Source organism: Scyliorhinus canicula, chromosome 19 (assembly GCF_902713615.1).
Source record: "Scyliorhinus canicula chromosome 19, sScyCan1.1, whole genome shotgun sequence".
Lineage (NCBI taxonomy): Eukaryota > Metazoa > Chordata > Chondrichthyes > Carcharhiniformes > Scyliorhinidae > Scyliorhinus > Scyliorhinus canicula.
In genome coordinates, this window is record NC_052164.1 from 99663007 (window position 1) to 99951364 (window position 288358).

Sequence of the window (288358 nt, forward strand, 5' to 3'; positions counted from 1 at the left end):
ACAGAGCAGCCTATCACAGAGCAGCCTATCACAGAGGAGACTATCACAGAGCAGCCTATCACAGAGCAGCCTTTCACAGAGCAGACTATCACAGAGCAGCCTATCACAGAGGAGACTATCACAGAGCAGCCTATCACAGAGGAGACTATCACAGAGCAGCCTATCACAGAGGAGACTATCACAGAGCAGCCTATCACAGAGCAGACTATCACAGAGGAGACTATCACAGAGCAGCCTATCACAGAGCAGCCTATCACAGAGCAGCCTATCACAGAGCAGCATATCACAGAGCAGACTATCACAGAGCAGCCTATCACAGCCCTCGGTGGTCCATTCACCTTTAGTTTCGGTCGGGGGACTCGAGGAGCCCTATCCTGCTCACAGAGGGAGGGATTCTCCTCCTCCCCCAACAACTCGGCAAACATCTCCATAAAGTACTCCGTCAGCCTCCGGCCCTCCAGCCCCTCAGGCAACCTCACAATCCACAGATTCTGCCGGCGTGACCAGCCCCCCAGATCCTCGACTTGGCTCCCTGCCCTGTATTATTTACCTGCACCTTCTGCAACTCCTCACCCATCGAGGTGAACTAGTCGCTGTGCCGCAACACTGCCTCCTCCACCCTCTTCAACACCCCCTCTCACTCCCACACCGCTGTCAACGTCTTTCCCAGAGCCTCCTTGATCGGGGCCACCGTATCACCTCCTTCCGATGCCTATCGAAATGCTTGGCGAACCGCCGCTCAAACCCCACCTCCACCACCTCAGCTTGTCGATTGTAATGGGCGCAGCCCCACCCGATGAGCTTACCCCCACCATCTTTCCTCCCACAGAACTCCGCACCGAACTCGAGCTCTCAGACAAACTATCACTCGCACTTTTTCAACCCGTATTTTTCTTCTGCATTTTCGACATCTTTTAGTTGCTGCAACTTCCCTGGAACTCGATCATTTTTGAAAATAAATTTAGAGTGCTCAAGTATTTGTTTCCAACTCAGGGGCAATTGTTCGCATCCAATCCACCTACCCTGCACATCTTTGGGTTGTGGGGGCGAAACCCACGCTGACACGGGAGAATGCGCAAACTCCACACGGGCAGTGACCCGGGGCCGGGATCGAACCCGGGTCCTCGGCACCGTGAGGCAGCAGTGCTAGCCACTGTGCTATCGTGCCACCTCGGAGATCAATCAATTCAAATTTCCCCCCAGACTGGGGTGAAAAGACCAAAAAACAAAAGCTCCAGCAGGAACCACCCAGCGTGTGACCCCCACCGACATGTCACCACAGGAAGTTCCTTCCGAAAAGAACATTAAAGGTATTCACAATAATTCATCAGTTTAATGGTCTTTATTATTGATACAGATACGGTGTCTCAAATTGTGCAACCCAAACACTGGAGTTGTCTAAAAACTGGACATTTATATAAGCTGCTATGCATCAATTTTAATTGTTGTTAAATGAGTCACTAACAATTTTGGCTTTGCACGGCATTGGCATGGTGGAGCGCCAGACTAGCTATCGCCTTCACATGCCAGTCCATTTTTGCACCCCAAGTGATCAGAGTGACCCGTGACCCTGCCCGACCAGGCTTGACCCAATCGACCCGACCTGACCCAGCCCAAACCACCCAATCCGCACAGAAACGCCAAACCCAATGGCTAGTAAAACAGACAAGCCTTGCTCGTGATAGCCAGGCACTGAGAGGGGCAAAAAAAATCTTATTTTCAAAGTTTAATGAAATAAAATGCATTCACATGTCTCCAATTAGATCATAGATCATAGAATTTACAGTGTAGAAGGAGGCCATTCGGCCCTTGGAGTCTGCACCAGCCCATGGGAAACATCACCCTATCTAAGCCCACATCCCCACCTTATCCCCGTAACCCAGTAACCCCAACTAACCTTTTTGGACACTAAGGGGCAATTTATCATGGCCAATCCTCCTAACCTGCACATCTTTGGACTGTGGGAGGAAACCGGAGCACCCGGAGGAAACTCACGCAGACACGGGGAGAAAGTGCAGACTCCGCACAGCCAGTGACCCAAGCCAGGAATAGAACCTGGGACCCTGGAGCTGTGAAACAACCGTGCTAACCACTGTGCTACCGTGCCTTTAATTGAATAAAAGGTCTGATTTTTTTTCCTCCAATTTGAAATCCAGAATCAACTGGGTCCGAGTTTTGAGACAAGCGATAGCTTTTTATTCTAATCTTATTTAATCAACCGTATTTAAATACCCCAGTCGACATGGTGGGATTTGAACCTGTATTTCTAGCCATGATGTGGAGATGCCGGCGTTGGACTGGGGTGGGCACAGTAAGAAGTCTTACAACACCAGGTTAAAGTCCAACAGGTGTGTTTGGAATCACTAGCTTTCGGAGCGCAGCTCCTTCCTCAGGTGAGTCAGTTGATTGTGGGTAGACTTTGGGGAGACAGGATGGGAGTGACCATAGAATCCACATCTTCTGTCACACACTTGTAACCTCAGTATTTATAGCCAGTGGACAAGTTGCCTGTTTATGTGCAGTCCAGGAATTACACTGACCCGAGACCTCGCGCTCAATTGTCCCCAGCTTATTCTGGGATGTGCTGTTCCCCGCATCTCAGATTAGTCATTAGTAAAAAAAAAAATAGGTGTTTAAAAAGCGCTTAAAGAAAACAGAACCTATTATCATGCAAATGTTTTTCACTTGGGTCTTACCCATCCGAGCGGTCAATCTTTATATATTGCCAACTCTAATTCCCTCCACATCCCCACATTTTTATTTTATTAAACCTCACAGGGCACCAGTTGAGTGATGTAAGTTCTCTGCCAGCAGGATTTCCCCATGGTGTGCGAGGGAAGTTCTGCTATTTCATCCCAAGAACTGTGGGGCATTTTACCATTTTCTTGAGAATCGAACTGACTTCCTCTGAGAAACAGTAGAATTCCTGGAATCCTGCAGCGCCACCATCAGTAGGTCCAGGGAATTACCTCTTGAAATGAAAAATGAAAATGAAAATTGCTTATTGTCACGAGTCGGCTTCAATGAAGTTACTGTGAAAAGCCCCTAGTCGCCACATTCTGGCGCCTGCCCGGGGAGGCTGGTACGGGAATCGAACCGTGCTGCTGGCTTGCTTGGTCTGCTTTAAAAGCCAGCGATTTAGCCAAGTGAGCTAAACCAGCCCTTGATGTTGAGCACACTTTGATTGACATATTGAGAGGGTTGTCCCCTTGTGGGTTCAGCTGACCCAGTCCTAAGCTCCAGAACTCCTTGCCTCAGCGTCTCGGTTTCTCTTTCTTCCTTTAAGAAACTCCCTAAAAACCACCCTTTTGGCCAAATCTTTGATCATCTGATTTACTGTATCCTATGCGGCTTTGTGTCCAATTTTGTTTGTTAAAGTGCATGTGAAGGATTAAAATTTTTTTTTTAGAGTACCCAATTATTTTTTTCCAATTAAAGGGCAATTTAGCATGGCCAATCCACCTAACTGAGGGGCTGGTTTGGCAAACTGGGCTAAATCGTTGGCTTTTGAAGCAGACCAAGGCAGGCCAGCAGCACGGTTCAATTCCCGTACCAGCCTCCCCGAACAGGCCCCGGAATGTGGCGACTAGGGGCTTTTCACAGTAACTTCATTGAAGCCTACTCGTGACAATAAGCGATTTTCATTTTTTTTCAACTTTCGGAGCGGCATGTGGTCAGTGGTTAGTACTGGGACTGCGGTGCTGAGGGCCCGGGTTCGAATCCCGGCTGTGTCACTGTCTGTGTGGAGTTTGCACATTCTCCCCGTGTCTGCATGGGTTTCACCCCCACAACCCAAAGATGTGCAGGGTAGGTGGATTGGCCACATTAATTGCCCTTAGAACATAGAACAGTACAGCACAGAACAGGCCCTTCGGCCCTCAATGTTGTGCCGAGCCATGATCACCCTACTCAAACCCACATATCCACCCTATACCCGTAACCCAACAACCCCCCCCTTAACCTTACATTTATTAGGACACTACGGGCAATTTAGCATGGCCAATCCACCTAACCCGCATATCTTTGGACTGTGGGAGGAAACCGGAGCACCCGGAGGAAACCCACGCACACAGGGGGAGGACGTGCAGACTCCACACAGACAGTGACCCAGCCGGGAATTGAACCTGGGACCCTGGAGCTGTGAAGCATTTATGCTAACCACCATGCTACCCTGCTGCCCCCCTTAATTGGAAAAAAAATAATTGGGTACTTTAAATTTAAGGGTAGCACAAGTGGATAGCACTGTGGCTTCACAGCTCCAGGGTCCCAGGTTCGATTCCCCGCTGGGTCACTGTCTGTGCGGAGTCTGCACATTCTCCCCGTGTCTGTGTGGGTTTCCTCCGGGTGCTCCGGCATCCTCCCACAGTCCAAAGACGAGAATTTAGATGGATTGGACATGTGAACATTGCCCTTAGTGTCCAAAAAAGGTTAGGAGGGGTTATTGGGTTACGTGGATAGGGTGGAAGTGAGGGCTTAAGTGCAGACTCGATGGGGGGAATGGACTCCTTCTGCACTGTATGTTCTAACCTGCGCATCTTTGGGTTGTGGGGGCGAAACCCACGCAGACACGGGGAGAATGTGCAAACTCCACACGGACAGTGACCCAGAGCCGGGATCAAACCTGGGTCCTCAGTACCATGAGGCAGCAGTGCTAACCACTGTGCCACCATGCTGCCCTCATGTGAAGGGATTTGGAACATTTTACTACGTTGAAGATGCTGTAAACACAGAGTTTGGTGTTGTTGTTGATGATGAGCCGCTGCAGATCCAATGATTTGAAGAGCCCTTTCCCAGATTATCTTTCCACATATTAACAGCCACCAGATAAGGGGCGCAGTGGTTAGCACTGCTACCTCACGGCGCCGAGATCCCATGTTCGATCCCAGCTCTGGGTCACCATCCGAGTGGAGTTTGCACATTCTCCCCGTGTTTGCGTGGGTTTCGCCCCCACAGCCCAAAGATATGCAGGATAGGTGGATTGGCCACGCAAAATTGCCCCTTAAGTGGAAAAAAATAATTGGGCAATCTAAATTTATTAAAAAGCAACCGCCAGATACAATCCAGATAACCAGGGAATTGGGACAGAAAACACGTCAACGAGACCTAAAGTCAGGGCCTAGGCCCTGAGGAGAATTCACCTGTTCTTCTTCAAAAAAGAGCAAATAGATCATTTATCTTCACCTCATGATGTGGCCTCGATTTAGCAAATCATTAGAGAGCCAGCACCTCGGGCAGTGCAGCACCATCTCAGTACCGCACTGGGGAACAACAGCTTGGATTTTCATTTCTTATTTCAAATTCAATAGGCCAGGATTTATTCCTGCAGATGGTGAAAATTGAACCCAGTAAATGTCTGGAATGACACCACAGCCTCGCCAGAATTTGGGCGCGATTCTCTCACCCTGGGGCCGGGCCGGAGAATCTCCAGAGAATCTCTGGAGAATCGGCGCCAGCACGGTCGGTGCGGTGCCAGCCAGGGGCCGAGCGGCCACGCAATAAAAGCCGAGTCCCGCCGGCGCTATTCATACCTGCTCTTGCCCGGCGGGACCTCGGTGTGGATGCATCTAGGGGCGGCCTGGCGGGGGGGGGGGGGGAGGGAGCCCCAACCCCGGGGAGGGAGGGGGGGGAGGCCTCCCCTGTGGCCTGGCCCACGATCGGGGCTTACCGATCAGCAGGCTGGCCTCTCGGGCTGGGGGCCTCTTTTGTTCCGCGCTGGGCCCTGTAGCCCTACGCCATGTTGCGTCGGAGAAAGGAGCCACTGCACTTGCGCTGCAATTGCGCCGGTCCCACTGCGCATGCGCAGACCGTGTCGTCCATCTGACGCCGTCATCGGCAGCTGGAGCGGCGTGGGTCGCTCCAGTGTCGTGTTGGCCCCCTGTAGGGGTCAGAATTGCTGCTCCTGAGGGCCTGTTGACGCAGTTTTTGTGCAGGTAGATTGGGATTATGGGGTGGGATTCTCCATCCTCGCCAGCAGGGGGAGCGGGGCAGATTCGCAGCAGAGAATCCGGCCATGGAGATAGATAGGGAACACTATTCCTGTTGGCGGAAAGGTCGAGCGGCAGAGGACATTGATTTAAACTGGCTGGAAAATTAACCAAAAGCTACACACGGAGACGTTTATTTTCATTCAGCAAGTGGTTAGGATCTGAACTGGATGGCCTGATATTGTGGTGGAGGTGGATTCAATCATGGCTTTCAAAGGAGGATTGGTCTTATAGCCCCCCACAAAACCCACGGGGACCCACCCGATTAATCTCCCCTTGAGCCTCGTGGAATATGAGTTCCCTCACTATGGGGCGGTGACCCTTCTGCGGGATAGTTAACTCAGGACCGGCCCAGGTAGGAGCCGAGCTGCAGGGTCATCCCGACTGGGACTGGGACTGTTACATGTAAATATGTTCTTCTAGGAAATAAACCTTGCTTTTGACTCTCCCTGCCGGACTCCTCCATAACTACAAAATTGGCGATGAGGATAAAGTGGAACTATAGCGGGCGCTGCGAACCATTTGAAGCAAGGCCATCTCGCTTCACGATGGAATAAGGTTTGCACCATTTTGAAAATGTCGCTATTTGGCCACCTCGACGCATTCGATGCGGGTGAAGAGGACTGGACTCAGTACGCAGAGCCTATGTGCTCTTTTTTTAAGGCGAAGGCTATCATTGGGGATGATAACCAGGCGGTAATTCATTTGACCGCCTGTGGGGGTCTCCACTTTCATCGTCATAAAGAACCTAAGATACCCCATGGCCACAGACTGGAAAATGTCGGGCAGCACAATAGCACAGTGATTAGCACAGTTGCTTCACTGCTCCAGGGTCCCAGGTTCGATTCCCGGCTTGGGTCATTGTCTGTACGGAGTTTGCACGTTCTCCCCGTGTCTGTGTGGGTTTCCTCCGGGTGCTCCGGTTTCCTCCCACAGTCCAAAGATGTGCAGGTTAGGTGGATTGGCCACGATAAAGTGCTCTTAATGTCCAAAAAAAAGGTTAGGTGGGATTACTGGGTTACAGGGATAGGGTGGAGGAGTGGGCTTAAGGAAGGTGCTCTTTCCAAGGGCCAGTGCAGACTCGATAGGCCGAATGGCCTCCTTCTGCACTGTAAATTCTGTGGTTCTATGTTCAAAGAGTTAGTGGCACACGTGACAAACCAGTATGATCCCAAGCCGTTGGCTATCGTACAGAGATACTGATTTATCACGGCCAAGAGAACCCCAGGGGAGTCCTTTACCGATATCTTGGTATGATTGCACAAACTGGTGGAGATTTGTGACTTTGGACCACCTCCCCAAGAGGCTATGGGACCACCTTTCTGACTGAGCAATTGCTGGACCTAAAGAAAGGCAGTCGGGAGCTCTCTCTGATGGGAGAATGCAAAGAAGGGAGCCCAGGATGGAGATCAACACCGCAGCATGCCCCCTCATTCCAGCGAGCAGCACCCCCCTAGGACTGAGACCCCGCGAGAAGCCAACCCTGTCCGAACACTGTCTGGGCCAGGCCCGTTGGCAAAGGACCGCTATAGCCAGGCAGGACACCTCCCCGGTGAAGGATCCAAGGTGGCGCGGCACTTGCGGCCGGTGAAACCACAGGAGTAGGAAACCACAGGTCAGCCAGCAAACCCGCCATGTGGCCCGAGGGAGATGCTATGTGTGCTGACCAGGCCTGGATGGTGCGATCGAAGGACTGGCCCAACAATGCACCACATACCAGGAACAGCAGCAGCTCCTGCCAGCCACCCTGCTACATCCATGGGAACGACCAGGCCGGCCTTGGGGGCGCCTGCCTGCCGATTGTTGCCAGACCCTTTCCAGAATCAATGTTCTTCGTCGTGGTGGATGCCCACCCCAAGTGGCTAGAAGTCCATCAGATGCTGTCCATCATGTTGAATGCCACGGTTGAGAAGCTACGGCTCTCCTTCAACACCCACAGCACCCCAGAGGTGCCAGCCACAGGCAACAGCACCCCGTTCACAAGCGATGAGTTTGAATACTTAATGAAGGCAAAGGGGTGCAGCACCGCCGCACTGCCCTGTATCACACTCCCTCGAACGGGCTGGCCGAGGGAGAGGTGCAGACCTCCGAGAGAGGGATGAGGAAACAGACCACGAGGTCCGTGGAGATGAAACCAGCAGGATTTCTGTTTGGCCTCCGGACCTGGCTGCTGCTGTGACAGGTGTCGCTCTGGTGGAACTGCTAATGGGCACCAGGCTCAGGACCCGCCTCAGCCTCGCATTTCCCGATGTTGGCAGGAAAGTACAAGGTGGCAAAGCCCAGCCAGGCGGATGCAGGCCAGGGGATTCGAGCCAGGGGACACGATGTACGTCTGAAACTTCGGGGCCTGTGCCAGATGCATTCCAGGCAGAGCGGTACGGCCGGCCGGACTAGTCCCGCACCAGGTAAAGACACACGGGCGGCCGGTGCAAAAACACCTTGACCACCTCAGGAGCAAGGGGGCCAGTGTTAGGCAACACCCACCAGAGGACCCGCCTCCCAGCCGCGTCGCCCTGGGACACGGAGGCCTGGGGGGCCCCGGCACCAAGGTGCGAGAGATGGTGGACTCAGACACCGAGGCGAAGACACAGATATTCGTGGCTTCCGAAGGCGGCCTTGCCAGAGAGCAGTCGCCAGCGGGTAGCCCCCGAGACAGTCATCAAGGAAGCGGGATCTCCGACGTGGTATACCCCCCCAACCCCGCCCCACAGCCACTGGAACTGCAGCCGTGAGCAAAGAGGAGCAGACGTCCTCCTGTTCTCCCTTCCTCGGAGGGACGTACAGACTTCAGGGGGAGGGATGTTATAACCCCCAAGCGACCCACTGGGACGACCCGATTTAATGTCCCCATGAACCTCGTGGAGTGTAAGGCAAAGGGACATCAGCAGGATTGTTAACTCAGGACCTTAAAAGCTGCCCCGGGTAGGAGCTGAACGGCAGAGTCATCCCAACTGGGACTAAGATTGTTACATGTAAATATGTTCCAGGGCGGCACGGTGGCGCAGTGGTTAGCATTGCTGCCTCACGCCGCCGAGGACCCGGGTTCGATCCCAGCTCCGAGTCACTGTCTATGTGGAGTTTGCACATTCTCCCCGTGTCTGTGTGGGTCTCACCCCCACAACCCAAAGATGTGCAGGGCAGCATTGTTTTTAGGATTGTTTTTGGCTCTTCTTTCCCGACTCCTCTATGGCTACTAAATTGGATAATTATCAGCAGAGAAACAAATCTGCAGCACTCTGAGCAGGTATTGGGACTGGCCAAATTGCTCTGGCAGAGAAATGCATGGACACAATTCTGTGTTGTAACCATTCCATTGACTCCATGCAGTCACCTTGGTGAGGTGTGCCATCTGGTGGTGGAGGTGAAGACTAACAACAATTACCAAAGTGTCTTTTTGATGTAAAAAAAAACAAACAAAAAGAACCATCACTGTCCTTGAAAGATTAAAGAGCTTGACAGCACTTTCAGAAGATTATGTAAAGCCCGGCAGAAAATTAACATCAAAGAGTTCTGAGGGTTAAAGTGCCGTTAATTCTGGTTTAATCCTGTATTTTGCTGTCAGGAAATGTTTTACAATTACTTACAAGTGCCAGAAATATAAATTGAGGTTTAATCAGGCTCTGCATATTGACGCATTGAAGGCGGAAATCATAATCCTTGCTGCTTTGGGGTGAATATTTTAACACATCTCTTAATTCCTGATCAAAGTGTGGTGGACCGATGTATCTAACAGACCCCTCACTGTCATGTGAAATGAAAATCGCTTTATTGTAAATGTAAATGTAAAATCGCTTATTGTCACGAGTAGGCTTCAATGAAGTTACAGTGAAAAGCCCCTAGTCGCCACATTCCGGCGCCTGTTCGGGGAGGCTGGTACGGGAATTGAACCGTGCTGCTGGCCTGCTTGGTCTGCTTTAAAAGCCAGTGATTTAGCCCAGTGAGCTAAACCAGCCCCTGTGCCTCCCTTAAACTGATCGACTTAGCCCGAGAAACCGATATCAACCCTGTGAGGTCTGTGACCATCAATATAAAAACTAACAGATGATACAACACAGAGAGGCGAGCTCAGCTTTTGTCCTTAGTGATGTGACTCAATACAATACAGGAAATTTCGTAGCACCGAGAAGGTTCAACTCTGGGTAGGAAGTCTGAACATTCCTGTACAGATGAGGAGCTCATACCTGTACAGATGGGGTTGGTCATACCTGTACAGATGGGGTTGGTCATACCTGTACAGATGGCGGTGCTCATACCTGTATAGGTGGGGTTGCTCATACCTGTACAAGTGGGGTTGCTCATACCTGTACAGATGGGGTTGCTCATACCTGTACAGGTGGGGTTGCTCATACCTGTACAGGTGGGGATGCTCATACCTGTACAGATGGGGGTGCTCATACCTGTACAGGTGGGGGTGCTCATACCTGTACAAGTGGGGTTGCTCATACCTGTACAGGTGGGGGTGCTCATACCTGTACAGATGGGGGATGCACATACCTGTACAGTGAGGATGCTCATTCCTGTACAGGTGGGAATGCACATACCTGTACAGTGAGGATGCTCATATCTGTACAGGTGGGAATGCACATACCTGTACAGGTGGGAATGCACATACCTGGACAGTGAGGATGCTCATACCTGTACAGGTGGGAATGCACATACCTGTACAGGTGGGAATGCACATACCTGGACAGTGAGGATGCTCATACCTGTACAGGTGGGAATGCACATACCTGTACAGGTGGGAATGCACATACCTGGACAGTGAGGATGCTCATACCTGTACAGGTGGGAATGCACATACCTGTACAGGTGGGAATGCACATACCTGGACAGTGAGGATGCTCATACCTGTACAGGTGGGAATGCACATACCTGTACAGGTGAGAATGCACATACCTGTACAGGTGGGGGATGCACATACCTGTACACGTGGGGGTGCTCATACATATACAGGTGGGAGACCTGAACATTCCTATACAGGTGGAAGGTGTGTTCATACTTGTACAGGTGGGGATGTCCTCATACCTATAGCGTTGGGAGGTTTCTGGTTCTCAATGAGAAGAATGTTAATGTAGGAAGATTGCTCCTATAATGCTCACTGTAGGGCTCGCCCAAATTGATCAACAAATCATACTTCAAGCTGTGGGAATCTTTCAACAGCCTGTCCCTTCCAGGCAAGGATCTGTACTCCATGAACCCGTGGCTGCTCAAAGCTGATGTCTACTCAAAGTTAGAATCTGCTGAACTCACCCTGTAGCAGTGCTGAGAAATACCAGAGCTGGGCTGTACTCCTTGGGTGATGTGGGCAGTGCATCATTCTCCTGCTGCCAATTGTCATCCACCTTGCCTGAACCCAGCTCCCTGACCACCTCCCACCCTAGCCCGGTGCATCCGTGTGGACATTGAAATTAGGTTCCGCTGTGATGGCTTCCCTAGTCAAAAAGCCTTCCCATATTTCTACTTGGACTCTGTGATGAAGAAGTTGGATAAGTTGTGGGGCGCAACCAGTTCCTGTACCCCAGTCATGATCAACATCCTCAATAGCTTTAGCCTCATATCCATTGATAGAGGCGGTAGTTGTATACTTGCTCAGATTGACTTGTGTACTGTGTTGCGCACACAGGCTGCACACAATCGCTGACAGCAGCAGCTGAACATAGAACATAGAACAGTACAGTACAGAACAGGCCCTTCGGCCCTCGATGTTGTGCCGAGCCATGATCACCCTACTCAACCCACGTATCCACCTTATACCCGTAACCCAACAACCCCCCCTAACCTTACTTTTATTAGGACACTACGGGCAATTTAGCATGGCCAATCCACCTAACCCACACATCTTTGGACTGTGGGAGGAAACCGGAGCACCCGGAGGAAACCCACGCACACAGGGGGAGGACGTGCAGACTCCGCACAGACAGTGACCCAGCCAGGAATCGAACCTGGGACCCTGGAGCTGTGAAGCATTTATGCTAACCACCATGCTACCCTGCTGCCCCTAAATGATGGTTGGCATTCCCCTGATTCCCATCCCTACACCAGCAGGGCTGTGAAATCTGACCAATCTCTCAGACTATGGGGAAGGATTAAAATTGTAGAAAAGCAAATTTGCTAACCCGAGCAGCCCCGCAGCATGTCAGGGGGGTTTTGGTTATCTTTTAGACAGTAGTTGGAATGAGGGATTCATTCCATTCAGCGCAATGTGTCTGCGGCGAGCTTTTATTTTGGCTCCTTTTCTTTGAGTTGATTGCAGTGGTCTGAACAATAAGAACCGCCCACTTTTAAATATCTAAAATTCCTCTCGTGTCCATGAGGCACCAAGTCAATTTGCATCTGTAGGTAAATTTAGTCTATGGCTGACAGTAAACAGGGGGGGGTGGCGTGTTACAGTTCACATAGGAACTCCTTGTTGCTGTACAAACATACACTTTTACATGCCTGTTGTAATCTGCTGCTATGGTGAAGCCAACATTCTTCCCATCACATAACTGACCAGGAATCTTTCCACCTCCTACCTGCTACCATTGACAGGCGGTGGAAGAATTTGCAGGTTGATGCCCGACCTGTTTGGCCACAGGATAACCACACCTGCCTTGCCCATCACGTCCTGGAGTGTACCTCAAACCCGCAGCTCCGGCTCAGAGGCAGTGACGCTAACCACTACACCACAGGATCTACTGATGAACAGAATGACTCACTCCACAACTACCTCAGATTTGAATATTTAAACAAGAAAACTTCCCTCCCTTGAGCAAGGTTCAGTAATAGTCAGTGTATTAAAATGTAAGGTCAGTAATAGTCAGTATATTTGGTCCATCGGGCCTCACGGTAGCATGGTGGTTAGCATCAATGCTTCACAGCTCCAGGATCCCAGGTTCGATTCCCGGCTGGGTCACTGTCTGTGTGGAGTCTGCACGTCCTCCCCGTGTGTGCGTGGGTTTCCTCCGGGTGCTCCGGTTTCCTCCCACAGTCCAAAGATGTGCGGGTTAGGTGGATTGGCCATGCTAAATTGCCCGTAGTGTAAGGTTAATGGGGGGATTGTTGGGTTACGGGTATACGGGTTACGTGGGTTTAAGTAGGGTGATCATTGCTCGGCACAACATCGAGGGCCGAAGGGCCTGTTCTGTGCTGTACTGTTCTATGTTCTATGTTCTACATGACGATGCCCGGATGAGCAGGTTTGTTTTGGAAGGGATGGAGGATAAGTGTGGCAGGTGTGCGAGGAGGGCCCGCAAACCGTATCTACTTGCTTTGGGCATGTCCGAAACTCAAGGGATTCTGGCAGGGATTTGCCGATGGCATGTCCACGGTTTTAACGACAAGGGTGGCACCAAATCCAGAGCTGGCGATGTTCGGAATGTTGGAAGACCCCAGAGTCCAGGGGGCGAGAGAGGCTGACCGTTTGGCCCTTGCCTCCTTGGTAGCCCGGAGACGGATCTTATTGGCATGGAGGGACTCGGAACCCCCAAAATCGGGGGGGGGGGGGGGGGGGGGGGGGGGGGTTAACGACATGGCTGGGTTCGCCCGAAGAGGATCAACGTTAGGGTTCGTCCAGAGGTGGCAGCCATTTATCGACTTCTTTGGGGAAAATTAAATTGTTAGCAGATATAATAAGGGGGTTAAGGAATGAGGGGGTAGCAGGAGATAGTTCAGTTTAGTTTAGGTGAGACTAACGAGTGGAGAAGGAGGGACTGGGGGACAGCGTGTCAGCCATATTGGCTGGGTATGGCTGTTGGTTGGGTGGGGGGTGTTATTTACTGAGCTATGTTTACATTTGTAATTGGTGTTATAAAATCATAAATGCCTGAATAAAATGTTTTTCAAAAAAAATAGTCAGTGCATTGAACACAGCTTCAGTAATAGCCTGTGTATTAAAAACTGGTTCAGTAATAGTCAGTGCATTGGAAACAGGTTCACTAATAATCAGTGTATTAAAAACAGGGTCAGTAATAGTGTATTGAAAAGAGGATGAGAAGGGAGATTTAATAATGGGAGATGAGGAAATGGCTGAGGAACTGAACAGGTTTTTTGGGTCGGTCTTCACAGTGGAAGACACAAATAACTTGCCAGTGACTGATAGAAAATGAGGCTATGACAGGTGAGGACCTTGAGATGATTGTTATCACTGAGGGAGTGATGGGCAAGCTAATGGGGCTAAAGGTAGACAAGTCTCCTGGCCCTGATGGAATACATCCCAGAGTGCTAAAAGAGATGGCTAGGGAAATTGCAGATGCACTAGTGATAATTTACCGAAATTCACTAGACTCTGGGGTGGTCCCGGCGGATTGGAAATTAACAAACATGACACCACTGTTTAAAAAAGGAGGTAGGCAGAGAGCGGGTAATTATCGGCCCGTGAGCTTAACTTCGTTAGTAGGGAAGATGCTGGAATCTATCATCAAAGAGGAAATAGCGAGGCATCTGGATGGAAATTGTCCCATTGGGCAGACACAGCATGGGTTCATAAAGGGCAGGTCGTGCCTAACTAATTTAGTGGAGTTTTTTGAGGACATTACCAGAGCGGTAGATAATGGGGAGCCAATGGATGTGGTATATCTGGATTTCCAGAAAGCCTTTGACAAGGTGCCACACAAAAGGTTGCTGCATAAGATAAAGATGCATGACATTAAGGGTAAAGTAGTAGCATGGATAGAGGATTGGTTAATTAATAGAAAGCAAAGAGTGGGGATTAATGGGTGTTTCTCTGGTTGGCAATCAGTAGCTAGTGGTGTCCCTCAGGGATCAGTGTTGGGCCCACAATTGTTCACAATTTACATAGATGATTTGGAGTTGGGGACCAAGTGCAATGTGTCCAAGTTTGCGGACGTAAGATGAGTGGTAAAGCGAAAAGTGCAGAAGATACCGGAAATCTGCAGAGGGATTTGGATAGGTTAAGTGAATGGGCTCGGGTCTGGCAAATGGAATACAATATTGACCAAAACTGAACACAATACTCCAGGTGTGGCCTCACTAACACATTATACATCCTTCCTCATCCTATCCTTATAGGCCTTGAACAAAATAATTTTCCCCTGGACCACCACTTTCAAGGCCTCCCAAAATTAGGCTGCCCTTTCCAATTGAGCTCTACATAATTCTTAATCACCAACTTCACCTACCCACAATATTGACAAATGTGAGGTTATCCATTTTGGTAGGAATAACAGCAAAAGGGATTATTATTTAAATGATAAAATATTAAAACATGCTGCTGTGCAGAGAGACCTTGGTGTGCTCGTGCATGAGTCGCAAAAAGTTGGTTTACAGGTGCAACAGGTGATTAAGAAAGCGAATGGAATTTTGTCCTTCATTGCTAGAGGGATGGATTTTAAGACTAGGGAGGTTATGCTGCAATTGTATAAGGTGTTAGTGAGGCCACACCTGGAGTATTGTGTTCAGTTTTGGTCTCTTTACCTGAGAAAGGACGTACTGGCGCTGGAGGGTGTGCAGAGGAGATTCACTAGGTTAATCCCAGAGCTGAAGGGGTTAGATTACGAGGAGAGGTTCAGTAGACTGGGATTGTACTCATTGGAATTTAGAAGAATGACGGGGGATCTTATAGAAACATATAAAATTATGAAGGGAATAGATAGGATCGATGCGGGCAAGTTGTTTCCACTGGCGGGTGAAAGCAGAACTAGGGGGCATAGCCTCAAAATAAGGGGAAGTAGATTTAGGACTGAGTTTAGGAGGAACTTCTTCACCCAAAGGGTTGTGAATCTATGGAATTCCTTGCCCAGTGAAGCAGTTGAGGCTCCTTCATTAAATGTTTTTAAGATAAAGACAGATAGTTTTTTGAAGAATAAAGGGATTAAGGGTTATGGTGTTCGGGCCGGAAAGTGGAGCTGAGTCCACAAAAGATCAGCAAGATCTCATTGAATGGCGGAGCAGGCTTGAGGGGCCAGATGGCCTACTCCTGCTCCTACTTCTTATGTTCTTATGTTCTTCTAATCGGTGTATTGGAAACAGCTTCGGTAATATTCAGTGTATTAAAAACAGAGTCAGTAATAGTGTATTGAAAACAGGGTCAATCATAGTCAGTGTATTAAAAACAGGGTCAGTAATAGTATGTGTATTGACCACAGGTTCAGTAATAGTCAGTGTATTGTAAACAGTGTCAGTAATAGTGTATTGAAAGCAGGGTCAGTAATAGTGTATTGAAGACAGGTTCAGTAATAATCAGTGTATTAAGAACAGGGTCAACAATAGTGTATTGAAAACAGGGCCAGTAAGTCAGTGTACTAGCAAGGTTCTATAATAGTATATTTGGAACATAAGTTAACTTATTTACTTGATACATTCATTTGGTTTATTTAAAAACCTACCTGAATTCACCTGGTGTCCATCACTGGCCTTGGGAATTGCGGATTCACCTGGTGAATGTTCCTCTGTGAGTGCTTCCCTTACCCCTCTGTATTGTGCGTGTGGACTCCACATTCTCGGTCTGCCTTCAATCACCGCTCGTCCACTTCTTCACCTGCTCCACATTCCCAAAGTGAATGTTGATTTTTCCTCCCAATAACAAAAGGTGGAAACATTTACAGCACAAAAGGAGGCCATCCATTTTTTTTTATTAATTCATGGGATCTGCGTGTTGCTGGCAAGGTAATAATCTTTATTAGTAGCACAGGTAGGCTTACAATAACACTGCAATGAAATTACTGTGAAAAGCCGCTAGTTGCCATACTCTGGCGCCTGTTCGGGTACACAGAGGGAGAATTCAGAACGTCCAATTCACCTAACAGCACGTCTTTCGGGACTTGTGGGAGGAAACCGGAGCACCCGGAGGAAACCCACGCAGACACGGGGAGAACGTGCAGACTCTGCACAGCCAGTGACCCAAACCGGGATTCGAACCTGGGACCCTGGCACTGTGAAGCAACAGTGCTAACCACTGTGCTACCGTGGTTAATTGCCCCTGAACTAAGTAGCTCGCTCGGCTATTTTAGACGGCATTTTAAGAGTCAACCACATTGGTGTGGGTCTGGAGTCACATGTAGGCCAGACTGGGTAAGGACGGCAGATTTCCTTCCCTGAAGGACATTAGTGAACCAGATGGGTTTTTATAATAATAGTTTCTCAGTCATCATGAGATTTTTAATTACAGACTTTTACATAATTACATTTTGCCATCTGCCACGATGGGATTGGAACTTAGGTCACCAGAGCATTCCTCTGGGACTCCGGATTACCAATCCCCACCCCCAACTCCCACTTTTGAGCTGTGTTTTAGAAATCAGGAATTAATTTTTTTGAACTTTCTTTTCAGGGGCTTCACTCAACGTCATTTTTGCGCTCCTCTCCCAATCTTCGCACCCTCGACTGTCCACATCACCCACCCAGAAGATCGACCCTAACAGCGAGGGAGACGGGTTTCTGTCAGTGTTACTGAATCTTGCGATTTATTGGACTTTACTGGAAGGGGCTTTCTGCAATTGTACAGGGTTTTGGTGAGACCACACCTGGATCACTGTGTGCAGGATTGGTCGCCGCATTTCAGGAAGTATCATTTGCATTGGAGGGGATACAGTGAGGGTTCACTGGATTGGTCTCTGCATTCTGGGGGTTGACCCATGATCATAGAATTTACAGTGTAGAAGGAGGCCATTTGGCCCATCGAGTCTGCACCGGCTCCTGGAAAGAGCACCCTACCCAAGGTCAACACCTCCACCCTATCCCCATAACCCAGTAACCCCACCCAACACTAAGGGCAATTTTGGACACTAAGGGCAATTTATCATGGCCAATCCACCTAACCTGCACATCTTTGGACTGTGGGAGGAAACCGGAGCACCCGGAGGAAACCCACGCACACTCGGGTTGGATGTGCAGACTCCGCACAGACAGTGACCCAAGCCAGAATCGAACCTGCAGCTGTGAAGCAATTGTGCTATCTACAATGCTACCGTGCTGCCCAAACAGTTATTCACAGGATGTGAGTGTTGTTGATAAGGTTGGCATTTATTGCCCATCCCTAGTTGCCATTGAGGCTCAGCACCACTTTGAACCACTGCAGTCTGCCTGGTGTAGGTACAGCAGCGCTGTTAATAATAATAACCGTTTATTGTCACAAGTATGAAGTTACTGTGAAAAGCCCTTAGTCACCACATTCCGGCGCCTGTTCGGGTAAGCTGGTATGGGAATTGAACCCTCGCTGCTGGCCTTGCTCTGCATCACAAACCAGCTGTCTAGCCCATTGAGCTAAACCAGCCCCTGGAATGATGAGAGGGGGGAGTGAATTGGGTCCATATTTTCTGCAGTTTTGAAAGCAGTGAAGTGATCCCATGGAAACATTCCAGATTCGGAAGGGGATTGACAGGTTGAGCACTGAGAGATTGTTGCCGCTGGTCGGAGAATTTGTCTCAGGATAAAGAGCTGATCGTTTAGGAGTGAGATGAAATTCCTTCACTCCAAGGGTTGTGAATCTTTGGAATTCTCTACCCCAGAGCATTGTGGGTGCTCCACCCTTGAATGTATTTAAGCCTGTGGGATTTTGGGACTCTCAGGGAATTAAGGGCAATAGGCGGAAAAGTGGAGTTGACATCCAAGATCAGCCATGATTGTATTGAATGGTGGAGCAGGCCCAATGGGCCGAGTAGTCTACCCCTGCTCCTGTTCCTGAGTGTTCCTGAGTTGAGGTCTGCCCTGACAATCTACCGATAAAACATCAGGTAAGAGTCTGGGCTTGTCCTTGTATCAGTCCAGTTATCAGTCCACTACTCGCCTGATGTCATCTCACTGAGACAATGTCCTGGCCGACAGTTCTGGGTTACAATTGCTGCCTGGCAACTGTTGCCTCTGAGTTTCAGTCCATAATGGGGCAGGGAAGCATGTTGATGGTACAATATTACAGATGCAGAGAACGTTACTATTGTGCGACAAAATCCAAAACTAGGGTCATAAATATTAGATAAATCGAACAGGGAATTCAAGAGAAACTTCCTTACCCAGAGAGTGGGGAGAATGTCAAAGTTGCTACCACAGGGTGTGGTTAAGGTGAAGGTTAGATAAGTACACGAGAGAGAAAGGAATAGAAGTATATGCTGATAGGGTGAGATAAGGAAAGATAGGAAAAGGCTTTTGTCGAACATAAAGTCCAGGTACTCCAAACAGCCTGTTTCTGTAATATACGTTCCCAGTGAGATTGTAACATGCCCTGTTGTAATTTCTGCTCCAATCTAATATTCTTTATAACATCAAGACTGCCAACTTCTATCTCAGTAATACTGAGTCAACTCATCCAGTCTCCGAAACGTCAAGATTGGACTTAAGGCTGGGATGCGTCTCGGTACCCGACATGCGGGGCTCCATAGGAATTTCCTGGAATGTTTCAACTTCCGAAGAGCAATTCTCCTGCGCCCCTGGTCCCACCCAAAGCATCTGCAACTCTGAGTTAGAGTCAGAGGCATTGGACAGTTCTGACTTACCTAGATAGTTACCCAGGAAATGTTGGACAGAAAGATTCTAGTCGATTTCCTGGGTTACTCCACAACTGACCGCTCAATCACTCACTCACACTGACCCCCATACCCCTCGCTCCGACTACCTTCTCGACCATCCAGTTACCCCACAGCTCTCCCCCGCCCCCCCCCCCCCCCCCCCCCGACTACCCTCTGATCTGATCTCACCCAACTACTCCCCTCCAATCTGAATACCCACTCATCCATCTCCCACTTACACCCCTCACCCACATGCAACCTACCCACTTTGCCCAGCGACCAGCTCACCCACATTCCTCCTCCTTACTTGTCCACTCACTGATCCATTCATTAATATTCAAACTGGACATTTAAACTCACCACTTGCAGCTCTGTCATAAAAAAAGGGTTGTGTCTCTTCTTCCCCAGCTCAATTATGATTTGAAGATGTTCTCCGAGGGACATTGCACTCCGTCTTTATGAGACTGCTGGATTCAGAAAGTCCTATTTGAAATGCGGAGCAGGAAACTTTCAGAGGCAGTGGCAATCTGTGCTGATTGTTGCCATTCAGCAGATCCAGGCCATTGTCCGACTCCATTTGTGCCTCAGCCCAACTGCTGCTGAAGCTGCAGCCATGATTTTCTTACAGGACTTGACTATTGCAGTGCACCAGGGCAGCCTCACATCATCCACTCTCTGTAAACCTGGGCTCATCTAAACCTCTGCTGCCCCATCATGACATCATTAGACGCGTCAGCTGCATCATTTTTGGCGCGCCGGACCTTGACGCCAGCGATAGGGCCGGCGTCCGAGTCTCCCAACACGGCCCCCCTATCCCCCCCGGGGAGGGGAGAATAGGGGTCCGGGAGAGGCTTCCGACGCCGTCGTGAACTTCTCCAGGTTTCACGACCCAGTCCCGTTCACTCATCATCCCCTGGGTTTAGTAATGCCTCAAATTCAAAATTGTCTTCCCGTGCCAGCCTCCCCGGACAGGCGCCGGAATGTGGCGACTAGGGGCTTTTCACAGTAACTTCATTGAAGCCTACTCGTGACAATAAGCGATTTTCATTTTCATTTCATGTCTTCATATCCCTCTACGACCTTGTGCACACCTTGCCACCTCTCACCTCCGCTCACTAATTCTGCAACCTCCTTCCGCCTTACAACCCTTCAAGAACTCTCTGTCCCTCCAAACCTGGTCTCCTCAGCATCCTTAATTTCCTTCTGTCCTCCTCCCCCAGTCCACTGATAGCCATACCATGGGCGAAATTCTCCCAGAGGCCCGACTCCATCGTGAAACCTGGAGAAGTTCACGACGGCGTCGGAAGACTCTCCCGGACCCCTATTCTCCCCTCCCCGGGGGGGGGGATAGGGGGGCCGTGTTGGGAGACTCGGACGCCGGCCCTATCGCTGGCGTCAAGGCCCGGCCCGCCAAAAATGACGCGGCTGACGCGCCTAATGACGTCAGCCGCGCATGCGCAGGTTGGACGGCACCAACCCGCGCATGCGCGGTTGCCGTCTTCCCCTCAGCCGCCCCGCAAGACGTGGCGGCTTGATCTTGCGGGGCGGCGGAGGGGAAATAGTGCGTCCGATTGAGACGCCGGCTCGACGATCGGTGGGCACCGATCGCAGGCCTGTCCCCTCCGGAGCACAGTCGTGGTGCTCAGAGCCCTGTACTCCCCCCACAAGCCCCAAACGGGCATATCTCGCCGTTTCCACGACGGCAGCGACCAGGTGTGGCTGCCGCCGTCGTGAAACGGTCGCGAATGGCAGGCCGCTCGGCCCATCCGGGTCGGAGAATCGCGGGCCGCCATTTTTCACGGCAGCCCGCGATTCTCCGAGTGGCGTGTCGCAAAACGTGACATGCCATTTTGGGGGGGGGGAGTGGGAGAATAGCGGGAGGTGGGAGCGGAGAATCACGCCCATTACCTTTAGGTATGTGAGCCTTAAGCTCTTGAATTCCCTCCCAAAACCTCTGCACCTCACTGCCCCTCTCTCCTCCTTTGAGATTCCCTTTAAAGCCTCCTTCTTCATCTGTCCTAATGTGATTCGCTGTCAGATTCTGTCAAATGCTTCAGCGCATATTTATTACAATAAAGGTGTTATATAAATACAAGTTGCTGATATCGCTTTAAGTATCTGTTACAGCTTCAACATGCGGGTTAATTATTTCCTCACCATTGCAGCCACTCACAGGTGGATAACTAATAGGTGTGGCAGGATGCACATCGCACAAAAGCAAAACTTTTCATGTCAAACTAGTTCATCAACTTTGATTCAGCTGAAACCCAGGACACCAGTCAGCTTCTTGCGTAGTGTGTGGATAGTCTCCTGTGTCTAACAGCTCTTTGCAGTTCCTGAGTTTTACGTGGACCATTGAAAGAGCGCTGAGATATTCCAGGTGCCGGGACGTGCTCTGAAAGCATTCCTTCACGTTTAAAAGCCAGCGCAACATCAGGACTTCAGGAATGACTTCATACCCAGTAGGTGTATTTACTTGATTTGGTTTCTAAACCACAGTGAACTCGGGATCCCAACCATTGCTGATTTTAGAGAATCACGAGTGATGCTTAATACCGCAAAATTCAGTGAGGTGGTGAAATTTAGGATTTCTGAATGTGGGAGTTAAGAATAATCTTTTTCATTATTGTCACAGTAGGCTTACATTAACACTGCAATGAAGTTACTGTGAAAAGCCCCTAGTCGCTACACTCCGGCACCTGTTCGGGTACACAGAGGGAGAATTCAGAATGTCCAATTCACCTAACAAGCACGTTTTCGGGACTTGTGGGAGGAAACCGGAGCACCCGGAGGAAACCCACGCAGACACGGGGAGAACGTGCAGACTCCGCACAGACAGTGACCCAAGCTGTAGCTTCTTACAAGCAGCAAAAGTCAATCTTCCATTTCTCGTCAAAACAAGAATTATTGCTCCTGAATGTGGTGTCTGCACTGGACAGAGTTTGTACATAGGACAGGGTCTGTATACAGCAGAGAGATTGTACTTGTAAGAACGTCTGAGTTGGAGAGGGATCGCACACAATAATGTGCTTCACCAAGTTTGTACGTCGCTGCTCCCTCACTCAGATAGTAAAATAGTAGATTGAACCCCAATGACTTTATATTTAACAAGGAACCCACTGGTTTGAGGCCTGTGTCTATGCTGACTACACATTAAAATTGACTCCAAGTCGATGAAGGTGGTTCAATCACCCCACTCCATTTAAACCCCCCCCCCCCCCCCCCCCCACTCCGGACTCCTGCCTTGGCATCTGACAGGTTGGGATTTGGGGAAAGGAGTTAAAAATTGATGCCGCAGGGAACAGTCTGTTTCCTGATCGCTCATCCCCAGGGGATATAACCAAGAATTAAATAATTTTACATGACAAAGGGCGAAATTTACCCCAAAATGTCCCCTGACTTCAGAGGAATTGGTGACAAGTTGGCAAAAATAAACTTGATCACCCACAGACCTCAGACCTCTACTTTTTCAAAATAGGAAGCCACTGTTGAGCATTGATTTTCTTACCCTGGGGAGCGTCGAAACTTGTAAATCCGAAACTTTGTTGACTGTGGTGGGACAGCTGTCTTTCAATTTGAGTTGGAGCTGTAAGGTGCTGTCAGTCTAACTTTCCACCACAGCCAGGAAAAATGTGATTAACGAGGAAGAGAAGCCAGTTTTGCACCTATTTGACGCCTTCAACAACCCACGGGACTTCTCAAAGAAGTGCTTCATAGCTAATGAGGTGGTGGTGCGGTAGCACAGTGGTTAGCACTGTTGCTTCACAGCGCCAGGGCCCGAGGTTCGATTTCCGGCTTGGGTCACTGTCTGTGCGGAGTCTGTATGTTCTCCCCGTGTCGGCGTGGATTTACTCCGGGTGCTCCGGTTTCCTCTCACAAGTCCCGAAAGACGTACTTCTTAGGTGAATTGGACATCCTGAGTTCTCTCCCCCCCACCCCCCCCCCCCCCCCCGTGTACCTGAACAGGCGCCGGAATGTGGCGATTAGGACCTTTTCACAGTAACTTCATTGCAGTGTTAATGTAAGCCTACTGATGACAAGAAAGATGATTAATATTGTTAAGTGGTATCTTTAGTATGTAGTCGCTGTTGTAATGAGAAACGGCAACACACCACCACCTTAGGAATGTTATCATGATGGGATAACGGGGGAATAAATATTGACCAGGACACTGGTTCCTCTGCTCTTCTTTAAATTAGTGTCATGGGTCTTGGGTGGATGATGCTTTGCATTAATCTCCCGTCTGGAAGTCAGGACCTCCACCAGTGCAGCACTCCCTCAACTGCGAGATCTGTGCTCAGCTCCTGATATGGAACTTGGCCCCTCAGGCTTTGGCACATAGGAACAGACGGCCATTCAGCCCCTCAAGCCTGTTCAGCCATTCAATGTGCCCGCGACTAGATCTGAGGATCCCCAAATCAAGCTGATAATACCCGCTCCACCATTGACAGCCTGGACCTCAAGGTCTGGAATTTCGAGGGACCAGAATGACGTGAGGCACAAGATCTTTGTAAATTGTCGGTATGGAGAGAGTTACGTTGATTGGGAGGACTCATACGTCTCAGGACAGAGGCTTGCCTTGTGCACATCATTTTTGGTGTGTGATTCAGGTTGTCTGGAATGGAATGTTGGCAAGGCACTGTAACGTGAGGTTACTACGTAAGTCCCGGAATAGTCTGAGAATTGGGGATGGTGAAAGATGGAATTGCCACATCAGCAGCTGGTCGAAAATAGAGATTATAGCTTTTGATGTGAATGCAGAAGATTGTTGTTCTGTGGGGGTGGGGGAGGGGCAGAAAAGGGCAGAATTTTCCAAGATCTCTACATCTCTGGTGTTAGCTGGAATGATGGCAAAAGAAGGACCTGTGGCAATCGGCTCATGGTTTTTAAGCAATTAATTCATTGGATGTAGGCCAGCATTTGCTGCCCATTCCTAATTGCCCTTGAACTGAGTGGCTTGCTGAGCTCTTTCAGAGGGAATTTAAGAGTCAACCACATTGCTGACGGTCTGGAGTCACATGTCAGCCAGACCGGGTAAGGGTGGCAGATTACCTTCCCGAAAGGGCATTGGTGAACCAGAGGGGTTTTTACAACAATCGGCAATGGTTTCATAGTCACCATTAGACTTTTAATTCCAGCTTTTTACTGAATTCAAATTTTAACATCTGCCATCATGGAACAGTGGTTAGCACTGCTGTCTCACAGAGGCCGGGCCAGAGGTTTGATTCCAGCTTGGGTGACTGTGCGGAGTCTGCACGTTCTCCCCGTGTCTGCGCGGGTTTCCTCCGGGTGCTCCGGTTTCCTCCCACAGTCCAAAGATGTGCAGGTTAGGTGAGGTTGTGGGCCTAGGTAGGGTGCTCTTGGTAAGGCCAGTGCAGACTTGATGGGCAAAATAACCTCCTTCTGCACTTTATTCTAAGTCCTAAATCTTCAAAGCCCATTGTGGGATTCAAATCTGGGTCCCCAGAGCATTACCCTGGGTCACTAATCAAGTGACAAGACCATAACTATGCCGCTACCACTACCCCAACTCCACCCCCTTTGGTGTCTAAGGTGTTTGATGTGGTTTTGAGGTTTTAGGTTTGCTGGTAGTTCACTGTCAATGTAAATGTGGCCACAGACCCGGGGGCCATAGGCCATAGAGAGTGCTGACCGATGGTGACTTATCCTCGGGGTCACCACACCTCAGGTTGAGAAGGCGGGGCTGAGACATGAGCCATCCAGTCAACTGAGCTCACTGACCCCCTCGTTCACTGTATTCGTTACATGATAGGTGTGTTGTGATTTCCAATAGGAACCCTTTGCTCTTTTCCCACCATGACAAATATAAAACCATTCGTGCACTTCCCGAAGACCTCAGCTGTGTCTCAATGGCTGTATACTTACCACTGGGCTTGAAGGTTGTGGATTTAATCCCCCCAATGGAGTGCTGCAGTATCAAAGGTGCTGCCTTTCTGATGTGACATTGAACTGAGGCCCTGTTTGCCCTCTCTGGTGGATACAAAAGAATCCATGGCATGTCTTGTTAAAAACAATGGAGATCTCCTGAATCTCCTGGACCTCAACCAATTTCACTGCAAAGCAGATGATTTCATCAATACCATGCTACTATTTGTGGCAGTTTGCTTAACGTTCAAAGAATGAATACATATACAATAATGATGGGAATAGCTAGGAAAAAAAAAATTAAAATCGCTTATTGTCACGAGTAGTCTTCAATTAAGTTACTGTGAAAAGCCCCTAGTCGCCACATTCCGGCGCCTGTCCGGGGAGGCTGGGACGGGAATCGAACCGTGCTGCTGGCCTGCCTTGGTCTGCTTTAAAAGCCAGCGATTTAGCCCAGTGAGCTAAACCAGCGGGGAGGTTGTTTCCACTGGCTGGTGAAAGCAAAACTCGGGGGTATAGCCTCAAAATAAGGGGAAGTAAATTTAGGACTGAGCTCAGGAGGAACTTCTTCACCCAAAGGAATTCCCTGCCCAGTGAAGCAGTTGAAGCTCCTTCATTAAATGTTTTCAAGGTAAAGATAGATAGTTTTTTGAAGAATAAAGAAATACAGGATTATAGTGTTCGGACAGGAAAGTGGAGCTGAGTCCACAAAAGATCAGCCATGATCTGATTGAATGGCGGAGCAGGCTCAAGGGGCCAGATGGCCTACTCCTGCTCCTAGTTCTTATGTTCTTATTTCAGAAGTTCTTAATTGACGATAAAGTGCTTTGGAAGGACCTGAGATAGCGCACGTTTTGCTTATTCTTCATGGACGGAGCTGTTAAGCGTGGGTTAGAATCATAAATCCCGACAGTGCAGAATGAGGCCATTCGGCGCACTGAGTCTGCACCGATCCACTGATCCTTCGAAAGATCCTACCCATGTCCACTCCCCCATCCAGCCTGCCCTATCCCCATAACCCTGCCTGTACATTCCTGGACACTAAGGGGCAATGTATCACGGGCAATCCACCAAACCCGCACACCTTCGGACTGTGAGAGGAAACCGGAGCACCCGGAGGAAAGCCAACGTAGACACGGGGGAGAACGTGCAAACTCCACACAGACAGTGACCCCCACGGCCAGATTCGAACCCGGGTCCCTGGTGCTGTGAGGCAGCAGTGCTAACCACTGTACCACCGTGCTATCCGGGTTGTCAGGGTTGGACAAACAATGTTCTGTTGCCTCCGGGGCTTCCTGCTGTGCCTGTGTTATTAGCTTCATTCCAAGTTGATCATGCAGAATTTATTACAATGAAAAGGTATTTGGGAGAGGCTATAGCATTGCAGCATTCCCTTGGTTTAAACAGCCTCCTACGGACTCCCAAAGACAAACTGCCACTTAAACTGTGGAACAGTGGTTATATTAAAGGGCATTGAATTAGGGAGGGTAGAACATTGGATTAAAAGCTGGTGAGAAGGGAAGAAAGAAACTTGGAATTAAGCAAAGTATCTTAGAGTGGCTGCAAACTGGGTCCCACAGGATTCAACCTGAAACCATTTCTGTTCGCCGCTTACATCAGCGAATTGGAAACAGAGCAAAAGGGAGCAGCCTCTAAATTGGTAAATGATACCAAAATAGGAGACGCAGTAACTAATTCTGAAAAACAAAAGGGTTGTTGATTAGTTGGAATGTGTGGCAGATAGAATTCAATGTCGGCAAATGTGGATGATACATTTTGATTAAAAAATAATAATTATACTCTGATTGGAAGGGCACTGGAGAAATGAAAACCCAGCTTCATAGAATCGTGGAATGACATCGTTGAGACCATTCGGCCCATTTTGCCAGTGCCCTCTCTTTGATGGAACTATCCCATTGGTTCCCCACTCCCCACTTTCCCCACCATTTATTCCTCGCGTTTGTTCAAGGTCCTCCCATTGAATCCGGAGGATGCGGCTGATGGAATTTCCCCAACGCTCCTTTGTGTGTGTGACTGATACACAGAGGCCTTTAAGATTATGAAAAGGTTTGGTGGAGTAGACTTTGAGCAAATATTCACACGTGCAGGAGATTGTTACTGGTAAATCCAATAGGGAATTCAGAAGAAACCTTTTTACTCATGAGTGTTTAAATTGTGGACCTTGAGGTGAAGATGAGTGGGAGGAGGCTCATGTGGTGCATAAATACTGGCATGAACCATTGCTAGTGTACTGTAAGTGCCATATAAAATATAGTCAACTCCAAACACAGAAGCAGCAGTCCATGATTTCTGGCTGATAGGATCATGATGAAGGCTTGACCAAAGGGGCTGACATTAAGGGTCATCTCTAAGTAGGAGACAGTAGTAAAGCATGGAGATTTAAGGAGGGAATCCCAAAGGTAGGCAGCTGAAGCTACTGGGGGGGGGGGGTCTACATTCCCAGCAGCAGGTCTCCTGCCATTGGCCGGCGGAGGGATCTTCTGGTCCCGTCGCTACCAATGAGATTTCCCATTGAATCCACCGAGGGTCCACCATTGGTGGGACCAGAAGAAGGTCCGTGTGGAGTTGGCACATTCTCCCCATGTCCGGGTGGGCCTCACCCCCCACAATCTAAAGATGTGCAGGGTGGGTGGATTGGACCTGCTAAATTGCCCCTTAATTGGAAAATAAAGATGAGATACTTTAAATTTATTTTTATAAAAGGAAGGGGGGCAGTGGGGGGTGGAGAGGGTGGGGTTAAGGGAGGGAGCAGGTAGGAAGAAAGGGCGTGCTCAATCTAACGGGGGGGGGGGGTCACTTCACAATCAGCAAAGGGCAGCCCCCGAAGAGTGACCATCCTCATTCCTTTCCATCTTTCAAACACCTCATGGAAATAAATCAGGCTTTCTAACCCGCCCTACACTCGCCACCAAATGTTTTATGGCATGGGCAGTGTGCCATCAGGCTCGACAAGCCTATTTGACCTTCAGCTGTTCATTTAAATATGGCAGACAGTGCCATAATATACACCAGTATATCATGGTGCAGACACACACTGATGGACATATACTAGGACCAATCAACATGCACAAACACCGCAGCCAATCACCAGTTAGATTCCAGGCCAACCTGGGCGAGTTGGCAACCATTCTCCCAGGCAGTGTGTGTTTATATAGTGATTAGGTGCGACGTGGCAATATAAAATGCTAAAGTTTTTCTACACCAACTCTGATGTACAGAGCAGGGTGTGTCCATTTGGATTGGCAATTTGACACTGTGGTTGTAGATGCAATGAGAGCTCTTTGTAACTTTCCACAGTTCAAACAGAAAGGTCATCAACGTGTGCAGGGCGGCGAATTGTTTGACACTGTTCTGGCTGTTCTGCTTTGTTTGACGCTGCTGTTGCCAAGTTAAGTATCCCAAGGGATTTTGAGCTCCCTGGTCAAATATCAGCAATTGTGAGTTTCTATGTACCTGAATGTTTTTGGAAACTTTATACTTCGAGCTCACAAAACCCATGAACGGAAAGGCAACTGCTGTTCACTGTGACCTCAGCTAGCTGCACACGTTTCATTTGACCTTTTCTCGTTGGCCGTTGTGTGGGGACTTTGCCACAGAACTTGTGACATCTGTGAAAGAATAAGCCCTTGCACCCGCTGTTGTTGCAGGTTTACCAGTGAACTCTGCTAATAACCCTAACAATAATTACAGGTAACTCTAATCTACATGTAGGTTTGGCAAATCAGATTGGCAAAGGTAGCTTGGAAAATGAGTTCACAGAGTGTATCGAGGACAATTTCTTGCACATTCCAGCATCAATCAGAGTGCAGGCTATTTTAGACCTGTACTGAGCAATGGGCCAGGATTACTCATGGTAAAGGAGCCCCTGCGTCAGTGGTGGACAACCCACGGCACGGGGGCTACGTGCTGCCCATTTGGGTCCTAAGTGCGCCCCTTAAGACATTTTGTTGACCATTGCCCACACGCAGGGCTGCCACGTCCCGTTGATTTCAGTTTGCGTAATTTTTTCCTGCCGGTATGTGTGGAATGATTTGCATGTAAAGTGAACGCGAGTGAAGTGACGTGTGTGCTGATTGCTCACAACATCGACTATGAGAGCCGTGCGCTTGCTTTGCAATATGTAAATATTTCTTTTATTTTTACCATTTGAAGTTAGTGATAGTTCTCTTAATATATAAATTGATTAAGCATTTTCTCTAACCCATTCTGAAATACTCAACATGTACTAAATATATTTAATCTTGTCCATGGGGTGATGGTTAGTGAACAAGTCTGAGTTCAACCTTGCCACCCACTGAGATGAAGGGGGTCATTCATGTGGCCCACTCACTAGCCTAGGTTGCCCATCACTACTCTAGGTGACAGCGATCATAACATGGTAGAATTTCACGTTCAGTTTGAAGATGAGAAATGTGGGTCTAAGACGAGTGTTTTAAACCTAATAAAGGTCATTATGAGGGTATGGAGGTAGAGTTGGCTAAAGTGAATTGGGAAACTGGGTCAAAAGGTAGGACAGTAGAGATGCAGCCGCAGACTTTTAAGGAACTATTTAATAATGGGCAGCATGATAGCACAAATGGCTAGCACTGTGACCTCACAGCGCCAGGGTCCCAGGTTCGATTCCGGCTTGGGTCACTGTCTGTGCGGAGTCTGCACACCCTCCCCGTGTCTGCGTGGGTTTCCTCCGGGTGCTCCGGTTTCCTCCCACAGTCCAAAGACGCGCAGGTTAGGTGGATTGGCCAAGCTGAATTGTCCTAAGAGGCCAAAAAGGTTAGGAAGGGTTATTGGGTTATGGGGATAGAACATAGAAAAATATAGCACAGAACAGGCCCTTCGGCACACGATCATAGATAATCGTAAAATTTACAGTGCAGAAGGAGTCCATTCGGCCCATCGAGTCTGCACCGGCTCTTGGAAAGAGCACCCTATCCAAGGTCAACACCTCCACCCTATCCCCATAACCAAGTAACCCCACCCAACACTAAGGGCAATTTTGGACACTAAGGGCAATTTAGAACATAGAACAGTACAGCACAGAACAGGCCCTTCGGCCCTCGATGTTGTGCCGAGCCATGATCACCCTACTCAAACCCACGTATCCACCCTATACCCGTAACCCAACAACGCTCCCCCTTAACCTTAACCTTACTTTTTAGGACACTACGGGCAATTTAGCATGGCCAATCCACCTAACCCGCACATCTTTGGACTGTGGGAGGAAACCGGAGCACCCGGAGGAAACCCACGCACACACGGGGAGGATTTATCATGACCAATCCACCTAACCTGGGATAAGGTGGAAGTGAGGGCTTAAGTGGGTCGGTGAAGACTCGTTGGGCCGAATGGCCTCCTTCTGCACTGTATATTCTATGTTTTAACTCTGAGCAAAGATTTAACCCAGTGAGAAAGAAAGACTATTTGAGAAGGATGCATCATCTCTGACTGAATAAGGAAGTTAAGAACATCAAACTGAAGGAAACACTGCACAAATCTGTGAAGGTTAGTGGTAGGTCAGAATAGTGGACAGATTTTAAGAACCAGCAAATAAATAACAAAATAATAATAAAAGGGCAGGAGTATGAGAGAGGCCACGTCTGGAGTACTGTGCACAGATTGGTCCTCCTTATTTGAAAAGGGATATAATTGTGTCTGAAGCATTTCAGAGAAAGTTCACTTGATTCATTCCTGGGGCGAAGGGATTATCTTATGTCGAAAAACAGGTTGAGCCTATACACATGGGAGTTCAGAAGACTGAGAGGTGGTTTTATTGAAAGGTGGAAGATCCTGAATTCTCCCTCCGTGTACCCAAACAGGCGTTCGAATGTGGCGACTAGGGGCTTTTCACAGTAACTTCACTGCAGTGTTAATGAAAGCCTACTTGTGACAATAAAGATTATTATTATTGAGAGATCTGTATTGGCCTGGATACCACCTGCCCAACTTCATAACAGTGCTATGGGTTCGTTTATGGTTTAGTACCTCATTCGATAAACTAGACTTTGCACTAAATCATCAACCTAGATGTTTGGGCTGACATTTGACCCTGCAACCTTTGGACTCTGGCAGGACTGCCAGAGACTGCGCCTTGGCTGATTAATAACAGTGTGAGTTCCTGGCACTGGAATTCAAAATGGCCGATGCCAGGCCCCTGAGCAATGAAACATAAAACAAACACTTTAATTCTCGGTGCCTGAAAAACCCAACGCATCAGAAGGTCTCTAACGCAGAACTACCTGCTAGATCCACAGCCATCAAACCCCAACCCGTACCAACTGGTTCCCACCTCCTCAGTCGTGTCAATGTCAACGGATGGAAATGATTTATTAGCCACGGGTGTCACCGTGGCAACACTGTTGCAGCCAGCTAGTTTCAGAATAAAATGCCTCTTTCACAATACAGGTGAATGGATTTCCCCTGTATGTACTTCAGATTGAATTTCACATGCATACACACTGTGTGAATATGAGAATCGAGATTGCACGATCATCATGGGTGCCGACTCTTTATTTTCCTGCTTACTAATCAGCAACTGGTTGGGTGGTGGTTATTGAACTTTTTTAAAAAATAAATTTAGATTACCCAATTATTTTTTCTATTAAGGGGCAATTTAGCGTGGCCAATCCACCTACTCTGCACATTTTTGGGTTGTGGGGGTGAAACCCACGCAGACACGGGGAGAATGTGCAAACTCCACACGGACAGTGACCCAGAGCCGGGATCGAACCTGGGACCTCAGCGCCGTGAGGCAGTTGTGCTAACCACTAGGCCACCGTGCTGCCCGTGGTTATCGAACTTGACGTCCCACACCAGATGGACATTCCCTTTCTTATGCTGAGTCAGAATGAATTAACGTACGACAGCAAGGGTCCGATACACAACACAGAGTGATCAATGCACCACGTTTACTTGAGTGAAATCCTGATCAGTATCCACGTTATGTTTTATTCAGTAATTTTGTAAACTGTAAGATCATCCTTTGGTTCAAAACTGAGAGAGTCGTTTCTTCATTCCAAATTATCACACACTTGCGTTTCAAAACAGAAGATTGGTTTTATATTGGGCCTCAAATGCTTTGCAGCCAATGAAGAACCTGCATGTTGTATTGTGGGAAACACAGCAGCCAGTTTGCCCACAGCAAGCTCCCTTTAATATCAATGTTGCGGTGATCGGGTGAAATCACTTCCTGACGTTGCTTGAAGGATAAATATTAACCAGGACACCAGGGAAATCTTCCCATCCTTACTTTGAAATAGTGCTGTGGGATCTTCTGTACCCACCTGAGTGGCCAGATCAGGCCTTGTTTCAGCATCTGACCCAGAAGACAGCCACCTCTGACAGTGCAGCACTCCCTCAGCACGCCACTGGAGTGTCAGCCTGGATTTTCTGTTCAAGTTGCTGGAGTTGGGAGGGAACCAGCATCCTGCTGACCTCTCGAGGGGGGTGGGGTGGGGGGGAGAGAACCATGCTCCTGCAGTGCGGCGCTAACAGTCACCAATGTTAGCTGAGTAATGTGGGTTCCTCCAGCCTGCGTGGCTAATATTATAGTTGTGTCAGTTTCTTAAAAGGTGGCACGGTAGCATAATGGTTAGCGCTGTTGCTTCACCGCGCCAGGGTCCCGGGTTTGATTCCCGGCTTGGGTCACTGTCTGTGCGGAGCCTGCACATTCTCCCTGTGTCTGTGTGGGTTTCCTCCGGGTGCTCCGGTTTCCTCCCACAAGTCCTGAAAGATGTGCTGTTAGGTAATTTGAACATTCTGAATTCTCCCTCTGTGTACCCGAACAGGCGCCGGAATGTGGCGACTAGGAGCTGTTCACAGTAACTTCATTGCAGTGTTAATGTAAGCCTATCTGTGACAATAAAGATTATTATTCTAACTAATCTACTGTGCTCACGGAACAAAGATTCACAGACCACAGCCTGGGATTATCTCAATGAAAACACCATTTAATCTCACTGTTCGCGAGCATTTAATTAGATGTGTGTATGATGCTGTTGGCTACACTCAGCTGCTGGTTTCCATGGCGGCTAGAACTAGGCAGATATTTAAGGTTCACTACCTGACCTCCCAGTATGCTGCTTCCCTCTAATCCTTGTGTATTGTTGCTTTGTCACTGAGGCAGTGACATCAGCAGATGCATTTACGTCAATTTCCTGTTCTCCTCTGGTTCTGAAATCTTGTGTAATTCATTGTGGACAGACTGTGGGGCAGCAGTCACAGGATCTTGTGTCCCAGTATATCTACATTGACATAGAGTATAGAGCACTGTCATTGTGTTTGTATCAGTTAATTACCTGCCAGTGTGATTGTGTCAGTTGAGACCTGCCAGTGTGTTTGTATCAGTTAATTACCTGCCAGTGTGATTGTATCAGTTGAGGACCTGCCAGTGTGTTTGTATCAGTTAATTACCTGCCAGTGTGATTGTATCAGTTGTCGACCTGCCAGTGGGACCTGCCAGTGTGATTGTGTCAGTTGAGGACCTGCCAGTGTGATTGTGTCAGTTGAGGACCTGCCAGTGCGATTGGATCAGTTGAGGACCTGCCAGTGCGATTGGACCAGTTGACGACCTGCCAGTGGGACCCGCCAGTGTGATTGTGTCAGTTGAGGACCTGCCAGTGCGATTGGATCAGTTGAGGACCTGCCAGTGTGATTGTGTCAGTTGAGGACCTACCAGTGCGATTGGATCAATTGAGGACCTGCCAGTGTGATTGTGTCAGTTGAGGACCTACCAGTGCGATTGGATCAATTGAGGACCTGCCAGTGTGATTGTGTCAGTTGAGGACCTGCCAGTGTGAATGGATCAGTTGAGGACCTGCCAAGTGTGACAGTTCATTAATGTTGTTCATTGTATTGATTTTCCGCATGAACAATTGATCTCACTGTCTGATGTTTTACTCTATACTGGTGGACCTGCTGATCTCAAACTCAGTAATTTTCCATGAACTGTGTCCAGTCTCAATTTCTCTGTGATCACGTCAAACAAGGATTTACAGCTAACTTCTGTGATTGGTCAAGTATTCACTGGTCAGGTACAGACAAAAGCATTTTCTTTCTTTCGAAATTCCAATCAAGGGTGCAGTGTGTTAGAGGCTTGCTCGAGACTCCGGGGGGTGAAGCCAGGTCCCAGCCAGGCAGACGGAAAGAGAGCCCCTCTCTCTCCTGATTGGTCCACAGCACAAAGCTGCTCCAGTTTATAAAAAGGTTACCAATCTCACTCAGAAATGGGGCTCCGAGAGCTGTCATAAACATGAAGCAGAAAAAACCTTGGCCGCGATTCGCCGCTCCCCACGCCAGGGGGGAGAATCGCGGGAGGGCCGGGCGAATCACGCCACGCCACCCTGGCACCCCCCGCGATTCTCCCACCCCCCAAAAAATGGCATGTCGTGTTTTGCGATACGCCGCTCGGAGAATCGCCGCTCGCCGCTTTTCACGGCGACTGGCGATTCTCCGGCCCGGATGGGCCGAGCGGCCTGACGACCCCAACCGGTTCACGCCGGCGGCAACCACACCTGGTCGCTGCCGGCGTGAACATCGCGCGACAGGTAAGTGTGGGGCCTGTGGGGGACGGAGAGAGGATCGAGCACCGCGGGCGTGCTCAGCAGATGTCTGGCCCGCGATCGGTGCCCACCGATCGTCGGGCCGGCGTCTCTTAAGAGTCGCACTCTTTTCCCTCCGCCGCCACGCATGATCAAGCCGCCATGTCTTGCGGGGCAGCGGAGGGGAAGACGGCAATCGCGCATGTGCGGGTTGGAGCCTGCCAACCTGCGCATGCGCGGCTGATGTCATTCTCGGCGAGCCGCTTTGACGCAAGCGTCAAGGCCCAGCGCCCGAGATTCGCGCAACGCCGCTCCTCGCCCCCTGGGGGGGGGGAGAATAGGGGGCGAGGAGCGGCCTCCGACGCCGGAGTGAAACACACCAGGTTTCACTCCGCGTCGGCTGTTTCTCACTGTTTCGGAGAATCTCCCCCCTTGTATTTATATCACTACTTCCAAAATCCCAAAGTGCTTCACAACCAACTAACCTTGAAGTGCAGTCATTGTTGTAATTTAGAAAACCTGACAACTAACTTTTACACAGCAAGTTCCCACAAACTGGAATGACCGGGTGATCTATTTTTATGATATTGGTCGGGGAATAAATATTAACCAAAACATCGGGGGGGGGGGGGGGGGGGGGGGGGGGGGGTGAGAGAGAGAGAACTCCCCTGGTCTTTGAAATCAATCTTTGGGACCTTTCTACATCCATTTCAGAGGTCAGGTGGCACCAATGAGTCCCTGTCCAGTGAGTCTCTGACCAGTGAGCCCCTGTCCAGTGAGTCCCTGTCCAGTGAGTCCCTGTCCAGTCAGTCCCTGTCCAGTGAGTCTCTGTCCAGTGAGTCCCTGACCAGTGAGTCCCTGACCAGTGAGTCCCTGACCAGTGAGTCCCTGTCCAGTGAGTCCCTGACCAGTGAGTCCCTGACCAGTGAGTCCCTGACCAGTGAGTACCTGTCCAGTGAGTTGCTGACCAGTGAATACCTGTCCAGTGGGTTACTGCTGACCGGCCACAATAGAATAATGTTCCACTTTTCACTCAGGGTGGGATTTTCTGGCTAGATTGGAAGATCCTACCAACAGAAGGCCCCCTCCCCACGGCGGAGTGTGTGAAGGACGGGAAAGCCCATTGACAGCAGCGAGACTGGAAGATCCCACCAATGGCCAATTGCTGGCCACCTTCGTCGCCCCAAAAGACGCCACGTGGGCTGGGTGGTAAGTCACACCGTCATCATCACTCACCCTGCCAACCAAAAATTATTCACAATTACCTCACAGAATTTACCAAGAGCCACCTCAATCCTTACAAATATGGAGCAGCTGGGCTCATAGTCCAAGACTCTGGTTAATGTTCTGGAGAGAAGGGTTCAAATCCCACCACAACCCCCGGTGGAATTTAGAGTCGATGATTTGGAAAGCTAATCTCAGGGGCCACGAAACTATCATCAACTGCTGCAAAAATCCATCTGGTTCACCTGTCCTTTAGGAAAGGAATTTTGCCAACAAATCTGGCCTCCATGTGACCCCAGATCCTCACCAACATGGTCGACCTTTACAGGTCCTCTGGAATTACCTGGTAAACCACTCAGCTCAAGGACAATTAGGGATGGACAAATGCTGGCCCACACAGCGACACTCACATCCCGTGGGAGAATAAGTTTAAAATACTGAGCGTTGATTACGTCAAATAATCTTTTCATAAGGCGGCAAGGTGGCGCAGTGGTTAGCACTGCTGCCTCACGGTGCCGAGGACCCGGGTTCGATCCCGGCCCCGGGTCACTGTCCGTGTGGAGTTTGCACATTCTCCCCGTGTTTGCGTGGGTCTCACCCCCACAATCCAAAGTTGTGCAGGGTAGGTGGATTGGCCATGCTAAAGTGTCCCTCTATTGGAAAAATTAAACAAATAAATAAATAAACTTTTCGTCAACAGACACTGACGCTTCTAGTGATCACCCTTGGTATTGAACCTGTCGGCTTTGGAACCTCATGCGGCAGTACCTAGCAGCTGCCACTGGGGCCCTCGATGAACTACGCAGCAACAGCAGCCCATAATTTATATAATACCTCTGATGTACTCGAACCTCCCAAAGCGCTTCTCAGAAGTGTTTCCAAGCACCACCTAAAGTTTTAAGTAGCATCTTGCAGGAGGAGAGATAGAGAGGTTCAGGAAGGGAATTAAACTTTGGACTCAAATCTGGCAGCAGACTTTGGTCAGTTTGAAGTATTACACCAAGGAGATGGGCAGAGAGGTTTCTAACCTTTGAATTCAGAGATTCCTCAATCAGGATATTGATTATTCACTTATTTTTTGTTGGAGTCTCTGTTTCTATTGATGACAATATTTGGCACAACTGTATATATTTTTGGCGTCTTTATATCCCCCTGTGTGGATTCATCACTTAAAACTCTGAACAATTTTGGCAGAGAATTTAAAGAGGGTTTTTTTTGTCCAGTTCAAGGGTTTCAAAGTCCAGTTCACAGGCATTAGATACCAGAGTTCTGGGACTTTTGCTAGAGGACTGGTCTCTTGATCAGATGCCCAGGCCTTGAATCCTGTCCTGGGTACCTTCTGCTTTGAGGGTGTTCGTCTCCTCTTCTCCAGGCTAGTTAAAGCACAGTTTTCTTTCCAATTCCTCCCTGCTGTGTTTTGTCATCAACATCTTACATTGGGCAATAGTTGTGTAATTACAATCAATTAATATATCTGGAATTGAAAGCTAGTTTCTGTAATGATGACTATGAAACTATCATTGATTGTTGTAAGAACCCATCTGGTTCACTAATGTCCTTAAGGGAAGGAAATCGTCCATCTTTACCTGGTCTGGCCTATATGTGACTCCAGACCCGCAGCAATGTGGTTGACTCCTAACTGCTCTCTGAAACTTGAAAGGCAGTTCAAGGGCAGTTAGGGATGGGCAACATTGCTGGCCATGCCAACAATGCCCATATCCAATTAAATAGTACATTTAAAATTTAAAAATCTGTGTGAGAACCCAACGTGATGATTAGCACATACCGACGCTACGTCCTTCTCTCTTTCGGAGTGGGGTCTGATATGAAGACAGTGAGAAAGATTTGTTTTTAAGTTGAATTTCATTCTTTCATTGCAGAATATTTATGAGAATTATTTGCCAGAGAATGTTCAACCACCGGCAAACCAGAACACACCAGGACAGTACCCACCACCACCGTATCCCTACCCAGGAGGAAATCAACCCCCCCCTTACCTCAGTGCTGGAGGGTATCCAGCTCCACCTTACCCCAACGCAGGGCAGGGAACATACCAACCATATTACATTCCTTCTGCGGGCCCTGTACATCCTCCAACTCAAGTCACCCAGAGTAATGGTAAGTTATCTAATGTGCGTGTGTGTGTGAACGCACAACAAAGAACAAAGAAAAATACAGCCCAGGAACAGGCCCTTCAGCCCTCCAAGCCTGTGCTGACCATGCTGCCCGTCTAAACTAAAATCTTCTACACTTCCGGGGTCCGTATCCGTCTATTCCCATCCTATTCATGTATTTGTCAAGATGCCCCTTAAATGTCACTATCGTTAGTCTATTTGTATGTGTTTGTGTATATGTTAATCATTGTGTTTATGAATGCATTAATCTGAGGGTATGGATGTGTAAGTGTGCCTTAGTCTGTGTGTGAGTATGTTGGTCTGTGTATATAAATATATTAGTCTGTTTTTGTGTGAGAATGTTACCCTGAGTGTGTGTAGTTCTGTACTTCAGTCGATGTATTTGAGAACATTAATCAGTGTGAGCATATTTGTCTGGGTTTGCCTGTGTCTCTGTGCAACAGGGTGCTCCTGTGCACCGGTTTGAAATGTTTTGGTGCCCACAATTGAATACGCACCTGTTCATGGAGCTGTGCCCGTGTGGAGGCCAATGTGAATATATGTGTATGTGCCGATTGTGTGTGTTTGCAGTGGTGCCTGAATGTCAATATGTGCTTCTGATTATGGCTTTGTCCATATTTGTTCCTGATAATATGTGTGACTCTGTGTATGCCTGGATGAGTTTGTGTATATAATAGTAGCTATAATGGGGGTGTCAATTACCCATATAGACTGGGATAGTGGTTGAGTAAAGGGCAGAGAGGGGCTAGAAGGTGTTCAGGAAAATTTCCCACAGCAATATGTTTCCAGTTCAATGAGACAGGAGGTCCTGTGACACCTGCTTCTTAGGAATGCCGAGGGTCAAGTGAGTCCAGTGTCAGTACGAGAACATTTAAGAAGCAGTGATCAGTGCATCATCAGGTTTAGGTTTCCTATGAAAAAGGACAAAGAACAATCCAGAGTAAAAATTATTAATTGGGGGTCTGAATATAAATTTTGTAATTTTGAGTACCCATTGCTGATTTTTGATACTTGCCCCAACTACTCCCCGTGGTAGCGAGTCCCCGTTCTCACCGCTCTCGGGTTAAAGAGGTTTGTCCTGAATTCACTATTGTATTTATTTATTTTATTCTTTTTTTTAAACTTTAGAGTCCCCAATTATTTTTTTTTTCCAATTAAGGGGCAGTTTAGCATGACCAATCCACCCAACCAGTCCATCTTCGAGTTGTGGGGGCGAAACCCACGCAGACAATGTACAAACTCCACACGGACAGTGACCCAGGGCCGGGATTGGAACCCGGGTCCTCAGCGCTGCAGTCCCAGTGCTAACCACTGTGCCACATGCCGCCCTAGGCCTGAATAAATTAGTATCAAAGGTAGGCAGGAGAAAGGGTGGCTGAACGGTGGGCTGCCTTCAAAGAAGCAACAGTTCAGCTACAATCAGGGTAAGCTCTCTCAAAAGACAAAGGTAGGGCAAACAAATCCAGAGCTCCCTGGAATACAAAAGAGATAGAAATTAAAATAAAGAGAAAGAAAATGTGCTTATGACAGATGGAAAATATATTTGAGAACGGTGCTGAATATAAAATGTTCAGAGAGGCGGTAAAAAAATCAAATACGAAAAGCAAAGAGGGAGTACGAAAAGAGACTGGCAGCTGAGATGAAAGGGAATCCCAAAGTCTTCTGCAGACATATAAATACTGAAAGGGTGAGAAAAGGAGGAACAGTGCCAAATAGAGACTTAAAAGGGAATTTACACATGGAGCCAGGGGCATGGCTGAGGTATTAAATTAATATTTTGCATTCATCGTTACCAAGGAGGTTGATGTTACCCAGGACTTGGTAAAAGAAGAGACATTTCAAGCACTAGAAGGTTTAAAATTGATTAGGGATTGGCCAGCCTATCTGTCTGCACTTAAAGTTAATAAGGCCCCTAGGACCAGATGAGATGCATCCAAGGATACTGAGGGAAGTGAGAGTGGAAATTGTGGAGGTATTGACTATACTTTTTCAGTCTCCCTTATGCTGGAGAACTGCATCGCAAAGATTATGCACTTCTTCAATAAAGGGTGTAAATATAAGCCAGCAACTATCAGCCAGTCAGTTTAACTTCAGTGGTGGGGAAACTTTGAGAAACAGGTTTAGGTTTATTGTCACGTGCACCGAGGTACAGTGAAAAGCATTGTTCTGTGTACAGTCCAGACAGATCATTCCACACATGAAAAACAGAACATAGGATAAATACAAACTGTAAATACATAGACATGAAAATCGGGTGAAGCATACGGAGTGCAGTAATACAACAGTAAAGAAGATGAGTAGAGAGATCAGTTCAGTCCATAAGAGGGTCATTCAGGAGTCCGAGAACAGTGGGGAAGAAGCTGTTTTTGAATTTGTTAGTGCGTGTTCTCAGACTTTTGTATCTCCTGCAATGGAAGGGGTTGGAAGAGAAAATAACCCGGGTGGGAGGGCTCTTGAAAATGAATGAATGAAATGAAATGAAAATCGCTTATTGTTACGAGTAGGCTTCAATTAAGTTATTGTGAAAAGCCCCTAGTCGCCACATTCCAGCGCCTGTTCGGGGAGGCAGGTACAGGAATTGAACCGTGCTGCTGGCCTGCCTTGGTCTGCTTTAAAAGCCAGCGATTTAGCCCAGTATGCTAAACCAGCCCCTTTGATTATGCTGCCCACTTTCCCAAGGCAGCGGGGGTTGTAGACAGAGTCAATGGATGGGAGGCGGATTCTCGTGATGGACTGGGCTGTGTTCATGACTCTCTAGTTTCTTACGATCTTGGGCCGAGCAGTTGCCATACTGTGATGCAGCCAGATAGGATGATTTATGTGGCGTAACAATTGGTAAGAGTCAATGTCGACATGTAGAATTTCCTTGGTTTCCTGAGGAAGTAATAGGCGTTGTTGTGCTTTCTTGGTCATAGCATTGGCGTGGGTGGACCAGGATGGATTGTTGGTGATGTGCACACCCAGGAATGAGAAGCTTTCAACCATCTCCACCTCATCATCATTGATGCAAATAGGGGTGTGTACGACACTTTACTTCCTGAAGTCAATGACTAGCTATTTTGTTTTGCTGAAGTTGAGGGCGAGATTGTTGTCATTACACCAAGCCACTAGGTTCTCGCTCTCCCTCCTATACTCTGACTCATCGTTGTTTGAGATCCGATCGACTGCGGTCGTGTCATCAGCAAACTTATAGATGGAGTTGGAGTTGAATCTTACCGCACATTCATGTGCATACAAGGAGTATCGTAGGTGGCTAAGTACGCAGCCTTACGGGGGAACTCAGCATGGATCTTGATTGAAAATTGTGTTTAACTAAATTGCCAGAGTTTTTGGAGAGGTAACAGAGAGGGTTGATGAGGGTAATGACGTTGTTACATTGACATAGTCTTCCAGTAGGTATTTGATACCAGACGGCAGACTTGTGAGCAATGTTTATAGCTCATAGCAGCGCCGGCTCTAGGGTCGCTGGCGCCCCGGGCAAGCTGAACTTCGGCGCCCTTGGGGGGGGGGCCGAGGGGGGGGGGTTGCGGGGCCGAGGGGGGGGGGCCGAGGGGGGGGCTGAGGGGGGGGGCTGAGGGGGGGGCGGGGCCGAGGGGGGGGGCTGAGGGGGGAGGGCTGAGGGGGGGGCGGGGCTGAGGGAGGGGCTGGGGCCGAGGGGGGGGCGGGGCCGAGGGGGGGGCGAGGGCGGGGGCGAGGCCGAGGGGGGGGGGGCGAGGCAGAGGAGGGGCGGGGGGGGCGGACCCGAGGGGGGGGCGGACCCGAGGGGGGGCGGACCCGAGGGGGGGCGGACACGCGGGGGGGCGGACGCGGGGGGCGGACCCGAGGGCGGGGGGGCGGACCCGAGGGGGGGCGGACACGCGGGGGGGGCGGACGCGGGGGGCGGACCCGAAGGGGGGGCGGACCCGAGGGCGGGGCGGACCCGAGGGCGGGGCGGACCCGAGGGCGGGGCGGGGGGGCGGACCCGAGGGCGGGGCGGGGGGGCGGACCCGAGGGGGGGCGGGGGGGGGGGACTGAGCGGGGGGGCGGACCAAGCCGGGGGGGGCCGCCCTGGGGGCGGGTGGCCACCGCACATGCGCTGGTTGGTACCGGCCCAACTGCGCATGCGCGGGACCCGAGTCTCTGGCGCCCCCGAGCACATGGCGCCCCGGGCGACTGCCCGAGTTGCCGGTGCCTTGAGCCGGCCCTGGCTCATAGAATAAAATTGGAAATAGCAACATGAGTACAAAATTGGTTGAGTGACAGGAAGCAGTGAATAGTTGCTAATGGATGTTTTCAGACTGAAGGAAGATTTGCAATGGGCAGTATTGGGACCCTTGCTTTTTCTGATATATATTAATGTAAAATGTAAAGGCACCACAGGCCCAGATGACCGTAGACTGCTCTCCGCTTTGAGGGGGAGAGCTGACTGGTGGTGGTTTAACCTGAGGATCACCACACCTCAGGCAAGGGACAAGGTTGAGAAGTCGGAGCCTTCATGAATAATCTCAGCCAGTACGGGAATTGAACCCACACTGCTGCCTTTGTTCTGTATCACAAACATGCTGTCTAGCCCACTGAGCTAAACCGGAAAGATCTAGATCTTGGTGTACTTGGCATAATTTCAAAATTTGCAAAACCTCAAAACAGTGTCAACAGTAAGAAGGATAGTGTCGAACTTGAAAAGGTCATAGGCAAATTGGTGGAGTGGGTGAGCATATGACACATGAGGTTCAATGTGGAGAACTGTGAAGTGTTAGGAAAGCAAAGGTAGTTTGAAATAATTTATATTATAAATTATAAACAATAGAAATAAGATAGATTTTCAAGTGGGTTTAATTTAATGTCTGTGCCTGGAAGGGTAAATCCTATAATTAGATTGATGCTGGACAAATATCTTTGTATGTGTAGGTGTTGATTAAGTTCCAACTGTGTTTCTATGTGCTTAGATAGGGCTATGGGGTGAGTAATAAATAGGGCAACAGAGGTATGCGGGTGTTGCTTAGCAGTTGGGGCCTTTTAAGTTTTAGTTTAGCTAATTTGTGTGCAGTTGGAGATAGTTAGTGAGCGAGAAGGCAGCTCTCACAGCTCTGCTAGAAACATTTGGTTCAGGAAAAAGCCATGCCATTGAGTAGGTTAAGAAGACAAGTGCAGAGATCTGAAGAGCAGCTAGTTAATGTAACTAGAGGAATGAAGAGAAGTGTCCAAGATGTCTGAGGTCAAAGGTACTAGAAAAGATAACGATTCAGTAAAGACAGACAGAACTGAGTAGAAGGTTGAGATGCCCGAAAGATACCCGAAGTGATTTTGAGGTTAGTGAGATTTTACTACAGCCTGTGAAACGTGTGTTGAAATAACAATGGAAATTGGGAGCACAGGCGGCTGCTGGACGAGATAGTTGAGGTGAAGAGGAGATATTTGGGGGCCCCCACGAAGGAGTTGTTGGCAGAGAGGAAGTGGCCGCAGGCAGTTTGACAGGTTGACAAAGTGGTCGGGTAGCTGGGGGGGGGGGGGGGGGCAAGGGAGGGGTGTAGTGAGTATGGAGATAAGATATGCTGGCCCACCAATTGTGGCGGCAGTCGGAATCTAGGGAAATTTTAAGGGTGCGGGCAGAGAATGAGGAGTGGTGTCGGAACAGGAAAAGGTAAATGAGGTGGGCAGGAGGTATACGAGAAGTTGTATAAGGCGGAGCCCGATGGGAAACAGAGGATATGGGATGATTTCTGGACGGTTGGAGTTCCCAAGCGTAGAGAAAGGGAAGAAGTAGGCATTGGAGGAGTCGCTGGAGCTGAGGGAGGTGATAGTATCAGGGGAATGCTGTCATAGAATCATATCATAGAATTTACAGTGCAGAAGGAGGCCATTTGGCCCATCGAGTCTGCACCGGCCCTTGGAAAGAGCACGCCGCACCTCCACCCTATCCCCGTAACCTCACCTATCCTTTTCTGAACACTAAGGACAATTTTAACATAGGTAATCCACCTAACCTGCACATCTTTGGACTGTGGGAGGAATCCGGAGCACCCGGAGGAAACCCATGCAGACACGGGGAGAACGTGCAGACTCCGCACAGACAGTGACCCAAGCCGGGAATCGAACGTTTCAGGACATTTCAGGACGAGTACAATGATTTTGAGTCCAAAAGCTTTTGACGAAGAGTCATTGAACTCGAAACGTTTGCTCTTTTCTCTTCCTACAGATGCTGCCAGATCTGCTCAGATTTTCCAAAATTTTCTCTTTCGTTCCTGTTAAGTTAGACGTCAGATGTTAGACGTTAGACGTGGGGCAGCACGGTAGCATGGTGGTTAGCATAAATGCTTCACAGCTCCAGGGTCCCAGGTTCGGTTCCCAGCTGGGTCACTGTCTGTGCGGAGTCTGCACGTCCTCCCGTGTCTACGTGGGTTTCCTCCGGGTGCTCAGGTTTCCTCCCACAGTCCAAAGATGTGCGGGTTAGGTGGATTGGCCATGCTAAATTTCCCGTAGTGTCCTTAAAAGTAAGGTTAAGGGGGGGGGTTGTTGGGTTACGGGTATAGGGTGGATACGTGGGTTTGAGTAGGGTGATCATTACTCGGCACAACATCGAGGGCCGAAGGGCCTGTTCTGTGCTGTACTGTTCTATGTTCTAGATACGCCGCCGCTGGGGGTGGCGGCCTAGCTGGGGGACTTGTACGATTTGCTCCAGCTGGAGAAGATTAAATTTGAGTTGAGGGGGTCGGAGGAGGGCTTTGGGTTGCAGTGGAGGCTGTTCCTGACACCATCTGACGGACTGTGTATTTTGTTGATGTTACATGTGTTTGGAATAAAATACCTTTTTTTAAAATAAAGTTTTCGTGAAAAATGTCTTGGCCAAGAAAAGGAGGTTCTGGTAAATCAGAATAATTGTTTGAATGCAGAATTGAAAAGTAAAAGTAATGGACTGCTGGATCTTCGCCATGAGGAGAACAATGTGACCTTTGAACTTTAAAGCAAAATGGAGGAAATGGAGCAGGTGGGTGGTATGGAGTGCCGCAATTCAAAAGTTGTTCCTGTTGAACACTGATACAGTTGAGCAAAAAACTGATCAAAGTAATATTACTGATGGATTAAAGTCAGTAATGGACAATAAGAAAACAACTGAAGTACTTGAAAAATTGGAAACTACGAACTCTCAAGCAGAGGGACTGAAATTGCGAAGTGATCTTTCTGAGTCAATGAGCAGAAACTCTGAATTAAAAATGAGATTTTGACAAGAGAAGAAATCATAGAATTTACAGTGCTGAAGGAGGCCATTCGGCCCATCGAGTCTGCACCAGCTTTTGGAAAGTGCAGCCTACCCAAGCCCACACCACCCTATCCCCATAACCCAGTAACCCCACCCAACACTAAGAGCAATTTTGGACACTAAGGGCAATTTATCATGGCCAATCCGCCTAACCTGCACATCTTTGGACTGTGGGAGGAAACCGGAGCACCCGGAGGAAACCCACGCAGACACGGAGAGGACGTGCAGACTCCGCACAGACAGTGACCCAAGCCGGGAATCGAACCTGGGACACTGGAGCTGTGAAGCAATTGTGCTAACCACTGTGCTACCGTGCTGCCCCAAATGAGATGGCAATGGAAAAAAATGACTTTCTGACTGTGTTAAACCAAAAAGCGAATTTGCCACATGTGAATTTGTAAAGTTGTCTTGAGAGTAGAACTATACCTACAAGTGACGAAAAGGACAATTGCACCATAGACTGGAGTGAAACATTCATTTTGTGAGCGTATCAGCCTCCCCGAACAGGCGCTGGAATGTGGCGACTAGGGGCTTTTCATAGTAACTTCATTGAAGCCTACTCGTGACAATAAGCGATTTTCATTTTCAATTTTCATTTCAAACTGGAAATCAGAAGAAAAAAGGAACACAATACTTGGGTATAAGAATGTTACCATGTCTAGATTCTGATGATGCTGTTGAAGTTATTGCCTTTGTTTTGGTTAAATAATTGAAGTTATATAATATGGCGTGTGTTGTCTGTGCGGAATCTGCATGTTCTCTCTGTGTCTGCGTGGGTTTCCTCCAGGTGCTCCGGTTTCCTCCCACAAGTCCCGAAAGAGGTGCTGTTCGGTAATTTGGACATTCTGAATTCTCTCTCCGTGCACCCGAACAGACGCCGGAGTGTGGCAACTAGCGGCTTTTCACAGTAACTTCATTGCAGTGTTAATGTAAGCTCACCCGTGACAATAAAGATTATAAAAAATAATTGCTCACTAAGAAACATTTACTTGTACAATGTAATGCTATGTAGTCAGATATTTATCATGCTACGCTTGTGAAAAGTGGATGTAACACAAGGGTAAAGAGATCTTCATGATCATGAAAATTCATTTCTCTCAAAGAGGGGGTGTTCGGAAAACAAATGTTGTTTCAAGGGAATTGAAGGGGCAAGGCCAAGGAGGAGATGTGAAACTTGTAAAAGACATTATTTCCACATAAGGTGCAGCACTGCATCCTGTTCTGAGTACCGCCCTTTGAAGTAGGTGGTGAAGATATTGGAGAGGGACCAGAAAAGATTGAGAAGAATGGTTCCTGGAATGAGGAACACCATGAGGATGGATTAGAGAAGTTGGGACTGTTTCCCTTGGAGAAAAGAAGGTCGAGAGGGGATTTGATAGAGGTGTTCAAACTCATGAGGGGGCTGGGCAGAGTAGGCGGGTAGACCATGTTCACACCTGGGAAAGGGTCGAGAATGAGTAATTAGAAAAGTGAGAGGAGAGAAAACTCGCTTCCTGCAGCAAGTGGTTATGGTCTGGATTGTACTTTCTGGAAGTGTGGCGCAGGTTGGTTCAATTGAGGCATTCAAAGGGGAATTGGATTATCATTTGAAGAGAAAGAATGTACAAGATTACAGGGAGAAGGGGGGGGGGGGGGTGAGAATGGTACTAAGCTAATTGCTCTTCCAGAGAGCTGCAGCAGAGGGGACGGGTTGAATGGCCTCCTTCTGTGCTGTAAAAGTTCCACGATTCTGAGATGCGTGTACGTGTGAGACTGTGGGTGAGGGTGTGTATTGATGTGCCTGTGTCTTCAAGCTCATTGCGTTAGTGTATGAGTGTGTAAATCTGAGTGTGCATGTGAATGGAGGTCTAGTGCCCCAGCCTCTGAGGCCAGGGGCTCTGGCTTTGAGTCCCACCCCAGCACTTGCTGGCCATGGAATGTATGTTCCGAATACGGCTGAACGGATTGGTTATCAACCTGAAAATCCTTCCGACACACAGCAGGTGGTAGGAGCGGCGGAGGTTCCTGGTCAGCCATAAAACTTGGGAGCTCAACCATAGTTCTAAACTACAAGATGCATGTCAAAGTGTGTGCTGCCAGAGTAACCCCCACTCGCTGAGCGAACCGTGACACACCACCACGTCTGTATTTGTCTCACAGATAGTGTGAGCGTGTGTGTGTGAACGTGTGTTGTGATTGTGAGGTAAACGTTGGCAGCCTTGGTTGTCAATATTTTTCTACAAATGACATCTCTAAACCCTGGGTGGCTCCTACGAACACATCTCCGACTGTAGCACCGCATTGTATGCTGCAGGCTGTGATTCTATCTCAAACCTCAGTGTGTGGGAGTTGAAGGGCATTTCGAGATAAATACTGGCTCTTTCATGAATGATGCATCCTTTTACTGGGATTGTGGGCCGTGTGAGAGGGAACCCCTGAATGTTCAGAGAGTGGTGAAGCACGATAACTCACAACTAGCTTTGCTATTCAAATAATTGCCTCAATAATTGCACAACCATTGACAATTGACAGGTACACACTCTCTGTTGCACTCAGTTGCTCTGCTGCGTTATTAATGATCATTCCATTGGATGGGAATGGAAGGATACGGACTCCGTAAGTGCATACGGTTTTAGTTTAGGCAGGTACATGGTCGGCACAGGCTCGGAGGGCCGAAGGGCCTGTTCCTACGCTGTATTGTTCTTTGCTCTATTGGGAAAGATTGAGCAAACTGGGTTCTTTTCTCTAAAATTATGAGAAGATTCAATAGAGTCACTGCCGAGAATGGGCGGGATTTTCTGTCCATTACTGTCGGTGGAATCTTCCTCACCACCGTGTCTTCCCTGGAGGCGGAGGTGCAAACAACAGGAAACCCCGTTGGCAGCAGCGGGTCCAGAAGATCCTGCCAGTGGCTATTTTCTACCCCCTCCGCTAAACACGCGGTGGGGGAGTGTGGTGAATGTAATATATATATATATGATAATTCACACTGTCTTTGTAAGCGCAGTAGCGCTAGCCTACCACTAGGGGGAGTAGCGCTGGGAGTACTCAGGAACTTGTACTGGGCTCCACCCTTGGCTCCGCCCACGACTCCTCCCCCTAGTGCAGCTGTATAAATACCCTTGTCCAGAGTCAGCCTGAGTTCACTAAGAGTTCATCAACGGGTAACAGGCTGGCTCTGAAGTAAGTCGATTAAAGCCTAGATTCATATCGGAAACACGTGTCTAGTGAATTGATGGTTCCATCAGGGGCAGAAAATGTCGGCCAATATTTCACTTGTTGTGGCGGATCCAAAACCCGGGGTCAGAAATGTAAGACGGCCACTAATTCTCCAATAAGGAATTCAGGAGAAACATCTTTGCTCAGAGAATAGTTAAAGTGTGGAGCTATCTGCCAGAGGGAGTTTTTGTGGGAAATGGTTTGGATGCACTTCATGGAAAGCTGGACTAATGCATGAGGCGGAAAGCAAAGTTGGCAAGGTCAGGTGATTTTTTTTTCTAAAGCACATCCTCACTCACACTTTTTTCATCTTTGAGGAATGGGGGGATGTGATGGAAGGATTCACAGGCTGATTATCAGTCCATTGAACCACATCTTAGTCAACAAGTTCTGACGTGGTGCTTGAACCCAGAGCTTCTGCCCAGAGGTAGGGACACTACCCTAAGACCTCCATTTTGAGGAAGTAAGATGGGAGGATAAAGCCGTTTCAGTGTTGTAAATTCTAAGTAATGGTTGTACCTGCCCTTTGTGGACTTATGGGTAAACCTCCATGGGGATTCATTATTAATTTTCATTAGAAAGACGCAGGTTGAGGGGTGACCTGATAGAGGTCTACGAGATTATGAGAGGTATGGCTAGAATGGATGGGCAGGCACTCTTTCCCAGGGTGGAGGGGGTCAGTCAGTAGGCGACATAGGTTTAAGGTCCGTGAGGCAAAGCTCAGAGGAGATGTGCGAGGCTGTTTTTTTACGTAGAGGGTGATGAGTGACTGGAACGCGCTGCCAGGGGAGGTTGTGAAAGCAGATACGTTAACGGCGTTCAAAAGGCATCTTGACAAACACACGGATTGGAGGGGTATAGAGGGATACGGCACAAGGCATTGCTGAGGGTTTTGGTAAAGGTTGGTATCATGACTGGTACAGACTTGGAGGGCCGAAGGGCCTGTTCCTGTGCTGTATTGTTCTTTGTTCTTTGGGATTCCCCTCTTACCTGCTGTAATTTACAAGATTTCTCCCGGATTCTCAAAGTACTTACAGCAAATGGACGTCGGACAATTGGGGAAACGCCACATAAATTCAGCCAAAGGACTGAGAATGATGTTGTTCCTTTGTGCACCTCTCTCATGTTTCTTCTTTTCTTCTTGCAGTCCCGGGCAGGAAGCCTGCTCCATCCTGTAATCCAAAGAGGAAAACATACAGTTGTGTCATCTCCCTCTTCGTCATCTTATGTGTGTTGGGAGTCGGAGTTTGGATCATTTGTAAGTAACCACAGCAACTCGTGTCTTTGGGTGAGATGTGGCAACTCTGGGTAGATGGCAAAGGTCACTAAAGGCGAGGTAGTGGGTGTAAAATAAAATGTTGAATCTCCGGAGGAAAGCTCCAACAGTCCGACAGATGAATCTGGCACCGGATAATGGCAAAGAGGTAATGAGTTACGAACATAAGATCAGGGCAGGTCATTCAGCCGTCAGGTGGCACAGTGGTTAGCACTGCTGCCTCACAAGTGCCAGGGACCCAGGTTCAATTCCAGCCTTGGGTGACTGTGTGGCGTTTGCACGTTCTCCCCGTGTCTGCGTGGGTTTCCCCCCACAGTCCAAAGATGTGCAGGTTAGGTGGACTGGCCGTGATAAAATGCCCCTTAGTGTTCAAAAGGTCAGGCGGTGTTACTGGGATACGGGATGGAGTGGGGACGTGGGTCTAAGTCGGGTGCTCCATCAGAGGGTCGATGCAGACGTGATGGGCCAAATGGCCTCCTTCTGCACTGTAGTGATTCTATGAGATCATGGCTGATCATGTCAAAGTAGGGTGGTCCATCAGAGAGTCAATGCAGCACAAAAGAGCGCTCATCTGATTGGCCCACAGGGGCTGCCTGACATATTCGTTAATGTGGAATGTACTTTGATATATTTTGCTGATTTATGGTACTATATAAATAGAGGCAATTATTTTTATTTCTGTTTCAGTGACAAAGCTATGCTTAGTCATTAGCAATTCTGGAGAGTAAATATCCAGTGTATTGCCTACAGCTAGTTACAGGATATAACATGTTCTTGTATGTTACGGATTTGGGAGCCTTCAGAATCTCTGTGCCAGCTATAACCCACACCCCGCAACAACCAGATAGAAGAAGGCCATTCAGCCCCTCAGGCCAGTTGCACTATTCAATTCGATCACGGCTAATTTGTGTCATATCTGCATATATCGTCCTTGGTTCCCGAACCTTTGATTTATTTTTTCTTTTGACTAATTTAGAGTACCCAATTCTTTGTTCCACTTAAGGAGCAATTTAGCGCAGCCAATCCACCTACCCTGCACATCTTTTTGGGTTGTGCGGATGAGGCCCACGCAGACATGGGGAGAATGTGCAAACTGACCGTGGAATTGAACCCGGGTCCTCGTTGCCGTGAGGCAGCAGTGCTAATCACTGCGCCACCGTTTGCGGCCCGCATAATCTTTAATCCCCTTAACTAATCAAAATCCGTCAATCTCGGTTTTAAAGTATTAAATTAAGCCCCAATCTCAGCAGCTTTTTGGGGGGCAGAGAATTGTAGATGTCCACTCCCCTCTGTGTGAAGAAGTCTTTCCTGACCTCACTCCTCGATGGCCTGGTTCTAACACTTAGGTTATGCCGAGTGTTCGGGAATCCCCCCACTGGAGGGAATAGTTTCAATCAACGCTGCCGGATCCCTCAATCGTGTTTAACCCCTCAGTTAGATCACCCCTTAATCTTCTATGCTCGAGTCTAGGGAATATAAACCTGCTTTTTGTTCCCGTCCTAATCTTTTAGACATGTTCTCTGTATAATCTCCAGGGGCATGTATGTCTCCAAGTCTATTGATTTCATTTGAACAGGTTTTTTGCTTTGCTTCCTCCTGTTAGTTAAGTTTGTGAAAGACAGTCCAACAGGAAGCATTAACCATCACTGCTCGTCCGTGGTGTTCAGGTGCAATGGAATCAGTGAATGTACAGATAACAGTGATGAGCTGGGCTGTGGTAAGATCTCTCAACCATCAGTGACTCAATAATCATGTTCCATGTGAATAAAATGAGGTGAATGAACCGCGGCCTGAATTTTTCTTCTCTCCCTCCCCCTCCGACAGTGCGATTCAGTGGAGCCAGATCACAGCTCGAGGTCTATGGATGGCAATCCAAAAGATGGCTACCCGTTGTTACACAGCCTGGATGAACCTTTGGCAAACAAGGCATGTCGACAACTGGGGTACAGGAGGTATGAGGGTCAATAGCTTTGAACTGGGTGCTGTAAATATGAACATCGAGGGTCTACTAATGGGGTATGGGGATGTTAATGGGTTGAAAATGGGGTGTGGGTGATGCGTGCTTTAGAACATAGAACATACAGTGCAGAAGGAGGCGATTCAGCCCAGCGAGTCTGCACCAACCCACTTAAGCCCTCACTTCCACCCTATCCCTGTAACCCAATAACCCCTCCTAACCTTTTTGGTCACTAAGGGCAATTTATCATGACCAATCCACCCAACCTGCACGTCTTTGGACTGTGGGAGGAAACCTGAGCAAACCCACGCAGACACAGGGAGAATGTGCAGACTCCACACAGTGACCCAGCGGGGAATCGAACCTGGGACCCTGGAGCTGTGAAGCCACAGTACTAGCCACTTGTGCTACCGTTGCTGCCCCTTTGATAATCTACAAACTGTCTACGAGAGGTAGGCGGCTAAGGGTCACTCAAACCAAGAACATTATTGTCAACTAAAAATGGAGTATATAAGTGGCTGGATTGTACGACCTTGGCCGATGGAATACTGACCAATCAGATGTGAAGAGAAATCAAGCTGGTCACTGTGCGACGCCTCCTGCTGGAAAGCATGCATATGTACACAGCCGGTGAATCCCACTCGACCCAAACACTCTGCCGGCATTCACTGTGCCAGTTTACACATGAAAATTACTGTAAAGCGTTTGGTGGGCACTATTTTAGCCTTCACGCCAGCGAAAGCCAATGTCTATTCCGAGGACCTGGATTTTGCAGATGAATTGATTGCTTGCTAATGCTCAGTAAGAAGTCTTACAACACCAGGTTAAAGTCCAACAGGTTTGTTTCAAACACGAGCTTTCGGAGCAGTGCTCCGAAAGCTCGTGTTTGAAACAAACCTGTTGGACTTTAACCTGGTGTTGTAAGACTTCTCACTGAGCTCACCCCAGTCCAACGCCGGCATCTCCACATCATTGCTAATGCTAGCAAAAGATACAGAGCGAAGGCAGGAAAATGAATTTGAAGTGCAGATGAGCCATGACCTGATTCAATGAGATCACGACTGATCTGTATTTCAAATTAATCAATCCAATTTAGTTCCATGTCCATTAGACTTTAGCAAAAAGATCTATCGCTCACAGATTTAATAATATTAATTGAGCTAGCATCTACTGCTTTTGTGGAAGAGGCTTTCACACTTCTACTGTGAAGAAATGTTTCCTAATTTCTCCCTTAAATTGCCTCGATCTGGTTTAAGTTTATGTTTATTTGGCCTGGTCTCTGGCGCCAACTCAAACAATTCCTTACTATGTAAACACTGTCAGTTCCTTTCTAAACCCCACAAACCTCAGTCAAACCACTCCTTAACCTTCCATATCCCAAAGAATACATATGTAATTTCGGCACAGAATCTAAACTTTAGGTTCTTGAAAACTTTCAGGTGAACCAAATCCTTCCTACACGAACACAGGTATGGTGCCGAACGTGTTTCACTTCTGGTCGAACTAGAATTTCATATTGCAGCAGAATCTCCTCCCCTTTACATTCCAGCTCTCTTTAATGTTCCATTAATCAATATCTCTTTCCCTGTGGTCATAGTTTCTAAAATGAGGAAGGTTGGATTATGAGGTAATTTCAGTGGGAACTTCCTTACCTGGAAGAGAATAGAATTGTGGAATTTGACCCAGGAAAGTACTTTAAACTTGCTTATTATAAACACAGAATAGGGTGAATTGGAGAAGGAAAGGGTTGAGAGCTGTGATAGAAGGTGTGGTTAAAATTTAATTTGAAATTAGTATGTCTTTCATATCTCTGCCAAACATCACAAGGTGGTGCGAGAAAGTATTCATAGAATCATAGAATCCCAATAGTGCAGAAAGAGGCCATTCAGCCCATCGAGTCTGCACCGACACTTCGAAAGACCACCCTACCTAGGCCCAATCTCCCACCCTGTAACCCCATCCTGTGGGGCAATTTAGCATGGCCAATCCACCTAACCTGCACATCTTTGGACTGTGGGAGGAAACCGATGCACCCGGAGGAAACCCATGCAGAGACAGGGAGAACGTGCAGACTCCGCACAGTTACCCGAGGTCACAATCAAACCCGGGTCCTTGGCGCTGTGAGGCAGCAGTGCTAACCGTTACTATTTACATATTTTATTGTTTGAAATAGTGTTAATATTATCATCATTCAAGACCCATCACCCATTGCATAGTCCCGGCAACCTTAATTTGGAAATTCTGATTCCTGTTTCGTAAATCCATCCATGGCCTCGTCCCTCCCTATCTCTGTGATCTCCTCCAGACTCACTCTGAGATCTCTGCACTTCTACAATTTTCACCTCCTGGACATCCCCAAGGCCTTAGCCTTCAGTTTCCCAAGCTCCAAGCTCTGCAATTCTGCCCCTAAACAATTCCACCTTCCTCCCGCGCCCTCCCCCCCTCCCCCAGCCTGCCCCCTCTTGCACCTTCATTAGAAGTCTTAAAACCTCTACAACTCTGCCCATGACCAACTCCCCCTCCAATCAAAACTTGACAGATTCATATAAGGAAATATGACCCATGGCTAGCCAAGGGCCATCTGTGTTAATATTTCCTCATCGGACTCTGTCAAATTTTGATTATTAATGTTTTCTGTGAAGTGCTTGGGAAATGTTTCCACTCATGGGAAAGAGCCGAACGAGGCAGCCATCGATGTGAAATAGTCGCCACGGGAAAATCAAAAATAAATATTTTCACCTGAGAATGGGAAAATGTGGAACTCGATACCACGGAGAGCATTGGAAGGAAATAGTGCAGGTGCCTTTAAGGGGAATATAGACAAGCATATGAGGGAGGGGAGAGTACAAGGTTATGTTGATAGATATGGAAGGGTAGGAGGGGACTCGAGTGGAGCACGAACGATGGCCTGGACTGATGGGCCGAGTGGCCTGTCCTGTATATTCCACGTCGCTGCATGTTTTGCTACTTCTTTTTTTTAAAATTTAGAGTACCCAATTATTTTTTCCAATTAAGGGGCAATTTAGCGTGGCCAATCCACCTATCCTGCACATCTTTTGGGTTGTGGGGGTGAAACCCACGCAGACACGGGGAGAATGTGCAAACTCCACACGGACAGTGACCCAGAGCCGGGATTCGAACCCAGGTCCTCAGCGCCATCGTGGGCAGCAATGCTAACCACTGTGCCACCGTGCTGCCCGATGTTTTGCTACTTCAAAGGCAATATATAAATGCTAGTTTGTGTTTTTGTTGTGAATAAGAGAGACAGTAATATTTTATAGGAAGGGGACATGGAAATATCTCTTACATTGTGTAATTGTTCGACAGCTTTTACCAGTTTGGGAAAATGACCGAAGATCATTTTTCAAGCCTTGTGGTCAACTCAACCAAGCAAGGGACCAAAATCCAAAGCCTCCTGAGCAACAGGTATGTCAGTAGATGTTAAATAGAAGGTGGATTGGAGGGGGGGTGGTCATGGGCAGAGTTGTACAGGTCCGGGACAGGTTTTCCTGTATTTAGAATGGAGTATTACTGGGTAGGTTCGAAGAAGCAACAATTTGGATTAGTCATCACGAGAGGCTAAATTGCCTCCACGAAAATCCCAACAGATCTGAAGAACGGGACTTTGAGTTCCACCGAGACCAAGATTGCACTGGGTTGGTGTGTGACTGAGCCTTTCTGAGGGCGGCCGGTTTCATATCCATCTTCTGCTGTGTGCTGCAGTGGGTATGGTTGGCTGGAGCAGTGCTGTGAGTGATCTCAGAGGCATCCAGTTCCAGCTTTGCGTGCGTGACGCCAGATTAAGTAGGCAGACAAAAGTCGGATTTCACTTTGTGCTGCCCTCCTGCACGTCCAGGTACACATAAAGATTAAACATGAGACTGAGTGTGGTAGTCGGTATTAGGGGTATTACGGTACCCAGGTTGAGGCTGTAAGACCATTGGTGTGGGAGGTACCTGAGACAGCAATATCATTGGTGAAGCCTGCCTGCTGGTACCGCCCAGTAAGGCGGAGTATAAGAGCCTGTGTCTCCCTAGCAGCTGCATTCTGTACCTGCGCTGCTGGGGGAAACATCTAGTCCAATAAAGCCTTCAATTGTCGTCCAATCTCGCTTCTGGAGTCATTGATCGAGCATAACTGAGGCAGAAGACTGCAGCCCAGAGAGGTGAAACCCTGGACAATCAGTTTGTTCAGGAGGGAGGGGGGGGGGGGGGGGAAGAAAATTCTCTGTCGTATTGGGAATGTCAACAAGGCAACATCAGATTGATGTGCAATGAGTCATCTCTGTGACTCTGGTGTGTAATGACCTGTTAGTTTGTCCGTCTAGCTCAGTCGGCTAGACAGCTGGTTTGAATAAGGCCAGCAGCGCGGGTTCAATACCTGTACCGGCTTACCCGAACAGGCCCCAGAATGTGGCGACTAGGGGCTTTTCACAGTAACTTCATACTTGCGACAATGAAAGATTATTATAATAATGAGTGGTCTTTGTGTTTCAGCCCCCAATGTACCACCAAAGATACTGTCTTTCTCAAATGCAATGGTAAGATTAATTCTCTTCAAACCAAATTAATTTAAGCTCTAATTTTGTTTATGTTAGAGTATCAGTGCTGGAGAATTAGATCCATTCAGGTCTTGAAACACAATGCAGGCGTCAAACACCCCCAGGGCAGGTACAGCACGGGAGATATATAGGACGCGATTCAACTAATTGGGAACAAAGTCCCATAGCGAGCACGTTTAGCCCCATGTTTCCAGGCTTTCGCAGTGTTTATGAGCTGTATTCAATGGAAGTGACTGCCTGCTGGAGAGTATTTTACAGCCCACCCAATTAAGCACCACTCATGTACTTAACTGGATAGCAAAGGGTTTCCCTCAGGATCAAAGATGCCAAGGAGCAGATGTCTCACCCTTTCAAAAGTTGCCAGCCAGTCACAGTCTTGCATTTCTTTTTTTTAAAATAATTTTTATTGGAATTTTTTGAAAAATATATATCAACAGAACAATAATAACAGTAACAATAATAATAAACACCCCCCGGCACCCGTAACAACGTATATAACAAACCCCCCCCCCCCCAAACCAAATAAACAACAAAATAAATTAACAATAAGCAAATCAACTTAAACACTATCCCCTAAAACCCCCCCCCCACCCCCCCCCCCCCCCCCGGGGTTGCTGCTGCTGCTGACCTAGTACCTTATCGTTGAGCCAGGAAGTCGAGGAAAGGCTGCCACCTCCTAAAGAACCCTTGTACCGACCCCCTCAGAGCGAATTTGACCTTCTCCAGCTGAATGAAACCCGCCATGTCATTAATCCAGGTCTCCACGCTCGGAGGTCTCGCATCTTTCCACTGCAGCAAGATCCTCCGCCGGGCTACTAGGGACGCAAAGGCCAAGACATCGGCCTCTTTCGCCTCCTGCACTCCCGGCTCCACCACAACCCCAAACATCGTGAGTCCCCAGCCTGGCTTGACCCTGGATCCCACCACCCTCGACACCGTCCTCGCCACCCCCTTCCAGAACTCCTCCAGTGCCGGGCATGCCCAGAACATATGGGCATGGTTCGCTGGACTCCCCGAACACCTGACACACCTGTCTTCGCCCCCAAAGAACCTACTCATCCTAGATCCGGACATGTGGGCCCGGTGCAGCACCTTGAACTGGATGAGATTAAGCCTCACACATGAAGAGGAGGAGTTCATCCTCTCCAGGGCGTCTGCCCATGTCCCCTCCTCAATCTGCTCCCCCAGCTCCACCTCCCACTTAGCCTTCAGCTCCTCTACCGATGCCTCCCCCACCTCCTGCATTACCTGGTAGATGTCAGACACCTTCCCACCCCCGACCCACACCCCCGAAAGCACCCTATCCCTTACCCCCCACGGGGGCAGCAAACGGAACCCCTCCACCTGCCGCCTAGCAAACGCCTTGACCTGAAGGTACCTGAACATATTCCCCGGGGGGAGCTCAAACTTCTCCTCCAGTTCACCAAGGCTCGCGAACCTCCCGTCAATGAACAGGTCTCCCAACTTCCTAATGCCCGCCCTGTGCCAACCCAGGAACCCGCCATCCATGTTCCCTGGGATAAACCGGTGGTTCCCGCGCAGCGGGGCCTCCACCGAGCCCCCCACATCCCCCCTGTGTCGCCTCCACTGCCCCCAAATTTTGAGGGTAGCCGCCACCACCGTGCTCGTGGTGTACCTCGTTGGAGGGAGCGGCAACGGAGCCGTTACCAGTGCCTTCAGGCTCGTGCCTCCACAGGACGCCATCTCCATCCGTTTCCATGCTGCCCCCTCCCCATCCATTACCCACTTACGTACCATCGAGACGTTAGCCGCCCAATAGTACACAGAGAGGTTGGGCAGCGCCAGCCCCCCTCTCTCCCTGCCCCGCTCCAAAAAGACCCTCCTTACCCTCGGAGTCCCGTGCGCCCAAACAAATCCCAGAATGCTGCTGTTCACCCTCCTCAAAAAGGCCCTCGGAACGAAAATGGGGAGGCACTGAAACAAAAACAGAAACCTTGGGAGCACCGTCATTTTGACGGACTGTACTCTACCCGCCAACGACAACGGCAGCATGTCCCACCTTTTAAATTCCTCCTCCATCTGCTCCACCAACCTAGTAAAATTGAGCTTGTGCAGAGTCCCCAGCTCCTAGCCACCTGAACCCCCAGGTACCTAAAACTCCTCACTGCCCTCTTTAGCGGGAGCCTACCAATCCCCTCCTCCTGATCCCCCGGGTGTACGACAAACAGCTCACTCTTGCCCAGGTTCAATTTATAGCCCGTGAAACTCCCAAACTCAGCAAGAATCTCCATCACCTCCGGCATTCCCCCCACCGGGTCTGCTACATACAGCAGCAAGTCGTCTGCATACAGCGACACTCGGTGCTCCTCCCCACCTCGCACCAAACCCCTCCACCTCCTCGACTCCCTGAGAGCCATGGCAAGAGGCTCAATTGCCAACGCAAAAAGCAAGGGGGACAGGGGGCCCCCCTGCCTCGTCCCACGGTGGAGCCTGAAGTACTCGGGCCTCCTCCCATTTGTCGCTGCACTTTCCATCGGGGCCTCGTACAGCAACCTCACCCATTTAATAAACCCCACCCCAAACCCAAACCTCTCCAACACCTCCCACAAGTTCCCCCACTCAACCCTGTCAAAGGCCTTCTCCGCATCCAATGCCACCACAATCTCCGCCTCTCCTTCTGCTGCCGGCATCATTATCACATTTAGCAGCCTTCGCACGTTAGTGTTCAGCTGCCTCCCCTTCACAAAACCCGTCTGATCTTCATGTACCACCCCCGGCACCCAGTCCTCTATTCTAGTGGCCAAGATCTTCGCCAGAAACTTGGCGTCTACATTAAGCAGTGAAATTGGCCTGTATGATCCGCACTGCAAGGGGTCCTTATCATGCTTCAGGATCAGGGAAACCAGCGCCCGAGACATCGTCGGGGGCAAAACACCCCCCTCCCATGCCTCGTTGAAGGTCCTGACCAACAGGGGGCCCAGCAGGTCCGCGTATTTCTTATAAAATTCAACCGGGAACCCATCCGGTCCCGGCGCCTTCCCCGACTGCATGTGGCCAATCCCACTGACCAGCTCCTCCAACTCGATCGGCGCCCCCAGTCCCTCCACTTGCTCCTCCTGCACCCTTGGAAATCGCAGCCTATCCAAAAACCTCTCCATTCCCCCTCCCACCGCCGGCGGCTCCGACCGGTACAGTTCCCTATAAAAGTCCTGAAAGACCTCATTGACCTCTGCCCCCTGCCGCACCACATTCCCACCCCATCCTTCACTCCACCAATCTCCCTAGCAGCGTCCCGCTTACGAAGCTGATGCGCCAGCATCCTGCTCGCCTTCTCTCCATACTCATAGACCGCTCCCTGCACCTTCCTCCACTGTGTCTCCACCTTTCTGGTGGTCAATAAATCAAACTTGGCCTGCAAGCTACTCCGCTCCCCCAGCAATCCCTCCTCCGGGGCCTCCACGTACCTCCTATCCACACTCAACAGCTCCCCCACCAGTCTCTCCCTCCTCTCCCCCCTCTCCCTATGGGCTCGGATGGAGATCAGCTCCCCCCTAATCACTGCCTTCAGAGCCTCCCACACCATCCCCACCTGGGCCTCCCCAGTATCATTGACCTCGAGGTACCTCTCGATACATCCCCGAACCCTCCTACACACCTCCTCATCAGCCAACAACCCCATCTCCAGACGCCAAAGCAGGCGCTGGTCCCGCACCTCCCCCATCTCCAGATCCACCCAATGCGGAGCATGGTCTGAAATCGCAATAGCCGAATACTCGGCCTCCTCCACCCTCGGGACCAGTCCCCTACTCAAAACAAAGAAATCAATGTGGGAATAAACCCTGTGCACATGGGAGAAAAAAGAGTACTCCCGAGCCCTCGGCCTCCCGAACCTCCAGGGATCCACTCCTCCCATCTGGTCCATAAACCCCCTCAACACCTTGGCCGCCGCCGGCCTCCTGCCTGTCCTTGGACTAGAACGATCCAGTAGGGGATCCAGCACTGTATTGAAGTCCCCCCCCATGATCAAGCCCCCCACCTCCAGGCCAGGAATGCGGCCCAACATACGCCTCATGAAACCAGCATCATCCCAATTTGGGGCGTACACATTTACCAACACCACCCTCTCCCCCTGCAGCTTACCGCTCACCATCACATATCTGCCGCCACTATCAGCCACAACCTCAGACGCCTCAAACGCCACCCTCCTCCCCACCAGGATCGCCACCCCCGGTTCTTCGAGTCGAGCCCTGAATGGAAAACCTGCCCCACCCACCCCTTCCTCAGACGGACCTGGTCTGCCACCTTCAGGTGGGTCTCCTGGAGCATGGCCACGTCCGCCTTCAGCCCCTTCAGATGCGAAAACACCCTGGCCCGCTTAACCGGCCCATTCAACCCCCTCACGTTCCACGTAATCAGCCGGATCCGGGGACACCCCGCTCCCCTCCCCCATCGACTGCTCGCCCCTGGCCAGCACCCATTTGGCCCGTTTCCCACGGCGATAGAACCTCAGCCCGACCCCCCCGACCCGCACCAACCTCTCCCTGGCCAATCCAGCAGCAACCCGGTATCCCCCCCCCCCCCCAAGGCTAGGACCCCTCCTAGCTGCGACGCTCCCTCCACAGTACTCCCGTGAGCCAGCTGACTTCTGCTGACCCTGGCAGCTCCCGCTCTAACTCCGACCCCTCCCGATATGAGGTCCCCCCTCCTCCCCTGTATCAGCTCCTTGGCACCGCTTCGACACGGGAAAACAGGTCTAATAACCACGCCCCTCGCCACCAGCTCCACCCCCCTCGTCCCGCAGCGCGGGAAACCAGAGAAAAGCCTGCGCTTTCACACTGCCCCACCCCAACAATGCAGCTCCCAAACAGCAGTCGCAACCCAACCACCAACTCCGTATAAAGACACAGATCAACCACAAACCCCAGTACCCCACTTAAAACACAAAACCATAACTCACATCATCCGAAAGCGAGAGAAAAAACAGAAACAAACAGAATAACCAGCAACAGCATAAACAGTGATACAGAAATAGAAAAACTCCCACAGCCCCCAATCTCTAGTTCGAGTCCAACTTTTCAGCCTGCACAAAGGCCCACGCTTCCTCCGGGGACTCAAAGTAGTAATGCTGGTCCTTGTAGGTGACCCACAGGGGCGCAGGCGACAACATGCCGAACTCCACCTGCTTTCCGTGGAGCACCGCCTTCGTCCGGTTAAACCCGGCTCTCCGCTTGGCCACCTCCGCACTCCAGTCCTGGTAGATACGCACTACCGAATTCTCCCACTTACTACTCCTCACCTTCTTGGCCCATTGGAGAACACACTCCCGGTCACTGAACCGATGGAACCGCACCAGCACCGCCCGCGGGGGTTCATTCGCCTTAGGCCGCCTGGCCAGTACTCTGTGGGCCCCCTCCAGCTCCAGGGGCAGATGGAAGGATCCTGCCCCCATCAGCGAGTTCAGCATCACGGCCACATAGGCTGGCAGGTCCGACCCCTCCAGCCCCTCCTCGAAGCCCAGGATCCGCAGGTTCTTCCTCTGTGACCGAAGCTCCATCTCCTCGAACCGATCTTGCAACTTTTTATGAAGCGCCTCGTGTGTCTCCACCTTCCCCACGAGGGCCGAAACCACCTCCTTGCGCTCAGAGGCCTGCTGCTGCAACTCAAGTATCGCTGCACCCTGGGTTGTCTGGGACTCCAGCAGCTTACTAGTCGTCACCTTCAGGGATTCCAACAACTCCCCTTTCAGCTCCGTAAAATAGCGCAGGAGGGCCGCCTGCTGCTCCTCAGCCCACTGCCTCCACTCCTCAGGGGCTCCACCGGCCGCCATTTTGTCCACCTTCCCCCGCTTTTCCAGGGAAGCTACTGCCGTTTTTCTCCTCGCCCCACTCCAAGTCCGCACCATAAATCCCGGGGGGTTTTGCTCCAGACCCCTTTACCCACCGGGAATCATCAAATCAGCGCCGTTTGGGGCCCTTAAAAGAGCCCACAAGTCCTATTAAAGCGGGAGCTGCCGAACGTGCGGCTTAGCTCCGCATAGCCGCAACCGGAAGCACAGTCTTGCATTTCTAACGACCGGCGGGGAGGCGGTAGGTCGGAATGACACACACCTGAGGCCCAGGATCATCGCTAGATTCCAGGCCACAGGTGGGTGGTGATGAGAAGGGGTCTCAGGGGGGAGGAGGGTTGATTGGGCAGCAAGAACAGGGGGTTTATCTCTCAGCGCCCACCCTCACCCGCACTTCCCGATGGTTGTTCCCTTGATCTTCCGCCAAATCCCGCACGGGTTTGCCTACCATGGTCCAAGAATGGCAACCCCCCCACCCACTGTTGGCTTAATACCAGCATTGGCAGGGCCTCAACTGACAGCAGGGCTGATTTCCTGCACAACCTCCTGCCCCGGCTGGAGGCAGGAACATGCTGTGGCCCCCACCAGCCAAACCCCTACCTAATTAAATGCGTCCCCTTTACTAAGTTTGTCGCGAGTGAGGGCATTAAATGCTACCTGATGATTCAGATTAAATTGTGCCAGATGATTCAGATTAAATTGTGCCAGATGACTGCCAGATTAAATGCTGCCAGATGACTGCGTTTACTAAGTCCAATGCCCTGGAATATTCCTTCAATGTGGAAGGACATGTGGGAAAGTATTAGCTATCGACGCAATCGGAAAAACCTCCTGCAACAACAAATCAAAACAACCATTTCTTATGAATGTCGCTCTGAATAAAATCTCTTTGCGTGTTTAGACTGTGGCAAGAGGATCAAGATCACAACAAGAATCGTGGGTGGGACGCCAGCACAATTGGGCTACTGGCCATGGCAAGTTAGTCTCTATTACAAAGGCCGGCACGTGTGTGGTGCAACCATCATCTCCGAGGACTGGATCATCACTGCGAGCCATTGCTTCTTTGAGTGAGTATCACTCCTGGCTCTTTGTGAAGGAGACAATAGTGATGTTAGTCTTCAACCATTAGGCTGAATGGACGATAGGCCGAAGGGAATTGTTAAGGTGGAGACGGAGAGATTGTTGGGTGTAGAGAAAGCCCTGGGTTAAGGGAAAAAGTCCCAAGAATTGCTTGTGGGTTCCGGGATGTGCATTGCAGGGAAGTCTCATTAAAACTTTTATAAAGCTTATCGTGAACGTCTTCTGACCCTCGATTTAGTTTGTGGTGGGTTTAGCCGGATGGGGTGACACCACTGATACTTCACCCCCATTCAGACCTTGAATTGGTCTGATTGGTCCAATGTGCAAGTTCAGAGGGAAACTCACAGGGTGGACTATCCATCCTCTCTCCTGCCATTGCAGGTAATCCAGATGGAGGGGGAAAGGGGTGGTGGAGAAGGTCAGCATGAGGAGAGCAAGGAAGAAGCTTTGTCCTTTCAGCCTATAACCGATCTTCCTTTGATTGCAGGGATGACAGCTATAAGCCATCTAACTGGAGGTTGTACAGTGGTTTCATTTCTCAATATCAGCTACGTGGAGCCACTCAAAGTTATGTCTCGAAAATTGTCACTCACAGAGGGTACAGTTCGGATACGAATGATAATGACATTGCTTTGATGAAGCTCACTCGACCGTTGCAGTTTACAGGTAATGTCACAACATTAAGGATGCTTGCCCCTGACCGATATTTTATCTGATACCATTATTGTTAAATTCTGCATTAATGATGCACTGGAACAGGAGGACACATCTGCGGGTTGTAGATTCCCTGCTCAAGCCTCTGAAGTTTATTTACAATGTGACCAACCCCCTCAATCAACTGGGTGTTTGGAACAAAATTCACGTACATAAATATCTTTCATGCCCATCAACCCGACCCAGTGTTAGTGCCACTGAATGAACTATTCCTTCTCTGTTGTAGTCATCCTTAACATCAATTCAGGTACAGCACGAGGTTAGATACAGAGTAAAGCTCCCTCTACACTGTCCCCATCAAACACTCCCAGGACGGGTACAGCGCGGGGTTAGATACAGAGTAAAGCTCCCTCTACACTGTCCCCATCAAACACTCCCAGGACAGGTACAGCACGGGGTTAGATACAGAGTAAAGCTCCCTCTACACTGTCCCCATCAAACACTCCCAGGACAGGTACAGCACGGGGTTAGATACAGAGTAAAGCTCCCTCTACACTGTCCCCATCAAACACTCCCAGGACGGGTACAGCACAGGGTTAGTGTGGTAAACCTGTATTAGGTGATGTACGGTAAGACCTGTACTACAGGTTCGGCAGTAGTCCCAGCCTGCTGGCTCCGCCCAGGAGGCAGGGTATAAATATGCGTGTCCTCCAGCCAGCAGCCATATCGCCAGCTGCTGTGGGAGGCCACACATCTTACAGCAATAAAGCCTCAGTTGGATTCAACTGTCGTCTTTGTCCAATTGATCGTGCCTCAATTTATTGCGATAAGTTTCTAAGGATGGACCTCCGTATCAAACCGGATCGCCTGCAGCTGGTTCCACACTCAAGCGACGCCAGAAAGGATTTCCAGCACTGTCTAGCTTGCTTCAAGGCGTATATCAACACGGCACCAACACCAGTCCCGGAGGCTCAGAAGATTCAGATTTTATATTCCAGTTTGGGCTCCAAAGTCTTTCCGCTAATCCAGGACGTGCCGAACTATGCCAAAGCCATGACTCTACTCAAAGACAACGACGCACTGAAAACGAACACGCTCTTCACCAGGCACGCACTCACCACTCGCTCTCAACTCCCTGGTGAGTCCATAGAAGACTTCTGGCGGCCCTAATCCCACTAGTCCGGGACTGTGACTGTCAGGCCATTACGGCCACGGAACACTCAGACCTCCTTATGCGGGACACTTTTGTGACTGGAATTGGGTCAGACCTCATACGCCAGCGACTCCGAGAAGGGGCCACGCGTGACCTCACAGAGACTAAAACGCTAGCGCTCTCCATGACGGTCGCCCTGCGCACCATCCAGTCCTACACCCCCAGCCACGCGACCCACCCTCCTACGTTTAGTGGACCCCACAAACAGCCGCCCCAGCGGGGCGCTGCCCACCCAATACGCCTGCGCTGCGCGCCAGCCAGCGAACCCCAGGGGCCCCCGATGCTATTTTTGAGGCCAACAGAAGCACCCCCGCCAACGCTGCCCGGCCCGCGCTGCCCTTTGTAAAGCCTGCGGGAAGAAGGGCCACTTTGCCACGGTGTGCCAGGCCCGCTCAGTCGCCGCTATCGCCCCCCACCTCCCTCGGTCACGGACAATGGGCGCCGCCATCCCCCCACCCCCCAAGACCACATGCGGCCAGTGAGCGCCACCATCTTCCCCTCCACACAACACGTGCGTTCAATGGGAGCCACCATCTTGTTCCACCCCCGCAACATGCGTTCCACGGGCACCGCCATTTCATAATCCTCAAGATCTTCGGGCCTCGCCATCTTGCCTACCCCTCAGTACATGGGCACCACCAGCATTCTAGGACCCGGGCTCACCAGTCGCCCCATTATCCGACACCAGCGATGACCAACCAAGACTCGCCTCCATGTCGATCGACAGTGTCGTCCGCATAACCTGGCCAACGCAGCCACCAGCTTGAAAGTCGACGGACACGTAACCTCCTGCCTGCTGGACTCTGGGAGCACCGAAAGCTTCATACACCCGGATATGGTACACCCCGCCAACCAAAAAATCTCCCTGGCCTCCGGATCCCATTGCGCAGCGATCCGGGGGTACTGTACGGTCACGCTCATGGTCCAGGGCATAGAATTCAGCGGTTTCCGCCTCTACATCCCCCCTAATCTCTGCGCTGCACTAATCCTCGGCCTGGACTTCCTGTGTAACCTCCAGAGCCTAACTCTGAAATTCGGTGGGCCCTTACCACCCCTTACTGTGTGTGGCCTCACGACCCTAAAGGTCGACCCACCTTCCCTCTTTGCCAATCTAACCCGATTGCAAACCTGTCGCCACCAGGAGCAGAAGGTACAGCACCCAGGACAAGACCTTCATCAGGTCCGAGATCCAGCGGCTGCTTCGGGAAGGCATCATCGAGGCCAGCAATAGCCCTTGGAGAGCCCAAAAGGTAGTAGTTAAAACTAGGAAACACCGAATGGTCGTGGACTACAGCCAGACCATCAACCGGTAGACGCAGCTCGACGCGTACCCCCCTCCCACGCATATCTGACATGGTTAACCAGATTGTGCAGTACCGAGTCTTCTCAACGGTCGACCTGAAATCGGCCAACCACCAGCTTCCCATCCTTAAATCAGACCACCTTCGAGGCAGACGTCCGCCTATACCACTTCCTTCGGGTCCCCTTTGGCGTCACAAACGGGGTATCGGTGTTCCAAAGGGAGATGGACCGAATGGTCGACCGGTACGGGTTATGGGCCACCTTTCCGTACCTAGACAATGTCACCATCTGCAGCCATGATCAGCAGGACCACGACGCCAACCTTGCTACATTTCTCCACATCGCTACTCTCCTAAACCTCACTTACAACAAGGAGAAGTGTATGTTCCACACGAACCGCTTAGCCATCCTCGGCTATGTGATCCAGAACGGAGTCCTGGGGCCCGATCCCAACCGCATGCGCCCCCTCATGGAGCTCCCCCTCCCCCACTGCCCCAAGGCCCTCAAACGCTGTCTGGGGATCTTCTCATATTACGGCCAGTGGGTCCCATCTATGCGGACAAGGTCTGCCCACTCATACAGTCCACCCAGTTTCCCCTGACGGCCGAGACCCAACAGGCCATCGCCCGGATCAGAGCTGATATAGCCAAGGCCACAATGCACGCTATAGTTGAGACACTGCCCTTCCAAGTAGAAAGCGACGCATTTGACTTCGCCCTCACCGCCACCCTCAATCAGGCTGGCAGGCCCGTGGCATTCTTTCCCCGCACCCTTCATGCCTCCGGAACTCGGCACTCATCCGTCGAAAAGGAGGCCCAAGCTATCATTGAAGCGGTGCGGCACTGGAGGCATTACCTGGCCGGCAGGAGATTTACTCTCCTCACAGACCAACGGTCGGTAGCCTTCATGTTCAGCAACACACAGCGGGGCAAGATCAAGAACGATCAAATCTTGAGGAGGAGGATCGAGCTCTCCACCTACAATTACAAGATTATGTATTGCCCCGGCAAGCTCAACGAGCCCCCAGACGCCCTATCACGAGGTACATGTGCCAGCGCACAGGTAGACCCGACTCCGGACCCTGCACGGCAACCTTTGTCACCCAGGAGTCACTTCATTAAGGCACAAAATCTGCCCTACTCCGTCGAGTAAGTACGGACAATCACCAGGGACTGCCAGGTCTGTGCGGAGTGCGAGCCGCACTTTTACCGGCCAGACCGCGCGCGCCTGGTGAAGGGTTCCCGTCCCTTTGAACCTCGGCGTTGACTTCAAAGGCCCCCTCCCCTTCACCGACTGTAACACATATTTTCTCAGTGTGGTCGACGAATACTCCAGATTCCCCTTCGCCATCCCATGTCCCGACATGACGTCTGCCACCATCATTAAAGCCCTCAACACAATCTTCACTCTGTTCGGTTTCCCCGCCTACATCCACAGTGACAGGGGATCCTCATTCATGAGTGTCGAGCTACGTCAGTTCCTGCTCAGCAGGGGTATCGCCTCCAGCAGAACGACAAGCTATAACGCCCGGGGAAACGGGCAGGTAGAGAGGGAGATTGGGACGGTTTGGAGGGCCGTCCAGCTGGCCCTACGGTCCAGGAACCTCCCAGCCTCCCACTGGCAGGAGGTCCTCCCTGCTGCACTCTACTCCATTCGCTCACTACTGTGCACTGCCACTAACAATACACCCCATGAACATCTTTTTGCCTTCCTCAGGAAGTACACATCCGGGGTGTCGCTCCCAACTTGGCTCCCACTCTGGGAACAGTGCTTCTCCGTAAGCATGTCCGACTCCACAAGGTGGACCCGTTGGTGGATAGGGTGCAGTTGCTCCACGCAAACCCCCAGTATGCCCGGCGTTCATCGAAGGCCGCCAGGATACTGTCTCCCTGAGGGACCTGACAGCAGCAGGTTCCACCCCCACACCCCCTCCGCCCCCAGCGCCACCCTCCACTACCCTGTCGCTCCAAACAGCAGCCCTCCCAGGACCATCCGTCCTCCCCCTGCCCACGCCCGACGATGAAGAGGATTTCGGCACACTCCCAGAGTCACCACCGACCAGAGCAGCACCAACATCGCCGATGCCACTACGTCGTTGCCAGAGGAACATCAAGGCCCCGGACCGGCTAAACCTCTGACCAGTCCAACGGACATCAAAGGACATTTGTTTGCTCAAATCCTGTAAATATTAACTCATTATTGTATATAGTTATCCACCACCCCCACCAGACTCAATTCTTAACAGGGGTGAATGTGGTAAACCACTGTTGCACCTGTATTAGGTGATGTACGGTAGGACCTGTACTACAGGTTTGCTGGTGGTCCCTGCCTGCTGGCTCTGCCCAGGAGGCGGGGTATAAATATGCATGTCCTCCAGTCAGCAGCCATATCGCCAGCTGCTGTGGGAGGCCACACATCTTACAGCAATAAAGCCTCAGTTGGATTCAACTGTCGTCTTTGTCCAATTGATCATGCCTCAGTTAGATAGAGAGTAAAGCTCCCTCTGCACTGTCCCCATCAAACACTCCCAGGACAGGTACAGCACGGGGTTAGATACAGAGTAAAGCTCCCTCTACACTGTCCCCATCAAACGCTCCCAAGATAGATACAGCACGCGTTAGACACAGAGTAAAGCTCCTCTACACTGTCCCCATCAAACACTCCCAGGACAGGTACAGCACGGGGTTAGATACAGAGTAAAGCTTCCTCTACACTGTCCCCATCAAACACTTCCAGGACAGGTGCAGCACGGGGTTAGATACAGAGTAAAGCTCCCTCCACACTGTCCTCATCAAACAATCCCAGGACAGGTATAGCACAGGGTTAGATACAGAGTAATGCTGCCTCTACACTGTCCCCATCAAACGCTCCCAAGATAGATACAGCACGCGTTAGACACAGAGTAAAGCTCCCTCTACACTGTCCCCATCAAACACTCCCAGGACAGGTACAGCACGGGGCTGGATACAGAGTAAAGTTCCCTCTACACTGTCCCAATTCATGTGTGTGTCCGTGCATGTGTGGCAATGAAATCACTTTGATTTGCTTGACGTTTATTTTTATGCTAATACAGAGTTGTAACTTTTCCAGATTATGTCAAGCCTGCCTGTTTGCCAACTCATGATCAACAATTTCCTGCTGGAATGTCGTGTTGGATTACGGGTTTTGGTCACACAAGGGAAGGTGCATGTAAGTAAAAGTATGTTTGTCGGTCAGTCAGAGTAATCTGGAGGATGGGTTACCGTACCATGGTGTCCTATTGCCAGAGCTTGCACAGGATCAATGTCTTCTGCTTAACAGCCGTCCACAGGAAAATTAATTCAAAGAGACAAACATTGTTCGCAATATAAAACAAAAACTGCTGGGAAACGTCTGGGTGGGATTTTTCAGCCACGGTAAAGTCCACCTCGATTTGAATGGCTCCCGACAGGGAAAGCTGCCATTACGAGGCTGCTCCCTTTCTGTTCTTATTTCAGATTTTCAGCATCTTCAGTATTTTTTGTTTTTCCCAAAACATTGTTTGAGAGTTTTTGGATGCCTGCTATTGTGAGAGGAAGTGCAAAATCTTGTCATCTTCACTGGATCACATCTTCAATCTTGCAAGGAAGTGAGATTTTAATTATGCCAAAAACCCTCATTCCGACAAGCGATTGACTCACGTCAATGGCACCAATATGTCACTCATAAAATATGCATTGAGAACTTGAGTTGTAAAATGCCTCCACATCAAAATAAAGGTGATTGGGTGGAGTTTTACCGTCATTGCTTCAACCCTCTGAAGTTCCGCGCGTCTCCATTTCTGGCATCTTCAATATTTCAGATTTTAATTGTTCCTCCACTGGCGGCCGAACCTTTAGTTGCCTGGGCTCTCAGCTCTAAATGCCCAAGCTGAACCTCTTTGCTTCTCCGCTCCTTTCCTTCCTTAAGATATTCCTCAGATTAACCCTTTGGCCAAGCTTTTGGCCACCTGACCAAATACCTCACACTGTTGCTTGATGTTAAATTTTGATTAAAAACACTTTCTTGTGAAGTACATTGGGATGCTTTCCTCTGTTAAAGGCCCAGTAGAAACATATGTTACTGTTGTTGGTAAGTGCGGTTCACTTGGGCATGATTACATTTCAGAAACTGTTGTTCAGGTCACTCCGAAACGGTGTTGTCCGCCTCATTTTCAGGGTAGAGTTCATGAGTGGCATCGTGATGTCCTGACCATAACCCTTTGTAAAATGCATTTCAGCCTCAACTTCAAACATCCTTCTCGAAGCTACTGTCAACTTAATCAGCAGCCGTACCTGCAACCAGCGAAGTTATTACAATGGAGCAATAACGCAGCGTATGGTCTGTGCCGGAAGGTTTGGCGGCGGAGTTGATTCTTGTCAGGTGCGTGGCAGGCAGAAAGCAGGTAATCCGTCCATTCACCTCTGGGACCCCAGCATGGAATTGGGGGTCAGATCGACGGGCTTCACCCAAGTTCCAAATGAATTGAACCTGAGGAGCACCTCAAACCCCCAATTATGGTGGCCCTTTGTGGAGCTGGCAGCAAGTGGGTGGTTTCATCCATAGAGATGGGCATGTCACAAAATGCTAACCCATGTTACATTGGGGGGGGGGGAGGTGGAAGGACGGCTTGAGGGACCACAGGTTATCCTTTTATCTGACAGTTGAGCACTCTCACTCAGTGGGACTGCAGCTGGATATTGTGTCAACTCTCTGGAGTGGGAAAGGCACATCCTTCAAATGCAAAGACATCCATCGAGTCATGGCTGGTGCTTCCTTGAAAACATTGAGCAGAAGGCTTGGCCAGGCTTTAATCTCACCCCTCAGGCTCACTCAATGCAAGCCCGGATTGTCCAATCAAACGCACAGGTGGCTTTACCCAATTGATACGATTTTCCAGTGATTAATCTGAATGACATGGCAGGTTAGGACGAACGTGAGTCACACAAATGAGCCTCTGGACCCCATGTGAGCACATTCTCACAAGATTCATAACATTCTCCATAACTCACAGCCCACGATTCAAGCACAGGATAAACCTTCATGCCATCTCCATTTAAATGAAATGCCTGGTACATTTTTCAAATATTCGTGCATGGGATGTGGGCCAGGATTTATTGCCCATCCCCATGGACATTTAAGAGTTAACCACATTGTTGTGGATCTGGAGTCACATGTAGGCCAGATCAGCCAACAGATATCCTTCCCTCAAGGGCATTTTCATTTCATTTCATTTCATTAGTGAACCAGGTGGGTTTTTACGACAATCGACAATGGTTTCATGTTCATCTTTGGATTTTTAATTCCAGGTTTTTGTTGAATTCAAATTTCACCATCGGCAGTGGCGGGATTCGAACCCGGGTCCCCAGAGCATGAATCTGGGTCTCTGGATTACTATAGTCCAGCGATAATACCACTACGCCACTGCCGTCCCTGAATGCAAACACCAAGGCTTTGCACGGGGACTGTGATCTGCGCTCCAACCAGTTTCCCTCTGTCATGTGAGAGTACCTTTAAGAAATGGGTGTTTATCAAATAGCTGCAGTGATGTCAGTGTGTGGGTGGAGCTGAGCTGGGACTCTACTTTTACTTTCACTTTGAGCAAAAAGCTGGTGTGTGTCTGAGTGTTTTAGTTTCGTTTTCAGAGCTGGATAGCTGCAGGCAAAGCAAGCAGCTGTATAAGGATCTCTCTCTACAAACTACAGACTGTCTTCAGCTCATTTGAGGATTTCAAAGTAATACCTGTTTCTATAGAGAATTTAAACCTGCTGTCTTTCTTTGAAAAGGGTTTAACATATGGATGTTGTTAGGAAGATTATGAGGAGTTACTTGTAGAATATTGTATCTGTGGGGATTATTGGTATTGATAGTTGTTAAGATGTTTACTGTGGGTTTATAAAGTGTTAACTGGATTCAAAATAAACATTGTTTTAATTTAAAAGTACTTTAGATCTCTGTTGCATCACACCTGTAGAGTGGGCCCTTGTGCTCCCCATAACCACAATCTATTGAAAGTTGTGGGTCAGGTGAACTCCATGATACACTTTGGTGTTCTCTAAATCCTGGCCCATAACATCTCTCACTGCAAATCTCTTCTCTTTAAACCCTAGGGTGACAGTGGTGGGCCTCTTGTATGTGAAGTTTCCGGTACCTGGTACCTGACAGGGGTTACAAGTTGGGGGATTGGCTGTGCTCGGAGCAAGAAGCCAGGTGTTTACGCCCGAGTGACAGAGCTCACTGACTGGATCTTCACACAAATGGAGGTAATGATGACTCTCATATTTATAATGACTTGAGAAAGTATTTTGTGACGAGAGTCTAACAATAATGACTTGCAATCTAGTTCCAACTTTAACATAGGGATATGTCCCAAGGATATCCAGGGAATGTAATCAGACAGGTCAGAGAAGCTGGAATGGGATGGTGCACAGAGGGTAGGAGGAGGTTGGGAGGGCAGGAAACCATGGCGGAATCTGAAAACAAGGAGAGGAGTTGAAAATCGGGGCATTGCCAAATCAGGAAATAAAGTAGGGTGGCACTGCCAGGTTGACAGGAGCACTGCTAGGGTGCCAGGCTGTCAATGCCAAGGTGCTCAGGTGCCAGGTTGACCATGCCAGGGGTCAGGCCTGGGTCTCTTCTCCTTAAGAGGTGGGATGAGGGGGGTGGGGCTCAAGGACCCCATAAGAGGTACGTTGGGTGCCATGGTGAGGTCTGCACACCACATGGGGTGGCTGAGGGGGGCCGAAAGATCGGGCCGCCATTTAAAAATGCTGCCCCGATCTGTGAACACTTCCAGAATATGATTAAAGGGCGGTCTCAACAAGGCATTCCCCACCGAAGCCAAAATAAATGGCAGAGTGGCGTTAAATAGAGGTGTCTTTCTAGTCGCTGCAGCACTGACAACACTCCGTGAAACCCGCTGAAAATGGACTCTATTTTTGTCCCATTAAATCGCGCCCATCCATGCCTCTACTTCAATAAGTGAAAGTCTTCCTGATGGCCTGGTTAACATTTTTCATTGTCAAATTGCAACACAAAAGAACTTTCAACTCATTGACACACAATGGTTATCTACTTATATGGAAATTAATGTAAGTGTATACCAACACATTTCCAAGACAAATCAGGCACTCTATAAATAGAAATATTTATTACCTACCTTTCAATGACTATACAATGTTGGTCGCAATGAGGAAATTGTGTCAATGTTAATGTATATTGCCTGCAACATAAGGATGTAACTTTATTTTATGATGAAGTTTGGAGGCTTCTTAAATGATCTCACAGCAGCTAGGCTTTGTGACACTTTGCTTAGGGGCATGAACAGGAAATGGAGGAGGCCAGTTACACCATGGCTGATCCCAACCAAAACAATTTTTATTCTCAATGTTTATATAGCCTGTTTTTTGCAGTGGTGGAAGACAGGTGTGATGGGGGGGGGGGGGGGGGGGGAATAACGTCCACATGTTCTGACCGCGTCCAAGACGGAGGGAGATCTGGCAGGGCTTCTCGGACGTGATGCCGAGGTTCTGGGTGGCCTCGAGTCTGGAGGCGGCGCTATTTGGGGTGTCGGAAGATCCGGGAGTCCGGGGGAGTGGGTGGGGAGAGAGGCCAACGTATTAGCCTTTGCCTCCCTGATCGCGGGGAGACGGGGAGACGGAATGTGTTGTGCTGGCGGGTCTCCGAGCTGCCGAAGGTAGGGGTGTGGGTCAGCGACTGGCAGAATTCCTGCGATTGGAGAAAGTCGAGGTCGCTTTGCCGTGGTCATTCGAGGGCTTCACCCAGAGGTGAAAACCGCTCACTGATTTCTTCAAGGAGGATTGAGAGATCAGCGAGGGGGAGGGGGTGGGTGTTGGGGGGGGGGGAGGGGGTGGGTGTTGGGGGGGGGGGGGGATAAGGGGGTAGAAATTGGGATGGCAGGATGTGGTGGGGTGTTGGTATCAGGGGAGGTTGGAGATTTGCAGCTATTTGTTTAGGTTGTGGTGTTGCTCTTCTTATATCTTGTGTATCGACGTAAAAAGCCTTGAATAAAAATATTTGAAAAAACATATAGCCTTTTTTAATCATTGAATCTTGACGTAAATGTGTGACCAAAAATCACGATGAAAGGAAGACCTTTGCTAATATATCAACGAAGCAAGCCTGTCATTTGTATCATTAATTAGGCAAATAGATGAAGGTGATAATACGGTCATGGATGATGCAGGACTGCGGATGTCGTAGGTTGATGGGGTAAATGGATGATGGGGGACCTTAGGAAGTTTGTGAGGTGAAGCCAGGGTGCCTGATTGTCCCATCCATTGACTTGCAACAACAACTTGCATTTACATAGCACTTTTAGCATAGTAAAACATTGACTAGAGCATTATCAAGTAATGTTTAACACTGTGTCACGTTAGAAGATAGGAAACCAGGTGACCAAGATGTTGGTCAAAGAGGTAGGTTTTATGGCAGATCTTAAAGGAGGGAGTACAAGGAATAAAGAACAGTACAGCACAGGAACAGGCCCTTCAGCCCTCCAAGCTGCGCCGATCCCGTGTCCTATCTAGACCAACCACCTATATCCTTCTATATCCCGTCTGTTCATGTGCCTATCCAGATAAGACTTAAAGGTCGCTAACGTATCTGCCTCAACCACCTCACTTGGCAGTGCATTCCAGGCCGCCACCACCCTCTGTGTAAAAAACTTCCCCTGCACATCTCCACTGAACCCATCCCCCCTCACCTTGAAGTTGGGTTCCCTTGTACAGTAATTGTCATTTCAAACTTCATCCTGGGGAAAAAGCCTCCAACTGTTCACCCTATCTATACACCTAATAATTATATAAACTTCTATCAGGTCGCCCCTCAGCCTCCATCTCTCTAGGGAGAACAATCCCAGTTTATTCAATCTCTCCTCATAGCTAATAACCTCCATATCAGGCAACATTCCGGTAAACCTCTTCTGTACTCTCTCCAAAGCCTCCACGTCCTACTGATAGTGCGGTGACCAGAATTTGGACACAGTGTTCCAAATGTGACCTGACGAACGTTCTATATAATTGCAACATAATTTTGAGCTTTTATACTCGATATCCCGTCCTGTGAAGGCAAGCTTGCCGTACGCTTTCTTTGCCACCCTTTCCGCCTGTGCTGCCACTTTTAAGGATCTGTGGACCTGCACGCCCAGAGTAGAGAAGATTAGAGAGGGAATTCCAGAGCTTGGAACCGAGGAGAGGATCAGTGTGTGCGGTTTTCCGGCATTGCCCCGCGGCGTGTTTTGCAGGAGCACTGGCGGCCCGCTATTGGCCAGCCACTTCCAATCCCGCTGCTGTTAGTGTTCACACGCTCCGCCATTGGGGAACCCGCAGCGGGGGAGGGGTTGGGGGCTCGGCAGAAGATCCCAACACCGGGAACAGCCTGAAGATCCCGACCAGTGTTTAGGGAACGTGAAGGGGAAGGGTCCTCTCTACAGCAAGATTTTGAAATCGCTGGCCCAGTCTACAGTGAGTTCCCGCTGGGTATTATTTGTGTGGCTCTCTCATTGCCAATCTCTAAGGGTGAAACCATTTTATAAACAAGAGGGAAACCAAATGTTAAAACCCAAACTGTTGAGTGGTAACCTCCTCAGATCTAACATCTGTTTGATTTTTACAGGCTTACAGCAACTGATGAAAAGAGTGGACACTGACCAAGCAGACTGTTGCAATCAAGATTGTTGGCTTCAGTCTACTGTCTTCCCAAAGGACTGGCATCAGGGAGGCTGGATCTCTCCCATTTCTCATCAAAGCGCTGGAAATGTTTATTGAAAAAAAGAGACTGTAACTGCGTAAAAATGTAAATTTGCTCAATCACCGTAGGGAAAACCTATTCATTTATCAACGGCTGGCTTGTCTTAAGAAAGTCAAACTTTTCATCTCTCTGTCCCCCCCCATTTTAAGTTACTTTATTGCGAATATTCCCTCAGATCTTTATGGTTTATGAGGGTTGAATTTTCTCACATGCTGCCTGTGTGTTGGTTTCATTTAACTTTCGGAAACCCCAATAGAGATTTTCAATTTGAGATACAGGGATATTATCATGATTATAATCTTTATTGCCACAAGTAGGCTTACATCAACACTGCAATGAAGTTACTGTGAAAAGCCCCCAGTCGCCACATTCCAGCGCCTGTTCGGGTACACAGAGGGAGAATTCAGAATGTCCAAATGACCTAACAGCACGTCTTGCGGGATTTGTGGGAGGAAACCGGAGCACCCGGAGGAAACCCACGCACACACGGGGAGAAGGTGCAGACTCCGCACAGACAGTGACCCAAGCCAGGAATTGAACCCGGGACCCTGGTGCTGTGAAGCAACAGTTATATAGGGGTAAACGTTCCAGTCCCGCTTGCTGCGACACTCATCCTGAACGGGACGGAAAGTTTGACAGACCACTCAAAGGTCCGTTGACCTCGGGCGGGAATTTCCGGTCTCATGGCTGGAAAATCCCGCAGCATAATTTCTGCTTTCTGTGGGCAGATTGCACCCAAAATTGCACCTCGTTTGAGGAGCATTTATTTTCTTGAGTTTCACCTCAAACCCACTTTCACTTTGCCAAACGCAAAACCTGCCGTGTACCATTCCAATGGAGCACCAAGTTAAAATGTAATTTTTTTAAAAGGTTTGCTTTAAAAATATTCCAGGAGTGGGAACTTGGTGCAATTTTATTAGTTCAACTGAAAATATGTTCATCACAAAACAAAGCACTTTTAATCAGTATTTATCCAGCATCTGCAGGGAACCTTATCGTAAATGAGCAAATATGACTATTTTTTTTAATATACCGAACTATAGCCTGGTTACTTTGGGGTCCAGTAGTCAGCTTCTTAGCAACTTTTTTTAAGAAGTGCCTTTTAAAGCTTTTAGGGCGGGCTGTTTGTGTCCTTGTGCACAAAATTTTTTTTTAAATTTTTACAACCTCCTCAAAAGCTCACAAACGAGTCTAATGAACAAAACTTCACCATGGTGACTGCTTAGACCTGAGTGCAGGCACTTTCGTTGGCGGGGCAGAATTCTGGTCCATTGTTTGTTAAACTCACGGAAACCACTTAAAATTCGCCAATGATTTGGGTGAGTTACTCTGCCTGCATTGCTTCCTTCATCCTTACTGGACAGAAGCCTATCAATCTCACTCTTGATGTTTTCAGCTGACCCCGCCCCACCATCACATCTCCCCTCCTCCTCCGTGGTTTTCTGGGAGGAATATTCCAGATTTCCCACTAACCTTTGTGTGAAGGGACGACAATAGGCAAGGGCAGAATCATAGGAACAGGAGGAGCCCATTCTTCTCCTCAAGATAGATCAGCAGTTCAGGGAGATCCGAAATGATCTGAATCCTAACCCCATTTAGGTTCCACATCATTTAATAACTGTGAAAATCCATCAATCCCATGTTCAAAGCTATCAGTTGAGCTGTAGCATCTACACTTCTACCGCCCTTTGCATGGAAGAGAGTTTAATGTCTTATTTCCTCAGCAGACTGGCTCTCGTTTCTATGGCGATCCACTCTCCCCAGGACAACTGAACCTTCTTAGGGTGTAGGTAATGCCTAGAGCTATGAAGAATGGATAAGATTAAATTGTTCAATTGTTCTATGTTTGATTATGTGAGCCTGGTAACTGATTGATGCTCACTATGCTTGATTGGTTAGGACTGGGTGTGGATGCAGAGCTACCAGAAGCTGAACTGTAACCATGCGTGCAGACATTTTTGTGATTGCGGAGATATTTTAAAATTCCGGTAAATAAACCTGTTGTACATTTAAGGAAACTACTGTCATCGCTGCATTGCTCTGAGATATATGGGGCGGGATTCTCCCATATCCGGCGTGGCGGAGGGTCCCAGTGGGGCGGAGTGGCAGGAACCACTTCGGCTTCGAGCTGCCCCAAAGGTCCGGAATTCTCCGCTCCTTCAGGGGCTAGGCCCACCCTGGAGTGGTTGGCGCCCCGCCGGCCAGCGGGATAGGGGCCTGGCGCCACGCCAACCGGCACCGAAGGGCCTCCGCCGGCTGGCACGCGTCAGCGCATGTGCGGAAGCGCCAGCACGTGCTGGCGTCATCCCCGCGCATGTACACAGGGATTCACTTCCGCATCGGCCATCGGGGAGGACCACAACGGCCGATGCGGAAGGAATAGAGTGCCCCCTCGGCACAGGCCCGCCCGCAGATCAGTGGGCCCCGACTGCGGGCCAGGCCACCGTGGGGGCACCTCCCGGGGCAAGTTTCCCCACGACCCCCCAGGAACCCCGGAGCCTGCCCGCACCGCCAGGTCCCGCCGATAAGGGATCTACTCTGATTTATGCCGGCGGGACCGGCTACAGGTGGGCGGTGCTTCGGCCCATCGCAGGCCGGAGAATTCGAGCAGCCCTGACGCCCATGGAGTTGCGCCGGACCCCGCCATTCTCTGAGACGGGCGGCGTGACTCACGTCGGGCCAATTTTTGGGGAGCGGGATTCACGCCGACCCCCGGCGATTCTCCCACCCGGCGGGGGGTCGGAGAATTCCGCCCATGAAATCTACAACAAAGATATCGCACTATGTTTGTTAAATGCTTATGAGATATTCAGCTGTTCTCTCTGATCACTGACGTATGGGGGGGGGGGGTTAATATTTCCTTATAAGTAAAGACTGGAAGAAAGAGATGATTTAAGCGAAGATTTAGCCTCTGAATGCAGTGAACAAAGCATTAAATTGCATTTCATGTGGGTCAATAGCTCTTGGAAGCTAGTAACTGGAAAGAACAATATATTTGAAATGAATTCAATCAAACTGAAATATAAACATAAATCTTGATTATTGTAATTATTAAGGTGGTGCATTCAATTATGTGTTTGTCTGAAAATAAAGTGAAATATATTTTCATCCATATTTAATGGGACTTTTGTTCATCAATGAGAAGATGAGAGAATGTTATACAGATTGATGACAGTAAGAACAAAATCATGTTCCTTCCCTAAGTTGTTTCCTTTTGTCTCACCCCCTCTGTTACTTAGAGGATGATTTATTAATTAAACATTTGCCATGACTTAAGATTTACTGATGTGCATCAAAGTTAATTCAGTGTCTACGTGCGACACCCTACAAGAATGGGATTCTCACGTCACCGCTAGGCATCAACCTTGCTGTAACTAATTATTTGATACATTCTTATTACTAAATGCGCTGGAATACAATGATCCATTCATTATGTGAAACATTCGTTGAAACAATGTCTGCATTTCTGCAGACATAACCCTAAAGTTCAATGGTTTATTCATTATCTGAAGCAATGACAATCTTTTCACAGTCATGGGGCACGATTCTGCGAAAGGGAGACAAAGTCCCGATGCCGGAGTGAAAACCGGAGTGTTTCATTCCGGCGTCGGAGCCCGCTCCCAGCCCCCTATTCTCCCGCCCCCGGGGGGCTAGGAGCGGCGTCGCTTATTTTACGCGCGCTGGGTCTTGGCACCGCCTGAAAAGCAGCGCCGCGTCAATGACACAGCCGGCGGGACTTCCGGTTGCGGCTATGACCAGCTAAGTCGCACATTTGGCAGCTCCTGCGACAAAGGTGTTTAAGGGCCGATTGGAGGGCCCCGACGGTACTGTAAAGACGAATCCCGGTGGGGGAAGGCTCCCTGAGGAGAGTGAGACCAACTTTATGGTCGGTACTCGGAGTGGGGCGACAAAAAAAGCGGCAGCAGCTCCCCGAAAAAAGCGGGGGAAGAGGACCAAAATGGCGGCCGGTGGCGCACTAGAAGATTGGAGAAAATGGGCGGAGGAGCAGCAGGCCGCTCTCCTCCGGTGTTTTACGGAGCTGAAAGTGGAACTCTTAGAGTCTATGAACGCGACGACCACAAGGCTGATGGGGGCCCAGGCGACCCAAGAGGCGTCGATATGAGAGCTGCAGCAGGAGATGACTGCAAGGGAGGAGGAGGCCACGGTCCTCGTGGGAAAGGTGGAGGTGCACGAGGCACTCCACCTGAAATGGCAGAGCCGCTTTGAGGAGCTGGACACTCGAATGAGGCGGAAGAACTTGAGGATCCTGGGCCTAGCAGAAGGCCTGGAGGGGCCTGATCTCCCGAAATATGTAGCGGAGATGCTGAGCTCCCTGATGGGAGAGGGGGCCGGTCCATCGCCCCTGGAGCTGGAAGAAGCATATCGGGTCATGGCTAGGCGGCCTAGGGCGAACGAGCCCCCGAGGGCGGTGCTGGTGCGATTCCAGCGTTTCTGTGATCGGGAGAAAGTGCTGAGGTGGGCCAAGAGGGAGAAAAGCAGCAAATGGGAGAATTCGACGGTGCGGATATATCAGGACTGGAGTGCGGAGGTGGCAAAGCGGCGGGCCCGGTTTAACCGAACGAAGGCGGTGCTGCACGCAAAGAGGATCAAGTTCGGAATGCTGCAGCCAGCGCGCTTGTGGGTCACCTACAAGGACCAGCACCATTACTTTGAGACCCCAGAGGAGGCATGGACTTTTGTTCGGGAGGAAAAGCTGGACCTGAACTAGAACTTGGGAACGCCGGCTGTCGAGGCCGCCCGAGTACCCTTGACGGATCAAGTGGCCCATGTCTTTCTTAGGCCAGGTCGGAACTTGGTTAAAGTTGATGGATCGTTTGGTTTCTTTGAAACTTGTGTTATGGGGGGTTTCTTTGTTCCTTTTTGTGTGTCTCTTCCCGTTGCCAACTTCCCTTAATTATTGTTGTTGTAGGGGGGGCTTTTTTACTGTTTTTTGATCTGTTCCTTTAAGGGTTATGGTTACTGTTCTGTTCGATGGAGGGTGATGGTTAAATACGTTATTATTGGGTAGTTATTTAGTTATGCAGGCATAGTTATGTATTTATGTATTTATTTGAGATTTGTTATTTATATTGTTATATTGTTAAGTTGGGGAGGCGGGACGGGGGGGGTGCAAGTTGGTTATGCGTGTTTTCTTTTTCTCTTTTTTCTTCCTCTCGTTTTAAGGGGGCTTTTTTATGGGTTTGGATGGGGACGGGGGTGGAATTGAAGATGGCGGGGTAGGGTGTGGCCGGGCGAAAGCGCGGGCTTTCCCCTGTTTCCCGCGCGCGGGACGGAGGAAGGGGGAGGAGAGAAGAGTGGGGTGTGGCCAGCAATGGCGGCTTTTCCCGCGCTGAAGCGGGGTCAGAGAGGGATGGCAAGGGGGGGGGGGAGGCCCCTCCCCCCCCACATCGGGAGGAGTCGGAGTGTGGCAGGGGCAGCCGGGTCAGCGAAAACCAGCTGACTCTCGGGAGTACGATGGTGGATACACCGCGGCTAGGAGGGGTCCTAGCCAGGGGGGGGGGGGGGGAGGGGGGGTTAGGGGGGGATACCGGGTTGCTGCTGGAAAGGCCGAGGACGGGAAGGGAAGAACGGGAGGAGAGAGGGGGGGGGGGGCCATCGCCATGGGGAACGGGTCAGAAGGGGAGGGTCGACCCGGGGCGAACAGGGGACAGGACATGGCTAATAGACAGGGGAAAGGGACGGGTTGCTCTGCGACCCGGTTGATTACTTGGAACGTGAGGGGGCTGAATGGGCCGGTCAAGAGATCAAGGGTTTTTTCACACCTAAAGGGACTGCAGGCGGATGTGGCAATGTTGCAGGAAACTCACTTGAGAGTAGTAGACCAGGTACGCCTGAGAAGGGGGTGGGTGGGACAGGTGTTCCACTCAGGCTTGGACGCAAAGAACCGGGGGGTGGCGATTTTGGTGGGAAAGAGGGTGTCGTTCGTGGCGGCGCAGGTGGTAGCAGATAAGGAGGGTAGGTACGTGATGGTGAAGGGTAGGCTGCAGGGAGAGAATGTGGTGCTGGTGAATGTGTATGCCCCGAATTGGGATGACGCGGGTTTTATGAGGCGCCTGTTGGGCCTCATTCCGGGTCTGGAGGCAGGGGGCCTGATCATGGGGGGGGACTTCAATACAGTGCTCGACCCTGGGCTGGACAGATCGAGTTCCAGGACGAATAGGAGGCCGGCAGCGGCAGAGGTGCTAAGGGGGTTCATGGAGCAGATGGGGGGGGTAGACCCTTGGAGATTTGGCAGGCCAAGGGCGAGGGAGTATTCTTTTTTCTCCCACGTCCACAGGGTGTACTCCAGAATAGACTTTTTTGTTCTGAGCAGGGGGCTGATTTCGAGAGTGCAGGACACGGAGTACTCGGCCATTGCGATTTCGGACCATGCACCACACTGGGTAGAGGTAGAACTGGGGGAAGCACGGGACCAGCGCCCGTTGTGGCGCCTGGATGTGGGGCTGCTGGCGGACGATGAGGTGTGCGGAAGGGTCCGGAAGGGCATTGAGAGATATCTGGGCACGAACGACACGGGCGAGGTGAAGGTGGGGGTAGTCTGGGAGGCCCTGAAAGCAGTGATCAGAGGAGAGCTGATCTCCATAAGGGCACACAGAGAAAGGAAGGAGAGGCAGGAGAGGGAGAGACTGGTGGGGGAACTTATAGAAGTGGACAGGAGATATGCGGAGACACCAGAGGAGGGGCTGTTGAGGGAGCGGCGCAGTTTACAGGCCCAGTTTGACCTACTGACCACTAGGAAGGCGGAGACGCAATGGAGAAGGGCACAGGGCGCGGTCTATGAGTACGGGGAAAAGGCGAGCAGGATGCTAGCACACCAGCTGCGCAAGCGAGATGCAGCCAGAGAGATTGGGGGAGTGAGAGAGAAGGGAGGGAACGTAGTGCAGAAGGGGCAAGAGGTGAACGGGGTCTTCAGGGATTTCTACAGGGAATTGTACCGGTCTGAGCCGCCCAGGAGGAGGGGGGGAATGGAGAACTTCCTCGATAGATTGAGGTTCCCAAAGGTCCAGGAGGAACGGGTGGAGGGGCTGGGGGCGCCGATAGAGCTGCAGGAGCTAGTTAAAGGGATAGGCCAGATGCAGGCGGGGAAGGCGCCGGGGCCGGATGGGTTCCCGGTGGAATTTTATAAGAAGTATGTGGACTTGGTGGGTCCAGTGCTGGTGCGAGCCTTCAATGAGGCGCGAGAGGGGGGGGTTCTGCCCCCGACAATGTCACAGGCCCTGATCTCCTTGATCCTGAAGCGGGACAAAGACCCTGTACAGTGCGGGTCCTACAGGCCTATCTCCCTCTTGAATGTAGATGCCAAACTGTTGGCAAAGGTCCTGGCAACCAGAATAGAGGATTGTGTGCCAGGGGTAATCCATGAGGACCAGACGGGGTTCGTGAAGGGACGACAACTTAACACAAATGTCCGGAGACTGTTGAATGTGATTATGATGCCAGCAGTGGAGGGGGAGGCTGAGATAGTGGTAGCACTGGATGCGGAGAAGGCATTCGATAGGGTGGAGTGGGAATACCTGTGGGAGACGCTGGAACGGTTTGGGTTTGGGGAGGGATTTATCAAGTGGGTGAAGCTGCTGTATTCGGCCCCGATGGCGAGTGTGGTTACAAACGGGAGGAGGTCAGAGTATTTTGGGCTCCATCGAGGTACCAGGCAGGGATGCCCCCTATCCCCCTTACTATTTGCATTAGCGATCGAACCGTTGGCGATGGCACTGAGGGGTTCAGGGGGGTGGAGAGGACTGACAAGGGTAGGGGAGGAACATCGGGTATCACTCTATGCGGATGATTTGTTGTTATATGTGGCGGACCCGGAAGGGGGAATGCCGGAGGTAATGGAAATACTAGCGGAGTTTGGGGACTTTTCGGGATATAAATTAAATGTGGGTAAAAGTGAGGTCTTTGTGATACACCCGGGAGATCAGGGGGAGGGAATTGGGCGGCTCCCCTTTAAGAGAGCAGTAAAGAGCTTCAGGTACTTGGGGGTGCAGGTGGCAAGGAACTGGGGGACCCTCCACAAGCTGAACTTTTCAAGGCTGGTGGAGCAGATGGAGGAGGAGTTCAAGAGGTGGGACATGGTACCGCTGTCGCTAGCAGGGAGGGTGCAGTCAGTCAAAATGACGGTCCTCCCGAGGTTCTTGTTTCTGTTCCAGAGCTTGCCCATCTTTCTCCCCAGGGTCTTCTTCAAGAAGGTAACTAGCAGCATTATGGGCTATGTGTGGGCACATGGCACCCCTAGAGTGAGAAGGATTTTCTTGGAACGGAGTAGGGACAGTGGAGGATTAGCGCTACCCAATCTTTCCGGATACTACTGGGCGGCGAACGCATCGATGGTGCGCAAGTGGGTGATGGAGGGGGAGGGGGCAGCTTGGAAACGTATGGAGAGGGCGTCCTGCGGCAATACAAGCCTGGGGGCGCTAGTAACGGCACCATGGCCGCTCCCCCCCACAAGGTATACCACGAGTCCGGTAGTGGCGGCCACCCTTAAAATCTGGGGGCAGTGGAGGCGACACAGGGGGGAAGTGGGGGGTCTGATGGCGGCGCCACTGAGAGGGAACCACAGATTTGTCCCGGGGAACACTGGCGGGGGATTCCAGAGCTGGCACAGGGCGGGCATCAGGCAACTGAGGGACATGTTCATAGAGGGGAGGTTTGCGAGCCTGGGAGAGCTGGAGGAGAAATTTGAGCTCCCCCCGGGAACACGTTTAGATACCTGCAGGTGAAGGCATTTGCCAGACGACAGGTGGAAGGATTTCCCTTGCTTCCCGATAGAGGGGTGAGTGATAGGGTGCTGTCAGGGGTCTGGGTCGGAGAAGGGAAGGTCTCGGACATCTACAAAATAATGCAGGAGGTGGAGGAGGTATCGATAGAGGAGCTGAAAGACAAGTGGGAAGCGGAGCTGGGAGAGCAGATAGAAGATGGGACATGGGCGGATGCCTTAGAGAGGGTCAATTCGTCGTCGTCGTGCGCAAGGTTGGGCCTCATCCAATTTAAGGTGCTGCACAGAGCCCATATGACGGGGACTAGGATGAGTCGGTTCTTCGGGGGTGAGGACAGGTGTGTTAGGTGTTCGGGAAGCCCTGCGAACCATGTACATATGTTCTGGATGTGCCCGGCACTGGAAGAGTTCTGGGAGGGGGTGGCGGGGACGGTATCGAGAGTGGTGGGAACCAGGGTCAAACCAGGGTGGGGGCTAGCGATTTTTGGGGTTGGGGTGGAGCCAGGAGTACAGGAGGCAGGGGAGGCCGGAATATTGGCCTTTGCGTCCTTGGTAGCTCGGAGAAGGATCTTGATTCAGTGGAGGGACACAAGGCCACCAAGTGTTAACACCTGGTTAAACGATATGGCAAGCTTCATCCAATTGGAAAGAATCAAATTCGCCCTGAGAGGGTCGGTACAGGGGTTCTTCCGGCGGTGGCAGCCCTTCCTTGACTTTCTGGATCAGAGATAGGAGCTGGAGGCCGAAACAGCAGCAACCTGGGGAGAAAGGGGGGGGGGGGAAGGGAGGGGGGGGGGATAGCAACGAAGGGAGCACGTCAGCAGGGGGTCGCGGGCAATGACTGCCCGAGGCCATCGGCAGAAAGGGAAAAACGGTTTGGTTGCTAGACTGGTAGCGCGGGGGGGGGGGGGGGGGAGGGTGGGGGGGTGCGCGCGGGGGAGGGCGTGGGGAGGATTTTCCAGGGGGGATTTGTTGTGTTATAATTTAAAATGTAGTAGGGGTAAATGTTTGTATCGAAAAATTTCAATAAAAATTATTTAAAAAAAAAAAAAAATGACACAGCCGGCGTCGCGTAATTGACGTCACCCGCGCGTGCGCGGTTACTGTCCTCCACGAGGCCGTCCCGCAAGAAGATGGCGGATGGATCTTGTGGGGCGGCGGAGGAAAGGAGGTCCTCTTTTAGAGAGGCCGGCCCGCTAATCGGTGGGCACCGATCGCGGGCCAGACCCCATCGGAGGCCCCCCCCCCCCCCCGGTGCAGGAACCCCCCTCTTCCCCCCCCCCACCCCCCCCCCCCCCCCACAGGCCACCCCACCAGCATTCCTGTGCAGTTCCCGCTGGCAGCGACCAGGTGTGGCCGGCGCCGGCGGAAACCAGTCGTGTTGGGGCGGCCGCTCGGCCCATCCTGGCTGGAGAATCGCCGCTCGCCTTTTGCAAACGGCGAGCGGCGATTCTCCGAGCGGCCTGTCGTGATTCTTGCGACGTGGTTTGGTGGGGGGGGGGGGGGGGGAGAGAATCATGTGCGGGTGTCGGGGCGGCGTTGCGGGACTCGCGCTGGGCCCCGGCGATTCTCCAACTCGGCGATTCTCCCACCCCACGGTCGTTTGAATAATTCCATTCTCTAGCTATGCACTCAATAAGTACCGAAAGACATCAAATAAATCAATGAATCAATAAGTCAGTAACCTATCAGAGATTCACTCCTGCCCCACAGTCACTCAAGCCCTTGGCTTGGCGACTCACCAGGCGGGTCTAGAGCCTACCTTGTCCAGGGTTATTTCTCCATGAGGAGTGGGGCGGAGTACTGTGCCCTCCACCTTGGCTCACACTCTGTCCCTAACGCTCTCCGCCCTCCTTTGTAATCCTTCTTTTGAGCCCAACTCTTTGATCAAACATTTGGGCACCTGTCCTAACATGTCCTTCTTTGACTTGGTGTCATTTCTCCTTTGTCTGATTGCACTCCTATGATTGGCCTCGGTATTGTGGTACCTGTGCTATGTATCATGTTGTCATAGACAGAATGTTTATTGTTCTTTTGTTGGCCACAATCAGTATGTTTCCTACAGAAAGAGGTCTGCCTATGTGTTCCAATTTATTCCTCAGAGTAGGTATTCCAATTAAATAATTCAGCTGTGTTTTTTTTTAAATTAAGCTATTTATTCTCTCACACTTACCCTGAATTAAACACAATGTCAAACACACTGGGTGGGTTTCTCTGATCCTGAGGCTAAGTGTTGACGCCGTCATCGCGTTTAACGATGGTGTCAACAGGCCCCCAGGAGCAGCGACCCTGACCCCTACAGGGGGCCAGCACGGCACTGGAGCGACTCATGAAGTTCTAGCTACCGATACCGGCATCAAACGGGCACCATGTGCGCTGCGATCGGCACAAACTCGTGCATGTGCGCTAATTGCCTTCTCCGCGCCAGGCCCGACGCAATAGAACATAGAACATAGAACAGTACAGCACAGAACAGGCCCTTCGGCCCTCAATGTTGTGCCGAGCAATGATCACCCTACTCAAACCCACGTATCCACCCTATACCCGTAACCCAACAACCCCTCCCTAACCTTACTTTTTAGAACTCTACGGGCAATTTAGCATGGCCAATCCACCTAACCCGCACATCTTTGGACTGTGGGAGGAAACCGGAGCACCCGGAGGAAACCCATGCACACACGGGGAGGACGTGCAGACTCCGCACAGACAGTGACCCAGTCGGGAACCGAACCTGGGACCCTGGAGCTGTGAAGCATTTATGCTAACCACCATGCTACCGTGCTGCAATATTGCAAAGAACTACAGCGGCCCGGCGCGGAGTAAAAAAGGCCCCCACCGCAGATCGGTAAGCCCCGTTTGCGGGCCTGGCCACGGTGGAGGCCCCCCCCCGGGGTGGACCCATCCCTTCCCCCCACCAGGCCGCCCCCTGAAGGATGGATGCCGAGATCCCGTGCCGGCACCAATGGCGGCAATTCTCCAGTCACCGGAGAATCGGTGGACCGGCGTCGCGTGAATCGCACCCCTCCACCCCACCCCCTGCCGATTCTCCGACCCAGCCCGGGGTCAGAGAATCCCGCCCAAGAGGTCTCATTCCCATGCCCCCACATATAATTAGTTTGGATACAGGTAAAGATAATGCACCATTACAGAATACAGTTACCTTGGAAAACCCCAAGTCCTTTTACACATAGAACATAGAACATAGAACATAGAACAGTACAGCACAGAACATGCCCTTCGGCCCTCGATGTTGTGCCGAGCCTTGTCCAAAACCAAGATCAAGCTATCCCACTCCCTGTCATTCTGGTGTGCTCCATGTGCCTATCCAATAACAGCATACAAAATAATTAGAACTCAAAATAAGGCAACTACATTGACTGTGGCATCAGTTTAGTATTAAAATATTGTCCCGGCTGGGTCACTGTCTGTGCGGAGTCTGCACGTCCTCCCCGTGTCTGCGTGGGTTTCCTCCGGGTGCTCCGGTTTCCTCCCACAGTCCAAAGATGTGCGGGTTAGGTCGATTGGCCATGCTAAATTGCCCGTAGTGTCCTAAAAAGTAAGGTTAAGGGGGGGTTGTTGGGTTACGGGTATAGGGTGGATACGTGGGTTTGAGTAGGGTGATCATTGCTCGGCACAACATCGAGGGCCGAAGGGCCTGTTCTGTGCTGTACTGTTCTATGTACTCTATGTACTTGTAATCACTCAGTTTCAGCCAATCCACTTTATTAACCCTTTAGATGATTGGATAGAGAGCCATACATCCAGGTCGGCTGATGACACAGAGGTATGCAACAGTATAGAAGGAAGCATGAAACAACAGAGATATTACCAGATTAAGTGAATGGGCAAACCTGTGGTGGTGGATTTCAATTATGGATTTCAATGTAGACATGTGTGAGGTCATCTGTTTTATAGTTAAAAAAGGATTGAACTTGGAACCGTAGCCATACTGTACAGCTGCCCAATAATGTGAAACACATATGTGAGAAATATGAGAATGACTAGAGCGAAGGTGGGTCCGATCAAGGACAGTAGCGGGAGATTGTGTATTGAGTCTGAAGAGATAGGAGAGGTCTTGAACGAGTACTTTTCTTCAGTATTTACAAACGAGAGGGGCCATATTGTTGGAGAGGACTGGTAAGCTCGAGGAGATACTTGTTAGGAAGGAAGATGTGTTGGGTGTTTTGAAAAACTTGAGGGTAGATAAGTCCCCCGGGCCTGACGGAATATATCCAAGGATTCTATGGGAAGCAAGAAATGAAATTGCAGAGCCGTTGGCAATGATCTTTTCGTCCTCACTGTCAAAAGGGTGGTACCAGGGGATTGGAGAGTGGCGAATGTCGTGCCCCTGTTCAAAAAAGGGAATAGTGATAACCCTGGGAATTACAGGCCAGTTAGTCTTACTTCGGTGGTAGGCAAAGTAATGGAAAGGGTACTGAGGGATAGGATTTCTGAGCATCTGGAAAGACACTGCTTGATTAGGGACAGTCAACACGGATTTGTGAGGGGTAGGTCTTGCCTTACAAGTCTTATTGACTTCTTTGAGGAGGTGACCAAACATATGGATGAAGGTAAAGCAGTGGATGTAGTGTACATGGATTTTAGTAAGGCATTTGATAAGGTTCCCCATGGTAGGCTTGTGCAGAAAGTAAGGAGGCATGGGATAGTGGGAAATTTGGCCAGTTGGATAATGAACTGGCTAACCAATAGAAGTCAGAGAGTGGTGGTGGGTGGCAAATATTCAGCCAGGAGCCCAGTTACCAGTGGTGTACCGCAGGGATCAGTTCTGGGTCCTCTGCTGTTTGTGATTTTCATTAATGACTTGGATGAGGGAGTTGAAGGGTGTGTCAGTAAATTTGCAGATGATACGAGGATTCGTGGAGTTGTGGATAGTGAGGAGGGCTGTTGTCAGCTGCAAAGAGACATAGATAGGATGCAGAGCTGGGCTGAGAAGTGGCAGATGGAGTTTAACCCTGACAAGTGTGAGGTTGTCCATTTTGGAAGGACAAATATGAATGCGGAATACAGGGTTAACGGTAGGGTTCTTGGCAATGTAGAGGAGCAGAGAGATCTTAGGGTCTATGTTCATAGATCTTTGAAAGTTGCCACTCAAGTGGATAGAGCTGTGAAGAAGGCCTATGGTGTGCTAGCGTTCATTAGCAGGGGGATTGAGTTTAAGAGCCGCGAGGTGATGATGCAGCTGTACAAAACCTTGGTAAGACCACATTTGGAGTACTGTGTGCAGTTCTGGTCACCTCATTTTAGGAAGGATGTGGAAGCTTTGGAAAAGGTGCAAAGGAGATTTACCAGGATGTTGCCTGGAATGGAGAGTAGGTCTTACGAGGAAAGGTTGAGGGTGCTAGGCCTTTTCTTATTAGAACGGAGAAGGATGAGGGACGACTTGATAGAGGTTTATAAGATGATCAGGGGAATAGATATAGATTAGTATAGTATATAGATGGAGTATAGATTAATTTGTTCTTAAGGGCAGCACGGTAGCATTGTGGATAGCAGAATTGCTTCACAGCTCCAGGGTCCCAGGTTCGATTCCGGCTTGGATCACTGTTTGTGTGGAGTCTGCACATCCTCCCCCTGTGTGCGTGGGTTTCCTCCGGGTGCTCCGGTTTCCTCCCACAGTCCAAAGATGTGCAGGTTGGGTGGATTGGCCATGATAAATTGCCCTTAGTGTCCAAAATTCTATGATAATCTATGATTAACCTAGGACAAAAGTTCGGCACAACATCGTGGGCCGAAGGGCCTGTTCTGTGCTGTATTTCTCTATGTTCTCTAGGTTCATAGTCTCTGTTTATGACCTCTGGTCGCCCCTGTGGTAGGCCTGTGATACTTTGAATGGATTTGACAGGTTGTAGTGAGGGTCTGGTAAGGGGTTTATTTCCCCTTGTGGGAGGGTCTGCAACCAGAGGGCATAATCTCAGAGTTAGGGAACACCCATTGAAGGCAGGGATTAGGAGGAATATCTTCTCTCAGAGGATAATGAATCAGTGGAATTCATTACCACAGAGAGCCGTGGAGGCTAGTTCAATAAGTATGACAAGACAGATTCTTAATCAGTAAGGGAATCAAGCATTGTGGGGACAAGGTGTGAAAGTGGAGTTGCGGATTATCACATCAGATCAGTCACAATCACATTAAAAGAGGGAACAGGTTCGATTTCGGCTCTGGATCACTGTCCATGTGGAGTTTGCACATTCTCCCCATGTTTGCGTGGGTTTCACCCCCACAGCACAAAGATGTGCAGGCTAGGAGCATTGGTCATGCTAAATTGGCCCTTAATTGGAAAAAATTTATTGGGTACTCTAAATTTAAAAAAAACAAACAGAAAGACAAAACAGACTCGATGGGCCGAATGGCCTACTTCTGCCCTTACGTCTTATGGTCTAAAGCTGAAGAGCTCACAGGTTTACTGTTGTTGAATAGCTGGGAGGTTGGTTCCTGTGTGGATTTAAACTGGAACAGGCTCGGTATTCTGCCTGCCTGATGTCTCATAGCCTGTTTCCGAGTCTGGTTCACAGCTTGAACTGATGGCTTGGATGGAACTGACTGCCTACAGCCCACAGCTGATTTTGCAAACAGACAAATAAAACATGGCTGTCTCCCAAGTGGCTTTTCTCAAGTTCGAAGTCTTTTCCAAATGAAGTGTGGTGTTCATGTTGATTCCACAGCCTGTGTCATGTGTTAATACCTCTTAAGGCCCACCCAGTCCAGTATGAGGAAAGCCATTGTAGTACAACGGGATCCCAGCTTTGACAAAGAGTCATCCGGACTGGAAACGTTATCACCCTTCTCCCTCCTCACAAACGCTGTCAGACCTGCTGAGATTGTCCACCATTTTCTGTTTTTGTTTCAGATTCCAGCACCTGCACTAATTTGCTTTTATCTTCGTAATACAATGGGAAGTTCATATTAGCCAGTCATTCCCACCTGCCGCAACATGTGTTTTGTTCTTTCCTTTTATCAAGTATGAGGCATGTGGAGAGGTAGTCCGGTTAGTCGATAGTCATTTGTGTTGTCCCATCATTGAACAAAGAGATCTGTGAATTCCCCAGGTGGCTGTGGATGTCCATATTTAATTAGGTGTTAGACCGTGACTTGCTCGTGCCTGCAGCCCAATTGCCCAAAGTCACATGATTTGTGGCAGCCATCTTAACAGCTTATTTGTGTCCAATTTTCAAAAGTATTGACTGAGAGTTCACGGTATGATGTCCCAGTGCTGGGCATGGCATAGGATAGAACCAGAGAAATACCTTATCATAGACCATCAGGAATTGAAGCAGGGGTAATGCATTCTGTCTCTTCAGTATTACAACCAGTCGCTGGGTGAGTTTCCCCTATTTCTTAACTTCTGGATGGGATCCCCCCCCCCAATTGTTATTACCCACCCCGCAGGTGAGGAGGGATGGACTGTATCCCTTTCTTTATTCAACCCCTCGGTTGGTTGCAACAAGATTAATCTAAAAAGGACCCCTTTTCCCAGTCCCAATATTTATGTTTTAAAAGGAGCCTATTTAATCAGGCTTTCTAGAATTAGATAAAGAGTGAATTTATTATCTATTAAATGAGAGAAAAGTGATGACGCACATGCATATACATTCACACAGAGTAGAAATGAGAATCTTGTCCAAAAGCTAAAAATTATTATGAAATTAAATGAAAAACAAACGCTTGTTGTCACAAGTAAGGCTTCAAATGAAGTTACTGTGAAAAGCCCCTAGTTGCCACAATCCGGCGCCTGTTCGGGGAGGCTGGTACGGGAATTGAACCGTGCTGCTGGCCTGCCTTGATCTGCTTTAAAAGCGAGCGATTTAGCCCAGTGTGCTAAACCAGCCCCAAAACTATTTGAATCAGTTTTTGACTTGTCCGTGAGGAGAAGATGGTGGAACGTTGTGGCCATTGCAATTTGTGATTCCAGATGTGCTGACTTCAGCAAGTGAATAGTCGGTTTTGCGATTCTAGTGTTCTGCAGTTTACCTCAGAAGCTGCCCTTTTTCCATTTAGCTGTGGCTTTGCTGACTTGGAATGCTTCAGCAATCAGAGAAAGCGAATTACCTCCAAAACCTTTGCAGGGATCTGCTGCTGCTGCCTTGTGTCACACACTAATGCACTCAGCACTAGTCGATATTGACCAGATTTTGCAGCTGGCTTTTATCCCAGTCTTTGCATAATCCTGGAAAGTGTAAATGCACAAACCAGTCTGGGACATTGCATAGAATATCATTCCTGCTGAGATGATAATCAGCTCCCATTATCTCCACATGAGATGACTGTTGTTTTCTGTATGGGCTTTGTGCTTTTAATATGTATCCTTGTATGCAAATAGGGTGTGATTCCATTGTCTCTCCCTTAGTACCAACCAGAGGCAATTCAGCATGTGACGGAATGCTTAAACTACAGGCCCTACTGAAAGGTTCATTATGTCTGAATGTAATTCATGGTTCTCTCCAGCAGTATGATAATGGCTGACCTTCTGCCATAATCCCACTTTCTCGCCCACTCCCCATATTCCAAGAAAAACCAAGAATCTATCAATCTTCGCCTTGAATATATTTATTGACCGAGCACCCACATCCTCTCGGGTAGAAAATTTCAAAGACGTAAAACCCTCTGAGTGAATAAATGTTCCCTCACCTCAGTCCTAAATCAGCAGCGCTTGTCCTGAGACTGCGCCCCATATTCCAGGTTCCACAACTCAGGAACCAACCCCTCAGTGTCTGCCATGTCGACCTCCTTTAGAATCCCATGTTTTTTCAGGAGATCTTTATTGAATTCAAATTTCACCATCTGTCGTGGTGAGCGTCGAATCCGGGTTCCCTGGGTCGCTGGATTACTAGTCCAGTGACATCACCACTGCACCCCCACAGCTTCAGCTATTGTTCTATATATCATTCAAATCTATTCTACACGGTACGGTAGCACAGTGGTTAGCACTGTTGCTTCACAGCACAGGGACCCGGGTGGTTTAGCACAGTGGGCCAGACAGCTGGCTTGTAATGCAGAACAAGGCCAGCAGCGCGGGTTCAATTCCCGTACCAGCCTCCCCGAACAGGCACCGGAATGTGGCGACTAGGGGCTTTTCACAGTAACTTAATTGAAGCCTACTCGTGACAATAAGCGATTATTATTGTTAATTCCCGGCTAGGATCACTGTCTGTGTGGACTCTGCACGTTCTCCCCGTGTCTGCGTGGGTTTCGTCCGGATGCTCCGGTTTTCTCACACAAGTCCTGAAAGACAAGCTTGTTAGGCGAATTGGACATTCTGAATTCTCCCTCTGTGTACCCGAACAGGCGCCAGAATGTGGCGACTAGGGGATTTGTACAGTAACTTCATTGCAGTGTTAATGTAAGCCTACTTGTGACACTAATAAAAATTATTGTTACATTGTGTATTGTACAGCTATTGTTCTGTATATAGTTTAAATCTATTCTATATATTGTATATAGGTTAAATCTATTCTATACATTGTATAGTGTACAGCTATTGTTCTGTATGTAGTTTAAATCTATTCTGTACATGTACAGCTGTTATATATAGTCTACTATAATCTACTACAAACCTACTTGAATTCTTTGAAGAATACAAAATTACAAAATTCTAACAGGATTAGACAAGGTAGATTCAGAGACAACGTTCCCGATGGTGGGGGAATCCAGAATTAAGGGTCATAGTTTGAGGATAAGGGGTAAACCTTTTAGGACTGAGGTGAGGAGGAATTTCTTCACCCAGAGAGTGGTGAATCTGTGGAATTCACCACCACAGAAAGTACTTGCGGCCAAAATGTTGTGTGATTTCTAGAAGGAATTAGATGCAGCTCTTGGGGCTAAAGGGATCGAGGGATACGGGGGTAAGGTGGGATCAGGGTATTGAATTTGATAATCAGCCTCCTCCTGCTTCTATATTTCTATCACCTCACTCTTCAAAACTCCAGAGAAAAGAAATGGTAGAATTCACAGTTAGAACAAGACTCGGGGCGGTATGGCGGCACAGTGGTTAGCACTACTGCCTCACGGCGCTTAAGACCCGGGTTCGATCCCAGTTTCGGGTCACTGACCGTGTGGAGTTTGCACATTCTCCCCGTGCCTGTGTGGGTCTCACCCCCACAACCCAAAGATGTGCAGGGATTGGCTACGCTAAATTGCCCCTTAATTGGAAAATAATTATTGGGTACCCTAATTTTTTTTTTTTAAAAAGCAGGAACAACCAGACTGTGTTGGGTAACCACCTCCACACTATTTGAACCTGGATTTTCCAAACAATTCTATCACCCAGAAAAATGTGAGGGGAATAAATTAGGTTCAGCTCGATACATGGGGAAGAGGAGAGATGACGGAGTGATTCGACATGGCACAGAAACCTGAGAGTTTATATTAAAAGGCAATGTTCAGTGATTGCCAGAATGGGCTGTACTAACAGCTGATAGCTGATGTCTGTTTGTGCCAGCGCTGTTGCAGTATTTAGCTCTGAGCGTTCCGCTAATGCAGCCAATCTGTTTAACTCAGCCTTTTCCAAACTTTTCCAACCACCGAACCCTTTTAAACTCCAAGGGCACTGACAGAACCGCTGAGAAACATCCTTATTGTGTTGAGGAGCTGAACCACAAAAAATTGATTGTGTTTGCCCAACAGACACGCAGAAACAAATTCATAGAAGTATTTTCCATTTCTTATATGTCTACATTTATTATAATTGTAATTGGTAAGTTCTCCCTTTCAGAAAATACTGCAGTCTTAGCTTTTTGTCATTTTTAATGTCCTCATAATGCTCACAAATTGGTTTAACATTAGGGGTTGCTGCTGGAGAGTTGGATTCCCACATCAGAGAATTTATAGTGCAGAAGATTCGGCCCATCAAGTCTGCACCGGCCCTTGGAAAGAACACCCTATCTGAGCCCAGACCTCCATCCAATCCCCGGAACCCAGTAACCCCACCCAAGCTTATTTGGACACTAAGGGCAATTTAGTGTGGCCAATCCACCTAACCTGCACATCTTTGGACTGTGGGAGGAAACCGGAGCACCCGGAGGAAACCCATGCAGACAAGGGGAGAACGTGCAGACTCCACACACGGGAATCGAACCAGGGAGCCTGGCGCTGTGAAGCAACAGTGATAACCAGCGTACTACCAATCAGACACATATCAGACAGATATCAGACACATACACAGTCACTTCTTTTAGAAACACTCTCTCACCTCTCTCACACACACTCTCTCACCTCTCTGTCACACACACACTCTCTCACCTCTCACACACACTAATCTCTCTCTCTCACACACACTCTCTCACCTCTCTCTCACACGCACTCTCTCACCTCTCTCTCACACACACACTCTCACCTCTCTCTCTCACACACACTCTCTCACCTCTCTCTCTTACACACACTCTCTCACCTCTCTTTCTCACACACACTCTCTCACCTCTCTTTCTCACACACTCTCTCACCTCTCTCTCTTACACACACTCTCTCACCTCTTTCTCATACACTCTCTCACCTCTCTCTCATACACACTCTCTCACCTCTCTCTCACACACACATTCTCACCTCTCTCTCACACATACCCACACTCTCATACCTCTCTCACACACACACTCGCTCATCTCTCTCTCTCACACATACACACACTCTCTCACCTCTCTCTCTCACTCACACACTCTCACCTCTCTCTCTGTCACACACACACTCTCACCTCTCTCTCACACACACACACACACTCCCTCACCTCTCTCTCACACACTCTCTCACCTCTCTCACACGCGCACACTCTCTCACCTCTCTCTCACACACACACTCTCGCACCTCTCTCATGCACACTCTTTTACCCCTCTCTCACACACTCTCTCATCTCTCTCTCTCTCACACACACTCTCTCCTCTCTCTCTTTCTCACACACTCTCTCTCACCTCTCTCTCTCTTACACACACTCTCTCACCTCTCTTTCTCACACACACTCTCTCACCTCTCTTTCTCACACACTCTCTCACCTCTCTCTCTTACACACACTCTCTCACCTCTCTTTCTCACACACTCTCTCACCTCTCTCTCACACACACTCCCTCACCTCTCTCTCACACACACACTCTCACCTCTCTCTCACACATACACACACTCTCTTACCTCTCTCACACACACTCACTCACCTCTCTCTCTCACACACATACACACACTCTTTTACCTCTCTCACACACACACACTCTCTCACCTCTCTCTCTCTCACTCACACACTCTCACCTCTCTCTCTGTCACACACACACTCTCACCTCTCTCTCTCACACACACACACTCTTTCACCTCTCTCTCTCACACACTCTCTCACCTCTCTCACACACACTCTCTCACCTCTCTCTCACACACACACTCTCTCACCTCTCTCACGCACACTCTTTTACCCCTCTCTCTCACACACTCTCTCATCTCTCTCTCTCATACACACACTCTCTCACCTCTCTCTCACACACACTCTCTCACCTCTCTCTCTCACACACACTCTCTCACCTCCCTCTCTCTTACACATACTCTCTTACCTCTCACACACACACACACTCTCTCACCTTTCTCTCTCTCTCACTCACACACTCTCACCTCTCTCTCTGTCACACACACACTCTCACCTCTCTCTCTCACACACACACACTCCCTCACCTCTCTCTCTCACACACACACTCTCTCACCTCTCTCTCTCTCACACATACACACACTCTCTTACCTCTCTCACACACACTCTGTCACCTCTCTCTCACACACACACACACTCTGTCACCTCTCTCTCTGTCACACACACACTCTCACCTCTCTCTCTCACACTCATACACACACTCTCTTATCCCTCACACACACTCGCTCACCTCTCTCTCTCACACACACACACACTCACCTCTCTCTCTGTCACACACACACTCTCATCTCTCTCTCTCTCACACACATACACTCTCTCTATCTCTATCTCTGATTGTTAATAGCCAATGCAGTGTGAAAACCGCCTTTGATTGGAAGGACAGGTTTTTTCACATTTTATGGAACTCCTTGCTTCTGTGGAACCAGCGTGAGAAACGTTGGTTTAACCCATTACTGTCAAAGCAAACCAGTGTTTCGGAATTGCACTCGGCCACACCAGTCAGTTCATTGCTTTTAACTCGTTCCAGACCCCAGGATGGTTTCAGTTCTTTTAGAAATTAGGAAAATTAAGTCTTTCTCTGAAGATAATTTCTGCTGCTCTTCAGAGAGCTGGTTCCAAATCCCCTCATCGCCACATTCCGGCGCCTGTTCGGGTACACAGAGGGAGAATTCAGAATGTCCAATTTACCTAACAAGCACGTCTTTCGGGGACTTGTGGGAGGAAACCGGAGCACCTGGAGGAAACCCATGTAGACACGAGAAGAACATGTAGACTCCGCACAGACAGTGACCCAAACCGGAAATCGAGCCTGGGACCCTGGCACTGTGAAGCAACAGTGCTAACCACTGGCTACCATGCCGCCCTCTTTACCAACACAATCAAATCCTTTAATCATCTTAATCATTGCAATAAAAGCATGGTTAGACCACACTTAGTACTGTGGCCATGCTGATCGCCATATTGTGAAAAGAATATAGAGGAATAGGAGAGCGTGCAGAGATTTAAAAGGATGGTGTCAGAAATATATGGGTTTACATATCAATGAAGGATCAACAGGCTGGATCTCTTTGCTCTTGGGAAAAGGCTGAGCGGTGACTTATGGGAGGTATTTAAATTTCTGAATGGTTTTGATATGGTGGAATCCGAGATAATGTTTCTTCTTGTGGGGAAAGAGCATCATTAGAGGCTGTCAATATAATAAAGTCACTGAGAGAAAGGTAGCACAGTGGTTAGCACTGTTGCTTCACAGTGCCAAGGACCCTGGTTCACTTCACGGCTTGGGTCACTGTCTGTGCGGAGTCTGCACATTCTCCCCGTGTCTGCGTGGGTTTCCTCCGGGTGCTCCGCTTTCCTCCCACAAGCCCCGAAAGAGGTGCTGTTAGGTGAATTGGACATTCTGAATTCTCCCTCTGTGTACCCGAACAGGTGCCGGAATATGACGACGAGGGGATTTTCACAGTAACTTCATTGCAGTGTTAATGCAAGCCTACTTGTGACACTAATAAAGATTATATTAGAAAATCCAACAGGGAATTTCGAAGAAAGTCTTTCACCCGAAGAGTGATGGGAAAATGTGGCACTCGCTACCACAGGGAGTGGTTGAAGTGAATGGGAAAGACACAATTGAGCAGAAAACTGGAAAAGCATATGGGGGAGAAGGGTGCGGTGATATGCTTAACTGTAAATACACAAGGGGTTAATGCAAATACACAAAGACTAAGTAAACACTAGAGGGAGCACCAGAGACATCAAGACATGCAGATAGACAGCTAATGAACACATAGAATAGGACACGACCAATGGGCAGACAAGACACCCAGAGGTGACACTACCACAAGGGGGCAACCCATATATAAGGACAGGGCACACATGCTCTTTCTCTTTCCAGAGGCGACACTCAGAGAGAAGGACAGGGGCAGATCAGAAGCATCACACCCACCGTATGGCTTAGAGCAGGCTGGTTAGTTAGACTGAGTTACTATAGCAAGATTAGCAGGAGAGTCGAACTCAAGTAGGAGAATTGTTAACTGTTCAATAAATGTGTTAAACCTTTCTCCAAGTCTGAACCTTCCTTTGTCAAAGTATACATCAAGGAAGCAGCTTATGCTACATGAAGAAGCATAACACAACAGGGGGGATCGGTGCGCAGGGAAGATGGTGACGTAGGACCCATTTCACAGAGCCACAGGCTAATGGGGGGTCATGGGTTCAAATCCCACTGTGTCAGTTTGTAGAATTTAGATGAATAAATCTGGAATATAAAATTAGTTTGCATGGCACTGGCATCTATCACTGATTGTTGCAAAAACCCCTCTGGGTTCACTGATATCTTTCAGGGAAGTAAATCGTCTGGTCTGGTCTACATACAACTCAACACTTGACTGCCCTCAGTTCAAGGGAATGACCCACAAATGCTGGCCTTGGACACGGACGAACAGACTCAAAAACAGCTTCTTCCCCACTGTCACCAGACTCCTAAACGACCCTTTTATGGACTGTCCTCATTAATACTACACCCTGTCTGCTTCATCCGATGCCAATGCTTATGTAGTTACATTGTATATATTGTGCAGCCCTATTATGTATTCTCATGTACTTTCTTGAATTCTGTTCAATTCCCTTTCTTCCAATGTACTGAATGATCTGTTGAGCTGCTTGCAGAAAAATACTTTTCACTGTACCTCGGTACACGTGACAATAAACAAATCCAATCCAATCCAATCCAAGATGGCAACATCCAATTAAAGTATAAAAAAGTCTTACACCACGTTAAAGTCCAACAGGTTTATTTGGAATCACTAGCTTTCAGAAGGAGGTACGTTCCAAAAGCTATTGATTCCAACAAACCTGTTGGACTTTAACCTGGTGTTGTGAGACTTCTTACTGAGCCCACCCCAGTCCAACGCCAACATCTCCACATCATGGCTACCTCTGAAAAGGTTAGGTGGGGTTGCTGGGTTACGGGGATAGGGTGGAGATGTGGGCTTGGTTAGGGTGCTCTTTCCAAGGGCCGGCGCAGACTCGATGGGCCGAATGGCCTCCTTCTGCATTGTAAATTCGATGATACCGAGCCGTATATTCCATGTAAACACCAATTTCATCACCCCTTTATCTTCCAGACTCACGTGCATCTGGAAAATGTGGAAAACAGAGAGGAATAATGCAATACAAAATAGGGAAAAATAATGGCTGCACGTGGGGGTAGACCCTGTCCCTGGAATGAAGGGGAGGAGGAGGAGGGAATAAGTAAATGGCCAGTGTGTGGAGGGGTCTGTCGGTTACAGTGCTGGGCAGCTTGTGGGAGTCTCCTGTTCTGTGTGTAATGAGTATTAGCGGCGGAGGTCGCTGTTGTCCCGGACCCTCCCTCCGTGTCTGTCTGTCTGGAATGGTAACTGCACCGACAGGACAGCCAGCGAATCCCAGCTGAACAGCGAGACCCCCGCCCCGCTCACACACACAACCCGGGTTACCGTTCAGAGGTGTGGCTCCCTCCTTCCAGACTCCGAGGGCAGTGTGAGGCCAGGTAAGGAATCTTTAGCAACATGGAAAAACAGAGGGGAGGCACCTGGGACTGGGCATTGGTTAATTTCAAACAATTACGAATTGTTTCAAAATAGATCAAGCTTGGTATTTCAGCCCCAGGATGAAGTTTGCATTGTGTGGGGTTTTTCTCTGGCTGATGTATCGGTTTGTATCTGTAACATCCACTCGGTAATTCATCGCCTGGACCTTTTGATTCATTTTGTGTCATTAATGTCACAGTTTTGGGTTGTGGGGGGGCGAATGTGTCGGATTTGGGTGGGAGCGCAATGATATTTTGTCACCAGTGTGATCGTTTTACCCTCTTTTTTTTTCTTTAATCCTTTTGGACAAAAGACAAATCGAATCAACCTTCGATTGAGCCCAAACCCACCCCCCTCCCCTGCCTCTGTCCGAAAGGACGATTCTACACACCAGGTTTTTCAACAAGGGGCGCTCCCTGGTTTTGTCTGGACACGATTTGCAAAAATGAAAGCGTTGGGGGGGGGGGGGGGGGTTCATTTAGATCACGTATTGCCCCTCTTTGTGGCAGACTCTTGCAAATGTCTCCCAGTTGTGGACGTGACTGAGCGGTGGCTGTGATGAGCAATTGGGACTGACTTTGCAAAGCGACGAGATGGCCAGAGCTGGTGTGACTGGCGGGGTCTTTATCCCACCTTGTCTCGAATGTATTATGACCGTATCGACCCCCCCCATTCAATGGCAACAGCTCCCCCCCCCCCCCACCCATTCAATGGCAACATCTCCCCCCCCCCCCCCCACCCATTCAATGGCAACATCTCCCCCCCCCCCCCCCAATCTCTCTGTGACAACCTGTTCCTTGTTCCCCTCCACGCCCATACTGCTCATTTCGCTATCTGGACGATGCTGACATATTGATGTACTTTGAAAAATATCAAAAGGATGAAAGGATTTTTCTCTTCGCCGATTTGGAAAACATGACAAGTCAGAAGAACAAAACGATCACGTTGCATTGATTGTTGCCTCCCAGAATAATGTGTGTGTGTGTGTGTGTGTGTTTTACAGTGTTTAATACTTAGTTTATCAAGCTGAGAGTCAGCATTGAATGAATTGAATATATTCTCACGCTGGGCCCCTCGTGCCATTTGCCAGCTCTGTGGGGCAGGTTTGATTGATCAGGAGGTGACAATCCATATCCACCACCGTCATTTGCCAGCTCTGTGGGGCAGGTTTGATTGATCAGGAGGTGACAATCCATATCCACCACCGTCATTTGCCAGCTTTGTGGGGTAGGTTTGATTGAGGTGACAGTACCCACAATCCATATCCACCAACGTCAATGTGAGACTAGATGTGATTACAGGTAAAGGTCTTCACAGAAATGTTGATTGTGGAAATTGGTGAATGGATTTTGTTAGCTGGTAAACCCATGTATGGTTCCTAAATTAAAAGGCTGGAGTGTTTGGGGATTTTTTTTGTTGTAGGATTTTCAGACGCTGTTGAAAAGCTGAATGGATCCTGTTGGTCTGTTTCTCAGCCCCTCCTGCCTCCAGTGATGAATCACTCACTGCCTGTGGCTTTAATGCAGATGGAAAGGTTCCCCTAAAGCCCAGGAAAGGAATCTTTGTCAAAATCAATCATTCACAAACACCCCCCCCCCCCCCCACACACACCCCCCAGCCAAGCCCCCACCAGTGGCAAAAGAGTGTCCTTGTCCTCACACCCTCCATCCACCCGGTCACATCCATTCACAACTGCCCTCTCCCCCCACACTATCTCTCACTATGAGCTCATCCCACCTCACCTCCTGCCCGCCTTGCTCTTGCCCTCTCACCTGCCTCACCCTGCCCCCTCACCTGCCTTTCCCTGCACCACTCACCTGCCTTTCCCTGCACCCCCCCCCCCCCCGCCCCACCTGCCTCGCCCTGAATGGCAGGTAACAAAAAGGGTAGCTACTCAAATTGGCAGGATGTGATTAGTGGTGTCCCTCAGGGATCTGTGTTCGTGTCTCAATTTTTCGCATTATTCAATCATGACTAGAATAATGGCATAGAAAGTCATACATCCAAATTTGCTGATGACACAAAGTTGGGTGGAATTGTCGACAGTGTAGACGACAGCATCAAATTACAAAGGGATATTGATAGACTAGGTGAGTGGGCAAAACTGTGGCAGATAGATTTTAGTGTCCGCAAGTGTGAGGTTATCCATTTTGGACCAAAAAGAATAGATCAGTATGCTTTCTAGACAGTATGAAGCTAAATTTAATGAATATCCAAAGAGACCTGGGGGTTCAGGTGCATGGATGTTTAAACAAATGCACAAACAAATGCAGAAAGTAATCACAAAGGCTAATGGAATGTTAGTTTTTATATCTAGAGGGCTGGAATATAAGGACGTAGAGGTTATGCTGCAGCTTTACAAAACCCTGGTTAGACCCCACTTGGAGTCACTGTGAGCAGATCTGAGCACCACACCTTAGGAAAGATATATCGACCTTGGAGGGAGTGCAACGTGGGTTTACAAGAATTATTCCTGGACTTCAGGAGTTAAGTTATGAGGAGAGATTATACCAATTAAGCCTGTTTTCTCCTGATTTTGAAGGTTCAGGGGTGATCTGATCAAAATATTCAAGATATTAATAGCAAAAGACAGGGTAGAAAGAGATAACCTATTTCCACTGGTTGAAGATTGCAGAACTTGGAGAGATGTGAGGAAGAATTTGTGCACAGAAGAGTGGTAGCGGTTTGGAACTCTCTGCCCCACTCCTGCCTCGCCTTGCCCCCTTCTCGCCTTGCCCCGCGCCCGCTCCCGCCTCGCCCTGCCCCCTTCTCTCCTCGCCCTGCCCCGCTCTCTCCTCGCCCTGCCCCCTTCTCTCCTCGCCCTGCCCCACGCCCGCTTCCACCTCGCCCTGCCCCGCTCTCTCCTCGCCCTGACCCGCTCTCTCCTCGCCCTGCCCCGCTCGCTCCTCGCCCTGCCCTGCTCCCGCCTTGCCCTGACCCCGCTCTCTCCTCGCCCTGACCCGCTCTCTCCTCGCCCTGACCCACTCTCTCCTCGCCCTGACCCGCTCTCTCCTTGCCTTGCCCCACACCTGCTCTCTCCTCGCCTTGCCCCACACCTGCTCTCCCCTCACCCTGCCCCGTGCCCGCTCCCGCATCGCCCTGCCCCCTTCTCTCCTCGCCCTGCCACCTTCTCTCCTCGCCCTGCCACCTGTCTCTCCTCGCCCTGCCACCTTCTCTCCTCGCCCTGCCCCGCTCTCTCCTCGCCCTGCCCCACTCCCACCTCGCCTGCCACCTTCTCTCCTCGCCCTGTCCCCTTCTCGCCTCGCCCTGCCCCCTTCTCTCCTTGCCTTGCCCCACTCCCACCTCGCCCTGCCCCCTTCTCTCCTCGCCTTGTCCCGTGCCCACTCCCACCTCGCCCGCCACCTTCTCTCCTCGCCCTGCCCCACTCCCACCTCGCCCTGCCCCCTTCTCTCCTCACCTTGTCCCGTGCCCGCTCCCACCTCACCCTGCCCCACTCTCTCCTCGCCCTGCCCACCACCCGCCTCTTCCCGACCCCCCCCCCCCCCCCCCCCCATCCCACCTCATTGGTACCCAGGTGGTAAACTCTACTCGTGATGCCATTTGAACTCTTCAAACTGATTAACTGAACTCTCATTGGCGGCTATCAACCATCCGCAATGTTCAACAACCCTGTTTTTTTTGTTCCAGTCATCTCTCCTCACACCCAATTCAAACTGTTTTCAAAGCAATCTTTCTCAAGCAGGTAGGTGTTCCAGTGACACCTTTTGAAAATAATTGAATTGTATCTGAGTGTCCAGATACCAAACCAGGTGTTCTTTTTTAATTCATTCATAGCATGTAGGCTTCGCTGGCTCAGGCAGCATTTATTACCCATCCCTAATTCCCCTCAAAAAGGTGGGGGTGAGCTACCTTCATGTATCTTTGCAGTCCATATGGTGTAGGTGCACCCGCAGTGCTGTTAGGGATGGTGTTCCAGGATTTTGCCCCAGCGACAGTGAGGGAGCGACGATATATTTCCAAGTGAGGCTGATGTGGGGCTTGTTGAGGGAGCTGCAGATGGTGGGGTTCCCAGGTATCTGCTGCTCTTGTCCTTCTAGCTTCTAGGTGGTAGAGGCCGTGGGTATGGAAGGAGCCTTTGTGAGATCTGCAGTGCATCTTGTAGATGGTACACAAGGCTGGTACTGAGTGTAGGTGATGGAGGGAGTGGATGTTGGAGATGGTCACAGTAAGAAGTCTTACAACACCAGGTTAAAGTCCAACAGGTTTGTTTCAAACACGAGCTTTCGGAGCACGGCTCCTTCTTCAGGTGAAGAAGGAGCCGTGCTCCGAAAGCTCGTGTTTGAAACAAACCTGTTGGACTTTAACCTGGTGTTGTAAGACTTCTTACTGTGCTCACCCCAGTCCAACGCCGGCATCTCCACATCGTTGGAGATGGTGGCTGGGGTGGCCAATCAAGCGAGCTGCTTTGTCCTGAATGGTTTGGGCTTTGTGCGTGTTGGAGCGCCACTCATCCAGGTAAAACCTCTGACCTGCTCTGGTAACCACAGTATTTATATGATTTGTCCAGTTCAATGGTAACCCCCAGAATGTTACTATGGGGGAGTGCAGGGCTCAGTGTGGAGGTGCTGCTGTGTCACTCTGTCTCTTCCTGTCAGGAGCAGCCTAGGTAAGGGTTAAACTCACATAATGCTGCCTCAATAGTGGACTTATATACAAACCTATAACAGATCAGCTGCTGCTCATACAAGGCCAAGATAGTCACAGCCTTGTTCTGCGTTGATGCCTTTTACTGCTTATATTTCAAAAGTTTTCAGTCAAATAGATAAACATAGATCTCACTCATACTGTTCCCAACAAACTCTCCCAGAGTTGAGTTGAGTAAGCAGGCAAGGCAGACAATTCCCAGACACAGCTTGATGTGGTGATGAGGGAAAGGTTTGGGATGGAATAATGGAAATATGGATGAAATTGGGCTTTCCATTTTCCCGGTCGATTCCTACAGCCAATCCGAGTGTGACTGACAACTGGGGGTAGATGTTTGGCAGAGTGGGGAGCGAGTTCATAACCACCGAGCAGTCCCTACCATTGAAAAGATGATGTGGAGATGCCGGCTTTGGACTGGGGTGAGCACAGTAAGAAGTCTTACAACACCAGGTTAAAATCCAACAGGTTTGTTTCAAACACTAGCTTTCGGAGCGCAGCTCCTTCCTCTTCATTCACCTGAGGAAGGAGCAGTGCTCCGAAAGCTAGTGTTTGAAACGAACATGTTGGACTTTAACCTGGTGTTGTAAGACTTCTTACTGGATTGAAAAGATGGTGGTGCCTTGAATCTAACTCAATCTCTTATAGGCCATTTCAGAGGACAGTTAGTAGTCAGCCAATCACATGTAGACCAGACAGGATAAGGACAAAAGGGTTCCTGCCTAAAGTTCATTGGTAAACCAACTATGTTTTCACAATGAGCCAGTTTCATGGCCCTCATTACTGATCCTAATATTTTATTCAATGTTTATTTAATTATCTGAATTTTAATTCCCCGGTTACCATGGTTGGGTTTGAACTTGTGTCTGCAGATCCTTAGACCGAGCCTGTTGATTATAGTAGTTGTCTATAATGTCACCGACTGTCTCAACCCATTCAGTTGAGGGGCATGAAAAATTTGAACCTTGTTATAAATCCATGTAAATCGATTGGTCTAGTCAATAAACTCCAAAGCCACTTGTGAGCCATTCTTTTTCTGTGAGTGGAAAACGAGAGTGTTTCTTCCCAGTTGTCTGATTTGAAATTAGATTCTGGAGTTCAATGGAAAATGATCCAGCCCGTCTCTTGAAGTTTGATTTAAAAATATCACGTGTGCTGCATATTGTTCTATTTTTACCAGGATCGAGTTCTGGACTGGCAGGGTTTCTGTTACTGGTTCAGATGGAGAATTTCCAAACTCCATACAAACACTTCTCCAAATACTGTTGGAAATCACTTTCTGTAATCTGCTAGTGAGGCATTGGCTTCCCTGATCACTGGCCTGATTTCCCCCCCCCCCCCTGCCTTTCTACTCGTGAAGTATACAATCCCCAGCGCGAGTGGACAGGCAGATGTACTCACTGCGATACTGCCAGGGGCAGCACGGTGGTACCGTGGTTAGCATGGTTGCTTCACAACACTAGGGTCCCGGGTTCAATTCCCAGCTTGGGTCACTGTCTGTGCGGAGTCTGCACGGTCTTCCCCGTGTGTGCGTGGGTTTCTTCCTGGTGCTCCGCTTTCCTTCCACAGTCCAAAGACGTGCAGGTTAGGTGGATTGGCCATGATCAATTGCCCTCAGTGTCCAAAAAGATTAGGTGGGGTTGCTGGGTTACGGGGAAAGGGTGGAGGTGTAGGACTCAAGTGGGGTGCTCTTTCCAAGGGACGGTGCAGGCTCGATGGGCCGAATGGCCTCCTTCTGCACTGTAAGTTCTATGACAATGGCTTGCTGTGCCCAAGTGGCTCTTCCTGTTTCTCCCGTGTACACTCTGTCCACCACCTCCCCCCCACTCCTGCCACCTGACTAAGATAGGGAACAGTGCAGAGGACATAGGATAAAGATGCATCTTTGAGCTGCAAACAAGTTCAACTTGGTGCTAAGGTAGCTTTAGGTAGCACGGTAGCATTGTGGATAGCACAATCGCTTAACAGCTCCAGGGTCCCAGGTTCGATTCCGGCTTGGGTCACTGTCTGTGCGGAGTCTGCCCGTTCTCCCCGTGTGTGCGTGGGTTTCCTCCGGGTGCCCCGGTTTCCTCCCACAGTCCAAAGATGTGCAGGTTAGGTGGATTGGCCATGATAAATTGCCCTTAGTGTCCAAAATTGCCCTTCGTGTTGGGTGGGGTTACTGGGGATAGGGTGGAGGTGTTAACCTTGGGTAGGGTGATCTTTCCAGGAGCTGGTGCAGACTCGATGGGCCGAATGGCCTCCTGCACTGTAAATTCTATGATCTTAACTTTTAAAGCATTAGCAAACTATATGGAGTGCGTTGATAAGTTGATGAGTCCAGGGTTAATTCATAATCATTATGTTTCATTTAAGAAAACACCTAATCTTCTCAAAGGAGTCACATTGTTAATTTTTTTAAAGTTTATGTTTCAAACGAATGGGGTACCCTTATCCCATAGGAGGGTACTGTTTCTTGATTCTGTGATTTTACTTGCTCCCCAGGAGATTATGAGGCTGAGGTAGCACACCAACCTGTGGAACAGAAATCCTGGTTTCAAGTCCAACGCCAGGAGTTGTTGGCCATGGAAAAAGTGTTCATAACGCTGTTCAATGGGCTGATAATCAGCTCAGGAATCCTTCCGCCACTTCCCCCACTATTCCCCAAAAGGGAAAAATCACTGTGTGTGAAGTTATGCTAAAAATAAGTGCTCCCCCACTGCCCACTGTGGAATTCCCTTCCTAAATCTCCGTCTCTCTTCCTTTAGAACATAGAACATACAGTGCAGAAGGAGGCCATTTGGCCAATCAAGTCTGCACCGACACATTTAAGCCCTCACTTCCACCCCATCCCCATATCCCAATAACCCCTCCCAACCTTTTTGGTCACTAAGGGCAATTTATCATGGCCAATCCACCTAACCTGCACGCCTTTGGACTGTGGGAGGAAACCGGAGCACCCGGAGGAAACCCACGCAGACACAGGGAGAAGGGGCAGACTCCGTACAGACAGTGATCCAGCGGGGAATCGAACCTGGGACCCTGGAGCTGTGAAGCCACAGTGCTAGCCACTTGCGCTACCGTGCTTGGCGACATTCTTTCAAACCTATCACGTTTTTGACCATCTAGCCTAATATCGTTTCATATGGCGTGTCTCTAATTTTGCTTTCTAGTGCTCCAATGAAGCACCTTCATCTTTTTTTGTTATGAGGCTGCTTTATGAGGCGCTGAGGATTCGAGTTCAATCCCAGCCCTGGGTCACTGTCCGTGTGGTGTTTGCACATTTTCCCCGTGTCCGCGTGGGTCTCAACACCACAGCCCAAAAATATATTCTGGTAGGTGAAATGGCCACGCTAAATTGCCCCTTAATTGGAAAAAAGGATTGGATACTCTAAATTTATTTCATTAAGAAAAGGCTGCTTTATGAGTACAAGTTATTGAAAATACACTCAACATTTTTTGAAATTCCTTATTTGGTAAAAACAGTGTGTAATTGAACCATACAGATTGTCAATAAATTGAAGCTGACACAACTCTGATTAGTGGAGGCGAGTAACAATTTTGATGTTGGGAGGTCTTAAAAAATCATTGTCGGACTGGCAAAGTGAGGTGATTCTGCCATCTTATAAATCATGGATGTAACTGCACTTAAAATAGTGTGCACAGTTCTGTTTGCCACGATACTAAAAAGGATATTACTGCTGTTGAAAGGACACAAAAGGGAGCAATCAGAATGATTGAGAGGATGGAGGGATTAAGATTGTGAAGAGCGATTAGATTCAAGGTGCAGTTCCAGTTTAGTTCTCATTCCCTCGCACCAAAAAAGACTGGTATTCTTACAACAACAACTTGCATTTATATAACATCTCCAGCATAGTCAAATGTCCCAGACTGGTGGTTAGCACTGCTGCCTCTTGGCACCCGAGAACCCAGGTTCGATCCCGGCCCCGGGTCACTGTCCGTGTCGAGTTTGCACATTCTCCCCCTGTCTGCGTGGGTCTCACCCCCACAACCCAAAGATGTGCAGAGTAGGCAGATTGGCCACGCTACATTGTCCCTTAATTGGAAAAAAAAAATTGGATACCCTCTATTTTTTTTAATGTCCCAGACTGCTCCACAGGAGTCTGAGCAAAACAAATTTGACACTGAGCGGCACAAGAAGATATGAGAGCGGGTAACCAAAATTCTGGTCAAAGAGGTAGATTTGTCCATTCTGAAGGTACATTAACTTTATTTCTTTCTCCACAGATGCTACCAGACCTGCTATGTATTTCTAACATTTTTTGTTTCAGATTTCTAGCACCTGCACTATTTTGCTTTTGTACGGAGCTTTTAAGGAACTTCTTAAAGGGGGAAGAGAGAGGTGGAGGAGATGGTAGATTAATGAAAGTCATGCCAAGATAGCCGAAGTGGAGGAGTGCAGGGACCTCGGAGGCTTGCCCAGCTGAAGGGGGTTAGTCCACGATGAGAAGCGGAAGTGAGACCATGAAGTGTTTTGAAAACAGGGATGAGAATTTTAAAATTGAAGCACAGGGAGTCAATCCGGGCTGGCCCAGGGAGGATGGGAGAATGGGACTTGATGTGAGTTAAGAAAAGAGCAGCAATGTATTTTTTAAATTTGGAGTACTCAATTACTTTTTTCCAATTAATGGGCAATTTAGCGTGGCCAATCCACCTACCCTGCACACCTTTGGGTTGTGGGGGTGAGGCCCACGCAGACAAGGGGAGAATGTGCAAACTCCACATGGACACTGACCCAGAGCCGGGATCGAACCTGGGACCACGGTTCCGTGAGGAAGCAGTGCTAACCACTGCACCACCATGCTGCCCCTTAGAGCAGCAGTGTTTTGGATGCATTTGCAGCTTGTGGAGGTCCAAGGCCTCCCTGACCTTTGCCCCCAGCTGGGACATGAGACGTTCCAAGATATTCTCAATCTCTGTTACTCAAAACACAGTAAGTCACCAGTTAGCCTGGTTTGGGGGTGTGCTGCATTGCATTATACTGTAAACTCTTGATTCCGGTTGAGAGCTGAGCCCGCGGAGGCGTGGCTGTGGAAGGATGCGGGTGAGTGTGGTTGTAAAGAAGTGTACTGCTAACTGGTGATCAGCAATAGTCAATCCCTAATGGAAGCATGTTTCTGATAGCCAATGGAGAGACCTGAGGCTGTACAATATCGTATCTCTGTGCCTCTCCCGAGTCCTGCTTATAAGACCAGAGTCAGTAGCCAGCATCTGCAGTCAGACAAATACAAAGCAAGGTGACTCCAATGACACGAAACCCCACTCACGCAGAGACACTAAGATGAAATGATTCAGTAATTCAAACAGTAACTCTTTTTTTTATCGTTCTAATTCCATATTTGTGAACGGCAATAAAAGTGAATTAATACATGGTTCAGTAATGTTGCAAATTGTCTGGACCGTCAGTGCTTCCTATTAAACATACAGACCGAACATAATGTTATACATGTCTGTAACCTCCTCCAGCTCTACAACACTGAAGCCTCCAATTCCTGCCTTGTGCACATCGCTGATTTCAATCGCTCCACAATTGGTGGCCGTGTCTCCAGCTGCTCAGTCCCTGAGCTCTGTAATTCCTTCCTTAAACCTCTCGGCATCTCCACCTCTCTTGTCCTTAAAGATGCTCCTTACGGCCTTTATCTGACCAAACGTTTGGTCGTCTGCCTTAAGGATCCTCGTGTGCTTGGTTTCAAATTATATCCACTCCTGCAGAGCGCCTCGGGGCGTCTCCCACTCTTGACTCTGAGCCCAGTAATCATGAGTTCAATTCTCCCATCAGTGGCCTGAGCGCAAAATCAAAATATCAGCGCAGTCATAAGATACATTTAAAATTCCTAATGGTCAGATTAGAACATTCAGCTTGTGTCTTTGTTCAAAGGCATTGGTCATGGACTCTTGTCAATGGCAAAGTGCGAATAATCACTGAGAAAATGTGAGACTCAAGATAATTGATACATTCAGCTTGTCTTTTTGTACAATTTCATTTCTGTTCTGTGCCTCCATATAACGTGGGAATGACAGCAGATCAGTCTGTCCTTGAAAGGAAGCGAACAGGTTAAAATTTTGAGCTGTGCTCCATGTTGTTCCCTCAGAGGGGCGTCTGTTGACCAACTCTGTCAGCCAGGGAACGTGTTTTGCTGTTTTCAATTAGCACTTTGTGTTAGACGAGACTGAAAGCACCAGATCTAGTGTACGTGTGCAGCAGCAGGTGCTGGGACGAGGCACAATTCTCACTCTATTCGTTTGCCGGTTTTATTTGCTTCAGAACCTGGAGACCATCCAAAACGAGACAGTGCTATTGATCAGACAGTTGTCAGGCCTGTCTGGGGTGGCTGGCTATACTGTTGCTAACTGCCCATTAAGCTGAATGATATTGCAGAAGTAATCAATAACTTCTGAAGGACCAGGCTCGGGGCTTTTACCAAATGGACAGTCATTGCAAAATATGGAAAGTGTACCCACCCCCTGAATGAGAACAGCCCCCTCCTCGATGAGGACAAAAGAACAAATGAAATCAATTGATCTGAATGATGCTTTAATCTAAACCCATCGCAGACTCCAGCTCTGGTCTGTGTAATGAACCTTCCCTCAGCTCGGTGCATTAGTTTCTGAGCACTTGCTTGGTGTTCTTCTTATCTCTATTCCTGCAGCACCAGTTTGTGACTTGGGGGGGGGGGGGGGGGGGGGGGGGGGTGTTGTGAAGGAATCGACAGAGGAAACCGGGTAACAAAATCGAAACCAGTCCGGAGTGTGACAGAATACTCTCCACTTGGGGAGCTGTTCCAACAACGCTCGCCACCATCCAGGACAAAGCAGCCACTTTAGTTGGTACCCCATCCTCCGCCTAAAGTATCCATTCCCTCCACCATGTCACACCATGACAACAGAGTGGCCCATCTACAGGGTGCATTACAGAAAACTGAAGGCTTGCTCGACAACACCTTTCAAACCTGTGACCTCTGCCATCGAGAAGGACGAGGACAGCAGGTGCCTGGGAACGCCATTGGCTGCAAGTTTCCCCCCAACTCACCATCCGGACTTGGAATTATATCACCGTTCCTTCGCTGTCGTTGAGTCTAAATCCTGGAACTCCCTCCCTAACAGCACTGTGGGTGTACCTGCAGCACATGAACTGCAGCAGTTCAAGAAGGCAACTCACCACCATCTTCTTGAGGGAAAATTAGGGATGGGCAACAAATGCTGGTTCAGCCAGGGACGCCCACATCTTATAAATGAATTGCTAAAACATTCAGTCACTTGGTTGCATAGAACTGGAATATTGCTAAGAAAAATGTTGCTGAAGTTTTTCATTTTGCACTCATCCGGCCAGCCACGTCACATTTCAACCGATCACAATTTGTGCCACAGGTGAAAAGGGTGCTGATTCGGTTGTCTCCTTTTCTCCTGTAGTAGAAATTGTTGGAATCGTTTGAAATTTGGCATTCTGGTATTTGTCCTGATGGGTGCAAGGCAAAAAAGTTTTGGCAACATGCCTTCTCTTTTCAGCTAAAGAAAACCATCAGTAATCGAAGTTTCCAAAAGCAGCAGGTACAGGAAGCTCTCTGGAAGTGGAAGTTCCTCAGCATCTCCATCTGGAATACCGTGTTTCATTCTAGATTCTGCACCTCCAGGAAGGATCGCAGCTTTGGAGTGGGTACATTTCATATTTAAGAAAATGATATTGGGGGTAAAATTGTTAAACTATGAGAAGAGGTTGTGTAGCCTACTCCCTTTTCGTATAGGCTACACGTCTATTTCCTTGAGTTTAGATAGATTATCATAGAATTTACAGTGCAGAAGGAGGCCATTCGGCCCATCGAGTCTGCACCGGCTCTTGGAAAGAGCACCCTACCCAAGGTCAACACCTCCACCCTATCCCCATAACCCAGTAACCCCACCCAACACTAAGGGCAATTTTGGACACTAAGGGCAATTTATCACGGCCAATCCACCTAACCTGCACATCTTTGGACTGTGGGAGGAAACTGGAGCACCCGGAGGAAACCCACGCACACACAGGGAGGATGTGCAGACTCCGCACAGACAGTGACCCAAGCCGGGAATTGAACCTGGGACCCTGGAGCTGTGAAGCAATTGTGCTAACCACAATGCTACCATGCTGCCCTAATGGTTGAGAGATGATCTAATTGAGGTGTTCACAACGATATGAAGGCAGTCAAATTTCTCTGCGGCAGTCCTCTCCAAAAATGAAAAGTCCAAAGTTAAAATTGGAGCTGGGCCATACTGTGATGAAATGAAGAAGCGTCTCTTCACATAAAGGTCGGTGGAAATCTGGAATACTCCCATCCCAGAATGTCATAGATGCTGAGGACCAATGGGAATCTTGAAAACCTGAGTGCCAGATTTATCTTTTGATTAAAGGTTTCAAGGGATGTGGTGCAAAGGCTGGAAGATAGGATTGAGGCACAGATCGACAATGAACTAATTTAATGGTAGAATAGACTCGAAGGGCTGAATGGCCTCCTTCTGTTTCTGCGTGCTTGAGTGGGAAACGAAGCGTGAATCTGCACCTCAGCTAAGTGATGCCAGCAGAGCGAGACTCTGAGATCAAACTTTTCACCAGTATTTACATTCTAAAAGTTCCCCTGAGTTTTGCTTCCAGCACCTTTTTCAGACAGTGCATTCCAGATCCCAGCAACTGGCTGCAAAAAAACATTCCCTCTCCCTCTCTACCTCTTTTAAGATGAGTTGCCAATCTGTGGCCACTGGTTACCAACACCCCAGAAACTGGAAGCAGTGTTGGCTTACTTTATTGCAGAGTCATAGCAGTACAGAAGGAGGCCATTCTGCATTGAGCCCATGACTGTTCTCTGTAAGAGTTCTCTCCAGTCAATCCCATCTCTCTCTCTTCCTCACCCCGCAACCCGGTCTATCTCCGTAGCCCCAGCAAGTTTATTTTCCTTGAGTGTCTATCTGATTTCTTTTTGAAATTATTGATCCTTTCCGCTTCCTCCACCCTCGTAGGCAACAGGTTCCAGGTTAATATCATTCGCGACTTTTATGTAAAGAAAATCTTCCTCACATCTCTTGTCTAAAAGCTCAATTCTAGGGAAACACTTCACATTTTGAAGACATCCATTCAATCTTTTTATGAATTTATGTTTGTTGTCGCTGGTTTGGTCTGCATTTGTTGCCCGTTCTCTACCCTTGAGAAGGTTTTGTTTAGCTGTTGCAGATCACCCCTCCCGTCTATATGTTAGCTCTCCAGTTATAAAGGCGAACATTCCATTCACCTCTTTGATTATTTATATACCTCCCTCTCTGCAAAAGCACATGTATGGTGTAGGTGCTTCTTCAATCTATTTAAATTGTCGCTTCAATGCTCTTTCCTCATTTTTAATTCCACAACTCAAATTCCCTCAAGAGTGAAAAGCCGTACTGAGGTTCTGGCCACGATTGGCTGTCAATGTTGGAAAGGCTGGTCCCTTTAAGAGTAAATTGTGATTAGGTTTGCATGACGTTCACTGAAGCTTATATTTAAGAGCTGGGCAGCACGGTGGCCTAGTGGTTAGCACAACCGCCTCACGGCGCTGAGGTCCCAGGTTCGATCCTGGCTCTGGGTCACTGTCCCTGTGGAGTTTGCACGTTCTCCCCGTGTCTGCGTGGGTTTCGCCCCCACAACCCAAAAATGTGCAGAGTAGGTGGATTGGTCACGCTAAATTGCCCCTTAATTGGAAAAAATAATTGGGTAATCTAAATTTATATTTAAAAAAAATATTTAAGAGTGGAGTTTTTTTTCCCCAGTGGGAACGTCCCCCTTGGACAAGAGGATGATCCGGAAGGGAAGAGGAGAAATTGGTATTTATCCTGAGCTACAGTGTCACAAATAAAGTTGTTGCGAACCATCAGGATGCCTTCTGCTGTCTAATTTGGTCAATGGGTGTTCGTTTATTTAACGTGGCTGCGCGTGGTGACGGTATTATAGTTCGCTCGGAGTCGAACGTGAACTTTCCATGTACGTTGTAGACTGTAGCCACGGAGAGGGATGGTCGAGGCTCCAACTTTCTTTCCTTCACGTGGTTCATTCAGTTTATTCCGATGTTAGGGTCTGGAATTCTCCAGTTGCCCAGCTGTGCGTTTCTCAGAGGCACACTGTTCGCTGGCGGCAGACTCTCTACCCTCAGCGATTATCAATTTCCCATTGAAGTCAACCCACACCGCCGGAAAATGGAGGTGGTGGCGTGCTGCCGGCGAAAACAGTGAATCCCAACAGTAGAATTCCAGCCTTGGTCTTCTATGTGACAAGCCCTGAAATTTCACTTTCTTAGGCTGCAGGAAAAGGCATCAGAAACCTGTTCTGGTTATTCCACGGCAGCCGGAGGGGCAGTTCCGTGGAGATTTTGAGAGACCAAGGAGCAGGGAATATTTATCCTACTCCCATACTGTACACAAGGCATACGCCAGGATAGATTTCTTTGTGCTGGATAAAACACTGTTCGCAGAGGTTGAGGACACTGAGTACTCAGCAATGCTGGTTTCAGATCATGCACCACACTGGATAGACCTAAGGGCAGGCACGGGAATGCCCCAGCGCCCACAGTGGGGACTAGATACAGGGGTGTTGGCGGGTGAGGATATCAGTGAGCGAGTGAGAGAGGCCATTCAGGGGGACATAAAGATCAATGACATGGGAGTGATTGCGGCTGGGGTGCTCTGGGAGGCACTCAAAGCGGTTATTGAAGGGGAATGTAGGAGTGTTTGATGGGGACAGTGTAGAGGGAGCTTTACTCTGTATCTAACCCCGTGCTGTACCTGTCCTGGGAGTGTTTGATGGGGACAGTGCCAGAGGGAGCTTTACTCTGTATCTAACCCCGTGCTGTACCTGTCCTGGGAGTGTTTGATGGGGACAGTGTAGCGGGAGTTTTACTCTGTATCTAACCCCGTGCTGTACATATCCTGGGAGTGTTTGATGGGGACAGTGCCAGAGGGAGCTTTACTCTGTATCTAACCCCGTGCTGCCCCTGTCCTGGGAGTGTTTGATGGGGACAGTGTACAGGGAGCTTTACTCTGTATCTAACCCCGTGCTGCCCCTGTCCTGGGAGTGCTTGATGGGGGACAGTGTGGAGGGAGCTTTACTCTGTATCTAACCCTGTGCTGTACCTGTCCTGGGAGTGTTTGATGGGGACAGTGTAGAGGGAGCTTTACTCTGTATCTAACCCCGTGCTGTACCTGTCCTGGGAGTGTTTGATGGGGGCAGTCTAGAGGGAGCTTTACTCTGTATCTAACCCCATGCTATACCTGTCCTGGGAGTGCTTGATGGGGACAGTGTAGAGGGAGCTTTACTCTGTATCTAACCCCATGCTGTACCTGCCCTGGGAGTGTTTGATGGGGACAGTGTCGGGGTAAATTTTAGTTTAGACGGGCAGCATGGTCAGCGCAGGCTTGGTGGGCCGAAGGGCCTGTTCCTGTGCTGGACTTTTCTTTGTTCTTTGTGGTTGAACCGCTCCTACTGCCCGGAGTCATTGGCATGTTTTCGAAGGATCTGATGGCTGTGATAATGGAAAATTGTGAACTGCAGCCAAGAACCACTGCAGTCCACCTATACGTGTGAACTGACTGTGACTGCCCAAATGACCCACTTTTAGAGCTCTTGGGGCAGGATGCTCACTGCTCCATAACCAGTTCCTGTTCCATCGCCAATGGAGACTTCTTGTTGACTGTTTGGAGACTTTTTGTTGGTTCTCACAAACAACAACAAATGAGGATTAGTGACGGGAAGCTCCCCGTGATTGACTTAGTGAAGAAAGCAACTAGGCCACCATGGGAAATACCAAAATCTGCTGACCAGAAAATTAAGCTGTTGGCACTTTAAACCCCGAGTCATTATTCGGAGTTAAGTTTGTTGGTTAACACATCACAGGATTCTTCCAAAGTCTGGAGTAATCCATTATCCAGCCAGCTCCCTCAAAAATCACACAAATGCCTGAAGAAAATAAACATTGAAACCGAAAAATGTGGAGAAGTGTTTTTTTTTATGAACTGTCGTTGGATTGTGGGTGGCTCAAAGCAACATTTATTCCATCATTCCTAGATACCCTGGGCAGATGGTAGTTGACTATCTAGTTAATCCAGGAGGAGGTTATGCAATACCGCTATTGCCTCTGTGCCAGATCTCTGGATTCCAGTCTCACCCCAAGACCGGATGGCCAATAAATGATGCATCCATAATGTAGCCATCGAATCCTTACACACACTCCGGTGGCAGGTTGTTATAACTGGTCAGGCCTGTGATGGAAAGAAAGTTGGCGTCTCGACCATCACTATCCATAGCTCCAGGCTAGAACACGCATGGTGCCACATGTTGCCACAGACGCCGGGACTCCCTGAGCACACCATCACCTCGGAGAGCACGAGACGCCAGAATGACGGTAAACTATTTGGACGTTTCGCTCTTGAGGATCTTTTGAGTTGTGGAGCTTCCCTGAGTCTGTGGGGGTTTCCTCCGGGTGCTCCGGTTTCCTCCCACAGATGTGCAGGTTGATGCACTGTCAATTACGATGAGACGAGAGTAGAATGTAATTGAGGCTTTATTACACAGGGATGTGTGGCCTCCTACAGCAGCTGGTGAAATGGCTGCTGTTCGGAGAGCACACACATTTATACTCCGCCTACCGGGCAGGAATCTACCCCCGTACCTGAAGTACAGGGGCCTTACTGTAATACCAATATATACAATATAATACAACACACAGGTTCAGTGGATTGGCCATGTTCTATGCATGGGGATTACAGGGACAGGGCAGGAGAATGGGCCTAGGTAGAGTGCTCTCTCAGTGGGTCAGTGCAGACTTGATGGGCTTAATGACCTCCTTTTGCACTGTCGCGTCTGTGATTCAACATGAGGAAAGAGCATTGAAGCAACAATTTCAATAGATTCAAGAGGCTCTTACACTACCTGTGCTTCTGGAGAGGGAAAGGTACATAAATAATCGAAAAGGCTAACTGAATGTGTCAGTCTTTATAACTGGAGAGCTAAAATATAGAGAGGAGCAGGATCTGTTCCAGCTAAACTAAGCCCTGGATAAACTATGTCTGGAGTACTGTGTACAGATCAACCATGATCACATTGAATGGTGTAACAGGATAGAGGGGCTGAACAGCCTCATGCAGTTCTGATTGAGAGATGGCGAGAAGGGCTGAGGTGTATTAACCTTAAGAAGGAGGATAGTTCAGATTCACCAGGGTTCCAAGGGTTGAGATTATGAGGAGAGATTGCATGAACTAGGCTTGCAGCCCCCTGAATATAAAAGGTTAAGGGGTGATTTGATTGAGGATTTTTAGGACTCTGAAAGAATTTGCTGCAGAGCGTGGTTTTCTGTGGGACAGTGGAACCAGCGGACGTAACTGTAAACTCCGAGCCAAGCCTTCAGAAGGGATCAGTGTGAACTCTCCCTCAAAAAGCAGAAGATGATGGCTTAATTATTTTAAATCCAAGATTGTGATAGGTTTTACAGTGTGGCTAGCCAAAGTTAAATAGCCAAGATGGGTGACGTTAAGTAACAGCTGAACCATGATCTCATTGAATGGTATGAACGGTTTAAGGGGCCGAATGGTCGTCTGTTCCAACTGAGAGGCGGTGAGAAGGTTGGATGATCTGTCAATAAAGGACAGCCCATCTGGTGGGTTTCCCCTCCTGGTGCAGCTCTCTCCAGTCTTCAATCCTTACCCGTGAGAACAACAGAAAATGCTGGAAATACTCGGCTCGTCCGGCAGGAGCTGTGGACAGCAAAGCCGAGTTGGTGTTTCAGATCGATGGCTCGTCAAACAGAATGAACTTATTTTCACCACTGTCGTGATCTGTATATCTGCTGGTATGTAAAGGGTTAACATTTGTGTTAAAGTGCTAGCCAACCACTAGATGGCAGCACCAGATGCATGTATATAAACCGCATTCAGGAGATTCCCGTCTCTTCCTATCAGGAGTGACTAGCGAGCAGAGTGTTCGAGATATAGCTTAGTTGGCAAGTGTAGTTAAACATTATTTATACTTCTTATTGATTTAATTATCAGTTATAGTTGTAGAAGAGTGAACAAACTCGTAGATATTTATATTCGTTATTCAATAAATGTTATTTGCTTAATTTGAAGACTGATAGTTTTACTGAACTGTAACCATCAGACCATTCTGTAAGTGAGCAAAAGACTAACAACATATTACAATCACGTAATATAACAATAGCCAAGGTAAGAATCGTTATTCATTGGTTTGAGCTGAATTTCAACCCAATTGCTGACAAAGGTTCAAATGTTAATCCGGTCTCCTAGATTATTTGTAGTACGAGGGGATTTTCACAGTAACTTCATTGCAGGGTTAATGTAAGCCTTTTTGTGACAATAATAAAGATTATTATATTATTATGTGATGACAATGCCGGAGATGAGCTTCGCTTTCCGCGTGCCAAAATTCCCTTTGTGGCCTCAACCACATTGCTCAAGCACTGGCGTGGTGAGAATTGGTTATTTGGGAGGAGGGGCAAGGCAGGGGGAGTGGGTTTGGTGGGATGGGGAGGGAGTGGATTTGATAGGGGGGGAGCGGGTTCGATGGGAGGGGGGAGTGAGCACATTTATCAAAAGAATTCAAAGATTTTGCTGGTTTAATGCTTCAACTGTCAAATACGCCTCTTGAATTTTGATTTCAGAAGTTGGGACAGATAAAATATGAAATAGACAACACTCCCGGACTGACTGACTACAGGATTAAGGATCAGCGTAGAGCATTGGCTCGCCTGCTCTCTTTATATTTCATCCTCTTAATGCCAAGAACCAGAGTTCTACATCATCCAAATGTGAGAGGTATTCTGTAGCCAGCACACAAAGCACAGCATGAAATCTGCAGCTCACACTGTCACATTAAATGATGCTTTTAAAAACTGTACTCACTAAACATCGTGTAGAGATTTTAGTCCATAATGGAGAGGCCAGGGAAGTCACCTTAGATGTATAGGTTACATCAGGTCTTTGCCTTGGCATTGTGTCTGCTTTATTACTGAACACAACAAAGCAGTAGCTAGCTGTCACATTCAGTGACCTGTCACAGTCGAGAGTTATCTTGCTCGGGGAAACATCCAGTCACTGTTTGTAGCACTGGATCCAGTGTCACATTGTAGCACTGTTTGCAGCACTGGATCCAGTGTCGCATTGTAGCACTGGATCCAGTGTCACATTGTAACACTGTTTGCAGCACTGGATCCAGTGTTGCATTGTAGCACTGTTTGCAGCACTGGATCCAGTGTCACATTGTAGCACTGTTTGTAGCACTGGATCCAGTGTCACATTGTCGCACTGTTTGTAGCACTGGATCCAGTGTCGCATTGTAGCACTGGATCCAGTGTCACATTGTAGCACTGTTTGTAGCACTGGATCCAGTGTCATATTGGTGCAACAGTGGGTGGTTATGTATCGTCAAACATTTCAATTTGCTGTTAGTCTTCCGCCGGGCAGGATGGAGCCATCATCATCAGTATCTTTCCATCTGTATAAATAAGATGATGGGTCTGCAGCAAAACAATACTCTTGGTGATGAGGCAGCTTTGCATGGTGCAATTCTGCTGATAGCAGAAGAGACCAATCTGTGGAGGGCAGCTTCCGCACATGGAGTGATTATCAGGTGTCTTTGGGGAACGTTGTTGCTGTTCGTTCCCAGCTGCAAGAATCAATGTTTCGAATCTTCACATCACTTGTGAGCATCCTTGAAGTAGAGCTTTGGACATGTAGCTTCAGCTACATCACCACACAGAAAACCTTTGGGTGTAGGCTACAGGAGATAGATGGGAGTGTGGAGCTGAACAACCATTCCATTATTGCTAAGTACTGTATAAATTCAAAACAGTTTATGAGCAAAAAGAAAGTAAAAACCGGAATCAAGAGATTAAACCAAATTTTGATACTGAGTGAGGTACTGAACAGACAACAGCACTGTTGGAGCTGCACAGTCTGCCCGTGGGTGTATGTAAGGATCTTGCACCAATCTATAATTCTACATTGTTTAAGAGCAGGGGAGTTCTTCCAAACATCCTAACCAATATTTATCCCTCACCCCAACGGCATTATCTCATTACAGTTTGTGGGAGCTTGCTGTGCACAAATTGATTGCTGCGTTTGCCACATTACAACAGTGACTGCACTTCAAAAAGTACTTCATTGGTTGAAAAAGCACCCAAAATGTCCTAAGGCGTTTGATAAATGGAAATTCTTTTCCCGTTGACTGGGTTATTGGTGATATATTCAACCACAGAGAGCATGGTAGCTGAGCGTAATGCTGTCCATTCCCAAATGTGCGCACACTCCCATTTCCCAGCATGTTTAGTGAGTTCCAAACAGCATCGGGAACTCTGTCAGTCCCTATCCCCGTGAGGCAAACCCAAATTGTAACCCTCGCAACAATGTCCATGTGTATTGTGCCTCAAACATAACTTCACAGTGCGCTCAGAGAAAACCTATCACGGAGCCGCATGAGATAAAGGGACAGGGGACCAAAAGCATCGGCAAAGATTTAGATTTTAAGGAGCATCTTAAATGGTGAAAGAGAATGAGAGGTTTAAGTAGAAAATTCCAGGGGCGGCGCGGTGGCGCAGTGGTTAGCATTGCTGCCTACGGCGCTGAGGACCTGGGATCAAATCCTGGCCCCGGGTCACTGTCCGTGCGGAGTTTGCACATTCTCCCCGTGTCTGCGTGGGCTTCGCCCCCACAACCCAAAGATGTGCAGGTTAGGGGGATTGGCCACGTGATATTAAAGGTTGATAATCAGGGTTGCCCCCAAATCTGGACGCATTTCTGAAGGTTTCATCACGTGACTGACCATCTCCAAATTCTCCACCCCCACACTCCAACCATTATTTGTTCATTATGTCCATCCTCCGTGAGGTCCAACCATCTCGAGCAATTGGGGTGCAGGCAAAGTCTTTGTTACTCAGCTTTTTATCCTTTCATATCTGGCTAGTCCAGCCTTTCATGCCCGTCCCTAATTGCCCTTTGAGAAGGTGGGCGTGAAGCACCTTCTTGAACCACTGCAGTCAATGTGGTGTAGGTGCACCCACAGTGCTGTTAGGGAAGGTAATTTCCGCAATGCCAGTGAAGGAATGGCAACATATTTCCAAGTTACGGTGGTTTGTGGCTTGTGGTGAACTTGCAGGTGATGGCGTTCCTATTCATCTGTTGCCCTTGAGATGAAATGAAAGGAAGAATGAAAATCGCTTATTGTCACAAGTAGGCTTCAAATGAAGTTACTGTGAAAAGCCCCTAGTCGTCACATTCCGGCGCCTGTTCGGGGAGGCTGATACGGGATTGTAGAGGTCGCGGGTTTGAAAGGTACTATCGAAGGAACCTTGGTGAGTTGCTACAGTGCATCTTGTAGTGTGGTGGTATGATTAGCATAGCTGCCTGCCATTGGTGCAGAACACCGGCTTACCATTGGCCCTGGTCGATCATGTGCCTCTCGACCGATTGGTTGAGACCAGTCATGTGACGGCTCCCCTATTGGTCGAGAGGCTGAGTTAAGGCGGGGTATAAATACCCAGTACTCCCGGCGGTCATCCATATACTGTAATCGACCGCAGGGCTAACATCCAGCTGATTAAAGCCTAACTTTTGTACAGCAACTCGTCTCGCGTTCAATTGATGGTACATCGATTTAATCAGCTAGAATTTTGAAGATGGAGCTCCGGATCAAGCCCGAATGCCTCCGCATCAGCCCGCAAACTCAGAACGCATCGGAAATCTTCAAACATTGGCTGGCGTGTTTCGATGGCTACCTGGCGTCCGCAAGCAGCCCCCCCACCATGGCACAGAAGCTTCACATTCTCCACTCCAGCGTGGGCATGGTGGCCTACGTGATGATAGGGGAAGAAAAAGATTACAACGCGGCCATGGATAAGCTGAAAGGACAGTTTCTTAAGCCGGTAAACCGAGTGTTCGCCCGACATCTGCTGGCTACCAGACAACAGCTCCCCGGTGAGTCCTAGACTATTTTTACCGGGCCCTCGCTGTCCTGGGGAGGAATTGCGCCTGCCTCCAAGTTTCAGCAACGGAGCACATGGAACTTTTGATCAGAGATGCTTACGTGGCTGGGATGCAGTCTGCCGCTATCCGCCAGCGGATGCTGGAAAAAGACGACCTCAGCCTAACTGAGGCACGGACTCTCTCCACCTCCCTGGAGGTCGCCGATTTAAACGCCCGCGCCTATGTCCCTAGCCGCGCTGCAGTGCCCTGGGCCTCCTGGCACGCTTCCCCACCGCCATCCGCCGCTCCCGGCCCCCCTCAGGCCTGCGCCGTGGGACGCCCCGACAAGTCCGCAGAGCCCCGCTGCTATTTCTGTGGGCTTGCCAAACACCCCCGCCCGCGCTGCCCGGCCCATTCCGCCCTTTGTAAGAGCTGCGGGAAGAAGGGCCATTTTTCGTCGGTGTGCCAGACCAAATCGGTCGCTGCTGTACCGCGCAGCGACCGGGGATCCCCCCCCTCCGGGCCCTTCCGGGCCCTTCCAACGCATCGCGCCAATCTCTTTCCCCCCCCCCCCCCCCCACCCCGCTTCCGGGCCCCTGCGCCCGCCCAGCCTGCGCGCCTCTCTGCCCCCGCTCTCAGCCGCTCCGATCGGCCCGCCGGCATCGCTAACCCCGCCCCCAGCAACCACGAGGGTCCCGCGGGCGCCGCCATCGTGGGCCCCGGACGCCACGTGCGGATCCTGGGCACCACCATCCTGGACTGGCACGCAAGTTCCTGCCAGCACCTACTCGGCCGACGACGACTACGACGATGGATCTTCTCCACGGCTCGCGGCCATTCAGCTTGACCAGTCACGTCCACGCACGCCCGCCAAAACAACGACGCTGATCCACCTCAACGGCCATGAGACTGGCTGCCTGCTGGACTCCGGGAGCACGGAAACCTTCGTTCACCCTGCCACGGTAAGACGCTGTGTGCTCTCTGTCCATCCTGTAAAACACAAAATCGGGTTAGCCTCAGGTTCGCACTCCGTCCGCATCACCGGCTGCTGCATCGAGGACCTCACGGTCCGAGGAAAGGTTTTTAAAAATTATAAACTCCTTGTCCTCCCCGACCTTTGCGCACCGGCACTCCTAGGACTGGACTTCCAATGCAACCTGCAGAGCTTGACCTTCCAATTCGGCGGCCCTATACCCCCCTCACTGTCTGCAGCCTCGCGTCCCTCAAAGTGGACCCCCCCTCCTTCTTTGCTAATCTCACCCCCGATTGCAAACCCGTCGCGACCCGGAGCAGACGGTACAGCGCCCAGGACCAGACCTTCCTCAGGTCCGAGGTCCAGAGGTTGCTGAAGGAAGGGGTCATCGAGGCCAGCAACAGTCCCTGGCGAGCCCAAGTGCTGGTGGTCCGGCCTGGGGAGTAAAACCGGATGGTCATCGATTATAGCCAGACCATCAACCGGTTTATGCAACTGGACGCGTATCCTCTCCCCCGTATTTCCGCCATGGTAAACAAGATTACGAAATACAAAGTCTTCTCCACTGTGGACCTCAAGTCCGCCTATCACCAGCTCCCCATCTGCACGAGTGACCGCAAGTACACCGCGTTCGAGGCTGATGGGCACCTCTACCACTTCCTCAGGGTTCCATTCGGTGTCACAAATGGGGTCTTCCAACGGGAGATGGACCGAATGGTTGACAAGTACGGATTACGGGCTACCTTCCCGTACCTCAATAATGTCACCATTTGCGGCCACGACCAGCAGGACCATGACACCAACCTCTGAAAATTCCTCCAAACCGCAAAACTCCTTAACCTCCCATACAATAAGGATAAGTGCGTGTTTAGCACCGACCGTCTAGCCATCCTCGGCTACGTAGTGCGTAACGGAGTGATAGGCCCCGACCCTGAATGCATGCGCCCCCTGATGGAACTCCCTCTCCCCAATACCCTCAAATCCCTCAAATGCTGCCTGGGGTTCTTCGCTTACTACGCCCAATGGGTTCCCAATTACGCCGACAAGGCCCGTCCCCTCATTCAGTCCACGACCTTCCCGCCATCGTCAGAGGCCTGCCAGGCCTTTAGCCGCATCAAAGCGGACATCGCAAAGGCCACGATGCGCGCCATCGACGAGTCCCTCCCCTTCCAGGTCGAGAGCAACGCATCAGAAGTAGCTCTGGCGGCCACCCTGAACCAAGTGGGCAGACCCATGGCCTTCTTCTCCTGAACCCTCCAAGCTTCCGAACTCCGCCACTCCTCAGTGGAAAAGGAAGCCCAGGCCATAGTCGAAGCTGTGCGACATTGGAGACACTATTTGGCCGGCAGGAAGTTTACCCTCCTCACAGACCAACGGTCAGTGGCCTTCATGTTTGATAATGCACAAAGGGGCAAGATTAAGAATGACAAGATCTTACGGTGGCGGATCGAGTTGTCCACGTACAACTATGAGATCTTGTATCGTCCTGGGAAGCTCAATGAGCCTCCTGATGCCCTGTCCAGCGGTACATGCGCCAGCACGCAGATAGACCGCCTCCGCTCCCTCCACGCGGACCTCTGCCATCCAGGGGTGACCCGTTTCTACCATTTCATAAAGGCCCGCAACCTGCCCTACTCCATCGAGGAAGTCAGGACAGTAACCCGTGACTGCCACATCTGCGCAGAGTGCAAACCGCACTTCTACTGCCCCGAGCGCGCGCATCTGATCAAAGCATCCCGCCCCTTCGAACGTCTCAGCATTGACTTCAAGGGGCCCCTTCCCTCTAGCAACCGCAACATTTACTTCCTGACGGTAATCGATGAATACTCCCGCTTCCCCTTCGCCATTCCCTGCCCTGACATGACCACATCGACCGTCATTAAGGCCCTCCTCTCCATCTTCTCCCTGTTCGGCTACCCCGCGTACATACATAGCGATCGGGGGTCCTCCTTTATGATCGATGAGCTGCGTCAATTCCTGCTCGGCAGGGGCATTACCTCTAGCAGGACGACCAGCTATAACCCTCGGGGTAACGGACAGGTCGAGCGGGAGAATGGTACCATCTGGAAGACCATACTACTGGCCCTCCGGTCCAGAGATCTCCCTATTTCCCGATGGCAAGAGGTTATCCCCGATGCCCTACATTCCATACGCTCACTCCTCTGTACCGCAACTAATCAGACACCTCATGAACGTCTTCTTGTTTTCCCCAGGAAGTCGTCCTCCGGATACCCTCTCCCGCTGTGGCTGGTCACCCCCGGACCCATCTTGCTCTGGAAGCATGTGCGGGTGCATCCGTTGGTGGAACAAGTCCAGTTACTCCACGCTAACCCGCAGTATGCGTACGTGGAGTACCCCGACGGTCGGCAGGACATGGTCTCCCTCCGGGACCTGGCACCCGCCGGCGTGCAGCCCTCCCCCCCCCCCCCCCCTTCACCACAGAACCCCCCCCCGTTCTTTTTCCCCCAGCGCCCCACCCAGGCCACCCCTCCCCCATCCATGGCGTCTCCACCACCAGCCCGGGTTACGGAGACAGTTCAAGGACCATCGCGCCCGGAGTCCAGGACATCAGCGGAACCACCACCATCGGCTGAACCAACGTCACCAACTCCACTGGGGCGGTCTGCCAGGACGTCACGGGCAACAAAAAGGCTGATCGAGTCCATTTGACTTTCAACACCACCATGGACCTTGTATGGACACTATGTACTGTTGTTAAATGTCTGGGCCAGTGGGAAGCCAAGGATACATTTTTTTTCCTTCTCTCACTACTACTCACACCACCAGTTCTCCCCCCCCCCCCCCAGCTCTCGTTGACACCCCCCCCCCCCCGGCTTCTTTCTCCGCAAGGTGTGAATGTGGTGGTATGATTAGCATAGCTGCCTGCCATTGGTGCAGAACACCGGCTTACCATTGGCCCTGGTCGATCATGTGCTTCTCGACCGATTGGTTGAGACCAGTCATGCAACTGCTCCCCGAATGGTCGAGAGGCTGAGTTAACCCCGCCTCCAGGGCGGGGTATAAATACCCAGTACTCCCTGCGGCCGTCCATATACTGTAATCGATTGCAGGGCTAACATCTAGCTGATTAAAGCCATACTTTTGTACAGCAACTCGTCTCGCGTTCAATTGATGGGTACATCATGTAGATGGTAGTGGGTGGTTCTTTTTTGATTCTTGGTACAACAGTCTCGCGCCCTCCCCCCACTTCAACCAGTATTTGTAAATTTATTTTTTTAATGCTGCTTAGATTTTTCTCCCGAATGTTGCTCATAGTCAAGTCCTGGAGATCAATCTCCATTGAATGGGGATTGGAGGAGAATCGTGGAAAGAAGGCAGCTCTGTTAATATGCCACAGACGACAGCTGTTTATAATGAAGGCACTGAATTGAAGCAGTTTTATCATTGAGCTGAGTCTGGGCAGAAAGCCAAGTCGTTTTTCTTATTTAAAAAAAAAAAATTGATGGCTCCTTTGGAATATGTTGAGGAGACTATTCCGCCGCTTAAGAATTGTGGCATTCTAATTCAGTACTTTGAACCCCAGTCAAGTGAAGATACAATGCTCTCACAGCCTAATCGGCCTTTTCATGTACATAAACTGATCCTCTCTCTAATTTTCTGCTGTCCTTGATGATTCTCCTTTGCAATTTAAATGTCCTCTTGCAAATGCAAAACAAATGCACCCAGAACATTCCAGAAAACAATATTTTGCTGACTCTTAAGAGAAAACACAATACAGGAAATTATGCTGATACCTGTGTTTAATTGACTAATTATGAGCAAGATATGCAATTTGGCATTTCCTCACCCCTCTCTACCCATCAAACAATCCCAGGGCAGGTACAATACAAGTTAGCGATGCAGAGTAAAGCTTCCTCTACACTGTCCTCATCAAACATTCCCGGAGAAGGTGATCTAATACAAAAGTAGGGAGGTTATGCTTCAGAGATGTCGGACATTGATGAGCCCACACCTTCGGTACTGTGTACTGTATTGGTCGTCTTATCTGAGGAAGGTTGTAAATGTGTTGGAAGAAGTTCATAGAAGGTTTACTAGGGTAAGACCTGGAATAGGCAGGTTGCCTCATGAGGGGAGGTTGGAGAGGTTAGGCTTGTATCGGCTGGAATTTAGAAGAGTCAGAAGCAACTTGATGGAGACAAACAAGGTCCTGGGTGGTCTTGACAGGGTCGATGTGGTGAGGATGTTTGCTCTTGTGGGAAAATCTAGAACTCCGGAGTCACTGTTTAAAAATAATGGATCGCCCATTTCGGACAGAGATGAGAACTATTTTCTTTCGGAGGGCCATGAGTTTCTGAAACTCTCCTCAAAAGGCGGTGGAAGCAGTCAGGTCGATTATTGATAGGAAAACGGGGAGGACAGGGGTGGCAAGTGGGAATGTGGAGTTGAGATTACAATCAGATCAGTCATGACCTTACTGAGTGGCGGAGCAGGCTCAAGGGGCCGAGTGGCCTACTCCTGCTCCTAATTCATATGTTGACACGTATATTTGTACGTTATGATGTATTAGTCCCATGACTTGCATTGGTTGAGGTCAGGTATGGGCCTCACAGCCTTGCAGGGAACATCATCTGTAAATAGTCTTATCTTCAAATACTGAACCAACATTGTTTCACTAATCCGTGTGTCTGATTGGTATGTTTACATCAAAGAGAAAAATATAACATGGTGGCAATGTGGAAGCACGGACTTTGAAGATTTGACTGATAAAAATATATTATACGATTGAACAATTAATTTGGTTTTCGTGTCAATTGAGGAAGGAATATTGGCAAAGGAATCTCACTATCTCTTCCAAATGTACCATGGAATCTTTAATATCTAACGGAACAATCGGGTATCGGGCCTTGATTTAGTATCCTGTCTGAACGGATAGCATCTCCAATGATGTACCATCTCTCTGAATGATGTCACCACCACAGCACCATCTCCCTCTGATAATGTTCATTAATGTCCTGTCATGGATGAAACCGGCTCTCCTGACCTGGTCTGGCCTATATATGACTCCAGACACACAGCACTGTGGTTGGCACTTAATTGCCCTCTGAAATGGCCCAGCAAGGGCAGCTAGGGGTGGGCAACACATGTCATTTGCCACCAATGCCCACATCCCATGAAAGAATAAAGAAAATAAAGAGCCCTGCGCTCAAGGGATGAATCTTCACTTTGCGTGATAGTGTAAAGCAAGTGAGAATGAGCAGCAGAATTAAGGGATATGGGGACAGAGCGGAAAAGTGAAGTTGAGATAGAAGTTGGGGTGGCACAGTGGTTAGCATGGCTACCGCACAGCGCCAGGGACCCGGGTTCGATTCCAACCCTGGGTGACTGTGTGTGGAGTTTGCATGTACTTCTCATGTCCGTGAGGGTTTCCTCCCACGCTTCAAAGATGTGCAAGTTAGGTGGATTGGTCATGCTAAATTATCGCTTGGTGTCCAAAAGGTTAGATGGGGTTACGGGGATATGGCGGGGGTGTGGGCCTAGGTAGGGTGCTCTTTCGGAGGGTCGGTGCAGACTCGATGGACCGAATGGCCCCTCTCTGCACTGTAGGGATTCTGTGATCTGATTGAATGATGATGGGACAGGATGAGCTATCCCTGTTCCTTACATAGAACATAGAACATAGAACAGTACAGCACAGAACAGGCCCTTCGGCCCTCGATGTTGTGCCGAGCCATGATCACCCTACTCAAACCCACGTATCCACCCTATACCCGTAACCCAACAACCCCCCCTTTAACCTTACTTTTATTAGGACACTACGGGCAATTTAGCATGGCCAATCCACCTAACCCGCACATCTTTGGACTGTGGGAGGAAACCGGAGCACCCGGAGGAAACCCACGCACACAGGGGGAGGACGTGCAGACTCCACACAGACAGTGACCCAGCCGGGAATCGAACCTGGGACCCTGGAGCTGTGAAGCATTTATGCTAACCACCATGCTACCCTGCTGCCCCTAAATCTTCTCAATGACCAGATTATCTGTTTTCAGTCGGGCTAATTTTATGGGAGAATTTTGGTGAAGATCTGGAAGAACTCTTCAATGCTGGGTAGATAGAGGAGGCTTAATTTGAAGGTCCAATCTACAATCTGGATCCCCTTAGTGCTGCCTGGAAATGTCAGCCTTGAATATGGGATAGCTTTTCTTTGTGATCTTCCTCTTCTCTACAGGATTAAGACACATTGCTGCCAGACAGTTGCTTGGGCATCAGGCATTCTTTCATCTGGGCTATGAGTTTTGACAGTCTTCCTGAGCACATGGGAGGTTGCTGTCAATCTCACCGTCATCTTTGATTTGATTTGATTTATTATTGTCACATGTATTAGTATACAGTGAAAAGTATTGTTTCTTGCATGCTGCACAAACAATGCATACCATACATAGGGAAGGAAGGAGAGACTGCAGAATATAATGTTATAGCAAGGTGTAGAGAAAAGGTCAACTTAATACAAGGTGGGTCCTTTCAAAAGTCTGATGGCAGTATGGAAGAAGCTGTCCTTGAGTCAGTTGGTATTTGACCTCAAACTTTGGTATCTTTTTCCTGACGGAAGAAGTTGGAAGAGAGTATGTCTGGGGTTAATTTTGCTGGTTGCCTTTCTGAGGCAGCAGGAATTATAGATAGAGTCAATGGATGGGAGGCGGGTTTGCGTGATGGACTGGGCTACATTCACAACCTTTTGTAGTTTCCTGCGGTCTTGGGCAGAGCAGGCTCCATATCAAGCTGTGATACAACCAGAAAGAATGCTTTCTATGGTGCATCTGTAGAAGTTGGTGAGGGTCATAGCTGACATGCTAAATTTCCTTAGTCTTCTGAGAAAGTAGAGTCGTTGGTGGGCTTTCTTAACTATAGTGTTGGCATTGGGGGAACAGGACAGGTTGTTGGTGATCTGTACACCTAAAAACTTGAAGCTCTCGACCCTTTCTACTTTGTTCCTATTGATGTAGACAGGGGCATGTTCTCCACTACGCTTCCTGAAGTCGATGACAAACTCCTTTTTATTGACATTGAGGGAGAGATTATTGTCGTCGCACCAGTTCACCAGATTCTCTATCTCATTCCTGTACTCTGTCTCGTCATTGTTTGAAATCTGACCCACTACAGTGGTGTCATCAGCAAATTTGAAAATCGAGTTGGAGGGGAATTTGGTAACACAGTCATAGGTGTATAAGGAGTGTAGTGGGGGTTGAGGACACAGCTTTGTGGGGCACCGGTGTTGAGGATGATTGTGGAGGAGGTGTTGTTGCCTATCTTTACTGATTGTGGCCTGTGGGTTAGAAAGTTCAGGATCCAGTCGCAGAGGGAGGAGCCGAGACCAAGGCCACGGAGTTTGGAGATGAGTTTCGGAGGAATGATGGTGTTGAAGGCTGAGCTGTAGTCGATAAATAGGAGTCTGACATAGGTGTCTTTATTATCTAGCTGTTCCAGGGTAGATGCAGGGCCTTGGAGATGGTGTCTGCTGTGGACCTGTCCCAGCGGTAGGCGAACTGTAGTGGATCAAGGCAATCCGGGAGGCTGGAGTTGATTTGTGCCATGACTAACCTTTCGAAGAAGCACTTCATGATGATGGAGGTCAGAGCCACTGGACGATAGTCATTAAGGCACGCTGCTTGACTTTATTTTGGTACAGGGATGATGGGCATCTTCTTGAAACAGATAGGGACCTCAGATTGTTGTAAAGAAAGGTTGAAGATGTCTGCGAATACCCCCACCAGCTGATCCGCGCAAGACCTGAGTGCTCGTCCGGGTACCCCATCTGGCCCAGTGGCTTTCCGTGGGCTGACCTTCGAGAAAGCTGCTCTGATGTCTGCAGTGGTGATCTCAGATACAAGTTCATCCGCAGCTTCTGGGGTGGAGGGCTCGCAGGCATAGAATGCATTGAGCTCATCAGGGAGGGGTACGTTGGAGCCGGTGATTTTACACGCCTTCATCTTGTAACCCGTTATGTCTTGCAGACCTTGCTATAGACGGCGGGGATCCGTGTGGCTAGCCTGGGACTCGAGCTTGGTCCGGTACTGCCTTTTGGCATCTTTGATGGATTTCTTTAGATCATATCTGGCTTTCTTGAAGAGGTCTGGATCGCCTAACTTGAACGCCCCAGACCTAGACGTCAGCAAGCCGTGGATATCCCTGTTCATCCAGGGTTCCGGTTGGGAAACACGCGGATTTGCTTCTTTGGCACACAGTCTTCTACACACTTACTAATGAAGTCAGTTACTGTACTGGCATACTCGTTCAGGCTGGTTGCAGAGTTTTTAAATACTGACCATCCCACTGACTCTAAGCAGTCCCGTAGGAGATCATCCGATTCCTCAGACCAACAATGCACAACTTTCTTTGACGGATTCTCCCGCTTCAGTTTTTGTTTATAAGCCGGGAGCTGGAGCACAGCCTTGTGGTCAGATTTGCCAAAGTGTGGGCGGGCGATAGAGCGAGAGGCATGTTTGATATTTGTGTAGCAGTGGTCCAGGATGTTTGGGCCTCTGGTGGAACAGGTGACGTGTTGGTGGTAACTTGGTAGTACGCGCTTGAGCTTGGCCTGATTGAAGTCCGTAGCTACAGTGAACAAGGCCTCGGGATGTTTCGTTTCAAGGCTATTTGTGGTGGTGAATATTTCGTCCAGTGCGATTTTCACGTTTGCATGGGGTGGGATGTAAACAGCCGTCAGGATAACGGAGCTGAACTCCCGCAGAAGGTAGAAGGGGCGGCATTTTAGTATCAGGTATTCTAGGTCCGGGGAGCAGAAACTCGCCAGTGTTGCTACATCTAGGCACCAGGAGGGTTGATTCCGAGGCAGACCCCACCTCCCCTTGTCTTGCCTGAGGCCTGCCGTACGGTCCATTCGGTGGATTGAGAATCCCTCTGGTTGTAGGGCACAGTCCGGTGAAGCAGGAGTGAGCCATGTCTGCGTGAAGCAGAGCACACAGCAGTCCCTTAGTTCTCTTTGAAAAGTGAGTCTGACTTTAAGTTTGTCTAGCTTGTTTTCTAGAGATTGGACATTAGCTAGGAGTAAGCTAGGCAGAGGGGCTTTGGGGCCGCGTTGTTTCACTCTCGCCTGCACGTTTTCCACGCTTCCTGGAGTGACTGCTTCTATCCGAGCCTGCGAGATGGTGAGAGTATGCAGTGTTAAGGGAATAGTTGCGGTTCCTGCGTCGGTAGGTGGGTCTGCGCGGTCGAGTGTTCCCGGTCGCTGTCGGGCTGCGGGTTGTCTTCACAGTTGGTGGAACACAACACAATGACCATTGTCCAGTGGGACTTAAGTGACCAGGAGCTGAGTGCTCCCTCACTGCAGGCCTCTCTACCAACACTGCAGCCAGCTCAGGCGGGCGATCGAGACTGTAACCTTCGTGTCTAAACCTATTGATACCACCGTCAATGATTTTATACACTGAGCCATTGGGGGGAATCCTTTTTCCAATCTGTTCAAAACAATAATATTATCAAAAGTTTTTTTTCAATGGAAATTCGGATTCCTTCACAATGAAATCAAAGGATAATCGGCTTTTGCCAAGTTGTATTCACGTGGCGGGGGGGGCGAGGGGGTTAAGTTGCCAACTTTGGATATATCCTGGAGGTGTTATCACATGACCACTTGATTCCAATGGCTCCACCCCCTCATTTACGTCCAATTGATTGCCCAACATATCCAGTGTCAGCCTTCCCATAACCAATCAGAACAGAGACAGACTCTCCATTATTGGATTGAATAGTTTCTGACTGTCAATCCAACCCTCTATCCCCATGTTTCATATGTTTGTAACGAATAACTCAAAGTAATTAAAAATACACATTTTTAAAATGTTCTTTATGATTTTTTTCCCCCTGGGTTTTGCTTTTCGCAGGTCCTGAAAATTAATCTTTAATTCCAGAAGACTGCAGGACAATCGGCGGAGAGTTGGCAACACGACTTAAGAATTTGTCTGGGAAGGCAGCACGGTGGCCTAGTGGTTAGCACAACCGCCTCACGGCGCTGAGGTCCCAGGTTCGATCCCGGCTCTGGGTCACTGTCCGTGTGGAGTTTGCACATTCTCCCCCTGTCTGCGTGGGTTTCGCCCCCACAACCCAAAAATGTGCAGAGTAGGTGGATTGGCCATGCTAAATTGCCCCTTAATTGGAAAAAATAATTGGGTAATCTAAATTTATAAAAAAAAAGAATTTGTCTGGGCTGAGATATAATAATAATAATCGCTTATTGTCACGAGTAGGTTTCAAATGAAATTACTGTGAAAAGCTCCTAGTCGCCACATTCCGGCCCCTGTTCGGGGAGGCCAGTACGGGAATTGAACCCACGCTGCTGCAAGCCAGCTCTTTAGCCCACTGTGCTAAACCAGCCCCTGATATATTGAACCGTTCTCCCTGAATGTGGACCTCAGCAGTCTTAATTCCTCGGTAAAGTGGGCAGATTTTCATTGTAATTGTTTCAAGTCACATTTGCCTTTTGTGGGCGCGACCTGGCAGGTGGTCGGTTGAAGCATTTAAAATCCACCAGACCTCTCCAGGCTCAGCTTGGAACTCAGTCGTGGCAACGTTACCTGGTCTCGAAATTCCTTCATTTTAAAAACTCCACTGCTTTTTATTTTTATTTTCCAGACACCATGGAAGCCTGCGTGATTGTTCTGTGTTGCGGGCTGGTTCATCTAGCTGGTAAGTGACATACCGAAGGTGGGAAATCTGCACTGCAATTTCTTTCTCTTGCCCCGTCAGTTACCAAATGGGTTTGTGTGTGCAAACTGGGAATGTACGCGCATGTGGTCCCTCGGCACACAAACACCAACACTGCTCCTCCCGCACATTCTCGATAATTACTGCCCAGGTTTCATTACACAAAATTGGTACAGGTCAACGTTTCGACTGGGATGTTCAGCAGCAGAGGGGTGGGCACCAAAACTCTTCTCTTTTAAATGTTGCGTGAGGGGCATGGGGTGGACAGGGCATGCTGAAGGAGTGAGGTAGAGGTCACAGTTCACGTTGGTACAAATGACATGGGTAGAAAGAGGGATGCGGTCCTGCCACGTGAATTTAGAGAGTTAGGCAGAAGGTTAAAAAACTCTAATGTTGTGATCTTGGGATTACTACCTGTGCCACGAGCGAGTGAGTATAGAAATAGGAGGACAGGTCAGATAAATGTGTGGCTAGAAGGATGGTGCAGGACGGAGGGTTTTAGATACTTGGATCATTGGGATCGTTTCTGGGGTAGATGAGAACTGTATAAGCGGGATGGGGTGCACATGAATTGGAAGGGGTGATGTGACCATCAATTCACTCGAGACACGATAGGAAGTAAACTGTGGCTTTAATAGACTTACAACGGAGCCTGCCTGCGACCAGAAGAACTGAGGGCAGACTCACAAGGCTGCAGCACTTTATACTTCCGGTAGTGGGAGGGGCCATGGGCGGAGCCGAGGGTGGAGCCCTGTACAAGCTCCTCATCTCCCCCTGTGGGCAGAGCCACGTAACGGCTCACAGACAGAGCCCACAAGGACACAATGCTGTACAGTGTGAACGCAATGCTATACAGTGTGAATTACATGATGTACGTTCACCACAAGGGGACAAAGATCCTAGCAGGGAGGTTTGTTCATCTCACTGGGCAGACTTTAAACTAATTTGGAAGGTGGGTGGGGTCTCAAGTAAGTGGGTGAGAAGATGGAGTCAAATATAGAGACTAAACCAGGCAAGTCCAGTGGGGAGAGCCGACAGGGGTTTGCAAAGGCACATGGGAAGATCGGCAGACTAAATTGGATTTATTTCAATGAGAGGCCGGGTCAGACTGATGAACTGATGGAGTGTTGATCAGCGCATGTAATTGTGGCGTTATTGCAATCACACAAACTTGATTGAAAGCAGAGCAGGACTGGTAGCTGAATCTCCCAGAGTGCAGACATTTCAGGAGAGATAGAGGGGGAGGTGAAAGAGAAGGAATTGCATTATTGATGAGGGAGAACTGTGGCGCTACTACAGTTGCAGCCGGAGGAATAGCATCACACAGCAATAAATTGTGGCGCTAACAATTGCACTCAAAGACGAGAGACATGTACAATCGAGGCTTTATTGCTGTGCGATGCTATTCCTCCGGCTGCTACTGTAGAATAGGGTCTGAGTGACTCACACGCACATTTATACACAAGCTCCATGTGGGCGGAGCTAGCCGGCAGAGGCTTACAGGAAGAACCTGTATTACAGGTACAGGCATACATCCCCCTACTGCAAGTACGCATATCTACAGTGGTTATCACCACAAGAACATCACAGCAGTAGTCAGGGATGATCTCTTCGGTTCCTTAAATGAAGCCATATGGGTAACAAAAAGGGAGGCGATCACATTGCTGGGAGTGTACGATAGGCCCCCAAACAGTCCGGGAGAGATAGAAGTGCAGATATGGAGGCAAATTGTTTAGTTATAGGGGCTAGGGCACAAATCTGTATATATTCGTTCATGATAGACACCTGTTACCACCGTTACCACCTGCCTAGGTGCTCTGTCTGGTGGGTGGGAGGAGGGGACTGGTCTAAGCTGGCTGGGGCAGGGGGGGGGGGGGGAAATGGGCAGGCGGACCCTGTGGGAGGCCTGGTCTCCACGTCCCTCCCGCCCCCATGTCAGGACATAGAACATAGAACATAGAACAGTACAGCACAGAACAGGCCCTTCGGCCCTCGATGTTGTGCCGAGCAATGATCACCCTACTTAAACCCACGTAACCTGTATACCCGTAACCCAACAATCCCCCCATTAACCTTACACTAAGGGCAATTTAGCATGGCCAATCCACCTAACCCACACATCTTTGGACTGTGGGAGGAAACCGGAGCACCCGGAGGAAACCCACGCACACACAGGGAGGACGTGCAGACTCCACACAGACAGTGACCCAGCCGGGAATCGAACCTGGGACCCTGGAGCTGTGAAGCATTGATGCTAACCACCATGCTACCGTGAGGCCCCGTGAGGAATGGCTGAGTGTGCCAGGATGATGCCGTCATCACACTGCCCGGCTATTGGTGCAGACGTGTATGATGCGCAGCTGATGGTCACATATCAGCTGCAAGTTCTTCGAGTGGAACCCCTTTCGCTTTGTGTAGAGCGGCCGGTCATCAGCATATGATGATATCAGGCCTCCCACAGGGTCCGCCTGCCCATTCCCCCCCCCCCCCGCCCCAGCCAGCTTAGACCAGTCCCCTCCTCCCACCCACCTGGGGCATATCAGCGATAGTGGCGAAACCCACTGCCTGGGCATCCTAATGGGCTCGGTCCACATTGAAATAAATGTATTGATCCCCATGGGCAGATAAGGCCTTAGTGACTGCGTGGATACACCTGTGCACCGAGGTCTGTGAGATCCCCACTCTGTGCCTGGAAGGACCCCGTCACGTAAAGCTGGAGGGCAACTATCACCTTGACGGTCACCGGGAGCGGGTGTCCTCCCCCAGACCCCCGCGGTGCCAGGCGTGCCATCATCTGGCAGATATGTTGCACTGTTTCCCTGCTCAGCTGGAGCCTTGGATGTCATGCCCGGTCCGGCATGTCCTCGAATGACATGTGGTGCCGGTATACACAAGGCCTCGTGTGGCGCCTCCTTGACGCCTCCTCCTCCTCGGCCTGTTGAGCAGCTGGCTCTCCATCTTGGGCAGCTGCCACCTGTCCCTCCGCTGCTGCCCCCTCTGCTGCTGCCCACTCTGCTGCTGCCCACTCTGCTGCCCCCTCTGCTGCTGCCCAATCTGCTGCTGCCCAATCTGCTGCTGCCCAATCTGCTGCTGCCCAATCTGCTGCTGCCCAATCTGCTGCTGCCCAATCTGCTGCTGCCCAATCTGCTGCTGCCCAATCTGCTGCTGCCCAATCTGCTGCTGCCCAATCTGCTGCTGCCCAATCTGCTGCTGCCCAATCTGCTGCTGCCCCCTCTGCTGCCGCCCCCTCTGCTGCCGCCCCCTCTGCTGCTGCCAACTCTGCTGCCAACTCTGCTGCCAACTCTGCTGCTGCCAACTCTGCTGCTGCCAACTCTGCTGCTGCCAACTCTGCTTCTGCCAACTCTGCTGCTGCCCACTCTGCTGCTGCCCACTCTGCTGCTGCCCGCTCTGCTGCTGCCCGCTCTGCTGCTGCCCGCTCTGCTGCTGCCCGCTCTGCTGCTGCCCGCTCTGCTGCTGCCCGCTCTGCTGCTGCCCGCTCTGCTGCTGCCCGCTCCGCTGCTGCCCGTTCCGCTGCTGCCCGTTCCGCTGCTGCCCGTTCCGCTGCTGCCCGCTCCGCTACTGCCCGCTCCGCTGCTGCCCGCTCTGCTGCTGCCCACTCCGCTGCTGCCCACTCCGCTGCTGCCCACTCCGCTGCTGCCCCCTCTGCTGCTGCCCCCTCTGCTGCTGCCCCCTCTGCTGCTGCCCCCTCTGCTGCTGCCCCCTCTGCTGCTGCCCCCTCTGCTGCTGCCCACTCTGCTGCTGCCCGTTCCGCTGCTGCCCGTTCCGCTGCTGCCCCCTCTGCTGCTGCCCCCTCTGCTGCTGCCCAATCTGCTGCTGCCCAATCTGCTGCTGCCCAATCTGCTGCTGCCCAATCTGCTGCTGCCCCCTCCGCTGCTGCCCCCTCCGCTGCTGCCCAATCCGCTGCTGCCCAATCCGCTGCTGCAGCCTCCTCCTCCTCCTCGAGAAGCGCCCGCTGTGGTGACTAGCAGAAAGGCCGCCATTGCTGATTGAATTCCAATTCCCGTTGTCTGCAGGGGGTGAAAGGTTGACATGTTAGCATGGTGCGTACCCCCATGCCGAACCAGGTCCAATGGGCTACATGGTACCCCCGGTTAGCACCACGGACTCTCCCCGCATGGGGTCCCTTCCACCCCATCTCCACTCTCCTGGCCCCATTGATGGGCAGCACTTTCAGGGCCTCTGGCCCCGGCGCCCGTCCCTGATGTCAGGTGTACCATTGGCTGGCACCGTCCTCGCCATGGGTATGCACCATGGTCCCAGTATGGGTTGGGGGTATTGCCCTGGGTGGGCCGCCAGTGGATGGTGGCTGGGTTGGGGGAGCTGTGGCTAGGGGGTGTGGTGGAGGGTGGGGTGCGGGGGTGGGGTGCGTGGGGGGGGGGGGGCCTATACCGTCGGTGTCTCTCTGCAGAACCAGGGGCCAAGGTGGGTGGTCAGTGAGTGCGCAGCAAGATGGCTGCGGTAATGGCGGATGGCGGTTCGAGCCAGGACACCGCCCCAGTCCTATGGGGGGGGGGGGGTCACCAAGGCACTCGGTCTGTACCCCCCCCCCGTACTTGCCCCTCGCCAGCCCTGCCAGGTACGCCCGCCACTGCAGCCAGCCCGGCCAGTGTCCGGTCCAGCATCCCGCAGTTGCTTCTCTCCATGTCCAACCCCCACCCACCCCCTCTCTCCCTCTCTCCCTCCCTCCCTCTCTCCCTCTCTCCCTCCCTCTCTCTCTCTCCCTCTCTCTCTCTCCCTCTCTCTCCCTCCCTCCCTCTCTCTCTCCCTCTCTCTCTCTCCCTCTCTCCCTCTCTCTCTCTCTCTCCCTCTCTCCCTCTCTCTCCCTCTCTCTCCCTCTCTCTCTTTCTCTCTCTCTCCCTCTGTCTCTCTCTCTCTCTCCCTCTGTCTCTCTCTTTCCCTCAGCAGCCACCATGTTAGTTTCACGATTTTTGAAAGCACGAGTGAACTGCGCCACCGGGAGAATCGCGGCGGCCCCGTAGAATACCGGGTCGGGACCGCTAATGATATGTAAACGGTGTTTACTGTACATCCGCTCCAGAACGCATTGATGCCGCTGTCGAGCTGACCGAGAATCACGATTTGCCATCAATTGGCGCCCGCCGCGATAATGGCATCAGAACCTATTCTCCACCCAATCGCGTTTCACGATATCAGTGTCGGCCAATGGAGAATCCCACCCCCTGCCTTACAAATGTTCTTGAATGTTTTAAGGAGGTGACCAGCTGTGTGGATGAGGGTAGTGCGGTTGATGTAGGCCACATGGACTTTAGTAAGGCTTTTGACAAAGTCTCACATTGGACGCTGATGAAGAAGGTAAGAGCCTATGGAATCCAGGACAGTTTGGCAAACTGGATCCAAACCTGGCTCAGTGGTAGGAGGCAGTGGGTGATGGTTGAAGGTTGTCTTTGTGACTGGGCCCACAGTGGCCTGGCCCACGATCGGGGCCCACCGATCTGCGGACGGGCCTGTGCCGTGGGGGCACTCTTTCCCTCCGCGCCGGCCTGTGTAAGGCTCCGTCATGGCCGGCGCGGAGAAGAAACCCCCCTGCGCATGCACCAAAACGTGCCGGCCCTTCGCCGCCGGTTGGCGCGGTGCGAACCCCTCCAGCACCGGCCTAGCCACCAAAAGTGCGGAGGATTCCACAACTTCCGGGTGGCCCGACGACGGAGTGGTTCGCGCGCTCTTGGCACCGGTACGGCCGCCCCGCCAATTGCGGGAGAATCCTGCCCTATGTCTATGTCTAAAAATGTAAAGGAATGCATTTTGGAAGGACTAACAAGACAATGGAATATACAATGAATGGTCAGACACTAGGATGTCGGAGGAACAGAGACCAGAGCAGGTTCACAGATCTCTGAGGACAGCAGGACTGGTCGATAAGGTGGTTAAGAAGGCGTATGGGATTCTTGCCTTTATCAACCAAGGCATTCAACATAACCTCCCGGCTCCTATGATGGAGCTGTATAAAATGCAAGTTAAGTCCCTGTCGGAGCACTGTGTGCAGTTCTGGTCACCACACTATAGGAAGGATGTGATTGCTCTGGAGGGGGTGCAGACAGAGATTTACCAGGAATTTCCCTGGGCTGGAACGTTTCAGCTGTGAAGAGAGTCTGGATAGTCTAGGATTGTTTTCCCTGGAGCAGGAAAGGCTCAAGGAACCTGATTGAGGCGTATAAAATTAGGAGGGACACAGGTAGGGTGGAGAGATAGCCAATAAGATAAAGGGAAGGAGATTTGGTGGAGATGTGAGGAAGGTGGGGATCTGGAACTCGCTGCCTGAAAGGGTGGTGGAGGCCAGAACTTCCCCAACTTTAAGAATTTTTTGCATGAGCATTTGAAATGTCATTACAGTCAAAGCTGGAAAATGGGATTAGAATAGATGGGTGCTTGATGGCCACCGATGGGCCGAAGGGCCTCTTTCCATGCTGTACAACTCTATGGGTTGGATTCTCCATTTGGAAGACTATGGGCGCGATCTTCCGGCCACGCTGTTCCGGAAAAGCCGCTTGCCGCGGCAAAGCGTGGCCGGTAAAAGCCGGGAGACCGTTCCCAGGAATCACCCGGCTCGCAATGCCAGGCGAGATTCATCCCAATCTCGCCAGACGTTGTGGTGTAAATCCTGCCCAGACTGGGCAGTTACCCTCACTCTAATATGCAGATCCCCGAGGTACCTCAGGCTTTGGGATTCAATCACTTTGCCTCGGGAACCTCGGGCAAGCGCTATTTTGTGCAGGTCCCAACAAACAGGGACAGACAGTACAGCACACGTGGGGGTCTCCAAGTGAATCAGAGACCCCACCCCCACCCCGCTGCATGTGTATCAGAGTTACAGTGAGGGGTGTGGGCTATATCAGTGTTACAGTGAGGGGTGTGGGGTATATCAGTATTACAGTGAGGGGTGTGGGGTATATCAGTGTTACAGTGAGGGGTGTGGCTATATCAGTGTTACAGTGAGGGGTGTGGCTATATCAGTGTTACAGTGAGGGGTGTGGGCTATATCAGTGCTACAGTGAGGGGTGTGGGCTATATCAGTGTTACAGTGAGGGGTGTGGGCTATATCAGTGTTACAGTGAGGGGTGTGGCTATATCAGTGTTACAGTGAGGGGTGTGGGCTATATCAGTGCTACAGTGAGGGGTGTGGGCTATATCAGTGTTACAGTGAGGGGTGTGGGCTATGTCAGTGTTACAGTGAGGGGTGTGGAGTATATCAGTGTTACAGTGAAGGGTGTAGGGTATATCAGTGTTACAGTGAGGGGTGTGGGCTATATCAGTGTTACAGTGAGGGGTGTGGCTATATCAGTGTTACAGTGAGGGGTGTGGGCTATATCAGTGTTACAGTGAGGGGTGTGGCTATATCAGTGTTACAGTGAGGGGCCTGGGGTATATTAGTGTTACAGTGAGGGGTGTGGGCTATATCAGTGTTACAGTGAGGGGTGTGGGCTATATCAGTGTTACAGTGAGGGGTGTGGCTATATCAGTGTTACAGTGAGGGGCCTGGGGTATATTAGTGTTACAGTGAGGGGTGTGGGCTATATCAGTGTTACAGTGAGGGGTGTGGGCTATGTCAGTGTTACAGTGAGGGGTGTGGAGTATATCAGTGTTACAGTGAAGGGTGTAGGGTATATCAGTGTTACAGTGAGGGGTGTGGCTATATCAGTGTTACAGTGAGGGGCCTGGGGTATATTAGTGTTACAGTGAGGGGTGTGGGCTATATCAGTGTTACAGTGAGGGGTGTGGGCTATATCAGTGTTACAGTGAGGGGTGTGGCTATATCAGTGTTACAGTGAGGGGCCTGGGGTATATTAGTGTTACAGTGAGGGGTGTGGGCTATATCAGTGTTACAGTGAGGGGTGTGGCTATATCAGTGTTACAGTGAGGGGTGTGGCTATATCAGTGTTACAGTGAGGGGTGTGGCTATATCAGTGTTACAGTGAGGGGTGTGGCTATATTAGTGTTACAGTGAGGGGTGTGGGGTATATTAGTGTTACAGTGAGGGGTGTGGGCTATATCAGTGTTACAGTGAGGGGTGTGGGGTGAATCAGAGTGTTACAGTGAGGGATGTGGGGTATATCAATGTTACAGTGAGGGGTGTGGGCTATATCAGTGTTACAGTGAGGGGTGTGGGGTATATCAGTATTACAGTGAGGGGTGTGGGATATATCAGTGTTACAGTGAGGGGCGTGGGGTATATCAGTGTTACAGTGAGGGGCATGGGGTATATCAGTGTTACAGTGAGGGGTGTGGGGTATATCAGTGTTACAGTGAGGGGTGTGGGGTATATCAGTATTACAGTGAGGGGTGTGGGGTATATCAGTGTTACAGTGAGGGTGTGGCTATATCAGTGTTACAGTGAGGGGTGTGGGTATATCAGTGTTACAGTGAGGGGTGTGGGCTATATCAGTGTTACAGTGAGGGGTGTGGGCTATATCAGTGTTACAGTGAGGGGTGTGGGGTATATCAGTATTACAGTGAGGGGTGTGGGCTATATCAGTGTTACAGTGAGGGGTGTGGGGTGAATCAGAGTGTTACAGTGAGGGATGTGGGGTATATCAGTGTTACAGTGAGGGGTGTGGGCTATATCAGTGTTACAGTGAGGGGTGTGGCTATATCAGTGTTACAGTGAGGGGTGTGGGCTATATCAGTGTTACAGTGAGGGGTGTGGCTATATCAGTGTTACAGTGAGGGGTGTGGGGTATATCAGTATTACAGTGAGGGGTGTGGGATATATCAGTGTTACAGTGAGGAGCGTGGGGTATATCAGTGTTACAGTGAGGGGCATGGGGTATATCAGTGTTACAGTGAGGGGTGTGGGGTATATCAGTGTTACAGTGAGGGGTGTGGGCTATATCAGTGTTACAGTGAGGGGTGTGGGGTATATCAGTGTTACAGTGAGGGGCATGGGGTATATCAGTGTTACAGTGAGGGGTGTGGCTATATCAGTGTTACAGTGAGGGGTGTGGGGTATATCAGTGTTACAGTGAGGGGTGTGGGCTATATCAGTGTTACAGTGAGGGGTGTGGGGTATATCAGTGTTACAGTGAGGGGTGTGGGCTATGTCAGTGTTACAGTGAGGGGTGTGGGGTATATCAGAAAGTTACAGTGAGGGGTGTGGGCTATATCAGTGTTACAGTGAGGGGTGTGGGGTATATCAGTGTTACAGTGAGGGGTGTGGGCTATATCAGTGTTACAGTGAGGGGTGTGGGCTATATCAGTGTTACAGTGAGGGGTGTGGGGTATATCAGTATTACAGTGAGGGGTGTGGGATATATCAGTGTTACAGTGAGAGGTGTGGGCTATATCAGTGTTACAGTGAGGGGTGAGGGGTATATCAGAGTGTTACAGTGAGGGGTGTGGCTATATCAGTGTTACAGTGAGGGGTGTGGGCTATATCAGTGTTACAGTGAGGGGTGTGGGATATATCAGTGTTACAGTGAGGGGTGTGGGGTATATCAGTGTTACAGTGAGGGGTGTGGCTATATCAGTGTTACAGTGAGGGGTGTGGGCTAGCTCAGTGTTACAGTGAGGGGTTTGGGCTATATCAGTGTTACAGTGAGGGGTGTGGGCTAGCTCAGTGTTACAGTGAGGGGTTTGGGCTATATCAGTGTTACAGTGAGGGGTGTGGGGTATATCAGTGTTACAGTGAGGGGTGTGGGGTATATCAGTGTTACAGTGAGGGGTGTGGGGTATATCAGTGTTACAGTGAGGGGTGTGGGGTATATCAGTGTTACAGTGAGGGGTGTGCGGTCTAACAGTGCTACAGTGAGGGGTGTGGGGTATATCAGTGTTAGTGAGGGGTGTGGGGTATATCAGTGTTACAGTGAGGGGTGTGGGCTATATCAGTGTTACAGTGAGGGGTGTGGGGTATATCAGTGTTTCAGTGAGGGGTGTGGGGTATATCAGTGTTAGTGAGGGGTGTGGGGTATATCAGTGTTACAGTGAGGGGTGTGGGGTATATCAGTGTTAGTGAGGGGTGTGGGGTATATCAGTGTTACAGTGAGGGGTGTGGGATATATCAGTGTTACAGTGAGGGGTGTGGGGTCTATCAGTGCTACAGTGAGGGGTGTGGGGTATATCAGTGTTACAGTGAGGGGTATATCAGTGTTATAGTGAGGGGTGTGGGGTATATCAGTGTTACAGTGAGGGGTGAGGGGCATATCAGTGTTACAGTGAGGGGTTTGGGCTATATCAGTGTTACAGTGAGGGGTGTGGGGTATATCAGTGTTACAGTGAGGGGTGTGGGCTATATCAGTGTTTCAGTGAAGGGTGTGGGGTATATCAGTGATACAGTGAAGGGGTGTGGGGTATATCAGTGTTACAGTGAGGGGTGTGGGCTATATCAGTGTTGCAGTGAGGGGTGTGGGCTATATCAGTGTTGCAGTGAGGGGTGTGGGCTATATCAGTGTTACAGTGAGGGGTGTGGGGTATATCAGTGTTGCAGTGAGGGGTGTGGGGTATATCAGTGATACAGTGAGGGGTTTGGGCTATATCAGTGTTACAGTGAGGGGTGAGGGGCATATCAGTGTTACAGTGAGGGGTTTGGGCTATATCAGTGTTACAGTGAGGGGTGTGGGGTATATCAGTGTTTCAGTGAAGGGTGTGGGGTATATCAGTGATACAGTGAAGGGGTGTGGGGTATATCAGTGTTACAGTGAGGGGTGTGGGCTATATCAGTGTTGCAGTGAGGGGTGTGGGCTATATCAGTGTTGCAGTGAGGGGTGTGGGCTATATCAGTGTTACAGTGAGGGGTGTGGGGTATATCAGTGTTCGTCCTCCCCCTGTGTGCGTGGGTTTCCTCCGGGTGCTCCGGTTTCCTCCCACAGTCCAAAGATGTGCGGGTTAGGTGGATTGGCTATGCTAAATTGCCCGTAGTGTCCTAATAAAAAGTAAGGTTAAGGGGGGGTTGTTGGGTTACGGGTATAGGGTGGATACGTGGGTTTTGAGTAGGGTGATCATGGCTCGGCACAACATTGAGGGCTGAAGGGCCTGTTCTGTGCTGTACTGTTCTATGTTCTATGTTCTACAGTGAGGGGTGTGGGGTATATCAGTGTTACAGTGAGGGGTGTGGGCTATATCAGTGTTTCAGTGAAGGGTGTGGGGTATATCACTAAGGCCTATATCATCATATTGTCCCAGACTGAAAACATCTAAAGGTAATTTTGAACAGTAGATTTGGTTAGTTTTACTGATTCAAATAGTAACATCTCAGTGGCTTGCTGTTTCTCTGTGTGTGTCTTTGCACCTGTCTTTGTCAATGTGTTTCTGTCTCCAACTCTCTGTTACTCTCTGTCTTTAGTCGTTCTGTGTCACTTCAATCACACTCCACAGTCCTGGGTTTCTGCCATTTGAAATGTGTCAAATAGAGTTGTGAGTATTTTGTGTGTATTTTAAAAATTATTGTGCATTCGAGTGTCTCTCTTTCCATTTGTGTGAGTGTGTGTGTCTGAGAGTGTGTCAGTGTCTGTGTGTGTGTGGGTGTCTGAGTGTGTGTGTGTCTGAGTGTGGGTGGGTGTCTGAGTATGTGTGTGTGGATGTTTGGTGTTTGGTGGGGTGTGTGGGTGTGTGGGGGGTGGTGTGGGTGGGGGGGTATGTGTGGGTGGGGGGGGTGTGTGTGGGTGGGGGGGGTGTGTGTGGGTGGGGGGAGTGTGTGTGGGTGGGGGGAGTGTGTGTGGGTGGGGGTGTGTGTGGGTGGGGATGTGTGTGCGGTTGGGGGTGTGTGTGTGTGGTTGGGGGTGTGTGTGTGTGTGGGTGTGTGTGTGTGGGTGTGTGTGTGTGGGTGGGGATGTGTGTGCGTGTGTGTGGGTGGGGGGGGTTTGTGGGTGGGGGGTGTGGGTTGGGGAGGTGTGGGTGGGGGTGTGTGGGTGGGGGGGGGGTTTGGGGGTGGGGGTGTGGGTGTGGGTGGGGGTATGGGTGTGGGTGGGGGTATGGGTGTGGGTGGGGGTATGTGTGTGGGTGGGGGGGTGTGTGGGGGGGTGTGTGTGGGTGTGGGGGGTGTGTGTGGGTATGGGTGTGTGAGTGGGTGTGGTGGGTGTGGGGGGTGTGGCTGTGGGGGGTTATGTGTGGGTGTGGGGGTGTGTGTGTGTGTGGGGGTGTGGGTGGGTGTGTGGGTGTGGGTGGGTGGGTGTGGGTGGGTGTGTGGGTGTGGGGGGTGTGTGTGGGTATGGGTGTGTGAGTGGGTGTGGGGGGTGTGGGTGTGGGGGGTGTGGCTGTGGGGGGTTATGTGTGGGTGTGGGGTTATGTGTGGGTGTGGGGGTGTGTGTGAGTGTGTGGGTGTGGGGGGTGTGTGGGTGTGGGTGGGTGTGTGGGTGTGGGTGGGTGTGTGGGTGTGGGGGGTGTGTGTGGGTGTGGGGGGTGTGTGTGGGTGTGGGGGGTGTGTGTGGGTGTGGGGGGTGTGTGTGGGTGTGGGGGGTGTGTGTGGGTGTGGGGGGTGTGTGTGGGTGTGGGGGGTGTGTGTGGGTGTGGGGGGTGTGTGTGGGTGTGGGGGGTGTGTGTGGGTGTGGGGGGTGTGTGTGGGGTTGTGTGTGTGGGGTTGTGTGTGTGTGTGGGTGGGGGGGTGTGGGGGGTGTGGGTGTGGGGTTGTGTGGGGGGTGTGTGTGGGTGTGGGGGGGGTGTGGGTGGGGGGTGTGTGGGTGTGTGTGTGGGTGGTGGGTGTGTGTGTGGGTGTGGGGGGTGTGGGTGGTGGGTGTGTGTGTGGGTGTGGGGGGTGTGGGTGGGGGTGTGTGTGTGTGTGGTGGGCGGGGGGGGTGTGGGTGGGGGGGGTTGTGGGTGTGGTTGGGGGGGGTGTGGGGTGGGTGGAGGTGTGTGTGGGTGGATGGTGGGTGGGTGGGGGGTGCGAGTGTGGGTGTTGGATGGGGGTGTCTGTGGGTGGGGGTGTCTGTGTGGGTGGGTGGGGGTGGTGTGGGTGGGGGGTGTGTGTGGGGGTGTGTGTGTGGGTGGGGGGTGTGGGTGGGGTGTGTGTGTGTGTGGGTTGGGGGGGGTGTGGGTTGGGGGGGTGTGGGTGGGGTGTGTGGGGGGATGTGTGTGGGTGGGGGGATGTGTGTGGGTGGGGGGATGTGTGTGGGTGGGGGGATGTGTGTGGGTGGGGGGGTGTGTGTGGGTGGGGGTGTGTGGGTGGGGGGTGTGTGGGGGTGTCTGTGTGGATGGGTGTGTGTGTGTGTGTGTGGGTGGGGGTGTGTGTGTGGTTGGGGGGTGTGTGTGTGGGTGGGGGGTGTGTGTGTGTGGGTGGGGGTGGTGTGTGTGGGTGGGGGTGGTGTGTGTGGGTGGGGGTGGTGTGTGTGGGTGGGGGTGGTGTGTGTGGGTGGGGAGGTGTGTGTGGGTGGGGGGGTGTGTGTGGGTGGGGGTGGTGTGTGTGGGTGGGGGTGGTGTGTGGGGGTGGTGTGTGTGGGTGGGGGTGGTGTGTGTGGGTGGGGGGGTGTGTGTGGGGGGGTGTGGGGGTGTGGGTGGGTGTCTGAGTATGTGGGTGTGTGTGGGTGGGGGGGTGTGTGTGTGTGGGTGGGGGTGGTGTGTGTGGGTGGGGGTGGTGTGGGTGGGGGGTGTGTGGGGGTGTCTGTGTGGATGGGGGTGTGTGTGGGTGGGGGCTGTGTGTGTGGGTGGGGGGGTGTGTGTGGGTGTGTGTGTGTGTGGGTGGGGGGGGGGTGTGGGTGGGGGGGGGGGATATGTGTCTCCTCTATCTCTCTATGTCTCTCCCTCTCTTTATCTTTCTGGTACAAAACTGCTTCAACTGTGAATGACTTGGTGCAACGACACATGTGGCCCATCAGGGGAAATAGCCACTCTGCTTTAATGGTCTAATCCTATTCTGTATAACGCAGCTCAATCGAGTGTCCTCGCTGAACAGCAACAGATTGAATCATGTGGAACAATGATGGTCTCTTTCTGAAAAGCATTTCATTCCAATTGCATCCACATGTAAGGATTTGGATGTTGTGTGGAATAATTTGTAGATTATTTGTTTGTTTTTATACAATGACTATGGGGAATCCATTGGAAATTGAATTCTAAGTTCAGAATCTGTGTTTAGTTCTATTGTTGATAATTGACGATGAATTCCTTTCCTCCACAGTTGCTGGCAATTCGACTAACATGGGTAAGCATTCCATTCTGTTTCTCCAAATTGGTGGGGGCTGGGGTGAGAGGGGTCTTTTCGAAGTCACAAAGTGTGGGCGAGACTAGAACCAGGGGTGTGTGGTGGTGGGGGGGGGGGGGGGCATAGTTTAAGAATAAGCTGTGGGATTCTCCATCGGCGGGACACGCCGTTTTCTCCACAGCGTGGACGGAGAATCCCGCTGCCTGGTGGGGGCGTGCCGGTAAACGGAGCTGGTGAGACGGAGAATCCTGCCCAAGAAGTCTATTGTTTAGAGTGGCGATGAGGAGAAATATCCTGTGGAACTCTCTTTCCGAGAAAACAATGGAAACGGGGTTGCTGAATTAATTCAAGACCGAGTTAGACCAGGGTTCGAAGAGACAAGAGACTCACGGGATCTGGGGGCCAAAGATGAAGGTGAAGTTGGCACCCTAACCAGGTGAACCATCACCTTAGAAGTGGCAGACGGAATACAATGTGGAAAAGTGTGAGGTTATGCACTTTGAAATGAAAAATGAAAATCGCTTATTGTCACGGGTAGGTAGGCTTCAAATGAAGTTACTGTGAAAAGCCCCTAGTCGCCACATTCCGGCACCTGTTCGGGGAGGCTGGTACAGGAATTGAACCGTGCTGCTGGCCTGTCTTGGTCTGCTTTAAAAGCCAGCGATTTAGCCCAGTATGCTAAACCAGCCCCTTTGAAAGGAGGAATGGAGGCATAGACTATTTTCTAAATGGGGAAACGCTCAAGAAATCAGAAGCACAAAGGGACTTGGGAGTTCTTGTTCACGATTCTCTTAAGCTTAATGTGCAGGTTCAGTCGGCAGTCAAGAAGGCAAATGCAATGTTAGCATCCATGTCAAGAGGGCTAGAGTACAAGAGCAGGAATCTACTTCTGAGGCTGTATAAGGCTCTGGTCAGACCCCATTTGGAGTATTGTGAACAGTTTTGGGCTCCGTATCTAAGGAAGGATGTGCTGGCCTTGGAAAGGGTCCAGAGGATGTTCACAAGAATGATCCCTGGAATGAAGAGCTTGTCGTATGAGGAACGGTTGAGGACTCTGGGTCTGTACTCATGGGAGTTTAGAAGGATGAGGGGGGATCTTATTGAAACTTACAAAATACTGCGAGGCCTGGATAAAGTGGACGTGGAGAAGATGTTTCCACTTGTAGGAAAAAATAGAACCAGAGGACACCATCTCAGACTAAAGGGACGATCCTTTAAAACAGAGATGAGGAGGAATTTCTTCAGCCAGAGGGTGGTGAATCTGTGGAACTCTTTGCCGCAGAAGGTTGTGGAGGTCAAATCACTGAGTGTCTTTAAGGCAGAGATAGATAGGATTTTGATTAATAAGGGGATCAGAGATTATGGGGAGAAGGCAGGAGAATGAGAATGAGAAACATATCAGCCATGATTGAATGGCGGAGAAGGCTCGATGGGCCAAGTGGCCTAATTCTGCTCCTCTGTCTTATGATCTTATTGAATGGCAAAGCAGGTTTGAAGTGCTGATGGTCTACTGCTCAAGCCCTATGTTTCTATGCTCTAAATGATAAAAGCTTGAAGCAGTGGAGGTTCAAAGAGACTTGGGGTTCCAGGTGCTTAATCAGGTACGATGAATCAAAAAAGGCTGATGAATTGCTGGTGTTTCGATCTGGAGGACTAGAATACAAGGGGACAGAGGTCATACTTCAGCGAAACAAAGTCTCGGTCACACCACACCCAGCCATCAACAAGTCAAGGCAGAGAGCGGTCCAGGAGGTCATTCTGTCCAACTGTCTGCCTCTGTTCCACCGCTACACCCACACCTGGATGCCCCTGCAGAGGGAGCACACAGTGTCTGGTAGTAGGCCTGAGGCCTGGCCTGACGCATGGGCACCAGCGGGTATCTTATCTAATTCTAATTTCTAATCTTATTCTAATTTGTCAAGTTTCCTTTTGGGGTTTGCTTCTTGCACTTTCTGAGTAGTGCGCCTCTGAGAATGGGCCACTTCTTACCTCCTGAATTAAGAGTTAGACCACACGCAGTTCTGGGCACCATCTTTTACATTAGTTTTGGAGGGAGTTGTTTGTTGTGACTGTTTGCTGTAAACACATGAACTGACATTTTTGCATTCTTTTCCCCACACTTACACCTCAAGAGAAAGATGAGTTTTATTATGGTGAGTTGCTCATTTATTTGTTCCCCGGTTTTCCGTTTAATCACAATCTTTAGTTTATCTTTTTTTTTGCACTCAGTTCTTGGTTCACCTGGCTCAGCCTCTCAAACTCTGCTGGATTCCAGTAAATTCCCCTCAACAGTTCTGTGGGTTATCTGCTTTCTGTCCCCCTCCCAGAGAACATACAGTGCAGAAGGAGGCCATTCGGCCCATTGAGTTTTCCCCGACCCACTTAAGCCCTCACTTCCACCCTATCCCCGCAACCCAATAACCCCTCCTCACCGTTTTGGACACTAAGGGCAATTTATCATGGCCAATCCACCTAACCTGCGCGTCTTTGGACTGTGGGAGGAAACCGGAGCACCCGGAGGAAACCCACGCAGACACGGGGAGAACGTGCAGACTCCGCACAGACAGTGACCCAGCGGGGAATCGAACCTGGGACCCTGGCGCTGTGTAGCCACAGTGTTAGCCAATTGTGCTACCATGCTGCCCATCTTCAATAATGGAACGACATTAACAATTTTCCAACCCAAAGACACAATTCCCGAAAGTGGAATTTGTTTCAAAAGAAATTTAGCTGCACTGGATCAGTGGTGTTTTTGTCCATCTCTGGGGTAGAAAATACCAGAGGTGTGCACTGAGCAACGATGGAATTCCTGGCTGACTTTCCCCTTGGGCCAGGACCCCAGGTGTACAACACCATGTTGCTGCAAAGGTTAGCTAACTCGGGGAGTAAACACCTCACCACCTCACCCTGTGAGGCTCAGTACCACACAGGGCAGTCAAGCCCCCCCCCCAGATAATTGTGGGCTGAGGGGATGGGGGGCCTGGGGAGATGATTTATTATTTTTGTACAGTCTCGATGCACGAACACACTTGAGTTACGATTTGGAACACTGCCTGAGAGACCGATGGTAGCAGATTCAACAGGAACTTGCAAAAGGGGATTGCACAAAGGGCATTTTTAAAATCCCGTTTTACCTGATTGTTATGGCGCTGAGCAATTTGTCCTGGTTTATTTTAGATTACGAGACTCTGCGAATTGGAGGTCTGGTCTTCGCTGTTATACTGTTTACCCTGGGAATCCTGCTGATCTTGAGTAAGTAGTTTAATAAGGACCCAGGAGTCGCTGAATAAGAATAAAGAACTTTGGTTGATTTACAGTTACGTTATATACAACTCCCGGTAGATCCTGACCAGGTCTCTCCCGAGGTCAGTGCCTTATGGGCCGACCTTAGATGCGTAGCTGAACGGAGTTCTCCGCCCCTCAGCGGGGGGAGCTCGTACACCCCGAGAATCATTCCCACCCCGTAAATCCAATCCGGGATATGGCAAGTAGGATCTAATGGTGCACCGTAATCCTGTTGTAAATCTGTGGTGTATAATCTTTCATTTTGTTGCCACAATGTCTCAATCCTGTCCTTTCTTGCAGGTCGGAAATGTCGTTGCAGCTTCAATCAGAAGACCAGGTAATGGCACAGAGCGGATGGGGAGGGTATTAGCTGAGAAACAGGGCACAGACAGAGCGTGGGCAACCTCGGTGTGGAGTCTTATGATTTAGATTTGGATTTGTTCACTGTACTTGGATCTAGGTACAGTGAAAAGTATTGTTCTGTGTGCAGCTGAGACAGATCATTCTGTACATGGAAAGAAAATACATAATAGGGCAAACATAAAATACACAATGTAAATACATAGACACAGGCATCGGGTGAAGCACACAGGAGTGTAATCCTACTCAGAAGAGAAGATGTGTGACGAGATCAGTTCAGTCCATAAGAGGGTTATTCAGGAGTCTGGTGACAGCGGGGAAGAAGCTGTTTTTGAGTCTGTTGGTGCGTGTTCTCAGACTTTTGTATCTCCTGCCCGATGGAAGAAGTTGGAAGAGTGAGTAAGCCGGGTGGGAGGGGTCTTTGATTATGCTGCCTGCTTTCCCCAGGCAGCGGGAGCTGTAGACAGAGTTAATGGATGGCAGGCAGGTTTGTGTGATGGACTGGGCTGTGTCCACGACTCTCTGAAGTTTCTTGCGGTCCTGGGCCAAGCAGTTGCCATGCCAGGCTGTGATGCAGCCAGAGAGGATACTTTCTATAGTGCATCTGTAAAAGTATGGCCAAAATTCTGTCCTCACAGCCAACTATCTAATCACTGTTTTAATTTTACTAATTGCTGATTAATATGATTAATGTTCCTCTGATGGTGAGTGCAAATAAAGAGGAGCATTACGTTAAAACTGTAGCCAGGCCGTTCAGAATGATGTTAGCAGGCAATTTGTTTCACAATGTGTAGCAGAAATCTGGAACTTTTTCCCCCAAAATGCTGTGTACGATGTGCCAATTGGATGCTGAGATCCAAATGACGCGAAGAGTAGCAAATGAGGAATAAGCTACACTTCTTCCTGAGATATAATGATGTTTGATTTGGGATTAATAGGTCAAGTACATTTATTCAAAGAATTTGATTAATTTCTGCATTAAGTCCTGTGTGTAATGTAGGCTCTTATCACTCAGGACTTTAATTGGCCAGAGGTTTTTGGACAGAGTAGCGCTTTGTGGACAGTGTAGAGGGAGCTTTACTCTGTACCTAACCCCGTGCTGTACCTGTCCTGGGAGTGTTTGATGGGGGCCGCGTAGAGGGAGCTTTACTCTGTATCTAACCCCGTGCTGTACCTGTCCTGGGAGTGTTTGATGGGGACAGTGTAGATCAGGGGTGGGCAAACTACGGCCCGCGGGCCGCATGCGGCCCGCCAAAGGTATTTCTGCGGCCCACCAAGTCATTTAAAAAAAAAAAAAAAAAAAATTTTTTTAATTTTTAAAAAAAAAATTTTTTTTAAGGTTAATGGGGGGGGGGGGCTGTTGGGTTACTTACTGGTATAGGGTGGATACGTTGACTTGAGTAGGGTGATCATTGCTCGGCACAACGTCGAGGGCCGAAGGGCCTGTTCTGTGCTGTACTGTTCTATGTTCTATATGAGGCGCCCAGAATCATAACCGGGTGAAGTAATTATTTTACTTAATATACTATGCGGCCCTTTGTGAATTGTGAATTTCTGAATGTGGCCCTTGCACGGAAAAGTTTGCCCACCCCTGGTGTAGATGGAGCTTTACTCTGTATCTAACCCCGTGCTGTACCTGTCCTGGGAGTGTTTGATGGGGACAGTGTAGAGGGAGCTTTACTCTGTATCTAACCCCGTGCTGTACCTGTCCTGGGAGTGTTTGATGGGGACAGTGTGGAGGGAGCTTTACTCTATCTAACCCCGTGCTGTACCTGTCCTGGGAGTGTTTGATGGGGACAGTGCAGAGGGAGCTTTACTCCGTATCTAAATCCATGCTGTACCTGTCCTGGGAGTGTTTGATGGGGACAGTGCAGAGGGAGCTTTACTCCGTATCTAAATCCATGCTGTACCTGTCCTGGGAGTGCTTGATGGGGACAGTGTAGAGGAGCTTTACTCTGTACCAAACCTTGTGTTGTACCTGTCCTGGGGGTGTTTGATGGGGACAGTGCAGAGGGAGCTTTACTCTGTATCTAACCCCGTGCTGCACATGGCCTGGAAGTGTTTGATGGGTGCCGTGTAGAGGGAGCTTTACTTTGTATCTAACCCCGTGCTGTACCTGTCTTGGGAGTGTTTGATGGGGGTAGTGTAGAGGGAGCTCTACTCTGTATCTAACCCCGTGCTGCACATGGCCTGGAAGTGTTTGATGGGGACAGTGTAGAGGGAGCTTAATGCTGTGTCTAACCCTGTGCTGTAGCTGCCCTGGGAGTGTTTGATGGGGACAGTGTAGAGGGAAGTTTACTCTGTATCTAACCCCATGCTGTATCTGTCCTGGGAGTGTTTGATGGGGACAGTGCAGAGGGAGCTTTACTCCGTATCTAAGTCCATGCTGTACCTGTCCTGGGAGTGTTTGATGGGGACAGTGTAGAGGAGCTTTACTCTGTACCAAACCTTGTGCTGTACCTGTCCTGGGGGTGTTTGATGGGGACAGTGTAGAGGGAGCTTTACTCTGTATCTAACCCCATGCTGCACATGGCCTGGGAGTGTTTGATGGGGGCAGTGTAGAGGGAGCTTTACTCTGTATTTAACCCCGTGCTGTACCTGTCCTGGGAGCGTTTGATGGGGACAGTGAAGAGGGAGCTTTACTCTGTATTTAACCCCGTGCTGTACCTGTTCTGGGGATGTTTGATGGGGACAGTGCAGAGGGAGCTTTACTCTGTATCTAACCCCGTGCTGTACCTGTCCTGGGAGTGTTTGATGGGGACAGTGTAGAGGGAGCTTTACTCTGTATCTAACCCCATGCTGCACATGTCCTGGGAGTGCTGAGATTGATAACTTTCATAAATGCAACAAAAGTAAATTAAATTTCATAAAACAAGTGAAATCCAGAGTTCGGGTGTTCTGAAAGCCTGTTACATTTCTTTTTCTGTCAGATCTCCAGGTGATGAGGAGGCCCAGGCGGAAACTCTGATCACCAACAAAGGTGAGGGAAACATCCAGGTTCAGCTGTGAGACACAAACCCTGGGATCACTCATAAAAAACAGTGAGGGGACTGCATTGGTGAACTGTGAGCTGTCAGATAATCTTCCTCATCAAGAGTGTTTTGTCTGCATATTTCAGTCTTAAAGATGGGCAATGATAGAGAGGAATTGACCGTCTGGTGGAAGAATTCTGTCGGACGTAATTCTGACAGGTTGTGCATCATAATAGCCCCACTCTCCAGTCAAAAAAGCCCATCTGACCTCCAGAGCTAAGTGTGGGCGGATCGATCTTTGGAATCTCTCTCGGTCGCCCTTGGTCTAAATTATCCAAGAACATCTCCACAAAACTACTTTAACTTAAAAGGCACCAACCTCATGCTGGAGGGGATGTCCACCCCGATCAGAAAGAGGTGCAGCTTTCATCTGAAGGGGAAGTTGGGTGCACTGCACTGCCTGTTACAAAGGTCCTGCATTCTCTGGCAAATAACGTGTTCACATGCACGCTCTGCACCCACCCTGGACTCTCCTCATCAGGGTCCTCAGCAGGGTCCAGAATACCCAATGTTCAGACCATCCCCACTGCCTGCAACATCACTTGGAGCGGGCACCCAGGAACCAACTCCTCACCGCTCTTATGTTGAATCAGCCACTCTGAGTATGAACTGCTCAGCATCCGCAGTTAGGCAGCTTCCTCTGCGTTGCTGCACACGCCACAGAAACACAGCTCTGAGCTTCAGTCTGCTGGAGTTTCACACGGCTACACGGAGGGAAGGTTTTAATGTTTGAGAAAAGTCAACTCTGCACCAAGTGAACAATTCCTGAGGTCTGCCCATGCTCAAAAAAAAATGTAACAAAATGACATTGCTCTGATTGGAGATTTGAGACAGGGGGCGGGATTTATCCACCAACCCGTGTTTTTCAGCAAAAGAGGTAAATCCAGATTTACCGACTCTCACCGTTGTCAATGGGATTTCCTGGTGACTGCATCCCTCGTCACCGGGAAATACGTGCGCAGGCGTGAGACCGGAATATCCCGCCAGCTGAACAGCCCGTAGTTCGCGCCCATAGGGCGAAATTCTCCCAAAACGGGAGAAATCGTCAAACCGCCGTAAAACCCGGGCGGGTTTTACGGCATCGCGCCCCTTCCCGACGGGGGACCGATTCTGGTCCCCCGTCGGGGCTAGCAGCCCGACGTCGGAGGCTCCGACAAGTCGGGCTTAACGAAAATCGTTAAGCCCGCTTGTCGGACTTAGCGCCGGCTGACGCGTCATATGACGTCAGCCGCGCATGCGCAGGTGGGAAGACTCCACCCGCGCGTGCGCGGGTGACGTCATCGCGTTTTTGCGCGAAACCCGCGCATGCGCGGTCCGGGTTGCCCCTCAGCCGCCCCGCGTATTGATACTGCGGGGCGGCGGAAGGACAAATAGTGCGCGGGCATCGGGCCCGCTGCCCGCGATCGGTGGGCACCGATCGCGGGCCCATGGCACCCTTGGCACGGCCGTGGTACTGCCGTGCCAATCGGTGCCATGGTTATTTTTTTCCAGGTAGTCACGACGTTTTTACGAACGGCAGGACCAGGTGTGTTTGCCGTTCGTAAAAAGGTCGTAAAGGGCTGGGACTTCGGCCCTTCTAACAGCTGTGAATCGCTGCCGGCCGTAAAAAAACGGCGGCAGCGATTCGTGTCGGGATTTCGGCGGGGGGGGGGGGGGGAGAATAGCGGGAGGGCGTCAAAAAAGTCGGGAAGGCCCTCCCGCTATTCTCCCACCCGTCGTGGGGGGCGGAGAATTTCGCCCATAGTGTCTGCCATTGTGCAACAACAACTTGCATTGATACAACACCTTTATTAGAGTAAAACATCGATAAGGAGCTATTTTGACAGGTGGGGAGTGTGGACGGGGAGTATGGGCGGGGTGGGGATGCGGTTGAAGACTTCATGAACGTCTCTTCCAATACTTAACCACGTTGACATGATGCCAAGTTAAACTTTGTACTTTCTCTCTCTTTTGTCACAGCAATTGAAGCTGCAGCCAAGGTGGAGAACTGATTGGACCAATCACGTAAGACTATTACTCTGCTGATCCACCTGTCCGTCTGTCTGTTGTCCCCTTGCCCAGTCTGACACCAGCTGTACCTGAGCTGACAGATTTCCCTTTCACAAAACCATGCTGACTCTTCCCGATTCCCTTGAGATTTTCTAAGTACCCAGCTATAACCTTTGTTTTAAAAAGGGCAATTTAGCGTGACCAGTCCACCTACCCTGCACATCTTTGGGTTGTGGGGGCGAAACCCACGCAGACACGGGGAGAATGTGCAAACTGCACACGGAGCTATAACCTCCTTATTAATAATCTTTATTATTGTCACAAGTAGGCTTACATTACCACTGCAATGTAATTACTGTGAAAATCCCCTAGTTGCCACACTCTAGCGCCTGTTCGGATACACGGAGGGAGAATTCAGAATGTCAAATTCACCTCGCACCACGTTTTCGGGACTTGTGGGAGGAAACTGGAGCACCTGGAGGAAACCCACGCAGACACGGGGAGAACGTGCAGGCTCCACACAGACAGTGACCCAAGCCTGGAATCGAACTACCGTGCCGTCTATTCTAACACCTTCCCCATGATAGGCGTCAAGCTCACTGGCCCCTTGAATGGAGGGGGTCACATTCGCTACATTATAGTCTGATGGAATCTATCCAGAATCTAGCGAATTTTAGAAAATTAACACAAACGCATCTGCTATCTCATTAGCAACCTCTTTTAAGACCTTGGCAGAAGTCCATCAGGAATTGGAGACTTGTCAGCGCACAGCTCCATGGGTTTGCTGAAAAGCATTTCCCCAGTGATTAGAATTTCACCAAATTCCCACCTCCTTTCCATTCTCTGATTTACAGCTATTACTGGAATTTTTTTTATTCAATTCTAAAGACAGACACTAAATATTTGTTAATTTCATTCGCCATTGCCTAGGGCGGCACGGTGGCGCAGTGGTTAGCACTGCTGCCTCAGGCTCCGCGGACCCGGGTTCGATCCCGGGTCACTGTCCATGTGGAGTTTGCACATTCTTCCCATGTCTGCGTGGGTCTCACCCCCACAACCAAAAAGATGTGCGGGGTAGGTGGATTGACCCCGCTAAATCGCCCAAAATAATTGGATACTCTAAATTTATATTTTTAAAAGTTCATTCGCCATTTCCTTATTATCTTCTACTAACTCCCCATAGTCACTCTCTAGAGAAACCAATACTCACTGCTTATCCTCTTCCTTTTTTAATACCTGTCGAAACTCTTTAAATTTGATATTTCTTGCTAGCTTTCACTCCTACTTTAATTTCTTCTTCCTGATTAACCTTTTAGTCATTCTCTGCCGCTCTTTATTTTCTGACCAGTCATCTCACCTGCAAATTATCTTTGCGCATAAAAATGTTTATTTCCTTAAGTTTGTTAACTACTTCTTCAGTTAATCACGGATGGTGGGTCCTCCACTGAGAAGGTTTTTTTATAGCAGGAATATACCTATTCTGAGTATTCTGAAATATCCCCATACGTGTCTGTCACTGCTTCTCTATTGATCTACCCCCAGTCTAACATCCCAGTCCGCTTCAGCTCAGATTTCATGCCCACATAGTTGCCCTTACTTAAGTTTTAAATACTAGTCTTAGATCCACTCTTCCCCCTTGCAAACTGGATGTAAAGTTCAGTCATATTATGGTCACTTCTAAGGGTTAGATGATTTGTTATATTAATCGATTATATTACATTACACTATACAAAGTCTATTATAACCTGCTCCCTGGTTGATTGAACTCCGCGTCCAGGCTACTGCTGCCAATGTGATTTTTTCCAGTTTCAATATAGATGAAAAAGTCACCCATGATTATTGCCATCCACAAGCTGCCAATATTTCTTCTTGTATACTTTGACCTACATTGTGATCACTGTAGGGGCCACACCAGCTGATGAGTTCTTTCCCTGTTTATCCCTCATCTACACTCAAACCAATTCTACATCCTGATCTCCTTAACCAAGATCATCTCCAACTACTGCATCAATGGCATCCTTGATTACCAGAGCTACCCCACCACCTTTGCCTAGTTTCCTATTCTTCTTGAATATCCTATAACCCTCAACGTTCAGGACGCAATCCTTGTTATCTTGCAGCCTTGTCTCTGTAATGGCTATCAGATCATATTTATTTACTTCTACGTGTGACATCAATTCATTTACTTTGTTACCAATGCTAACCACATTCGGATATAAACCCTTTGGCCATGGTCTACCTCATGGGAATAAAGTCCCATAACGGGCACGTTTAGCCAGGTGTTTCCCGATGCCCGGAGCAGCAGGAAACCCCACGCTACTGAACAAAACTGTTTCCATTGGGGGAGATTCGGTGGCTCGGTGCGTTCGGGAACTCCCCAACGAGGCCGCCCTTAGTCCCATTTTGTCCACTGAAGACCGTTTGCTCACTGGAGCTCCTCAGTACACAAGGAGATTGGGGCACCATTTTTAAATGATGTCCCAATCTCTCGCACCCTCCCCCCCACTCCGACATAACCCCCTGAACCTTCCCCACTCACCTGTAAGGGGATCTTCAGGACCACCCCCCCCCCCCCCCCCACTCCCCACCGCACCCTCCTAATGCCTAATGCACCCCTGGGCCCGAACCACTTTGTGGGAAAAATGCCAGCCCAACACCCTGGCAGTGCCTCTGCCAGCTGACAGTGCCACCTTGTTTAGTTTAAAGCCCTCTTTACATTCCTAGTTATGCACCTAGCTACAACACTAGTCCCAATACAGTTCAGGTGTAAACTGTCCCAATGGTACAGTCCCATTTTCCCCATTACCTTTGCCGCTGACCCATGAACTGGAACCCACTTCTGCCACACCCATCTTTGAGCCACACATTCATTTCTCCAATCTGATTTGTCCCATGCCCGTTTGCACGTGGCTCAGGTAATAATCCAGAGGTTATTACCTCTGAGGTTCTGTTTCTTAATGTTGGTGCCTAGCTCTACGCTGAACCTCCTTCTTCATTCTGCCTTTGTTGTTGGTTCCTGCATGGATCACGACAACTGGATCCTCCCCCTCCCACTGCAAGTTCCTCTCCAGTCTGGGGAAAATACCCTGAAAGAGAAAAGATAATTCACCAATCCAACTCCTAAACTTTTAATTATTGCAAGTGCCACTCATCTGTGTTTTGCCTTGACAGGAAGATGTCAACGAGAATCCTGAGGCTGTTGAAATCTCTGACAGATTTTTGAAGACCCCTGACATCACACCCGACGATGCTCGCTGTACGGAGACCCGAAGCTTCGTCCAGTTTGTCTCCTGGTTCTTCAATTAAAATATATGAATATTGATAGCAGTGAATGATGTATGAATCTTGTGACGTGCCATTAGCTTGTCGCGCTCCACCTTGTGTTGTTCGTCCCAAAGATGTGTAGTATTGTCTGGTAGAAAGTGATGTTTGTGTTAGTTTGGTATTTTGCAATCTTGTTAGACCGTACCTCTGTAACAGTAGCTGGATGTGTCCGTGTGCATGTGGGAGTGTGTGTGTGGGAGTGTGTGTGTGGGAAAGCACATAGTAGCTGAAGATGAGTAGAACTCTTAGACTCAGCACCTTCACAAGCTGGTGTTTCTACAGTGATGTCTCTGTGTTAAATAGAGTGTATTTAATAATGATATATAACACTATGAATTGGTTGCCGTGCTTGCTCAATATAAAGTCACTTCCACTCAAAGAGCTGGTGTGAGAAAGCACTATTGTAAAAATAAAAATCAATAAATGAGACTGTTAGTGACACCCACAACAATAAAGGTAGAAGATGCTAAACTGTGATGAATTGGCAGCTGTTTGTCTTGTATGGACCTGGTTTTGATCACAGGTGTCAGCATGGACCATTTCAAAAGGTCCAATTTAACATAGAAACATTCATCCAATAATTCAGATGAGAATCTAAACCAATACGAATCCTCTAAAGCAGTGTTCTTCAAACTTATTTTACGAGGACCCATTTTTACCAACCAGCCGATCTTTGCGACCCACGCCGGCCGATCTTTGCGACCCACGCCGGCCGATCTTTGCGACCCACGCCGGCCGATCTTTGCGACCCACGCCGGCCGATCTTTGCGACTCACGCCGGCCGATCTTTGCGACCCACGCCGGCCGATCTTTGCGACCCACACCGGCCGACCTGCGCAACCCACCATTTTCTCTTACCGTGTTTGTTGCTGACAAAAATGGAGCCAATGGTTTTGGGTCCTTTTGGCTCCAATGGCACTGCGCAGTGCGACCAAATTTTTTTTATCTGCTCCTGGCCATTTTGAAGGCCGCTCGCAGCCGGCATTATTAAAAGCCGGCTGTTGCGCGTGGATTTGTGCGGTCGGGAGCGCCGCGGCGAGCGGCTCCGCAACCCTCCTGTCACCCACCCGCGACCCACCGTCGGGTCGCGTCCCCGAGTTTGACAATGCCTGCTCTAAAGCATGTAGTCCAAGCAATGCTTGTAGTCACTAGTTGATCAGTCACTTGAAATGAATGAAAATGAAAATCGCTTATTGTCACGAGTAGGCTTCAATGAAGTTACTGTGAAAAGCCCCTAGTCGCCACATTCCGGCGCCTATCCGGGGAGGCTGGTACGGGAATCGAACCGTGCTGCTGGCCTGCTTGGTCTGCTTTAAAAGCCAGCGATTTAGCTGAGTGAGCTAAACCAGCCACTTCCCTACTGTTCTCTGTACTGTCCACTGAACATTTAGAAATGTCAGACCAACTAATGGATACACTGCAGCCCTGATCAGCTTTTGAAAGAAAAAGTGAACAGATCTATTTTTAAAAATTCATAAAAAGGTTGGCTAGTGTCTCGCCTCCCTCAGCAGCTTTCTTACCCCAATTGGACTAGAGAATTCAGATATGCTCACTATCATTTCCCCATCGACTGTCTTCTCTTCCCAATGCTTTTTTGCTACCCTGGAACCTCACTTCAATTCCACTTAATAACTTAGTTGCCATTCTGTGTTATTTCTCTATGTTATACAAGCCTACATTGGTTCTGGGAAAATCCAGTGTTGAGTAGTGGACCTGCAAAGGGTTTCATAGTACTGATTGACTCTCTCACATGGCTTCCTAGCCGTTTGAGTAAATCCCGAGGGCTTGATCATTGTACCAATTCATATTTGAGTTCTTTGCGCCTTGGGGTTCTTGCCAAAACTTTGGGGCCAACACCGGGAATTTCCTTGTTGAGCTTCTATCTGCTTCACTCCCATAACTTTGACCAAAACCCCCTTTTGGTTCCCGTTAATATTCTGCCCAAGTTACGCCGAAGCAGCAGGAGGAATTCCGAGGAAATTCCCATTGTCTCCACAGCAGACACATTAGATTGGTCAGACAGGGAGGCAGCAAACATCGCATGTGTACATCTGGATGGACAAGGATTTAGTGTGTTTCTTTCTTTGGGGGGGCTCCCCGGTGTCCCAACCACTATCCTTCAATCAACATCACCAAAACAGATTATCTGGTCCTTAACTCATTGCTGGGACTTATGATTGGTTGCTGAGGTCATGAAAGGTACTATACAAATACAAATCAAGCACAAATTAGGTGCTTCAAGTGTTGAACCAATGTAAGAGGAAATAATTGGATTTTTACGACATTCCGAAAGCTTTATTCACAATATAGCACTCACCTTTGTTTTCCTATTAACACATTCGGCTATTTTACCTTTATGACACTATTAACACCTTCTCCCGTCCTTAACACTGCCATTGACATGTCCTGTACCCTAAATATCTTTGTGGGATCTCTTCTAACTCATGACTAACACTGACCTTCTATTCGCTCTGCCTCCTCTTAAACAGTATAAATCCATCACATTTCTCCACCCCCACCGTTAGCTTTGAAGAAGTCACACAGACGCGACGCGTTAACTCTGATTCTCTCTCCACAGATGGTACCAGACTTGCTGGGTTTTACCCAACACTTTTTGTCTTTTATTTCAGATTGTCAGCATGTGCAGCATTTTGCTTTTATTTTAGCTTCATTAACAACCTGGAGACAGATGTTGGAGGCACATCTGGTAATGGTAAATGTGCAGATTATTCCAAATCAGGGATATCGGGGGGTGAAGAGGAAACTGGATCTGAGGGGGACGTCGGGGTTAACTGTATGAGTTCACATACTGTCGTGGAACAGTGTGTGTGAGTGTAAAAGGTGAAACTTATAAATGGTGCCAGAGTTAAGTGAATGGTGTCAAAATAACACAATGACATTTAGAGTTTTTTTTAACTTGCTTAACATGTCCAGTAGCTTGAACCGATAAAACACTATTCTCTCGAAGGAGTCATGCTGAGGACATTTTATCCCACTTTATATTCTGGTCATAACTTGTTCTAAGTGATCAGTCAGCTAAACTCAAATTCTCAATCATTTACAGAACCGACTTGTCACAGGCTCATTCTAACTAACCTCAATAGCAACGCAGAGCAGGTTATTAAGCAGCAGAGAGTGATGGAGTCCAACGTTCCACTGAGGGAACCCAACTGTGAAACATTGGCCTGTCTGTTTGCCCCCGCACTGGCCCTGCTCTTCATTTCCACCACCTTCAGTTTGTAAGATTTCTAGCCATTACTTTCCTTTTCTTTGCTTGCCCCCAGCTTGTAAACAACGTTGACTCTCTGGGGCGCTGCCTCTGTAGTCGGCCCAGAGGAAATTCCGTGTTTCCACTGTTCCTCTGCTGAATAAAGCCTCCCTGTGTCGGGGTTAAAATCAGGTGAAGCCAGTTCACTGAGCTTTGGGAGTGCTGGAAATATCTGACATGGGCAGGATCCTGCTCTGTAACTAAAAGTTGGCAGATGTGCCTTCATCTCCTGGTGGAAGCAGGTTTTTAAAAAAAGTTCTTTCTCACACTGCTGACATTTATTGCTCATCCCTAGCTGGCCTCAGGATGTGATGGGGATAGGCCACCTTAGCGAACCACCATTTGTTTGGAAAATTGACAGTTTGATAGCCTCATGGTCACTTTTCCTGATACCTGCTTTTTATTTCCAGGTATTTTTAAAGCGAGTGCATTGACTCCCTGAAAGAGCAACCTAACCCAGGCCCACTCCCCCACCCATCCCCGAAATCCCACATAACCTGCAGATCTTTGGACACTAAAGGGTAATTTATCATGGCCAATCCACCTAACCTGCACATCCTTGGACTGTGGGAGGAAACCCACGCAGGCACGGGGAGAACGTGCAGACTCCACACAGACAGTCACCCGAGGCAGGCCTGGTGCTGTGATGCAGCAGTGCTAACCACTGTGCCATCGAGCCACCCCTCTTTCTCCCCACTCTTCAACCAAAGCCTTGTGAACAGAAAGAGAGACACCGTGGCTCTGAAATACTCTCATTGGGCAGTATCTCTGGCAAGAGACCCATTCTGACCCTGAAACATTAACTCTCTCTCGCCACAGAGGTTGCCTGGCCTGTGTTCCCAGAATTTTCTGTCCTTATTTCTCATTCTGATTGGCCACTTATCACACCTTACCCCCCCCCCCCCCCCCCCCCCCCCCCCCAATTTTCCACATTGTTTTGACAATCCCCTTGAAATCATCTTGTGGCCGCAGGGTATGGCCAAACCCCCCCCCCTCCCCCAAGTTGAAAAGGCCAGATCTAAAATAGGAGAGTCAATATAATCTAGAGCAAGGGTCAATGAGAGCCATTCATTACATCAAATTTAGACACAGGAACAAGCCACTCGGCCCATCTGTTCCATGATATTTATGTCTCACACGAGCCTCCTCCCAAACTCTCAATCACTGCCCGTGATAGTGAGTTCCACACCCTAACCACTCTCTGTGGTGATAATGGAGCGCAAAAGGAAGCTTCTGGGGTGGTAAAATCAGGGGACAGCTTGACCAATGGCCAATTCGCGAATGATCATTTTGTGCCTCTAGGCCAGGTGAGCAGTTAGTGACATACAGTCAATCTCCAGGTTCTGAGACAGGTCAGTGTCAGGCACGATGATCACCCGAGGGGGGGGGGGGGGGGGGGGCAATGACCTGGGATGAGGAGAAAATAATCAAACTCAGTTCCCACCTGTGACCACCCCCCCCCCCCCCACCTCACTGGAAAATGATGTGTGCCCCCGGGGGGGGGGGGGGGGGGGGAGCAATAAAACGGGGAAATACTAGTTCCCCCTTCTGGGTGTACGTTGAGCACAGATTGAATTCAGCAATGAGGCCCTCCATAGCCGAATAGCCTGACATGACGACATTCAGGACTGCCTGGACACCCAGAAGAGATTGACACCAGTGGGATTGATTTTTAAAAATGTATTCTAATACAAACATGTATCAAAACAGGTTACAGCAAATAAACAGCCCGGGAAACATACTTCCCAGCAACCAACTATACAGTCTGTACAAATCCCCCCCCCCCCCCCCCCCCCGCAGAAACAACAGCTCCTCAAACACGGTCACAAACATCCCCCACCTTTTCTCAAACCCCCCCCTGCAGAGTCCCTCAACTCATATTTTATCTTCGCCAACCGCAGGAAGTCGTACAGGTCACCCAACCAAGCCGCTACCCCCGGTGGCGATGCCGACCGCCACACCAGCAAAATTTGTCGGCGTGTAATGAGAGAGGCGAAGGCCACGACATCGGCCTTCCTCCTCTCCATGAGCTCCGGCTTCTCTGAAACCCCAAATATCGCCACCAAAGGGTCCGGGGTCCACTCCCTCCTCCACTACCCTGGCTAAGACCGCGAACACACCTGCCAAGAATTTTCCCAATTTTTCGCAACCCCAAAGCTTGTGCTCCCAATTCCGCTTCCCATTTCTCCTTGATCTTCACCACCCATTCACCTACCTGTCCCCCTCTCTCTCTCCCTCCAACCCCCCCGCCCTTTCCCCCAGCCACTTGTATATACCAGTGGGATTGATAAACACGGTGTGGTCTCTGCACTTTGAGAAGCAGCAGTGGAGAAATCGGAAACAATTCAAATGTGCAGCGTGAGGAGCCAACAAGGTATTTGTGAAGTGAGGACAGCTCTCTCTCTCTCTCTCTCTCCCTCCCTGCTGCGCCAGGCTGGAGGCTAATGTTTTGGCAGCTACAATTTCTGAACTCGCAGTGGAAGAGGAACTTGGCCAGATTATTCATGCGATTGGAGTCACACACACGTTTCTCAAGCAGCTGCCGTGTGACTGGGACGAAGATTACCCAGCCTATTAATGTTTAATTTATTCTTGTCTGACATAGTTTTACACCCACCCAGGGTTTTAACCAGAGCATCGATTTCCACACGCTGGCTCGCTGACTCTCTCTGTCGCTCGTACATCTTTCCAGCACTATGACACAAGGTGAGTACACCGTCGCTCAGCCATCGAAGGTAAATGTGAAAAGAAGTTAGGATTTAGTTTAATAAGCTGGCAAGGCTATGATGTGGGATGGTTAGGTGTGTCCAGGGCAGGTGTGAGAGTAAATCTAGCAGCTAAACAGGTTGCAAATCCACGGCGTGTCCAGGGAGTGAAGGGGAAAAATGGGCCAATTGGGTTGAAGAGACTGTTCCTGTTCTGCAGTTTGTAGGCTCTATGTAATTCAATATATATCGTATTAAATCAGAATCTGTGCGGTCTCCTTAACTAGTTTGATCACGCAACAGGACAGAGAACTTTTAAGACATTTTCTGCCTAATTGGTAACTGTTATCATGTGTGCCCATCTTTCCCAGATGTATCACTTCAGGTGTGTAGTTACAGGTGTGTGGCTACAGTGTGTAGGGTCAGTGTGGCTACAGTGTGTAGGGTCAGTGTGGCTACAGTGTGTAGGGTCAGTGTGGCTACAGTGTGTAGGGTCAGTGTGTGGCTACAGTGTGTAGGGTCAGTGTGGCTACAGTGTGTAGGGTCAGTGTGGCTACAGTGTGTAGGGTCAGTGTGGCTACAGTGTGTAGGGTCAGTGTGGCTACAGTGTGTAGGGTCAGTGTGTGGCTACAGTGTGTAGGGTCAGTGTGGCTACAGTGTGTAGGGTCAGTGTGTGGCTACAGTGTGTAGGGTCAGTGTGTGGCTACAGTGTGTAGGGTCAGTGTGGCTACAGTGTGTAGGGTCAGTGTGGCTACAGTGTGTAGGGTCAGTGTGTAGGGTCAGTGTGTGGCTACAGTGTGTAGGGTCAGTGTGGCTACAGTGTGTAGGGTCAGTGTGGCTACAGTGTGTAGGGTCAGTGTGTGGCTACAGTGTGTAGGGTCAGTGTGGCTACAGTGTGTAGGGTCAGTGTGGCTACAGTGTGTAGGGTCAGTGTGTGGCTACAGTGTGTAGGGTCAGTGTGGCTACAGTGTGTAGGGTCGGTGTGGCTACAGTGTGTAGGGTCAGTGTGGCTACAGTGTGTAGGGTCAGTGTGTGGCTACAGTGTGTAGGGTCAGTGTGGCTACAGTGTGTAGGGTCAGTGTGTGGCTACAGTGTGTAGGGTCGGTGTGGCTACAGTGTGTAGGGTCAGTGTGTGGCTACAGTGTGTAGGGTCAGTGTGTGGCTACAGTGTGTAGGGTCAGTGTGTGGCTACAGTGTGTAGGGTCAGTGTGGCTACAGTGTGTAGGGTCAGTGTGTGGCTACAGTGTGTAGGGTCAGTGTGGCTACAGTGTGTAGGGTCAGTGTGTGGCTACAGTGTGTAGGGTCAGTGTGTGGCTACAGTGTGTAGGGTCAGTGTGGCTACAGTGTGTAGGGTCAGTGTGGCTACAGTGTGTAGGGTCAGTGTGGCTACAGTGTGTAGGGTCAGTGTGGCTACAGTGTGTAGGGTCAGTGTGTGGCTACAGTGTGTAGGGTCAGTGTGGCTACAGTGTGTAGGGTCAGTGTGGCTACAGTGTGTAGGGTCAGTGTGTGGCTACAGTGTGTAGGGTCAGTGTGGCTACAGTGTGTAGGGTCAGTGTGTGGCTACAGTGTGTAGGGTCAGTGTGTGGCTACAGTGTGTAGGGTCAGTGTGTGGCTACAGTGTGTAGGGTCAGTGTGGCTACAGTGTGTAGGGTCAGTGTGGCTACAGTGTGTAGGGTCAGTGTGGCTACAGTGTGTAGGGTCAGTGTGGCTACAGTGTGTAGGGTCAGTGTGTGGCTACAGTGTGTAGGGTCAGTGTGGCTACAGTGTGTAGGGTCAGTGTGGCTACAGTGTGTAGGGTCAGTGTGTGGCTACAGTGTGTAGGGTTAGTGTGGCTACAGTGTGTAGGGTCAGTGTGGCTACAGTGTGTAGGGTCAGTGTGTGGCTACAGTGTGTAGGGTCAGTGTGTGGCTACAGTGTGTAGGGTCAGTGTGTGGCTACAGTGTGTAGGGTCAGTGTGGCTACAGTGTGTAGGGTCAGTGTGGCTACAGTGTGTAGGGTCAGTGTGGCTACAGTGTGTAGGGTCAGTGTGTGGCTACAGTGTGTAGGGTCAGTGTGTGGCTACAGTGTGTAGGGTCAGTGTGGCTACAGTGTGTAGGGTCAGTGTGTGGCTACAGTGTGTAGGGTCAGTGTGGCTACAGTGTGTAGGGTCAGTGTGGCTACAGTGTGTAGGGTCAGTGTGTGGCTACAGTGTGTAGGGTCAGTGTGGCTACAGTGTGTAGGGTCAGTGTGGCTACAGTGTGTAGGGTCAGTGTGTGGCTACAGTGTGTAGGGTCAGTGTGGCTACAGTGTGTAGGGTCAGTGTGGCTACAGTGTGTAGGGTCAGTGTGTGGCTACAGTGTGTAGGGTCAGTGTGGCTACAGTGTGTAGGGTCAGTGTGGCTACAGTGTGTAGGGTCAGTGTGGCTACAGTGTGTAGGGTCAGTGTGTGGCTACAGTGTGTAGGGTCAGTGTGTGGCTACAGTGTGTAGGGTCAGTGTGTGGCTACAGTGTGTAGGGTCAGTGTGTGGCTACAGTGTGTAGGGTCAGTGTGGCTACAGTGTGTAGGGTCAGTGTGTGGCTACAGTGTGTAGGGTCAGTGTGGCTACAGTGTGTAGGGTCAGTGTGGCTACAGTGTGTAGGGTCAGTGTGGCTACAGTGTGTAGGGTCAGTGTGGCTACAGTGTGTAGGGTCAGTGTGGCTACAGTGTGTAGGGTCAGTGTGTGGCTACAGTGTGTAGGGTTAGTGTGGCTACAGTGTGTAGGTCAGTGTGTGGCTACAGTGTGTAGGGTCAGTGTGGCTACAGTGTGTAGGGTCAGTGTGGCTACAGTGTGTAGGGTCAGTGTGTGGCTACAGTGTGTAGGGTCAGTGTGGCTACAGTGTGTAGGGTCAGTGTGTGGCTACAGTGTGTAGGGTCAGTGTGTGGCTACAGTGTGTAGGGTCAGTGTGGCTACAGTGTGTAGGGTCAGTGTGGCTACAGTGTGTAGGGTCAGTGTGGCTACAGTGTGTAGGGTCAGTGTGTGGCTACAGTGTGTAGGGTCAGTGTGGCTACAGTGTGTAGGGTCAGTGTGTGGCTACAGTGTGTAGGGTCAGTGTGGCTACAGTGTGTAGGGTCAGTGTGTGGCTACAGTGTGTAGGGTTAGTGTGGCTACAGTGTGTAGGGTCAGTGTGGCTACAGTGTGTAGGGTCAGTGTGTGGCTACAGTGTGTAGGGTCAGTGTGGCTACAGTGTGTAGGGTCAGTGTGGCTACAGTGTGTAGGGTCAGTGTGTGGCTACAGTGTGTAGGGTCAGTGTGGCTACAGTGTGTAGGGTCAGTGTGGCTACAGTGTGTAGGGTCAGTGTGTGGCTACAGTGTGTAGGGTCAGTGTGTGGCTACAGTGTGTAGGGTCAGTGTGGCTACAGTGTGTAGGGTCAGTGTGTGGCTACAGTGTGTAGGGTCAGTGTGGCTACAGTGTGTAGGGTCAGTGTGTGGCTACAGTGTGTAGGGTCAGTGTGTGGCTACAGTGTGTAGGGTCAGTGTGGCTACAGTGTGTAGGGTTGGTGTGTGGCTACAGTGTGTAGGGTCAGTGTGGCTACAGTGTGTAGGGTTGGTGTGTGGCTACAGTGTGTAGGGTCAGTGTGGCTACAGTGTGTAGGGTCAGTGTAGCTACAGTGTGTAGGGTCAGTGTGTGGCTACAGTGTGTAGGGTCAGTGTGGCTACAGTGTGTAGGGTCAGTGTGTGGCTACAGTGTGTAGGGTCAGTGTGTGGCTACAGTGTGTAGGGTCAGTGTGGCTACAGTGTGTAGGGTTGGTGTGTGGCTACAGTGTGTAGGGTCAGTGTGGCTACAGTGTGTAGGGTTGGTGTGTGGCTACAGTGTGTAGGGTCAGTGTGGCTACAGTGTGTAGGGTCAGTGTGTGGCTACAGTGTGTAGGGTCAGTGTGTAGGGTCAGTGTGTAGGGTCAGTGTGTAGGGTCAGTGTGTGGCTACAGTGTGTAGGGTCAGTGTGGCTACAGTGTGTAGGGTTGGTGTGTGGCTACAGTGTGTAGGGTCGGTGTGGCTACAGTGTGTAGGGTCAGTGTGTGGCTACAGTGTGTAGGTCAGTGGGTGGCTACAGTGTGTAGGATCGGTGTGGCTACAGTGTGTAGGGTCAATGTGGCTACAGTGTGTAGGGTCAGTGTGTGGCTACAGTGTGTAGGGTCAGTGTGTGGCTACAGTGTGTAGGGTCAGTGTGTGGCTACAGTGTGTAGGGTCAGTGTGTGGCTACAGTGTGTAGGGTCAGTGTGTGGCTACAGTGTGTAGGGTCAGTGTGTGGCTACAGTGTGTAGGGTCAGTGTGGCTACAGTGTGTAGGGTCGGAGTGGCTACAGTGTGTAGGGTCAGTGTGTGGCTACAGTGTGTAGGGTCAGTGTAGCTACAGTGTGTAGGGTCAGTGTGTGGCTACAGTGTGTAGGGTCAGTGTGTGGCTACAGTGTGTAGGGTCAGTGTGGCTACAGTGTGTAGGGTCAGTGTGTGGCTACAGTGTGTAGGGTCAGTGTGTGGCTACAGTGTGTAGGGTCAGTGTGTGGCTACAGTGTGTAGGATCGGTGTGGCTGCAGTGTGTAGGGTCAGTGTGTGGCTACAGTGTGTAGGGTCAGTGTGTGGCTACAGTGTGTAGGGTCGGTGTGGCTGCAGTGTGTAGGGTCAGTGTGTGGCTACAGTGTGTAGGGTCAGTGTGTGGCTACAGTGTGTAGGGTCAGTGTGGCTACAGTGTGTAGGGTCAGTGTGGCTACAGTGTGTAGGGTCAGTGTGGCTACAGTGTGTAGGGTCGGTGTGTGGCTACAGTGTGTAGGGTCAGTGTGGCTACAGTGTGTAGGGTCAGTGTGGCTACAGTGTGTAGGGTCAGTGTGGCTACAGTGTGTAGGGTCAGTGTGTGGCTACAGTGTGTAGGGTCAGTGTGTGGCTACAGTGTGTAGGGTCAGTGTGTGGCTACAGTGTGTAGGGTCAGTGTGTGGCTACAGTGTGTAGGGTCAGTGTGGCTACAGTGTGTAGGGTCAGTGTGTGGCTACAGTGTGTAGGGTCAGTGTGGCTACAGTGTGTAGGGTCAGTGTGTGGCTACAGTGTGTAGGGTCAGTGTGTGGCTACAGTGTGTAGGGTCAGTGTGTGGCTACAGTGTGTAGGGTCAGTGTGGCTACAGTGTGTAGGGTCGGTGTGGCTACAGTGTGTAGGGTCAGTGTGTGGCTACAGTGTGTAGGGTCAGTGTGGCTACAGTGTGTAGGGTCAGTGTGGCTACAGTGTGTAGGGTCAGTGTGTGGCTACAGTGTGTAGGGTCAGTGTGGCTACAGTGTGTAGGGTCAGTGTGTGGCTACAGTGTGTAGGGTCGGTGTGGCTACAGTGTGTAGGTCAGTGTGTGGCTACAGTGTGTAGGGCCAGTGTGTGGATACAGTGTGTAGGGTCAGTGTGTGGCTACAGTGTGTAGGGTCAGTGTGTGGCTACAGTGTGTAGGGTCAGTGTGGCTACAGTGTGTAGGGTCAGTGTGGCTACAGTGTGTAGGGTCAGTGTGGCTACAGTGTGTAGGGTCAGTGTGTGGCTACAGTGTGTAGGGTCAGTGTGTGGCTACAGTGTGTAGGGTCAGTGTGTAGGGTCAGTGTGTGGCTACAGTGTGTAGGGTCAGTGTGTGGCTACAGTGTGTAGGGTCAGTGTGTGGCTACAGTGTGTAGGGTCAGTGTGTGGCTACAGTGTGTAGGGTCAGTGTGTGGCTACAGTGTGTAGGGTCAGTGTGTGGCTACAGTGTGTAGGGTCAGTGTGTGGCTACAGTGTGTAGGGTCAGTGTGGCTACAGTGTGTAGGGTCAGTGTGTGGCTACAGTGTGTAGGGTCAGTGTGTGGCTACAGTGTGTAGGGTCAGTGTGTGGCTACAGTGTGTAGGGTCAGTGTGGCTACAGTGTGTAGGGTCAGTGTGGCTACAGTGTGTAGGGTCAGTGTGTGGCTACAGTGTGTAGGGTCAGTGTGTGGCTACAGTGTGTAGGGTCAGTGTGTGGCTACAGTGTGTAGGGTCGGTGTGGCTACAGTGTGTAGGGTCAGTGTGTGGCTACAGTGTGTAGGGTCAGTGTGGCTACAGTGTGTAGGGTCAGTGTGTGGCTACAGTGTGTAGGGTCAGTGTGTGGCTACAGTGTGTAGGGTCAGTGTGTGGCTACAGTGTGTAGGGTCAGTGTGTGGCTACAGTGTGTAGGGTCGGTGTGGCTACAGTGTGTAGGGTCAGTGTGGCTACAGTGTGTAGGGTCAGTGTGGCTACAGTGTGTAGGGTCGGTGTGTGGCTACAGTGTGTAGGGTCAGTGTGTGGCTACAGTGTGTAGGGTCAGTGTGGCTACAGTGTGTAGGGTCAGTGTGGCTACAGTGTGTAGGGTCAGTGTGTGGCTACAGTGTGTAGGGTCAGTGTGTGGCTACAGTGTGTAGGGTCAGTGTGGCTACAGTGTGTAGGGTCGGTGTGGCTACAGTGTGTAGGGTCGGTGTGTGGCTACAGTGTGTAGGGTCGGTGTGTGGCTACAGTGTGTAGGGTCAGTGTGGCTACAGTGTGTAGGGTCAGTGTGGCTACAGTGTGTAGGGTCAGTGTGGCTACAGTGTGTAGGGTCAGTGTGGCTACAGTGTGTAGGGTCAGTGTGGCTACAGTGTGTAGGGTCAGTGTGGCTACAGTGTGTAGGGTCAGTGGCTACAGTGTGTAGGGTCAGTGTGGCTACAGTGTGTAGGGTCAGTGTGGCTACAGTGTGTAGGGTCAGTGTGGCTACAGTGTGTAGGGTCAGTGTGGCTACAGTGTGTAGGGTCAGTGTGTGGCTACAGTGTGTAGGGTCAGTGTGTGGCTACAGTGTGTAGGGTCAGTGTGGCTACAGTGTGTAGGGTCAGTGTGGCTACAGTGTGTAGGGTCAGTGTGGCTACAGTGTGTAGGGTCAGTGTGTGGCTACAGTGTGTAGGGTCAGTGTGTGGCTACAGTGTGTAGGGTCAGTGTGGCTACAGTGTGTAGGGTCAGTGTGTGGCTACAGTGTGTAGGGTCAGTGTGGCTACAGTGTGTAGGGTCAGTGTGGCTACAGTGTGTAGGGTCGGTGTGTGGCTACAGTGTGTAGGGTCAGTGTGTGGCTACAGTGTGTAGGGTCAGTGTGGCTACAGTGTGTAGGGTCAGTGTGTGGCTACAGTGTGTAGGGTCAGTGTGTGGCTACAGTGTGTAGGGTCGGTGTGGCTACAGTGTGTAGGGTCAGTGTGTGGCTACAGTGTGTAGGGTCAGTGTGTGGCTACAGTGTGTAGGGTCAGTGTGTGGCTACAGTGTGTAGGGTCAGTGTGTGGCTACAGTGTGTAGGGTCAGTGTGTGGCTACAGTGTGTAGGGTCAGTGTGTGGCTACAGTGTGTAGGGTCAGTGTGTGGCTACAGTGTGTAGGGTCAGTGTGTGGCTACAGTGTGTAGGGTCAGTGTGTGGCTACAGTGTGTAGGGTCAGTGTGGCTACAGTGTGTAGGGTCAGTGTGGCTACAGTGTGTAGGGTCAGTGTGTGGCTACAGTGTGTAGGGTCAGTGTGGCTACAGTGTGTAGGGTCAGTGTAGCTACAGTGTGTAGGGTCGGTGTGGCTACAGTGTGTAGGGTCAGTGTGGCTACAGTGTGTAGGGTCAGTGTGTGGCTACAGTGTGTAGGGTCGGTGTGGCTACAGTGTGTAGGGTCAGTGTGTGGCTACAGTGTGTAGGGTCAGTGTGTGGCTACAGTGTGTAGGGTCAGTGTGTGGCTACAGTGTGTAGGGTCAGTGTGTGGCTACAGTGTGTAGGGTCAGTGTGGCTACAGTGTGTAGGGTCAGTGTAGCTACAGTGTGTAGGGTCGGTGTGGCTACAGTGTGTAGGGTCAGTGTGTGGCTACAGTGTGTAGGGTCAGTGTGTGGCTACAGTGTGTAGGGTCAGTGTGTGTACTTTTCCTGTTCCAACATTTACATAAGTCATGTTTGAGATGCAATTCTTCACTGGAATGTTTCACTCTGTTTCCAGCCCAAACATTCAGCTGTACACCAATGCGCACATTTTGATATTTCCTCTCTCCAACAGTCTGGTTCCATTTCTTATTATCTTTGTCACCCTCTCCCTCATGCTCTCTAACCATTTATCTTTCACTCACCAGATATCTGTCACAAGCCACGTTGTCCAATGCCACATCTTTATCTTTCCTTCCTTATAACAGTGACGACTCCTCCTCCTTGCCGGCAAAACACTTGTTGGGCATCCTAAGGTGACAAGTGGTGCTATATAAATGCACATCTTTTTCTTCCCTCCTTGAAGACACTCCTGCAAATGTATCTCCGTTTGGCCAACCTTTTGGATGTCTGTCCTAATACCTCCTTATGTTGCTCAATATCAAATGTTCTTTTGCTAATGCTCCTGTGATGTGTGTTGTGCCAATTTCCTTTATTAAAGATGCTCTGTTGCTGCTGATATTGGATTTGCTGCTCAACACAAGTGTTAGGATCCAGACTAGATACTGGACCAGATCCCGGCATTTGTTAGGATACCGGACCAGATCCCGGAATTCGTTAGGATACCGGACAAAGGGCAGCACGGTGGCGCACTGGGTTAGCACTGCGGCCGAGGGTCCCAGGTTCGATCCCGGCTCTGGGTCACTGTCCGTGTGGAGTTTGCACATTCTCCCTGTGTTTGCGTGGGTCTCACCCCCACAACCCACAGATGTGCAGGCTAGGTGGATTGGCCACTCTAAATTGCCCCTTAATTGGGAAAAATGAATTGGGTACTCTAAATTTTTTTTTAAAAGGATACCGGACAAGGACTCCAAACACTTTTTTAAAATTTGTAAAACTGAGCAAAGGATACTTCACCAGGAGTAATGACTCTTACCAATAGGTATCTTTTATTTCAAAATAAACGTCAATTTAAACACAGAATTAACCACATTAACATCAAAGAAAATAGCTTTACAATGATCAGTTAAACAGTTCTTAAGCAAAAAACTTGAACTTACGATCTAAACATGCTACTAACTCCAGTGAAGCAACCCAATACAGTTCAAATGTCACTTATAAATAAAGTTGACAGAACAGATTACTTGCTTAGCTGTGCAGATCTTTGGAAAGAGTTCATTTCAAGAGCAGATCCAGTATACCTCTACTCAACCTGACAGCATTTGACAAAACAGATGTTCCACTTAAAATTCTGTAACAAAACTAGACAGACCTGGCTTCTCCCATTAATTAATCATCTGTATCACACTAAGTTCCATGACCTGTTTAGCTAGGACTAAACACCTCTTCCCCCATAAATTGTCGACACTCCAGGGAATCTCAAGCAATCAAAACACTCCATTAGCTGTAACCGACTAAGTGGTTGGAATCAATCATGACCTTACTTATAACGACTCATTAATTACAACTTCAGCAGTCACACTGCCTGTGTATGTATTTTCAACCAGAGTTCTTTAATAACATTACTGCCACAGAATGTAAAATGTAATATATAACTATTTCTACATTCATCACACAAGTAACAACGTTCTAGATGAGCTCATGGTGCTGTGAAGTCTGAGCGAGTCTGAACCTGTGACCTTTCAATATCAAAGAGTTACTGGCTTGAGCCTATCAGAGGCCACAGATTTCAAAAAGTCTTTTCAGCAAATCAAAGCTGCAAATTAGTTCAATATTCTTCAAATGAATTAAAAATACATCTACTTGACACCCGGTCTGAGCCCAGGGTCAGAGGTCAAAGGGGAGGCAGGGAGGGAGCAGGGCTGATGAAAATATCCTCCCATGAGCCACTGGGAAAATGCGCGATGCGAAGAGGAGGATTCCCAGTTCCTTTCCATCTCCAAACTGCGGTGTCAGCAGAGTTCATGGGGAGGTGGCCAATGGATAAGGGGAAGGAGAAGGGGGGGGGGGGGGGGGGGGGGGGGGGGGGGGAGAAACAGCCAGGATTCCTGGTCCCAAACATTACCCTATTGAAAGGTGTTGGTGTCAAATGGAACTCAAGGCTGCGTTCTGCTGTGATCCCAACGTGTGACCCAACAATCCGATGTAAACTCTCATTTAGGTCAGTCAATTGAGCAGGGCATTAGTGCCAAAAGCCCCTTGCAAGAGGAGGAGGGAGCATCCTCTGTTATCAAAACATTGTCTAACTGGATCGCTTCTCTTCTCTTTTACAGCCGAATTATCCGATACTCGCTTCACGTACGGTGAGTTCATGATTGAATTGATTCCTAGATCCAATGAGGGTGGGGGACGAACCCTGAAGCAGTGTTGCCAACTCTGTTCTTTTTATCATTTCGTGGGTGTGGGCTTCGCTGGTTAGGTCATCCTGAATTTCCCTTGAACAAGTGGTGGTGGTGAGCTGCCTTCTTGAACCGCTGCAGTCCATGTGGTGTAGGTACTTCCACTGTGCTGTTGGGGAGGGAGTTCCAAGATTTTGACCCAGCGACAGTGAAAGAACGGGGATATATTTCCAAGTCAGGGTGGTGAGTGACTTGGAGGGGAACCTCCAGGGGATGGGGTTCCCAGGCATCTGCTGCTCTTGTCTTTCTAGATGGTAGTGGGTCGTGGGTTTGGAAGGTGCTGCATAAGTTGCTGCAGTGCACCTTGCAGATGGTACACACGGCTGCCATTGCGCGTTGGTAGTGGAGGGAGTGAATGTTTGTGGAAGGGGTGCCAAACAAACGGAGCTGCTTCGTCCTGGATGGTGTTAAGCTTCTTGTGTTGTTGGAGCCGCACTCATCCAGGCAAGTGGGGAGTTTTCCATCTCATTCCCGATGAGTGCCTTGTAGATGGTGGTCAGGCTTTGGTGGGGTCAGGAGGTGAGTTCCTCGCCGCAGCCTCTGATCAGCTCTTGCAGCTACATTATTCACTCTGGGTGCATTCCCACCGTATGAAGCTTTGTCTCCACCCATCTTGCATGGCCCAACAGCTTTTGGGAGCTTTCTCTAATAATCAACAATTAGGAAAATGTAAAAACACACAATGGCCACAGTTTTCCAGCCCTTCACTTCCGGTCCTGTCGATGGTGAATGGACACAACACGTTCCCCGGCAGCACAGGGAGCGGCACAATGCAAATGTCCGTAGACATTGGTGAGGACCAGGAGGTCCTGCCACCGACCAATGGCAGGCCACTTCCTCTGCTGGAAAATATGCCACGAGGATGCCGGAAAATCCCGGAATCTTGGATGCCCCCGCGACCTTTCTCCTGAATTCTGCTCAGAGGGGTGTGGCTCTTGGACATGAATCTTCAATTCCTCGAGGGTTGGCAACCCCATTTTCCTCCTCATGATTTTCATTCTTAGAATGGTTCGACTCTGGGACCGATCAAATATCGCAACAAACTGAGTGAACGTCGGAGCTGCCTCGTGATGGATGTTTTCTTTGGCTAATCTTCTGAAAGTTCTCGCATCCGGCAGTATATTCCAGATTCCCTTTTATTTCGAGTCTTTAGTGCCACACGTGAATCAGGAGTGGGCGGAGTAAGCCCAAATCGTGAGCTTTGGGGCCGCGCAGATCTAGGGGTTGCCAACTGTGATCAAATGTATTCCTGGAGATTCCATCAGCTGGCCTGCCCCCAGGGTCCAGCTGTTATTCTGCCAACACGTCCATCCCTGTGACGTACGTCCATCCCTGTGCCAATTGGAAAACAAAAAGACTCATTGCCCAATTGGATGATGCTTGCCTGTCAAACAAACAGCTTTCCTCCCCCCCCCCCCCCCCCCCCCACCTCCCCCATTTTCCACCCTTTCTTGGCAAAGAAAAACACTCAAAGACAATGACATGAAAAGCGCCCCCTTCCATGCCTCGATGATTTTTCGCCAGGCCGCACATATCAGCGTCCTGGAGATTGATCTTCAATTCCCGGAGAATCCAGGCCAAACCCGGAGGCTGGCAACCCTCTACAGAACCGTAACCAAGGCAACCAAAAGCCTCACAAGGCCTTGACAAGGGGCCATATGTCGAATCCGAAGTGACAGTGCGCCGGGGCTGCTGTGCGGTTTGACAATGGGCTGAGTAGTTCACAGCAGCACAAACCCTGCCTGCAGTATAATCACTTCCAGCAAAGAAAAACAAAGCTTCTCCCTGCAGGAGGGGACGCTGGTCAACCAGAACGTGCGGTAAATCCATCTGCCAGTCCTCCACTAACTCCCAGCACACTGTTGCCTGGCAACGGAAGCCCATTCTGGATGCACGGGACATGAGGGATAAAATGAGGTCACACACCAAACACGTCATTAAGATCACCCCAGTGAGCGCCTCTCCGTTCTCCCAGTGACCTCCTTTCAGACTCTGAGCGAGACATTGTTGAAGGGGATTTTTGTTTTCTGGGTCACTGAAAGCCTTTCAGTGTCATTGACGATGGTTCATGACCTTGAAAACAAGATGGCTACCGCCCCGCACCTGCTGCTGCCGAGCAACCACTGACTCATTGCCTTCAGGGTGGGAAGGGAGAAAATTGAGCGCAATAAGACAGTTCCAGGCAAACGAGTGCAAATATCTAAAAGTGAATTGTGTGAGTATATTACAGCTGGTTAAAAATATGTTCCTTCTCCAAAATAAACATGATTTGGGACACGTGCAGTTTATTCAGTAAAATGAATCTATGGTGTCACTTTGTATTAGAGAGCTGATTCCAGCCTGAGTAATGAAATGAAAATCGCTTATTGTCACAAGTAGGCTTCAATGAAGTTACTGTGAAAAGCCCCTAGTCGCCACATTCCGGCGCCTGTTTGGGGTGGCTGGTACGGGAATTGAACCCGCGCTGTTGGCCTGCCTGGGTCTGCTTTCAAAGCCAGCGATTTAGCCCTGTGCTAAACAGCCCCTATATGCTGTTCAGGCCACCAGTCCCGTTGTTTTCAGCAACATCTCCCTGTCTAACCCGTCACTAACTCCATAATCTTACTATATGGAAGAAAGGCCTTACAGCCCTCTATCCCTGATCCCTGGGTGTGAGGCAGCACTTTGAAAGAGTTATATTTAATTATCTTCACTCCCCCCCCCCCCCTCCCCCGCACTCTTTCCCTATATCGCTGCAACGTTTTCTTCCAATGTCCCTTTGAAAGTTCCGATTGAATCTGTTTGCACTACTTTCCCAGGCGGTGCACAGCTGCACGTTTGTCTCCAGAAACATGATTCACCATCGCTCTCTGTCCTTTTCCATCTCTTTTTTTAAAAATAATTTTTATTGAAATTTTTACAAAATACAAAATATAAACATCTTAACTCTATTAATAAACAACCGCGGTAACACCCCATGAACAATACCCCCCCAGCTTCAAGAGTAACTTCAAACAAAAGGAAAGAACAAAAACAAAAAAAAAGAAAAAAGAAAAAAAACAAAGAAGAGAGAGATAGCACCCTCCAACCAATGTTCCCTCTGCACTGCCACTGTCCTGTGTATCGACAGGATTGGCAACATGGACATGGACAAGATTTGCTTCTGATACCTGGCTCCAACCCACCTTCACCACGTCCTTGTTCTGGCTCTGGCCTGCTGACTGGTCTTTGCTGTGGGGGGTGGGGGGGGGTGGGGGGAGGGGGGTAGGGGAGGGGGGTGGGGGGGGGGGGGGAGCAGGGTCACTGGGGTAGATGATACCTGTCTCCACCAGGTGGCAAGCCAGGCAACAGAGGATTGCTTGCTCGGTAGACAACACCCCTCAACTTTTCCTTCCATTGACTTTGGCAGAAAGGGGAGTTGGGTCAAGGGTTGGATGGGCGATAGATTTAACATGGCTGGTTCTCCACGAGGCACAAAGTTCAAATCTACCCCACCCGATAACCTTGGTTCCTATTTTGGAGCAGCTGTTCGTTGATTTCCTCCCTCCCAGGGATTACACTGATGTGCTGTAGGGTAGCTTTTGGGTTCTGTATCTCTCAATCTCTTAGGCTAATCTTTGAAAACCACGTTCCTTTATACACCATAGTTCAACTCCATCTAAATGTTTCAAGGGCAGCTCGGAGGGCTGCACGAAAACAGCATTTCCCCATTGAGTCACACACCATCTTGACTTGGAAATATATCGGCCGTTCCTTCATTGTGGCTGGGTCAAAATACTGGAACTCCCTCCCTAACAGCACTGTGGGTGTACCTACATCAGGCGGACTGCAGCCGGCTGATCTCAAGGGCATTTGGGGATTGGCCGTCTGATGTGAAAACACGGTGACCTGCTACAGGTAATGGATGGAATTCTCCGGCCGTCGGGTATCTGTATTCCCGCTGGCAGGGCAACCCGCCCGTGGGTTTCCCGTTGGCATTGGGTGGCATCAATGGGAAGAGAGAACCTGCCGCCAGCGAACGGCGCTCCGCCGAGAGACACAGGCTGGGGTGCGGAGAATCCAGCCCGCGCCCCGTGATTAATCTGCACTAAATCCTTTGAAAAGTCAATTGGCATAAACATTCTGAGCTGTCCTCGCCCAAAGGTACCTCTTCCAAACGAGGCTTCTTGGGTCAGAATCTTCCAGCCCCACATCTTGGGGACTCCGGGCTGGCTGATCTCAGGATTTGTAAATCGAGGTTTGGTTTAATATCACACACGAGACTGCACTATCCGGACAGTCAGCAGTTGATCGCCTTGCTGATCATTTATTCATCGTGATCTGAAAATATCTGACATGGGGGGGGGGGGGGGGGAAATGCTTAACTGAGAGTCAATAATTGTCCAATAAGGTAGCAAAGTCTCTGTTTGCTTTCCTATTGGCTCTCCGATTAGAGACATTCAGTGACCAATAGCATCAGGTTGAAGTTGGGAGTTTGTGAGATGAAATCTCTCGGAACAATCCCACCAGAGTTGACAACTCACTTCACAGGATCCAAAAGCTGAAAGCCCTGAATCCCTAGAGAGAATTCTGCCCAATGCACTATTTGCTTACCTGGATACGAGCCCAGATACCCAGGCTCCCAAAGGACAGTTCTGTGATTCTCAAAGATATTTAGTGAAACGCCACAATATTCGTCAGTGTCCCAACCTCCCTATGATTCAATGCAGGGCAACCCACAGAAATCTCATCCGCTAGCAGCTTGAGAATCGCGCCACCACATTGTCAGCTATTTTAGGTGTGTCCACAAAACAAAATCAAACATTTTAGAAATAAGAATTTCAGTGCTTTATGGATCATCTCACCCTCAGTAACATGAGCGTGGACACACACACATTCTCTCAATAGCACACACATTCTCTCAACAGCACACACATTCTCACAAACACCTTCTCATGCACACACACTGACACTCAGATACACACTCTCTCACACAACATATGCTCGCACTCACAGACATGCATACTCACTCTCACACAGTACATTCACACACTCTCCCACACATAGCACACACTTTCTCACACATGCATACACACACAAACTCTCTCACACATACACTCACACAGTACACACACAGCACATACTCTCTCTCACACAGCACACTCACACACACTTTCTCACACATGCACACATACACTCATAGACTCTCTCACACACACACCCTCTCTCACACACCGTACACAGACACAATCTCTCTCTCTCATACATGCACACACACCAGCGTACACATTTGCTAACACATAACACTCACTCTGCACATAAATTAATCTTGAGTACTTTCCAGTAAGTACCTGAAGCCATTCAGAAGCAGCTTGGATCCTTTAAAAATGAATTAATCCTTTCTCCATTTTATGCAGATTATGAATCTGTTCGAAAAGGGGGCCTGATCTTTGCTGTTGCTGCGTTCTTTGTGGGAATAGTCATTATTCTGAGTGAGTTCACAATCCCAAATTCAGTCACACTCTGGTGTAAAAATTAGTAAAGCTGTTTAACGAAGTTGTTGACATACCTTTACGGCCACATTAGAGCACGGTTCATCTGAGAAATGTTCGTTAATGTAGAATAGTCACACCGAACATTGTGTACGCCCCTTCACGCACACCACTGTACATTGCTTCACTCGCACGCACGCACACACACACAACACTGGACATACTTCGTACACACACACTGAACACTGTGTATACCACTTCACAGACATACACCACATAGAACACTGTACACACCAACCACTTAATACACACACAAAGAACATTGTGTACACCCCTTCACGCACACAACTGTACACTGCTTCACTCACACACACACAAATACTGCACACACTTCTCACACACTAAACACATTTCACCCACATACACCACATAGAACATTGTTCACCAACCACTTAATACACACACAAAGAACATTGTGTACACCCCTTCACGCAGACACATCAAACGTTGTGTACACCAATTCGCACACAGCGAACATTGTACACTATTTCACACACAGAACGCGGTGTACCTAATGCACACTGAACACTGTACATGACTTCACACATGTGGTAAACCACTGTTGCACCTATGTTAGATGATGTATGGTAGGACCTGTACTACAGGTACGATGGTAGTTCCTGTGGTGAATGTGATTCACACTATATATAGTTGCCAATATCACTCCATGTATATATGTTCATTATCTACCCATTGTAAGTGCAGTTGCACTATCCGACCACCAGGGGGAGTCGCTCTGGGAGTACGTGAGAGTTTGTACTGGGCTCCTCCCTTGGTTCCGCCCAGGACTCCTCCCCCTGGGACCGATGTATAAAGATCAGTGCCTTAGAGCCAGCCTGCCAGTTCACCTGAAGTTTAACGATGAATAGGCTGGCTCTATTGTAAGTGTATTAAAGCCTCTGTTCAGATCCAACTACATGTGTTCGCTGAATTGATGGTTCCATCAGTTCCTGCCTGCTGGCACCGCCCAGTAGGCGGAGTATAAATATGTGTTTCCTCCATGCAGCAGCCATTTCTCTAGCTGCTGTGGGAGGCCACACATCTTAGAGCAATAAAGCCTCAGTTGTATCCAACTCTCGTCTTTGTGTAATTGATCGTGCATCAACACACACACATACACACAGAAAGCCGTGTACACTATTTCTTACCCACAAATGCTGTGTACACTACTTCATGCACACTGAACAGTCACACACACACACAAAACACTGTGTACTGTCTGTTTGGAACTTGTTAAATACTTGCCTGTTTTGTGTTTTTCTTTTTAATTTTTGTCCTGCGCAACCTTACAGACTTTTGGTTTTGAGCTGAGCCCCCCCCCCCCCCCCCCCCTCCCCCTGCAAGCTGCTATGTGGATGGATCCAGCAGACTCCTGTGTTTCAGTATGCTGTGTGGCATAGCCCATGATGTCATTTTGATGGACTCGGCTACCAGCCAATCGCCTCTTCTGGAATTCCAGACGTTTCATATTTTCACAGATGATTGGTCATGCACTCCAGAATGTTCTGAAGAACACAGCAAACCATTTTGTAAAGTAGTTTTGTTTTGGGGGGTTTCGACCTGGAAGGCAGCACAGAGCAAATCTCTCTCTCTAAGCTTGGTGATTTAAATTGGTTTCAGTGAAGCCCGGGGGTGTCATTTCTATTTAAAAGCCATCAGGCAGTTGTCGGGTCTGTGAGAATTTTATATCTGTTTGGGAGGGCTGGTGATGTAAAACACCCTTTCTATCAGCTGAAGAACCTAGCCCAGCGTGACCTGTAGGAAGAAGGGGCTGCTTAAAAACCCAGTGAATCCTCAGATAAAGACTGCTAATATTACCTCAGTGGATCTGAGAGTTAGACTGTCAGTAACAAATGCAAGTAACTCTCTGGAGTTACTCTCTCCATGTTCTAATTGAAGACAACCATTCGGAAAGGTAAACCAAGTGAGGAGTTCAACACTTCACGTCCTTGGAAGATCGCGGACCACAAAAACCACAACCTCAGCAGTGGGGATCCTGAAATATCTCATGAAATGAAAATGAAATGAAAATCGCTTATTGTCACGAGTAGGCTTCAATTAAGTTACTGTGAAAAGCCCCTAGTCGCCACATTCCGGCGCCTGTTTGGGGAGGCTGGTATGGGAATTGAACCGTGCTGCTGGCCTGCCTTGGTCTGTTTTAAAAGCCAGCGGTTTAGCCCAGTGTGCTAAACCAACCTAAATCATACCTCTTAATCCCGGTTATTTTTTTTAACGTTTCTTATCCCTTCGTGTGTCTGTCTTGTACGTATCTGGATGGAGGGCGGGCGGGCTCTTGAGAATAGTTATAGTAGACCATTTGATGAGACCATCAATTCACGCGACACGTGGTTAGAAGCGAACAGTGGTTTTAATCGTCTTACAACAGAGCCTGCCTGTGACAAGATGAACTCCAGATGAACTGGCAGGCAGGCTCTCAGCATCAACCTTTATACTTCCGGTTAGGGGGAGGAGCCGTGGGTGGAGCCCAGTACAAACTCCCGTACACTCCCAGTGCATCTCCCCCTAGTGGCAGAGCAGCGCAACTGCTCGTGTGCCGAGTTTACAGAGACATAGTACAATGAAATGAAAATGAAAATGAAAATTGCTTATTGTCACGAGTAGGCTTCAATGAAGTTACTGTGAAAAGCCCCTAGTCGCCACATTCCGGCGCCTGTCCAGGGAGGCTGGTACGGGAATCGAACTGTGCTGCTGGCCTGCTTGGTCTGCTTTATAAGCCAGCGATTTAGCCTTGTGAGCTAAACCAGCCCCTGGTTTACACAACATGTGTAATACAGTGTGAATTACGCTACTGTGATTCACCACACCATTGTTCCATTATATGTTCAGCTTTTACTCCTGTTATAGAGCTTTTAATGTTTTACTTATAAATCTGCTGCCTTTTACTCATTGGAGCAGTCAATTGGGCTGGTTTAGCTCACTGGGCTAAATCGCTGGCTTTTATAGCAGGCCAGCAGCACGGTTCAATTCCCGTACCAGCCTCCCCGGACAGGCACCGGAATGTGGCGACTAGGGGCTTTTCACAGTAACTTCATTGAAGCCTACTCGTGACAATAAGCGATTTTCATTTCATTTAGTTTCATTTCAAGGATTAAAGATCTCCGGAGAATGCACAAATTATTGGGTTAATTTACTGATGTTGGGACTCTGGGTCTGTGCTGTTGGAACTGATTGTGCCCCCGCCCAGGTATTGTAACAGTGCACACTTCACCCACACCAAACACTGTACACTGCTTTGCACTCACACAGAACGTTGTGTACACTACTTCACACACAATGCTGTGTACGACACTTCTCTCTCTCTCTCACATACACACAAAATGTTGTGCACACCACTTCATGCACACTGGGCACTGTACACAACTTCACAAACACACACAGAAGGCTGTGTACACTTTATGCACACTGAACACAACTTCACAAAGTTACAGAATGCTGTGTGCACTACACACACACACACACACGGAACGCTGTGTACATCACTCGAGAGATATCCTGTAACATTCATTTTGACCCTATTACTTTGACAAATATACTTTCATTTATTTTCAGAGACCTATCTATTTTCCAGGAAGTCCCTTTGTGCAACTGGGTGATTGAAACAGGGAGAGTTCAGAGTCAGTGTGAGCTCAGGGTTAGAGCTTTGTTACATGAACAAATGTTCAATATCATTAAATGACTAAAACCTGCCGTTTGTCTCTGTCACTGCAGGCAGAAGATTCCGGTGTCCAGGCAAAACGCACAAACGGTAATTTGTAAAGATTATTTTGCTGCGTTTTAAGATGTTTAACAAATGTGTGTTTGTGTGGCTGCTGCTGACAAAGCTCTTTTTGGTGATTCTTTTTAGATCACAGAAGGACGATGACATTTAGACGATGGTACTCAACCCTTTGAGTTTTTCTTTATGAGCTACAGTGGAGAAGGAATCTCTATCAGAAATGTGACAAAGTGCTTCATATTGTGAACTAAACTGTACTATTCTCAGAAGAAATTGGGGTTCCACCTGTAAGACTGCCTATTTCCACCTCCCGAACATTGCCCGACTTCACCCCTGTCTCAATTTATCTGCTGAGAGTCATTCACGATATCGTTAACTCCAAACTCGGTCACTCCGACACATTCTTCCTCGCTGGTCTCCACATTCTACCCTCCGTGACCTTGAAGCCGTCGAAATTTCTGCTGCCAGTGTCTTAACCGGGCACCATTTCCCCCATCATAAAATTTACAGTGCAGAAGGAGGCCATTTGGCCCATCGAGTCTGCACCAGCCCTTGGAAAGAGCACCCTACTGAAGCCCACACCTCCACCCTATCCCCGTAACCCCACTTATCCTTTTTCTTTGGACACTAAGGCCAATTTAGCATGGCCAATCCACCTAACCTGCATATCTTTGGACTGTGGGAGGAAACCAAAACACCCAGAGGAAACCCACACAGACACTGGGAGAACGAGCAGATTCTGCACCAATAGTGACCCAAGCCGGGAATCGAACCTGGGACCCTGGCGCTATGAAGCAACTGTGCTAACCACTGTGCTACTGTGCCAGGAGCATGTATAGGTCACCTGGGACCCTGGTGCTATGAAGAAACTGTGCTAACCACTGTGCTACTGTGCCAGGAGCATGTATAGGTCACCTGGGACCCTGGTGCTATGAAGCAACTGTGCTAACCACTGTGCTACTGTGCCAGGAGCATGTATAGGTCAGTGAGCACTGGTCTCCACTGACCTATACATGCTCCTGGTCAAGCAATGTCTCGATTTTTAAATTCTCATCCTTCATTTCAAATCCTTCCGCGGCCTCACAACTCCCTATCTCCGTAACCTCGCCCAACTCCACGGCCCTGGGTGATATCTAATTCAGCCACCTGGCCATTCCCACTCCTAATCGCTCCACAATAGGCCTTCTGCTGACTGAGCCCCGGACTCTGGAACTCCCTCTCTGCCTCATTACCTCTTTGAACCAGCTTTTGGTCACTTGGCCTTCTGTCCCCCTTTGTGACTTGGTTATATTTTTACTTTATAACATTCCTGTGAACTTTATAGTCTCTACATCTCTGTAAAGTGATTATTGCTGTAAGTTAGTCAGACACCAACTTTGAAAGGAGGCCTCAGCTCTCCATAAGGCACTGAACAAGATCATTCAATAGCAGGAACCTTTCCACATTTTTCCCATTAAGGCTGTTTGATCCTATTTGATTTTGCTGGGTGTTGACTGATTTGATCAAATTTGTGACATTAATGGTGGTGAAGTTGATTGATTCTGATTATTGATTCTATGATGAGCTGTGTAACCTGGATAAACCTGGAATTGCTTTAAGATCCCATATTCCAGTGGGTACGGAGGGGATGCTGGAGGGGGTACGGAGGGGGCGCTGGGGGTTGCTGGAGGAGGCATAGAGGGTGTGCTGGCGGAGGCAATGAGGGGGCACTGGAGGAGGCACGGGAGGGAGCACTGGAGGAGGCAAGGAGGGGGCACTGGAGGAGGCATGGAGGGGGTGCTGGAGGGGGTGCTGGAGGAGGCATGGAGGGTGTGCTGGAGGGGGCATGATGGAGGCAGTGGAGGGCGCACGGAGATGGTGCTGGGGGTTGCTGGAGGAGGCATAGAGGGTGTGCTGGCGGAGGCACTGAGGGGGCACTGGAGGAGGCACGGGAGGGAGCACTGGAGGGGATGCTGGAGGAGGCATGGAGGGGGTGCTGGAGGAGGCATGGAGGGGAGGAGGCCTGGAGGGCGCACGGAGATGGTGCTAGGGGTTGCTGAAGGAGGCATGGAGGGTGTGCTGGAGGGGGTGCTGGTGGAGGCACTGAGGGGGCACTGGAGGAGGCACAGGAGGGAGCACTGGAGGGGGTGCTGTAGGAGGCACGGAGGGGGCACTGGAGGAGGCATGGAGGGGGTGCTGGAGGAGGCATGGAGGGGGTGCTGGAGGAGGCTCGGGAGGGAGCACTGGAGGGGCACAAGGTCAGGGTTGGAAAGGAGAAAGGTTTGAGGTCACCAGCACAGTGCTGAATGGGTCCTGTTGGGACACTGGGTGTAATTCTGGGCACCACCTCACAAGCAAGACATCAACGCATTGGAGCTACACTGAGATTAGCTGAGGTGGAGGAAGCTGCAAAGACTGGGAATCTTCATAGTTGGAAAGAGTATTCTGGAAGAGAGAGTTGAGATTTGGGTAAGGCACACAGCAGAGGGTGAATTGTACAGAATGGACAACCCAGCAAAGGGTGGGGTTGAGTCCGTGGGCAATCTTTATGAGAGGTGCTGTGTGAAGTGGTGTTCCCCAGGGGCCACACTGCTGTTTACTGATCCTGTCCATTCCTCTGTTTCTATGGTAATGAGTTGCATGTATGGTCAATCTGTGTTTTAAAAAAATATTTATTCCGTTACGGGGTGTGGGAGTCACTGGCCAGACTCACATTTATTGCCCATCCCTAACTGCCCTTTGCTGGTCATGGTTGAAGCTGGATTGTTGGCCAGGACATCATCACCAACAACAACAGCTTCTATTTATGTCACACCTTTAACGTAATGAAACATCCCAAGACATTGAGTCAAGCGAGGGGCAGTTCAGTGCAGAAAAATGTGGAAAGGTTCCTGCTATTGAATGATCTGGTTCAGTGTCTTATGGAGAGCTGAGGCCTCTATTCAAAGTCAGTGCCTGACTAACTTACAGCAACAATCTCTTTACAGAGATGTAGAGATTATAAAAAAATTATGAAACTATATAAAACTTATACTTCAACTTTAAATTTTAAAGACCACCTCACTCTCTGAACCTCCCTTGACTGAAGATAATCTAATTGAGGTAGTTTAGATTGCAAAATGTTTCAGCCGGGTAGACTTAGAGATTTCAACCTTTGGGCTGGACAAGAACCAGGGGTCAGAAATATACAACAGTATACAGAGAAACCTACATAGAAAATAGAAGCAGGAGGAGGCCATTCGGCCCTTCGAGCCCGCTCCGCCATTCATTATGTTCAATACCCTGACCCCGCCTTCCCCCCGTATCCCATGATCCCTTTAGCCCCAAGAGCTGTATCTAATTCCTTCTGGAAATTACACAAGGTTTGGCCTCAACTACTTTCTGTGGTGGTGAATTCCACAGATTCACCACTCTCTGGGTGAAGAAATTTCTCACCTCAGTCCTAACAGGTTACTCCTTATCCTCAAACTATGACCCCCTAGTTCTGGACTCCCCCACCATCGGGAATATTCTTTCTGAATCTACCCTGTCTAATCCTGTTAGAGTTTGATAAGTTTCTATGAGATCCCCTCTCACTCTTCTAAACTCCAATGAATATAATTCTCACCGACTTAGTCTCTCCACATATGACAGTCCCGCCATCCCAGGAATCAGCCTGGTAAACCTTCGCTGCACTCCCTCCATAGCAAGAACATCCTTCCTCAGATAAGGACAGCAAAACTGCGCACAATACTCCAGGTGTGGCCTCACCAAGGCCCTATACAATTGCAGCAAAGCATCCCTACTCCCATACTCAAATCCTCTTGCTATGAAGGCCAACATATTATTTGCCTTTGTTCCTGCCTGCTGTACCTGCGCCCGTAAATTGGGGAGGCAGCGATCCTGCATTATTGTCAGTGGACTAGTAATCCAGGGACCCTGGATAATGCTGTGGGCAGATTTGATAAAAATCTGGATCTATTGATGTCCATGAAACCATTGTCAAGTGTTGCAAAAACCCATGTGATTCGCTAATGTCCCTTTAGTCTTTACCTGGTCTGGCTCCAGACACACAGCAATGGGGTTGACTCTGAAATGGCCTTACGAAACAAGGAAACAAGGGCAACTAGGAAGGGGCAATAATTGCTGCCCATTTCCAATCAATGAATACAATTAATAAATCCAATGGGGAATTCAGGGCCTTCACCCAGAGGGTGATGAGAATGTGGCTGATGTAGACCATACAGTGCAGAAGGAGGCCATTCGGCCCATCGGGTCTGCACCGACCCACTTCAGCCCTCACTTCCACCCTATCCCCGTAACCCTATAACCCCTCCTAACCTTTTTAGGACACTACGGGCAATTTATCATGGCCAATCCACCTAACCTGCCCGTCTTTGGACGGAGGAAACCGGAGCACCCGGATGAAACCCACGCAGACACGGGGAGAACGTGCAGACTCCGCACAGACAGTGAGCCAGCGGGGAATCGAACTTGGGACCCTGGACTGATTCCTGGGATAGCGGGACTGTCATATGAGGAGAGACTAAGTCAGTGAGGATTATATTCATTAGAGTTGAGAAACGTGAGAGGGGATCTCATAGAAACTTATAATATTCTACCAGGATTAGACATGGTAGATTCAGAAAGAATGTTCCCGATGGTGGGGGAGTCCAGAACTAGGGGGTTATAGTTTGAGGATAAGGGGTAAACCTTCAGTGCTATCCACTTGTGCTACCATGCTGCCCTATCGTATCGACACAGGTGAATCGTTATCGAAACAGAAGGATATATTCATGGGGTTCAAGAGGGTAGAGTGGGACGAAGCTCAATTGGAGCGTAAACATTGGCAGGAATTTACTGGAGGAAATTGCTTACTGTAAATACTTTGTAATATTCTGTATGTTTTACCTAATTTTTTTTCTCTTTCAGATGCAGGCTGTGGGGCAGGAGAGTCGATCCTTACCCCATCCACTGGGAGCAAGTTCTAAACATCTGCAATAAATGCCATTGTAGGAGTAGTTTGTGATATTTATCATTATGCTGACTATATTAGGGGATAGGAAGCCTCTCATCTGTTCATCGATGTTGAACATCTACAGAACTGGCCAATTCGTTGCTGTGGCATGGGGTTGGGGATTAATGTGTGTGAGGGAAACAAATTTAATGTACGGTTTGCACCTTGTTACAGAGTCCAATATAGTGATTCAGTGTGCCATCTCTCTTTTTATGATCCAGAGACTTGAAAATAAATAAATTGAACATTCCGGATAATTAAGGATTGTCACAACACAGAAAAATTGAAGTTTATTTTCTTGTGTTTCTTGTGCAAGGTGAGGAATGGATACAGAGTAAAGCTCCCTCTACACTGTCTCCATCAAATACTCCCAGGGCAGGTACAGCACGGGGTTAGATAAAGAGTAAAGCTCCCTCTACACTGTCCCCATCAAACACTCCCAGGACAGGTACAGCACGGGGTTAGATACAGAGTAAAGCTCCCTCTACACTGTCCCCATCAAACACTCCCAGGACAGGTACAGCACGGGGTTAGGTGGATTGGCCATGATAAAATTGACCTGTCGGTTAGGCGGATTACAGCAATAGGATGAGGGAGTGGGCCTAAGGTAGGGTGCTCCTTCAGAGGCTCAGTGTAGACCCGATGGGCTGAACGGCCTCCTTCTGCACTGTGGGGATTCTATGGTTCTAAATAAATGGTCTCAAATCCACCTCCCTACCTCTTCTCCATATCCCTTTAACCTGTTTTTTCAATCAGAAATGTATCTATCTCCTTCTGGAAACTATTTAATGATTCAGACTCCACCGCACTGTGGGGCAGCGAGTTCCACAAATTCACCATCCGCTGCAAGAAGTAGTTCCTCCTCATCTTAGTTTTAAATCTACCGTCTCTCAACCTATCTGTGACCTCTCATTCACTTTATCAATCCCTTTTATAAACCTCGATCAGATCCCCTCTCATCCTTCTAAACTCCAGCGAGTATAAACCAAAACCGTTCATCCCCGGTGAACCTCCTCTGAACTGTCTCCAATGCAGTTGGACCCTAACTCTAACCACGTCCTTCCTCAAATAAGGAGACCAAACTGGACACAATACTCCAGATGTGGTCTTACCAACACCCTATACAATTGCAACAACACTTCTCTACTTTTATACTCGTCTTTTTGCAATAAACGCTAACATTCCGTTTGCCATCATTACGTGCTGTATCTGCATACTGACTTTCTGTGATTCATGAACAAAGATACCCAGATCCCTCTGCCCAGACGCATCTCGAATCTACTTTCCATTCAGATAATAATTTGCCTTTCTATTTTTCAGCCAAAAAGGATAACCTCACATTTGTCCACATTAAACTCCATCTGCCAAATAATCCCACCCAGCTTACTCACTCTTCCAACTTCTTCCATCCGGCAGGAGATACAGAAGTCTGAGAACACGCACGAACAGACTCAAAAACAGCTTCTTCCCCGCTGTTACCAGACTCCTGAATGACCCTCTTATGGACTGACCTCATTAACACTACACCCTGTATGCTTCATCCGATGCTGGTGTTATGTAGTTACATTGTGTACCTTGTGTTGCCCTAGTTTGTATTTTCTTTTCATGTACTTAATGATCTGTTGAGCTGCGCGCAGAAAAATACTTTTCACTGTACCTCGGTACATGTGACAGTCAACAAAATCCAATCCAATTTATCTAGATGGTAAACAGTTGAGGTCCGAGGACTGACCCCTGCGACACCTCGGTAGGGTTCATGGTCTGTTTGTGCCAGAGGGAATATTGAGGGGAGGTTCTAATGGCAGCCCACGGACACAATGCCGGGAGGCTCCCTCCAGGCCGCTGCTGCGCTGCAGCGTCAGTGAGGGGGCTGCCAAGGTCAGTCCCACAAGGGGAGGGTACCAGCAGCTTCGCCGGTATGCAAGGGGCTGTCCGCCTTTGCGGGTCGGCAGCTCATGTAGCAGTCCACCTCCAGCAAGATTAACAGAGGTGGGTACATAGCAGGCAGACAGTCTAGCAATGTTTTCAAAAAACCCTGTCTCCCCCCCCCCCCCCACTGCCCCGCAAACCCCCCCCCCCCCCCCCCCGTGCCCAACCCCCACACCCCCCTCGCCCAACCCCCACACCCCCCTCGCTGGCCTTGAAAGAATTCCAGTTGCCATCTCAATTGGGAGTGTCACTTTGAACCTCTGCTGCCATCATGTGGCTACATTCGGCAGAACCGTTGCAAGGAATGATTCCAAATCTGGGCTCCTGATCCAGCCAGCCCCCCAGCATGCGGCCCTGGGACGGATTTCACTTCACGAGTTAGGCGAGGTGGGATCGGACACAAACTCCTATGAGCAGGCGGGAGAAAAATTAAATGCACCAGAAGTCAGACGTATGCAAGACTCACTGACGGCACAGCTGTTCCAGTCGGGATAGAGTGGATGAATGGGCTTAAGTAGGGGTGATCTTTCCAAGGGCCGGGTGCAGACTCGATGGGCCAAATGGCCTCCTTCTGCATTGTAGATTCTATGAGGGGGCGGCAGTCGTATGGCGATACACCCAGCCAGGATGGGTCTCTGGGGACCCATCTTCGTATGGTCATACACCCAGCCAGGATGGTTCTCTGGGGACCCATCTTCGTATGGCGATACCCCCAGCCAGGATGGTTCTCTGGAGACCCATCTTCGTATGGTCATACACCCAGCCAGGATGGTTCTCTGGGGACCCATCTTCGAGACGCCTCCCCACGGCAGATGGTGGAATTTGAATTCAATAAAAATTTGGAATTAAAAGTGAAACTTCATACGATGCACTCCTGCTGATTGGGATAGAGACCAATCTGTGAGAGGCAGCTTCTGCCACAGGTGGTGTGGTGCTGGGTTGTTGTTTTTGGTGTCGGCACCTGTCACCATAACCGCTGATCGCCACGATGGCACACGCCAGCCCACAGGTGATATTGCCATTTTCCCAGGTATGAGAATGGGCATTTAGATCATAGAATTTACAGTGCAGAAGGAGGCCATTCGGCCCATCGAGTCTGCACCGGCTCCTGGAAAGAGCACCCTACCCAAGGTTAACACCTCCACCCTATCCCCATAACCCAGTAACCCCACCCAACACTAAGAGACATTGAGGGCCATCTAGCATGGCCAATCCACCTAACCTGCACATCTTTGGAGTGTGGGAGGAAACCGGAGCACCCGGAGGAAACCCACGCACGCACGGGGAGGATGTGCAGACTCCGCACAGACAGTGACCCAAGCCGGAATCGAACCTGGGACCCTGGAGCTGTGAAGCGATTGTGCTATCCACAATGCTACCATGCTGCCCTATTTAGGCGGCACAGTGGTTAGCACTGTTGCTTCAGAACTCCAGGGTCCCAGGTTAGATTCCTGGCTTGGGTCACTGTCTGTGTGGAGTCTGCACGCTCTCCCCCGTGTCTGAGTGGGTTTCCTCCGGACAGTGACCCAAGCCAGGAATCGAACCTGGGACCCTGGCGCTGAGAAGCACCAGTGCTAACCACTGTGCCACCATGCCACCCATGGAATTGAATGGTTAATGGAGCTCATTCACTAAAAGCCCCATAACACCTATGATATTGTACCTGAGGCATTACCGTGGTTGGAAACTGTCACTATGTCCACTTCGCTTCCCTGTGACCCGAGACGAACATTATGACCCAGTGTCTAACTATTACATGTATTTCTGGAGGCTTGAATTTAAGGAAACAAAAATGGTAAACCTGCACAGAACCTTGGTTAGACCACACTTGGAACTGTGTAAACGGCTCTGATCCATATCTATAGACGCTCTGGAAAAGACGCAAACATCGATTTAGGAATCTGAGAGGTTACAACTGTCAGGAAAGGTTAGGGCAGCATGGTCGCACAGTGGTTAGCACTGTGGCTTCACAGCGCCAGGGTCCCAGGTTCGATTCCCCGCTGGGTCACTGTCTGGGAGGAGTCTGCACGTTCTCCACCGTGTCTGCATGGGTTTCCTCCGGGTGCTCCAGTTTCCTCCCACAGTCCAAAGACGCGCAGGTTAGGTGGATTGGCCTTGATAAATTGCCCTTAGTGTCCAAAAAGGTTAGGAGGGGTTATTGGGTTGCGGGGATAGGGTGGAAGTGAGGGCTTACGTGGGTCGATGCAGAACTGATGGGCCGAATGGCCTCCTTCTGTACTGATGTTCTATGGTAATAAGTTGGGGCATTTTTCTCTAGAAAGGAGCTTATCAAGCTCTTTAAAATTATGAAATAGTAACGTAGAGAAGATATTTCTACTTGTATAGGCTATTGGCACAAATCTAAGACACTATCTGGAATTTGTAAAATTATTTCACGGGATTTGGGCATCACTGGCAATCACCCTTGAGAAGGTGGTGGGTGAGCAGCCTTCTTGAACCGCTGCAGTCCATGTGGTGTGGGTACACCCACAGTGCTGTTAGGGAGGCATTTCCAGGATTTTGACCCAGCGACAGTGAAGGCACGGCGATATATTTCCAAATGGGGGCAGTGTGTGACTTGCAGGGGAACCTCCAGGTGATGGGGTTCCCAGGTATCTGCTGCTCTTGTCCTTCGAGATGGTGGTGGTCTTGGGTTTGGAAGGTGCTGTCGAAGGAGCCTTGGTGAGTTCTTCCAGTGCATCTTGTCGATGGTACACACGGCTGCCACTGCGTCGGTGGTGGATGTTGAAGGCGTTGGATGTCTTGGGTGTAATATGCGTATCGCCACTGACTGCCCAGGATCAATGCATCACATTCAATTAGACCAGAAAATAGAACCAGAGTACTTCATCATTTTTATATCATGTATAAAACAAAGAGATACAATATTGCACCGTTAAACAATATGAATACTGTGATCAGCAGCTTGTTAAGCAGGTCTGTTAGTTATTCAGCATTGTCATTCTCAAACCTGCTCTCTGTAATATTGCATGCAGTTCCTCAGTAACATTTCCCATTTCCATCAGAAATCCATCACTAGACGAAGATAAAAGTGCAAAGCTGATTATGGAGGTCAAAATTTCAAGGAATGGTATTACCCCCTCCCCCCGGTCCCAAATCTGTCCCTAAAGCCCCTCCCAAACTCCACATTTTACCCCAATTCCCCCTTTAATTGCTTTACCCTAGGCACAGATACTGGAACAGAGTGATTTACCGATACAGAATCACTACAGTGCAGAAGGAGGCCATTCGGCGTATCAACACTGCACCTACCCTCCGAAAGAGCCCCCCCCCCCCACCGGCCCGTTTTCCTCAATCTCTTTCTGCTCGAACCCAGCCTTTTGGAAATTTGCAGAAAGGATACATTTCCTTCTCTCCCCTCCAAACCCTGTCTCTCATCTCTGATTGATTGAAACCCACTCTGGTTAATGCTCTTTAGAATTTCCTTCCCTCTCTCTCTCTCCCTCCGTTCCTGCATCCTCGCATTGTTTTCAAATCAAGATTTGCGTTCTGTTTTCCACAACCTCAGAGCCGCTAAGGTTTCTATCCTTCCGAGGGGCTAACAGGCTCGGTATTGGAGAATCCCGATAGTGCAGGAGGAGCCATTCAGCCCATCAAATCTGCAGTAACCCTACAAAAGAGCACCCCACGCAGGTCCAGTCTCCCACCCAACCCCTGTAACCTAACCGACACATTCCTGGACACTAAGGTCATTTATCACGGCCAATCCACCTAATCTGCACATCTTTGGACTGTGGGAGGAAACCGGAGCACCCGGAGGAAACCCACGCAGACACAGAGAGAAGGTGCGAACTCCACACAGACAAGGCCGGAATCAAACCCAGATCCCTGGCACTGTGAGGCAGCAATGCTAACCACCGTACCACCCCATCCATTACTCCCTTATTTCAAACATTGGCCTCTCTTACTCTACATTCCTCAATCCCTCATCTAATGTTCTCCATAGATGAATGAGGTTGATCCATTCTGCGAGGCCTCATATATCCATGGAGTTGTCAATAACCGCCCCCCCCCCCCGCCCCCAATCCGTTACAACATTGGCTACACTCCAAAAGTATTTGATAGCTGTAAAGTGCTTTGAGACATCCTGAGGGTTTGAAAGGAGCTGCAGAAAGGCAAGTTCTCCTCTTCTCGAAGTGGCCTCGCAAGCCATTCAATATCATCAAAACCACGACAATGACTGGCTGATGGAGATGATGGGCCAAAGGGCCTCTTCTTGTGCTGTAAAAACTCTCAAATCACCTTCTCAGGACCACTGGGGACGGACTGGCCTCGCCAGCGACGCTCACGCCCGGAGAATGGCCATTTGAAACAAAACTTGAGTATCCATACTAATTTATTATTTTTGATTCTGTGCCACTGAATGGTCAACACACGTTCTTTGCCGCAATTCCACGTGGAATTCATAGTTTGAACCGAGCCATCGGGGGAGAGAGGCACAAAGCCGAAGATGGTGATACAACAAGGAAGGGGTCAGCTGGAAGCTGGAGAACTAGGCAAAGAGAAAAGAAATTCACAGTAGGGGCGCTCCTTATTTACCTCCTCTTTGACCAAGGTTTTGGTCACCAGTCCTAACACCTTCTTAGTGACTCAGTCAAATTTTGTTTGATAACTCTCCTGTGAGGCGCCTTACAACATTCATTTATTAGTTCAGGGGGTATCAGCTTCGCTGGCATAATCAACATTTTTTTTTTGCCCATCCCTAATTGTCCCTCGAGAAGGTGGTGGTGAGCCGCTTTCTTGAACTGCTGCCGTCCCTGTGGTGTATGTACAGCCACAGTGCTAATAGGGAGGGAGCTCCGGGATTTTGACCCAGTGACAGTGAAGGAACGGCCGATATATTTCTAAGTCGGAGTGACTTGGAGGGGAACCTCCAGGTGGTGGGGGTCCCAGGTATCTGCTGCCCTCGTCCTTCTAGGTGGTAGTGGTCATGGGTTTGGAAGATGCTGCCTCAGGAGGTGAGTTCCTGCAGTGCATCTTGTAAATGGTACACACGGTTGCCACTGTATGTCGGTGGTGTGGTTTAGGGAGTGATTTTTCAGATGCCAATCAACTGGGCTGCTTTGTCCTGGATGGTGTTGAGCTTTTCGAGGGTTGTTGGAGCTGCACTCATCCAGGCAAATGGAGAATATTCCATCACACTCCTGACTTGTGCCTTGTAGATGGTGGACAGGCTTTGAGGAATCAGCGGGTGAGTTACTCGTCACAAGATTCCCAGCCTCTGACCTGTTCTTGTAGCCACAGTAATAATGGTTAGTCCTGTTCAATCTCTGGTCAATGGTGATTCCCATCATGTTGATGGGGTTTGATGGGTGGGTGGTCTGGGTCTCAGCGATGGCAATGCTGTTTAATATGAAGGGGGTGGTGGTTAAGTTCCATCTTGTTGGAGACCGCCATTGCCTGGCGCTTGTGTGGCACAAATGTCACTATGTTAAGGAACGATGGTTAAGAAAACTGCGCCATCAGGGTGCGTCTTGTGCTATAATCAATCATTAACTTGCTGTGTCAGTTTCAGGCCACAGCATGTCCCAGGTGAATGGATCATGATGGCGGGGGGGGGGGGGGGGGGGGGGGGGGGACTGGGGCTGTTTCAGGTGAATTGGAAATTGACTTGTTTCTCATGGTTTGGGAGCTGAACCCCGACATTCATGGGGACCTTTCTTCAGTCAAAGACCTGAGCAAAGGGACAAAGCATTTAAAGCCAAATCTCATCGCTGCTCATACTGGAGACTTTGTAGATATATCCGTACATTGGAAATCGAACAGATTCTGCAGAAAAATAATCAGAAAAACAAAATCAGGCGACCAACTCCAGACAATATCCCAGCAAATCAGCAAGCAGGATCCAGGGAGACCCACAGAAATATAAACAAGCATCTTAACACCCCCTGCCAAAATTTACATACTCCCAGAAGCCCCCAGTAAATATTAACGTTCCCAGAGACACCCCCTGTATGTAACAGCTCAGAATGTCCCTAAAATATTAAAGCTCCTAGAGACCCCCCCCATAAATATTAACATTTCCAGAACCCCATCTCCACAGATATTAACATATTCGTAGAGAACCTCCTCGTAAATATTAACCCAGAGACCCACTGTGAATATCAACACTCCCGGAGACCCCCCTGTGAATATTAACACTCCCAGAGACCCCCCCCCCCCCCCCGGTGAATATTAACACACCTGGAGACCCCCCTGTGAATATTAACACTCCCAGAGACCCCCCCCGGTGAATATTAACACACCCGGAGACCCCCCCCCGGTGAATATTAACACACCCGGAGACCCCCCCTGTGAATATTAACACTCACGGAGACCCCCCAGTGTAGCAGTGTCAAGATGCCTGCATTCCAGAGGGAAGGCCAGGGGATCACCCTGCACTATCCCTGGCCACCCAGGGCCCTCAGATGGCCTGGGAGACTCCCCGTCCCCCTGGGTGCCATTCCACCTGGTCCATGTTTGTGTGGACCAGGACTGAATGGTGCCTGCCTGCGACCTCGCTGGGGAGGCTGGTAGATCCCCGGCGGCTGGTAGATCCCGGGTAAGTAGGCCGTAATTAAGTTTAAGGCCTACTTGCATGAGCGTGACTTGGTCCTGCCTATTGTGGGCGGATTCCTGATCCGGCGACGTCAAGCTTGTCAGGAAGCCCGTGGGTGGCTTCACCCGGGATCTCCTGGCCACGCCGCACTCCCATTGGGGCAGGACATGGCCGGTAGATCGCGCCCGTTAACTCTGTTCACTCTCCACAGATGCCGCCAGACCTGTCGAATTTTTCCAACACTTCCTGCTTTTCTCTGGTGTATCCTGGGAGCTCGATAATGGACTGTTAAAAGTAGGTGAGGGGTCAGATTCCCTTGTTATTGTAAAAGGGGTGGTCGTTGGAGACATCGATGAAAGACTGGAGAGGATTTAGGGTCACGTTGTGTAAATTATTACCTCTGGGGTCGACGGCAGGGAAGTTTTCCTGATCTGACGGCTCATCACAAGCTGCCTGGTTTTCAGACGGATGCTTCGATGCTCCATTAATCTCTGGTTACAGCAGAAAGCAATGGTGCAGTTAGTCTACACTCAGGAACATCCAAACTCCACAGCTCATACCATTCTTCCTTTCCGTTTTGGAAATACATTCCAAAAAAGACAGAAAATCAAACACGTGAAAACTTTTAATCCTAACACATAAACCCCATTCCCTCAACACCCATTATGTTTGCTATCTGGCAACATCTCAATTTTTTAATTCTTCTTCTCATTTGCAAAACCCTCCACAGCCTTGCCCCTCCCTAACTCTGGAATCTACAGCCCTTTGAGATTTCTGAACTCCACGAATTCCGGCTCCTACGACACCCGATTTTAATCGCTCCACCATTGGCAGCCGTGCCTTCAGCTGCCTGAACCCCAGCTCTGGAATTCCCTCCCTGAGCCTCTCTTTCCTCCTAAAAATCTATCCCCTTCTGTCTACTGAATGGTCAGTACCTGACCTGACCCTGGGGGGTCTAGTGGTTAAGATTCGGCGCTCCCGCTGCCGAATCCCAGGTTCAATTCCCAATTGGGGAATATCACTTTCCGGGGGAGTGAGTTAAGTCAGTTGGTTGGATGGCTGGTTCGTGATGCAGTGCGACGCCAACAGCCCGGGTTCAATTCTCGTGCCAGCTGAGGTTATCTATGAAGGCCCTGCTTTCTTACCCTTGCCCCTCACCCGAGGTGTGATGACCCTCAAGTTAAATCACCACCAGTCAGCTCTCCCCCTCAGAGGGGAAAGCAGCCTCTGATCCTCTGGTGACTTTCATTCCATGTCATCTAGCCTGTACGTTCCTCCTCCTCCTCTTACTTCAGGCCCTAAAAGGGCATTGGCGACCCAGGACTTCCATCGGATTGGTTCAGGGTTCTGCTTGGCATGCCTTCGCCCTCTGCAGTACGGCTGACCAGGAAATTCTCCCGCCCTGTACCACCTAACAACAGGCGTATCGGAAGGATTTACAGCCTGATAATCAACCTGTTTGGTCGCGTTATGTACGCACCTTCCGTGGCCTTGAAGTCCCGAAGTGGGGCCAGAAGCCTGAATCTAGAGATCCTGGCCCAGCGGTGGAGATGCTACCCCCCCCCCCCCCCCCCCCCCCCCCCCCGCGCCACAAGAATTCCCGGATTTACACATTACCTTAAAACAAATGAACATCAGCGGAATTTCACTGAAGAATCGGAAGCTGACTTACCGGCGGAGGGCAGGTTCAAATCATTAGTGCCCTGATTCTGATGAAGCTGCAGGTTTGACTGGAGAGAGATATTCTCCCTCGGAATCTCTGCGTCGTCACATTTAACATTTGTGGATTCATTGCTTTAACAAAAAGGAGCAGACATTTTATGGAAGAAGTGAATTTGCCCGTGTGGTTTTGTTTGTCTTACATCGTGCTCCTGTGTTATCTGTTCCTAGTACTCTGCCAATGGCATTCAGCTGAATGGGTCCATATTCTCTGGGGTTTAGGTGAATGAGAGACGACCTCATTGAAATGTATAAAAACCTTAAAAGGCCTTGAAAGGGTGGGTGTGGTTCCCCCCCTGGCTGTGGAGTCTAAAACATGGGGGCAGAATCACAGAACAAGGTCCTGACTGTGTACAGTAAGAAGTCTGACAACACCAGGTTAAAGTCCAACAGGTTTGCTTCAAATCACTAGCTTTCGGAGCGCTGCTCCTTTCTCCTGACTGTGTAGGACTGAGATGAGGAAAAATTATTCACTCAACGTGTTGTGAATCATTGGCATTCACCCAGACTCTGGCTGCTCAGTCATTGTCTATTCAAGAACAAACTCAATCAAATATTTAAACAATAAGGGATATGGAGATAGCTTGGGAAAGTCGTCAACGGTCAGCCATGATTTTGTTGATTGGAGAAGCAGGCTTGAAGGGCTGAATGGCCTATTCCTGTTCCTCTCTTTCTGTTGTACACCAGGAAGATCACAGGCTGGATTCTCTGCCAGCGGGATTCTCCATTTTGCCGGCAGCCCGGGGGTTTCCCGACGGCGTGGGGCTGCCCCACAATGGGAAACCCCATTGACCAGCCGGCGGAATGGAGCATCCCGCCGGCGGGTGAAACAGAAATGTGGCACGGCGGGACAGAGAAACCAGCCACACGTGTTTGATTTTCAGACCAAGTGGGGTTAACTGATCTCAGCCCTGGCAACAGGATTGGTCCCCGATCGAGGGTGAGACGTCAGATAGTGTTCCCACTCCTGATCGACACCCAGTGACTCTACAGCAACAATTTATACATGGGTGAGGATTCTCTGGCTGGTGGGATTTTAGGCTCCCTCTGCACTGCCGAGAATCGCGGAGCCGGGGAATCCGAGAATCCAGCCCTCGGTGTCCAACACAATAAACTGTCCCAAGGTGCTTCACAGGACTGGGCAAACACAATGTGGCTCTGCCAAACAATATACTGGTGCAGGAGAGCAAAAGCTTAATCAATTAAGGAGCATCTTAAAAGGAGGACAAGGTGGAAAGATAGGGATGGGTAAAGTGGAAATTCCAGAGCTCAGGGCACCAATGGTGGAGCAGTTTAAATGAGAGATGGGTGAGAGGCCAGAATTGGAGGATGGCAGAGATCTTGGAGGGATGTGGAGCTGGAGGAGATTACAGAGATACCAAGGGGTTGGGAGGGGGGGGGGGGGGGGGGGGGGGGGTTTGCCGTGAGCCCATTTAAAAAAATAATTTACTTGATGGGGTGTCGCTGGCTCGGCCAGAATTTATTGCCCATCCCTAATTGCCCTTGAGAAGGTGGTGGAGAGCTGCCTTCTTGAACCGCTGCTGTCCATGTGGTGTAGGTGCACCCACTGTGTGGTTAGGGAGGGAGTTCCAGGATTGTGATCCAGCGATAGTGGGGGGGGGGGGGGGAGCTTTGACAAAGGGTCATCTGGACTCGGAACATTAGCTCTTTACTCTCCCTACAGATTTCATTGAATTTACAGTGCAGAAGGAGGCCAGTCGGCCCATCGAGTCTGCACAGGCTCTTGGAAAGAGCACTCTACCCAACCCCTCTCTCCACCCTATCCCCATAACCCAGTAATCCCACCCAACACTACGGGCAATTTTGGACACGAAGGGCAATTTATCATGGCCAATCCGTCTAACCTGCACATCTTTGGACTGTGGGAGGAAACCGGAGCACCCGGAGGAAACCCACGCAGACAAGGGGAGAACGTGCAGACTCCGCACAGACAGTGACCCAGCGGGGAATCGAACCTGGGAGCCTGGAGCTGTAAAACAATTGTGCTAACCACTGTGCTACCGTGCTGCCCACGACCTGCTGAGATTTTCCAGCATTTTCTCTTTTGGTTTCAGATTTCAGCATCCGCGGTAATTTGCTTTTATTTAGTGGAGGAACGGCGATATATTCCCACGTTGGGATGGTGCGAGGTTGAGAAGGGAACCTCCAGGTGGCGGTGTCCCCGTGAGTTTGCGAGGCCAGCAGGCTGAGGGGTGAACGGGAACTGCGTACAAGTTAGTATATCGGCAGCAGGGGGAGTGAGACAGTGATTGGCAAAAGGGGTAATCTAAACTGAGATAATCTCTGATTGGACACGTTGATTACAGCCATGGGAACGTGTCGATACAACTAAGGTTCAGAATCCAACAGAGGAGCGAGAAAGATGTGAAACACAAACTAAAAGTAACCATTGGAATGTAACGGAGTGGATCATTTACCTCTGGACGGCTGAGTCAGGTCTGGGTTTTAAATCTGCAAACAGAATAATAAAAAATATCAATTGTGATCAGGGTCAATCGATTCCAAGTTGCCAGCTGCGGCTGGGTGTGTAGCACTCTAACCCGAGTCCGGAGACTGTAGGTTCGGGTTAGAAACTCGAGGCTGACATTCACTGCAGTGCTGGGGTTGTGCTGCAATGTTGGAGGTGCTGTCTTTCCAAAGAGCTTCAGAGCGAGGCTTTATCTGCTCTCTCAGGAGAGCATAGAAGGCACTACTTTGAAGGGGGGGGGGGGGGGGGGGGGGGGATGCAAAAGCATTTTAAGCTAGGAGTGGTTAGGATTTGGAATGCACTTTCTGATGGGGTGTTGCATACAGATGCTCTCGAAAGGGAACTGGATAAATACGTGAAGGTGAAAAACTGAAGGGACAGAGCAGCAGAGTGGGAGTAATTGGATTTCACTTTGAAAGAGCTGGCACAGATCTGAGAAGCCACAGACCCTCTTTACGTGTTGCACTGTTCTAGCATTCCATAAACTCGCAGACACTGTGGTCTCTGTGGCTTGGGCATGTCGGAGAGGAAGGGGCACCATTTAGGAGGCTCAACAAAGGCGTATTTTAATAATAATCTTTATTAGTGTCACAAGTAGGCTTACATTAACACTGCAATGAAGTTACTGTGAAAAGCCCCTAGTCGCCACATTCCGGCGCCTGTTCGGGTACACAGAGGGAGAATTCAGAATGACCAATTCACCTCACAAGCACGTCTTTCGGGACTTGTGGGAGGAAACCGGAGCACCCGGAGGAAACCCACGCAGACACGGGGAGAACGTGCAGACTCCGCACAGTGACCCAAGCCGGGAGCAGTGAAGCAACAGTGCTAACCAATGTGTTTCCGATTACTTCGCAATTTTAAAAAAGAATCATTCGTGGGTTGTGGGCGTCACTGGCAAGGTCAGAGGTTATTGCCCATCCTGAACTGCCAGTGGCTTATTTGTCTCAGTGCGATGCAGAACGATGCCATCAGCATGCGTTCAATCCATCTATCGCTGTGGCTGCCTTCTTGCCTTGCCCCATACTTGTGGAGTGGGTGCCCCTCAAGTTATTTAATCAATTGACTCTCTCTAATGGGGAGTGATGCCTATGGTCCTATGTAGACTATGGCTGATTATCTAATTGCCCTTGAAAAGGGCTGGCATGCAAGATTTTGGCCCAGTGACAGTGAAGGAACGGTGATATAGTTCTAAGTCAGGATAGAGTGCGACTTGGAGGGGAACATGCATGTGATGCTGATCCTATGCTCCTTGTCCTAAGTGGCGAAAGCCGTGTGTTTGGAAGGTGCCGTCCAGTTGGTGAATCAAGAGGATGCTTTATCCTGAATGGTACTGAGCATCTTGGGTGTTGCTGGAGCTTCCTCTATCCAGACAAATGAACTGTATTCCACTAAACTTCTGACTTGTCCCTTGTAGGCAGTGGACAGGCTTTGGGGAGTCGGGGGGGGGGGGGGGGGGGGGGGGGGGGGGGGCTAGTTACTCTGCAGAATTCCCAGCCTCTGACCTGTAGCCACAGTATTGGCCATTCCAGTTCAGGTTCTGCCCAGATGAATTATAAATCACCCTGAAGGGTAGACAGCAAAGAGCAGCAGCCGTGAACGTTCGTGCAATAACTGCCCCCAGCCCTGCTCTGTTGAGCAGGAAGGAGGCAGCTGCACCGACACCACCATCATTACAACAACCGGCCAAGCCAGCCACCCATTGCAATATCCCAGCCCGGGTTTTACCTGCTCTCTCCTTCCTCCGGTACACAGCACACAACACGATAATGTTCAGGAGCAGGATGGAAACCAGTCCGACTACTCCCCCGAGAAGGATTACCATAACAGGCACTTCGACACGTGAATGGAGGAAGCCTGGAAGGGGAGAGAGAATGACCAAGTGTTTGCACAAGTCACCTCCACAGCAGAATGAAAGACTTGCATTTACACGGCGCCTTTTGCATCCTCAGGACGTCCCAAAGCACTTTGCAGTTTATTCTAAACTGAAAACACTGTTGTAGTGTGGGAAATGTGCCCACGTTTGTGCGTAGCGAGCTTCCACAAACAGCAATGGGGTCTTGACCCAGATAAGCATTTTTTTAATTAAAGTTGATTGAGCCAAATTCAATTCAATCCAATTCAATATTGTGCCGTGGGATCTTTTGTGCCCACCTGAGATGGTAGGCAGGGCCTCGGGTTAAAATCCGAAAGACGACACCTCTGACAGTGCTGCACTACCTCAGTATTGTCTACCTCGATCAAACTAGAGTGGGTGAATGTTGAAATCTCGTGGTATAACTTGGCACAGGAAGAGGCCATTCAGGCCCTAGACCTGCTTCACCATTCAATGAGATCGTTGTTGATTGCCACCTCAACTTAAGTTCCCTGCCTTATCTCCAAACCTCTTCACACCCTCAACTGGCAGAATCGATTCATTTTGGAAATCCAGGGCTTTGGAATAGTTCTGAAATGAGCGACGAAACCAACAGTGGATTTTCCATGGTTTACCTGGTAAAGAAATGGAGGAGTTGGTCACGCCAAACTCATTGCCGGCGGTGAAGGAGTAGTTCTTGGCCAGGCTGGACAACTGCACGTGGACCGTGTGATTGGTCAACCAAGGGTAGCTCTTGGTGTCCAGAATCATGAAGTTGGAGGTGTTGACAATTACACTGCCACTTTCGTCAACCCAGGTAATGGCGGCCGGAGGATTCGCGTGAACCAAGACAAACAGCACGAGGAACAGTCCCGAGTCGTTGCGTTCCTTGTACTCAGCATCCATCCGGACAACTTCAGGTTTGACTGGGGAAAAGTTACAGAAAGGACAAGAAATCTCATTTAGTGGCATAACAACAGCAGCAAGCTGTAATCACAGAGACGTCTCCTTCTCAAGGAACTTCACAGGAGCCAGATCAGACACAGACTGACACCAAGGCAAAGGAGGAGACAACCCAACAGGTATCCAAAGGCTGGATTAAAGAGCCAGACTTAAGGAATGCCCTATAGGAGGAGAGAAAGGCAGGCAGATGGAGAGATTTAAGGAGGGAATACTAACGCTTAAGGCCCAGGCAACTGAACGGTGGAGTGATGAGATGTTTGGAGATGTGTGGATGCGTGGACAGGGCTGAAAGAAACAGTGTTGATGTTTCAGGTCGATGACCTTTCATCACAACCTGGGATCCAGGTTTAGATCACAGCCGTGAACCATCAATTCCGTCTCTCTCTCCGCCTGCTCAACGTTTCCAGCATTTTCTGCTATCTCAGATTCCCAGCAACTGCAGGGTTTCGCACGGCATGTTCTCGAAACCCTGGCATCAGCTGAGACCCAGAAATTAAGAAGCGAGAGTCCAGGGCCTTGCCAAGTCTACGTTATGGCCGGAATTTACCGGCCGGCGGGATTCTCTGTTGCCACCGGCAGCCCCCCCCACCACCACCCGCGGGTTTCCCGGTGGAGTGGTTTCAATGGGAAATCCATTCCCGAGTTCAAATGCCTCATCATCAGATGCCAGTGGATGGCTGGAGCTGGTCTCCTGGTCAGGGACACAGCCAGCGTGGCTCCGACCAGCAAAATGGCACGCTCGTCTGGAGCAACAAATATAATTCAACTTTGTTTTAAAAATTACAACTGACTAACTGCACGGCCAGACTCCAAAGTCACTATTTCACACGTGCAAACTCCTAAATATTTGAAAAAAGGATGGCAATTAAATCGTATGACTTTAAAGGGGTTTCATACACCCTACACAGCTCCATCTAGGAAAGATCAGAATATGTTCTAAATGATGAGATCCATACACGCACAAATCACCAAATACCAACTTCACCTGGTTCATTCATATCGGTTCAGGAAAGAAACCGACCGGCCTTACCCGTTCTGGCCGACATGAGGCTCCAGGATGCAGCATCATGGTTGACCCTCAAGGGCAATGAGGGATGTACAACTAATGAAGCACTGCCCACATCCCATGAAAGAAGCAAACAAGACAAGTATAAAAATGAATCACAAAGGCTGACGGAATGTTGACCTGTATCCTCTGGTTGGGGAGGTGTGTGTGTGTGGGAGGGGGGGGGGGGGGTGAAGGCCAGGGGGAGGAGGGGTGAAAGAGTCCAGAACAATTTGCGTAACCTTAAAATTAGAGCCAGTACATACAGGAGTGGGGCTGGGTTGAGAAGGGGGCTGGATTGAGAAGATGGCTGGATTGAGAAGGGGGCTGGATTGAGAAGGGGGCTGGATTGAGACAGGTGGCTGGGTTGAGAAGGGGGGCTGGGTTGAGAAGGGGGGCTGGGTTGAGAAGGGGGGCTGGGTTGAGAAGGGGGGCTGGGTTGAGAAGGGGGGCGGGGTTGAGAAGGGGGGCTGGGTTGAGAAGGGGGGCTGGGTTGAGAAGGGGGGCTGGGTTGAGAAGGGGGGCTGGGTTGAGAAGGGGGGCTGGGTTGAGAAGGGGGGCTGGGTTGAGAAGGGGGGCTGGGTTGAGAAGGGGGCTGGGTTGAGAAGGGGGCTGGGTTGAGAAGGGGGCTGGGTTGAGAAGGGGGCTGGATTGAGAAGGGGGCTGGGTTGAGAAGGGGGCTGGATGAGAAGGGGGCTGGATTGAGACAGGCGGCTGGATTGAGACAGGCGGCTGGATTGAGAAGGGGGCTGGATTGAGACAGGCGGCTGGGTTGAGAAGGGGGCTGGGTTGAGAAGGGGGCTGGGTTGAGAAGGGGGCTGGATTGAGAAGGGGGCTGGATTGAGACAGGCGGCTGGGTTGAGAAGGGGGCTGGGTTGAGAAGGGGGCTGGGTTGAGAAGGGGCTGGATTGAGAAGGGGGCTGGATTGAGAAGGGGGCTGGGTTGAGAAGGGGGCTGGGTTGAGAAGGGGGCTGGGTTGAGAAGGGGGCTGGGTTGAGAAGGGGGCTGGGTTGAGAAGGGGGCTGGGTTGAGAAGGGGGCTGGGTTGAGAAGGGGGCTGGGTTGAGAAGGGGGCTGGGTTGAGAAGGGGGCTGGGTTGAGAAGGGGGCTGGGTTGAGAAGGGGGCTGGATTGAGAAGGGGGCTGGATTGAGAAGGGGGCTGGATTGAGACAGGGGGCTGGATTGAGACAGGCGGCTGGGTTGAGAAGGGGGCTGGGTTGAGAAGGGGGCTGGGTTGAGAAGGGGGCTGGATTGAGAAGGGGGGCTGGGTTGAGAAGGGGGCTGGGTTGAGAAGGGGGCTGGATTGAGAAGGGGGCTGGGTTGAGAAGGGGGCTGGGTTGAGAAGGGGGCTGGGTTGAGAAGGGGGCTGGGTTGAGAAGGGGGCTGGGTTGAGAAGGGGGCTGGGTTGAGAAGGGGGCTGGGTTGAGAAGGGGGCTGGGTTGAGAAGGGGGCTGGGTTGAGAAGGGGGCTGGGTTGAGACAGGCGGCTGGGTTGAGACAGGCGGCTGGATTGAGAAGGGGGCTGGGTTGAGAAGGGGGCTGGGTTGAGAAGGGGGCTGGGTTGAGAAGGGGGCTGGGTTGAGAAGGGGGCTGGGTTGAGAAGGGGGCTGGGTTGAGACAGGCGGCTGGGTTGAGACAGGCGGCTGGATTGAGACAGGCGGCTGGATTGAGACAGGCGGCTGGATTGAGAAGGGGGCTGGGTTGAGACAGGCGGCTGGATTGAGAAGGGGGTTGGGTTGAGACAGGCGGCTGGATTGAGAAGGGGGCTGGGTTGAGAAGGGGGCTGGATTGAGAAAGGGAGCTGGATTGAGAAGGGGGCTGGGTTGATAAAGGGGCTGATTCAGAAATGAAATGAAATGAAAATCGCTTATTGTCACGAGTAGGCTTCAATGAAGTTACTGTGAAAAGCCCCTAGTCGCCACATTCCGGCGCCTGTTCTGGGAGGCTGGTACGGGAATTGAACCGTGCTGCTGGCCTGCCTTAATCTGCTTTAAAAGCCAGCGAGGTGCAAGTTAAACTACAATTTATATAAAGCTCCTGTCAGACCCCATCTGGAGTACCTCTGTTCAGTTCTGGTCTCCTCACCTCAGCTTTGGAAGAGGTTCATGCAGATTCACCAAAACAATACTAGGGCTAAATTATGGCAGATTTTGGGGACAAGATGTGCATTGCCCTGAGTATATAAGGGATGCTCTGTAAAGAATGAGATAAGGTAGGTAGAAGCAGACTATTTCCTCTGGTTGGGGAGGTGTGTGTGTGTGTGTGGGAGGGGGGGGGGGGGGGGTGAAGGCCCCGGGGAGTGGGGGGGGGGGGGGGGGGGGGGGGGTGAAAGAGTCCAGAACAATTTGCGTAACCTTAAAATTAGAGCCAGTACATACAGGAGTGGTGTTGAGAAGCACTTCATCAATCAAAGACCCCTCTCCCCTCAAACACTGTGGGGGTCAATTGAAAATTTCAGAGCTGAGGTTGATTATTTTTGCATGCCGGATTTTTAGGTATTTATAGAGTTCAGATACCGTTACAGTGTGATGGAACAGACTCAATGAGCTGAATGATCTTATCTCATCCTAGAATACTATTTATCCCTTAAGACTACAGCTTCAGGAAAATGAAAAATCCCTGGGGAAATGCTCTGGAGTTTCCCTCCCTAAACCTCTCCTCTCTCTAATCCTTTCAGACTTCTCTGAAAACCTACCTATTTGGTCTGTCCAAAAAGCTCCAAATGTGTCTCCATGTCAAGCAGTCACTGCTGGGAAACACCTTGGGACATTCTGCTATGTTACAGAAGTTATATTATTGTAAGTTATTGTTGGTAAATCGTTACTCTCAGACTTTCTTTTCCCCTCCATGTGCAACAAACACAACCCACCCCAGAACACCAAGGGAATAGGGATCCACAGTACAAGGAATCACAGGCTGAAATTCCTGTAACAGATCCCACCTGGACCAGAAATCTGTCACCTGCCTCCTCCAAAGTCTTGTTTATTTGAAATTCTCCGGGTGGGTGCAGAAGAGACTGACCAGGATGTTGCCTGGTATGGAGGGCATTAGCTATGAGGAGCGGTTGAATAAACTTGGTTTGTTCTCACTGGAATGACAGAGGTTGAGGTTGAGGGATGACCTGATAGAGGTCTACAAAATTATGAGGGGCATAGACAGAGTGGATAGTCAGAAACTTTTTCCCAGGGTAGAGGGGTCAATTACTAGGGGGCATAGGTTTCTGGTGCAAGGGGCAAGGTTTAGAAGAGGTGTTCGAGGCAAGTTTTTTTACACAGAGGGTAGAGGTGCCTGGAACTCGCTGCCGGAGGAGGTGGTGGAAGCAGGGACGATAGTGACATTTAAGGGGCATCTTGACAAATCCATGAATAGGATGGGAATAGAGGGATACGGACCCAGGAAGTGTAGAAAATGTTAGTTTAGACGGACAGCATGGTCGGCACAGGCTTAGAGGGCCGAAGGGCCTGTTCCTGTGCTGTACTTTTCTTTGTTCTTTGGGTGTTCTTGATACTCACACTGCACATTGAGGATCACACTAGCGTTCTGGGTTCTCCCGGTGACAGGGTCAGTGGCTGAGCAGTTGAGTTCCTTGTCCTTCCTGTGGGTGGTAATGACGAAAGTGCTGAAGCTCTGGTTGTTAGTCTCGCTGGAGTTGGGAATCAGCATTGTCTGGTTACTTGGCTGCTTTTTGCCGTTCAGGTACCAGGTAACAACCGGCACCGACTTCCAGCCGTCCATCCTGCAGGTAAATTCTTTTGTGGCATTCTCCTCCAAGGTGACAACAGGTTGAGGGCGCCCGTTAATCAAAGGAAATGGCTCGGCGATCTCTGTAACCAAAATACTAAATGCCAGTAAAAAGAGTCGCAACCTCAGAACCCCTCAAAATTTACTGGGGGAATAGTTTTACGGCAATAGACACTTCACTATGAAGCCATCCTTCATGCGTGAACCCAGTAACCAAGAGGTCATTCAGACCTTGGTGCAAGGGGGGGGGGTGGCGAAATGAAGCTGCCCCTATGGGGCATCATGGCCCAGTCAAATTGCACGGTTAGCGAACATCCAACACGGTGCCTATTGGAGGGGTGGGGAGTGGTTTGGGTCATAGTCTAACCATCAGAAAATGTGGTGGTCCATCAGCTTTTCGAGTCTATGAGGCACTGAAGCGAGGCGGCACAGACTGAGATAGCTAATTCAACACAGGCCGAGTGACCCACATGGAACTTACAGATACAATCCCAGGCCATTCTGCCCAGCTGGTGCATGCTGGTGTCTGTGCGCCCCACAAGCCTCCTTCGACCCTATTTGATCTCACCCTATCAGCTTCTTTCAATTCTTCTCTCTGATGTGTTTTTCTAGTTGCATCTTACATACCTTCAACTATTTGGCCCAATTACTCCCTGTGACAGCGAGTTCCATATTTTCACCACACTTTGGATGAAAAGGTTTCTCTCAATTCCCTACTGGTGATTCGCTTGTTTTGATGGCCCCCAAGGTTTGGACTCTCCCACAACTGGAAACTGTTGCGATATGTATAATGTAAGGAGTGTAAAGGGTTAACAAGATGATGTTTGTGTCTCTCAACACTAGATGGCACCACAGAGTAGTCATATAAATATACTGTGACTCCTGGGATTCTGGGAGAAGGTGTTAGTGGCAGTTAAGTTGTTCATTGTATTAGACAGCATAGTTAGATACTATAGATTTCTATAGCATAGATTTAATGCTAATATTTTCTTAGCTATTACTTAGTAAGATGTGCGAATCATTTTAAACTAGCTTTGTTTGAAATACATAGCGAGATGTTCTTTGTCAGCACTACAACTTTTAGCCATCTTGGGGGACTCAACAGAGAATATCACAGAAACATCTCCCCTCTTTCTACCTTTCAGAATTTTAAAGACCTCAATGTGATCGCCACTCAGCTGTCTCGGTGCGAGAGTAGAATCCCAGTCTGTACATTACCGCAGAGAAGGTGGGGAGAGGGTATGTATTTACCAATGGACCTCGCAGGCCAAGGTCTGTTGTCTTTTACGGGGGTTGGAAGTTGCACCCGAGTTTACCTGAGCAGTTGCTTACGAGGACCGGGGCACGTTCAGGGAAAGGAGGTAAAAGTGCTAAATCTAGAAAGAATGAGCATCTAACCAGTGGCACACGCTGAAGTACCTGATCGAACGTAGGTCTCAAGCTGCAGGAGTAGGAAGGCTCCCACCACATTGTCACATCCAGCCACTCTCATGTTGGGAGGCTGCTCTCCTGTTTACATCACATCATCCCTGGAACTGGACCAACAAAAAAAATCATCAGCTGCTTCCCAAAGTAAAGGAAAGAACCTGCATTTATATAGCATCTGTCGTGTCATTCCAGAGCGTTGTCGCTGCTGTTATTTAGGGAACAGGACCGTCAGTTTGCACACGGAAAGATCCCACAGACTGCAATGCCCTGAATAGGAGTTCAAGAGAATGAGGGTACAGGGGGAGAGGAATGCTTTAAGATTTAACGGGAAAGGTTGTGTATTGATGGTTTTATTTTGTAAAGTTGCGATATTCAATAGCCCAATGGCTAAGTGCTCTGAAACGTTTGAGCAGCAGGATCTATGCCGACATGACTGACTGAGTGAGTGCTGTGTCGTGTTAAGCACAGTAAGATAACACGGGCTGCAACTGGATGCAGCTTTACCCGAGAGATACTCCACACCTCGAATATGATTTATTGAACCTGTCACACAGTTAGCTCAATCCTCTGTGAGTTCGACTCTCTGCTAACCTAGTGCAATTAATCTGTCTGAGTCAACCAGACTAGCTCTTAGCCACGTGCTGTCGGAATTATATATGTACACCCTGACTCACACTGTAGATGTCACCAGTGGAAAGAGGCGGAGATGCCTTTTATAGTGGAAAACCACCCCCAAGTGTTCTGCCTGCTGATTGGTTATGTCCTGTTCTCTGTATTGATTAGCTGCCTGTTTGTATCTCATTATCTGCATGTCTGCATATCATGACATACTGCACTGCCAGAGGTGCCATCTTTCAGAAAAGTCTTTCAACTGAGGCCCCATTATTATTATTGGCCTCTTCACTGGATGTAAAAATATTTTGTGGCACTATTTTGAAATTATATTGGACAATATTAATTCCTCAATCAACATCACATGGTCATGATCAGGCTGGTGTTTGTGGGAGTTCGCTGTGTAAATTGGCTGCTGTGTTCAACACTGACCCCAATTCAAACTCATTTTATTGGCCAGAAAGCACTGCTGGTCGTGAAAGGTGTTAAATAAATGGCAGCCTTTTTTCTCATAATAGCACCGTCTAATATAATAAACTATCTCAAGGTCCTTCATGGGAGCGTGATCAAACAATATTTAACACCAAGACTCATAGAGATGATACTCTGAGGGTGAGGCGTCCCTGAAGGGGCTCCTGAACTTTTTCATTCTAGCTCTGAAATCCAACATGTCTAATGCAGCAAAAGTATTCAACGGTCTATGCCAGTGTTTATGCTCCATATGTTCTCCTTCCCACACCTCTTCCTCTTCTATCCATCTATTCCATACCCCCTTCAAAGCTTACACTTAAATGCAGCTGTACTATTGACCTCAACTACTCCGTATGGTAATGAATTCCACATTTAAACCATTCCCTGAGTAAGGACATTTCTCCCGATTCTTACATCAGAGTTACTCGTGACTATCTCAGATTTATAGCCCCTAATTTTGGATTCTTCGAGAAGTGGGAACATATTCACAATCCCCTTCATAACATTCTCGTCTCTATCACATCATCTCCCACTCCCCTATTCTCTAAAGTGCCCCTAGCCTGTTCAGTTTTCCTTATATTAATAACCTTCCTGATTCCTGTAAATCCTCAATGTGCCTTCTCCAGTGTCTCTATATCTTCAAGCTCGCTGCACAGCCTGCAGTAGGAATCCCAGGGAGTGTGTACAAGCTGAATAATCACCTTAGTGAACAGGCGAGGGGCATGGTAAAGGCCAAACACAACTCATCCTCAAAATGAAATATATTCACGTCACCCGGAGTGACCATGAACTGGATTTTGTAACCACGAAGAATGCTCCCCCACCGGCTCCCTCCCCCATGAGGGCTACCTCACCTCTGCAACGGGTTGGAGTAACGAGAGAGGAACCCAACAGTCCTAGCTGGCATTGTCCCCTGGCAAAGCGCCAAGAATCATATCGACCCAATCTGCAATACATAAACCCACCAATACACATGCCCATGGCTCCTTTACTGACGTCTGTTGGATATAAGATGTCTGGAGCAGACAGCATCCTTGCCCTGGACAGTTTGGCCTTGCTAGGGCACCTTTATCAAATGGATAACCGTGCATCGCATTGAAAGTGAATCTAGTTACGTGCCAATTCCTTATTGCAACACAGCAGAAGGGAGTGAGGTGTACCTGATTTATAGGAAAGCAGGGGCTATTTGAAACAGGCTCACCTCTGAGTGATATTCCAGGGAGAGAGGCTGACGGCTTCGTGCTTGATTCAATTAACCCACGATGTGGCATTCGGAGACAATTCCTGCTCTTTAACCAGGAGGCATCCTCCTCCTTTCCTGTTGTTTGTATGGCATCACAGCTGCTACTTCTCTCTCACTGACGTGCTGCAGTGCAGGAGTGGCCTTCAGGCATACTCAATCAAGCCCGGATCTGCAGATTCTTATGCTCCGTCAGACTGTGTTTTTAATCCTGTGCCCATGATGAGCAGACAGCTACCCGCAGAGGTACAATAAATATTGAACCCCCCCCCCCCCCCCCCCAAAGCACTGCCCTCAGAATTCTCACACACTGTCAGGTATCACTTCCCCTGCCTCACTCTCTCTCTGAGGTTGCCACTTCAGATTGGACATATTCAAAGACGTTTCATCACCTGACCCACTTTCCTCAAAATGCCCCTTCCCCCCCTTTCCCCACTGATCAAACCCACCTACCCTCGCTGAACCCACCCTCCCAAAGCTCGATGACTGCCCAATTGGGTTACTCCTGATTGTCAGTCAAATAGACTTTCCAAATTGTTTTTTTTAAAAACAACTTTTAAACAAGCACTTTATTGAAAAAAACGCACTTTCTAATTTTAACCCTTCCGTGACACGGGGCGGTACAGTGGCTAGCACTGCTGTCTCCCAGCGCCAGGGACCCGGGTTCAATTCCGGCCTCGGGTGACTGTCTGTGTGGAGTTTGCACTTTCTCCTGCGGGTGCTCCGGTTTCCCCTCCCCTCCCCCCCCCCCCCCCACCGTGCAGGTTAGGTGGATTGGCTACGCTAATTTGCTCCTTAGTGTCCAAAAGGTGAGATGGGGATACTGGGTTACAAGGATAGGGTAGGGGAGTGGGCCTAAATAGGGTGTACTTTCGGGGAGGTGGGGGGAAGGTCAGTAGACGCAATGGGCCGAATGGCCTCTTTCTGCAGTGTAGTGATTCTGTTCTATTCTCGTACTTATGTCTTTTTCTTACATATGTGCGCTGAATATTCAGCTTTAAATCCTGAAGACTCCAGGAGGGGTTGCAATCGCGCTCTCCCCTGATCTATGCCCCACCAAGTCACCCCCACATGAGGAAATGTTAGGTCGGTGAGTGGCTTAAAGGAGCAAAACAAGTTAGGAAAGGCAGGGTGTGGACCCGAGAAAATTGAAGGCAAAGCCACCAATGGTGGAGCAACTATAATTGAACCCACAAATAAAGGTGTGCAAATATCTCCGAGGTTTGTGGGGCTGGAGGAGATTACAGAGGGAGGGAAGAATGAGGCAATGGAGAGATTCAAAAACAAGGACAAGAATTCTTGACCAGGGGTCATTGTAGGTCAGCGAGCACAGGGCTGACAGGACAATGGGACTTGCGCAGAGGTAAGGCGCGGACAGCAGAGTTCAGGATGACTTCAGGTTGAGGGAGGGCAGAGTGTGGGAGGCCAGTCAGGAGTGGGTTGGAGTTGTCACGGCTGGAGGTAACTGCGGCTTGGAGGCAGCAGCAGCTGGGCAGGCACAGAGGTGAAGTCACTTCACCAACAATCACTTCCTCCTGTTACCCCTCTCTCTCAATGACAGCACAGTGGATAGCACTGTTGCTTCACAGCTCCAGGCTCCCAGGTTTGATTCCCGGCTTGGGTCACTGTCTGTGCGGAGTCTGCACATTCTCCCCGTGTCTGTGTGGGTTTCCTCCGGGTGCTCCGGTTTCCTCCCACAAGTCCCGAAAGGTGTGCTCGTTAGGTGAATGGTCATTCTGAATTCTCCCTCGGTGTACCCGAACAGGGGATGTAATGTGGCTACTAGGGGCTTTTCACAGTAACTTAATTGCAGTGTTAATGTCAGCCTACTTGTGACAATAAAGATTATTATTATTAAAGATTATTATTATTAATCCTCACACTTGATGCAGACCCGGGTGACTCATAGAAGAATATGTCTTCCATGCGATGACGGGATAAGGGGGTGGGGTCTGTCATTCAATCCATATTGCATCCACCCTGAAAGACCGCACACTCTCCTTGTGATAGATCCGAGCTATTTCTGCGGTGATCGAATCTGTCCAATTCACATAGCGAAATCAATAAATTGCATTCAGTGTTAGCAGATTTGTTGTTGCTATAGTGACAATGAAGGGTCGTTAGTCTGCAACAACAACATCCGTGTGATTCAGGCTCGAGTGCTTTTAAACAACAACCTCCAATACACATTTACTAGTCAGTTACTTATGGAACTGTCCTACAGTATTGAACAGTCACCAGTATTTCCTCCATGTCGTCCAAACCAATCCGACTCGCAAAGGTCTTCCTGGGCTACCATTAAGGGGAAAGGAAGGCGGGATTGTAGAAACCAACTATTTTCTAATACACCTTTGTGGTGAATGTGTAACCACTATAAATTCACTCTGTACATTACTGTGTCCCTGTGGGCTCCATCTGTGAGCCATTGCACGGCTCTGCCCACAGGGGGAGATGAGGAGCATGTACAGGGCTCTGCCCCCAGCAGGAAGTATAAGTGCTGCGGTCCTGCGAGTCCGCCCCTCGGTTCAGTATAGTTGCAGGCAGGCTCAGTTGTAAGCCGATTAAAGCCACAGTTTACTTCAACTCGTGTCTCTGAATTAATTGATGGTCGAATCAACCTGATAGGTAATAGCATAAATATTAAACCCCAGTTTTTACCCATTTTAAAATTAAGGATTTCAGCACTCTCATAACCTCAGGTCATTTTAAAACATCGCTTCAACAGAACGCAGAAACAGCATAATTCATTCTAGATTAAAACAACATTCTTATTCAGCTAACAAATACATTTGCAAGATAATGTGACACTAAGCAGTCCAAGGACAGGGCAGCTCGATGACAACACCATAGCAACGGAACGGTTACCTAAAGGCGTTATTGTCCTGAGTCAAGTCAGCAAGAATCCAGTTCAAGCCGCTTGCGATAACGGGACAGAATCGCATTCCATAACACATACAAGAATTCATTTATGAAACAATTTCAAGTTAATGTTGCACATTAAAGACTGACAGCTAACCGTCAAATCAAGCTTATTTGATTCTAACCCAAACCAATTAGGATTACATAGGGGTGTAGATAGATGGCTAAAGACTGATATGATTTAGTATAACCATGATAGATCGTACGGCCATTTACCATTCCGGAATCAATCTATACTTTGACCTAACTATTCGCTGTCTTTATCTTTCATACTTTTACTTTCCAACTCTGACTCTTGAAGTAAATGCAAGCTGTTCTGCCGTAAGCAAGAAAATCATTTCTGTATTATTTGAAAGTTATATTGTCTACAAATTGCTTCTCTTTGAATCCTTTTGCTAGCTGGACTTATTAGAGAATAAGATTTAATGATTCTCAATTGTGATCAACTAGAGTCAATAAACGATTCTTATTTGCATCCGAGAAGTGTTAACTCAAATTTCTACTGAGTTTTAGAGTTCGCAAGTGCCACTAGATCCGCATGGTAGATCTCTACAGGGATGCTCTAATTATTGGGTGGGGATCAAGATTCTTTCCTTATACTTACAGGTTTACATGGTTGTAACTATCCCTTGCCACAATAATATAATAATAATCTTTATTGTCACAAGTAGGCTTACATTAACACTGCAATGACGTCACTGTGAAAAGCCCCTAATCGCCACACACCGGCGCCTGTTCGGGTACACTGAGGGAGAATTCAGAATGTCCAATTTACCTAATAAATATCTTTCTGGACTTGTGGGAGGAAACCGGAGCACCTGGAGGAAACCCACGCAACACGGGGAGAACGTGCAGACTCCACACAGACAGTGACCCAACTTGGGACCCTGGCGCTGTGAAGCCATAGTGCTGACCATTATGCTACCGGGCTGCCCATAATGAAACTGTGTTTGAGATCTTTGTGCGATATCCTAACAATGATAAAGGAAATGTTTAGATCAAGCAAATAAGGGGTATCTATTTCTGGTGGTAAAGGGGTGAGAATCAGTGAGTACAGAATTAAAGTGATTGGCAAAAGAACCCAGATGTGTCACCAGGGAGATTATTTTTAATACACTAAATGGTTAGGATTTGGAATGCACCGATAGGATGGCAGATATAGATCCAGCTGTCACCTTTAAAAAAACAGAATTGAGTAAATACTTGGAGAAAAGAAATGTTGCAGGGAAAGAGCGGGTCAATGGGACTAACTGGATTACTCGTTGCAGGAGCCAGCAAACTCGATGGGCTGACTGGCATCCTTCAATGCATTTCTATGCTTCTGATCTTTCAACCATCAACTCTTTGCCACGGTGTGCAATACAGACGCTAATCTTTTATTTATTTGTGGCCTCCTGGCCTTTATAGCTCTGACAGTCTTGGCAGTATACTGTGTTATGTGGTGTCTTTGCAAAGGCCGTATTATCTTGCTGTCTGAGTCTCACGGTTTAGCTTCTTGTTTTCACACAGAAAAGCTTCCTCTTACTCCGCACTCAACTTGACCATTGAAACCACTCTATGGGAGGCAGTGGCGTAGTGGTATTGTCGCTGGACTAGCATTACAGAGACCCATGGTCATTGCCTGGGGAGCCGAGCTCGAATCCCAATGCGGCAGACGGTGAAATTTGAATTCAATAACAAAACATCTGGAATTCAAAGTCTAACGATGACCATCAAACCCATTGTCAATTGTCGTTTAAAAAAGCCCCATCTGTCGAACTTACCTGGTCTGGCCTACATGGGGCTGGTTTAGCACAGTTTATAGCTGGCTTAGCACAGTGGGCTAAACAGCTGGCTTGTAATGCAGAACAAGGCCAGCAGCGCGGGTTCAATTCCCGTACTGGCCTCCCCAAACAGGCGCCGGAATGTGGCGACTAGTGGCTTTTCACAGTAACTTCATGGAAGCCTACTCGTGACAATAAGCGATTATTATTATTATTATGTGACTCCAGACCCACAGTAATGTGGTTGACTCTTAAATGCTCTCAGGAATGGGCAATAAACACTGGCCCAGCCAGCGCCGCCCACATCCTATAAACTAATTAAAAGAAATTCTAACGAATGGAACCTCTAAGTAGGAACCGATCGCACGGCACTCAGTTTAGACAGACATCATTTGACTTGCAGACACATACAGAGATTTCAGGAAAGGGGGGGGGGGCAAAAACCTTGGTCAGAGAAAGAACCATGTTCTGTGGACATAAAAAAGCCCAACCGCCTTGTGCAGTTTAAAGATAGACAAGGAAGGGCTGGTTTAGCTCAGTGGGCTAGACAGCTGGTTTGTAATGCAGAACAAGGCCAGCAGCGCGGGTTCAATTCCCGTATCGGCCTCCCCGAACAGGTACCGGAATGTGGCAACTAGGGGCTTTGCACAGTAACTTCATACTTGTGACAATAAAAGATTATTATTAAAATCAAAGTTTGGGATTCATCCGTTAAATGAAAACCAGCAAAATGAAATCGGAAAGCCAAGTGCCTTTGTTAAAATTAATTTTTGTTCATGAACCTCAGGAATCTTATTAAAAATACAATTTTGAACGAGCTGTTGGTCTCACCTAACTCTCCCATCATGAATTAAGTGTCCATTCCTTTTGTTACTTTTCTGTGTTTTACCTTGTGACAGTATCACTGATGAATACTGGCACCCGGTCCACGACTGTCATATAATACTTTGCAACTTTATTGCACAATCCCTGCCAGATATGCATTCAGCTATCTAAGTGCCAAGCTTTACAATTTCCTCCCCTTAAGATGCTCCTTCACACTTACTTTTGACCAGGCCTTTTTACCCTTCTTTGGCGTGGTGTCAAATTGTGTCTGCTTGTTCACTATTGTCAAGCACCTTGGGATGATCTGTGTCAAAGGCGCTATATAAATGCAATTTGTTGTTTTGACGTTAAATTGTTGGCACTGGTTTACTCTTCTGCCACAAGATGGTGAACACTGTACTTCCAAGGCAAGCAATTGCACCATCTAGTGGCCTAGATGACCGACAACAAAAATGTATTAGTTTTTTTTTGCAAACCCATTTTCTGCCCAAATTGTAGCTGAATCTATACCGAGATCTCATTGCTCCTGTAGCCCTATCGGCATGGAATATTCTGGCACTGATGTGCTAGTCATGACACAGTTGGCAGCACTCACCCCCAATAAGAAGGCTATGGGTTCAAGTGTCACTACAGAATTGAGACAAAAATCCTAAGCTGACACTTACAGTACTGAGTGAGTGTGGACTGTCTTTTGGTTGAGTTATTCAACGAAAGCTCCATCCGAGGAAGACATAAAAGATCAAAGAGCAGCAATGGTGGTCCCCTCAATGTCCCAGACAATATATGAGTGGCAGGGTGGCACAGTGGTTAGCACTGTTGCTTCACAGCACCACGGACCCAGTTCGACTCCCGGACTGTGCGGAGTCTGCACGTTCTGCCCATGTCTGCATGGGTTTCCTCCGGGTGTTCCGGTTTCCTCCCACAAGTCCCGAAAGTAGTGCTCGTTAGGTGAATTGGACATTCTGAATTCTCACTCCGTGTACCCGAACAGGCGCCGGAGTGTGGCACCTCGGGGATTTTCGCAGTAACTTCTATGCAGTGTTAATGTAAGCTTATTTGTGACACTGATAAAGATTATTATTTTTATGTGTTTCTCATCAACCTCACCATAATAAATTATCTGAACATTATCACAATGCTGTTTGTGGGAGCTTGTTGTAGCTCCCACATGGCAATAATAAATACACTTCAAAAGTACTTTGTTGATTGTGAAGTGCTTTGGGGAGTCCTGATATCATCAAAGGCACAAAAGAAGTACAGGTCTTTGTCTGTTTGCGTATCAATGGGACATCTGAATATTAGGTGGGATAATGCGAGTGATGAATGTCAATCAAGTTCATCACCTTCGCAATGTACTCAAAAATGTACTCAAACAGAAAATCATTTTACAATAAACTTGGCTTTAATGGACAATCAGGCAGTGGGGTGGTTATGTTACAGGTCTGCAGACAATATTCTCCTTTATTCGGCATCACGGGTCTCACTGATGTGCAGACTCTGCTGTGGTCAGGGATAGACCTCGCCCTGCTTTGCTATCTAGTCCTGTGATTGGGCGATCCTGGGCATAACAACAAAACCCTTTGTTCTGTAGAACTCAATAACGGTAACTCATTTGAGTATATTTCAGGCTGAGACAGACAGATTTTTGCTCTTTCACGAAATTGAGGGATTTGGGGAGTGGGCTGGGATGTGGCGTTGCAGCAGACTATCAGCCCATGATGGTATTCAGTGGCAGAGTAGAGGTTCAAAGAGGTGTCTGTCCACTCCAGTTCCTATTTCTTACCTTGACCCACTTACACTTCACCAAAGTCAGAAAAGGCAGATTGATTAATAGTTTAATGAGATTAAATTAATTATAAATCATCCAGTTGATTATTTTACAGATAATAAATGAACAGAGAGCAATATTTTTAATAAAACCCACCTTACTTCAACTTAAATAACCAGTGCCCGACCCTGTTCCTGATAATAAAAAGGTGCACACTCTTCTAATAAGCCCTTTGAACAGAGTGGCCAATTCATGTATAATAAAATAATGAGCGTGGGGATGCTGGAGACCATAAGAGCATGCAGGTTAGTGCCCAACATCCACAGTGCACACACGCACATAGAAAGCAAAAATGTTCAGTCTCCAACAGGCTGTCCTCGAAATAAGGTTCAAAAGGCAGCCCTCAGGGCAAGTGGTCAAAATAAAGGACAACCTCTTAAAATACAGGGCAGGTGGTTACCCTGTTTTTGAAGCTGGTCAGTGGTGACCTTTAGGTTTGACTCTTGGCAGCTTAGAATGCTTCAGGACCTGTGTTACTGCCTGTTAAACAGTTGGAACACCTTTGCTAACATGTCAAGGCCATAGATTACAACCATCCATGGGATCAGAAAGGCAACGAGGAAATGGTGATCAAAAAAAAAGATAAAACTTGGCAGATTATTTAAAAGCAAAGGTATTATTCGCGACAGAAGGGCAGGATCAACAATGTCAGTGAACTCTTGTACCAATAGAGCCCATAGCCCTTCAAACAGAGGGTGACGCAGGTGGCCCTGGATTCCTGAGCTTGGCCACCATCTTGGCCAGCATGCGATTGCAAAGAGCTGCATAGGGATTCATGAGGGTCACTTGGCCCTTGGCAAACCCATTGCCCAGTTCTGCTGCCTGTTTGAAGTCCTGCAGAGCCTCTTGGTCCTGTCCACAGAGTCGGTGGAGGATACCTCGCTGGACCAATGCCAGGCTGGCCGTCCGTCCTCTTCCTCTGCTCAGCTCCACCGCTTTGTTTAGGTCACTCATCGCCCCTGAAATGATCAACATTATCCAATGGTGAGACGAGTGTCCCTTCATGAATTGATATTCAGATTGTCAGCCATCATCGGAATCATGAGAACATAAGAGTTAGGGGTACAAGTAGGCAATTGGGTCCTTCTAGCCTGTTCCACCATCCAACGAGATTATGGCAGATCTTCTATCTCAACTCTACTTTCCCTCGCAACCCTTAATTCCTTTTGTGCTCAAAGCCCTGAAGATACTCAACAACTGAGCACCGAAAGATGAACGACACTGAGTGAAGACGCTTTTCGTCTTTTCTAAATGGTCGACCCCTTATTCTGGGACTGTGACCGTGTGCCTAGATTCCCCAGCCAGGGGAAACATTTTCCCAGCAGCTATGCTGCAAAGCCCTTTGTCCTTCCTTAGGGAAGGAGACCAAAATTGCACACATGCACGGCAACTGAACAGTACTTATGGAGTGGCCTCGCTAAGTCCCTGTATAACTATAGTAAGACTTCTTTATTCTATCCCCCAATTTATTCGTAACAGGTTATAACATATCATTTGCCCTTCTAACTGCTTGAAGAAAATCAATGCTTCTTGAAGAAAATCATTCCCTGAAAGTGCCGAGCTAACCAATGGACCACCGGGGAAGCCCGACAAACAAGATTTGTAATCCACGTATTTCCTGTTATGTTCTGCAGACTGGCCGATATGAATGATGCACTACAGAATATCTAGTTTAAATAATTTATTATGAAACAACTGCATGGTAAAGATAACTGGAATAAATAAATAACAAACTACTAACACTAACTACTATAGAGCTACTGCAAAATACGTCCATCCACCCAACTGTACTCCCAACTGCCTCGAGGCACAGAGCTGCACGGTGGACGTACACTGCCACCTGCTGGTCAGAGGTCGTGTATAATACTATATACAGAATTGCTTTATGCATATTATCACATTTCCCTCCCTTTATTTTTTGACCATTAACATCTGCTGAGTTCAGTCTGTAGCCCTACGAGCCACCTTAAATTTAGTTGACAGATTTGTACATTACAACTGGTGTTAATCTGGACTAAGGAAGATGAAATCAGCTTGAGTTCCTTCCTCCTATTGTTATGGGCCAGGGTTTAGAGAACCCCAAAGTCTATCATGGAGTTCACCTGACCCACAACTTTTAATAGATTGTGGTTATGGGGAGCACCCGAGCCCACTTTACAGGTGTGATGCAACAGATTTAAAGTACTTTTAAATTAAAACACTGTTTATTTATGAAACCAGTTAACATTTTATAAACCCACAGTAAACATCTTAACAACTATCAACAGCAATAATCCCCACAGATACAATATTCTATAAGTAATCCTTAATCTTTCCTTGCAACATCCATAAGACAAAAGACCCTTTTTAACACAGAGATCAGGTTAAATTCTCTACTGAGAGCAGTTATCACTTTGAAATCATCCAAATGATCTGGAGACAGCCTTTAGATTGCAGAGCGATCCTGCAGCTATCCAGCTCTCAAAACGAAACTAAAACACACTGTAGCTGCATGCTCAAAAACGAAAGTGAAAGACAGACAGCCCAGCTCCACCCGCTATCTGACAAACACCCATTTCTTAAAGGTACACCCACTACAGCTATTTAATAAACACCCATTTCTTAAAGGTACTCGCACATGACAATATCACTGTCATCGATCCTGGCTTGAAAGTAACTGTGATTGTAAGGGAAGAATCTGTTTCAGCTGTTGGGTGTCCTCAGTGCTGAAATTACACATGAATGAATAGAAATTACATGTAAGGATGTAATTTGATAAATTTTGGATTCCTGTAACTTTGAAGTGTAAGATTTGAGCAGATGGAACTACCACATGCCAGTTCCAATCACCGCACTCATCATTCTTTGACTGATCTATATTTAACTGCATCTATCTATAAGCTTATTAATCATGCCACCTAACCACTACCCCATCCACCATCTTAGCTTTCCATCACCAAAGCAGTCACTCCATCCATTAATTATCACACCTATCCATTATCCACCACTGTATTTCCATCCATCACCCATAACCATCCCACATTCATTGCCTTGTTGATCCATTTGGCCCATTGGTGAAGTCATCTGTCACATGACACATCTGTGCACTTTCCCATTCTCCCAACGGTTGCATCAATCATTAATTTCATCAACACTCATCCTTCACCAAATAAGACAATCATTGTACCCATGAGTACAAACTGCCAGAGGTAAACTCCTGCAACCAATTAAAAAAAATTTCTCATCTTGTACCTTACTTGCACCATCCCCACCCCACCCGTCCCCATGTTAACATTTTACCTGTTGTGTCTCCTTTCAGACGCAGAGTTTGTGCTCGGTTGTTGTAGCCAGATGCTCTCTCAGGAATGATCGCTATGGCTTGACTGAATATTTCCACAGCTGCATCCACATTCCCAGACTCCGTAAGGGAAATTCCATGCAGTTCCAAGTCTTTAGCCTGTTTCACTAGGGCTGGATCAAACTTGCTATCTAAATTTAACAATTTTGAGATGTGTCACTCAGAGAGGTAATAAAGCAAAGCTCCAAAATAATCTCACTTCTCCACTATTTTACTCTGGCCTGTCACCCTCCATACAAGAACAATGTTTATGAGATATTGAGATTCCTCAAATACTGACTCACTGGGGTACTGGTTCTCTGGGCAATGAAACTTGCTGGGGTGCAGATCCCCTTGCACCATTTTACTCCTGGACATCCATCTCTACAGCCCTCTCTGCACTCCTCCAGTTCTGGTCTCCTGAGCATCTAGGTCAATCATCCTCCAACTGGCATCCATACCTTCAGCTGCCCAGACCCTAAATCTCTCCACTTCTCTTTTGTCTTTTTAATTTGTCCCTTAGAGCCTAATCATTTGACCTGGATTATGACCTTTCACCTAATGTCCCATAATGTGGTTTGGTGTCAAACTTTGATTCTGTGTATCAGTTTGGGATATTGGACAATGCTACAGATATACCAAATTGTTTCTGGGTGCTGACTTGCAGAGATAGAGGTTTCCTGGGCACTAACTCTTTATGGAGCTACCTGTATGCTGTATATAACTGTGGTACAGGATCCCCAGGTGTTGATTATCACTGGGACGTACATCCGCAAAGTGTTGACTCTTGCTGGGATAGGGGGTTCCTTGGGTTTTGACCATCGAGCATTGGGCTAGATTCTTCAGTTCCCCAGCCGTGTTTTTCGGTGGCGTGCCTTCGCTGGCAGCAGGATTCTGTTCTTCCCATAATGAGATTTCCCATTGAAGCCACCCCATGCCGCCGGAAACCCACGGACGGGGGTGCACTGCCAGCGGGAAAAATTAATCGCACCGGCCAGAGAATTCTGGCCATTAACTCCCACTAGGGTGTGAGCTCCCGCGCAGATAACCCTCACTATTTTACTGTTCCACTGGTAAACATCAATTGCTGCACTCAAGTGCACATTATGTACGAGTCCAGCAAGAGCCTCCAGCAGATCCAGAAAGCGAGTGTCAATGCCAAACCTGATCTTGTCTTCTTCCCAACATGCAAAACTGATTTTGGAAAGGGTGTGTGGAGACCTTCAGTGAGAATAACCAAATAAAATTGTCAAAACACTCACCATCATCAGTTAACTCTACCTCTGCTTCCAACCCAAGGTTGTCACCATAGGGATTGTTGGGGTTGAAGATGACTTGGAGCACCATCTGATCACTGAGGGTAGCCATATCCTGGGGTTGATTTGAGTATTCCTTACCAAGGTACAGCCTCGTTCAAATAGTTTCCTCTTTAGACCTGGTGCAGTGGACTTCAGACTGAACAGGCTGTCTTCACATTTAACTCCAGCCAATGGGATTGTGGGGCGGAGGCCAATGTTCGGAGCACTGACCTGCTTGCCCTGGTAAACAGCAGTGACGTCAAACACAGAATATATGGTAACACAGGCTTTGTAGAAACAAAGCATAAACCCTGAGGCACCAACCAGTAGGAGACCAAAGCACACAAGGCTACGAGGTCCCACATTAGATCCCTGATTTCAATCCATTTTCCTCAACACTGGCCAGTGATTCCGTGCATCCCATCCCACCTCTCCCTACAACAGCATGAATGTTTGCACATACATAGAAAGAAAGCAGGACTGCAGTTTATCAGCCAGCTGATACTCATTGGGCAATTGAACCATGGCTGCTTAGAAAAATATTGGAATACCCATCAAATTCTTAGCAAAAGGCGACGTCATAAGGCTATATAAGAAAATCCTTTTGGGTAATGAAAGTTAAAATATTGAGATCAAATTGAGTTTATATTAACATTGGCCACATATGTAAGTAATGTGTACTGACTGTAAATAAGTGTCAGCTTGCTTTACTTGATAGCATTCTCTGCCGTGACCCAGAAGTTCATGGGTTCAAGTTTAGTCCCAGAGAGCAGCCCAATCTAAGCTGACACTCCAGTGTGGGACACTGTGAGTGCTGCATGGTCACGAATACTGTCCTTCAGATGTGACTCCTCCCAGTGTCCTGGCCAACATTTCTCCCTGATCCAACACTGTCAATAAGTTTAACTTGTCACTAACCTCACCACTATTTTGGAATCTCGCTGTGTGCTGGAGTTGCCTACAAAATAAGTGATTACCCGTAAAAATTTAATTTGTGTAAACCACGTCCATTTGTCAAGAGTTGAGGCAATAAGGTGCAACTTTATGAAGCAGCAAGTTATGAGCTGGAATGCACTGCCTGGGAAAGCAATGGAAGCACATTCAGCAGCAATTTAAAAGGGGAATTGGATAAATATTTGAACAGTATAAAATTGCATAGCTATGGCCAATGAAACGGCAGCAGCCACCAAGTGGGCCAAGCAGTCCTCAAGATTTTATATTTCTAATGGCAAGTCGGACTTATTTCTTGACAAGCCAATAGTGATCTTTATAAATGTGCAGTGATTATGATACAGTAAATGTCAGTGTAAATACTAACCATCAGCTCTCCGCGTTCCCAATTGCCAGCTTTGAAAAAGAGGTTCCCCCAGGTATAGGTTTCATCAAACTTCAGTGAATGTATTACCAGTAAATGGCACCATCAGGAATATCAAGGCAGACTTCATTAATCTTGAACTTTCAAAGTTGTAGGAGAGTGAAGGAACGCGAGATGTTTTGAGCCTTTGGAAAGGCTGAGTAGGAGGCAGTGTCATTAGTCTTTATTTCAAATCAACAAGAGAATTTCAGAGAGCCAAGAAATATATTAGCTTCTCTAATATCTTCCACTGTATACAGACCTACTGTATATGGACCCGTGAATAAGTGCCCAACCTTGCTGAACAAGCATTGCATCTTGTCATAATAAGGATGCAGTGGTAGTGTGTTTGCACACCAACACAGAGGGAGAGGTGCAGATCAAATCCCTGCCTGATGGCTGACAATGTTGCAAATCCGGGGCATAGATATAGAGTAACCAGACTTATAACTACTAAAAACAGAAAGAGACCACGTTAAAATAAATCTACAAATTGATAGCCACCACCTGAGAACAACAGTGACAATCACCTCCATCAACTGGCAAACAGAAATCATGGCCACATCCATCGTTCTTCATTCAATATGGGGCTCGCTAGTTAATGTAATTCAACATTGCTCATGTAAAAAGTAAATTCCACCATGTTGGGGAAATGAAACAAGGTGGTCCTCAACATTCCTCTCCATTGTATACATTCACTGTAACCGTTCATGGATCCTCAGTGTCATAGGTCAGCTTTTATTTCTGGAACATCAAAATTCCAGATTACAGGAAGGTACATATGAAGGTTTGCTGCTGATAAGTAAATGATGTTATGTTTTAGAGTGAAGATCAATCAACTTTCCCCCATCCTTAGGAAAAAAGCACCCATAAACCTGGGCGTGTCAGAAGCCGAAAATGCACGGGTACATTTGGCTTAACTGCCAGGTGAGATGGACACTGCATGCTTATCAAGATTAATGCAGGTCACCTGTTCAACATTTGCATTTTATTTCCATTTGCCCTCCGTGCCATATGCAGACAAGAAGACAACTTAGTCCCAAAACTCAACTTAGACTAGTCAAAAACAAGGAAAGAAATTATTATCCAGAATTTCTCTCTCAGCTTCTTTCCAGTAAAGGCATGGTTGAGTTTAAATTAAGTTTTAACAACATATCTGCACCTTATCACTCGTGTAACATACTTAGTGATGTATACCCATTATCTATCCTACAATTTTACACATAATATGCATGACTAGAATGTAACTCTTTACTGACCTATGTGCACACCACAGGATCCTCACTGACTCACATGTAGCAGAGCCAGGCAGAAGACAGGTCAAAGATCTGAGTTCCCCAACCGTGGTTGATTACCTACTCCTAACACAGACATGGGCATAGAACATAAAACATAGAATATACAGTGCAGAAGGCCATTCGGCCCATCAAGTCTGCACCGACCCACTTAAGCCCTCATTTCCACTCTATCCCCATAACCCCACCTAATCCTTTTGGTCACTAAGAGTAATTTATCATGGCCAATCTACCTAATCTGCACGTCTTTGGATTGTGGGAGGAAACCGGAGCACTCGGAGGAAATCCATGCAGACACGGGGAGAACGTGCAGACTCCGCACAGACAGTGTCCCAGCAGGGAATAGAACCTGGGACCCTGGTGCTGTGAAGCCACAGTGCTATCCACTTGTGCTACCGTGCTGCCCCAGAGGCAAGAGCTATTGCAATTGGATTGAGCTCCTCTGGAGATAGGGGTGGAAAAATGTTGCAACACTGGACTCCTCTGATATGCTTCCACAACAACATAAAGTACGAATGTTATCACGTGAAGACCAGCCATTTATGTGAGGTGCCTGGGGGCTTTCAGCAGCAGAGGAACTATGCCATAATGTGGGACAGAAGTGGTGTGAGAAGATGTTAAAAGAAAACCCAAACCCATATGAAATACACAAAATATATTTAAAGTATCTCCAAGGATAAAATGGACATGTTTATTAATTAAACTATCACTTAAATAAAAAAGTGCATAGAAAATGACGCTTAGAAACATTTTTTACAACTATGTACATTTTTTTACATTCATTCTTTAGCATAGCTTTCAGTTTTTCTTAATTAAAATTACCTTCATTACCATGATATGGTTTAATACTGATGTACTAATCAATCAGATTGTTAATAATGTTTTGAAAGAGCAATGTAAAAAATAACAATTTACAGAAACACAAAAAAGACTGAAAAAATAATTAAAAAAGGTTTACAATTTGCCTCATCATGAATAAAAATAAAACAAATTTCTCACGAAAGGTTTCTCTGACTCGGAACATTTTACATCTACTACTTCATCGTGTATTCATCTCAAAGAGACATAAAAATATATTCACATTAACGGAAAAACACACATATAAATATAATTCCGTTCCGGTGGGGTGCGGGAGAGAAAAGGCAAGAGTCCTAGTCACAGAGAACAGGGGTGTATAGACACAATGTGTACCCAAACTTTTAAAAAATAATTTAAAAAGTATATTCCCCTCCCGCCCCATCTAGTAGTTATATAGTCAGCCATCCATTCTTGAGACAACAAAAAGAAACTGCAATAGTGTTTAAATATTTTTAAAAATCTTGGGAAAGCCTATGTTCACTGAAAACAATTCAGAAATTGCAGATTCTGCATTTATCTTGACCGTTATTTCTTTCTGAACTAGGACCCATAACTGTGTACTTTTAAACTAACAAGACATGATGATTTTACATGATCTCTACAGATTTACCATAAACATCGTATTGCTTTGAAATGGATGCTAAATAGACGAGAACCAGCCCTTCAAATTAACCCGCATTTTTTTTCCAGAAGGGGTTTTGTATCTCATTGATCAAACTTTATGGTGTATTATTCATTAAAAAAAAACTTTTCTATTAAGAAGTTCAGTTTTAGAAAAGGATACATTCATTGTAACATCACTGTGTCTTACTACATTGGGTTGCAAAGGGAACAATGTTAAACATTTTTAAAAATACTAAAGTCCCTCCTTGCCAGACCTTTGTGGGTTTGAGATTGAATGTGGTTGGCTTGTAATCTTCCGCTATGCTAGGGGCAGACTTTACATCAGTTCCAATCCTGTTGCAGGGTAGGATAATGAAGTGCTCCAGTAAATGAATTTTTAAAAAAGTATTTCTACAAAGGACAAAATACCAGCAACCCTCTCTAAGTGCATCTCTTATCACAAATTGCTAATGACAGTCATGGAGTTATTTCTAGCCTTGGCTGTTCTGCAATCCAAGAGAACAAGCTGGAACTCATCTGTGCAGTGGTGGCACACCACTTGAGGCAGAATGGGGGCGAGATAAAATTTCAACCGTTCTACAAAAAACACTAACATAGAATGGACTTTATGAAATGGTGCAAAAGGACAGCAGCAGCGTAAAGAGATTTTTTTTTAATAACTTTGGTGTTTAAAATGAAAATCAAGCCTCGTGGATGCCACTCAGAAGAATGTGTTCGATGTTACTGCAGCTAGTTCTGTCCAGATGATACTGGGCCACAGGGGTACAGCATCACACCTCATGAGAAAGGAATATGAACATCTTATTACAGACGCACTGTTGCCAGAAGCTAATCCTTCAAAGGCACTGACGTCTAGAAATAAGCACACCCACTACTGCATGAACACACCCCCCCCTCCAAACAATGGAGGTTGTGTAGATCAAAGTGGCTCTTCATTCATTTGGGTGAAACTGTAGTAGAGGTTTGCAGCACCCAATGCCAATATCCTTATTGAGCTCCATTCAGCACTTGGAGTGGGATGTGTGCAGATATTTCCATTAATCGAGCAACCCCCAAATAATAGATAACTGCACAGAGTACACAGTCAACAAAATGACCCCAAATTAAATAAATAAAGTGTAATAAAAAAATATATATATGCACTATGGCAGTATTTTCAATTGTTAATTGGTAGGTCTTTAAACTTCAGCTAAGTTGTCTATAAATCTCAACTTTAAAAAAAAGAATAACCTGGCACTTAATTATATTATACATTGTGTGGCGTGGGTTATAATGGTTTGAAAAAAGTTTAACTGCCTGTGAAAACCAACAGAAAGGAATGCATAGCAGCTTCATACTCAAGGTTCAAACAGCCACAAAGACAAAAAAAAGGTGACATCTGTAAACACAAGTGAACTAGCGATTAGCCGTCTCTGCCAACTTGCCGCACTTCTCTACCCCATACCTCATGCCCAGCAAAACCTGCATACAAGCTTGGGGCTGTCTGCAGCCATTCAATGAAATTAAAATCGCTTATTGTCACGAGTAGGCTTCAATTAAGTTACTGTGAAAAGCCCCTAGTCGCCACATTCCGGCGCCTGTCCGGGGAGGCTGATACGGGAATCGAACCGTGCTGCTGGCCTGCTTGGTCTGCTTTAAAAGCCAGCGATTTAGCCCTGTGAGCTATATCAGCCCCTGCTTCACTGCTGCAAGAAAGTATAAAGGGCTTCATCAACGGTGTAGAAATAAGCGGGTCAAGTTCCGATCAATGGAATACCCACTTCCTCGCACTCAAACCTCCTTAAGGGGGCTTAGTGAGATGGAAAAACAGACATTACCAGTTTTAATAGCTTGAAATCCCACATTTCCTGTTGACTGAAGTCTGCTGTTAGTGCAGCTAACATCAAAGATATTACTCTATATTTTGGGGACGAAGGGGAGAGCACGGAGAGTTAAAAAAACTCACAAAACGTAACAATGGGCGTAATTAAAATGCTGGAGTCCGTCATTCATATGCCCCAGCTGCCTGGCTTGTTGGGTACGCAACTATTCTGTGTCTTGGCTCTGAATTAAGAGGATGGTTGGCTAGGAGGATGCACAACCTGTAAGAAAGAACTGCAATGATTCATTTAATCCTATGAATCAAGACTTTGGTACACATACTCAGGCTGTCACCATGTGGCTTTGCTGTGCTATTATAGTTACCTATTTTTTAGAATTATTATTTTCTACCTATTCCCAAAAGAACCTCGCTCCTCTTTTCATTCTATTTTTTAAAAATACAATTATATTCAAGTTTCCTATATGTCCAAATGCATTTCAAACAAATACAAATAATATGGTTTTTAAAAATCTCTGTTGGAGATATAGATAGTGAGAGTTAGGGAAAACATTTATAATAATCTTTGTACAGTGTTCTAACTCATTACCCACAGTCACTGTGAAATCCCACACTGGATAAAAAGTACTATTTAAAATCTCTGCAAATTCCTATTGAGTTAAAGACACTTGCTGTCAACTTATTTCCTTCTAGTGGGTACTTGAGCCTTGGTAAAATTAGACAAGTCCACGCCCACTTCTGAATGAGCACAGTACAGCATCTCTTTTGTTTAGTGATGCACAGATGGGGTTTCGGTGTACGTTTGATGAGGGGCAAAGCACTGAGTCGACACCCTGGAATCCATCACATTAAGCTACACTAGATAAACAATTCAGTCTAAAAGCAAGCCAAAGCCCCCTTGCATCGAAAACCGAACAAACCACTTGTACTCCAAATGTGTAGTGCTTAGTCTAAAGTTTGGGCCGCTCACAAATTAAAAGATTATAATTGCATTCAGAGAATCATATGATTCTGCTCATGGTTTGCGCATTTATTCAACTTGTTTAAAATTTGTAGCTTTTTCATCAACTCAAAAGTTTTTTCACATCCATTCACTGGATGTTTCTGCTGCTGGCAATGCATTTGTTGCCCATTCCTAGTTGCCCATGAGAAGGTAAGGCACCTTCTTGAATTGTTGCAGTCCATTTGGTGCAGGTATACCCTCAGTGCTGTTTGGGAGAGAATCTAGGGAGGGGAACAAACAGAATATTGAATGCCCATACAAATGGGTATCTCAACAACCCATTCACTCCTTGAATGGAAAACTATATATTCTTAGGTAGAAGAAAGGGCATAGAAGGCAATCTCTTAAGCCCCAATTATGCAATACAGCTAAAGGCTATTAATCATCAAAATACTGCTTTAAAAACCTCCTAACCCACATAATTAAAAATGACTTAGCAGCAATTGCTGATCATTGTACATGTTTAAACTCCCACTGGGACTGCAAACTGATGCTCCATATATTCCTTCAATTATTTAAGAACATTAATAGAAATCAAAGAAGATTTTATGAATAAAATGCCCCCCAAAAATTGGTTATCAAATATTTGCCCCCTTTTTTTGAAATGCCCAGCAATACAGTAGAGGGGTGTGTCAGGAAACACATAAACCAATTTGCCCATTGCTAGTCATGGTTTCTTCTCAATTATGAACTTCATCTGCGGCTGTTTAGTAACACGCAAACTAACTAAAATCTTAATGACCAATCAAGTTCTCCATTGCTAACTATGTGCGCGTCAAACGAGCCAGCAGTCATTAATACAGCATTTCCGATTCTGTCTTCACGACTGTCAGTGCATACAGAACTAGACCCCCCCCACACCCTATTCCCCTCCCCCCACCCCCTTCCAGTAGAATCCCCATTACCTGAACATTAACACCACACTCGGAAGGCTTGTCTTCCTTGTGCTGTAAGTAGGCTGACTTGGCGATTTCACCACGAACTTGAAGCGCAATGCCCTTCTCAGGTAAACATTGCCCTTCCTTACATAACAGGTTAATACATCTCCGTGAGCGAAGTGCCCTCAAGTAACAAGCTGATATCATAGCAGCGAGGAACATGGTCCCAAAAGGCTGGTGGCAGATGGATGTCACTAAGCAGCAGCAACTGAGTGAAGACAAACCCAACATGAAGAAGAAAATACCCAATTCAATTTTTGTCCAGAGGTATAACTTAATAGCAATAATGGACAACAAATACCAACACCAGGGAAACATTCATCCTGACTCCGTCTTCCATCCATTAGCCTGGCTAGCTGTCAATTATTGCTTAAAGGGGCACTGTCTTTGTTGACAAAGAGGAAGTACATAACGGAATGGAAGTGTGGAGAGGGTGGTTAGGTGATACTTGTTTTTTTTTTTTAAATGAAGACTGTGCCCCTTTAAATAAAACACAACTTCCTGATCAGCCAAACCGTTTTTTTTAAAAACTCAAGACAGTTTGGATAACAGGACATACATTATACTCAGGGCGATGGAATATACAAGATACAGCTATTAATCTGAACAGTGAGACAATGCGGCTGTAGTCTGAATAACAAGATACACTGCTGTAGTCAGTACAAACACATTAGTTTTAGCGTCAATCTAAATAGCACACAGTGCAAAAATATACGGGATCAAGATCTTCAAACATTAATCACTGCCATAAACCCACTTGAGATGCATTCATTTGGTCAAAAAGAAACTTGCCCGTGTTCCAGGTGTCAGCTACTGTGACACTTTTGTCATTTCAACAGAAATTATTTCCCGATTCATTAAAAAAACCTTAAAAATAAAAATCCTTTCTGCCATTCTGGTATGGTGGTTAAATAATTTTGGGAGAACGGGTAAGCGATAGAGAAAGGTTAACCTAAAAGTTGGCAGCAGGTGGATGCATAATGTTCAGGTGGACATTAATCTGTTATTTTAGCAGAGGTATTTAACATCTGCTTTAAAACAGTGAATTAAAGAACGCCTAAAGACCATGTTACGCATTTGAACACCAGTATCATCCACAGCAACTTCTAGGCTCCCCGGTTTTAGGCTGAGGTTCACTCATGGGCGAAATCAAAACTACTTCATTGTGATCAAATGCCCTCGTGTTCCTCTCCCTACACTCCAAACTTTCCTCAGCAAGAGACTCACTTACAGGAAGCTTAAAGCGAGAAAGGCAATACAAATTTAAGTGCAGACTATGATCTCTTGGCTGGATGTTCAGCAATATCTGACCACCTACCTCTCCAGTCTGAGTATATTTTGAAGGATTGCAAACAAGGGGCACGATCTAACAGCTGCATCGCGCGCGAATCAGAGCAAGATGGTTAGACCGCTGGAGAGTCCGAAGTTGGGAACCTTGCCAGGCGCCGATTGGTTTCCAATCTAACCAACCCACTCTCGTTGGAGAGATCCAGATCCCGTCACCGCGAGAAACCAACAATCACCAGTTAAGGCCAATCTCCATCCCAATAACAGGAAGGACCTCCTATCTAACGGTCTCCCGGGATCTAACCGGCTCCCCAACGAGAGGTCACAAGGGGTCAATTAGTACAAATGTGGTCACGGTGTCACGGAACGTGGGGGTCTCCCGGGCCATCAGAAGCCCCTGGGTGGGCAGGGATAAGGTAGGGTGCAGCTCTGTCCCTCCTCCTCCGGAATGTGAGTGCCTTGGCACTGCCAGGCTGGCACCTTAGCACTGCCATCCAGCCACTGCCAAGGTGCACAGGTGGCACCGAAAAGCCAGGAGGAGCACTCCCAGGGTGCCAGAATGGCATTGCCACGGATCAGGGCTTGAGAGGGGCTGGTGGAGGGTGGAGGAGGTTATGAAATGTGGGGGGTTGCAGGGTTGGTATGAAGGGGCCTCTGAAAGGTTTTGGGGAAGGGGGGGCGGTGTGAAGGATGGGGGTCCTGGAATGGTGGACCCGAAAGAAAACATGAGAAGGCCTGAAAAGGGAGGCCCCTGAAAAACTCCCAGAAAATCCCGCCACAAATGACACTTAGAAACCTTTCCATTAGAGCGTACTCAATATTCCAGAAATGTGTTGCTGTTTTTATGGATCGAGAAATTCAGGTGAAAGGCTAAAACCCATCGTGCAAGGTACTGACAAGGTTTCAAAGAGCAGTGGGTCGGTGATGTCAAGCTTGGATTTTAGAAGTCTGTGGATTGTAAGTGCAAGGGAAGGTCGAGATGTTTTATCTTCTAGTTTTCCTATGCTCTCTTACAGTCGAGAAATTGTGATGTAATACTCATCAATGTGGCAGTGTTGACTCCCTACCCACCTTGCACAAACCCACTAACTAAAAATATACAGGTTTATATCGGTGAAAGGGTCAGACTGTGATTCCCCCTCCCCTGCTATTTAAAGTTTAGAGTTTTGTTATCTCATCATTAGTGCTTTTCCACAGCTAGTGCACTTCAAACAAGTAGTGTCAATGTTAACACTAGCTGTGTGTGTGTTATCAGCAAGGGGTTTTCAGGGATTATTAAACTGAGCGCTCATTAGCAGCAGGCTTTCCTACTACTAGTAAAGTCAATGTGAAGTTTCAGATTACCCTGGTTACTACTTCCTTCCTCTGCCTCCTTCTATGCAGTTCTCTTAATTTTTACCTCTGAATAGCCATTCCTCTGGCAAGTGCAGTACTACTTTGAAGCAATTAAAAATAAGCTTTCACAAAAAGGAAACTCAAACAAGTATCAGGCAGAATTTTTACCCAGTTAGTGTTAATTCTATATTCTGCCATTGTAAATGGGACTCTTGAGTTTTAAAAAACAATCACACAGCTTCAAACATACAATAAAACATGTGATAACTGCCTCCTGGAAAGGGGAGGGATCTTGCCAGATTGAAGGGATTTTATGGGACTACAGACTTTCCCCAACACTGAATGAGTACACCCTCGGTTCAGCTCATCCTCACTTGAAGTAGCCCTGCTGATGAGGAGTGGCTGTCACTAGAAGAGCAGATTTGAAAAAAGTTTTTTTTTTCCACATTTTAAATCATGATTAAAAGCAAATTGCTCCCAGGTCAGAAACAGAATAACACAAAAAGATCAAAACTGCATGTTCCCCCTCCCATATCTTTTCCACTGCATAGATGTGAAAGATAACCTCCCTCACAACTCATATTTGCCTTTCTTTTTACCAGAGAGATTTTGCTCAAGTAACCCTGGTAATTCAGGTTGAATTTCAGTTTTTGTTGTTGCCGTGGTACCATAATTGATTGGGAAGTTTGGTTGCACTCATTTGTTCCGTTCAGAACTCCTACTTCCCATATATGCAGATACATTTTAGCATTTTAGGATGGAAATGGGCTGATTCACATGCTGCCATGCAGTTCTGAAAGTGCTCAGCAGCCAAAACTGTTTAACTTTTTTAAAAATATAAATTTAGAGTACCCAATTATTTATTTTCCAATTAAGGGGCAATTTAGCGTGGCCAATCCACCGACCCAGCACATCTTTGGGTTGTGGGGGCGAAACCCATGCAAACACGGGGAGAATGTGCAAACGCCCCACGGGCAGTGACCCAGGACCGGGATTGAACCCTGGTCCTCGGCACTGTGAAGCAGCAGTGCTAACCACAGCGCCAACTCTCCAAAACTGTTTAATAATGCGTTTTACCGTGTTGCCAACAAAACCAAGAGATTTATAAATTTGTATGAATGACAATTTTTGCCATTAGTCATTAGACATAGTCTCCATTGATCAAATTACCTCCGCCTGCATTGCAACCATTCTGATTCTAGTGTTTAAAACTGCTGTAACAAGGTGTTTTTATGCTGCACACTGCAATGCAATTCTACCACCATTTCCATCCCAATACTTTTTCAGTAATCCCATAAAATCATGGCACAGTCACCTCAAGAGGGTTTTTTTCACCAGTTCTATCTATTTTTCTCAGTTCAGGAACTTCCTGCATTTCTTTGCTCCGCAGTTACAAGGCAGTTTGTTGCTGGCATCTTCGATTGGGAACTTGTAATCGTATGTGAGCTCTTCACCGCGGTAGATCTTTCGCACGGCAAAGATGACGATGTGTTTCTGCCCATCCACACTTATCACCCGTGAGTAGCAGTTCGGTTCGCAGGAGTGATTGATGAAACGCGCTGCGTTTCCGTGCATCGTGGCATCCACAACCTCATAATCATCAATACGGAACATGTAACAACCGATCCCCTGTTAGTACAAAAACAAAGGAACAGAGCAGAAAAATAAAATTAATATGTTCACCTTAGTGCAAACAACAGGCTCCCCCCCACCGCCCCAGTTTTCTAAAGACAGCTGATCCTGCTGGGGTACATTCCATGGGAATGACAGCTCTCTCTCATCTTGCCCAAGTGTGTGCCTGGATATGAGCACCTGTAGGGCACTTAACTAAAAAAAAAAATCTTCGCCAGGTTTGACACAACTCCCACATAACGGTCAAGCAGTCCACCTTTGCTGTTTTGCAGGAAGCAGGTTCCCCAATAGACTCTTTTCATCATAGCCTAGGGTCATGATGTTGACTGCAGCAGCCCAATTGTTGCTTCAACCAAACCCAAAACCTGAGGCTCTGTATGGTACAGTAAAACACCAAGTGGCCCTTTAAACATACTGGTCCACTGGGAAAGCAAACATATTGCAATAAAGATATAGAGACACTGGAGAAGATTTACAAGGATAATACAAGAACTGATATAACAGGCTGGGTCTTCAACACATGTCTGAGTCAACAGGCAGAAACCCAAATAGCCCAGTGGACAATGCATAGTCCCCTCACTTTTCTCTCTAAGCTGACAGCAGGGATTCTTTTCTCCAAAAAAGAGGTAGCCATGACCTGATCGAGGTCTTTAATATGACAGAGCAGGGGGGCGGCACGATGGCGCTGAGGAGCGGTTTCGATCCCGGTCCCGGGTCACTGTCTGTGTGGAATTTGTACATTCTCCCTATGTCTGCATGGGTCTCATCCCCACAACCCAAAGATGTGCAAGTTAAGTGGATTGACCACGCTAAATTGCCCCTTAATTGGAAAAAACTAATTGGTACTCAAAATTTATTTTTAAAAATATGATAGAGCAGAGAAGATGTTCACCCTTGTGGGGTGTCCAAAGGTAGGGGCCATGATGGTTGTTATTAATAAATCCCAGAGAATTCAAGGGCAACCTCTTGGCCGGTTTGTGGTTAGATTGTGGAACTTACTATCAGAAGGAGTGGGTGATGTGAATAGCGTAGATTATAGGGGCTGGTTTAGCATAATGGGCTAAACAGCTGGCTTGTAATGCAGAACAAGGCCAGCAGCGCAGGTTCAATTCCCGCACCGGCCTCACCGAACAGGCGCCGGAATGTGGCGACTAGGGGCTTTGCACAGTAACTTCATTGAAGCCTACTCGTGACAATAAGCGATTATTATTATTATTATACAATGGGTAGCTGGATAAACAGGAACAAAAAGGGAGAAAGAAATAGGTTATGTTGGTAGGGTTTGGCTTTGCGGAGCATAGACATCAGCATGGACCAGATTGCTTAGTTCTGGTCCGTAAATTTTATATGGTACATTTTTAAAAATCACTGTGCATGTACTCTGCATATCACAACTACCTGAAGAAAGAAGCCAAAAAAAATCTAAATGTCCACCAAGAGGTTTTGCAAAGGGTAAGGACCAGAACACATCATTGGCTTAACTGACTGAAGTGGTGATGAAGTGGAGTATTTTGTGAAAGCATATTAAATATACAATATAACCTAATCAAACTGATTAACAGCGAAAAATACTTCTCGTTGTACTCCGTGACAATATATGTGGCAACAAATTAGTCAATCAATCATCTCAAGTTTGGAAAATCATGTTAATCTAATTATTTGTTTTGATTAATTAACACAGTAATGATGCGATTAACAATATGCATTTCCATTTCAAACAACAAAATTCACTCCCCCCCCCCCCGCGCGAGTGACATTAGTCTGTTACAATAAGGCATCATAAAGCAGGCGCATTTTAATTCCCATAAAGCAGGCAAAACCACAGAAGCAAGCAAAAGCGATTCAAAGACTTTTAAAATAAAACTTTATTCAACAAATACAGGAACAAGATTTTCTTTTTTTAAATGCATAGATAGTTATCTGTGGTATTACTCACAGGTAGTCCGGTGCTGGAGCAATGTGACGCTTAGCTGCTAAAAATGGTGCTGTTTTAACCTAGTATTTCCCCCAGGGTATTTAATCAGTTCGTTTCTGTGAACAAGCACTCCAGACAGGCACATCTAAGGCCGAGTGGGGCTCACTGCTGGGGGAGGATTCGCTAGGTTGAAAGTTGCTTATAAATACTGCTGCTCCTGGCCTGGGGTGAGACCAAATCATCAAATCCAGAAAAACAAGAAAGGTGCTGGCTACATCTTTTGTTATATTCTTTGGAAGTTCGTTTATTTGGAGCATGTTGCAAGAAGTGACAGACATGCCCCAGTCACAGGATCTTTATAGCCTGTGCTGTTTCTCACTAAGTTAAAAGATACCGGGCGAGATTCTCCGCCCTGCCGCACCCCCGCCGGCAGGGGGATTCTCTGTCCTGGCAGCCGGCCAATGGGGTTTCCCATTGTGGGCACCTCCATGCCGTCGGGAAATCCGGGGGCGTGAGTGCGCTGCCAGCAAAACGGAGAATCCCGCCGACAGATTCCAGCCCACCGAGTTTATACCAACAAGGGCACTATTAGCAAAAAGTCCAGTGGAAAATGTTACAGGTGGCACTATGCACAAGACATTTTGTACATTAATAGAAGGGGGCAGCACGGTAGCACAGTGGTTAGCACTGTTGCTTGCCAGGGTCCCAGGCTCGATTCCCGGCTTGGGTCACTGTCTGTGTGGAGTCTGCACATTCTCCCCATGTCTGCGTGGGTTTCCTCCGGGTGTTCCGGTTTCCTCCCGCAAGTCCTGAAAGACGTGCTTGTTAGGTGAATTGGACATTCTGAATTCTCCCTCAGTGTACCCGAACAGGCGCCGGAATGTGGTGACTAGGGGCTTTTCACAGTAACTTCATTGCAGTGTTAATGTCAGCCTACTTGTGACAATAAAGATTATTATTATTATAAGGACTGATTTTGACATTTACAAAAACTCAATCATTATATTTTACTAAAACTCGTATGTCAAAACTCAATCAAAGTCCCCTGAAGCTTGGTGATTTTGTAAGAATCTTTGGCAATTGATTGCAGTCAGGCAGTTAAAATACTGTTACAAGGTATTTTGACATACAATAACCTTAATCTGATCGCACACTTGGCTGTTTTAGTGACAGCAGAGCGATATTCAGGAACCATTTGAGGTTAGGGTAGCAGAAGCAACAAAAGGGAATTCGAAATAATGCCCAAAACAACAAATTATAATAACACATTCCATTTAAACTTAAGAAAAATAGGAATTGCACAGCAGGTGGACCAACAGATAAGGTAAAGGCTTTCAAGAATTGTTCTAAACTGGGTCAACAGTTCCACAACTGATTTGTTGATCCCCACACTGCAAACGCTGAACATATAGCAGGCAAAAAAGCATGCACACAAACCAGGTTTTAAAATGATTTGCAAAGTTGCTGCAAGTTAAACAACACAAGCAGATAAGCTGTTTAATGTCACAAGGAAGCCACTGCGTTGCTGATGCCATAAAGATAGTGTTATTTCAGAAAGGGTGCATTAAACGGCGGAGAAATAACATCAGTGATTCCCACGATGGCTATCCCAGCACCTGTGGTTATTATCTAGCATAAACCTGCACTAGAAACTCACCTTGCTGTCATAATATTTCTCTCGTTTGTCTGTGAGGACAGATCGAATGACATTACCCGAATATTCGATGACCATCTCACCTGCATCAATGTTTCGCTTACAGAAAAGGCCCCGTCCGTGAATTGGTGACCTAAAGCATTTACAAAGATGGGAAGGGTGGGAAGAAAAAGGGGGAGAGGACAATCATTCATTATGAACATCAAACTCACGGCAAGGCATCAGTTTTAATCTTGGGTGGGTGTGAATTCCGCGAACACTAGATTCTTTCCACGATTTTAAACTGCTTGAATGAGATACTTTCTCAGACTAGCCAACACATTCAACTCTACCAAAACACTTTCTCTTGTGTGTTATTAATACTGCATAGTGCAACTGCTACCCAAGAATTCACTCAACTACTCCAGCTAACCTGATTGCTTCAAAATGGGGCAGCACGGTAGCCACGTGGCTAGCACTGTGACTTCACAGCACCAGGGTCCCAGGTTCGATTCCTCGCTGGGTCACTGTCTGTGCGGAGTCTGTACGTTCTCCCCGTGTCTGCGTGGGTTCCTCCGGGAGCTCCGGTTTCCTCCCACAGTCCAAAGATGTGCAGGTTAGGTGGATTGGCCATGCCAAATTGCCCTGAGTGTCCAAAAATGTTCGGGGGGGGGGGTTCTTGGGTTATGGGGATAGGGTGGATGTGAGGGCTTAAGTGGGTCGGTGCAGACTCGATGGGCTGAATGGCCTCCTTCTGCACTGTATGTTCCATGTATCTATGTAAAATCTAAGTGATATTGGGCTGGATTCTTCCACTCCGCCCGCCGCAAGAATGCCAGAGGCTAGACGTGGACAAGGGAGAAATCCATTGATCTGGGACGGGATTCTCCAGTCGCCGGGAGGACGCAAGCGGAGAATCCCGCCCATTGTGTGGAGTTTAGCTGTATGACTAACCCAACACATTCTTAATCAGCTTCCCAAATTTCTCATCCATAAAATTGAGCTCATCCAAATCACTCTCCTTCCACCCCATGTTTGCTGTTCTTCACCGGCTCCCGGTTAAGTAACGCCTCATTTTTAAAATTCTCCAATTTATTTTCAAATCCGAAGGCCATGCTCTGTAATCTCTTCCAGCCCTACAACCCTCATGAGGTATTAGCCTCATCCAACTTTGGCCTCTTGAGCATACCTCATTTTAATGGTTTCACCAATGGCAAACCATGCCTTCACTGCCAAGACCCTAAAGGGAATTCCCTCCTCAAACCGCCCCTCCTCGTGGTCCTCCTTTAAGGCACTCTCAAAAACCCACCTCTTTGACCAAGCTTTTGCCATCGACTCTAACATCTGCAGCTCAAAGCCAAATTTTGATAATGCTCATGTGAAGCAACTTGGAACATTTTACTACATTGAAGGTGCTTTAGAAATGCAAGTTGTTTTTCAGGTTAACTGTTCCACAGCAGTGACCTATGCAGGCTGGTCTTGCTCACCTCATGGACACTTGCTCAGAAGCTGCACGTCAGCCTGCAGAATTGAATGTATTTACAGAAAGCGAGTATGGAGATTTTAAAAAGGTTTCTATCTCATGTCAGAAGTATTTTGAACAGATGCAAAGATAGAACAGCACATTACCAACTAAAAAATGCCTCATTCAATGATGACAGGAGGACAAACTTCAGAGTATGGTGTTTAACCAGATCACTGATTATCTTCAGGTGAAGAATTCCAATTGTTTTGCTTTCCAATAATTCTTGCCCAATCTTGAAGACACTCACTCAGACTGAAATACTTATCTATAGGCCCATGCACATTGAACTACTATGGCCATTCTTTGTTTGTGTCAGCCTAGACATTGAATAATAATATAATTATCTTCAAGTAGGCTTACATTAACACTAGTGAAGTTACTGTGAAATCCCCTAGTCGCCACATTCCGGCACCTGTTCGGGTACACGGAGGGAGAATTAAAAATGTCCAATTCATCGAACAAGCTTATCTTTCGGTACTTGTGGGGAGGAAACCGGAGCACCCGGAGGAAACCCACGCAGACACAGGGAGAACGAACAGACTCCGCACAGACAGTGACCCAAGCTGGGAAAGGAACCTGGACCCTGGTGCTGTGAAGCCACAGTGCTAACCACTGTGCTACCGTGCGAATGTTAGCAGGCTATTCAATCATCAGTACTCAGCAGCTGGGCTCAATCCAGTCCTTAGCTGACATTGATTTAATGGTCTTTTCTCACTTTGGATGTGTCATGCTCCTCTACCTCCTCTCTTTGATGGGACCCTTATGTTTATAATCCGGTCCTTTTACCTCTGAAAATTCATTCTAAATCCAAACTGGAGTATACTGTTTGCTGACCACTGTTAATTTTCCTAAATGATACTTAGTCTGCGAGCTTTGAGTCAGAAAGCTCCCAACAAATACAAGCCAAAAGATCAAAATGGCCAACCAGAATACAAACTGAGCTGGTTTTACTCAGGAGCCTTCTGATAAGCAGCTAATGGATAATCACCAAAATCTGCACCTGGAAAGATGATGTCAGGATATACATAGGGAACTGGCAACTTCTTCATGCAAACAAAGTCCCTGGATAGGTAACAACATCCACATAATGATTTACACCAGCTCAAAACGTGCAGGGCCAGGGTTCCATTCCCGGCTGGGTCGCTGACTGTGCTGAGTCTGCATGTTCTCCCCCCCACAAGTCCCTAAAGATGTGCTTGTTAGGTGAAATGAACATTCTGAATTCTCTCTCTGCGTACCCGACCAGGATCCGGAGTGTGGCGACTAGGGGATTATTACAGTAACTTCACTGCAGTGTTAATGTGAGCCTACTTGTGACACTAATAAAGATTATCATTATTAATATCATTAAGAGCGTCCTGGGTCCATCTTAACCTTTAATGTCCTTCTTAACAGGCATACTTAATATTCAATCCATGATTTACGTAGGGCTCTTACACAACACTGCAGAGTTAATCAATGCTGCTGTGTATGTAAAAGCAGACACTAATTTCAACAACTGATTTTGTTCCACCATTTTTGTTTAGTTATTGTGGCTCTTATGTTTAGCATTTAAGTAACAAGTAGTTAAATGTATGTCCTTCAAGCGAAATTCCCCTTCCATGCAGAACCACGGGCTGGATTCTCTGACATCCCACCGGGTCGGAGAATCGCCGGAGGGCGGCGTGAATCCCGCCCCTGCCGTCTTCCGAAGTCTCCGGCACCAGTGATTTGGTGGGGGCGTGAATCGTGCCGCTTCTGTCGCCCCCCCCCCCCGAATCTCCGGCCCGCGATGGGCTGAAGTCCCGCTTCTGTCATGCCGGTCCTGCTGGCGGGAATCAATCCACCTACCTTACCGATCGGCGGGCGGGCCTGTGCCGTGGGGACACTCTTTTCCTTCCGCGTTGGCCATAGTCTTCACGATGGCGGATGCGGAAGTGACCCCTTCCCCTGCGCATACGCGGGGATGACGTCAGCAGCCGCTGACTCTCCGGCGCATGCGCGGACTTCCGTTGGCTGGTGAAATCCCTTCGGCCCCGGCTGGCGTGGCGCCAAAGGCCTTTCCCGCTGGCCGGAGGGGCGCCAACCACTTCGGCGCGGGCCTAGCCCCTCAAGGTTAGGGCTTAGATGTGGGCCGGGATTCTCCCCTACCCGGGACCCCCGCCTCGCCAGTAGGGGAGAATCCCGGCCCACATCTTTGTGGAGTTACTCTATGGTCGGTTAAGCCAAGTGTTTGAAGGTCTTAGAGAAAGCTTCACAAAAAATTCACTCAGTGTTGATTTGATCTTTCTTTCTGTGAACTATGGCATATTTCAGCTTGACGTAAACCAAAAAGCATAACAAATTAACTTTGTGAAAGGATGGCACTAACTCAATGTAATGGGGATAAACTTCTTCCCTATTCTACTGGCAGCTTAAAGCACCTCCAAAAACTGTGCACTGTGTATAAATTCTTTTTCTCTTACCGGTAGACACCAACAGCTTCCTTTGAAGTCTTTTTCAAGTGCCTGAATCGCATGGCCATTGGAAGGTCCATGCTGGTTGCCCGTCTACAAGTTCAAAGAGAATAAGAAATTATTGCAAAGCTATCAGCTCACCATGAGACTTTACAGGATACTTTTATTATACATATCAGCTTTTCCTCAGAATTACTTCCTCGCATTATTAGGAGGGCAAGTGATCCAGCATGGCACATTGTTGTGTAAATGACCACATATCCATGATGCAAGACAGTTGCTCCAGTATCAGAACGCTGAATGCAAAATCTCCAAGGCAGTGCAAATGAGTAAACGGAGGCTTGGCCAATCTACCTGCCACAACAAATAATTCCTTTAGTTATTGGTTGAGCCCACCTACTAGATATAAATTGCATTTCCATGGATACTTAAACATCCTCATTTCTTTTTTAAACCCAGGGATAACACCATGCGAATGTTTCTCTTTTTAGGTGCTGATGCACTGGCACTTTTATTTTTGTAATGAATGCAGGAAAAAAAGGCCATTCAGCCTCTAAAGCCTGTCCTGCCATTCAATTAGACAGAGCAGAGCTGTACCTTAACTGCATTTAACTCCATTCACCTGAGGAAGGAGCAGTGCTCTGAAAGCTAGAGATTCGAAACAAACCTGTTGGACTTTAACCTGGTGTTGTAAGACTTCTTACTGTGCTCACCCCAGCTCAACACCGGCATCTCCACACCATTTAACTATATTAGCTTGTATCCCTCTTTACCCTGACCCATCAAAGCTCATTAATGATGTGAATGCTTACAAAAGGTCACATCTTTGGATCAAGTGCTACAGATCTTTGAATGATATTCTATTTTTCATATATTCACAGATTTTGTCTCACATTAATTTTCAAACTTGAATATATAACACGCTGGATATGTATTTATGACGATCTAACTCCCACCGTGCTGATTTAAGCTGCACCTCCTCTTCCTCCTCTTCGTTGGGGCAATAGTCTGGTGGCTGCCGATGTTTTGAAGCCAAAAAATTGAACATGTCAAACGCTGACTTCCTGTATGAATAAAAATATAGCAATGAAACAAGGATCCTTTTTGAAACATTATCACCCCAAGGTGCTATATAAATGCACATCTTTTTCTTTGTACAGTTTACATGCTTTCAGAATGCACGTTAAGGATCACATTGACATTTCTTTCCTACTTTCTGTATTCTTGGTGGTGTCCTAACCACGAACCTTGCATCCTCACTTTGTTACAATCAACACTAATTGTGCTGTCCCCAAGTCTCTATTCCAGGGCCTCGAATCTTCAGTTCTCCTAATCTTCCCCAACTGTTTTTTCCTCTAGTACACAAATGCAGAATTGGCATCACCTAATCACCACCTCTAGTGATACCGTATCTTCTTTATGGTAACCCTACACTGTGGGTTCAGACCTTCATCTATGGCTCTTGCATTATCAGAACAAAAAATCAGTTTCAGACTTTTGTGTAAATGCAAGTAAATCATGTTATCACTCTCTCTCCCTCTTTGATGATGCAGAAAAATCAAACACTCAGCATATTTGGTGATGTGTAATGATGCAGACTTGATTACGGAATTTAAGGTGAAGGAACCCTTTGGGAGTAGTGACCACAATATGATAGAATTTACCCTGCAGTTTGTGAGGGAGAAGTTGCAATCAGATGCAACGGTATTATAATTAAATAAGGGTAACTACAAAGACATGAGGGAGGAGCTGGCCAGAGTTGATTGGAGAAGGAGCCGAGCAGGGAAGACAGTGGAACAGCAATGGCAGGAGTTTTTGAGGTTATTAGGGAGGCACAACAGAAATTCATCCCAAGGAGGAGGAAACATGCTAAGGGAAGGACAAGGCATTCGTGGCTGACGAGGGATGTCAAGGACAGCATAGAGGCTAAAGAAAAAGCATACAAAGTGGCGAGGATTAGTGGGAAACCAAAGGATTGGGAAATCTTTAAAAGCGAGCAGAGGACAACTAAAAAAGCAATAAGGGGGGAGAAGATGAAGTACGAGTGCAAGCTAGCTAGTAATATAAAGGAAGATAGGAAGAGATTTTTTTCAATACATAAAAGGTAAGAGAGGCAAAAATAGACATTGGACCACTAGAAAATGTGGCTGGAGAAGTAATAATAGGAAACAAAGAAATGGCAGACAAACTGAATAGTTACTTTGCATCAGTCTTCACGGTGGAAGACACCAGTGGGATGCCTGAACTCCAGGAGATCCAGGGGGCAGAGATGAGTGCAGTATCCATGACGAAGGAGAAGGTTCTGGGGAAACTGAAAGGTCTGAAGGTGGATAAGTCACCTGGACCGAATGGACTGCACCCCAGGGTTCTAAACAAGATAGCTGAGGAAATTGTGGAGGCATTAGTGATGATCTTTCAGGAATCACTGGAGGCAGGAAGGGTCCCAGAGGACTGGAAGGTGGCTAATGTAACACCACTGTTTAAGAAGGGAGGGAGGCAGAAGGTGGGAAATTATAGGCCGGTTAGCCTGACTTTGGTCATTGGTAAGATTTTAGAGTCTGTCATTAAAGATGAGATCGCGAAGCACTTGGAAGTGCATGGTAAAATAGGACTGAGTCAGCATGGCTTTGTCAAAGGGAGGTCGTGTCTGACAAATCTGTTAGAGTTCTTTGAGGAGGTAACAAGCAAGTTAGACAAAGGAGAACCAGTGGACGTGATTTATATAGATTTCCAGAAGACCTTTGACAAGGTGCCGCATAGGAGACTGTTAAATAAGTTAAGAGCTTATGGAATTCAGGGTAAGATCCTGGCATGGATAAAGGATTGGCTGACTCGCAGAAGGCAAAGAGTGGGGATAAAGGGGTCTTTTTCAGGATGGCAGCCGGTGACTAGTGGTGTGCCTCAGGGGCCTGTGCTGGGACCACAATTTTTTACAATATACATTAATGATCTGGAAGAAGGTACTGAAGGCACTGTTGCTAAGTTTGCAGATGATACAAAGATCTGTAGAGGGACAGGTAGTATTGAGGAAGCAAGGGAGCTGCAGAAGGACTTGGACAAGCTAGGAGAGTGGGCAATGAAGTTGCAAATGAAATACAATGTGGAAAAGTGTGAGGTTATGCACTTTGGAAGGAGGAATCTAGGAATAGACTATTTTCTCCATGGGGCAACGCTTCGGAAAGCAGAAGCACCAAGGGACTTGGGAGTCCTTGTTCACGAATCCCTTAAGGTTAATCTGCAGGTTCAGTCAGCAGTTAAGAAGGCAAATGCAATGTTAGCATTCATGTCAAGAGGGCTAGAGTACAAGACCAGGGATGTACTTCTGAGGCTGTATAAGGTTCTGGTCAGACCCCATTTGGAGTATTATGAGCAGTTTTGGGCCCCATATCTAAGGAAGGATGTGGTGGCCTTGGAAAGGGTCCAGAGGGGGTTCACAAAAATGATCCCTGGAATGAAGAACTTGTCGTATGAGGAACGGTTGAGGACTCTGGGTCTGTACTCGGTGGAGTTTAGAAGGATGAGAGGGGATCTTATTGAAACTTACAGGATACTGCGAGGCCTGGATAGAGTGGACGTGGAGAGGATGTTTCCACTTGTAGGAAAAACTAGAACCAGAGGACACCATCTCAGATTAAAGGAACGATCCTTTAAAACAGAGATGAGGAGGAATTTCTTCAGCCAGAGGATGGTGAATCTGTGGAACTCTTTGCCGCAGAAGGCTGTGGAGGCCAATTCACTGAGTGTCTTTAAGACAGAGATAGATAGGATCTTGATTAATAAGGGGATCAGGGGTTATGGGAAAACGGCAGGAGAATGGGGATGAGAAACTATCAGCCATGATTGAATGGAGGAGCAGACTCGATGGGCCAAGTGGCCTAATTCTGCTCCTGAGTCTTATGGTCTTATACTGCGGGGAAAGTGCACTGGAGTGACACTCGGTGAACAGCCCTTCCGGAGAGCCAGCACCAACACGATGGGCCAAATGGTCTCCTTCTATGATTCAGGGATGAACAAAAGTAAACGAGAGGACAAAATGTTGGGAAAGAAGCTTCATTTTAAATTTCAAAAAATTGCTTCATTGTCATTAACATTAACCCAATATCTGATCACTCAACTGTAACATCAAGTTGCTTTGCTAATTGTAACCAGCTGAGTGTGACAGTGAACAGCTTGAATGTAAGCTTCTACCTTCGTGTTTTACCTTTGGTGTATTTCGGCCCTTGCTGATCCATGTGGATTGATGGGAAGCTCATCGACTTCCTGGTGTTTGTGAAACTTGAAGTTATAATTTTTGCAACGTTTGGCTCCATAAAGTTGTTCGATTAGGAACACCACTGCATCATGAGAAATACCCAGCATTTTCAGTCCATTTATTGCTGCAAATCAAAACAAAAATAAACACATGCTTATAGGTTACAGACAATACTAAGCTCTTGGATTAGCTAATATTGCATCACCTGAAGACGATTGAAATTTAAATGGAGAATACCATATATATTTAATATATCATGTGATAATGTCATGATTCCATATAAAGTACAAAGAAGGGGTTTTTAGGCTTTAGGAACAAACATTTACAAAAACACGTGTGCCTTAATAGCACAGAATATAATTAAATCTAAATTGTCACCTATTTTGCTTGTTACATTTTTTCCCAAACCATGCATGGTATCCAGTCAAGGGATCGGTACCCTGGCCCGTGGGGTCTGAATTAACAGTTTAATTTCTTTCTCTGATGGCGATTTGCCATTTCTGAGTGTAAAACCTTTGTTTCCTGACAACACTTACCAGAAAATGATATGTGTTTCAGGCGGGCGTTGGACCGAGCTTCCTGGACTTTGTCAGTCAGCACCTTCCATCCTTCTATAAAAATAAATTTACAGCAATTAAATTTATTTTTGTGGAAAAATTCAAAATTCTCAGAATCTGGACAGATCTATGCTTTGATTTAAACTTTGGGCATCCCAAAACGACACAAACACCATAAACTCAAGAAGGCTTTTTGTTCAAAACACATGGCCAAGGCCCATGTTTGAAGACACTATCAATGCTAAAGAATGTAAAAACAAGGATCTGAACACCTCTCGTGCTTTTCACGACCTCAGGACATCCCAAAGTGCTTTACTTTTGAAGCCTTGCAACGTTGGAAACATGGCAACCAACCTGCGCACAGCACAATCGCAGCAAAGTGCATTTATGGCCAGGCTAAGATCAGCCATGATAGAATGGTGGAGTAGACACAATGGGCCTAATTCTGCTCCTATGTCTTATGAACTTTTAATGAGTGACATTGACTAGATAATCTGTTTTAGTGATGTTGGTTGAGGGATAAATGTTGGTGAGGACAAGAGTGAACCTCCTGCATTTCTTCAAAATAGTGCCATGGGATCTTTCATATCTACTTGAAAGAGCAGCTAGGGCCTTAGTTTGAAGTCCTTCCCAAAAGACAGGCGAGATACTGTGCTCATGGCTCTGGAGTGGAACTTGAAAGCGCAATCATCGGATTCAGGTGAGATTGCTACCCACTGAGCAACATCTAGCACAGGAGAAAAGAGAAAATAAATCAGGATGCAGGTACCAAAAAACACGGGAGGAGAATGCGTTCAAACAATGTAAAATGAAGGATGCGTTTTGATTTCAACACAGTGGTATGCAGGGAGGAGAAAAGCCATGAAGAACTGGACAGGTTCCAGTCACCTCTGGAGTGTCGGTCTGCCGAGAGATGAGTTAGTCGACCCTCACCTCACACTTTTTTCAGCCATTCCCAATCTCTACCCCATTGTGCTGTTTTACCCTGTCAATCATTTGTTGAATGTATATTGTGTTGATTACTGTTCCCACTTAATGGTTTGTAAATTATTTGGCCTTCAGTAATTTATTATTAGTTTTCAAAATGAATCAAGTATTAATACAAATTGTCACGCAGCAACTGCAATCAAGAATAGGTGGCATCTATGCTGCCCAGACTAATGCCAGTCTGGTCCAACCATCAGAGAGGAAGCCATGAAGATACTCTAGGGGTGATGATCTTTCTCCAAATGTGAAGACCAGAGGTCCTACTCAGCAATTCCTGTTGGTAGCGGACTACATCACAACATCAAAAGTATGAGGAATGACAAAAGACCAGACAGCTGGCATATTCTCAACAGCTTGACTTTATTGTAGATGAGAGAGCCCTCCTTCACTCAGTCCCTGGAACACAGCACCCTCATTCCACACAGACAGTACCTGCGCAACACTGCCCCGACACTCCACACCAGCACACAGGTCAGTAAACCATCCCTACCTTCAATATTATCACACTGGATCTGAAAACCGTCATCGCTCGTGATCTGAAACAGCAGGCTTTTCTTCGATTTCTTCTCACTTCTGATTTCCTTCCTCTTTTCCTCTTGCTCAAGCAGAGCGAGAAGTGGAGAACTGAAGGAGTCATCATCATCTGAGCTTTTAGATTCTAGCAGAAAAGTAGAACATACATGATCACTAACCCTTTTAAGGACGAGCTTTGTTTGTTCAAAATGCATATCCTAGTGCACTGTTCCCTGAACAGGCCGAATACAAAGGATTAGATAAGTAACTAGAAAAGTTTAAGTGCCTGTGAGAAATGAGACAAATAGAACAGGAGGCTCTCAGCCGCAATGCCTATGATAGCTGATTTTGAGTGAAGTAGCAGCTGTGGCCCCATTACACAAGAGCTATGGCGAGGATCATGATCAAATGATTCCCACTAAAAAGTGCCTAAGCAAAGGCCAGTGTATATTTCACTGGGAAACACTTTACGGTATTGTGTGAAGACAAAGTCTGCGATCCACCCAAACGGCGACCCAAACTTCTGCCAGTGGGAAGACCAGAGTGATTTGTGCTGGCGCTAGGCGCGGTCCCGACGTGCCATGCTACGACACTTGGAATTTCTTTTTTCCTAAGTTGGCTTTTCTGTGTCACTACATGGCACACTGGGTCCGCACTGGAATTTAGAAGGGCGGGATCTAATCTCTCTTGACAGGGCAGGGACTCGAATCTCAAATAGTTACTGCAGCCCAAAACACCTGCTACCCGGAGTTAATCAATCCCTGCAGAGCTACATAAATAAACAATCTGAATCTCCCCATTGAAACGGCTTCGACCTGTCATCAAAAAGCTTTCAGCAGGTAATGGAGCGTGACATTGAATGTGAACTATGCAGATCAAAGCTTTCCGCCTTCAAGGCATACGCACAGGCTTCTATACTTCAAAGGACAATGAAATTGAAAGTGTGAAAAACACTTCAAAGGTTCCACTACTTTAAAGGGATAACTTTTTTCATCTCACAGACGGTTAAACTTGGCATACTGACATATTTTTAAAAGGGTTTCAGGGTACACATGAGAACACCTTCACTTTATTGAGAAAACTCCAATTTTTATATACTGCTGTTTAATGGTTTTAAAGGCTGAAGATGGGGAGAGCAGCCAAACGAGCCTCATTCCAGAGAAACCCCCGGCCTGAGCACCTCCAGCCCGGCACAACCCCCCTGACCCCCACCTCCGATGAGTGACCCCCCTTGGCACCCTGGCAGCAATTGTTGGGAGGGTACCTACCACGCTGCCACCCCTCAGACTGCAAATTGCCAGGTCCACATTCCTCAATATTGCACCAATTCATGCCAGTGGGACTTTCAGCTGGGAGGCAGGGAGGGGGGTGCGGAGCATCTCAGTTGGCTAGTGAATGGTGCGCCCTGCACGTCACTGAGATGTAAAATAGCTCTAATGAGCTATTTGCACGGTCCTGCCAAGTCAGGGCAGGGAGTCTGGCTGGGATGTTGGGGAACCCGCGATGGCTGGTGGGGTAAGCGTGGAGATTCGTGACAGGTCTGTCACCCGGTGCGAATCCCAATTGTGGCATGACCCACTTTTCTGCGCTCGATTCTGATTCCCACTTCCAGTGGGTGGACCCAAACGATCTCAGGAAAGATCAGAATCAACTATAAAATAGCTGAATCCTTTTAAAAAATCTTTTATTGTCACAAGTAGGCTTACATTAACACTGCAATGAAGTTACTGTGAAAATCTCGGGCATAAAACTGATGTTTTTTTAAAAAGAGAAATATTCATGGGATGTAAGTGTCGCTGGTGAGACCAGGATTAATTGTCCATCGCTAATGGTCCTTAAGGTTGTTGTGGCAGGAATTCTATTTCTTTTTATTTTAAATTTAGAGTACCCAATTATTTTTTCCAATTAAGGGGCAATTTAGCTTGGCCTACCGTGCACATCTTTCGGTTGTGGGGGTGAAACCCATGCAGACACGGGGAGAAGGTGCAAACTCCACACGGACAGTAACCCAGGTCCGGGTTTCGAACCCGGGTCCTCAGTGCCGTAGGCAGCAATGCTAACCACTGGAATTCTATTTCAACTGCTACAGTCCATGGGGTAATTTGTAATTTTTCAGAGCACTACAACTTAGCATTTCTGCGGTCAATATGCATAATACTCTGACCAAAAAATAATATATTAACTGAAGAAGACAACCATTCATTCATGCGGCAAAGGTGTTGCTTCCTTTTGTTAGTAAATTACACAATCTAACAGCAGTCCTTACATCTGTATTTAAAAAAGACTCAATCCCACCCTCTGATTGTTGTTGGCTCTGCTGAGCTTGCTAATGCTCCTGTCCCCTACAGAGCTCCAACCAGACACAGTGGTACTCTAAGTCTAAGTTTTATTTCTTTAATTTTCACTCCTCTCTCCTGAGAGTGTCAATTTATTCCTAATGTAGCTTCAGATGTGCCAGTTACCCTATAATTCTTCATACAGTTAAGAGACTAGCCCTATTCTCACCTGATACCTACACAAGTCCTCCAGTGGGAGTGACACTGGATGGAGCATTCATATTGCTCCTTGGCTTAGATCAGGGACTGAAACTTACATAGAATTACACTGAGTCTATAGCACAGGAACAGGTTATTTGGCCTCAGGAGTCGAGGACATTGTTTGTGTTCAACACCTCCTATTTCCTTTCTCCCTCATGTATCCAGCTTCTCCTTAACTGGAACCACTGGAAGAACCTTCTTTCTTCCAGAACTGTAGATCTGATCTTCTCACTATCTTATCCAGCTGAGTTATTGAGGGATACTAATATAATGTACATTTTGGATGAGGGTGAGATATTGATGCCACTACTGTATTAGTAATTTCAGAAAATGATTTCAGAATATTTACAAGCGACAGGGCTCTGACAATTCCCGAAACCAGTAAAATAAAATTGGAAACAAAAATAACACCCAATTATTTCTTGCCTTCTTAGTTTATTGTACAACTGTGTGTGAATTCTCAATGGTGTCACTATTAGTTTTGTTTATTTTGAACTGGGCTTTATTTTTAGAGGAATATTATTGAAAAGTATGGAAGTTATGCTGAACCTGAATTAAATTGTGGTTAGATCATAAGATATAGGAGCAGAATTAGGCCATTCGGCCCTACGCGTCTGCTCCACCATTCGATCATGGCTGATATGTCCCTCATCCCCATTCTCCTGCAATCCCCATATTAATCAAGAACACCAGATTTGTGCTTGAGGTGCTGTTACCTACAGGGCTCCAGACCAAGAGCTGGAAGGTGGAATTAGACAGAATAGTTCTTTCTTAGAACAGAAGAAGTAGGAGCAGTAGACAATTTAACCTCACGAGCCTATTCCATCATTCAATATGATCATGGTTGACCTCACCATGGCCTCGTCGCCAACGTCCTGCCCGTTCTCCGTAACCCTTCATCCCATTGCTAATTAAAAATCTGTCTAACTCCCCCTTACATGTGCTCATTGCCCCAACATCCACAGCACTCTGGAGTAGCGAATTCCACAGATTCACGACCCTTTGGGAGAAGTAATTTATTCTCATCTTTGTTTTAAGTTTGCTACCTCTTATCCTGAGACTATGACCTCTCGTTCTAGAATGTCCCATAAGAGGAAGCATCCATTCCACATTTACTTTATCCATACCTTTTATCATCTGAAATACCACAATTTGATCTTCTTCCATTCCTCGAAAATTGAGAGAGTAGATGCCTAAATTTCTCAATCTCTCTTCATACGACAAAACCCTCATATCTGGAATCAACCGAGTGAACCTCCTCTGAACTGCCTCCAATGCCATTACATCTTTCCTCAAATAAGGGGACCAAAATTGTGCACAATACTGCAGGTACGGTTGCCTTGTACAGTTTCAACAATGCCTTATACAGTTTCAACAACACTTCCATACCCTTATACGCTACACCATAGCTAGCTATAAATGCCAACTTTCCATTTGCTTTATTACCTGCTTTACCTGCATGGTAATTTTCTGTGACACACCTGAGCACTCCAAAGTCTCTCCCCATTTAGGTAATAATTTGCGTTTCCATTATTTCGACCAAAGGATAAACCCACGTTAAACTCCATCTGCCATATTTTGGCCCACCTAACCTATCTTTTTCCATTTGTACGGTTCTTATTTCCTCATTGCAACTTACAATCTGCAAATTTGACTATAGAACCTTCTATCCCAGACTTCCTGGGCACGATTCTCCCAGCCCCGCGCTGGGCTGGAGAATCGCCGCAACCGCGCCACGCCACTCCGACGCCGGCACGCGATTCTCCGAGGTGCGGAGAATCAGTGCCATTTGCGGCGGCACGTTTGGCATGCCACTGGTCGCGGGCCGCTGTATGAGGCCGGGCCGCCGATTCTCCGGCCCAAATGGGCCAAGCGGAAAAAGCAGAGTCCCGCCGCCGGCGTCCACATCTGGTTGCTGCCGGCAGGAAGTCTGCGCGAAGGGTCGGGGGGGGTGGGGCTGTGGTGAGGAGGGGGGGCCTCCGATGGGGTCTGGTCCGCGGTCGGGACCCACCGATCGGCAGGCTGGCCTCTGCCCCCACCTCCAGGCCTACTTTGTTGCACGTCCGGCCCCAGAACCCCCGGGCCATGTTGCGTTGGGGCTGCTGTGTTCGGCAATGGCGTTCACCACGGCGCGGACACTCGGTCTCGTGATCGGAGCATCGCGCCCCCTGTCTGTCAGCCAGTCTTCTATCCAAGCTGTTAAATTACCCCTAACCCATGTGCTCTAACCTTGTGTATTAACCTTTTGTGTGGCACCTTATCAATCGTCTTCCAGAAATATAGATATACTACATTTACAGGATCCCCATTATCCACCTGGCTTCTTACATCTTCGAAGAACTCTAGCAAATTAGTCAAACATGATTTACCCTTCATAAAACCATGCTGACTCTGATGGATTGCATTTAGGACTTTCCAAATGTCCTGATATTAATTCCTTAATAATGGATTCTAAAAATTTCCCAACAGATGTTAAACTAACTGGTCTGTAATTTTCTACATTCTGCCTCCTTCCCTTTTGAATGAGGGCATTGCATTAGCATTTTTCCAATCTACTGGAACCTTTCCCATGTCCAGGGAATTTTGGAATATTATAACCAATGGATTCACCATCTCCCCTGCCACTTCCTTTAACACCAGGTTAAAGTCCAACAGGTTTGTTTCAAACACGAGCTTTCGGAGCACGGCTCCTTCTTCAGGTGAAGAAGGAGCCGTGCTCCGAAAGCTCGTGTTTGAAACAAACCTGTTGGACTTTAACCTGGTGTTGTAAGACTTCTTACTGTGCTCACCCCAGTCCAACGCCGGCATCTCCACATCATGACTTCCTTTAACATCCTAGGATGTAGGCCATCTGGTCCTGGGGTCTTGTCTGCCTACAATCCCAATAGTTTATTGAGTACTGTTTCCCTATTGATGCTGATTGTTCTAAGTTCCACCGTTTCTATTATCTCTGATTACCCCTTCCTATAGGGGTCGCACTAGTGTCCTCTACTGTAAAAACTGAAGCAAAATATTGATTCAGCATCTTTGCCATTTCTGCGTTCTCCACTATTAATTCTCCGGTTTCATCTTCCAAGGGGGACCAACATTCACTTTAGCGACTCTCTTCTCTTTTATGTATTTATAGAAGCTTTTGCTACCCGTTTTGATATTTTGCACTAGCTTTCTTTCATAATTTACATGAGCTCCTTTTATTACTTTTTCAGTAGCTTTTTGTTTATTTCTGAAAGTTTCCCAATCTTACAGCCTGCCACTGGCCTCTGCAACACGGTGTACCTTAGTTTTTGTCTTTATGTTGTCGTTAAACTTGCTTAGCCATAATGTTTTTTACCCCGTTTACCAAATTCCTTCCTATCTGAAATATATTTTAGTTGTGAGGAATTTGAGTATCTGCTCATCAGCTGTCCTACCTTTCAGACTTCCTGCCCACTCTACTCAGGCCAAAGCTGGCTTCATTCCTATGTAATTACCTTCCTTTAATTCCAGAATGCTAGTGTGGGACTCCACTTTCATGCCCCCAAACTGAATTTTGAATTCTATTAGGTACACTTAATACTGCAAGCGATTCTTGCCACCACACAATAAAAAAGGATATTAAGGCACTGCAGAGAAGATTTACAAGGATGATACCCAAAATGTTTGGGTATACATATCAGGAAAGGATTGACAGACTGGGCCTCTTCTCTTGGATAAAGTTCCATAGTAGTTCCACATTTCTGCAGGCGGATTTTAAAGCAATGCTTGCTGCTTACCAGTGACTAAGTCGTCCTGTCCTTCTGTGTTTGACGTTGCTGTATTCATGGTTTCAAAAGGCTGCAGCGTTGGCATATGTTCCATTTGACTAAGTGGGGGGGAAAAATGGTTGCTTTAATTGGCAATGTATTCTTACAGCATTCTGGGCTGGAGCATGGTCAATTCCAGCCCCACTTGACCCAGACTCGCAACACCAGTGAAATTAAATGGGAACAAAGGGAAATAGACAGGAAGGACTCTTACAGAATTAAGACAAATTTTCTGGCAATTAACTATTTCAATAAAATAAGTTCAAGTCTTAAAGTTAAAGTTAAACAGGAAATTAGAGACGGATGCGATAGGAACATCTGAATTATGGGTGATTTTAATCTTCATATAGATTGGGCAAATCAAATTAGCCTCAATACCATAAGAGGAGAAATTCCTGGAGTGTATACGGGATGGTTTTCTGGACCAATACCTTGATGAACCATCGAGAGAGCGTGCCATCCTAGACTGGGTGCCAGGTAATGAGAACAGAATCATTGGCAAACTAGTTGTGTGAGACCGCTTGGGGATGAGCAACCATAATATGATAGGATTTTTCATCAAGATGGAGAGTGAAGTAGTTGATTCTGAGACTAGGGTTCTGAATCTTTAAGGAAACTACGATAATATGAGGCATGAGGTGACTTTGATCAATTGGGAAACATTATTTTTTTTAAATAAATTTAGATTACCCAATTATTTTTTCCAATTAAGGGGCAATTTAGCATGGCCAATCCATCTACTCTGCACATTTTTGGGTTGTGGGGGCGAAACCCACGCAGACACGGGACAGTGACCCAGAGCCGGGATCGAACCTGGGACCTCAGCGCCGTGAGGCGGTTGTGCTAACCACTAGGCCGCCGTGCTGCCCTGGGAAACATTACGTAAAGGGATGACAGTGGATAGGCAATGGCAAACATTCAAGGAGTGCATGGGGGAACTGCAACAATTGTTTATTCTTGTCTGGCACAAAAGTAAAATGGGAAAGGTGGCCAAACACGGCTTCCAGGGGAAATTAGAGATAGGATTTGATCCAAGGAAGAAGCATACAAATTGGCCAAGGAAAACAATATTAGTAGAGATATGGTGTTGGGGAAATTGATGTGGTTGAAGGCTGATAAATCCCCAGGGCCTGATAATCTACATCCCAGAGTACCTAAGTGGCTCTAGAAATAGTGGATGCATTGGTGGTCATCTTTCAGGATTCTATAGATTCTGAAACAGTTCCTGCAGATTGAAGGGTAGCTAATGTAACTCCACTATTTTAAAAAAGAGGTAGAGAGAAAACAGGGAATTATAGACCAGTAAGTCTGACGTTGGAAGTGGAGAAATTTCTAGAGTCCATTATCAAAGATTTTATAGCAGAGCAATTAGAAAATAGCGGCAGGAACAGTCAGAGTCAGCATGGATTTATGAAGGGGTAATCATGCTTGACAAATCTACTGGAATTCTTCAAGGATGTAATGAGTAGAGTTGACGAGGGGGATAGTGGATGTGGTTTATTTGAACTTTCAGAAGGTTTATGATAAAGTCTCACATAAGAGATTAATGTATAAAATTAAAGTGCATGGGATAAGGGGTAATGAATTGGGATGGATAGAAAACTGGTTGGCAGACAGGAAACAAAGATGAGGAAATGTGTCTCTTTCCAAATGACTAGTGGGGTACCGCAGGGATCAGTCCTGGGACCCCAGCTATTCACAATATAGACTAATGATTTAAATGCGGGAATAAAATGCAATACCTCAAAATTTGCAGATGACACAAAGTTGGGTGGGTGGGTGAGCTGTGAGGACCATGCAGAGATCCTTTAGTAAGATTTGGACAAGTTGAGTGAGTGAGAAAATAAATGGTGGATGCAGTATAATTTGGATAAAGGTGAGGTTATCTCACTTTGGTAGCAAAAATAGGAAGGCAGGCTATTATCTGAATGGCCATAAATTAGGAGAGGGGTATGTGCAACAAGGCCTGGGTTTCCTTGTGCACTAGTCACTGAAAGTAAGCATGCAGGTTCAGCGGGCAGTAAAGAGGGCCAATGGTATGCCGGCCTTCATAGCAAGAGAACTGAAATACAGGAGCAGGGATGTCTTGCTGCAATTACACACGGCCTTGGTGAGGCCATACCTGGATACTGTGTGCAGTTTTGGTGTCCTCATCTGAAGGCTTATGTTCTTGCTCCAGGGGGAGTGCAACAAAGGTTTACCAGTTTGATTCCTGGGATGGCAGGGCGGACGTATGAGAAGAGATTGAGTTGGTTAGGATTGTATTCGCTGCTGGACCTTCGAAGAATGAAAGGGGGGTCACAGAATTCCTACAGTTCAGAAGGAGGCCACCGACCTTCTGAAAGAGCACCACACCTAATAATAATCGCTTTTTGTCACAAGTAGACTTCAATGAAGTGATTGTGAAAAGCCCATGGTTGCCACATTCCGGCGCCTGTTTGGGGAGAATTGAACCCGCACTGCTGGCCTGCCTTGTTCTGCATTGCAAGCCAGCTATTTAGCCCAATGTGCTAAACCAGCCCCTATGCACACTCCCCACCCTATCCAGTAATCCCACCTAATCTTTGTACACTAAGGGGCAATTTATCATGGCCAACCCACCTAACCTGTACATCTTTGGACTGTGGGAGGAAACCGGAGGACCCAAAGTAAACTCACGCAGACACGGGGAGAAAGTGTAAATTCCGCACAGTCACCAAAGGCGAGAATTGAACCAGGGTCCCTGGAGCTGTGAGGCAGCAGTGCTAGCCACTTTTGACACCGTGCTTCCCTATCTACCCTGTCCAGGCCCCTCGTGATTGTGGAAACACAGATCTCATAGAAACCAATAACATTTGAACAGGACTAGGCAGGGTAGTTGCAGGAAGGATGTTCCCGATGATGGGGGTTTCCACAACCAGGAGTCACAGTCTGAGCATACAGGGTAGACCATTTACGACAGAGACGAGGAGAAATTTCTTTACCCAGATTATAGTGAGCCTGTGGAATTTGCTAACACAGAAAGTAGTTGAAGCCAAAACATTGTCTTTAAGAAGCAGTTAGATATGGCACTTGGGGCGAAGGGGATCAAAGGATATGAGGGGAAGGAGGGTTTATGCATTTGAGTTGGACAATCGGCCATGATCATAATGAATGGCGGAGCGGCCTCAAAGGGCTGAATTGCCTCTCTTGCTCCTATTTTCTATGTTTCCAAATGCTGTTCAATTCAAGCAGTTGGTTAAGCTCCCAACCACTATGTCCCCATACAATGGGCAAACGTACCTTAAATGTAGTTGAAATTTCATACAGAACAGAAGAGAAAACTACAAGCAGTTCTTCAAGATTAGGTTGTGATACATGTCAGTGGAAAGACTTTAACCACATGCTCTGCTCACCTGGGAGACTCAGAATCCAGGTTACCATCCTCATGTTGGTGCTCATCAAGTTCCACTGCGTCTTGCACTGTTGTCCTTATTCGTACTCGAATAGATCTAAAATTATATTGCACATTACACAAGTTTAGTTCAAGGTACAATGTTGTTATCAAATTTGTTCAGCGTATTGCTAATCTGTTAAATAAAAATATCAAACTTGCTTCAATGTGCTATCATGCAGTGTATTATAAATGCTCTTAGATCATCTGAAATTGCTCCCACTATAGCAGTGACATCAGGACCTCACTTCAAAATGCACTCAAAACAATCCGGGTTCAGGATGGAGTAAAATCTCATGATATTACTCTGCATTTTTCACAGTTCAAGTGGATGTTATGCATAAGCTTGACTTACCCATTATAACTTACTGAAATCCTAGTGACAACATTAAGGTATATATGCAAAAGACAAAATTTGGGGATTGCCAAGCTCCATTACTCCATACAGAAGGTTCCGACTACAAGCTTTTCCTATTAATTCAAGTTTATTTATCGCATTAAAAATTAATTATCGAATAGCTTGAAATATTTGTCTTAATGAATGAAATATGTCAGCAAGTTGCAGACAGTAAACTTCCAAAAACAGCAATGCAATAATAACTAGGTAATATTTTTAAGTGTTGTTGACTGAGGGATAAATATTGACTGGGACAATGGGAACAACTCCCCTGTTCTCTGAAATAGCAGCGCGCGATCTTTCACAGCCACCCGGCTACAGCAGGCAGAGTCTCGTGCAAAAGATGGATGAGTCCTAAATATACTCCCATAGGAGACCATCAAATCATTATATTGTTAGATCACAAAAAGATTTTCACACGTTAAAAATACTTAAAATCTGGGAAGGGTATGAATACCGTCTCTTGTAAAGTTAGCTAAAAGAGACTTTTATTAAAACAACATCTTACGTATATTCTCTGAATACTTACTCAGCATTGGAGGACAGGGGAACGTTGGTTGAATCAGACTCCAGGGCAGCTTGATGATCGCCAAAGGATTCGGTCATAATGTGGGCCGTCTTGTGCTTTTTAATGCTTTGCTTGTCCAAAGCAGGGGATGGCCGTTTTATCCTGGGCTTGGCCCTTGGAGAGTCAGAAGATACCACGGTCATTACACTGACAGGAGACTGGTCCATGGTAGAGGAAAACATAGAGGTCACTGGAACTGTCGAAACCATGCTGGCGTTTGAAAAAACAACTGTGCTGCTCACGACGCTTGTTGATACTGTTAGCATGGTGGTTGTCATTTGGCCTCCAGAGCTGCAGGCAGCATCCAGTTGGGCAGTCGTTGCTACACCTTTGCCAGACAGAAGTTGAGTTATCTGTTGGTGTATTTGATGGGCCCCGTCCTGGTCAGATGGGTTTGGTGCAGCTGGTACACTAACTGCTGGGCTGGAAGGTAGCAAGCATATACTTTGAGGTGGTGACAAAGGTCCACTGTTAGGGCTTTGTGGTGCTAGATGTTGGAACATCCCTGCTCCAGACACAGCCTGATCTGAAAGTCCTAAGCTCTGTTGGCTCGCTTTGATTAACAGATTGCTTATTGAGCCACTGATGTCTGTTGTCCCGAGCAACATGGGGGTGGTTAACGTTACTGAACTTTGTCCCAGAATATGTCCTGTTACCGCACCCCCACTAGTTGCTCCTGTTGCTGCTTGCATAGATACAACATTCAAAACAGACTGACCTGGACCCAATGCTGATACACTCCCAGCTGCCAAATGAGTGGTTTCTGAACCAATGATGTTTGCGGAACCTGTTGCCCCCACAGTTTGCTGAATCTGGGGCACAGGCAAAGATGACTGTTCAAAATACATCACTGCAGACTTGGGCCTTTTGATTATATTAGGAATTGTGCGTTGGGATCCTGTACTAGCAAGTGCTCCTAAATCCACTAAGCCTGTCTGGTTAGCTATCCCTCCAGGGACTTGTGATGGTGAGAAGTTAATTGAAGTTATATTAGGCACAATTTCTGAAGCAGAACCAGAAGTCTGTTGGTACGAAGGTGCAAGCTTTTTGCCTTTTTTGGAAGGTAGCCTGTTTATTGGTCTTTTCTTAGCTTGGGTTGATCCTGGACTAGAGGTTGTGGCAGTGACGAGCTCTGGCCTCTGACTGGACTCAGAGCTTAAAAGTTGCGGATCCTGAGTTGACTGAACCCCGATGAGGAGACTAGAGGCAGAGCTCGTGCTGTTGGGCTGAAATGCAGACGCAGTGGGTCCCGCAAAAGAATGCAACTGAGGGTGTTGCGATAAAGTCAACAACCCTTTACTGTTTGCCATAGAGGCAGAAGTGCATATCGACTGGGAGGCTGGCAAACTTGCATTTAAGCCTGAAGCTAATGCTAGGCTACCTCCCATGGAAACGTTTTGTGCAAGGACTGTACTGTTTGTTTCTACAACTGCTTGAGCAGGACCCACTGACGGTGCAAGATTTATCTTTTGAGTAACACCATTGGGGTGCGTCTGAAGAACATACAGTGGGTGCCCATGTTGATTGACGACGATGACATTATCTGTTCCTGGTTTAAGAAGCGGGGTTGCCGTCTGGACTGTAGTGTTGGTAATGGGAGCAGGCCCGGGACTGTCCGCCGGGCTTGTGATGTATTTCTGACCCTGAGGTGGCACTGAAGAGGAAACAGATGCTGGAATGACAACTGGTGGGTTGGTGCCAACTCCAGTAATGTCCTGGCTGCTGTGCCCCTGCTCCACCTGACTGCAGGTTGATACGGTTAACTGATCGGCGTCCATGTGGCCTTGCATGAACTGATCAGATGTCATGTGGCTTTCACCAGATGGCTCCACCACTTGATGTCCTATCAAAGAAACTTCGGCATCATTCACCGTCACTGACTTTTCCCCTGTCACTGTCACCCCCTTCTCTACTGCCTCAGCAGCAGGTATATTCAGTACGGACTGATCTTCCGAGGAGGCCAGCTGCGATGTTGAAATGACAGTGAGGCTGCTGTGGCTTTGATTGGAAACAGTTGGGCTGCATGTTGTTAAAACAGAGAGGTCAGATGGCAACTCCAGTGGCAGTTCAAATGGCTCCTCTGCAGGAATGGAGGCCGAGACGTCACTTTCCACAGGTTCTGTGCTGGGCAGAGGTTGGGAAAATACTTCAAAGAGGCTGCCCATGTCCTTTCCTCGGTTACTAACCAGACCAAGACCCTCACCCAGCGTTATGAGTTCAGAAGACGATGACTCTGGGCTTTCCCCTAGCGTCTGCATAGACTGAGTGTTCTTGAGAACAAAATCCATGATATCAGAAGGAAGGATGTTGCCACAGTCATCACTATTGTTATTGTCTGAGTCATTGGCAGACTTCAATAAGTCTGTGTTGAAACTGTCCAGCAAATTCTTGTCTGAAGGTGTGCTGGAGTGGCCTCGCCTGGCTGTGTCTAATGAGGTGAGAGAAACCTCCCCTAAGGAGTCTTGGCCCTGAGACTTCACTCTGCTCACTGGAAGGCAGTTATCTAACTTTGCATCATTACCTTTCAGGTCTGAAACTGTTTTGACGCCATGTTCGTCCTTTTCTACATCGTCAACCCCACTGTTGACAGTTCCGTCAAGGTCTAAGTTTTCAGTTCCATTTTCTTTGGCTTTTATCTTGCTGACCTGTGTTGCTTTGCCCACTGTTGTGGCCACACTGGCATCACTCTCTGTGCCGTCATCAACGCCATCGAGCTGGCTGATCCTGGGTAGGCGACAATCCTCCTCGCCATCAAAGAAATTACACGGTTCGAGCCTTCCCTCTCGATCAGACGTGATGACAGTTCTGGTGAAATTGTAGTAGTAATCCATATCCTCATCAGAAGATGTGTTTGGATCATCGGCCCCATCTACCTGCCCGTGAGTTGACTGCTCCCCTCTTTTCTTTCCCGAAGGATCACGGTAAAATGGAAAATCCTCTTCACCATATGACTTTACACCATAAAAGGGAGTCAACCCGAAAAATGTAGTTGAGCGTGCCCGGGCACTGCGTCGGGGGTAGCGTCTTTTGTTTGAATCACTATCCTGGGCTTTGTTCCCATCACCATCCTCCTGGGAAGTCTGATTTCCACACTGCAGCACATGCTTCTGAAAAAGGTTTTTCACCCTTTGTTTGTAGATTTTGTTGCATTTTGGACACCTCAGGACTTCCCGTTCATTTTCTGGACTTTCTGTCATGACAGAAGGCACAACTGAAGAGGACACGGCCTCGTCACCTCCCTGAGAGCTGCCCGACATGGACATGGTAACATTTTTGTCATGATCCTCCTCAACAAGGTAGTCGGGTTCTAAACATCCATGAATTCCTTGATTTTGTGATGCATGCATTTCCTTTTTGCGAATGTCAGCCTGGACTTTGTCTAATGGGGGCTGGGTCCCATCCCCGACGAGCGCAGTCAGTGAATGCTCAGTGCCAGCAGATTTGTCTCCAAACCTCTGATTAGGTTCTTCAGCGGACTGAACTTTTTTGTCCATTTCAGCCAACAAATTGCTGGCTGTCTTAGCATTAACTGTTACATCTACAGTCGAATCTGCACCTGGGCTTCCCTCGTAATGCTTCACTGCCTGTGCTTTGCTGTTTCTAGAAAGATCAGTAGAGGACACTTTTGTGCCAGATCTCTTCTCTGTGCAGTTTGACCGAGGATGTTCATTTCCTGTGGCCGAGGTATGGCTGACTCCAGCAGACTGCAATCTTGTTCTTTCAGCATCCTGGTTGACAGCATGAAGATTGCTTGTTTTTCCTGTTTGCAACGTGTCCTTATTTTGCTCGACTGACCTTCTTGAATCCTTTTGATGGAAAGGTAACGCACAGGATTTAGTTTCTCTGGAGACAGATGTTATAGAGTTTGTATGTGACCCACTGTAATTAAATGCTTCTTTCTGTGAAGGATGTGACACCGTTACTGTAGCAACTGAGTTAGACGTCTGTGCTAATGCTGACGTTGTCACTGAAGTATCCACTGCATTTACAGATGTACTATTTTCACCTTTAACAGCACTGCTTCGAGACTGGTTACCAGATGAAGATAGGGAATGTTCTTTTGAACTGTAATGCCCAGTGGACATCAGCATTGGCCTGTTAGGTTGGGAGCCTAATGCATGAGAAACCCCTGTAAAATGGATTGGGGCAGAATCAATGCTACTGATTCTTTGCCGGCTGGAAGGACCAGAATATCCTTGGAGTGAAGTGCCTAGTTTGTCTGAATGAAATGCTTTATGAACAGTTTCACCAGGCTGGCTCCCAGAATCGATGTCTGACAATACACCGTGGGAGGACAACGGAGATGTGTTAATGTTCCCACTCGATCTTACATAAGTTATGCCCATTTGGGAAGGAGAAGCCATTCTGTGCCTAGAATGTTGCGGCGATACAGAAGATGTACTGTGTCGTCTGGAGATGGTGCTGCGCCTTCCTGAAGACAAGAGGGCATCAGCAAATGTAACAATCTCGTGCATCATTGGCGTTGGGCTCCCTTAACAAGAAGACAAAAAAATTATTAATTCTGACTAATTCTGGTACCATTCCACATTTTCTCATAAGGACGCTCAACATTAGCAAAATCAAGTATTATTCCACCTGAGCGTGAAACATCTGCATTACAAGAACAGGGATACATCATTCAACCCCTCTAGCCTGTTCCTGCACTCAACTAGGCATTGGGTAATTCATACCATAATTCTATTTACCCAACATTGTTCCATATTCCTTAATGCTCTGAACAAATAACATTTTCAATCCAGCTTCCAAAGCTTTTTAGGGCTAGTGTGTTCCAAATTTCATTATCCCTTTTGTGAAAAAGTGCTCTCCGATTTCACTCCGAAATGGACTAGCTTTAATTTAAGAAGTATGCCTCTTGTTTTGGATTCCCCCCACCATCTACAATATCAAACCAGTTTAACATTTTGAACATTTCAATCTTCTAACCGCAAGAGAATACAAACCTATCCCCAAAACATAAGCCTTTAAGCCCCAAATCATTTAGTCAGATATAACATGCATCAGACACAATCACCACTGAAGCTCCTTCCATATAGGACTTAATTAGATAGATAGAGAAATACAGCACAGAACAGGCCCTTCGACCCACGATGTTGTGCCGAACTTTTGTCCTAGGTTAATCATAGAATTTTGGACACTAAGGGCAATTTTTCATCGCCAATCCACCCAACCTGCACATCTTTGGACTGTGGGAGGAAACCGGAGCACCCGGAGGAAACCCACGCACACACGGGGAGGATGTGCAGACTCCACGCAGACAGTGACCCAAGTCGAAATCGAACTTGGGACCCTGGAGCTGTGAAGCAATTGTGCTAACCACAATGCTACCGTGCTGCCCTTAAGAAGAAGTTAATCTACACTCCATTATTCTACCCTAATCCATGTACCTATCCAATAGCCGCTTGAAGGTCCCGAACGTTTCCGACTCAACTATTTCCACAGGCAGTGCATTCCATGCCCCCACTACTCTCTGGGTAAAGAACCTACCTCTGACATCCCCCCTATATCTTCCACCATTTATCTTAAATTGATGTCCCCTTGTAATGGTGTGTTCCACCCGGGGAAAAAGTCTCTGACTGTCTACTCTATCTGTTCCCCTGATCATCTTATAAACCTCTATCAAGTCGCCCCTCATCCTTCTCTGTTCGAATGAGAAAAGGCCTAGCACCCTCAACCTTTCCTCGTATGACCTACTCTCCATTCCAGGCAACATCCTGGTAAATCTCCTTTGCACCTTTTCCAAAGCTTCTACATCCTTCCTAAAATGAGGCGACCAGAACTGCACACAGTACTCCAAATGTGGCCTGACCAAGGTTTTGTATAGCTGCATCATCACCTCACGGCTCTTAAATTCAATCCCTCTGCTAATGAACGCTAGCACACCATAGGCCTTCTTCACAGCTCTATCCACTTGAGTGGCAACTTTCAAAGATCTATGAACATAGACTCCAAGATCTCTCTGCTCCTCAACATTGCCAAGAACCCTACCGTTAACCCTGTATTCCGCATTCATATTTGTCCTTCCAAAATGGACAACCTCACACTTGTCAGGGTTAAACTCCATCTGCCACTTCTCAGCCCAGCTCTTTGAAGCCGACAACAGCCCTCCTCACTATCCACAACTCCACCAATCTTCGTATCATCTGCAAATTTACTGACCCACCCTTCAACTCCCTCATCCAAGTCGTTAATGAAAATCACAAACAGCAGAGGACCCAGAACTGATCCCTGCGGTACGCCACTGATAACTGGGCTCCAGGCTGAATATTTGCCATCCACCACCACTCTCTGTCCTCTATCGGTTAGCCAGTTTGTTATCCAACTGGCCAAATTTCCCACTATCCCATGCCACCTTACTTTCTGCAGAAGCCTACAATGGGGAGCCTTATCAAATGCCTTACTAAAATCCATGTACATTATATCCACTGCTTTACCTTCATCCACATGCTTGGTCACCTCCTCAAAGAAGTCAATAAGACTCGTAAGGCAAGACCTACCCCTCACAAATCCGTGCTGACTATCCCTAATCAAGCAGTGTCTTTCCAGATGCTCAGAAATCCTATCCCTCAGTACCCTTTCCATTACTTTGCCTACCACCGAAGTAAGACTAACTGGCCTGTAATTCCCAGGGTTATCCCTATTCCCTTTTTTGAACAGGGGCATGACATTCGCCACTCTCCAATCCTCTGGTACCACCTCTGTTGACAGCGAGGATGAAAAGATCATTGCCAACGGCTCTGCAATTTCATTTCTTGCTTCCCATAGAATCCTTGGATATATCCCGTCAGGCCCGGGGGACTTGTCTATCCTCATGTTTTTCAAAACGCGCAACACATCTACCTTCCTGACAAGTATCTCCTCGAGCTTATCAGTCTGTTTCACACTGTCCTCTCCAACAATATGGCCCCTCTTGTTTGTAAATACTGAAGAAAAATACTTGTTCAAGACCTCTCCTATCTCTTCAGACTCAATACACAATCTCCCGCTACTGTCCTTGATCGGACCTACCCTCGTTCTAGTCATTCTCATAATTAATGTGTCTTAATCTCAAAACTCATAAGTGGAACCCTACTACACTACTGTAATGCTCATTTCCACTGTCAGTATTACATGTAGCCTCTGACTAAGACTGTCAATACCAAATGTGACTGACTTGTCCTCATCAAGAATAGGTTGAAACTGCCCAAATTAATTTAATGTAGATTCTTTAGCGATAATAGAAAAATAAGACCATCAAATTGGGTTGTATGCAAACCCAAACCAAACAATAAACCACATCACCTGAAACCTACATTCATATTGACAGGAATAAAGGTGTGAGTCATCTTCTAAAATTCCTGCAGAATTAATTAAGTGATTTTGAACAGAGAGAGAATCTAAAATATGATTTTTAAAGTGATATGTGCCCAAACGTAGGCTCCAACGAATCTCCGCATGGGCATCTGAAATTTGCAGCAAATTTCCTCAAATAAACCCACAATTTGACCGTTCTATAAATCTTTTGTGCAGGTATCAGCAAAGTAAAAAGAAAGCTTACAATTACACTGTGGGGTATTAATAAATACTCAACATATTTGCATGAAATGCTTCCTCTGATAAGTGTTAGCTGGTTTATGGTAAACAGGGGGTTGATGCATCTGTTAAAACATGGATGAAAGGATTTCATACAACTAGTTAAATGTTAGCCATTATTCCCTCGCAGGATAATTTCACAGCCTTAAAACACACGGAACCTCAAACGTTAATCTCTGTACTGTCCTATTCTATAGATGACCTTAAACTAATGTGAATAAATAAAATAGATAACATCCATAAAATAAAGAGCTCAATACAAGAACAGGGGTATATCATTCAACCCCTCTGGGCGGAATTTTACGGTCCCTCCCGCCGGTGGGATCTTTCCGATCCCACTGAAGTCAATAGAGTTCTGAATGGTCTGCTGCACTGGGATGTAAAATTCCACCTATGTGTGTCAACGCTGTTACCTGGTGATGGAAGAGGTCTCGATCCAGTGCTTGGGGATCGTCGTGATGGAGAAAAATTGGATATCTGAATCCTACTTCCCATCTGCAATCGCGGAGGTATTGGTCCAGGTGTGAGAGAGGGTGGATGGTGGTCCAATATTTCTGACGTACTTGTATTTTGACTCTCTGCCGTGTCAATTTCTGTCAAAGAAAAGCCAAATTGCTCAGAGCATTTCTCAACAGGAGATGGCCCATAAAATGATACCACAAAGGGTGAGGCCATTCTACCTCTTTGAAAGAGCTATCCAGTGAGTTCAGTTCCCTTCAGTGTGTTGAGAGGAGAGGCACTTGAGGAAAGCATTGAGGTTTGAAGATACTTCATTACAACTTAAACTTAGCTGGTGTGCAGTCGATTGCAAAGATGCAGTTCTTCCTTGATTAGATGTATATAAGATCCTGGATGGTCTTGACAATATGGCCATGGAAAGGATGTATCCTCTTGTGGGCGAGTCTAGAACTAGGGGGCACTGTTTTAAAATTAGGAGTGGCCCTTTTGGGACAGAGAGAATTATTTTCCTCTCAAAGAGGGTTGTGTAACTTTGGAACTGATGAAAGTCTTATCTCCCACAATTACTGAGGTGTGCTTCAACAAGAATAAACCAACTCTACATTTTCCTTTAGTTACTCAAAATAAATTCAATGGATAGAAAGATAAAGACAAGAAAACGAACATTCTGAAACCACTGCATTCCAGGGGTGGTAAAGAATCAGGCAAGCAGCAAACATACACATTAGGAGCAGGAGTAAGCCATTTGGCCCCTCAAACCTGCTCCGCCATTTGATAAGATTTTGGCTGATACGATTATGGCCTCAAGTCTGCTTTCCTATCTACTTCAGAACAAACAAATTTGTTCTTTCCAAAGATTTGTCTAGACTCTAAAGGGATGGTAAATACCATTCCCTTGTTTTCCATAATTCAATGCTGCTCTTGCCCATGCAATTTTTAAAAAAAACATAATTAAGGCGTTCACTTAAGATATTTAAGTTTCTCTCCAAATACCCCTCTCTAAAACAAACCGGTTGATGCCTTAATTAAACCAGCAGACAGAAGAACCCGACATGAATACTATACGATAATATTACACAGCATAATTCCCAGACTTGGATCTCCTTGTGCTGACTGTCACCTTTGGTGAGTCAGACTTGCAATATGCTCAGTAACTGCTGTATCTAGCAACCAACCTGCATTAAAATTAGTTGAATACAATTGCTATTTCATTATTTCCCTTCCTCCCTCTCTCAGGATTGTTCTGGTAGATAAAGAATCACAAATACAAAATACTTACGTCGATTGGAAAGTAAATAGTGATCTCATTCTTTAGTAAATTAGTTTGGAACATTGCTGCAAGTGATGTATTAAATTGTGAAATGAACTTGCTGAGCTTTTACTAAAGTTAGCAAAAAAGAACATGGATTCCCTTCCTTCCTTCTCCCGATGTATTACTTAAAAGCAGACACAAACAAATTGAAGCTTTTCATTTCAATCGACAATGCTAACTTTAAGCTATCAATAGGATTTTTAAAAATAAATTTAGAGTACCCAATTAATTTTTTCCAATTAAGGGGCAATTTAGCGTGGCCAATCCCCTAGCCTGCACATCTTTGGGTTGTGGGGGTGAACCCTATGAAAACACGGGGAGAATGTGCAAACTCCATACGGACAGTGACCCAGAGCGGGATTGAACCTGGGAATCGGCGCTGTGAGGCAGCAGGGCTAACCCTTACAATAGTATTTTTAAGGTTGACGCCATTTCACATTCTGTGGGATTAACACAATTACAACTTCATCAGATATAATAGCCAGAGCTAATGCAAAAAGTGAGTTATGACACTAGTTCCACTGGAAGGTGCCCTTAAAAAATTTTTTTTTAGAGTACCCAATCATTTGTTTTCCAATTAAGGGCAATTTAGCATGGCCAATCCATCTACCCTGCACATCGTGGAGTTGTGGGGTTGAAACCCTCGCAGACACGGGGAGAATGTGCAAATTCCACACAGACAGTGACCCGGGGCCGGGAGTGAACCCAGGTTCTCAGCGCCGTAGGCAACAGTGATAACCACTATGCCACGTGCCGCCCGGAAGGAGTTTTTTTAAATGAAGTTAGTAGCCTACAAACAGCAAGCAAGCGGAAACCATCGTCAAATCGTACTGCATAATGGTGTTGGATCAGCAAGTTTTTAAATGCTGGATGTGACTTGGTTTAAAAGCTGCCACTTACAACAATTAATCATTTAGTCGTCAGATTAAGTGCTCTGCTTCAGGAGAAGGATTTAACTAGCAATTTACTTATTTTCTTATGTAAGCTCAGGAATGCTTTCGGGACAACATCCTGTACTGGTCTGCGTACCTGTTGGACTGCTCGGACTATGTGCTATGGTTTTGTTTACACTATGTTCTAAAGTGCTGTTTTCTTCTGTTTCCACGGGAGGCGGTCGATGTTCCAGGATCTTGCATGTGTACACACATCGCTTCCTAGCGTCTGTTGTGCTCCAGTACACCCTTGAGCACCTGTCAATTTACATAACATGTAGACACAAATTAACAGAAATACCCGTGAAACAATGTAGTCTCAGCCCAGCTCAATGTTAGCCAATCACCAAAATAGAAGCTAATCATTTTAGTTTCTTACTGCCAGTAACTGAATGTATTATTTAATTGAGGTGAAGAGTCAAAAGCCAATCCTGCAGGGCATCATACAGGTTGAAAAGAGTTGGAGGTTAAACAAATCATAAAGTAGTGGTTAACTGCACAAAGTTTGGTTTCTACATGTCTTACTTCAAAATTACTTAATTCTAATTAATATAATGCCAATCCACAAAAAGCTTGACAAATTCAATCCAGCAAATTAGCACATCAGCCTCCTCCTAATAATCAGAAAAGTGATGATGTGGAGATGCCAGCGTTGGACTGGGGTGAGCACAGTAAGAAGTCTTACAACATCAGGTTAAAGTCCAACATGTTCGTTTCAAACACTAGCTTTCGGAGCACTGCTCCTTCACCTGAGGAAGGAGCAGTGCTCCGAAAGCTAGTGTTTGAAACGAACATGTTGGACTTTAACCTGGTGTTGTAAGACTTAGAACATAGAACATAGAACAGTACAGCACAGAACAGGCCCTTCGGCCCTCAATGTTGTGCCGAGCCATGATCACCCTACTCAAACCCACGTATCCACCCTATACCCGTAACCCAACAACCCCCCCCATTAACCTTACTTTTTTAGGACACTACGGGCAATTTAGCATGGTCAATCCACCTAACCCGCACATCTTTGGACTGTGGGAGGAAACCGGAGCACCCGGAGGAAACCCACGCACACAGGGGGAGGACGTGCAGACTCCACACAGACAGTGACCCAGCCGGGAATCGAACCTGGGACCCTGGAGCTGTGAAGTATTTATGCTAACCACCATGCTACCCTGCTGCCCCTTCTTACAGATAAGTGATGGAAGGTGTTTTTGACAGAGCTATCAAGCGGCACTTAAACAGCATAACCTGCTCGCTGATGCTCAGTGTGGGTTCCACCTACCCATTAAGCTCCTGAGCTCACTGAAGCTTTGGTGGAAACAAAAAAGCTGAATTCCAGAGGTGGGGTGAGAGTGATTGCCCTTGGTGGAGTTACAGGGATAGGTCAGGGGAGTGGGTCCTCTTTCAGAGGCTTCGTGCAGGGTAGGTGGGCCGAATGGCCTCCTTCTGCATTGTAGTGATTCCTCAGATACTGAAGCAGTCTGAGCTCATATGCAGCAAAACACCTGGACAAAATTCAGGCTTGGGCTGATAAGTGGCAAGTAACATTTGCACCACACAAGAGATAATCTAACCATCTACCCATGACATTACCATCACTGAATCCCCCACTGTCAATATCCTGGGGGTTGTTTGGTATGGTTGGTATACCAGTTCCTAAATTCAGGATCCATTCATTATTATAATTAAATCCTGGGGGTTACCATTGACCAGAATCTGAACTAGACCAGCCATAATACTATGGCTACAAGAGGCTGGGAATTTTGCAGTAGGTAATTCATCTCCTGACTCCACAAAGCTTGTCCATCATCTACAAGGCACAAGTCAGGATTGTGATGGAATATTTTCCACTTGCCTGGATGAGTGCAGCTCCTCAAGGAGCTTGGCACCATCGAGAACAAAGCAGCCCACTTGACCCGCACACCAACCATCAACTTAACCATTCACTCTCTCCACCACCAACACACACACCGGTGGCAGTGTCTACTGTATAGATGATGCACTGCAGCACTCACCAAGGCTCTTTTGATAGCAGCTTCCAAATCCTTCTACTAACCATCTAGAAGGGCAAGGTCAGCAGACATATAGGAATACCACCACTTGCAAGTACCCCTCCAAGGCACACACCATCCTGACTTGGAACTACATAGCTGTCGCTGGGTCAAAATCCTTGAACTCCTTTCCTAACAGCATTATGGGTGTACCTACATCACATGGGCTGCATCAGTTCATGAAGGCAGCTCACCACAACCTTCTCAAGGGCAATTAGGGATGGGCAACAAATGCTGGCCTAGCCAGCAATGCCCACATCCCATTGAAGAATAAAAAGAGACATACCAAAACTAGACTATTTCATCTGAATTGCTGCAGTCAGTCAGATTTTATAGAGTTGGCTGAATGTTCCGCAGAAAGAATTGAAACTAAGAAAAACCAGCAGTTGAGGGTGATTCTGCAACACAGCCCAGCAGTTCAGACCCTCATTGGAACGGCGATTGAGAGATTTGGGGATACAATGTGGTAACGCTGACTCTGACACACTCTTTCTGCATGTATTGTTTTCCTACCCAGAGAATAAAATCACCAACTTGATAACATTATACCCGTACCTGATAAATGTCCTAATTTTATGAATAAATATAATACAAAAAATGCTATGCTTCATTAATTAAAATTTTAAAAAATTAATCTCAATTCAATTTTTTTCATTTTAGGATGTTAGATTAGATAAAAAGAAAAATCTGAAAAAGCAACAGGAAATGGTGTAACATATCCCCAAAAAACATCAATCTGCCTTAATTTTCAAATGCTGTGAACATCTAGTTTTTAATTATAATAATGAATGGATCCTGAATTTAGGAACTGGAATACCAACAATACCAAACAACACAACTTCCAGTCTGCTCAGACATACACAACCTATTTCGTAGCAACAGAATGGAAACTTACTGATAGCCGATAGGAAACAACTTGGCTTCACAATCCGAGAGATCATTGAGTATCCCCAAACAGTCTATTGTCATAGATCCTAGATTAAAGGATGAAAAATAACAATATTAAAAAAGAAAATGCCTTTATGAAGAAACATCTTAGCTGAAAAGTCATTACACGCAGCGAAGCTAACAATCCCAAATTATTAGTTATTATTTTAAAAATACATTTCAGACATTACTGACTCCGATGTAAAAATGTATAAGAGCTCCAAATTACGGATCTGTACCTACCTGAAATTCCCAAGTAGTAACTACACAGAATGTATAGCATAGAATAAGACCATTCAGCTCAACATGTACAAGCGCCTACCTCCTCCAGCCTTACCCCCCGAACATGTTCAAGGGTCAAAGCCCACATGCAGGGTGCCACAGGTTGAGAATGTTCCAACATGTTCATGCTCCCTATGAGCCTCCTTGCACTGCCTCATTATGTGAATTCCTACAGTACATTTTAGGCTCTATCTTGCAAATCAAGGTAGGATATAGAAACACACCATCATTGTTAGAACGCACCAGTCAACTCACACTGCCTCACACCGGTAAACTCGCACAGTGGGATGTAGAGATTCACCAATGCTGTGTGAACTTTATTCTCAATCTCTAATTTTCAAATGCAATGGGAGTGAAATGTTGTTCATTTACAAATGCTATTCAATGAAGACTCTAAGACCTTGTAGGGAGCTCCCTTTTCAACCAGTGCACCCTTGGAGAATAGATAACATATTATACTGGACCATCGAGTCTCCTCATACAAACATTTCCATCCACGAAAAACCTACATGTTGACCACATTTTTGATTATCTGTCTTAATATGTGACACAGTGTAATTTTTTTTTTAATCACCCCTGCGAAGCATCGTGGGGTGTTTTTTGCTCTGCTAAAGGTGCTTTACAAATGAAAGTTGCTTTTATACGAACCAATCATCATGTGGATACTCTCTGGCTCAAGGCCATTCAGAAACTTCCTTCTTAAAGTGATGTCTTCAAAGTCGACGAAAACCCTTCGTAAAACCTCAAACCCATCCTCAGCAACAGTCTATAAAAGAACATTGCATGGTGCATCAGGACTGATTAAGTACATGAAAACCACTCAATATTTGCTTCTTCATTTAATTAAGAGGATTTGGACAATTTGTGCTACAAAAATAAAAAATAAATAATCTTTACTGTCACAAGTAGGCTTACATTAAGACGGCAATAAAGTTACAGTGAAAAGCCCCTAGTGGCCACATTCCGGCGCCTGTTCGGGTACACAGAGGGATAATTCAGAATTCTCAGCTGGTACAGGAATTGAACCCGCGCTGCTGGCCTTTTTTCTGCATCACAAACCGGCTGTCTAGCCCACTGAGCTAAACCAGCATTTCCCAAGATCGATTTTGTTGCTAGAAAACTAATCACTTAACAGGGTGGCTTCCTGCTATATCTGAAGAATAACAATATTTCATAGACACTCTGCTCAGTTTCATTGGCAGCTGAATTCTGCTCTAATTTGTGACACCGATTTTCTGAATCTGCAGCTCCTTGTCGCAATACCTGGGAAATAGCTCCAATCTCTTGAACCTACCTCTCCTTTGACTAGATCTTTGTGTCGCTGGCAGTACACTTTCTTGTCATCCAGGAACACACAATTCTTCGCCCGAGCGCACATGAAGTGATAGTTGCTCTGACAGGAAGTAAGACAGCAGCCAACAGTAGCCCCAGCCTTCTGACAACATTCACAGCGCTAGAATAAAATACAGGATTAATAATCATTACCTATAAAACAGAAAACTTAGATTACATTATTATTTATTTTTATAAATTCAGCTCCCCCTATCAAGTAATTTGTTATGATAAAGTACACCTGAGTTTCTTTTGAAGGTGAATTCAAATCCCACCCATGTAACAATGTTTTACCTACTTTTAACTGCTTCCTCGCGTAAGAATTTAGAATTTAGAACAGTACAGCACAGAACAGGCCCTTCAGCCCTCGATGTTGTGCCGAGCAATGATCACCCTACTTAAACCCACGTAACCCGTATACCCGTAACCCAACAATCCCCCCATTAACCTTGCACTACGGGCAATTTAGCATGGCCAATCCACCTAACCCGCACATCTTTGGACTGTGGGAGGAAACCGGAGCACCCGGAGGAAACCCACGCACACACAGGGAGGACGTGCAGACTCCACACAGACAGTGACCCAGCCGGGAATCGAACCTGGGACCCTGGAGCTGTGAAGCATTGATGCTAACCACCATGCTACCATGAGGCCCTAGTAAGAGAACCAGTAAGAGGCTGGTTTTTATGTGCCCCAGCGAATGCGTGTTCCACAGGCGACATGTAAAATGGGGTGGGCACCCAGTCCTCAGCTCACCCCCATAATATGGGGGGGGGGGGGGGGGGGGGGAGGCAGGCAGGCGTTGAAATCAGCAGCCCACCCACCATCTGTAAGTCAACAATCCAGGGTCAGTTAGGATCATCATCAAATTTGGCGTAGGCAGCGGGACAGAAGCGGGAAGCCCGATTTTTAACCTATAATGGTTAACGGCAAGGAAGCAGGGTGTGGGGTGTGGGGGTGTCACTCTGCAGGGGCTGCCCTTTGCCGATCACGAGGTGGCCCTCTTAGCCTAAACTCCCCCTTTCTTTCTTTCCTTTCACTCCCTTAACAACCCCTCCCTAACCTCCCCTAACTTTCACGGGCCAAGACGCCAGACTTCCCTGATCCGAGAATCCTACACTTTGGACTCTACTCACCTGCAGTCCCGGCAGCCACCACTGACACATTTCTGGTGCTGCTGGGATGAATGAGTTGCCAACTAATCCAATTGGATGGCAGCTTCAGAGGGCGGTTCTTCCACCCTAATAAAGTACAGAGGTCCTACTCAGCCCTTGTTAATGAGTCCCAAAGTGCTTTATTGATGGGGGGGGGTGAGTTGATGTGGAGCGTGTCGGCTCCACACCAACATTGTTTCTTTTTTTGGGGGGTGGGCTTTTCACAACCAGGGGTCACAGTCTGAGGATTCACGGTAAACCATTTCGGACAGAGATAAGGAGACATTTCTTCAAACAAAGAGTGGTGAGCCTGTGGAATTCATTACCACAGGAAGTAGTTGATGCTAAAACTTTGAATATATTCAAGAGGCGGCTGGATATAGCGCTTGGGGAGAATGGGATCAAAGGCTATGGGGAGAAAGCAGGATTCGGCTATTGAGTTGGATGATCAGCCATGATCGTGATGGATGGCGGAGCAGGCACAAAGGGCCAAAAGGCCCCCTCCTGCTCCTATCTTCTATGTATCTATGTAATAACAAACCAACCTTTTTAAAACAAATTACATGCATAATATAAGGGGTGAAAATATGAAAAATATTAGGGACCGAGGAGCAGGAGGAGGTCATTCAGCCTGTCGAGCCTGGTCCACCATTCAATCAAATCAAGGCTGATCCTCTTGATGTCATTAGTCTCCAGAAATCTATCGATTTCTGACCTGAACATGCCCAATGATTGAGTTTCCACAGACATCTGGGGTGGAGAATCCCAAAGACTCACCACCCTCTAAGTGAAGAAACTCCTTCCCATCTCAGTCTTAAATGACCTACCCCTTCTCCTGAGATTCTGTCCCCTGGTTTTAGACTCACCAGCCAGGGAAAACATTTAATCCCTGCTGTCCCATGCCATCGAAGAACTTTATATGTTTTAATGAGGTCATTGAATCTCTCACCAATCAAATGAACTCCACTCGCAAATCACTGCCACTTATTCATCAGGTCAGGCATAGTGATTATTTATACATTCTGTATTTAATCCCAGGAACAGAGCAACCCAGAAGAAACATGAACACCTCCTTTTTTTATTACACTCTTGGTCAGTTTAGGACTGGAAACTCCATGAAAACTTACCAATTGCTTGCCTCTGATTACAGCCATGTGCACGTTCTTCAACGAACCATCATCATCCTCAAAGACTTCCGCTGACCACAAAGCACAATTTATGTGTGTCCACTCATTCTGACCAATGTATAGAAGTCGTCCAGCATCCTAAAAGATCCAACAGTTCTATTAATACCCGGTTTTAAGACAGATTCCATAACACCGTTGAGAAGTCTCCACTAAATATCCCCCTATGGTTAGTAGCTACGGGGTGTACTGAAGAATTCCGTTTTGTTACCTCAAATGAAGATTTCGCAAACTTATCCTCCCAGCTCAGTTTAATTCAAGAAGGAAAGTGAATACTTTTTATTTTACTTTTCTTTTTGTTAGTTTTCAGGATGTGGGCAAGTCTGGTGGGGCCACATTTATTGGCTATACCTAGCTAACCTAAGGAGGTGGTAATATACTTTTGTCTTAAGTTTCCATGGTCCTTGCGATGATGTTAAATAAGATGCTGATCCAGTGGCAATGCAGGAACAGGGACATACATTAAAGTCAGGATGGAGAGGAATCTAGGTGTCATTCTTTGTAGTGGAGGTCACAAAGAAGAGAGTGTAGTCAATGGGGATCGCTACAGTGCTTCTTTTAGTTTGTACAGTATACCAGTAATAGAGGGCACAGATCTTAAGTCCAATTTTAGGAATATCTATTAAGTAAACTGCCCGGTATTAAAACTTCTAGTGGTATTGTGGCTTCATCCATCCAGGTAAGCAGTAAATGTTCCATTACATTCCTGACTTGAGCCTTGCAGATGGTGGAGAGGCTCTGAGGGTTCAGGTGGTGAGGCACATGCTACAAAATATCTAGTTTCTACTCTTGTTGCCTCCATTTGGACATATCAGGCAAAATAGTTTCTGTTGAAAACTAGCCCAAAGTTGTCGTTGGTGGCAGACCTAACGATAGTACAGGTCATTGCCTAGAACTTACATGGCACAAATATGGCTGGATGCTTTTCAGGTCCAGCTAAAATATGCAATAATTGAATGGAGCAACACACAGCTGTTTTAGAACTGTGCACAGCTACAATCATACATACCAATTAACCAGTTTTAATTTACACTCTTAACTAAACAGTTGTTTTAATGAAGTTTCTTGATTTTAAGCTAAATGATTACAGAATCAACTTAGTGTCCATCCAAACAATACCCGCAAAACATCGGAACTAGCATTTATATGTTTGACTAACTTCTCAAAAGGAAAGGCAGGCAATCCCACGTCAAATAAACTAATCACAGTTACATGTGTTTAAGCCTTGTTTGGAAGAATATTGCTGCTTTTCCACATGCACAAAAATAAACAGCAAAACAGTTACAATCGAGTGTGTTTCAACTACTGGCTTGGAGATAAACGGCAAACAGATACTCACATTTCTGCTGTCATCGCCATATTTCAGGCAAAGCACACACTGCCTGTTGTCTTCCACATCAGGAGGAGGGTCGATATCAGGACTGTCCTCTCGGCTTCTGTCAGAGCCTTATAAAGACGACAACTTGACATTATTCCATTATTTGCATTAGTAGCATTGTTCATGAGTAATAATTACTGTTCCTGACTAACATTTCCAAGAGTTTCACATGAGGTACTGAGCAGTTCTAATTGAACAGAGCAAAACATTGGGATAAAGGGATTGCCTTATAAGGAAAGGTTGAACAGGTTGGGCCTGTATCCTTTGGAGTTTAGAAGAATGTGATGTGACCTTCTTGAAACAAATAGGATCCTGAGGGGACTTGACAGTTTCTGAAAATATGTTTCTGATTGTGGGAGACTAGAATTATGGGACATTGTTTAAAACTACGGGGTCTTCCATTTAAGAGTTGAGGAGAAATTTCTTCTCTCAGAGTTATTAGTCTGTGAAATTTCTCTTCCCCGGAGATTAGTGAAGGTAGGAGCATTTCATATTTATAAGGCTGTTAGATTCTTGATCGACAAGGGAGCCAAAAGGTATAGAGGGTAGTGGGGTGGGACAATACCCATTCCGGCTGAAAGCTGCAGGGGCCCTACAAAAGTAGGCATTCAGTACAGTTTGCACTGCTGTGGGCTCTTGTAACAAGCTCGGATTAAGTTGGTGATCTCACTCAGAAAGACTGCATGAATGGTTAGTTTGGGAAATGATAAATCACTAATTAGGTTCCAGCTAGAGTATTGTGTTCAATGTTAGGTAGCACACTTCAGGAAGGATGCCAAGGCCAGTTCAGTCGTGACTTAGCAGGAGCACAATAGGATGAGCGACTTCAAAAGAACCAGAAGGCACTTGAGATGTTTGTTTAATCTGAATGGGTGGTAGAAGCCGTTTCAATAGTAACTTTCAAACATAATAATATGTCTGTAGGGTTATAAGGAAGAACCGGTTGAGTGGGATTAACTGTATAGCTTTTTCAAAGAGCCAGGCATGATGGCCTCCTTCGGTGCTACAAGATGCTGCCACGCTGCCTTTTAGGTTACTGAAACAATTGTCTCACTAGCCACGTACAGTATACTGTGTCATCAACTCCGATACTAATAAGCACAAGATTTCACAAGCAAGAATGATCAAAGCCACAAGCAAAATGCAATTTCTGGCAGGTGTTTGAGGAATAGAGAGAAAAGAAAAATAGATTCCCATCATTTTCTGCGGCTTATGTGTGAAGCAAAGCAATTTTGTACATTTCTATCAGAGGAAAGAAATGAGCTGGAAGATAGTTATTTTGGAATGCAGTTTAATATTTCTCTGTGATTTGATCAGGATTTATAGGTGGGAAGTTCTAATTAGAGGTGTTATTTGTCTCCAAGCTGTGCTGTTTAGAAGATTTACAGCTGCAGTAAAATTGCACATGTTATTCAGACAGCTCCATGACGTCAATGTACTCAATACCCATATATACTGCCCAAACCAACCATGGAGACAAAAGAGAAAGAAGATTCTTTCCAGCCTCAGAACAGTACTGGTTCCAGTACCTACACCAGCTATACGTCTGACAATATACTACTGCCTACGGTTATTTCAGTATATTTTCCTGAGGGTGCTGAATACACAGTACAAACGTGTAGAAACAATCACAGGTGACTTTGTCATGTAAGTTGGGTCAGTCACTATCTCACCAATATTAACAGTTAGGTTACACTAGCGTTAACCAGGTATACAACCAGATGCAGCCGCTTTAGAAATGGTTTTATAATCAGAAACAAACTTTTGAGACTTGGCCATAGCCTGCTTACATTCAATTCTGCACGTCGTTTGTTTTACTGACCATGTTGGTTGCTATTTCAACATTGCTTAAGAAGTGATTGTGAAGACATTAGGACCAATTTTGCAAATACATGCACCCAAAATTAGGCCTCACTTACTGGAAGGGCGTAATAGGAAAATTCAGGCACAATTCTCACAAATTTATGTCCATTGAAATCAATAGGCAAAAAAACTATGAGATTGTCGCAGGATTTCTGATGTATTCTCAAAGATGAGGCTCCAGCCGGAACTTTGCGTTTGATAAATTAGTCCTATTGTGCAATGTAAAGATCTCCATTTACAGTTTTGCCAAAACTTTGTTGGGCTGAAATGTTAATTTTGCTTCTCTCTCCACAGATGCTGCCAGATCTGCTGAGTATTTTCAGCATTTCCTGCTTATCTCCAGTTACAGTAACAGAGCCATCTGAAAAATGCAATACCATACTATACCACTAGATGACTAACATGTACTACAAATAGTCCATAGCATTTTATTTATGCAGTATGAGCAATATTTAATGCAGGGTCAGCGAGAGCCCCACGTCAGGGCAGTATTAAGTGCTATTGGCACATGACTAGACACTAGTGAACATCTCCAAGATCAAGGGCCCTGGGGACAGAAGCCCTGCTGGCCAATCAGAGGCTGGCAGCTGTACTAACTGGCAGTTCCGCTGAGGAAGTGCAGCGGCTGCTGGTAAGACACCCAGTCGGGGTTCAGTATCATCGCTGGATCGCAGACACCAGGTGACTGATGACGAGAAGGGAGGTGACAGGAGAGTGGGGTCAACAGCAAGGTGGCTCTCAGCTCTTCCCACCCCAGGAGATTGATCCCTCAAACAGGTAATAAGTACCTTTGAATAAGGAACTTCCCAGGAGCCCGCAAATACCGCCGATGTTTGTCATGCTTCTTGCATGGCGAGTCCACCACTGGGTTAGTACCAATGGTAGCAGGGTGGGGCCCTTAAGTGCATATTGACATCCAACTTACAGGCCTCAATTGGCACCGTGGTGGGGAGGCCCTCCAGAATCCTTTCCTCCATTGACTTAATTAGGGAGGAGGCAATATTCTGCCACATGATTAAATACCTCCACCACTACCAAACACATCATGGGGGGGGGGGGGGGGGGGGGGGGGGGGGGGGGGGGTGTTAAATTCCGCCCTTTTTGCCTTATAAAAAAAAGTAGGATTGCAGCTCATGAACCCAAAATCATAGCCCTTTCGTTGGGTATCTAGCAAAATATAATATCGGAACATAGGAGCAGGAGTAGGCCATTTGGCCCTTCGAGCCTGTTCCACCGTCCAATATCTGATCTGGTTGTGGTCTCAGCTCCACTTTCCTGTCTGTTCCCCCTTAACTCTTGAGGTTGTTACCCAAACTCAGTCTTGAATAAATCCAATGACCCAGCTTCCACTACTTACTGGGGAAGATAATTCCACACACTAAGTACTCTTTTAAACTATGTCCCCTAGTTTTAGTCCCCTCCATAAGATGAAACATCCTCTGCATATCCACTCTGTTAAGTCCCCTCAGGATCTTACGTTTCAATAAGATCACCTCTCTCTCTTCTAAACTCCAATGGAAATAGGCCCAACTAGTTCAACCTTCCTTCATAAGACAATCTCTACATCCCAATAATGAATTGAGTGAATCTTCTCTGAACTACTTCAAAAGCTATATAATTTTTTTTATAAAGAGACCAAAACTGTACATGGTATTCTAGATGTAGGGCGTGATCTAACCAAATAGAATCATCGCTTATAGTGCCAGGAAAGACCCCACTATCTAACGGCACTTTGTTGCTATTTCGGGCCATGGGTGACATTGCCAAGATACCAAGTGGCACCACCAAGGTGCCCGGGTGGCAGTGCCAAGGTGCCTGTGTGGCACCCAGTCCCAGGGTGTCACCCTGCCCAGTGGCCAACTACTTGGGGTCTCCGAGTGCCTGGGACTCCCCATTGCTGTTCCGCCTGGTCCCCATTTGTGGGAACCACTGCTAAACGGTGCCTGGCTGGGGTCTCCTCGTCGAGGTCGGTAGATGGCAGGTGGCCGATCGATCAGGTGGTAGTACAGCTAAGTGGGTTTCTAAACTCACTTATCCGTGCGAGATTGGGTCCAGCCCATTGTGGGAATCCCAGAAAGGCCTCTTCTGGGATCTATCGGCCATGTCCTGCCCCAGTGGGAAGCCAGTAACTCACATCCATAATCTCACCAAGACCCAGTACAGCTGCAGTGAAACTTCCCGACTTTTATATTCCATTCGCCTTGCAATGAATGGCCATATTCTATATTTGTCTTCCTAGTCATTTGCTGTACTTGAAAACTAACTGTGATTCATGTGCCAGGACACTCAGATCCCGTGTACAACTAATCTTTCTCTATGTCAATAGTATACTGCTTTTTTATTCTTTCTGCCAAAGTGGACAAGTTCACATTTATCCATGTTTTACTCCATTAGCCAAATTCTGCCCATTTACTACCTGTTGATATCTCATTACTTCCTCTTGACAACTTACTTTCCAACCTATCTTGGTGTAATCAGTAAATTTAGCTGCCATACATTTGCTCCCCTCATTCAAGTCACTGATATAGATTGTAAATAATTGAGGATCCAGCACCGATCTCTGTGACACTCTGGCACTTACAGCTTTCCAATCTGAAAAAGACCCATTTATCCCAACTCTCTGCTTCCTGTTAACCAACCAATCCTTTATGCATACTAATGGTCGCAATTTAACGCCCAAAACAAAGTCCCATTTTGGGCGGGTACAGCAGGGTGTTTCTCTGCTCCTGCAGCATCGAGACCCCGCTATCAAACGAGATGGTTTTTGGCCTCACTAGGGCTGCACTTACCTCACTTCCTGCACCAACGAGCCATGTTAACTCTGCTTGATCAAATCGCGATTATCTGAGTATCTTGCTGTAGCCTCCTTGATAATGGATTCTATTACTATCGCTATGACAGATGTTAGGCTAACTGGTCTATAGTATGCTGATTTATGCTTTTCTCCTTTCTTAAAGAAAGGTTTTACATTAACTATTTTCCATTCTGTTGGAACCTTTCCAGAATCTGAGGAATATATATTGCTATATGGGCTGCAACTTCTATGAACTCAAGTTAACTTTTTTAAAACATACAGTGAACATCTTAGCAACCATCAATTCAAATACAACCCCAAAGAATGCAACACTAAGTAATCCTTAATAACTTCCCAAACGTCACCCAGAAGACAAAACACCTTTTAACAGAAGCACATTAGGTTTACATTCACTACTGAGAACATTTATAATTCTGAATTCACCAAATGATCAAGAGATAGT

General features: G+C 48.1%; 5 protein-coding genes across 6 annotated transcripts in view; 2 read left to right on the forward strand and 3 right to left on the reverse strand.

The window, feature by feature from the left end:
• Positions 1 to 21657: 21657 nt before the first annotated feature.
• LOC119954378 (transmembrane protease serine 3-like) lies at positions 21658 to 76192 on the forward strand. Its single transcript, XM_038779575.1, is given in 15 exon segments — positions 21658 to 21885; positions 37968 to 38205; positions 49805 to 49915; positions 51537 to 51650; positions 51758 to 51820; positions 51823 to 51837; positions 51840 to 51885; positions 55218 to 55316; positions 56387 to 56430; positions 63159 to 63324; positions 63825 to 64003; positions 69597 to 69695; positions 70744 to 70886; positions 72614 to 72766; positions 76140 to 76192. Coding segments are annotated over 15 exon segments (1500 nt in total). The 5' UTR covers positions 21658 to 21870; the 3' UTR covers positions 76155 to 76192.
• Positions 76193 to 100933: 24741 nt separating this feature from the next.
• Positions 100934 to 192271, forward strand: fxyd6 (FXYD domain containing ion transport regulator 6). Its single transcript, XM_038778811.1, has 15 exons — positions 100934 to 101162; positions 135404 to 135457; positions 149556 to 149579; positions 151712 to 151732; positions 152757 to 152831; positions 153165 to 153201; positions 156155 to 156204; positions 158216 to 158244; positions 161417 to 161501; positions 177530 to 177666; positions 181079 to 181223; positions 183125 to 183217; positions 187007 to 187043; positions 187143 to 187173; positions 191904 to 192271. Exons 2-14 carry the CDS (start codon positions 135409 to 135411, stop codon positions 187165 to 187167), a joined length of 807 nt encoding a protein of 268 aa, XP_038634739.1. The 5' UTR covers positions 100934 to 101162; positions 135404 to 135408; the 3' UTR covers positions 187168 to 187173; positions 191904 to 192271.
• Positions 192272 to 199515: 7244 nt separating this feature from the next.
• LOC119954319 (transmembrane protein 25) lies at positions 199516 to 216304 on the reverse strand. Of its 2 annotated transcripts, none has more exons than XM_038779451.1 (9): positions 215998 to 216304; positions 213705 to 213820; positions 212057 to 212368; positions 207174 to 207464; positions 206412 to 206540; positions 204634 to 204667; positions 202149 to 202270; positions 200875 to 200967; positions 199516 to 199707 (listed from the first exon to the last, which is right to left on the reverse strand). In XM_038779451.1, exons 2-9 carry the CDS (start codon positions 213775 to 213777, stop codon positions 199634 to 199636), a joined length of 1128 nt encoding a protein of 375 aa, XP_038635379.1. In that variant the 5' UTR covers positions 213778 to 213820; positions 215998 to 216304; the 3' UTR covers positions 199516 to 199633. The 2 variants fall into 2 exon arrangements, with proteins under 2 accessions (XP_038635379.1, XP_038635380.1); XM_038779452.1 differs by having other exon boundaries at positions 212057 to 212382.
• Positions 216305 to 222923: 6619 nt separating this feature from the next.
• Positions 222924 to 228373, reverse strand: ttc36 (tetratricopeptide repeat domain 36). The gene is made up of 3 exons (XM_038778604.1): positions 227950 to 228373; positions 226651 to 226839; positions 222924 to 224330 (listed from the first exon to the last, which is right to left on the reverse strand). The coding sequence occupies exons 1-3, from the start codon at positions 228053 to 228055 to the stop codon at positions 224056 to 224058; spliced, it is 570 nt and encodes a 189-aa protein (XP_038634532.1). The 5' UTR covers positions 228056 to 228373; the 3' UTR covers positions 222924 to 224055.
• A 2901-nt stretch (positions 228374 to 231274) lies between these two features.
• The window catches only part of kmt2a (lysine (K)-specific methyltransferase 2A), a 182427-nt gene continuing 125343 nt past the window's right edge, over positions 231275 to 288358 (reverse strand). Inside the window, 18 exon segments of the mRNA XM_038778603.1 lie at positions 231275 to 235159; positions 239814 to 240127; positions 243703 to 243832; positions 247648 to 247731; positions 248595 to 248702; positions 251840 to 252014; positions 252427 to 252501; positions 253925 to 254092; positions 260237 to 260325; positions 263641 to 263736; positions 264605 to 269135; positions 272647 to 272826; positions 275034 to 275194; positions 277877 to 277955; positions 278839 to 278956; positions 279485 to 279643; positions 281804 to 281941; positions 283200 to 283306. Coding sequence (XP_038634531.1) covers positions 239852 to 240127; positions 243703 to 243832; positions 247648 to 247731; positions 248595 to 248702; positions 251840 to 252014; positions 252427 to 252501; positions 253925 to 254092; positions 260237 to 260325; positions 263641 to 263736; positions 264605 to 269135; positions 272647 to 272826; positions 275034 to 275194; positions 277877 to 277955; positions 278839 to 278956; positions 279485 to 279643; positions 281804 to 281941; positions 283200 to 283306 — 6674 coding nt within the window. The 3' untranslated portion in view covers positions 231275 to 235159; positions 239814 to 239851.

Excerpts from the sequence above, each read along its gene's own strand:
- fxyd6 (XM_038778811.1), top strand. The coding sequence starts at position 135,409 with ATGGAAGCCTGCGTGATTGTTCTGTGTTGCGGGCTGGTTCATCTAGCT. Across the intron at positions 149,580-151,711 it reads TGGCAATTCGACTAACATGG|AGAAAGATGAGTTTTATTAT; the intron begins GTAAGCATTCCA and ends TTACACCTCAAG. Across the intron at positions 177,667-181,078 it reads TTATCCGATACTCGCTTCAC|GTGGCAAGCCAGGCAACAGA; the intron begins GTACGGTGAGTT and ends TGTCTCCACCAG.
- LOC119954319 (XM_038779451.1), bottom strand. The coding sequence starts at position 213,777 with ATGAGAGTGGCTGGATGTGACAATGTGGTGGGAGCCTTCCTACTCCTG. Across the intron at positions 202,271-204,633 it reads CCTGACTCAGCCGTCCAGAG|CAATGAATCCACAAATGTTA; the intron begins GTAAATGATCCA and ends TTTTTGTTAAAG. Across the intron at positions 200,968-202,148 it reads TTTGAACCTGCCCTCCGCCG|AGATTAATGGAGCATCGAAG; the intron begins GTAAGTCAGCTT and ends TGCTGTAACCAG.
- ttc36 (XM_038778604.1), bottom strand. The coding sequence starts at position 228,055 with ATGGCTACCCTCAGTGATCAGATGGTGCTCCAAGTCATCTTCAACCCC. Across the intron at positions 226,840-227,949 it reads GGTAGAGTTAACTGATGATG|ATAGCAAGTTTGATCCAGCC; the intron begins GTGAGTGTTTTG and ends TGTTAAATTTAG. Across the intron at positions 224,331-226,650 it reads TCTGAAAGGAGACACAACAG|GGGCGATGAGTGACCTAAAC; the intron begins GTAAAATGTTAA and ends TGATCATTTCAG.